This window comes from Alligator mississippiensis, chromosome 11 (genome assembly GCF_030867095.1).
Source record: "Alligator mississippiensis isolate rAllMis1 chromosome 11, rAllMis1, whole genome shotgun sequence".
NCBI classification, from domain to species: Eukaryota; Metazoa; Chordata; order Crocodylia; family Alligatoridae; genus Alligator; species Alligator mississippiensis.
Genome location: NC_081834.1, coordinates 15586831 through 15840448, shown reverse-complemented (window position 1 = coordinate 15840448; position 253618 = coordinate 15586831). Strand labels below are relative to the sequence as shown.

At 43.5% G+C, this 253618-nt stretch overlaps 1 protein-coding gene across 4 annotated transcripts; it reads right to left on the bottom strand.

Annotated features, from left to right (window-relative positions):
- Positions 1-26715: 26715 nt before the first annotated feature.
- On the bottom strand, positions 26716-190798 carry ARNT2 (aryl hydrocarbon receptor nuclear translocator 2). Of its 4 annotated transcripts, XM_019477677.2 has the most exons (21): positions 190614-190793; positions 189793-189869; positions 142248-142359; positions 136043-136090; positions 132772-132816; positions 128293-128506; positions 125988-126201; positions 94009-94111; positions 90822-90887; positions 90324-90409; positions 71590-71666; positions 69002-69136; positions 67851-67925; positions 60337-60488; positions 49684-49756; positions 49401-49524; positions 44728-44827; positions 40298-40436; positions 37985-38150; positions 34487-34623; positions 26716-31384 (listed from the first exon to the last, which is right to left on the bottom strand). In XM_019477677.2, the coding sequence occupies exons 3-21, from the start codon at positions 142355-142357 to the stop codon at positions 31286-31288; spliced, it is 2163 nt and encodes a 720-aa protein (XP_019333222.1). In that variant the 5' UTR covers positions 142358-142359; positions 189793-189869; positions 190614-190793; the 3' UTR covers positions 26716-31285. The 4 variants fall into 4 exon arrangements, with proteins under 4 accessions (XP_019333222.1, XP_019333221.1, XP_014461584.1 ...); XM_019477676.2 differs by lacking the exon at positions 189793-189869 and having other exon boundaries at positions 190614-190794; XM_059714606.1 differs by lacking the exons at positions 26716-31384; positions 189793-189869 and adding an exon at positions 31398-32428 and having other exon boundaries at positions 190614-190798.
- Positions 190799-253618: the final 62820 nt, after the last annotated feature.

Sequence of the window (253618 nt, the reverse complement as noted above, 5' to 3'; positions counted from 1 at the left end):
CAGAAATCCCAGTCCCTGCACTGGAAACCTGCCTCTATTCCGGTAGGAATCCCAGTCCCTGCACTGGAAACCCGCCTCTATTCTGCAGAAATCCCCGTCCCTGAACTGGAAACCCGCCTCTATTCCTGCAGAAATCCCAGTCTCTCCACTGGAAACCTGCCTCTATTCTGCAGAAATCCCTGTCCCTGCACTGGAAACCCGCCTCTATTCCTGCAGAAATCCCAGTCCCTGAACTGGAAACCCGCCTCTCTTCCTGCAGAAGCCCCCGTCCCTGAACTGGAAACCCGCCTCTATTCCGGTAGGAATCCCAGTCCCTGCACTGGAAACCCGCCTCTATTCTGCAGAAATCCCCGTCCCTGAACTGGAAACCCGCCTCTATTCCTGCAGAAATCCCAGTCCCTGCACTGGAAACCCACCTCTATTCCTGCAGAAATCCCAGTCCCTGCACTGGAAACCTGCCTCTATTCCGGTAGGAATCCCAGTCCCTGCACTGGAAACCCGCCTCTATTCTGCAGAAATCCCCGTCCCTGAACTGGAAACCCGCCTCTATTCCTGCAGAAATCCCAGTCTCTCCACTGGAAACCTGCCTCTATTCTGCAGAAATCCCTGTCCCTGCACTGGAAACCCGCCTCTATTCCTGCAGAAATCCCAGTCCCTGAACTGGAAACCCGCCTCTATTCCTGCAGAAACCCCCGTCCCTGAACTGGAAACCCGCCTCTATTCCGGTAGGAATCCCAGTCCCTGCACTGGAAACCCGCCTCTCTTCTGCAGAAATCCTCGTCCCTGAAATGGAAACCCGCCTCTATTCCTGCAGAAATCCCAGTCCCTGAACTGGAAACCCGCCTCTATTCCTGCAGAAATCCCAGTCCCTGAACTGGAAACCCGCCTCTATTCCTGCAGAAATCCCAGTCCCTGCACTGGAAACCCGCCTCTATTCTGCAGAAATCCCCGTCCCTGAACTGGAAACCCGCCTCTCTTCTGCAGAAATCCCCGTCCCTGAACTGGAAACCCGCCTCTATTCCTGCAGAAATCCCAGTCCCTGCACTGGAAACCCGCCTCTATTCCTGCAGAAATCCCCGTCCCTGAACTGGAAACCCGCCTCTATTCCTGCAGAAATCCCAGTCCCTGCACTGGAAACCTGCCTCTATTCCGGTAGGAATCCCAGTCCCTGCACTGGAAACCTGCCTCTATTCTGCAGAAATCCCCGTCCCTGAACTGGAAACCCGCCTCTATTCCTGCAGAAATCCCAGTCTCTGCACTGGAAACCCGCCTCTATTCCTGCAGAAATCCCAGTCTCTGCACTGGAAACCCGCCTCTATTCCTGCAGAAATCCCAGTCCCTGCACTGGAAACCCGCCTCTATTCCTGCAGAAACCCCCGTCCCTGCACTGGAAACCCACCTCTATTCCTGCAGAAATCCCAGTCCCTGCACTGGAAACCCGCCTCTATTCCTGCAGAAATCCCCGTCCCTGAACTGGAAACCCGCCTCTATTCCTGCAGAAATCGCAGTCCCTGCACTGGAAACCCGCCTCTATTCCTGCAGAAACCCCCGTCCCTGAACTGGAAACCCGCCTCTATTCCTGCAGAAATCCCAGTCCCTGCACTGGAAACCCGCCTCTATTCCTGCAGAAATCCCCGTCCCTGCACTGGAAACCCGCCTCTATTCCGGTAGGAATCCCAGTCCCTGCACTGGAAACCCACCTCTATTCTGCAGAAATCCCCGTCCCTGAACTGGAAACCCGCCTGTATTCCTGCAGAAATCCCAGTCCCTGCACTGGAAACTCACTGTGCTCCCATACGGGCTATGGCTAATCCTTTCAGGATTGCATATGTAAACTGCAGGATTTCCTAACTGTCCACACAGCTAAAGCTCTCAGCGTTTCATTTGTCATCTGCACTGGCTTGACCCCATCCCAGCCCTTCACACCAAAGCCCTGAAGCTCTGACGACACCTGCTCCAGCTCACTCTCACCGCAGTTATTGCTGAAATGGTTCATGTGCAAAGCATTATGCCTATGCCGAGGGAATGGCTGCATGGAAACTAGTTAGAGGGCTCATGGCTACAAGTCAGGGATGTGCAAGGGCCTGTAGGTTTGGGGCCAACAGGTTTGCCTGTGTGTGGCAGGCAGTGAATATTGCTGTTGTATCCAAACTCTACATCGAGGGTGTCAGATCCGACCAATTGTGTCACCTGGCACATGAGGCTCCCAGAGGGCAAGGGAATCTGGGAGCAGGTTGAGTGGGGACGGGGCTGGCTGCCAAAACCCAGGTGCAGAGTCCTGTTTGGGGATGTGTCAGCAGCAAGGGGCAAGTGACAGCTGAGTTAGCCCTCACAGCCACCACTTGCTGTGACTGCTGCATCTGGATCTGGACACACACACACACACACCCGCTGGATCTGGGGACACACATACACACAGACTGCCCCTCCCAGTGGATCTGGACACACACACACACACTCATACCCCAATGATCATTAGTGAGATCATTATAAAAATAATGTCCCCACATCTATATGCAAGGAACCGTGCAAACACACAGACCCAAGAATCCTTGTTGTGAATACAGGAAAGTCGCACAAATGTTCCTATTATAAACAACTTCACTGAATTATTGATAAGGAAAGGAGACCTGGGTGTGAAATGTTGATGGTTCCAGGATCAGTGGAGTTTTAAGAATGTTATACAAACGTACAATAAAAGCATCTCTTCCCCCTCCCCCGAATGAAGACAAAAGGAATGACTGATGCCTCTTTAAAAGGTGGATGCACTTCTTTATTTAAAGAAACATTATGCACTTTATGCTACTATTAGCATTGGTTCCAGCTAGATCCTCGAATTATACAACATGATATATTGCTGAAGGGCTATTCCATATGATTAGCCCACATCTGCATTGTAAAATTACAAATTAAGTACAATTACATGCCCAGCTATGATTGTGGCTCTGCTCATGTGCATGCACTGTTTGTGCCTACTAAATACATTAGGCACATGAGTGGATGTGGTTTTTTGTCCATGCATGCTCATTACCCAGCTTTTTACATGCATATAAATGAACAGTAATGTTTCTAAAACTGATCTAGAAATATCCACAGCATTTTAAATGGAAATTATTTCATTATCACTTAACCTGTCATTTTAAATGTCTTTTCAATGTTAAGGTATGGTGTGCTTTGGTTGGTTTGTTCGTTTGCTTTGGTTTGCTTTTTGTTTTCCATTTCTAGGAACAACAATACTATAAAAAAAATAATAGAGTGGAAGGATCACTTTCCGTGATTTGCAAGTGACACTTCTGTTAATCCAACCCAGCCTGTTACTGGCTTTTTTGGCAACAAGATGTTGGCTCATATTCACATTGCTGACCTGCTATAACTCCTAGGTCCTTTTCTGCAGTACTGCAGCCTAGGAAATCATTCCCCAGTCTGTACTTGTGCATGCAATTATTCTGTCCCAAGAACTGGACTTTGCAGTTGGTCCTTGTTGAATCTCATCTGACTGACTGTGGACTATTTCTCCAGGTTATCCAGGGCACTCTGGATCCTAGCCCTACTCTCCAGAGCGTCTGCAAGTCTACACAATTTGCTATCATCCACAAATTTTTTAAGTGTACACTCAGTCTCTTCCTCCAAATCATTAATGAAGATATTACAAAATATCAGGTGCTGGACAAACCCCTGGGGACCTCCACTCAATACCTTGTCCCAAGGGAACATTGAACCATTGACGACTACTCATTGAGTATGATGTGCTATCATACCATACTTTAATCTTGTCTGTATTTCCTTATCTTACTAATGAGAACGTCATGGGAAGTCCACACCCTACCCCACCCATCCACTGCCTCTATCCACAGAGTTTTCAGTGTTGTCATAGAAAGAAATCAAGTTAGACAGGCAAAATTTGCTCTTGATGAATCCATGCTGGCTGTTCTTGATCACCTTGTTTTCCAGGTGCTTAGAAGTAAACTCCTCCATGATCTGCTCCATTATCAAAACTCATCTGTTAGTTTAAACATTTTAGGAGAGAGTCAGAATTTGTTAATTTGAAGACCAGTAAGTCCAGAACCCAGATTCATCACAATGGTTCAGGATCAAAACTCAGAGAACATCTGATTGAATGGTGGTACCACAAGCAATTTTTGTTCTGAAGTATGTAAATAGGCAGTACTGGGTGGATTTAGCAAATGCAGGCTATATGAATGAGCCATCCTGATCTTCCTTGAAAATCATAAGCAGGATTTCAAAATCAATATAAGGTGCACTGCATCGGCAGTGCAAGCATTCTTTTGCAGGAATGGCTATATCCTAATAAATAATCTTATTGCTGGGTCCCGCATAAAGTGAAATTTGTCTAGCAGTGCCTTTGTGTGTCACTCCTACAGGGCACACCAAAACTATGATATAACCTGGAAGCTAAGCATGCTGAAAGAGATAAGTCATTTCTCAGACTACATCATATCATCAAAACATCTAAAATAGATTATGGCATGAATGCAACCAGATAACAAAGGCCAAGCTCTTATATCAAGGGTAGATTGCTGCTGTAAATAGAATATAATTAAAGACATTTCCCAAGCTTTACCCTATGTCTTTCCTTACATGTGTTTTTCATCCTTCGCAAGCAAACGTGACCACATCCAGCAGCAGCAGGGGGGGAGAAGAAAGAAAGGAAGTGGGAAAGAAAAAGGGACGGAGAAAAGAGAAAGGGAGAAAGAGAGGGGAAAAAAAAAGAAGAGAGGGGAAAGTTGTGGGGGGAGGGGGTGGAGGCTAGGTCACGTGGGCACGTAGGTGACTTATAAGCCTGATCTTTGCTCTGAACTGTCTGCTGCAACAGGGGTAGGAGAGCAATGAGGACTGGACATTAGAGGTCCTTGCTTTCCTGGCCACATGCTTCCTCACTGCTTCTGTGCCGCTGCTCAAAGGCCAGTGCTCCACTCTGGACCGATGACCTCCAGGATGGATGGTCATGAGTGATTTGCTCCCACGACTCCGAGTTGATGCCAAAACTTTTTAGGAACCCTTTTGGGGTGTCCTTGTAGCACTTCTTTGGTGCACCTCAAAAGCATACTCCATTTGACAGTTCACCATAGACAATTTTCTTTGGCAGGCTAGTATCGGGCATTCTTGAAAGGTGGCTGGCCCATCTTAGCTGTGCCAATTTCAGTAGGGGGTGATACTGGAAAGAGCTGATCTTCCGAAACACCTCAGTGTGTGGAATCTTGTCCTGCCACTTGATCTTCAGTATCTTTTGCACACAGCACAGGTGGAAGTGGTTTAGTCTCATGGCATGACACTGGTAGACGGTCCAGGTTTCACAGGCTTAAAGGAGGGTCGGGAGAAGGATGGCTTTGTAAACCTTCAGTTTCATCGACATTCTGATGCCCCTGTGGTCCCAGACCGACTTACGGAGTCTGCTTTTGCTAGCCTTGTGTTGACTTTGTCATCAACGTGGACAGCGTGGGAGAGTGTGCTGCCTAGATAGGCAAACTCGTTGACCATCGACAGTTGTTGGCCTTTAACTGAGACACGTGGCTCCTGGGGTGCTGTGCCAGGTGCAGGTTGAAACATCACTTCGGTCTTCTTCTTCCCTTATATACATATGGTGAAAGAGTCCTCTTTTAAAACCAAGGGAAATGTACATGAAATGTACTGCTCTGGTGAACTAACCTATACAAATGTCATTAATTAAGAGATTTTCTTCATTGTTCTTGTCAGAAATTATCTGCAGATTAGTCTAATTTCATGCTTTTGTACAATAAAATAGTTCAAGCATAGTGGGTGTCTCCTCTAGAAAGGTAACAAATGCATGGGTCTGAGAGAAGAATGGAGAAACTAGCAAGGAATTGCATAAAGCAAATCATACTGAAAAGGGGAGGGTGGGGAATAGGTATGGAAAAGGAGTGACTAACAGTAAACTAATACCACTGACATCACAACAACCCAGATGCCTGGAATAAAACTGATATAGCATTCGATGAAGTAAAATGATTGCGACTTAAGGGGATCACTCCTTTAATGAATATCAGTTCTGAATAGCTAAGAGACACATGACAATGGTATACAAAAGTGAAGAGAAGGGAGGACTCATCCAACCCTTTGTGCACTTACTCAAGAGCCAGTCAAAATGTGCCTGTGACCCCAGCCCTGTTCGTGTAATGTTGAAAGGCTGAGTTGCAGTGCAGGCTGATGGAGGTCAGGCACAGATGACTCTGTGCATGCATAAAGCAAGTATAAGCATAGGTGTGCTCACCCATGCACGCACACTCACACTGATCCTGAAGCCAGCTGGGGCTTGATTTGACATAGACAAGCTTATAGAAGCACCGAGGCTGCCCTAAGTTGTGCTGGACACCAAGCATGGTGATTATGTGCAAATAAATCTTTTATCCACAGCTACTGGCATGCATCACTTCTGACTTCATCCTCACCATCTTTCTGACTGCTCTTGTTCAGAGAAAAAGAAACTGAATGGTGAGTACTCTGCCCTTGTAACCAGTTTGACAGAGCTCATGGGATACAACAGAAATAGTAAAGATATAGCTATCAATGATGCACTCTGTTACTTGTCTCGTTGGTAGCTGTAAGTCCAGCCAAACCTAAGTTGTGCACACAAGAAACCTATGATTCTTGGGTATTGTGCTCTGGCCATCGCGCCTCACTCTCAACCAGCCCTGTGACTTCCCCTTGGCATGAGGGAGTCATGGGGAACAAAGAGTCAACACCACTGGTTCTTATATCAACACTCCTTTTGCTTCATGCTGGGACCAGGAAAGCACTGGATAAGGGATGCCCTGCTAATATTTACTATTCTTTAAGTTTGAAATTGCTTTTTGAAGAGCTGCTTTAATGGGTCTTTCCTCTCCATAGTCCCCTTACTCCTGGCCCAGCAGTTTGTCTCTTGTGCCTGCCCTCTCTGTTTTCCCCAGCGTTTCCTTTGCGCTGTTTCTGCTCTTGTGCATTTTTCAGCCAGCAGGCATCTGCATAGTTTTCACTTGACCAAATACTGTAAAAACACTCAAGAAAAAACAAGTGTTGCTGCCTGTTGCTGCAGAGCTCATCTCTGTAATGATCTGTAAATAAAGATGTCCCCACCGCTGTGCCCTGTAACAAACATGACACTAACTTACTGAACAAAGAGCACAGCTTCTTCACTACGTTCTAATAGATGACCTGCAGTGATGAAATATGCAGGAGTTTAATACCAGGGCAGCTGTTCAACTTTACTTATTCCCAAGACAGGAAACATAACCTGCTGGAAAATTAGCATCTGTGGGACTTTTACCATCAGATTTAATTTACTGATGATGGCAGTGATAGGACAGGCCTGAAGTAGAGTGGATGAGGTCTCTTTCAAAACAGCTACCAACAAGACAAGTAACAGAGTGCATCACTGATAGCTAGACAAGGTTCCTTGGGTGAATTTGATATCTTTTATTAGACCAACCCAAATCATTGATAGCTATATCTTTACTATTTCTGTCGTGTCCCATGACTTCTGTCAAACTGGTTACAAGGGCAGAGTACTCACCATTCAGTTTCTTTTTCTCTGAACAAGAGCAGTCAGAAAGATGGTGAGGATGAAGTCAGAAGTGATGCCTGCCAGTAGCTGTGGATAAAAGATTTATTTGCAAGTAATCACCATGCTTGGTGTCCAGCCAAAGAAAATGACTGGTAGAGCTAGACAAACAGTTCACATCAAACATCCAAATCTGTGCAATATTACAGGGTTCATTACAAACACAAAAACAAAGATCAGGACATTCATAATGGAACTTGTGCTGATTTATGGTTAATTTAGTGCATTAGAATTCAAAAACAAGGAGTACAGGCATCAATATTAGTGTTATTTTTATTATCATCATCATCATTATTATTATTACTATTATGATTATTTATTATCACTATTACTGTTATTATTGGTAATAATAATAATAGGAATAGTAATAGTAATAATAATAATAACAATATTCTGCATTTCTGTAGCCCTTAGAAATTCCAGTCCATGGACTGGAAACCCACTGTCCTCACATATAGGTTATGTCTAAGTATGGCAAATCCTTTCAGCATTGCATTTGTAAGCTACAGGACTTGCTAACTATCCATGCAGCTAAAACTCTCAGCATTTCATTTTTTCTATGCAAACCTTCCTCCATTTGTATTCACACAGAAGATCATATTGCTCGACATTCCCTTTGACTTTCTCTTTACCACCTTCTGCTGGCTCCTTCTTTACTATTGCATTATAGATCTGATACTTGGCCTCACTTGCAAGGACATTCACAGCTTGCCTCCACTCACACTAACATCTTTCATTCCTCTTGAAAGGCTGAGGAGCCCCATTTCAAACCAGCTTCCAATGCCAGCATTCATCACCCCCCATTAAATTTCCAAACAAGCACTATTGTGCTTTCTCCCATACCATACCTTGCACTTGGCAAGGACTCCCCACATGCATCCCCAAGGCTATCTTATTTTTCTCCTTCAAGTCCCTCCTTCACACACTACTCTGCCATGATGCCCATACAATGCGTGACAACAGCTCAGCTGTTGAGCCAAGACTGCAGGCGCTGAGCTGACCGATACTGTCTCATTGCTGCCTTGTATTCCCTGTCTGTCTGTATCTAGCTGTTGTCTTTGCTTGCATTGTAGGCTATTTAGGACAGGGCTGTCATTTTTGTTCTACGTTTGTACAGCACCAAGCACAGTAGAGTCCTTGTCTCTGACAGGGGCTTCTAGGCACTTCTTCTTTTTCTTCTTCTCATGCCCTGGCTAAGATTGCTGATGACAGGTATTTAGCAGAATTCACCGATTCATTAAAATCTGACAGGGCTGCAATGCTAGCGCTTCTGCTATGGCCATTATGACAGCTGGAACTCTAGGAGAATATAAATAACAACTACACCATGATTGTGCAGTTTTAGGAACAGGGTAGGCAAAGATTTGTATGGGATAGCATGGATAAGGACAATCTTGCCTCAAGCAGGAAGTTGAAGTGGGTGACGTACAGAAGTCCCTTCCAGCCTTATTTTTCTATGGTTCTGTGATTCACTACTACCACCACCACCAGGGATGAGTTTGGCACGTGTCTGTAAACCTTACCTGCTCTTTAGAAACACTGGCATACAGCCTACCTTTGTGATTGTGTTTCAGGTATATTCTGTATGCAGATTGTGTCTGTAGAAGGTATCTGTATCATATGCTTCTCCTTAAAGGAGTCCTGTCGAGTCACAGAGATTTATTTCCAGGTACCATGTAAACCCATGCTATGCAAACCTCAATATCTATGTCAAGAAAAACAACTGGGGAACAACTGGGGAAAGAACACTGAAAGCTCATATGATCGATTTCTTCCAAGGGGAGAAGCCCAAGATAAATTACACTCTTCAGGGCTTAAAAGAGCTTTCTCTAAGGACTGCACGAGCTTAATCAAGATGCAGCTACCTTCATATTCGTTGTGAATACAGCATGAAAAGAGTGTAGAAGGGAAAACAAAGATGTGCAAACATGTGTACGGGGGGTGGGGGGAGCAGCTCTGCCATGCCTAATGGGGACTTGGAATCCTGCTTTGCACTAACTGCATTTCATGCTTGTCACAGGAAAATTGACATTTTAAAGATATGCTCTTGACTGCTATTTTCATGCCAATATCTTTGTTCAGGTTATATCTGAACTGATGAAAGGAATTTCAATTAAGGGCAAAATCCTCTCCTTACTATATTGAGATGCACAGAGTGAGGGAAGAGGGAAAATGGAGCAGAACTAGCTCTATAGAGAGTTCTTAAAGCATCTTGCTGACACAGGACAAGATACTTAAGGAATGCCTGGGGCGATGTATTCTGCAGCATCGCTTCCTGTGCCTTTAAACAGGAGCAGAATGCGTTGACCTCAGTACCTACTGCTTAAGGCCACATATCATACAAGCAGGGGGCTAACCACTTAATAAGCACTAGTCTGGCAGTGCAGTTGCTCCCCTGGCTTTGTGCTGATGGGAATGGCAATCCATGGTCATTCAAGGATGGCAGGAGAGGGTATTTGAATATCTTGCTACAAAAGGCTGGGTTTTACCTTGTCAGTAAGCGATGTTATGGGAAAAGAAAGGAGACTGGAAATCTCAAGGTTGGGTTGAAAAGCACTGAGGCAAAATGGGGTAAGACAATTGAGAAATAAACAGATACTAAGGAAGAAGAGTCAAGAGAGAGATTGCACAGTGAAGACTACAGTCCCTTTTAGGTATGGCACAGGATGCAGGATAAATAAGCTTGCACTGTCCTGCACACTGTTCTGGTGAGGCTTCTTCTGGTACCAAACCAGCTAATTTAGTACTAGGTGGAGTACATCGCCACTACAAAGCCACTGTTTCTGTCTCTGTATTGGAGACGTGCCTTTAGTTGTCAGCTGTTCAGTTGGGCAGCTGCCAGGGGCGGCTGATTTATCAAAGAGTCAGAAATGTTTAGCATAGTTTGCACTTGCATAAAAATACTGAAGGAAAAAAAATTCTTCTGTTAGACAAGCCTGGTAGATCTCAACTGCGATATTCAAATCTTTCCTTTGTGCAGAACCGCCAAGTCCCACATGTGCCAAAAGAACAAAATGAGGAGAATGGGTTGTTCTGTTGCTGAGAAACGTGGAAGTAGCAAGCATCTGTCACATTGTTTTATGAGAAAATCAAAACCATTCCTCCCACTTCCTAGAAGACAGAGTAAATTTATGTTTCACTTCAACATCAAATCACCTCCAGGAGGTTTTTAAGGTCAGTGGAGATAAGCGAAGGTTCAGGCTTCTGTTCATAAGTTACAGTCCTCCAATTTAAACAGAAAAGTGCATTTAGGCTTATGCAAACTACTGTCTATCAAGATTCAACAAAGCTTCACCAACATGTGTGGGAACTGTTAAGCACCCATTTAAAAACTAAAGTCAGACTTCATACCCAAACTTTGGGCCAAATTATGGTATTGGTGTGAACCTATTGCCACCAGCTCAAATTTTACTAGGCAGGGAACAATGTATACCAAGAAAAAGAGTTGTGTTTAGTTTTTAATTAGAAGAAATTCCTTCCCAATTAACTCAAGTCCAGTTTTCTCAAAAGCAACTTACCTTTGGGCTAAGTCCCATGCTAGAGTCCCCAACCTGGTGTAAAACTGAAACTCCAAGCCCCTAACCCATCTGTCCCCCACCCCTTCCACAGCTGGGTTTCCTCCCTGTCCCCCAGCCCCAGCCTTTTATTCTGGCAGCTGCATGAATTGCTCCAGTAGGAAAGAGGTGCCAAGAGCTGCCATCGCCGCCAGGCTAACTCTCCATCCTTATGAGACTCTAGGGAAACCCATTAGTGAACACATCTATAGGGCTAAATTGATTTAAAAGAAAAGAAATAGGCTGCTCCAAAAAGAACTGCTGAGAGAAATGTCTCCCAGGCTTCAGAGGTAAGACAGACTGGGGAAGACTGGAGAGCAGGGAGCCATTCAACAACAGCTTGGTGCCAGTGGGAGAAGCAGCTGCAGGAGCAGTACAGAAATGCTGAATTATTCTCCCCTCACCCAGTGGCAGCAGGAGTGGCAAGTGCTGTCAATAGTGCCCCATGACTTCCCCACTCAGACCATTTCACTTCAAGGGGAACATTTTGCAGCAAGTTCTGAACAACTGGGAGCACGTTTTAGACTGGAAGCCGTCGTACTGGTTTGCTTGTTTATCAGAGCACTTTACATAGGGCCTAATTCTGAGATTTGTGTCCAGGGACTGGACACGTGACACATTTACAGCAGCAGCATTTACATTCATTTTTATATTGATGTAAATAATCCCAGGAGCTACATCAGACAGAAGTGCAGCTGCCTAGAGGCAATAGGCTGAAAGGAAGCATATTACAGTGATATGATGGCAGTTGGTGGCAGAGTAGTAGATAAGGTGTCCTTGCCTCTTAGCTGTGGACACATGACACTTTTACAGGTGCAGTTTACCTCTGCTTTTTCCTGGAGGAATTCTACATCAGATTCAGGTACGTTCCGTGGTGATGTCTGTCAACCCCTTTTTTATACTGCTGTAAAAGCTAATTACATACTACAAACAAATCACGTGTCCAAGTCTTTGCTCCAGAGAGATTTACTGGAATAACAGTCTCCAGTTTTGGTCCCCAGTGTCTGGAAGAACATATACATACTCAGTGCACGCAAAGTTGCAAAGAGACACAGCACCGCAAGGGCCAGGGTTCAAGTCAGCTCTGTCCTTTTATGAAGCACTTGATATCCTCCTTATTCAACCCCCCACCTCTGTGTACACAGTTCACATCAGCATGGCTGTCTGCTAGCCCAGAAGGCTGAACCAAGCTTTCCACTGATCCCAGTATGCTGCTTATAGGCAATCTGCAGGTGTCACTGTTGAACGGCAAAAGTGCCAACCCTCCTTAACTTGCACCCCAGGAGCTGATTGTTTATAACTGAAAACTGATGGCAAAAATGAGCCTTGCAGTCCTCTAAGGGACTGAAACACATCTATTCTTTTTGACTCATATCAACAAAAAACCCCACCAAACACATTTTACTTACCAGCCTATAGGGAAGTAGTGGGGAAAGGGCTCTTTTTTTTCTTTTTTGCTGAACATGCTGTGCAGCATTTGCTTTTGGATGTGAGGTAATTGAGGGGAAACGTGCTTACGTAAAAGAGCAGTTTTGGAACAGCACAAAGTTGCTCAGACTTATCCTGGAACTTGCAAGGCCCCAAGTCCTGTCTGGAATAAAACTTATAGTCATATGGAACTCTTTAAACTGAACTATCAGTAACTCGGAAGTTCTTCACGCTTTGGTTGACATCAAAATTTGGAGAGACTTTGCTCAACCCTTTCCTGGTTTCTCTTTTGCATAGAGGTAAAGGCCAGCTAAGTGCTGTTAGGATATTCCAGTAAGTACTGTTTAAGGCTCTTGCAATTTACTTACATTAAAGAAAAATCGCTGCCATCATTAACATTATGTCTTTTAGGCCAAGGTTGCTCAACTCCTGCTCCATGCCCTGCTTTGTCATGTAGCCCATGGGGCTCCCCATGGGTCCCTGAGCAGATCATCAGATGTGCAAGACCCACAGCTGGGCAGAGGCAGTACAGGGCCCTAAAGCTGAATACTAGCATGTGGGGCTGGGCAGAAGTGGTACGGGGCTCTGGGGCCTGATCCCAGTGCTCAGGGCTGAGCAGAAGCGGTGTGGGGCCCTAAAGCTTGATTATGGCATGTGGGGCCTGGTAGAAATGGTGTGGGTCCCTGGGGCCTGACTGCAGCATGCAGGACTGGGCAGAGGCAGTGTAGGGCCCCAGAACCCAATCCTGGCATGTTGGGCTGGGTGAAGGCAGTCTGGGGCCCTGGAGCCTGATCCGGGTGTGTGGCGCTAGGTGGGGGCAGCGTGGGGCCCCAGTGCCCAGTTCTGGCCTGCAGGGCCAGGCAGAGGCAGTGCGAAGTTCTGGGGCCTGTTCCTGGTGTGCGGAGGTCCCAATCACAGCACACAGGGGCTGGCTGAGGCTACATGGGCCTTAATTGGGCACCTGGGCTCCAATCAGCACTGCATAATTCATGTGGCCTGTGGGCCAAAATGTTGAGCATTGCTGTCTTCAACTACTTGCAGATGAGCCACTAGAGGATGAGCTATTTCACAAAGACTTGAACATGCCTGACATCCTATGCTATAGAGGACAGTAATAATAACTACATATTAGGCAGTGCAAGAATGCCCTTTCAGATTCAGCTTCGACTGATTTGGGGGATAGTGATTCGATTTGGTGATTTGAATCACTGTCCCAAATCAATTTGGCTGAATCTGATTCAGAGATTCGGCTGCTGCCAAATTTCTGAATCTCCGAATCACCCAGGTTCATCCCCCGCCTGCTCTCCCAGCCCAGCAATGGCTGCTCTGCATGCCCCAGCTCCCAGGACATGGAAAAAAAAAAGCCCCAACTCATCAGGTGCTGCCCCTTGCTGCATGGGAGGCTCTGAATCAGCCCCCGAACCTCTCCCTGCTTCCCCAGTCCCCCCCCTCCCCAGCTCCAGCCCTTTAAGAATAAAAAAACCCGAGAAAACCCCCACACTCACCATTCCTGCTGGTGGGGGGCGATCCCTGCTGCTCCGCGCCATGTGGGGGGCTCTGCATGAGCCCCTGGAGGCCACTGCAGGAGCCGGTGAGTCCTGGGGTTTTTCTTGTTTTTTTTTAGCAAAGGGCCAGAGCTGCGGTGGACAGGGCAGCTATGGGGGGCTGGAGGAGCAAGGGGGGATTGCCCCCCCACCTGGCAGCACCCGGTGAGTCGGGGCTTTTTTTTTAAAGTACCGGGAGCTGGGGTAGGCAGGGCAGCCATGCGGGGGGGGGGGGGGGGGTGCTGCGGGAGCAGTGAGGGAATAGGGCCTGGCAGTTGTCCCCCCATGGTCCCCTTCACCCACCCTCCAGCCTCCATCCCCCGCCCCCTACTTACCAGCTCCAAGTCCGGCTGCAGGTCCCTTCTGCCGCGGGCATTGACTGTCCAAATCATCAAAGCTCTCCGAATCTTTTCCAAAGATTTGGAGAGCTTTGAATTAATTCATACCTTTTAATTGGTTCCCTGGTTCGATTCGTATTTGGAGATTCAGCCACCAAATCGGGCCAAATCTCCTCCGAACCGAATCACCACCCAAAGCTTTATACAGCCCTAGTGTCTAGTACAAATGTCTGTCTGGCAAGATACCGGACAGAGTTAACCACTAGACGTACCCGGGCATTCCCACAATCCTGTTTTGAAAGGATGTGAGACTTAGTTTAAGCGTGAATGTTCCTACTCCAAAAATGGAGCAGATGATCTAGATCAGGAGTCAATGGGTAGGAGATGCAAGTGCTTTGCTTTGTTTTTCTGAAGCTTTGGTGTTGTAACGGCATTATGAAACAAGAAAGCAAATCGCTGACTCTGCTTGAGCTTAAAGAACATACCTGGTGTGAGTCAACTCTTCTCAGCTGTAAAACAAAAGTAGAAGAGTGACATATTCAAGGGGTCTGAGATCATGGAAGGATGGGAGAATCGGTTGTTTTGTTAAAAATTGGACAAAAATATGTTCACTAGGTGGCTGTTAGAGGTAAAATTCTGCCAGATATAACCTCCTTGGACTGTCCCTTGGAGTTTATTAACTAAAACAGGTACAGCAAGACATTCAATGTCATTAGTCACATTGTTTTTAGGTGAGCAGATAAACACACACACACACGTTTGCTGGTGAAGTAACATTAATGGGATTAAAATGATAGTTATGTGGACGACTACAAATGCAAAATCAACATCATCTAAACTAGTGTGATAGCAGATTGATGTTCAGTATGTAACCAGGTAAGGCAAGATGAATGGCATCCTTCAGCGCACAGAAATGGCTGGCTGGGGCACAAGAGTCCTGCAGTGCGGGGACTGCCTGCCAACTAGCCCCACACTGGAGCACTTGTGCCCCAGCTAGCCCCTTCGCAGCGCGCTGAGCCAGGCTGGAGCAGCCCCAGGTTGGCAGGCTGACCCCCCAGACCCTCCACCAGCTGGGGCTGCTCTGACCCATCTCAACGCGCTGTGGTCCCAGGCACACGTGTAAACACACTGGAATTTATTGCTCCATGCTAATAGCACGTGTAGATGCACCCTAGAGGATCATTGTGAGGGAAACATCAGGCTAAAGGGCAATTAGAAGCATAGGTCTGGATTTTTCCAAACTTCCCTAACAACAGCAATCTGCATATATCATTATTAAAACTTTTATTTTAATAGCCAGAAAGAGTCAGACTCACATTAGGTTTGTCAGTAGTTAATAGAGGACCAGATCCTAGAAGCTCCATAGGAGATGATACCTCTCAGCTCCATTAATATGAATTACTCCAATTTACAAATGATGAGCTCTACCCTCCAACCTCTTATTTCTGCAAAACAAGTCCTCACACAAGTGAAATCAAATATGGGTTTGTAGGATTAAGGCCTAATTTCCTTTCTAGTAATCTAAGAATAGTTATCTTCCCAATGTGGGAAATAACCCTCTGTTGTATTCCCAGGCATCATAGAATCACTTCTTCCTTTGCTGTTGAACAGAGCCTTGGGTATCACAAAAACTCACTCATTGCCTTCCCTCCCAGGCAGCTTAACTGGACATGGGCTGTTCTTCAAAGGAAAACAGAGAAAACATCCTTGGCTGAGTCATTTTCACGGGACTGGACAGAGCACTGGAGAACGTGCTGTTGGGAACAACTGCGTGCTGGAACCTGGATGGACTAAATTTATGGCACAGATCTCTTTATGTGCCTTACACTTCTGCGGCTGAATGTTGCCATTTGTGTTCAACTGCTCTATGACTCTAGAGGAAGGAAACCTTCATTATCCACTATTGCTTCCTATCATTCAAAAGGATTCAACCATGTAAAATATTTATTCATGTATTTTTTTAGGCCATATTCTATTATGAAGCTGAAGTTAGGCCAAATTACCTTAAACACTCTTGCTGCATTTTGTCTGTGATGTATCAGGTGCTTACCTTATGTATCCAAGCGCTTGCATGGAAGTCGACTACAACTGTTGGTTTATTTACGGCTACACGTGTGCTTTGCTGGAGCAGGACCTTTGAGAACTGCTCACTAACTTTTGAGCAGGACTCCAGCCCACTCTGAAGGAGAAGTAGTTTTAAAATCAAATGTTAATGCTCACAAAGGTCCCCCTCCCTTCTGCTTTTAGCCAAAAAGCAGTTTTTGAACGGGGGAAATTCCTGTTTCACACGATTCAGCTTCCGCTGTTTGGAGTTGGTTTGTTCATTGTCATTTTTCACAAAAGGGTTATTTCGGTACTATATCTTGAACACATTTGTTTCTCACGAGAGCTTGTTTCCATCTCTCAGCATAGACATTATTATTAGTCTGTGATACCCTGGTTTTGTTTTTCAATTGGAAACAAAGACACGAAAAAAACCAAACAAATACCCATTGAGTTAAAGACCCAGGAGCAAATGCATTGGGTCTTCAGGCTTTCGGGCCCCACACACTTCTATTGATTTGTATATACGTAGGGTGGCTGAGCTTGCCTCAATCTTACATGGAAATAAAGGAGAATTTCTCACCCAGATTAACCAAGACCAAACCCAGTCACCTCGCTGGAAGTACTCCTGGGTCTAAGATGAATCAAGCCTGATTGTGATTTCAGTGGTGGGATAAGCCACGCATCGGACCAGAACTCATCAATGAAGAGCAGAGCTAATATATACACAGTTTACAGCCAGGTTTTCTGACTACAGGTGTAAACAGAATCATTGAATCATAGAAAATTAGGGTTGGAAGGACCTCAGGAGGTCACATCTAGTCCAACCCCCGTCTCAGAGCAGGATCAGCCCCAACTAGATCAAGTTGGTGGTAAAACCCCAACCAAACAGGCAGTGGGTATGCATGAGCGTAATTTGCACACTAGGGGACTGGAAGGTGCAGTATATTAAGGAAACAGCTAATTGCATCATGGAAATTACTGGGAGGGGAAGGCCTGCCTTGTTAATTGGTTCTCCACAACATGCAATGACTGCGATGTTGGTAGAAGTTTTGCAGCTAACTCTCTCACCAGCATTTCCTGATCCTTTTTGCCTCACACATATACTCCTATATAGAGCCACTTAATTTGATCTAAAGACCAAAGCTTAATGGAAGCTACACCTGCTTACATCCAGGATGAGTTTGATCTATTCTGATCTCAATTTTGTTACTAATTCTACTTGATTATAGTGGAGATGTGGCAGATTTGCACTGGTGGAACTGGGCGCATCTACAGGCGCCATTAGTATGCAGCAATAAACTGTGGAGCTCTTTGCTCCTGGGTTTATTGCTCCCAGGAAGCTCCTGGGCACATGGTTTACACATATGCCTGTACTGCAGCACACTGAGCTGGGCTGCAGCAGCTCTGGCTGGCAGAGGGCCCCTTTGATTTAAACCTATGTATCTATATAGGTGTAAACATATAAAATTGAGGCCACATCATGCCCCTGATCCATGTACATCACTGACAGTGATATGCCCCATCATTTTCTTACCCAATGTCTTACTAACTGCTGATGGGGCATTATGGTTTTTCTTGAAGTCTCCTACAGTCCTGAGGCATGAAATGATCCCAGCATTGGGCACCATGCACTAGGTCTTGCTGCTTAAACAATGCTACAGGAAATATATTCTTGAGGCATGAAGACGATTGAAATGCTGCTTGCTTCAGGGAGGATGTCAGTTCAGCAGCCATCTGACTGAAAGAAAAGCTCAGAGGTCGTTATACAGGGACAGATTTAGATTGCAGTTACACGTATGCCTGCCCAATGGTTTCAGTAGAAATACTTCACGTTTACATTGGGGTGAAACAGCTCAAGATCTCTTCCACGTGTGCTACTCCAGCCTGAAGTGGCTAGATGGGAATTCGGCCATGAAGTAAACAAGTTAATCTAGGAATGGAAATGGGCCGAGACATCCATGTGACTGCTGCTGTCTTTATGTTTTGGACATAGCAGAGCTTCAGAAGATGGTTAACAGGGTTTTGCAGTATACGTGCAGCAATGCTTTGGCAAAATTCTGCTGTTGCTTCATGTGATGCAAGTAATTGGGAAATGTGTAAGTGAAAGGATAAGGCTACTGCTTGAAGACAAGGGACATGCTGAACATCAGGCAGAAGCATCCACATAAACATTAAGCCTGTGCGAAGCATCTAGTATTCGCTTTGAATTCGGATTCGGCCGATTCGGAGGACAGTGATTTGAATCTCTGTCCTGAACTGATTCGGCCAGATCTGATCTGGAGATTCGGCAGCAGCCGAATCCCTGAATCGGCCAGGCCAGGCCCATTCCCCACCCCTCTCCCAGCCCGGCAGTGGTTGCTCCAGCTCCCAGCACTTGTAAAAGCCCTGGCTCACCGGGTGAAGCTGGGCATGAGGCAATCCCCACTGCATGGGGGACTCTGCACAAGGCCCCTGACCCTGCTCCTTCACTCCCCCAGCCTCCCCCCCCCCCACCCAGGTGCCCCGCATGGGCCAGCTCTGGCTCTTCAAGAAAAAAAGAGCCCCCCATACAGCGTGGGGCAGTGGGGGGCAGCGGGGATCGCCCCCCCCGCCTGGTGACCACTGGGGCTTGTCTTTAAAGTACCAAGCTGGGGCAGGGGGGCAACCATGGGGGTGCTGGGGGGGCAGGGGGGCTGGCAGGGGTCCCCACATGGTCCCTGCCCCAGTACTTACCAGCTTGGAGTGGCTGCAGCTCCCTGCTGCAGCCGCTGGGGACTGCCCGAATAATCAAAGCTCTCCAAATCTTTGCCAAAGATTCGGAGAGCTTTGAATTGATTTGGACCTTTAAATTGGTCCCCTGATTCGATCCGGATTTGGAGATTCAGCCCCTGAATCGGGCTGAATCTCCTCTGAATCAAATCACTACCCAAAGCTTTGCACAGCCCTAATAAACAGCAACAGAAGATTGCTTTCCTTATTGGACATAAGAGTTAGGGTAACAAGAAGTATGTCATGTTAGATTACCACAAGTATATTTTTCCTTTACCCAGACATTATTAGATAACCTGATGCATCTAAGAAATTTGGAAAATAAGCAATGAATTAGTAACTTGTGCAATACCACTAACAGGAAACACAGCATGTGCAGTGCCTTGAAACAGCGTTAGTACATGTATAAATAGGAGCATGCATCCAGTTCTAAAAAAATAAGCTTTTATTGGAAGAGATTCATATTGCAAAGCATTCAAGACAGAATTTTGTTTTTTTAAAAAAGAAACTAATTTATGAACATCTATGCAACAACTGTCAGCACTTTTCTTTACGGAAGACACTGTTGTCCTCAGCTATGATTCAACTATTAGCACGAGGGACATCAGAGGTGCAGGAAATGCAGTTGATCTTTTACGTAGTTTGAAAGGAGTTGGTTTCCCGAGTGTCCTGGAAACTGGATTTACCGTTGGGCAGAAAACCACAATTCACAAAGGAAGATGATAGTTGATCTATGAATACCCACCTATATGTGAGTCAGCAGAACAAACAGCATAGGGGAAAATAACCCCACTCAACGTCATGGCCCAAGGAAATTACTCACTGGTATTCCCAAAAAAATGACTTTAAGTCCCCTCAAGCCGATGACAATGGATTTTATACTCTGGCATGAATACAAACGCAAATCACTTGGCAGTACGGCAGACTGCTCTGTACAATGGCTGGCCTGGATTTATTGGCTGGGTTAGCATTTTACAAGTTTTTGATTTTAACTGGCACAATAGTGCTTCTTTTTTCCCAGAGATGCAACCCAGATGCAACCACACCTTGCAGGGTGCAAGAGGTCACACCAGGCATGATTGCTAGTGCAGACAACGCCTAACTCAACAGAAACAAAAGTGATGACAACTGAAAACAGGGGCAGGGGCAGGTGCCGAGACAAGTTATTGCGCTCCAGGCGGCATTCTTTTTAATTGAAACAAAAATCCTGACCGAATCCCTAAAACCCAGACCCCCAGTGGACCAAGTCAAGACATATTTGCCATTAATTTATATGGGGTCAGAGGTCTCTGAGGGTCACCTATTGAAGAGAAAATGCTGAAACTGAATAGTGGGCCACAGGTTTTCAAAGGCCTGCGCACACATTAAAAGTCATGTTTCACACATATTCTGCTCTGTGCTTTTCTTGGGCCCTACTGCCAACATGACTCCCTACTTCATTACTTATATTTAGACACTAATTTCTAGTAAATTGGCCTGATTGCAGGCTTCTAGTTTTACAGTCAAAAGCTTGGCTAAACTTTTAACTATAACTTTGCAGCAGTAGCTCAGAAATAGAGTTTGGATCTGATATTTACTAACGCCCTTCCCCAAATCAGCAACATTTAATGATATTTAAGCCCTGGGGAATATTGCCATTAAGGCATGCCATAGTACTGGTGTATGGCTTAGTAAACTGGTGATCACTGCCAAAGACAGTCAGTTTTATTATGTAAACTAGGCAAAAGGTCAGTGCACTGGCAAATAGACAGGAATGTCTCATGGATACAAGTGACGTAAAGAACTGGAAAATGGATCAGCTTCTCTATGTAAATATAGTAAAAGTGCATTTTGAACTCTTTGGCAAGTGTCAATTTTCTTGGGACGCATGTTCAGGCCACCCAATTTGGGCACCCATTTGTATGACCACAGAGTGAATCTGGTAGGAGTCTGAGGTTTGCAATCCCCTAGACTTTGTTTTTAACATTATTTTGTTAATGTTGCATAAGAAAAACCATCAGAAAAACAATATATTTTCCAAGGAAGTGACTCAATAGACAAGAAACATTGAAAAATAAATAGATTAATTGTTTGAGGTAAAATAAATAAAACGATGTTCAGCTTTCCAGCTGGTTTGGCTGGATGAATATCATAGCCCTAGTTTTCCAGTGTCTTGTCTCACTTCCCTGGGCTCCGTACGTCAAGTCCACATTCAAGTTTCTGTAACTTCCTCTTCCACTCTGATGGCTATGTTTTTCCAAACATGTTGCTTAATGCAGGAAAACTGATCAATTACTACCAAAAAACCCCAGAAAGGGCTATGGGCAGTGGCCTAGAATTTAGAAACCCATACAAGAAATTAGAAAATCCCTCTGAATGTATATCTTTTGGAGGGAAAAACAGGACTGATACCCTAATATTCAATAGGAATATTCACCATTGTTTTTACTTCCCATGTAAATTTGAGGTTTACATCTCTAGGCTTGGCAAGATTCAATTTTTATTGATAAACAACATTTTCACCCAACACTCCTACAGATGGAAAAATATTTCTGTTGGTAATCATCAAAATTTATGGAAAGGGGTTTAAAAAAATCTGGGATGGGGGTAAGGAAGCCCAGGGCATGCATGTGCACACATGTGGCAGCCACTACAGGGTGGACCCAGGGGAGCCCGAATTGCACTGCCTATACTCTGCTTCTCTGGCAGTGGCTCAGGAGGCCACAGCAGGAGCTGGGGGCTGTGCTGGGCAGGAGGTTTGAAGGGGCAGGGCTGTTGGCAGCTGGGAGCCCAGTGCCACCGGCCATTTGCTCTGCCTAGGTCCCAGCAGGAGATCGGGTGCCAAACTCCCGGTGAGCCTGGCCTGGCCTGGCCTCTGCATGATCCCGGCAGTGGCCAAACTCCCACTCAGCCTAGTCTAGCCCCTGTATGATCAAGTATGCTTTATTGACTTATGGCTATTTACTTCTATATTTTAACATATGATTTTTATAAAGCTTTTAATGGTATACTGTCATTACTAAATTGTCTGCCCCCACACCACTAATTTTGCTCAACCCTGAAAATTTAAATCAATAATGCTAATAATAATAAAAAATGATAAAAATTGAAATAATTGCTTAAAATAAACATAGATTTTAGCTGTCAAAATTATTAAAAAATAAAACTTGAATTCTGCCAAGCCTAAATATCTCCTAGGGAAAAATAAATCCTTCAAATGTAGTAAGCAGCACTCTTTCACCAACCACTCTACAAACTTGTTTCTTTTTGCCATCTGAGATTTAGCCAGCCCTGCTTGAAATGACCAGTTACACCAATGTGCCAAGCAACCCAGATCCTCCCTAACATTTTACTCTAGTTAACAGCAGCAGGGGATGATTTCTGCAACCACAAGGACTGATTTACTGAATATTGTTCCATAGTGGATGGGAGAGGGAGAAACGGCTTGAGATCAAGGAGTTTCCAGAGTTTGGAGGAATTTACCAGCTCTCTACAAAAGTAGACAGCTCTACGAATGCTGTACCTTAAGATCTGGGCACAGTGCTGCCAGGTGGTGATGAGAGCTTAGCAAAGCCTGAGTACACATCTGTCCATGGAGCTCACTTCATTTCCTTCCTGCAGTGCTTTCTCTCCTTACTGGCCTAGGCCACTTTGTTCATTTTCTGGCAGCTATTTAGTTAGTGCCTACTTTCCCCAGGACAGGGTTACAGATAGCACTGGCTTCCTAAGACAGGATGGTTACTAATCATTTAAGTACATGAAAATTTCATGGGTGCATTATTTTCTTCTTTAGAAGTCACTGACTCCTCTTCTGGAAAGTATCTGGGCTTTGCTAGTGCCTTGGACACTCTGCTGTTATACTCACCTGAGCTAGAGGTTGAAAGTAATATAACAAAAGCCATCACAAACTACCTTCTCAGAGGAAGGTCAGATAAGTCACAAATGAAATAGCTTTTGTTTGGATTGAGATTGGAGATGGCCCCAAACAGAATCCTAGAGACGGACAATCCTGAACATTGGGGAAGTCCAGAGCTAAGCCAAATATTGAGAGTGCTCCCTGCCGCTGCACAGGGCTGACTTGAAATCCTGCCTCTGGCTACGTGCAGCATTTTGGAGACGTTAAACTAGACCTGGGTGTAGATTCAAACACAATAGTTTGGCTGCGTCCCCACAGGAAGGGGCATATAGTTGGTGCAGGGAAAAAAAGCAGTGGCACAAATTCATGCCACTGCTTTTTGCCCCAGCATGTGCCCCTGTACATGCTCTGGGTGGAGCAGGAAAGACTAGAGCCAGCACCTTGGCTGGCTCCAGCAGCCTTACCTGGGATCCTGGGGGCCTTCCTGGGCTCCAGTGGTGGCAATCTGGGTGCGTGGAGCCTGGCCAGCAACTGGAGCATGGCTCTGGCTGGCAAAGCTCTGGTTTCAGGCAGTGCATGCTGCTGCCATGTGCAACATGCTGCTTTTTTCCAGCATGCTTTTTTGATACCAGGATTTTTAGGTATTTAAACTAGGCTCTGTGCTGCAAATATGCAGCATGCTTCAGCATCAGAGCAAGGGCCAACCATAGAGATGCTCTGGCAGCCAGAGCGTCTCTGTTGAGGACCTGCCTCCGGTTGCCCCACATTTTTTGTCTGCGGGTTTTTTTGACTCTTGGACATTCTGAGGTCTAATTTTGCCCCCGCGCTGCAAATTTGCAGTGCGGGGAACATTTTCTCATTCCTGCACATGCCTCTTGCAGCCTCTCAAAGGAGTTTGAGAGGCCGCAAGTGGCATGTGTGGGCTCATTTGGACATGCCCATTGAGTCTAAGGCCTAAACACACAAGACAGAGATGGTGGGTGGAGAGCCAGGTGACCCTTACCCAGGGTCACAGAACAGGTCAACAGTAGAGTCAGAAAGAGAATGCAGGACTCCCAAGTCTCAGTCCAATATCCAATCCAAGCTACTTGCCTACTTGTCCTGTTCTTTGTGCTTGTACCTGCAGTTAGCAAAACGTTTCCACGCCATTAGCAGTGTGGATGATTGCTGGTGGCAGGTTCATTAATGCTGTTGGAAATGATGCAACTAAAATTGCTGTATGAGTGATGTGTTCCCAGAATTTTATTCAATAAAGCCTCTCATTAAAGCCCATGCACCCTCTCATTAATTTTCTCTTTAAGATTTGGTTAAAAAAGAAATAGAAAGTCTGATTTAACTCTTAATACCCACTCCCCTTCCCCATACACCTTTTCTGCTCACCTCAAAAATTCTCTAGGGGATAAACAATTTTGTCTTCAAAGAAACATTAAGTGCATCTTTAAGAAAAAAAGTTTTAAGAAGGGACTGCTCCTTGTATCATTGAAAGACCCTAATACTATATACTTTAAGAAAACTTATAGAAAAGGTTTTATAGACTTGGAGTGGCTGAGACATATGAAGCACCTTTGACAGGCATGTATCAATGATATTTAAATGAGGGCTGGGTATAGTTGCTTTGCTTATTTTCAAACTTAGTGGAACATAACCGTGAAAATCTGACTTGGTTGCTATTGGGTTCATGATATGCTTGGGAAATATGAGGGGGAAAAAGAAGCAGAGAACAAAAGAAGGACGAGAAGGTGGCTCCATCTGCCTCCTTGGTGGCATGAGTACAAGGCTGCCTGTGGTCTCTGTTGGTTGGGCAAAGGTCCCCTTTAGCTCTGGGGTGCCAGCACCTCCTCTGGCTGTCTCATGAGGAGTCCAAGACAGAAGGCTGCCTAGGCTGGCCTGCCTGGTGGGGCTGGGGGCCAGGAGGGTATAAGTTCAAGACTGCTCCCTGGTAGGGCATAGGCATTCCCCTCTGCTCCTCTTGGGCTGCCAAGGGGTGTTTTTTCCCTCTGACCCATGCATCGCTCAGATGGGCTCCTGAGTCCACCTGAAAATTGTGGGCTGCAAAGCTGCATGTCATAACGCCCTGCTTTCTTCAGGGGTAGCAGGCCCCCATGCCAAGGCCTTGTAGAGTTAGTGCTGCAATCCAAGCCCTGGAAGGGGCTACAAGGATGGATAGCCCAGATTTGGGTTTTTTTCTTTTAAATCTGGAGGTGGCTGAAAGCCCTTGGGCCATCTCACCTAAAGGGAAGACAGCTCTGCCTGTATGCTTTGTGGCTCCAGGCCTGGGCTAGGAAGAGAGACTGCAGAAGTTCAAGCCTGCCCTCATCCTCCACTAGGTGGGCAAAGGGCCCTTCTTGGGCATGCCCAATTCCTCCCCCAGCCCCATTTTCTGTAGGCTGTGATCCATGGTTAGGAGAAGAGTCCTGTCATGCACCAACAGCCTTTTCTTTTAGAGAAGGGGCAAGGTGCTGCCTCACAGGGGCTCCTAGCTGTGGACTGTATTCTGGAGTGCGAAATCTGGCCATCTGAGGGGACCCAAAAAACCAAGCTGCGCCTGCCATGAAGCATCCAGCAGTATTTCCCAGTGGAGGTATAGTTCGGGATTGTGGCATTCCAGGTTTATCAAGAGTGAAGTTTTCCTCAGATGCTCTGTGGGAAACATTTCACTCAGTGGAAAACCAGTTTTCACAGTAAAACAGTTTTGACTGAAAGCTTTTGATTAGCCTGAGCCATCACCTAACCTCCACTACTGGGACACATCATCAGAAAACAAAGCTCCATAAAGTGGATAGTGCTGGTCAATGAGGTGGTGGCTGATTAAACACATTCCAGTCCCCTGCTCTGCTAGCAGGGTGCCTAAGGGTCTCCAGCAGAGCTTCTATCTGTCTCTATAGGCCGAGGGCATAAAAAGAAATGTGGTTGTAAAAAACCTACCTACTCTGCAAGGAGAATGTGCACCCTACAGTGCAGAATCCTTTCCTGGCACAGCTTCTTGTGGCAGCAAGGTAAATCCTACTCGTATCATATAAAGTAGATAAAGACATGCAGTGTCAATATAATGATGAGAACATGAAAACATACACACAACATATCCTGTCTATAAAAGTCTGGAAATCTTTTTGGTATGTTTGTGAGAAGCACTCAGGTAGATTTTACTTTGTGCAACAAAACTAAAAGGGGACTAGAAACCACATTATCAATACTTTAGAAAACAGAATGAAAATTATCACAGAGCTATGTGAAACAGTACTGAAACACTGCACAGAGACTCTAGTTCATATATATATATATATATATATATATATATATGTGTGTGCTGACCAGCAACATTTATTCCTTTGTATAGAACACCATTGGTGTTTCTCTGCAACTTCTTTTGCAAAGGGGTATCTTGAACTAACTTGCGTCTCTCCTTTTAGACAGTGTTTATGTAAGGAAGATAACCTGGAATCAATCTTCCTACGTTACAGTTACAAAATGTGGAAGCACGTGTATTATGCAGAGCATTTAAGGCTGTAAGTGAAGGACAGGACGCCCCTCTTCTGATTTGCAAGCATGAATAGTTAAGCTCAGAGTACGTCTTTTGCTTCATTTGTATGTGGGCCAACAAAGTGTTATCGTAAATATTGATATAAAGTTGTGAATTTACAACAGCTCATGACAGTTTTATTTTAATGAAATTTAAAAAGGCAATTATTAGTTATACATACACACAACTGATCCTGTAATTGTTAGTCATAAATATAGAACATTCAGAAGTACAAAATACACTTTATCCACAGCACAGTTTCACATCATTATGAAGAGTTTAAACAGATAAGTAACCAAGTGGTAACTTGATGACTGAAGCCCATTTTTGGCATTTTTAAAAACAGGTTGTTACTCTAAGCAAACTGATCCACATCCATGCAGTTGTAAACCCATGAAAACATGCTCATTCTGGAGCAGGAACAGTGCAGGAATAAATGTGATGATACTGCCCCCATTTTGCTTTCTCCTTTCATTTTTTGAATGGATCTTCTTTCTTACCCTACAATCACAACATTGAAAAAGGGGGCTCTGGCACATGCTCCTATTAATCCAACTTGAGCACTGTTATGAAAGTGAAAATATTTGACCTAAAAATTAGTCCACTGGATATCCCACAGACAAACCAAACAAAGAGCAACAGCGGTATGACACTGATATAAGGCATTAATGATTAAATGGCTGTACTACTCTCAAAAAAAGAGTACACCTATGTATAAAAATATATGTCATAGCAATTGGGTAATTCCAACACTATATAACACTGCGCCCAAAGTAATTAGGAGTTAAAAAGGCAGTACTGCAAAAAGTATTTACAGTTTTGTAATGTACTCCAAGAAAAAGAAGGCAACAAAACTACTTATGGACACTTCTGGTTAGGAGGCACCATCAGGAGTGCCATTAACAATGAATGCCATGGAGTTACTCCAGTTAAATATGCAGTCAATAAACTTGATTAATTGTATGAATAAGTAAAGACTTCAGTATCCTAAAATGGTCTCAGTCTATACCAACTAACTGAAATAACAGGTTGTTGAAGTATTGTGTGTAGCTACTCCTTCAATCTGTAAAAAGCAGAATGCTTCAGTTCTAAATATTTCTCACTCTTTTATGAAATAGAGTTTGCAGTACAATCTGATCAGAAGTCACAACTTTACATGCAGAGAATAAAACTATCTGCACAAGAAATCTGCAAACTCTAACTCACTGACAGCAGAAGTGCTGCAGCAGTTGCACTAACTGCAAAATAAAAATGCCATCACTTCAGTAATTACATATGCATGTTGCTTTACTATCATCAAAATATGCAACAAAAAAGTATAGCTCAGCTAAACGCTAAACAACTCTAGCTACGGCAAGAATGGAACTGAGGCGACAATATTCCACAGGAGCTACTCAGCACTATGAAGGCAGCACTTGCTACTGTAAGGCAGTAAACGCAGATGCAACTGTGAATGTTGCCTATTTGCTTGGTCTCAATAAGGCTGCCAGTCATAATGCTCTGTAAGTGCTCCCCTCTTGCTGGCTTCATTGCACCCTCAGAAAAAACACTCTCCACACCTGCCCTCCCATCAGAGGGAAAGTGCTATAAATATCCTGTAGGTAGAGGGATCATTTGGCAGGCAGGCAAGGAGAGTGGAGAAAGCACTGGCTCAGTATATCAGAAGATAAAAAGGGAATTATAATGCCTCAAAGTGAAGAAATGGGAGAAAGCCTAACACTATTCCAAGACTGGCCTTTAACACTATAGCAATTACCTTTTGTGCCCAGAAGGGATACTGGACAAGAAGCAGTCCAAGTAGGGCTAGGTATACTGGCTTCAAATGGGCAATACTCTGCTTGCAAAACACCTGACATGCTTGAACTTTTTTTAGTCAAACATTTTTTTACTGGCACTATCAAATATAGAATACGATAAGCCCCCTTCTACATGGGTGTACTATAAAAGGACAATGATACATAGAGAAACTGAACTGGCCTGGGACTGGGAAAAGAAAAGCAATTTTCATAAATAGAAACTTTTAAATTGAATTCAGGAACATATGTAAATTTATACATATATATACTTAGAACAATGTGTCAGGAAGATTACAGCATAGAAACAGTTTTTCCATTCATTTCTCACTTTACGGAGAAACATAACTTTCAAACATTAAAAGTACAGAGTTTATCATCATGTCAAGTGCATTATGTACAGAGATAGAAATTGAAAGTCCACCCTCTCTTCCCCCATGATGACATCTGTTGCACACCAGGGATTCTCTATTCCTCCTTTTCCTGTCACTCTCTACTGTCCAGATGCAAATATCTCACCTCACCTGAGCAACCACCTGTACAGCGCAAGCATCTTTTACTGAGGTCAGTGAATCCCACTGATCAGCTCACTACAGAGTGGAGCAGCTTTAGGCTGATTCAGTAACACTTCTTTATTTAAGCAGTGCAGATGGAGTGGGAAGGCTTCAAGGGAATACATATCCAGGTATTAAAATAAATATACTTTAAGTGCATGGTTTATTCAGCTAGGTGAGAACTTCCCCTCCTGACTTGGAACTAGAGAAGACGTACCCATTTTTAAATAATTACAACTTTGGTCAGGCAAGTCTAGACCAGAGATCTGAGGCCTCTGTAATACTTGATTTAGGTTTGAACTAGAGTCTTTTTTTTTAAATGAAGAAGTCCCCCCATTAGCATGCAGGGCTCAGGATTGATCCCAGAGAATTAAATGAAGAGAAAAATGGCAGGAAATACTCTCACTGGATACTGTATTATCTGCTACACTAAGTGCAGTGAAATGGGGGGGGGAGCCAGCTGCAGAAAGTCTGTAGAAGTTGGTTTTGATCAAACTGAAGAGCATAGGTCTCCGTACAAAACCTACGTGGTCAGATTGGGCCACGGATTATAGACAGCGCTGCTCTTCATGGCACTGTCTATCTAGGAGACTTCAGGGATTTCCTTCATGAGATATTTCTGACCTAGTAAGGACTGCTGTAAGGTACCTCTAGACTGAGAGTCAGCCTCAAGGGGCCAGGCAATTGGTAGTGCATGTGTGGGGAAATCACTGTGGAAAGGCATTGTTGTTAGGTATTTCATTCTGGCCTCCTGGGTCTAGAGACCCAGTGTGAATCCTAATACTTTCACCAGTTCAGGCAGCTGGCACCTCTTCCTTTCCAAGAGGACTGCCTACAACCTCTCACACCTCAAAGGTTGTCACAAAAACTTCATGACTGTGAATGCTGAACTATTTTGTTGTCCCTGGATGATTTTTCTCCCAAATAAGGATTGCTTGGTCTTAAATCATCATTTTTCTAAGGTCCCTGTAATCAAGAAGTGTACATGTGCACACACACACAAGGAATGTCCAGCAAATTTTAGATGGACAGGGACATCAGCCAGCAAAACTGAAGTCACAGACTGTAATATCATAGAGAAACATGCATCACTGAGGTCAATTCTTTTAAATGGTCAGCAAAATTGAAAACCTGCCAAAACAGGGAGATGCTGAGCAAGTCAGAATGCAAGCAAAAAATGAAGTTAACTTCACTGCAGGTACCAACCTGATTGATACCTGCTACAAATTAGATTTAACAGCACTGTGCGACAACAGAACAAAGTGGCTTATTGCTCTTGGAAATGAGCTTGAAGGATTTTGTTGTAACAGGTCATCATTTGTGACTGTAAAAATGTGACATTTCACAGTATGAAAAAAAAGTTCACAGAAAGGAAATGTAGCTTGTGCGGAAATCATATTCTTGATATGTTTTATAGTAATTTTTACAAACAATTCTCTCAGGGAATGTAAGAGCTAAAGGCAACAAAAAAAAAAGAGAGCAGCTCATGAGAAAATTATAGAAAAATAGGCCTCATTTAGCAGTGCAAAAACAGGAGTAAGAGTTTGTGTAAGTAAATGTATGGGCTACATCAGAATTACCTGAGTTAACAGGTAAAGTGATTGAGAATGCAACGATGTTTGAATCCCCCATGTAGTGTTACCCTTTTTAGAACACTCCAGAATCAACCATTTCATAGGTCAAAAGAAACCAGTACAGGAAATCACTTAATACAGCACAAGATATATATACAGTACTAAAATGTACACACATTCAAGTTTAACTGGGTTAAGTAAAAAATAAAAAAGGCGCTGAATCTTCTGGTCAGAGAAGATTATATTGTGCTGTATAATCGCACATTCAAGCTGGCCTTAAAAACTACAGGAATCAAAATGAGAATATGAAGTCTGTTTCCAGAAACTTAAGTTGAAAGCAAGGCATTGAAATGGAAAAATTGGCACTGTAACACGACGTTACCTTACCTTCACTTTGTTAGTCTTTGTTACTTCATTATCTAGTTAAAAATTACCATTCAAAAGGGAATACTAGCGATCATTCACATTCAAATATTTAAGACTCAGAGATTTTTCACAATCAAGCAAAGTTTTTCATCTCTGAGGTAGATGGCAAGAAAATAAAAATATGGATCTGTCAATGGGCACCAACTAGTCCTGTCTCTCCTTTGGCAGCAGTCATGCCCTGAAAGGAGGAGAAAGCAAGCTCCTACATCTCTATCTGAAACATGAGAGATGTGACTTCTTGTTTAGTAGCTTCTACAAGTAATGCAACACAGAAAAAGCAGAGCCAACAATACACTGAAATGGTCTTGCAGAACTGCATGTCAGAGGGCTTTTCTTCCTGTTTCGTGAATTACTCAGAAAAGGGTGGAAACATGCCCAAATCAGCAAAATCTTCAATGTTGTAATTGCCAGTACCCTGGGTAGGATCCCCCGGCATAGGCAGCATATCCTGTGTGATAAGGAAAAAAAAATCAAAGTGAAGTGTCACTGTCCATTATGTTTTCCAGGTGCAGTCTCCTGTTTAAAAAAAATAAAATAAATAAAGACCAGAAAATGTTAAAAGGCTAGAGACAGTCAGAGGACTAAGGAGAGGATCTACCCAGTGTTTAATTTCTGCTCAGGCCCTATTTCCAGGTAGAGCAGGACTTAAACAGCGTATAGGCATTGCAGAAATCTGATTCTCATAGATCCCCACAAATCTAATCTGTATTAGAAGCAGCCTGTAGTAAAACTGGAGACTAGAGATGTGCAATTGCTGAATGACAAGCACAGCACCTATTGCAAAGCTGCTTTCTAGAGTGCCAGATGGCTGGGCTTCCATGCTGTTGACAGCAACGAGGTGAAAAAGGCACTAGAAAGAAAAATAGGGAGCTTACAAACCGGCAAGAGCTACTTCTCTTTTCATGGTGTTGCTTCTTTAGGATAGAAAATACACATGCCTTGATGAGACTAAGACATAAAGGGTTTGAAACCTGTGTTTGTGGGTTCTGTGCTGTGCCTCTCAGTTATTTGCCAGAGTGGAATTAAGGTAAATCAATTAAAGGCCTTTGCAGGGATAACCACTGGAAACAGAAAGCAGCTACTTGGACTTGCTGGAATAGCTCTTCCTTCCCCTTCCTCTCCACGGGCTCAATTTAGCAAGGCTGTGAGACCCTTCTGAGAGATTCAGCACACCCTCCTCTTTCCCTGAAGTCCGAGAGCTGCAGGACTACTTAGGCAGCATTCAGCACCTTACAGCATCAAGCTTTAACCTCCCACAGCAGACACAAGGATAAGCAACTGATAAGTAACTGATGACCAGGCAGTAGCTATTAAGGATCATATGATTTATCTGTGTCTTGATATCACTGAACCCCCTTTAATTTGAATCACGCACCTTTTCTGAAGTACTATGCTGAGTGCAGTGGAGGGAGTCTTGCTTTCATGTAGCTGAATTATGGCTCCTGCTATCAGCATACATTTGTGGAGGATCCTCTTCCTCCTTAATAGCACTCTGTAAGCAGGAGCTACATTTATTATCACTGCACCTCCACTGAACAATGCTGGAGGTCAGACTTTCCTCCTGGTTAACAAGCTGACCAAGCAAGGAAGCGGAAATTAATTGACTTCTCTTGAGAAAGGGGAAGCTCATGATAATTGCTTCTAAGTCAAGTAAGGTCCTTGTAGTAGGTTTAGAAAGTACCAAAGCATCTCGTCCAGCATGGACAAAGCAATGGGAAAAAGGTATTCTCTGTTGAGAAAACTAACATAGTCACTCAAATCAGAGATGCCTTTGAATTTAAGAGAACCCCCAATAATTAGATTCTATGTATAGAAAAATTATAAATCGGTTAGAATTTTCCATGTATTGGAGGGCCACCTTAATTTTGTCCTTCCCACTGCTGCACTGGGGAAAGCAGCAGCAGGGGGGCAGGCAGCTCCCACCACTTCTCCCCATCTTCCCCCCAACCCACCCACCTTGTACTTGTACTTAAATCCAAGACAAGGAGCTTCCCCCTCCCCCATGTTGAATGGGGAGAAACTCAGTCTTGAATTCAAGTACATAAAGTATCATCTCTTCCTGCCCTCCTCCCAGCTTTTACAAGAACAAGCTCTGGCAGGACTTGGTTTTGCTCCAAAAGATGCATCATTAACATCTTTATGATAAAACAATTCTTCAATAGCAATCAAAAAGGCTCTAAGGATCTTCTCTTGGGAGGAGTAACTACCTTTATCTGAGAGTAGCTGCATACTGTATTGAGGACTCAACCCAGGAGAACACAAGCTGCAAGTCCGACTGTGGGGTCCCTGTCAGTGGCAATAAGAGATGCAGCAGACTTGATTGGCTCGCTTCCCCAACTGCCGTGGCCAGCCCCACCTTCCTGGCCAGCACTTTGTATATTTTATGCTTCATTTGCTATCTCTGAAGCCACCTCCAATGAGGATGCATCTGCCTTGACCTGCTGAAACCTCCATCCCTCTGAGGGAGTTCTGCTGCTGGGGTCCCTGTGCCAAGGTCTCCAGTGATAGACACTGAAGTAAATCTGGCACCTGCTTGCTGTTTACTTCTCTCTCTTTTCCCTTGCATATACCTATCCACAGTGCTCTTTTATGAACAGTCGTCTTGAACCAATTTCAATGAAAAATATTTTAAATACATAAAGGGCACGTCTACAAGTTGCCATACGGCGCTGTTGCTACGGCGCTGTACTTTAGTACTTTCTTTTGGAAATACTAAAGCACAGCACAGTAACCACCTGTACTGTGCCATGCACATGGCACACAGTTTTCGCTGCTACGGCAATGTAGCGGTGTGCTAAACTGGGGGAGCGTGCTGCTATGGAGACATAGCTGCTGATCATGTGTAGACTTGCGTGATTGCTACACTGCTGTAAAGAGCCGTACAGCAATGTAGTGTGTTGCTATGGCAACGTAGGGTGACGTGTAGATGCACCCAAAGAGACCGTATCGATACATTTGCTTGTGAAACATTAAGCCCAACTAAAATGAAGATATAATAAACAGCAATTCATACCACGGAATAACAAGTTGAGTTACTGAAGATGGTTATTGGGCTACCAACCGTGTCCAAATAGGTGGACTGTTGTAAAAATCATTACCCAGTATCTCCTCTGAAGAACACACCTAATCTCCTCCCTCCTCTTAAAGAGAACTTAGACTAACTGGACCCTGTTAGATTTTATTGGTCTGGACCATAAAAGGAAGAAAGAGGATATCAGGAGGACTATCTAGTCAAGACTGTCTACTAGCCTCTCCACAAAATGTATCAACTCTGTACTGAGGGAGCAAGAACAGGAAGGAAAATTGTAATCGTTTTAAGTCAAAGAACTTTCTGTGATTCAGCAGAAAGCAAAACAGAGAATCTTAGGAAAAGGTTTTCTAATCCCAGCTCACATCAATGTAAAAGCCAGCACACACTAAACTAAGGAATACTACTGTCATGTCCTCTGCCACTCCATGTGTTCAACCTGGCTAGCATTATCAGGAGAAGAGCAATTCCTTTCACTTAATGAAATCACTGTAGGTGTCATGAAGTCTTAAATCTACTCACCTGGAACACTTCAGTCTGGCTGGGCTGCTGGTGAGAGTGTTGGTCACTGCTTTGCTGATTATGATGCTGGCTTTGCCATTGGGACCAGACTTCTGAAGGTCTCCCTTGGAACTGTCCACTGCTTTGACCACTTTCAGCTGAAAAATTCAGATTTGGAGACCTTAAGACCTACTAGATTTGGAGAGACAGTTCTTTTAAAAATGCATAATTATCTTTGTGATGATGTTAAAGACCTTCAGTGCTGGGAAATCAATTTTATAACAGGGATACTCAGCAAGGACCTGTGCTCACAGGATTGGAGGTTTTGGCACTGATCTCTCATATGAGATGGGTGGGACCCAGAGAGAGAGAGTGCGTGCAAGGTTAATTACTATCACTTTACCAACACAAGAAGGAATCTGTTAAAGCACAAAGCAAAATAAATCAATAGTGTAATGAAAGCTAACAGGAATAATGCCAGGGTCCTCTGCTATCCTGCCTTTTCTTTTAATAGGGACAAGTAGTTATTTGCTGTTTCACTTAAACCCAAATGACAATGCAGGCATTTTAGAGCCCCTTTCTCTTTAAGAGACATTTTGATCAAGAGCTGAACCAGAGGAGTACTTCTATCTGCTGGAATATGTAATGGGTCTGTTTTCAGACTTTGCAAAAGGAGGATGTTGGCCCCCTACTTGCACAGTCAGGCCTTTAGATACTTGAGACAAGCAGGGGCCTTGCAGTCTATAGCACTGAGGTTGTTTAGCAAGCTGGTCAGTGGGCAAATCTCAGCCTCCATTATTTCCAGGGGGAAAGCATCTACTGAATTCATGCTGGTGTCATCTTATATTCATTCGTATACCAGGTGGTACCTGAGACTGCAAGTCCACTTGAGGTTTTGAAGGAATAAAGAGGTTTAGAGGCAAGACAAATGTAGTCCTAATGACCCATTAAAAACTGATACCATATAGACTGCTTGTCGTCTACTGTGCACACAGCTTTTATGGGTATGTTCAGAGATGCTGTTTACTCAAAGTCAGTGGGTTTTCACACTGTACCTCTGTAGACACAAGTTAGCCCTGCATGTTTAAAATGTTACCCAGGAGATTCTCCTTCTGTGTTTGAAGTCTTTGTAGAGCCACTTTCTACAATGTTAATGTTTCATTGCTTTTAGGGGTGATTTTTGGGAACCACTGCCCAGCACAAAAATGTGAACGTTGGCATTTATGCTAATGGTATAACTGTGTTTAAGCCTCCCCTGGTCCCTCTACAGCACAGTGCAGGACCAATACTTTTCCTTCAGCTCAGAAATGGAAGAGGCATCTCTACTGAAATGCAAGTAAAGCAGCACAGTTTTCGTTAGTGTGTTGCATATCTTGGTCCAAGATGCCACAACTGAAAGAACACACCCTCCCTCCCCCAAATATTTTCCCTGTTTTACTCCTATTTTCAACTATTTTTCTTCAAACTTGTAAGCCAACATTGGGAGGAACTGGTGGATTAGATACTAGGGGTCATCAGTACCATGGGCCAAGAGATACTATTGTTCTAACTACTTCTGCAGAGACATGTGATTCTGCTTGTTACACTGCATCAGGCTCCTGGTAACCAGAAAGTGTAACTTCCACTCAGAACAATGGAAAGAATGGGAAATGGGAATAACCAAAATCCATGACTGCATAGGTCACTGCTTCATGACGTACAACATGACAAACACCTCAAATTCCCTCTAGGTAAACTTTGCTACCAGCTAAGAAATGTAGCATTGAGGAGATGAGCTGTTTTTCAGAAAACTTGTAAACTATAATGGCATTCTTCTGTTGCATCTGGGTTAGATAATTTTGTCTTCCCCGACTGACATTACAGTGACAAATAATTTGGCTGACTCAAAAATCCTGCTGCCACATAACTTGTCAAAGGACAGGTCATTTAAGTTACCCTTTAAAAGATACAGCATGTGTTCTGCTCTGTACAATGTGCTGAAATTTACTTAGTGAGGCAAATGAGGCTTCTCAGCCAGACAGAAGCTGCCAGCAGAAGGTTTAAGGAGTTCTTTTTTGGTAAGAATTGTATTTAATAAAAGAATTCAAACTGATGTAGGTCAGGGAGTGTTTCTCATTAGGTGAATGGGTCCTTGCCAAGCACAAAGTGCAGGCTCACTCACAAAACAAAGGCACAAAGTCCCATGTGAATGGAGACGGCACCAAGAATAAACTCGGTGGGAAGTTTTCCATTTTGATGCGTGCATTCCCTACTGCATTCCAGGCAGTACAGCACAGGGCTAGCCAGGAGGCCCAGGGAGTAAAACAGGCTTGAAACAAAACTGGTCATATTGCACTTTCAACCCTGAGAAAAAAGCAAAGTGCAATAAATGAACACAGTAGCAGAAAGGAAAAAAAAAAGTCCTGTATCTGCTAATCTTATGATTAACATCATCTTAGAAAGTTTATTATCAAGAAAACTAGGTTAGAAAGTGGGGGGTTGTAAGGTAGAGGGGAAGAGTAGAGTGTTCCTATTTCATTATCCCTTAGATGTTTTTCATTTTGCACTCTCAGGAACATCCCACGTTAAAGGCATAATCTGAACATTCAGCTGAAGAGACAACGAACAGCACAGTTATCTTTAACATTTCTATCTAATTACCTAAGAAGAAATGTAATCCATTGCAAAGTTTCATATACTTTAATTATAATCTTAAGGCTCATATCTGAGGGTTTCCAGCTCCCAATAAATACAGCTAAACACAAAAAGGGCACACTCACCAAATATTAACATAGGTAAGAATTGGCTACATGTTTTGTCAAGTTCTGATCCATGCAGACGTGCTCTGAATGTTGTAAATCCAACCCAGCAGTGCTTATGATTCCTGAATGAAGCAATTTACTTATGTAAAAATATACAAGCTCTGATCTTCCAGGGGGCTGTCCCCACAACTAAAATCCTAAAGACTTCAGTGAAACTCTTTGTGGTTCAGGACCATAGCTAGTGACTCCATAAAGCAGGATGGAGCTTTTGAGAGAGATGCATTTCACACTGAATAGCCACTCTAAGTTTGAATAGCCACTTTGCAATTGCTGCTTGTGTTCTGAAGACAGGAGTGGCTATTCAGTGTGAACAAAATAAAATGTCAGAGGTTACCTGCAAAAATGTGGGACAGCTCATACCCCACTGGGTGCAGAAGCAGTGCCAGAAGCCAGAACTCAGCCCTCTTCCTTCCAAGGCAGCGCCCATCTCACTGAGACACAAAGCTACCTCTGGCTTGCTTTCTATTCTGTTCCCACATATGACCAAGAATGGAAATCGTGGGTGGGCCTGCTTCTCTACCAGCACTCTTCTTGGATGCATGCATGCAGCTGCACACCTCTTTACAGAGAGGCAATATCTAACTTGTGCACAAGTAGCCTGAAATGTCCCATTTTGGCTAAAGTTAGCTGCATAACTGCTACTTACCTGTCTAAAAGTAGGGCTGGATTTGGGCTGTAGTGTTTTAGGGGTTTAATTTTATGTGCATTTCAAACTTACCAAACCCTGCACTTCTGTTTGCTAGACTGGAGTAGGCATTGCCACTTGGGGAAGAGGTGGCTGGGCTCGAAAGTGGACTGTATGAGGACGGATCAGCTGGATAGGTATGGCTGGTTCCAATCCCAAAGGGTGATGATTGAGCCTTGCCAGACTGTGATGGAATTTGCTAGGGGGCAAGGAAATCAAAAAACACAAATTATTTTGATTGCTGATGTAAGAGAAGCAGCACAACGGACAACTTTTAAACAATGTAAAAACAAGCGCTAAAGAAATTTTACAGATGAGACCAGGCATAGTATTCCCATCTCAACCCTATTCAACTTCTGTCAACATGGGATTAACTGCTACTTAAGTTTAATGAAAGTAACACACTAGAAATGAATGCACACAGCTCTCCCAATGAGAGAGAAATGCTACTATTGCTGGTGGTTACCTGCCATAACCTGTTCTCTTTTACCTCTGCTGGGTCATGACATTTAAGATCAAAGAAGAAAAAAAATACATAAAGGAGGCATCTTTATTTGCCAGCGGTCCTGCTTTTATGCTTGTACAACACAGCCTCAATTTTCTGATTACTCTGTAGGATAACTGGTATATTCAGATCAACAGGGCTTCCAATGATCATGGCACCTGGCCCAAGAGGCTTTAGAGCAGATGCCCTGGTTTTCCCCCCACACAGATTTCAAAGCCTGCTGGGCTCTCTCTCCTGATTTCATACTATGAAAAGCAGGTTGTCTAAGTGGAATGTAACCCACAGGGCAGATGTCATATCTTGCCTTGGACAAGCAGCCAACCTTTGCAGAAGATTTGGTGGAAATGAATAGGACAACCTCAGGGGGAAAATAACCACACTTTGTTTAAAGTAGATGGTTTAGTTAAATCATGGATGTGATTTAACAACAAACACACCACTGACTTGACACTTCTACAATGAGTTCCTCTGAGGATTGCAAAGCATGTCACAAACAATTAAACACCACAACATACCCATGAGAGAGGTAAACTGAGACCAAGCGTGGTTACAGGTTTCACCCAGAGTCACATGGTACATCAGGAGATAGTGCCTGGAGTAGAACCTACTTACCCACAAAGCATTCCCTCCCCTCCATAAACAAGTCCATCAGCTCCATGCAAGACTACTGCTTAACAAGTTCTACTGCTTGAAATTAAAAGCAGTAACATTTCAGGATACTTTTAATGACGTTCATGTTATTGGCAATCAATGCACTGAAGTAAAGCTTTTTGCTTGGGCAAACCAGATCCCAACAGACATATAAGATGGTGAAAATGTGTTTAAGTCCTCAGTTCAGTTTCTTGCAAATAAGTTACTTAGCGGTGAAGATTCCACAATGACAAGGAACATGCAGATTTTTCTGCAAAATATTTTTAAGTTGGTAAAAGGATTAGCTGCAGACTTAATCAGACTGATGGCTTCAGCTAAGAAGATATATTGCTTTTTTGCTTACTGACTAATTATGGCTTTCATACACAACGTACAGATGAAAACCTGTGAAAATATTATTTCAATTTGAAGAAGACAAAGCCTAGCAATTGATGTGGATGAAGGACTGGGCACCAAGTTTATGATACTGGGAAACTAATATGCTTACAAACAAGCTGCTGATTAAATAAATAAGTGCCTTTATCCTATGTAATAAATTTGAATGCAAACAGTAATATTAATACATAGACTTGCCTCCAGATTAAAACAAAAGCATTTAGTGACTGGGTTGCTATTCTGTCTTTAATATGTACGGTCACCTTCTGCACAGACTACACAATTGACTCAGACTAAAGAGATTTTTCTGCAATACATATTAATGTTGTATGTAAAGAACGCAGGCATATTTGGCTTCGGCCCAGCAAAGAGTTTATGCATATGCTTAATTGCAATCATAAGTAGTCATGATGACTTGTATATGTCCACACAGGAATGAGGTCTTAAATTAGGATATACGTGGGGATTGCCAATGTCATGTAGAGACTTTTTGTCCAAGTAAACTCGTATTTTTTTCCTTTGGGATTCTGTTTTGACCAGAAATCAGAAATGGAGGAATTCATTTAGTTTATTGTTTTAAATTAATCAATTTTTGCAAGTTTTAAAACAGGCCATTTGCATTATTCTGCTGCAATATTAAAAGGCATAATTAGGGCTCCAAGGCTACTTTCTCCCTACAGTGGCAGCACATGAAGAGTGACCATTGTTGAAGCCCCCTCCCACTGAAGACCCACGTTGGGCCAGATCAAAAGAGACTGTGGGCTGAATCTGGCCTGTGTGACATAAGTTGCCAAAACCTGCCTTAATCACAGTACCTGTCCTGGAAATGGTGGGCGACTCCCAGTCCAGGCAACTTGGCTCTGATTTAACTGGCGAGATATCTGGGTCAGATTTTGGCCTGTTGAAGAAGATGATTGGATATCATTCACACCAGGGACATGTACCACAGATGAGCTAAAAGGGAAAAGAGCAGAAGATGAGTGGTAGGAACAACATGATCTTCACACACAAATCGAACCATAGGTAACTGAAAGTGTGTTACTCATCACACAGAAGTGAAGGTTTCTGCCAGTTTGCTGCAGGATTGAATGAAAAAGTGACTTGATTTTAGTGTTAAACTATCACAAGTTTTGAAATTCTAAGAAGTCCCTTCTACTATGCACTCATAATGGACACAACTCATAGTTAGAGTCATGCAATCTTACCCAGAGTGCTCAAATGAGTAAAACTGAGGGGAAAATTTGACATCTGACAGTCTCAAAGGGATGGAAACTAACTACTTCCCTATTAGTTTAGGCATCAGTTCAGGAAAGCAGCCTCAAATAAGCTCAATTTTAAACATGTGCTATAAGTCAATTTATTACACATGAGTTTAAATGTGGTCTTAAGTCAAGGCTTATAAGAGGATGCTTGAGCATAAGTATTCCTTGTTTCTAGTCAGCATGGCCATCTTGCTGTAAAGAAGAAAGTGTGGTTTATAAAATAAAAATGCATGGTTCATTAAGTTCATTTTAATTCTCGAGGTTCCCACCAAACTCTCAGTGGTGTTAAAAATAGCACATATTTGCAAATCCAGGTGTAGGAATAAAATGGTATTAAGAGTCCTGGGAAGAACAAAAAAAAAAAAAAAATACAAAATAGGAAAAAAATGAACAAAACTATTTGCAAAAGGAATGTGTGAAACACCACTGAACCTCTGCTCCTAAGTCAAGAGCAGGTGGGGCTCCACGTTGGGATCTAGCACAGGGCAATTCATCAGCATTTGCATCGCTCTGATGTTGCAGCATACCAGCAAAAAAGCAAAACGAAGTCTCTCTCACACACAGAGGTACTGTTAAGTTTCCAAGAGACTAGCAAATAAAACTGACCAAACATAGGCCAGATCTCAAGATGGTTACTGGCAATTTGTTGTTAAAACTATTACCCAAAACACATAACATCTCATTAAAAGGCATTTTAATTTACCACAGTCTCTCCAAGATGTAATCTCCAGTTCTTGCTTGGGCAAAAAGAACAAAGGAATTCTATTCCTTCCTACTGATCTCATTACCAAGTTTAACTTTAACACCACATTGGTTTTTATAGAATTATAGCTTATTTGTGATTTCTTATTCACAGACCTCACAACTGACAGTTACAGCATCTGAATGGTTGTTCCCTCATTTTGGAAACTTTGGCTTAGTTCAAAGTAAGAGCTTGGGATTTCATTGAAGAGAGTTCATCTCACTGTAGCATTACTGCTCATGCTAGTTTTCCATTATGTAACTTAAAGTTCATCAGGATAGAGAGAGGAATAGATTAGACTTAAACCACAAAGTCTTCATTATTGACTAGACAACTTGATGAACAGTCACAAATCTTCATTCCTAGAACACAAACAGGGAAGAATTGGTGGGGAATGTAGTAGTGAATGGCAACTTGGGCAGTACTGGTCATGAGATGACTGAGTTCAGGATCCTGAGCAAAATAAGGATAGAGAGCAGCAGAGTAAGGACCCTGGACTTCAGAAAAATAGACTTCAACTCGCTCAGGGAGCTCATGGGCAGGATTCCCTGGGAGGCCAGGCTGAGTGGGAGAAGAGTCCAGGAGAGCTGGCTGCATTTTAAAGAAACCTTACTAAGGGTACAGGAAAGAACCATCTTGATGTGCAAGAAGACTAGCAAGTATGGCAGAAGACCAGCTTGGCTTAATGAGCTAAAATGCAAAAAGGAAGCTTACAAGTGGAACGACTAGGGAAGACTATAAGAGCATTGCTCAGGCATGCAGGGATGAAGTCAGGAAGACCAAGGCACAATTGTAGCTGCAGCTAGCAAGGGATGTGAAGGGTGACGAGAAGGGTTTCTACAAGTATGTCAGCAGCAAGAGGAAGACTAGGGAAAGTGTGGGTCCCTTACCGAATGGGGAGGCAACCTAGTGACAGCTGATGCAGAAAAAGGCATCAGTACTCAATGCCTTTTATACCTATCTTCACAGGCAAGGTCAGAGCTCCCAGACTACTGCACCTAGCAGCACAGTTTGGGGAGGAGGCAAGCAGCTGACAATAGCGAAACACAGGGTAGGGACTATTTAGAGAAGCTGGACATGTACATAAGTTGATGGGTCCAGACGCAACACACCTGAGACCTAAGGGTGCTGAGGGAGTTGGCTGATGTGATTACAGAGCTACTGGCCATTACCTTTGGAAACTTGTGGCAATTGGGAGAGGTCCCAGATGATTGGAAAAGGGCAAATCTAGTGCCTATTTTTAAGAAAGAGAAGGAAGATCCAGAGAACTACAGACAGGCAGCTTCACCTCAGTCCCTGGAAAAATCATGGAGCAGGTCCGCAAAGAATCCACTTCTAAGCACTTGGAGGCAAAGACGTAGTCAGCATGGATTCACTAGGGGCAAGTCATGCCTGACCAACCTGACTGCCTTCTATGATGAGGTGACTGGTTCTGTGGATGCAGGGAGACCAGTGGACTTGCTATATCTTGATTTTAGCAAGGCTTTTGATACGGTCTCCCGCAACATTCTCACAGGCAAGCTAAGGAAATATGGGTTGGATGAATGGACTGTAAGGTAGACAGAAAACTGGCTGGATCAGCAGGTTCAAATGGTAGTAATCAATGGCTCAATGTCTAGTTCTCAGCCGGTATCAAGTGGAATATCTTAGAAGTTGGTCCCGGGGCCAGTTTTGTTCAATATCTTTACCAATGATCTGGAAATAGGATGGAGCATAGGTGATGCATGGGGAGGGTACAGGAGGGGCATGTGCCCCCCTGAGAGTGCTGGTACCCCCCCGTGACAGCAAATGCTCCAGCTGGTAGGGGGGCACAGAGTGCCCTCCCCGAAATTGGCTCTGGATCCTGCCCCCCCCCCCCCCCCCAACCAGTCGTGCCCCATTGGTGCCCCCACAGGCTTGGAAGGCACTAGTCACTCATGGGATGGAGTGTAGCCTCAGCAAGTTTCCAGATGACATCGAGCTTGGGGGAGTAGTAGATATGATGAAAGGTAGGATTCAGAGAGACCTAGATGAATTGGAGGACTGGACCAAAAGAAATCTCATGAAGTTCAATAAGGAAAAGTGCAAAATCCTGCACTTAGGTTGGAAAAGCCCCACGTACCAGTACAGACTGGGGACTAACTAGCTAAGCAGCAGCTCTGCAGAAAAGAACCTGGATGGAGGTTACAGTGGACAAAATGCTGAATATGAGCCCACAGCGTGTTCTTGTTGTCAAGAAGGCTAACAGCATACTGAGTTGCATTAGTAGAAGCGTTGCCAGCAGACTGAGGAAAGTTATTCCCTCTATCTGCCACTGGTGAAGTCACGTCTGGAGTATTGTGTCCAGTTTTGGACCCCCCCACTACAGAAAGGATGTGGACAAGCTGGAGAGAATTCAGTGGAGGGCAACAAATGTGGTTAGGAGGCTGGGGTACATGACTTCTGAGGAGAGGCTGAGGGAACTGGGCTTTTTAGTTTGCAGAAGAGAAGACTGAGGGGATTTAATAGCAGCCTTCAGCTATCTGAAGGGTGGTTCCAATGAGGATGGTGCTAGAAACGCCCTTCAGTGATGGCAGGTAACAGAACAAGGAGAAATGGTCTCACATTGCAGCAAGACAAGTTTCAGTTAGATATTAGGAAAAACCTCTAGGAGGGTAGTAAAACACTAGAACAGGTTACCCAGAGAGGCTGTAGAATCTCTACCCTTGGAGGTTGTTAAAACCCAGCTAGACAAAACCTTGGTTGGGATGATCTGGTTGGGGATGGGCCTGCTTTGAGCAGGGGGTTGGACTAGAGACCTCCTGAGGTCCCTTCCAACCCTCTTTTTTATGATTCTATTACAGGGTAATAGCAATAAAGTCAATCTAATCATAGCTGCTACAAAAACCTCAAGCAGCCATGGCAAGGATATGCCAATTCTTAAACTTCTTGTTTGTCAAACCTGTAGTATCAATAGTAGGAACAACTAGAACATTTCAGGAAATATTAAAAACTTTTCCATCTATATCACAAGAACAAACAGATGCTTTCCTTATATGAGGTGTTTTATCTGGTGCCCTTGAGTTTACTGGTTTCAAAATGGTTTCTGTGGTACTCCTGTCTGATGAACTTTTGCACAGGAATTAAATGTCCCAAAAAGAAAGGATAATTCACATTAGAGGAAAAATGTGCTGGTGTTAGTTAGCCTCACCCTGTTTCCATTATACCAAAAGGCAACTATTTTTCAATTGTGATGTTGTTGGGGCTAGAGCTAGTGTGGTACCTGAAAGCCTTTCCTGAATGTCCCGGCTGAAATGGGCTTCCTTGGGAGTAGAGCTGCTGGTTTCCTGCAGTGGATGCTGAGGCCATCATTTTTTTATCCGCTAGAAAAATTACCACAAGAAGAAAAAAAAATCTCAGGAAACAACAAAAACTATTAGTTGTTCACCAAAATGTACAATAGTACAAAAGTACAACCTGTGTGGGATGGGTAATGCTCTGCTTTTTAATAATCTATGAAATAGTGCAATGAACAACACTGGAATGAAACCAACAGAGCTGTATGAAAATTAAATGGGGTTCTATATCCCTTGAGTAATTTTCTATTTGTCTCCATTTCTTTGGTTAATCTTTCTGTCAAAATTTGTTCTAGAGTCTGATTTCCTATACGGATTAAAAATTCTGGCTACTGGACTGAACGTTTGCACCAGTTCTTTCAGAATTCTGCAGTGCAGTTTCTGAGCAGTGAACATATTGAAATCTTTGAATTTTTCTTCTATCTAAAATGTGGTAATTTCTCCATTCCCATTAGCTCTGTATCCTAGGGAATGTACATGACAGATATTAGTTTGAGATTAGGGATTATTCAACGTGGTCTAATTTCACATCAGTTTTGAGAAGTCTGGTCCCACCTAGCAGAGCTAATTGGTTTGTAGCATAAGTTACAGAAGGGTTTTTTATTCCTTGCATAGGAAAGCTATTTGTATTCATTCATTGTCTAGCCTGTTTACGAAATAACCTTGTGGAGCAACAACTTGAATACACATTTTTTGGCAGCTCTGTTACCATTGGCTGAAGTATTCCAGGGAATAGTCTACTGATGGGCTGTTGAGGAGGGAATAAAGGAATAGACCCAGGAAGGGGGGGAAGTAGGAATGCAAGGAGCCTGCGGTATATGTGCTCCTACCCAAGCCCATTACTGAAACACTTCAGTTTCTGCACATTCTGGTATGGCCTGCAGGGTCTGCAGCAGCACTGTTACTATCGTTTTTCCAGGACTGACAAGAACCCTGGTCACAGAACAAGACTACACTATATGTACCGAGACAAAGCAAATGACCGGCCTTTGTCCGAAACAGCTTCTGATCTGCTCCCCTCTACAGGAGCCGAACTTTCATAACAGAGTCCTCCAGGCATTATGTTGGGATTTTACTTGTAGATCAGGCTGACCCTGCAAGCCCTTTACATCCATATCAATTCCAATGAATTCAGCGGCAGACAAGGTTCCTTGGGTGAATTTGATATCTTTTATTAGACCAACCCAAATAGTTGGTGAATAGTTATTAAACAAGCTTTCAAGCTCAAAAACCCTTCATCCCCTTTTGAACTCGAAAGCTTGCTTAATAACTATTCTCCAACTATTTGGGTTGGTCTAATAAAAGATATCAAATTCACCCAAGGAACCTTGTCTGCCTATGTCCTTAGACCAACACAGCTACAACCTACACCCCTGCAATGAATTCAGCAAGAGTTTTGTCTCTGCAAGGTCAGCAGCTTACATGTGGGTGTGCAAACAGTCACAAAGGCAAAACTTGAACCTCTTGGGGATTTTGCTCTGAAAAAAACCCAAACAGATGCTTGGGTGGGTCATGTACAAGGATGCAGGCATCCCGAGGGAATTCAAGATTAGCAGACACACACTGGCACTGCAAATGAAACACATGAAGAGATGCCATTAACTTTTAGGTTCTCCCGTTGCACAAAAACAACAACAAAAAGTTTACTCTTGTGACTAATCTCGTCATTTGCTCAAACAGCACAGGGCAAACATGCTGCCACTTAATTTCTTTAATTGAACATTTTTGTGTGTTCAAGCTAAAGGTGCACACTGCTGTAACAGAAGCCAAAGCTCTTCAGCTGGCAGCTGTAACAATTCATGCCCTCTGGTGACTGGTACAGCAGATCTGCAACAAATTCTCCTTATGGCCAAAGCACAAACTAACTTTGATGCTCTATTTTGGTAAGATATTTATTTGGCTACTACCTTGAGAAGGACCAGCAAGTCTCTAGTCTGAGACTGCACCTATACATAGTATTTTGGAGCCTCCTCTCACTTCTTGCTCAGAGAGCTAGTTTCCAAAGTGGCTGGCAACCTTCATTTCCTTTTTAACAATATAAAATACTTGTGCCACCTTTCCTTCTCCACCTCTTGCAAGTGTTTGTTGCAATGCACCTCTGATGGTTGTCTAAATAGGGCCCATCTTTTCTTTCCCCCATCTTCTTCTGCTTCCCACAGGTTTCATGTGATGTTCCCTTAGATAACAAAGTTTTAGCATTTAGAAATAGTAGGCCAGATCCCTGGCCAGGTTCCAAGGCCTCTTAGACATGAAGCTACTTTCAACGCTCAGGAATGATGTACCCGTTGACTTAAAAATTCCCTGATGAGGTGAAATTCCTTAGATGAAATGGAGTTGCCACTCCAGCCCTTTAAGCCATCTGAGGAAAAAGGGATGTACAAGTCTGTTTTCACAAACTGCCAAAAGCGCTTCTGGAGGCCGCTGGCAGATGGAGCAGTTAAAGGCAGGCTTTCAGTGTGAACTACTGAGTATCAGTGGGTGTCCATGCAAGCACTTCAAGGACACCCCAAAGAGGTCCTTTTCTGTCTGCGGTATTGACCATAAGCTGTACGAAACACAGGCTGCAGATCATGATGCTTGGCGAATCTAATCAAAAAGTCAACAGTCCTCTTTGAATGTCAGTGCATCGAGGAGAAGAGGAGGAAGAAAGATGCACCCTCATCTAGCAGTAATCAGCTATACACATGTAACTGTTGCAGCAGGATTTGCCTCTCTGCAATTGGATTGAATAGTCACCAGCGGGCCTGCAACTGGTGTGGGCAGTCACCTTCCTAATATCTTTGTCTGAGAAGAACCGCCAAGAAGACTGAGCATTAGCAAAGGCATAAACTAGATTTTAGCTCCCTCCTGAGCTGAGCTGAGTATTCCTTTAATCGCATCTCATCTGGCCCATCCATCCTCCACCTTATTTTCTCTCATGATTTACACTGCCTCTTGACTCTTGCACTTCTATCAGAGCAATACACACGACTGCCACCTACTAATACTTAACTTCATGCTTTAAGTCTCCTGGTTTGAAATCCTCCCCTACTACTTGCACCCCCTGCCCCCGCTAATCATTTAATCTTCCCCTAATGTGGCCACTGTTTCCATCTGATGCCTACCATACCATGATCTGCAGAAGTGGGGCACAGTACTAACATAGAGCTTTATTTCTCAAAATAGTTGCTACTCAAAATGCGTCTATGGATGAAGTAAGAGATCTCTTCTTTTTCAGTCTGATATGCAGGTGATGTGTACCCAACCTCTTTTCCCCACTATATCAAACCTGAATGTGTCAGCTACAAACTATATTACAAACCACAGTGAAGAAACAGGTCTAGTATCAACATTACACTAATGTCTGCATGCAGTGTGCAGGTTTGTCAATATTGTTTTTGGACAGTTCATCACATCTCTAACTGAGAACCATCCCTTTTTAACATTAAAAAAACCTTGATTGTGGCTCCCATGAGAAATTTAGACAGGGATCATGTCCAAAAAAAAGCATGGCTTGTAAATTGATAAGAATGGAAAGAAAAATGGCACTTCCAAGGACACCACCTCTCCACTAACCTCGCAGCTTGCAAGACCCTTAACCCTAACCCAACCCCATAAGCAGTCCAGAGCTGTCTGAATGTGATCCAAGAAGGCAGCCAAAAAGTAAGATGTTCTCGCTTGGAACAACATTCTGGTGTTTAGGGTTGAAGTCTTGCTACCTTCCAGCAGACCCTTTTTATGGCCTCAGTTGTTGACTTCACTGTAAGAGCAGATAGACTGGATGAATAGGAAAGCAGAAGTCTCAGCAACAGGAGGACAGAATATCAAGTCTAGATTGAAGTTACATTGCTTTCTCAGTTTGAAAAGGTCGAGTTATGCATAAGAAACCCATACAGTGAGGTCATCCCCCTGTACCCCTGCAGTTGAACACAGCAGGCCATTTCCTCCCTTCGCTGCAAGAGACTTGCACATTCATTTATTTAAAACAAATGTGAAAACTTTTGTTTCAGTGGGAAGGTTAAGAACAATAAACAAGTACAAAACAAACAAGGAAATTATTATAACTAGAAGCAACACAAACATCTGAAAACATCACCTATAAAAATAGGCTTAGAGTTAAAAAAACAGAACTCCCCCAAAAAACAACCCCAAAAGAAAACCCCTATCTTGACAGCACTGCTATTCCAGTCTTGCTCAATGAGATAAATGGCATAACACTGTTGGAAAAAGGAACAGATATATAAGCCTCAAGCCCTATCAAGTGGATTTGCTTAAGAGTTCCACTGTAAATGTTTTGCCTCAGAAAAAAAGGATGGTTACTATATAAAAGCAACTCCTATTCAGAAACTGCCAGGGAAGTATGCAGCTATATGAGAAAAGAGAGCAGCTTCTCTAAATGAAGACAGTGCACAGTATTATCAGCCTGATCCTTACATTCTGGAGTTTTTCTCATTCTTTTTGTGGTGGAAAATGCTTAGTTAAGACAAATTCTAGGATGCAGACATTCAGACTAATCTTGCTAACTGATTTGTCTGCCGCAAATTCCTTAAGGTAGTGTTTTATATGATGTAACAGCACTTAATACAGTATAAAATATTCAATACTAGAAGCTCTCACTTACAAGTAGTTATTCCTGCAAACATCTCAGCAAACCTAGGATCCCTCTCCTGGGAGAAGATTGCATCTGGCTTCTCCACTGACTTTCCACCCTCATGAACATTAGCTGGTATGCTTGGAACAGGCACCTGTTGTTCACATATGAAAAAGAAAACATAACTGTCCCCACCATTTTGACACCAGAAGCTCAGGTATAGTCACAATGTATTTGTATCACATTCAACACTTCAGTCAATTTGTGCATGAAAGAACAGAGATTAAGATAAAGATCTATCCAGAGTTATCACCTGAGATAAGTCATAAGATGACAACCCATCCCTCTGATGCACTTCAAGCTCTGCTTGCTGTTGCTGAAGTTGTCTGCAAAAGGGGAGGAAATAAGATAATTAAGTTACAAAAAGGAATGGGCTTGGCCCATTCCCCTTTACATTCTCTTAACAATATGACAAGCAAATGAAAAAGCTCTCAAGAATATCTGCTGGCAAGCCCTTTCCTGGAAAAGCACACTATTATTAATGCTTTCTTGCTGAGAAAATCTTTGCCACACATAGTCTGGGTGTACATGACAGGGCTGCACCCATGAATTCCCATCAACTTCCACAGACACAAAAGTGAGTAAGCAATACAGGATAGAGCCCAACCCTTCCCTAAATGATATATTGTGACAATGTCTCTCGGGTCTTTTTTACATTTAAAGATCACTAGGCAGACCCTTTTCTTGCTCCTATTGAAGGAGAGCAAAATTGATGTTGGCTTGAATGGAAGCAGGATCAAGCTTAGTCAAATGACCAAGAGGAAGCATTATTTCCTCATTTAGTTCACAAGCAGATTATGCCAACAGGTTAAATGACTTATAGGCAGAAACTGCTGAGAATATATAGTCAGCTATCAGACATTGTAGGGAACCAAAGAAACAAATACAGTATAACCTCATAAATCCGGCATGCTTGAAATTTGAAAATTCTGTTTTTTTGAAACCGGGGGGTGGGTGAGGTAGCAGCGGCCAGTCCCAGAGCAGCAGCCACACACGGAGCAGGGTGGTGGATGGCAGTGGCAGCTGCCGTGCGCAAGCTTTCCCCTTCATGTCTGGGGAGCAGGGGTGGGGAGCTTAAAAAGTGCTGGATTTTTGAGAATTCTGGATTTTTGATATCTGGATTTATGAGGTTATACTGTACTGAAAAAATACAGTGGTAAGAAATTGGCAAGGCAATAATGAAAAGAAAGAAAAGCTTATTGTGTGCAAAACCATTCCTAGCAATCAACCCATTAAACATGATATAGGTTCATTTGTCTTTATCATAACCTGCATTCTATTTGTTCTCCAAATGCTTTCTGAGGCAGAACATCTCAAGAAATAAATTATTTTTATATTTACAGAAGACATTTTATAAAATCCATTTCTGTTGACAACTGCTACAAAAAACACGAGTCTCATTTTAAACCCGAGAAGAATGAAGAAATTATGTAATTTAAATGAATAAGGACCCCTGCAGGTAATAGCCTTAATCCAATTATTAAAACTTTAGAAAAATTAAATGTGCAATAGCAACAGAAAATACTTCAAAAGAAACGGACAGAGTCAATAAACATTAGGGGAAACATGCCAGCATAAGGCAACTCAATTTGTCAAAACCTTCTCTGTAAATCCTTGAAACACAGACATAATTTGTGCTCAGTGTCAGGCACTGTTACTTAACTACAATGAACCAGATAAAGTTATCTGAAACCTTGAGAAACAACTGGCTGTATTTATAGTCTACAGAAGGTCTAGGGGGGGCTGGGGGATAGGGAAAGAGGGAAGACACAACATGACAATATAATCTTATTAATTATATAGCTATATGTAAGGTACAAGTCATATATATTATATATATTTTACATCTAAAATAATATACTAATTTTATTGAAAAGCATGGTAAAGACCATATATACATATATACACACACATGTTCTTTACCGTGCCTTTTAATATATTTAGTTCCTTCTGCACCAGTTCTTCACCCTGTTTGATTTCCTTTTAAAAACATAACCTCAGCCTTTAATTAATGCCTTTTTAAATATCTGGATCGGTGACAGCAGTTAACTCTATATGAATTTTAGTAGTTTCCCAAAACACACCACTAACCATGCAAAATGCAACCGTAGAGTAGAACTTTTTTTTATGGGGCTAAAATATGAACAGATTAAAATTAAATGGCAAAACTTCTAGAGATTTCAGGGCCATGATTTTGCCTTCCAAATCTATTCTTGCACAAGCAAACTGCTTGACTCCTTTCATAAATTAGATAGGTAGAAATCTTATTAGTCTAATATGGTCCAAGAAAATATGGTTGTCATGAGGTGGGTCAAGATAGTGAAGGGAGAAGTGAACCTCACAAAACTGGGGCCAAACTCAGAGGGCTTTGACTACTAGGACAAAGACCTTGAACAGGACTTTTTTTTTTTTAATATACTCTGTGGAGCCAGAGTGAAGTACACGAAAGGTATGTTCATGCTAACCTGTGCTACTGAAGATGCAATGCCAATGTTTGTACCAGCTGGAGCCTTTGTACTAGTTGGGGCTACCAGAGATCCCTGTGGGACCCCAATGCACAGATCACTGTGGTCAGTTCTGTGTCTGTATCCACTAGGAACATCATTTAATATTTTAGCTATCCACTCCAGGTGGAAAGAAATGTGCACTTTTTGAAATGGTGGCTACTTGCACATCCACTAATATGGAAGGTCCAGAAGGAACAGCAAGTTAACATAAAAAATCTGGACAGATGCCCTTGAGAATGGGCGAGTGGAATAGCTTCAAATTAACTGATCTTTCTCCAAACAGTGATCTTTGGGTAACTACTGAGAAGACTGGGAAACAGGTCTGTTCCCATTTAACATAAAGGAGATGTAGAGTTTAGAGTTGTTATACTGTTGTACGGTCCCAACAACTCTCCTAACTTCTGTACATACTACTGATGTACATGACGTATTTACTTACATACCATATACACTTTGTCCAAAAAATCAGCACCCTGCTGCCCCTCTCCCTTCCACCCCAAGTTGGGGTGCGCATCTTAAGTGGGGAAGATGATTCTCCACCTGGAACAGAAACACTCTGCTTTGATTCTTGCTCCACCAAGCAGCAGCACTGGCATTTCCATTCAGGCAGGAGAGGGAGTCAATGGACTTTATGGTTCACTGTTCTTCACTCCAAAGGTGTTGACGATTGTCTTTCCCTTTTAATGGTCTTGGTGTTCCACTAATCATGCTAACCTTTCTTTCGGCAATTTTGCATCCTACTTGCTGCTCCTGGTCTCTCCCCTCCTATTACATAGTCCCGGAGACTCTTTAGCTCTTTTCAAAGTCCACTCCTGGAGATCAGTCTTTAGCAGCAGCTAGGGTTTCAACTTTTGGTTAACAAGAAAGGGAAGGTGAATGAGCTGAAGATTCAGCTCTGTCCCTGCTCTATGCAGTTATAATAACTCTATGCAGTCAAAATCTCTTTTTTCTTTATTCTGACTGCCCCAAAAGAGGTGTGCATCTTATTTGGGGGTGTGAGATATGCAAAAAAATATGGAAAATGTTGACTGCTGCATGGCAGAAGACATCTCCAATAATGGCTCTGGAGACAGAGAAATACTTGCCCCAAACCTATATGGGTTTGGTTTAAGGCAAGGGCCTAGAGTCATCTCAGGGCATTATGAGTTTGAAACTGTATCCTCTTAAAAAGCAGGATAGAACTATGTGACAATCAAGAAACACTTCAGGCTACATACCCTTCCTCAGCTTAATGCTGTTTCTACAGAATACCATCTTTTATCTGAATTTCTTGCCTCTGACAGCTGAAGAGAAGTGAGGAGGATAAAATTTGACTTGCAATGGTTTTGTTATTGATTACTTCCTGTCTCTTGGTCACAACTGGTTAGATTATTTATGGCCTAGAGGATCAGAGACCTGTGACCCTCACACTGTGGTCTAAAACTTATTGTGTCCTGTACCCTGCTACTAGGGACATATTGATAGGAAAACCGAAGCCAAAGCTATAACCCGGGAATTAAAATTAGGACAGAATCAGACTGACAGGAAAATAAAATTCCTGTATGTAACACCCATTGCTTCAGGCTGTTGCTTTCTCCTGAAGGGCTAGTTGACCCAAGTGATAGGAATCACAAGCTATTAGACCCTTCTCTCAAGAAGATACTACAGCTGGAGATGCGTCAGTGGAAGGAAAGGTGTTTCCAGATGCTAAGGATGTGAAGCTCAAAGGTCAGTTGCTTTGTGGGTGGTGACAGTTTCAGACCCTATTTAGAAGCACACTTTAAAGCTTGCCCATCACTAGTGAGAATGAAAGCCACTCAAATTTCAAATGATTGGAGACATACTGCCAGACAAATTTAAATGAGAAATTACGTGCATATCTTTCACAAGGAGAGCGAAAGGGAATGGTGGGATCCTGTTCCTTGCAGTCTTCAAACCAGATGGTGGTGTATGCATGAGGGCCACCCAGACCTTCGATGCATATGCCTGGGCAGGAATTTTTGGAGGAGTGGAGGCTGCCCCAACCGTCCATCCTCCCTTTAGGCCACTGAGACAGAATCCAAAGACCAGACCGAGTCCACGGCTGTAGTTGTACAAGTATCTGGGAATCGAATCCAGGTTTCCTATGTGATCTAGACAAGGATTCTACCACTGAACCACAGCGGACTCCTTCAAACCAGATGGTACTTTTTGGAAGATACATTAGTCAAATTGGAAGTTACAGGAGAGAAATGTTCTGGCCTGACACACAAATACTCTAAATGTTTCTTTTGGCTTTAATGTCTAGAAAAATATAACAGACAACTTTTTGTATCATATTTTGCGAAAAGAAAAGCTAGCTCTCAGGTTATCACAGGACGATGCGTTTCCCTTGTTATTTTATCAAACAGAAGGGGAATTTCTAAAAATTAATTCTGTCCATAGAAAGATTTATTATTAAGAAAGCAGAACACACACGGTTTTCCAGTAAAACTCCACGAGGTAATTTAATTACAGAAAATCTATGAGGAAGTTTTTCCAAACAACATTCTTTGGACCATAAAAGCCCATTATAAATTTGTTGTTAATTCAAAAGCTAATTACATCGGTTTCAATTGTTTTTACTATGAACTATCTAGTGCGTGTATCAATAAACAGTACTTTAGGTCTCTTTTATTATGCATAAAGTATGTTTTCTTGATTCACCCACAGATATACAAATAAGCCAAACAAAACAGCATACTTAATTAATTCAATTTATTTTACAGGCACTTTTCCACCCTTCTCTATTTGAAAATGCTCATCAGTAAGACTTGTTAAGCTGCAACACAAATATCAATGAGCCCACAAGGCTAACTGCAAATCCAGTTTACCAGAAAAAACAAATATTTGAGTACATCTTCACTGCACTGGATTTTACGTCAACAAGGCTACACATGATTCAGATTAAAATTTACTAATATTGCAAAAAGATATTTCAAACCTTACAGAAAAGGTATAATGTTTCTGAGTGAAGCTGCACTAAGAATCTTGCTACTGACTTTAGTCTCAAAATTCCATAACAGTCTGCCCTTTTGAATGAGTGAGCATTACTAAGGACCTAAAGGACCTACTTAATTTGTGGTTTCGTGGATTTCACGGACACCGCGAAATCTGGGACCATCTGTGAAATCAACAACAAAAGCATTGATAAAAATAAAATGATAGACTGGGAAGCCAGAGGTCCTTTCTTCCAGGAGGGGACAGTGCCAGCTGGCAGGGTGGTACCAAGGGCAGCAGACAAGATAGCAACTGCCTCCTGGTCCTCCTCGCCTACCAGGGCTTCTCTGCCAATCAGTGCCGAGGGGCGGGGCCACATGAAAAGTCAGCCAGCAATCAAGATGGCAGCCACACCTTGATCCCATTCCCTCCCAAGGTCTCTCCGTCAATCAGCGCTGACTGCAGAATTAGAACTTTACACCACATCAACCCACAAAAACTGGTAAGTCCCCCCGCAATTTAGGCAGGCCTCTGATCATTACACATACGGATCCCTTTGTTCATTAGATTTCCAAATCGGTTATGTAAGGACTGGAGCAGCCAGGGTGGTTTCGGCAAAACCCAATCATCTTGTGTTGCTTTGCAAGTGAAAGTCAACACCACCTAGGTTTTCATTTTAGACTCATGGCTTAGAGAAAGCAGTAAAAGAGAGACTTTCTGGCTAATAGATGCTAGCCAACATAGCAAGTGGTATATTATCTGGGTCAATAGAGAGTTCTGCATAACTGCTGGAATTCCAGGCTCACTATCAGATGGTGTGTGAAACTAGGAAATCCTCTGACTTGACAAAGGTGCTCAATGAATCTAAAGGATCGGATAACTAATACTGAGTTGTTGAAGTAAATGCTGGCAAAGAAGGCTTTATACAAAATTTCCCTTTCAAAATGGAGATTTTTTCAGGTGAGTATGTTCTTTGTATAAATGCCAGACTTACCAGATTGTTGTCCTACCTTCAAAGAGGTCAAGAAGAATATGAATTTCTAGAGTGGGCAATTTTCTCAGTGAAGGAGAACAGACTTTGTATACCTCCCCAGTCTGTTTCATTTACAATAGTGGCACAAACTTCCTCTTACTACTTTGAATAAAGAGGGACTAATAGAAAAGCAGCAGCAGAGCATAACAGTGTTTTTAAGAAATTCCATTTTGCAGGTCACTATAAAATCTGTCTCTTTTTATGCAAGTTTGTTGTTTCCCTATTAAAGTTATTATGACTTAAGGATAAAGATCCTACTACAACCTGATCAAAAAGCCCACATGTGGCAGAAAGATGAGAAATTAAAGTTTTACTATCTGTATTATGGACCTGAAATCTCACTAGCTCTGTTACACATGAATCTGAAGCACCCAGTGATTCACACAGCTTTCTGTTCCCGGTTGTGACCTGTATGGATCATTCAGAGGAAGGCAACGTTTCCATCAAAATATCTTGTTGCACGAGTCTAGAATTTGTTCATATGTACAAAGAAATACACATCAACTGGGAATACAAAAATGAAAATATTAACATCTGCAACGGTCAGAAAACAAGCCATTTCTGCTCTAAATACACACAGGATTTCAGAACTTGTTCACTCAGTCCAGGCGAGGTGGGAGTCATTCAAATGCAAAATAGTCTCTGTACATTAAATATCACTCACAATTTTTTTCTCAGGAAATCAAAGTATTAAAAAAACAGGAAGTTGTGGTGAGGGAAAGTCTAATATAGGGCTCTCCTTTTCAGAAGAACATAGCACAAATGCTAAACATTAAATGCTTCGTTTTTCCAGGAAGTTTCTTTTGGATGATTATGTCCAAAAGAAACTCAGCAAACTTTTAAGCAAGAAACCAAGTGACCATTTGAACCTAATGTTTAATTATTCTTCTATATAGAAATCAAGGTTGCAAAGTCATCTGTTACAGGGCCCAAAAGGAGGAGGATAGGAGGGGGGAACCCAACTATGATCATCGCTGCCCTCTGCAGTCCTCTTGGAAAACTTAAACAGAATTTAGGGACAAATATAAAAATGAAAGTTTTCTATAAACAGGCCATAATACACAAGCACCAATGAATCTTAAAAGAAAATAATGTATACATTTGGAACAGAATGGAATTTACATTTTCCTGGAGCCTTATCAAAAAAATTTAGGGCAATTTTTTCCCACCCCACATCTTGATTCTAGGGTGATTATTAGGGATGTGTGAAATGGGCTGTATTTGATTTGGATTCAGCTCAAATTGGGGACAGTGATTTGATCTGGCCGAATCCGAATCTGAAGATTTGATGCTGATTCAGAGAATCAGCGATTCAGCTATAGACACAGCTTTAAATGTTTTTTCTACATACCTTGAGGTAGCAGGCACGGCTCATGAATGCCGCGATGGTGGGGCAGGTGGAGCGTCCCATTGGAGCACAAGGGGCCCCCCACATGCTTGGCAGTGGACCTAGAAGTGGACTAGAAGTACTTCTGGTCTACTTCCAGGTCTGCCTGGGAGCGTGCTGGGGCACCCCACCGTGCCCTCCCCAGCTTGGCAATTGGCCTGAGGGGGACCCCGGGTGCTCCCTCAGACCCAGGGCGCACTGAGCCAGGGGGCGGGTCCCCCATGCACTCTGCGGTGGACCCAGAAGTGTACTGGAAGTTCTTCTGGTCCACTTCTGAGTCCACTGCTGAGCATGCTGGGGACCCCACACACTCTGTGCGGCGCTCCATCCATCCCAGCATTGCAGCACTCATGAGCCTCACTGGTACCTTGAGCTATGTAGTAAAAACATTTAAAGCTGTGTCTATGTCTGAATCATCAAATCTCTCTGAATCGAATCAGAGGGTTCCAATTCAATTTGGAGAGATTAAAGGGTCTCCTGATTCTATTCAGATTAGGCCGCCAAATAGAATCAACGACCAAAGCTTTGCACAGCCCTAGTGATTATCAAATTTATAAACAAATCAAACTGATTTCTCATGCACAACTGTTTATAACTATTATAGAGAATATTGCACCTATTTTGTCTTTAGGTCAAACAGGTTGTTCAGGCCAATATCTATATACAGATTACTGTCTGCATATGCAAAGTAAGTGCAAAATCACTGCATCACATCCATCAGTCATGCAAAATGCAGCATGTGAACTGGAGTTAATTCTGAAAATGTGGTCCTTAAGATGTTGAGCGTCACGTGTATGTAAGCGATTAGAGGGTAGAAGTCATTAGAACTAAAACAATTCACACCATGTGCTAAAATATCCAGAAAATCTTAATTCAGTATGTGCCTTGAGTAATAAAGAAACAGACTGAGCATAACAAGACCTACTGAGACATTATGTTAAAAATACCACTGTGTGCATCTATTTGGGAGGAGGGAGGGAATGCAGGATATAATCTGAACAAGACATGGATAAATATGTGCTGTTCCTCCTAATATAGTACTTAAAGTTTTAAGCTTTAAAAAGCAGATTTATATTGTCTCATGTGTCTCCATAGAAGTAGGGAAGGCAAAACATATTTAGCGATATCTCATATAAAAGATAAAAAGGAAACATCCTCCGTTGAATGAACAGCAGCCAATTTCCAAATTAGGGCAACATCTCTGGTTTGTTTTCAAAACTTACTAACGATAGATATGACAAGATCCAGAAACTGGCACAATCTTATTCACCCCAGTAGATACTAGGATGCTAATATGTGCAGTCTAGAGAAGTCCTTTCACAGCAGTAAAAACTAGGTATTCCAGAGGTCAAACTCTTACACCTTTAGACTTCTGGAATAAAAGCCTAGTTAGAGCAGTCAGGATCCAGTTTCCAGCAGCTGCCTATAATGCTGGATGCCTGTTCTTGCATATGTTAATGATTAGGAACAGACATGTGGAAATGCATTCTCTTTGCACACACAAATATACTTGTATGTGCTAGTCAGACTGGGGGACAGCTGGCTCTCTGACTGCTATATCCAGGACGGACTTGTGCTAAATAAAAACCACATCTACTTCTTCAGGAATAATGGTTAGGATATGCAAAAATGAGGCTATTGAGAGTAAGACTAGAAATTTGGCCTCTATAGTTTCACCGTGAAGCAGGCTTGGACAACTTTTATAAGCAACAATATAGAAAATGGGGATCTCAGAGAAAAGAATACAGTATGTACTTCTCATATCAGAGGAAAGAATATAGCACGTGTTTATAATATACAAACTCCAAAGCCATGGGAGACTTTGTTGCGCTACTGAACCTCTCAGAGAACATCTACATTAGTTAAGTGCTTGTTCAGCATTCCATTTTCCATCCTAACAGCTCTATGCTTTGAATCTAGCATTTTCCTTTGGGTTAACACTTGGTAAAAACCACAGCTCAGTGCAGAAGCACATAAAAGATTAAGCTTACCTTACAATAAAAGCCACGAGTGAAGAAACACATATAAAACTCCCTATAAAATAATGGTTTTAGCCTTCCTAGATTTGCTTCAACAGCTGCTGGCTTAGAGAGTGTCAGCAGCTTCATGAAGTTATGCACTGATTGAGGCACTGCTGGATTCTTAGGGATGCTTTTCCTTTGCAAGCAGTTCCCAGATACCAACTTTCGGATTAGACACCCACTTAGCGACATAGTTAATAAATTCTGTACAGCATAATTTAAGACAGGCAGTAACTTGAACACATGGCTTTCTGACCGACAAGTCATTGCATATGCTCAGCCCCCATCCTAAGGTAAGATTCTGATTCTCTTCTCACCCCAGATTCAAAGGGAGCCAAGCTGACTCATAGCCAATGCAATGTTCAGTGTTAGGAGCCAATTTGCTCCCATCCCAATCTATTCAGGCTCCACTTGAAAGCTCTCACTGACTCAAAAATGGTAGGCATGACTCAAGAAAATGAGGACAAACTACAACTGGGATGGAATGACAAGACATAAGAGGCTAGACACCGACTTGAGAGCGTGCCACTCTTTGGAAATGGTTCCCCAGCTTTCTCTTTGTGCTTACGAATAGTGAGGCCTTCTCCAGAATCTCTACAGACCTAAACTGATTTCAGACTAGCTTTCAAGAGGCAAAAGTCACTGAAGCTTGTTACTCACTGCCTATGTTATTCTGTTCAGGGCAGATGTTCTGCTGTTGGAGGCCTGGCTGCTAGATTAGAATGAAGTGGGTCAGGCTTGTTGGGCTTTTCTGGTTAAATAAATTATAGCTGATTATCTTTGACTCACCTAGACATTAGTTACAGACACACTGTAGGTTACAGAATTAAACAGAAACATCTACTTGTAAGCTCTTGTAACACATCCTATTACAGTTTATACCAGTACAGATCAATTAAACTGGAAACAGGTCATCATGAGAATCTGCACTTGAGTTTTTACCTGGTTTATAATAATATATAATGTGACTAGATTAGATGTTCTAAAGAAAGAGTATATGAGAGCCACAAAAAACACATACTTAACATTAGTGTTGGTGCAAATTATGTATTCAATCTCATCAGAATAAGGATTCTGAAAAGTGAAGCTGCTGGTCCTGATCAACATCCATTCCCGATTTTTGGTACGAAAACGATACATCACAGATAGGACTTGGCCTTTCAGTTTCACCACCTGTAAAAGTATTTGTAAAGGTTACTGACAACAGACTATTATCTGACATACAAGCAAGCACCACAATGAGGTGAGATTGTACAAAAACAAAGACAGAAGAGGAATAAGCACAACCACCCAAAGCCACTCTCTGTTTGCAGTTAGCTCCTTCAGGAATAAACCAGTATTAAATTATATCTGCTTCCAATTTGAATGCCAGTACGGTATGCACTCAAGGATCTCGCTTTCAGCCCAGCATCAAGGGATTAAAACCCTGGTTTAACATGTAACACATTAACATGTTTTGATAGGAATCAAATTGCACCATCTTTTCCAAGTACAAATATTTTCAAATAAATCACAAGGAAACCCTGTACAGCATGCAGAAACAAATGTCCACAAGATAAAAGATCATTGTATTAGGGTGTCCCGTTATTTGCTTCTTCATTTGGATTCTTAGGTCCCTGACAGACCTTGGATTTAAGACATGATTAACTGGTTAATCACATCTTAAGTAGTGACCTGGCCACACATTCATTCAATTACTGCCATGATAAAACAAGGAATAAGCCACAAAGTTATCATACAAAATGTGTGCTGTTGGTTCCTATCACACCTTTAATTGAACATATGGTCAGAGCTCCCAGCCTCCAGAGCACACCAGACCCCTTCAAGGCTCCAGAGGCTGAGAGCACTGGTTAGCTGGGGGTTTCCAGACAGGGAGTAGAGCCATTGGCTCTAATGAACTCCTACAGCTGGAAACACCCATCCGCTGATCAGGGCACTCAGCCAAAGGCTCCCCTGTGCTCTCCCTACTGCAGGCCCCAATCACTAGGGACTTACTTAATTTGTGGTTTTGCGAATTTTGTGGAAACCACAAAATCTAGGACTGTCTGCGAAATCCACAAAATTACCAAAAAACCCAATAAAAATAGAAAGATGGCTCCCCAGTGGGAGCCAGTGGTCCTCGCTACTACCAGGGGAAGGCACTGGCTGGCACGAAGGGCAAAGATGCTATGGCAGCTGCCCGCTCATCCCTTCTTGCCCTTCCAGGGCCTCTCCACCAGTCAGTGTCGAGGGGCGGGGCTGCTGTGGAATGCCTGCAAAAATCAGCTCTGCGTGCTTGCCACAGTTTAAGTAGGTTCCTACCAATCAGCTGGAGGGCTCCCAGTCAGGGGAGCACACTGGAGCCAAGCTTGCTACTTGCCAGTGCAGGGGGAGCCTCCGATCACGACCTTGGGCCCCCCCTGAACCAGCAACATGGTGCAATGGGATCTGATGCTTGAACACACAATTACCCCTAATGCCATGCACACGTGGTATGGCAGGAAGCACCATCATTGGGATCATGCACCAGATTCCATTGAACTTTTAATTTAACGTCTGTCAGCCTTAGCTACAAATCATATTTGTGATGCACCAAACGATTTAATAGCAGAAGAAAGCTCCTGAAGTCTTTGGACTCTTACAAAATAGACCTGGTTATCAGGGCTGTGCGAAGCTTCGGTCCCCGATTCAATTTGGCGGAGATTCAGCTCGATTCAGTGTCCAAATCTCCAAAGCTGAATCAATTCAGAGGACCCTTTAGTCTCTCCGAATTGAATCAGAAAGATTTGGATAGACAGCTTTAAATGTTTTTGCTACGTACCTTGAGGTAGCAGGTGGCTCGTGAATGCTGTGATGTTGGGGCACATGGAATGTCCCACAGAAGCGTGGGTGGTCCCCAGCGCGCATGACAGCAGACCCAGAAGAGGACCAGAAGCACTTAAGCACTTCTGGTCCACTTCTGGGTCTGCTGGAGAGTGCACAGGGGAGGAGGGGGCCCTTCATGCCCCCCTCCTCCCAGCTTGGCAACTGGTGCCTCCTGGGTCTTGGGGGGTGCACCTGGGGTCCCCCCATGGCCACTGACGAGCAGGTGGAGGGCCCCCCTCCCTCACGCTCCTGTGGGACGCTCCATCCACCCCAGCATCACAGCATTCACAAGCTGTGCTGGTACCTTGAGGTATGTAGACAAAACATTTAAAGCTGTGTCTATGTCTGAATCGTCGATTCTCTGAATCAGCATTGAATCTTCAGATTTGGATTCGGATGAATCAAATCAGGGAGAGTGATCCGAATCAAAGAATTGAATTACTGTCCCTGATTCGGGCCAAATCCGGATCTGAACTGTATAGGGCCCGCTTCACACACCCTTACTGGTTATTTGTCACAAAGTGAGACATCCTTTCACTGTTATGCCTGAATATTGTGTCAGAGGAAGTAAGTCAAAACTCCTGATTCTCCAGGACCTCCGTCTCAATACATTTATAGACATGCCAGTCCTTTAAATGCTCTCCCCTCCATTTCTTCCCGATTAAACTCCTTCATGTGTTATATCATTCTCCTTAGATGTTTCTGAGGGGCAGCAGCTTCTCAAGTAACTGTTCATTATAGCTATGTGCTTTGAAGTCTGTATAGTCAAGACAAATCAACTCATTTTCTGGGTTGGAAGGTTCTTTGTCCTGTTGATATCTTTCACATGTTGGGGCACAAGAAACAAGACTCGTCTGTAGGTCAACCCAGACCACACAATCTTTCTTCCTCATCTTGAACCTTACCACATAAAGGCAAGGTTCTTCAAAAAGATATTTTCTCTCTCAAAAAGTGACCATGCTCCTCTCCAAGTGTAAGGTGGATCCAGAGATAAAACACTGAGCCGAGGAAAAAATGCACTTTGGGGACTTTCCGACAAATGGTCACTGGAACTCATTGTCAGTTTTTAAGCAGGGCCGCATACCAAGTTGAGTGAACTTTAGGGCATTTTAGGCCCCTATCTTTTGCTTATTCTGAGCTGAGGATCTGGCTCTGTACTTCAAAGTAAGGACCTGTTCCTGTATTCACTTTCTTTCAGTTGCTCTTAACTAGTGATGGGAAATGCTTTAAAACATTACTCTTTCCTTGCCTGTGTTCTTATTCTTTTCTTCTTGGCTGAAGGCAGAGAGGCTCTCATTGTAGCATTATTTTCACAAATAAATGGTACTGAGCATGCACAGTTGTGTTGTTTAAGTCTCATAAAATTTACAAAACCTCCAAAATTCAGTCTGGAGCTCTGAAGGAATCCCAAGAGGGAGAACCTAAACACTGATATCATGAACAAACACAGAAAGGAAAGTGTTGGCCATGACAACGATGATAACATAAAAAATAAAAAGATCACTCCTCAAATGAGGCAAGACAATGGCTGTGGGGGCCGGGGGGAAGAAACAAATAATTTGGACAAGGAAACAAAGCTCTGTTTAAACCTGTACAAGTTAATACAAAGATGGTAGAAGAGATCTGGAAGAACACTGCTAGCTTTTATCAAGAAAATCCTTCAGCACGAAAGCACAAACTAGGAAAAAAAATAGACAAAGGAAAATGTTAATGGAAGTGGTAAAAATATGAAGCAAGTAAGCAACAAGGAGAAATAAAACAGTGAAGAGGGAAGGTAAAAACTTGGCAAATAGCTGGACAGTACCTGGTCTACCCCTGATTTGCAGACGAATTTTTCATTACTGTAGAAATTCAGAGTCATTGAAGAAATGATCGTAGCACTAAGCTCTATATTTAGGGATGCAAAGTCACAATGAGTACACAAGAGAGAACTTCTAGCTGACAGTCACCTGTTTGGGATGTTTATAACTATACTAGAACAGGAATGTTTGATAATACAAGGCCAAAATCCTGTCCTTGGTGGCACAAGTTTAACTGAAGTCAGTGAGACTTGTGTGTCAGTATCTAAAGGAAGAATGTAGCGTAAGAGTGGGACTGGGTTCTGCAGTGAATAAAAATGAACTCTTGATGATAAAGAAGATGACAGGACAATATATTATGCCCAAATGAGCAATCAGATCGCAAACTCTTAAGACCTCTAGAAAAGGTTAGTTCTGAAACCAAGCATTGTGGCTGGGACCCACCTTGCAATGTGAAATGTGCAGCTGACTTTAAAACAGAAATAAACAACAAATAAGCTTCAAGGAACCTTTTCTCTTGCTGCCATACGGTGTTCACATTGATCTTGCCATTATCTGATGATCTGGATCTGATTCAGATGAAAAGTTTTATGCCTAGAAGTCTGGTCAAGTCATTCAGCTGAAAACAACCGGCTGCATGCACTTTTTCCCCTATAGCTTTCCACTGGATTAGGTCAGCAAATGACTTTGGGAGTAAAAGAGGAGATTTTATGCACATAAGTACAGCATCCCATTGATCCATTAGGACTTGTTTTTATTAGCCGTCTGCAGTCAGACTTTTCTGAAAGGAGTCATTCTAGCAAAAACTTGGTGCTTGCCGTATGCAGCTGGGTTTAGGAATGGCTCTAACCCAATTTGTTTTAAGTGTAATATCACAAATTGACCAGCATGGTTACAAAGATACCATATGAAGAAAACACAAAAAACTTGAGTTAGCACCTGGTAGCTTTCATCAGGACACCAAGAGTAAATGTTTCATGTAAAATAAACGCTTTTGTTTCAGCTCCATAAACCATATCCTTTTATCAACATTTCTTTGCCACCACACCCCGTGTAAAGAATACAGAACTTTTGTCAGCGTCCATCTGAACAGTATCCTAGTGGATATTAGATAGCCGTCTTCTGGAACCTTTGATACTGAACCTTATTTGTTGTTCTTGGCTTTGAGAACATGTCGTTCTGGCTTGATTTTCCCACCCTGATGAATGAATTTATCTTCTCAAGGAAGTAAAGACTCTGAGATGGATCCTGGCAATCAACCAACAGCGGCAAATCCCTCCCTCTGTTATACACCAACCTGATTCTGACAGAGTCAGCAATTTTAAAATGTCAACTTTTCAGGGGGCTAAAAAGAAAAGGTCACTGGAAATAACAGTTACCATTTTAATAAAAAAAATTTAAGGCCAAAGTACCCATTACAAAACAAACTGTAGTGATCTAATGCACTGAAAACCAAATTAGGCAAACATTGCCTTTAAAACAATACATGAAGCAGGGGTGTGTTTGGTGGGAAAAACCTGAACTGAGGTAAAACAGTGAACACAAACAGGGCAACAAAACGACTGAAAAGGCTCATGTTCTAATTTCTCTTTTCAATATTCTTTGGAAATGCAAACTGTCTAGTGCTCAGCTAAATTGTTTAGCTCAGTCTCTTATTCTCTGACTGAAGTAGCCACTTTGATCACATTGCTACTGAATTAAAAACAAACAAAGGAGGAATTACTGACTAAAAACACAGAAAAAATGGTTTAGTGCATTGAACATGGGACCAGGAGCCTGAAAAGTCTCACTTTAATTTCTGCCTCGTTAACTGGCTTTCCATGTGACCCTGAACAGTCAGTTAGGCTAGGGACAGAAGTTACACACAAACCGGTTTAAGTGATCTGAAACAGGTTTAAACTTGTAACAGAATAGAAGCTCAGTGCACATAAACTAGTTTAAAAAAATCTGAAACTGGTTTAAAATAAACCTGGATGAATGTAGTATCAGACTTAACTGACTTGGGTCAAACCAGTTTATGAAACTTCTGTCCCAGAGCACTTCCTGGTTTAAGTTAAATCACAGTCCCCCAGCATCGCAGCATGCTTTCCAGCCCTGGGCTGGGCTGGGCTGTCTGCTCCAGAGAGAAGAACTGGCCCTGCCCCTCTGCTCCCTAGAGCTGGAGCAGTGAAGCCTGGCTGGCAATTGGGGGGGGGGGCAAGCCCAGCTGGGGATGCAGTTCAGTCTGCAGTGGGGTGGGGGGAGGAACTGCCCCACCCCAGACAAACCCCAGCTGGGGTCTGCGGCCAGGGAAGGGGTTAAACACCCCTTCCCCCACTCAGACTTACTATTGGCTGTGACTATGAACTACAAATCTCAGTGGCACCTGGAAGCAGGAAGAAGAAGTGATTAGCAACCCTGCAGAGTCCTGCTGCTGTGATTGTGGACTGCAAATCCCAGAGGCCTCAGGGCCAGCAGGAAGAGGAAGTGAACACACAGCCAGAGAGCCGTGCTCTAACGCCCCCCAGCTTCTGGTCTGAGCCACTGCAGGCATGTGGCTACATTTCCTGAATCAAAGGTAAATGTCTGTTCACTTCTGTTCCAATTTAATCTGTGCAGTTTAGACTAACCTGCAAAGACTGAACTGATTTAACCTTGGGCTTTTTGAATTGCTGTACCTAGCCTTAAGGACTTGAATCAGTAAAACACTTAAAATGCATGCCTAAAATTAAAGTACACAAGTGTTCCAAGGAATCCATGGCAAAGTTTCCATTGGCATCTGTGATGCAGCACTGGGCCCTTTGCAGCCTCATCTAGCTCGCAAAGAAATCAGCTGGACTCTACCCATGAACTTCAGTGGCTTTGAGTTGGTAAGTGGCTATACACATGCTCAGCTTTATTACTGGATAAAGTAAGATGTTTTACATCTTAAAAAACACCTCAACATTCAACACAAGACATAACAAAAAAGAAAAATGGGAGCATAATTTAGACTTCAAACCTGGAGAAATATAGTATGCCATCCTGCTAAATATGGAAAGAAAGTCAGCTAAGAAGAATGGTAACAATAGGACTGCTAGGCAAAAATATTCCTACTGTAAGTCCCAGACTAATTTGAAACAATAAGTTTTACAATGACTTAAATTCTTTTAATATATCTGAGGTAATTGTGGCCCATTGCTACACTGAATCCAATCTGATAATCACTTCCATATGTTTTCACTGTTTTTACTTTTTTCCCCACTTAATTCTATATTTCAATTCTTTAACGGGCCTTACAGAGATGTACAGATATCAAATTCTCTCTTGGCATACACTGGCACAGCTCCATTAAATTTATGCCAATTTACAGAAGCAGAGAATTCATACCAGGGAATACAGGACAGGAGGAATTTCCAAAAATCACTCAGCACCAGCCTCCATTTGTTTCCACTGACTTTAATGAGAACATAGTGTGGCCAACGGTGAGTGTGTCTGAACATTCTACTCTCTGTATCTGTGCATCCCCCACATGCATATTTTTGATTTGCTAGGTTAGTACTTTTCTCTTTAAAATATCTGGTTTTACAAACATGAAAACGGAGCTAGTTTCAACTCAACAACCCACATTCATGGAACGTAAGCACCTGTGGCTTCTACTGAATGTAGTGCTCTATGCTGGCATACCTGGAAGCAAAATGACCCTAAATGAGAACTGAGTATTTCTTTAGTATATAACAATAAAGGGAAAAAAAATAAATGTAGTGACTTCTCTGAAAATTCAGCAAACTGAAGGTTTGTTTGTACTGTAGCTTAATTGTAATTGCTAGGAATTGCCCCCATCTTTCCTGGATTTCAGAGCAAACACTTGAAAATGAGAAATGAATACTAGCTTCTACTATAATAAAGAAATGGAAAATCTGTAGTCCAGTACCTGCTGGAAACTCTCTCTCAAATGGCTTTGATCTTCCGGATGGCAGAATTCTAGTATGTCTTTCCCCAGAAGATCCTAACAGAACACAATGGAACACTGTAAACACACAAATCTACAGACTCACCTTATAAGCCTTTAGTTCATGCAAGTAATTGCATTACCTCCAGAAGAGGTATAACAGGGCAGCTCTGTGCCGTAGGCAGCAGTAGCACATGGGACAGCCAGCAGCAGTAGCAGCTGCTATTTTTGTGCCCCACCTTCCTAATTCTTAGTTATTCTACTGACCTCCAATCACATAAGTAGCTATGATTAACATGAAGAAGAATTAGTAGGGGTTGTGTCCTGCACTGCATTTACATTATGGCAAAGAAATGCATAGTTTCCATAAAGTTATTTTATGTGCATTTTAATGATTGTGAACGGTGTCAGAGTAACAGGACTGAGGAGAATGGATATCCCCTCTTAATCCATTTTAGTTCATGTTATTATATGGTTGTGCTTGAAGAACCTACAGTAAAACCTACCTGAAGTTGGTACGAAAGGGAAAGTAAAATGAGCAAGCAAGGACAAGTTGTCTCCCTATGAAATGTAGTCATTTAGATAGGGACACTGTAGTTCTCTTTGGGATTAAAAGATAAAATGCTGTTATCTGCAAGAGAGTTGTCACAGCTAGAAGCTCATTTACGCATTATACTAACCTAACCTTTATTCAAAGAAGTAGGCATAAGCCTAAAGGAAAATGTGCTTCAGAAATCCAGTCTGCTTATCATTCAATAAGTTGTTATACATGTTGAAAATCTACAAAAATAACAATGACTCAAAAGCAAAAATTATACTGCTTTTGAAGGAAAATCTTAATTTGAAAACATTCAGATTAGCTCAGAAGAGGGCAGTGGGGGTAGGAAGACAAAAGAGCCAAAAAGAGTATAGTGGTATCCTTTTTAATAATGACCTCTTAATTGTAAAGATGTGTGAACAGTATGGAGAAAAAGGTGAAGTTTCAAATAACAGCATGTTGAGGAATAGTGCAACAGACTATTGCATCTGAATGAAAATGCTGTATCTTCTGAAAGTTACTTCATACTGTAGTTGCAAACAGAATCTCACGAATTAGTTCTAACACACCTCTCGATTTAAAAACATGAACTGACCTGCGGCTGGTAGCCAATCACACTAATGCATCTTGGATCAACAAACGTGATTATTCCATCAGAGTTGTGTCTGGACAAAAACTCCGTAGGGACGGACATTCCATTCATATCCATGCACACTGGAGAGCTAGTTACCTGGGATGGAAGAATCAGACAAATGCAATTTGGAAAAGAAACAGTCATTGGAAATAAAGGCTGCTTTTAAAGTTAAGATGACAAAGTTTGTCTGCTTACTGTCAGCTTTTTAAAGGGGTCATAAAGAAAGTAGGACATATATAAAATGATGTTGAATGGTTTTGGTCTAGTCTTCAGCACAAAAACATCAGACCACTGCACACTGCTTGGACACAGAGTATAACATGAAAATACACCAACCACATTTACTAGATTCTAAGACAAGGTTTCTTCCCTGCTCAACATGAGGAAAGCAAAGCCTTGTCTTAGAACTGAGTATCAGAGTGCTCCAGCTGGGAGCTGCTGGGAGCGGCTGTGCTGGGTGTCACCTCGGCCAGGGACAGGATCAAAGGTGTGCAGGTTTCTCCTTCCAGCGTCTGTTCTCTGCCTGGCTCCTCCCTTCCCTTCCCTCCCCCTGGCAGTCTCCCTCACTGGCTGGGAGCAGGTGCTGGAAGGAGGAACCTGAACATCACTGATGTTGTCCCTGGCCAAGATGGGATCCCTGCAGAGCAGGGAAGGGTGGGTGAAGAGCAACTCTGGGGCTTTCCCTTCATCCAGATCTGCTAAGGACAGCAGCAGAAGCAGGGAGACGCCATAGGACACAGGCACTTGGAGGCAAGGGGCAGGGCTCAGGCTGCCTGCTCCCTATTCTGCTTGTCTCGCAATCACACGCTCCCCTGCCCCTGCTTTCCCCACAGATTTCCTCCCTGCAGCTGCTTTCCTGCTGCACCAGTGGTGGTGGGGGAGGGAGGGGCAAATGTAAGACTACCTGCCAATAATTAGATTCTATACATGGAAAATTATAACAAATTTGTGCTTTTTCACATATAGAATCTAATGATTGAAGGGTCATCTTAAACTTGAAGTCATCTTGAATTCAGGTAACTACGATATTTAAGATATCCTCATAAAAAAGGTTGTAACAGCTAATCTAAGTGGCCATCAAACTCTAGACATAGCTCTCTCCAGCAGGCAAGACATGATTTTAGTGCAAATTATTACCCTTAAAGAAAAGCACAGATTTCCAAGTGAAGGTTCTTCAGAATGAATTAAGCATTCCTGTGTTTGAGATTTATGAAATGCATCTACTTCTATCTATTCCTAGCTGGGCTGTGAGCAAAAGCTGTCTTTGCTCCGCCATTCCCTTATACTCCATGCAGCCAAACACCAGATTCTTTTTTGGTCTGTCCCCCAAAGTGCAGCAGCCCATGGGATAGAATAAGTAGGCTATTTGCTTTCAATTTGCAACTTAATTCCACGAATGCCTAAGTTTTAACTGGGGCTCCTTTACTGCTCTGTGCTAGACCTTGTCCCTTGGGCCTGACCTCAGTTGCCTTCCCTCACGAAGCAGCTGCTAGCTCGTGTCAGAGATGCTCTGACATTGCATATATTATTAACGTGATTTCTGGGCAACTGTCTATTTTGGCAGCAGTTACATCTGGAAAGCCCCTACTTTCCTTCTCTCTACCACTAGGCTATTTTCTCAGTGCACCGACAAGTGTGATGAAATAAAAAAAAATGCTATCTGATAGTTTGGTGGGGTTAACTCCGGTTGCCAATTTTTCTGGCCCACAAGGATCCTCACATGCTGGATACTGGATGCTTTCTGCTGAAGCGATAACAGATTTTCCAGTAGTATGCAAGTTGCTCATTCCATATGATACTAGCTTGGCAGCTCCGCTCTAATGAAAGTGCTATTTACCTTGTAAGAAGGAACTAGGCCATCCCAACAGATGGGCACAAGTGGAGGCCAAGAAGCAACCATGCATTAGGATCAAATGTTTTTACTAATGGAAGGATTCCCAGATAAGAACATAAAAAATGGCTTGTTTTTATGATTTAGGAGATTCACAAAGGTAACTCCAACTCTAAATCAGTGCTCTGACCTCCTAGGACTCCCCATCTTTGGCTTGGGCTTTGTATAAAGGCACAGTTCTAATGGAGACACCAAATATGGATGTTCTGGACAAAAACTTCTGATATATTTTTGCATGGGGTTGGGTCATATAAAACATATGGGGGGAAAAAAAGAAGCTGTGGCTGGCAAAGCATTGAGAGCCTCCTGACTGCATTAACAGTAGCATTTTCCACATGGACTTTGAAACAATTTTTTTCCTGTTCGATTAACCTTTATTAACCAGGAATTAGAGGAGTAAATGCACATCAGTGTCTATCCTCAAATCTCTGCCTTCTACAGAGCACACCTGTAACTTTGTGAAAGAATCATTTCTGCAGCCCATCTAACCTCTAAGCAAATCACTTGACCAACAGGCATCACAAAAATTTATTTTTTGGGACATATCACAGACATTTAATCTAGTGACCAGACTCTGTCAGATTTGTTTATGTGACTGAACTACAGACGCAACTACTGTTCTCAGCAGCAACTTATATAACTGAAAGATTGACTTTACCTGAAGCCGCCCTATTGCCACAAGGCAGTATTTACTACCTTGCCCCACATCTGCATCTTCTTCAGGGATAGTCATTCCTAAAAGGAGATAGAGGAGCAAAGCACTTATAAAAAGGAAAAGCAAAGAAACAGAACCAGTTCTGTATATCAGAGATACTTTGGATCAGTAGTGCCAACCTTTTTGCCCCATGGGCTGGATGGGTAGTGTCAGGTCCATTCACAGGCCAGATCTAAACTAGGATCTGGTCAGTGGGCTCAATCCAGTACATGGGTCTGGCACAGTGGGGCCTGGTTTGACTGGGGGCAGGAGGTGCGCAGCTCAACTGATCCATCCTTTGGGGGAAGGAGGGGGCATTCTGAACCCAATCTGGACACAGGGTGGTGGTGGTGGTGGTGGACGACAGGGAGCAGCCTGGCCAAATCTTAATGTCTGGGGGGCAGGCCTGGCCCTGATCCCACTGCATGGCAATGGCCCGGGTAGGGCTGGATCTGGCCGTGCAGAGCTTCCACTGCTCTCCAGTTGCCAATTTTTCTGGCCCACAAGGATCCCCACATACTGGGTACCATAGCTTCGTGAGCTGGATTTGGCCCATGAGTTGGAGTTTGAGCATTCGTGCTTAGTTTTCATCCTGGCTTCTGCCTTTGTTCAGATCAGTGGTTTCTATAACACGGATTGTGATTCCAAATAGGCTGCAGTATATATACACCTGGGGTTTTAAGCCCCACAGAAAAGTCAAACTCAAACCAGAAATGGAGGACACAAGCTCAAAGAAATTAGCAACCACTGCTTAAATTATCTTCCTTGGGTGTTCCGTGCACAAAAATACACAGAGTGCTACAGTTACTGAAGAAAAAGTACAAGGATTCACAAACACTAAACCCATTACCCTCAAATGCTGGCAATATTTTGATTATTTCTTTGCAGAATACTTCTGCTGCATTTACTGCACTTTAACATCTGGAACTCATACATTTTATAAATATGTTTCTCTCTTGTAGATGTCCTAAATATCTTTACAAAAAGGCATAATTTTGTCATTTAGCTTGCTTATCTGCTTCTATGTTTAAAGGGCAGTTTATTTTTATTATAAAATATTCAGCCAACTTTATTGTGTTGAAAGGGAACACCAGACTGAAAAACATTTGGGTGCTTTGGTAAACTATTTGCTTTCAATTACTTAATGGAATTGATTATTATAAACATGCAAATATTTCAAAGCATGTGTGTATATCCTTTTTCACCCCAGTGTTACACAAATAGAAATGCTCATTAGATGAATGTTGTTTACATAGTATTCTGTTAAGCCTTTAGTAAGGAGATTTCCTAACCCAAATTTTAGGCTACTAACTTCCTGTGATACATTTTGGATAGTAAACTCTTTAATAGTAACATTGTTGACTTATTTGAAGATATTTACAAGCTCCTTCCTCAACGTTTCTCAGAATTAAATCATAACAGAGAATGAGTCACTTAAAAAGCAATTCTTTGTCTTAGTGAAGTTAACTGCAAAGCAGTTACCAGCTATGAAGCAACAAACCCTTTTAGACGTTATCCTCATAAACTTTATACGTCCCAATATAACCACTGGCATTACATGGAACCTTGGATTGTGTAGAGAATAGCAGGATATTGGGTTTTTTCATGATGCATGTGAATAATGGCTATAAGTGATGGCAACTAGACCAAGACAGGTGTCTGAGAACTACAGTCCATACTGATGAGACCTGCCTTATCTGACCAGAGAGTTTCTGAACCTCATACAGAAGGTATTTTCCACTTTCACACAGTTGCAGTAAGATACAAATGAAAAAAAAAAAAGTACATTTTGTGCAATGCACTCAGGAAGTGTTATCATCATTTTGCTCTTGCTTGTTGTACTCAAAGTTACCATCCAAGGACCCAAATTCTGATCTGTAGATCATGATAATTAGCTTGGATTTCAACTGTAGAACACAAAGCACGTTACAAAGGAGATGCATTATAGTCCTTTTTAAAGAGAGCAAACTGAGGTGCAGTCCCTGATCAGGCCTGGAAAATTACACAAAAAAAAAAAAAAAAAAAAAGAATGACGGCTGGGAAAAGAACCCAAGTCTCTCACCTAGTAAGCTGCCTTGCTTTCCAGGGCATGTACAAATCCAAATCAGACCTTCTTCTCCCCACTGCTGCTGTTTCTTCCCCTCCCCCCGCTACAGCTGAACAAAATCCATGTATTTTCCATGTCTCATTCTCAGGAGCATCACATGCAGATCAAGACAGCACAGGATCTGAAGATTACATTTTAAGGGGCCACAACTTAAACAAATGCAAAATTTTAAATAAGATTTGATTCAATAAGTCCACCTGATTTTTCAAGCAAAATTTTTACATTGTACGCTTAGAAGAGAGGATCCCTGGGTCTCATTTTAAGTACAGACTCTGCACTGAACACGTCTGGTGTAAAGAATACTTCAAAACGAGCACAAATGACATCTGCACCCTATTCGAGCTTTTATACATTGCCAAAGTGATGCAAAGGGGCCCTCATGATAATAAGGGTCAGGCCAGTTAGACAGCCTTGTTAAAAAGCAATGACTTCAGTACAACATGATCATAATTGCTGTTCTGTTACAACTCCACATATTGGACAGCCTACAAAATGTCTGGCTTCAAACATAAATGATACACACATTATCACACAAATGCTGCACGTACTATATAAAGCAGTGACATCCAAACAGAGCTAACAGATGGCGTGCCGTGGGTTTGCTGTTTTGTTTTTCTTTCACTGCTCTGTTTGCATACAGCAAGTTTACAGACTGAACTTCGTCATTATCTAAAGGCAGCTTAAACACACAAAGGAACAACATCTGGCAACCTCCTGTGAGAAAGAAGATAACTTGTCTCCCGAATTCCCCCGTCCCAAAAAAATGTAGCACATGCCCCTAAAGCTTTGTTCATTTACTGATGAAATTGTGGCTGGCATCAGGTCATATGTTAGTGGAGGCCAGGCGCTAAGACCGAAAAGCAAAATCCTCTGCATTTCCACACATTTTCAGCTCAGAGGCAGAAAAAAAATGGTTTGGCTGGTAATGACATACAATTTACAATGGGTGTGAAGCAGAATCCATCACCACTTGCCCCTCTCATGTGACAAATACCCCCCAAAAGAATTGCATAGAGCAAAAAGTGCAGCAGTTCTGACAGACGAGAGGATCTGGAAGGGCAGAAACATTCTTGTAAGAATGACTTAAAAGCAACTGATTTAATTAGTCTATAAAGAGCATTTCTACCCTGTCTTCTGCCTTAAAAATACGACATGCTTATCTGTGCCTCATACACATCAGGCTTTTAAAATGTAACAGAGCATCTCTTCTTGGGGAAACACGCTCAGAAGGCTGTACTCTGGGTGTACCCAGGTAAGTACCCAGGCACGCACATAATGTCATGTAAGCCCCAAAATCTTAGTTGCAGGAAAGTTATGATTAGTGGAAGCCCCCCACCCAGAGAAGGAGCCCAGGCTCTCTTGCCTTTTAGGTCAGTAGTGAGCTGTGGGGCACTTCCCATGTTTTGCTTTTCCTATTATCAGATAGATGGATATACAGCAGTGCAAATGTTTTTACCTTGCTGACATGAGGAGCCAGGATTAGAGCACAAGGCTGCCTCCCTACAGAGCAGCATCCATTTTACTGAGCCACCCTCCTTCTGATTTGTTTTCTTCCTGACCCCATTTACTTTCCCCTGCAGGTGGCTCAGTGGCCTAGCTTCAGGTGTGTGCTCTGGGCAATGCTTAGTCCATGACCTAGTAGTTAGAACACTCTGCTGGGAAGCAAGGGATGCAGGTTCAATCTCCCTTTGTGGGGAGCTATAACTGGGGTCTCTCACCCTATAGGCAAGGGCCCTAACCACTAGGCTATAGGCGAAGGACAGAAATTACATATAAACCAGTACAAATGATCAGAAGCCGGTTCAAAGCCATAACACAACAGAAGCTCAATGCACATAAACCGCTTTCAAAATGGTCAAAACCAGTTTAAGATAAACTTGGATGGATGCAGTATCAGATTTAACTGATTTACGTTAAATCAGTTTATTGAACTTCTGTCCCAGATTCCCTTCAGATTCAAGTTAACTCACAGTCCCCCACCATCCCAAGATGCTTTGCACCTCCCCTGCAAACCCGCATTTGCAGGGTGGGCGGGCTATCCTTGGCCCAAGCTGTCTGCTCCAGCCAAGCAGGGAGTCATGCTTTAGTGCCTCCTCACAGCTTCCAGCTTGGGTCATTGCAGGCATGTGGCTATATTTCTGGAATCAAAAGTAAATGTCTGTTCATTTGCTTATTGGTTCAATCTACACAGCTTAGACTAACCTGCAAAGACTGAACTGATTCAACCTTGGGCTTTTTGACTGTCTGTACTTAGATATTGTGTTAAAAGGTGGGAGAGCTGCCATCCTCTGCTTACCTTTGCACCCCGGGTATATCTATTACATCAAAAGTAGCAACTTTTGCCAATGTGAATGTCAAAAATTGCAAATTTGAAGCTACACAGAAGTGCCACATAGGCAAGTAAAGGTGAAATAGGGTTTAGCCTTATGTCTTGCTCAGGAAAACAGCAAACATTTTTAAACCCAGTGTGCAACGGTCAACTGTCAAAGTCCATCCTCAGGTACCTCAATATTCGTGGTGAGATGTGGCAAGGTGATGGACATCTAGAGCTTCCACAACACCAAAGGAACCTGTGCGTGGATACCTAGCATTTCTGAATATCACAACCAAATTAAGTAGTGCCCATGTCACAAACAAGTAAAACCATTCAAAACAGTTTTTTTCTGCACTAGGTTAACTAAGGGTTAACAATGATAGTAACCGTTTTTTTTTTGCTGCGCATGTCAAAAAGAAATTTATAACTGCGACACTAACGTGAAATAGAACTTAGCCTTCTGTGCTGTACATAAATCATTATAACTGGTCAGAGAAAACAGGGAGTAACCCTGTGAGATAACACCCTAGCGAAGACCGCTAGATAACTGGTGATTCTAATTAAATTTATGACGTGGCAAAAAGCAATTGGCTATTACACAAATAAAACCCGTCTTCACTTCCGTGAAGAACGGGAGACCTCCGCACACACACCTGAAAAAACCTCTGAACGTATGTGTGAGAATAACTGACAAATTGATCGCTTGTCAGTCTCCCCCGTCTCGACCTTATCAGACATAAATCAACGACCTGCCGGCCCGACTTTTTTCTCCGTTTATCTGCCCGACCAAAGCACTCTTATGCAGACCGACCTATGACCTACGAACCTTAAGCTGTAACTAACCAAGTATCTCTGACCTCCACTATTCACCACCTTGACGGCGTGAGTAAATAATCTTGCTTTGCAACCAATAAGCGTCCGCCTAATTAATTCCACTCCAAGCGTCACAAGTACCCACCTGACGGCCTTCTAAGGCCCCGGACCCTTATCTGCCCGGGTGGGAGTCAGGGAGAGCTGCTGGCCGGCTGCCCTGGGTCCCGACATGGCGTCACGAACAGGATCAAGGGAAAATGTGATGAAGGTGGAATTAATTAAGAACTGCCCCTGGTGTAGTGGGGGGCGCCGTGTAGATAACACGGATGAATTATGGGCTCGCATCGCTTATCACCAAGCGAGCGGAGTGGAGACAGGGTGCGTCAGTGGCTACTTCTCGCTGAGAGGAGAGGAGGGAGTCGGAAAGGAGTGGGGAAGCTCCGAGTGGGACAAAGAAAAGATGATTAACGTAGTATCACTCCTACTGCGGGAAAATGCAAACTTAAAAACACAGCTAGCTACAGTCAGCAAAGCTGTAACTAACCAAGTATCTCTGACCTCCGCTATTCACCACCTTGACGGCGTGAGTAAATAATCTTGCTTTGCAACCGATAAGCATCCGCCTAATTCATTCCACTCCAAGTGTCACAAGTACCCACCTGATGGCCTTCTAAGGCCCCGGACCCTTATCTGCCCGGGTGGGAGTCAGGGAGAGCAGCTGGCCGGCTGCCCTGGGTCCCGACACTGAAAAGTCAGCCACTTCAATATTTATGGGTCTAAACATGGATTGAAGCTTTAAAATAGGCATCAATCCTGGATATTCTTAGCCAAATGCTTTCATTTCTACAATGGCATTTTCAATTTAAAAGAACAATTTTAAAGGTAATTTATCTTTGATTTCAATCAACTTTTTTTCCTTTTTTAATAGTTTCCTTAGTGACTCAGTATATATTGCAAAGGATGGCAAAGATATTCAGTTGGATGGTTTCCAGTTCACATAACCTTTTTGCTTCAGCTTTCAATAATGCTTTCCTTTTTTGTAACTTGGTCCAGGTCCACTATTGCCCAAATAAACTAAAAGCAACATAAACAATCTCCAAAATTAAACCTAGCTAAAGAAATGCCATTCCTAGTGGAGCTCAGCATTGGCAGGGAAAGCTGTTGTTCTAAATTTTCCATTTTTTTGAAAGATGAATTACATTAAAGCTGTGCAACGCACGGGAAAATGTATTAGTCAGGTTATCCCACAAGACATACCATGAATAAAAAATTAAAAAAAAATCTGCCTAGAAGTAATCAATATGTGACCCAGTGAATCATTAACCTTCTCAAGGCTTCTAAAACAAAAAACTGCCAAACTGATTATCTGTTTGCCTGCACTACACAATTTAAGTGTTATAATTGGTAAGACTCTATACACCATATTTTTTGGTCTGAATAGAAATTCTTTTTCTGTACTCTCTTGCTGATAGTTATAAAGATTGAGTGTGCAAGTGTCTGACTATGCAGGTGCAGAGGAGCTACAGGATTTTTCTTATTAAAAGGAACCTAAATTCATAAGGAAGGGTAATATACAGATCTGGGCACTGGTTATACTATTAATTCATCCAACTCTGAGCACAAAATGCAATGCTGCTCCATATGTTAGAATTTGTGTTTGCCTGAAAATGAGCAATTCCAAAAATATTCTAAAAACTGTGTACCCAGGAGAAAGGCTCCAAAACTGACCTTTTAAAAACTTCAACAAAATAAACACATAAATGCTATTCACATTCCTAACATGTAACCCTTTGAAAAGGCTTCCGTTCTCATCTGCAAGACATATGTTCCTATTCGCAAGTAAATATTGCACTAGGCTTGTCTTACTTAATGACAACAATTTGCAAAACACAAAACTGACCATCACAAATAGGATGCTGTCTGGCAAGAGGCTATTCATAAAATTTATCAATATGCCAACAAGCAGTTTTACTTAAGACAATGGAATGCAGTTAAAAGGACAGAAGGAACAGTTTTGAAAGTCTTCCCAATCACTCTCACTGTCTTGACAACATATTCAGTACATATTTATAAGGTGTTTTGGGGGTTTATAGTTTCAGTAAGCCAAACTGGAATGCAAGTGGAAAAAGAAAGAAAGAAAGAAAGAAAGAAAGAAAGAAAGAAAGAAAGAAAGAAAGAAAGAAAGAAAGAAAGAAAAAGATCACACCATATGTGGATGTGTCATCGCACACACCTCTATTAGAAATACTATCCACCTAGTGAGAGGCAAGAATCTCTTAGGGCGATATATTTTATTAGAGCAACTATGTAATTGGGAAAAAGTTAGACAACCTTTGTCAGGTCACTGATTTCAATATCTTCCATGTTATGACAATGTAAGAGGGATGTTGTAGCCATGATAGTCCAGAAATTATGCGAGAGGCAAGGATTTCTTAGGGTAATATCTTCTATTGGGCCAACTATGTATTTGAAAGCTTGCTTAAACTATCCCAAATACACAGATGGTCCAATACACAGGTGGTGCAAGCATCTACTCTGGACGTTTTTAAGAAACACTTGGATGCTTATCTTACTGGGATCCTTTGACGCTAGCTGACTTCCTGCCCCTTGGGCAGGGGGCTGGACCAGATGATCTTACGAGGTCCCTTCTAGCCGTAATAGCTTTTCATAGATTTGATAGACATCACACCAAGAAATCCTCTCTGGATCAACACAGCTACAACATCACTCACACTACCATATCTATATATGGTATCATTTACATGTAGGACGTTTTATGACCTCATAACAGCTCTAAAAGAACTGGATGCATGAATTGAATTAAAAAAAAAAAAAAGGATGGGCCGGGGGAGTGGGGGAGGGGGGGGGGGGGAAGAAACAGGACAAAAATTGTTGATCAGTAAAAATTGTCTTTTTGTGAAAAAAATTCCAAAGAAAATTGAGTTGCTTTCTGAAAAGCTTTGAAAATAATGGCACTGTAAAGAGTATTCAAGCAACTATTTTTTTTTGGTGTGTCAAAGGGAACAGTTTTGCACAAACTTCTAAGTTCAAGCCAAAACTAAAATAACCTAACTACTTTGGCATGTTGTGGTTAAGTAGTTACCATAAGTCTGACTTGGAAGACTAGAAATGAATTTAAAAAAAAAGACCAGATAGAAAGCAAAAAGGATAAGAACAAAAAAAACAGATTTCTGAATTATTTGAGAGATTTTTTTACTAGGATTTATTTGAAACACCCCAGGGCAACCATCTATTTGAGTCTGCTGATACAAATGTTTTTCCCGCACTTTCTCTCCATGCAAGCAAGCACACTGATCCTGGCTTTGATTTACTACCTAAAAAAACAGTAACGTGCTGGCGTAGTGCAATTCCACTCAACCAAATATTTTCCATCAATTGTTATGTGATGAACAAAACTATTAGGGGAAAGATCATATGGATGGTATAACATTCATTTCCTTCCAGAAACATAATGCCATAATTGAAAAAAGGCATCTGTTTCTTTAAATCAAATTTAAAAAGAAAAAGATTGGGAAAAAGTAACATTTTCTGGATTACTCTTAACTCTCAACTATTTGCATGCAACAGGAAGCACAGGTTCCCATAGCTGTTCTGTATTAGACAAAACAAATGGAGGATCAGAGACTGGAATGTGTGCTCAGCCAGTTTCAAATAAGGAGTCTTTTCACCTGATTCAAAATAATTCAGCATGGCATTTCATCGTTTATTATAACACATAAGCAGCACATAATAGACCTGGCTAGAAAAACAAAGCTTAGCTTTTTCCAAAACAAATTTCAATTAGGTCTGACACAGAAAATTAACTCTGGGAGAAATGTATGCCTCTGCAAAATCTATGCAAGACCAGTATACTATTTATGATGGCTTAAGAGGGACTCTGTTGCATGTATGTCAAATGCTTGCCCTTTGTAGTGAGGCAAAGACTGAAAATAGACAGGACATTTACAAATTCAACCTGAATGGATTGGCCCCTCAAAGTGGCTCCATGCACTTACCCACAGGCAAAACCTAGTGGCCAAGATAGTGATGTCTGAAATGCTTTAGCCTAATTCAATGTGGTGGGTTTAATGTGGGATTTGGGTAAAACTTAGTATGACCCCATGCAGTATGGGGGCAGTATGACACTGTACCAGGGAAACTCCAGGTAGGACTCCATCTTCCTCTTCCACCTCCTGTGGGGAGCTTGTTAATAGGGCTGTACGAAATTTCAGTAGCTGATTTGATTTGGAGGAGATTCGGCCTGATTTGGGGACTGAATCTCTGAATCCAAATCGAATTGGGAGATCAAGTAAAAGCTCCAAACCAATTTGAGGCATCCAAATAGATTTGGAAAAGTTTTGGAAAAGATTCGGCTGATTCGGAGATTCGACCATTGACTAAACACGCAGCTGACAGCTGCCTCCAGCCGGTAGGTGTGTTGGGGTTGGGGGAGCGGGGAGGGATTGGGGCTGGGACAAGCTGCCCAATTAGTGGAGGAGGGTGCCGTGGGGCAGCTGCCCCGTGGGTGCCAGGTGTGGGGGGCGACCCCCGCTGCCACCCACTGTGCAGGGGGCTCTGCCACAAGCACCCAGAGGCCCCAATCGCCACTGCCAGAGCTGATGAGTATGAGGCTTTAAGTGCTGGGACTAGGTTGGGGCTGGGCAGTGGATGGGGTCAGGCAGGGCAGCCATGGGGGCTTCTCCTGTGGCTCCCCCACCCAGTGAGAGGCAGGCACAGCCAGAGAAGCTGCAGGAGAACCTGCAGCCACCTGGCTGTGCCTGCCTCTCCCTGGCTGATCCAAATCACCAAATCTCTCTGAATCAGTGCCGAATCTTCTGAAGCTGATTTGGCCGAATCGATTCAGGACAGTGATCCGAATCTCTGAATCAAATCACTGTCCTCTGAATCAGCTGAATCCAAATCCAAATCCGAATTGAATACTTCTCTATTCACACAGGCTTACTTGTTAAGTGTGCAGGCTGAAGCACACTTTGGGGATTCGTTTTTAAGAAAGAGAAAATGAAAGGTAGGGGCCATAACCTTTGCATCCTCCAGGCATTACTTCAAGAAGATTACTCTCCCATAGGGGCAACCCATGCAAAGGGGAGGCAGGATTTCTTACCCATGGTGTAGGGTATAGTTGGACATTCCTTTTTTTCCCCCCCCCCATACCTCTGGTGCACATACAAGGGCTAGAAACAGTCTGGCCATGAATGACAGGTGAACTTTACAGTTCCTTTACAGTGAAAAGATTTGGGGTCTGACAGATTAGTCAGGCATGGAGACAACGCGGTTATTCCCACTGACAATCAACCCTTGAGATAAGCTCTGGTAGTCATCAAATTAAGCGCTCAGTGTTAGTGAAGAGTTTTGTTCCTTACACAATCAAGTCTTGGCCAGTGTTAAGATTTATTTTATGTTTTGGGCCACTGGAAAAATCTCTCTTAAAATGTTCTCTTAAATGAAGGCAGGAAAGGGGTAGAGGGGAAGGGAAAAGCATTCATATTAGTCTAGACTTTGTTGGGTGCTGAAGGACTAGTTTCCTTTTAAATAAGTCAAGGTCCACACTTTTGAATTCTGTGGACTTAACTGTCTGCAGAATGCAATCAATGGAATCAAGTCAGCAAAGAATTTCATCCCATGTTTTTAAACAGAGGGAGCAACATCTCAAAAAGTAATTCTGCAGTTTCATATATTCTTAAGGCCAGGAGGGTCCATTACTCCACCTAGTCTGACCTCCTGTGTGTTATAGTCCATTAAGTTTTATCCAAATCCCACATTAAGCCCAAAGGGTTGAGTTAAGCTAAAGCTTTTTAGATATCAGGAAACTATGCTACATACCACAGACAGAACAGGCAAGAACAAGGTATCAACAATGCCCATGGTCACAATGCGACAGGTAACTGGTTACGTGAAATATGATCCCAACAAGTGAACCATTACTATTTGCTGCAAAGAAAAGCAAAAACTATCCAGTCTTGCTGAGGGGAAAATTCCTTGCCAACTGCAAGTCTAGGAATCAACATGACTTTAAGCATGTGAGCAAGACTCCCCAATCAACCTTCTAAGAAAAGATTTTCTGTGCCCCCTCCAAGCACGGGTTACCCTGTTTGCTGTCCTGCCTACAACCAAACACGGGTCCCCAATGCTTCAGAACCCTTACACTACACCCTCTGACACCCTCCTGAAGAAATACTCCCTCCTGACCCCTGCAGCTGACTAGCTTATGTTCCAAAGTGTGAGATTTTATTATAAACATGAACAGTACAAAGCTACAGGCACTGTAAATTTAGTGACTGTACTACAGTATTGCTCTCCCACAAGGAAAGATGGGGTGTCAGAGATTCACAAATCCCAAGGTGAAAGAGGTTCACCCAAGCTCTAGCCTGTGCTTCTGCACACACAAGCCATGCAGTTTCTCCCAGAAACTGTAATACAGCAGTTTAGCAAAAAGATATTTAATGTTGCCTTACAGGCTCCAAACAACTGTAAATTTGTCACCTCTTTGGATAATCTACTCCAATGTGTAATTGCCCAGACAGCCAGGAAAGCAGAGCTTATTTCAGGGTTGACTTTGTCTAACTTCAGCTTCTAGACTTTGAAACCTGTAATGCCTCCATTACAAGTACCTTGTCCATGTGTAAGCAACCATATAAAAGTCAGCAAGTCACCTCTTAATGCCCACCTTTTAATAAAGTGAATAGGTTCACCTCCATAGGCCTCGTATCATGAAGGCTTATTTTCTGATCCCAGCTTATTTTTCCCGACCTTTGAGGTTGCTAGTATTTCTAGATCCTTCTCAAAGTGGGGACTGGATGCACTGTTCTTGTAATGGCCTTACCAGTGCTGTGAAAAGAGGCCCGAATATTACCCTACTTCTGCTTGATATGCCCCTTCCCATGTTCCCAACATTCGCCTTAGTCTGTTTAGTCCAGTGCCACAATGAGAACCATTACTGTGATGGCTGACCCCTAAGCCCTTCCCCTTAGTCACTTCTTTCCAAAATGGACTCTCCCAGCTTGCAGATAAAACCTGCGTTCTTGGTTCCCAGATCCCCATGGCTGTATCAAAGCTAATTTTATTGTATCATGATTATTTAACCGGTTATTCAGGTAACTCCTACAGTAACTTGCTCTTCTCATTATTTATGGCCCAGGAATCTTCATGTCTTCTGCAAGCTCTTCCATCACCTGAATAACTGAAAAAAAATAATTAACAGTACTAAATTGACCACTGAGCTTTGAGGTCCCCTCTAAAAACAGAACCCTTCACTGATATATTGGTATATTTTGAGTCAGTTTTTAATTAATCTATCATGTGCCCTATTCATTCCACATAATAGATTTTTCTTTAGTTAACATAATATTTGGTACTACATCAAAGGCCTTGGATAAATCATGCATAAACATGGCTGCCTTTAGCAATCAAATCTGCAACACTGCCAATCAATATCTATCATCTTTTCTTGACAAGACCTATTTCTACAAAACTATGTTGCCTGACCTTGCTTATGTTGTTACCCGCTAATTCTTTCTTGATAGAGTCCCAAATTAGGTGTTCCCTTACTTTACTTGGCACTGACATCAGGTTTACCAGACTATAGTTCATTGGGCCATCCTTCTTACCATTTTAAATAACAGACTCAGTCAAGGTTGGCACAAATTAGGAACATCACTGGTATTTTCTGGAAAGGATGACTGAGCTGTGGAGTTTGAACTAGTCAGTCTCCCAGACAAGTGTTGAGACACATTATCAAGACAGTGTCCTACCATTGCTCAAACTGTACTCATTGCATGGCTAGCAGTAAGATGGTACCAGGGGAGGAGTTGGGGGTGGGGGGCGGGATTGGCAAAAACTTCTCTTCCCCTTGTCCTTGGATTAAACTCCAGATCCCCAGGGTGCAGGAACAGGCTGACAACAGAGGTGAAATATTTCATTTGTTTTCTCAATGAAAAAAATGCTTAGTCACAACCACATGCTAAAAAGGAGGCAATATACCATCTGACAAACAAATTAATATTAAGTGAATTTGTTAAATATTTCTTTCCCTTCTTCATAAAAACGTGACGGTGTTGTATATTGGCTGTATAGCCACCATTCCAGCTTTTATGATCTTGAAGAAGGAAAAGAGGCCTTAGTTATGAAGTCCAGATGTCTCTATACAAATAAATGGCAATCCTGAGGAAAGGAGGATTAGTCTGAAAACACCTTTGGTTTGCTGCATACCAAATTTACTCCAAAGGCTCAAGCGTATACAAAAAAACAGATGCCTGCTGCTGCTCCCAGGACCTGATGTTACACAAGTAATTTCATTATGGGGTAACGCATCGTTAACACATTTGATTTCCTTTGCATTTAAGATATTTCATTTGCTTTGCATATTATAGCATGTTACCAAGAGAAGTGTTACATTGCCACAGGTATATCTAGGGGCCAAGTTCCACTCTCAAATATACCCAAGCAACTCAAAGTCAATGGGATTCACTGCATCTACTAGCACAAAGCAGCACCAGATGGAGACAGAAAATACATCAACAGAAGATCCAGTGGGGAAAAAATGGAAGGCCCATTGTACTTAACATGCCCTGAAAGAGATGCACCATGTATCATTGGTCTAAGCAGTATGTTAAAACAGAACCATATGAAAGGCATATGTACTAGTATCTTACTTCCCATAAAATGTATTAAAAGCCAATGTGTCCCCCTGGGAGTCTGCTGCAGTTATGAGACTTTGTCAACACAGAGAATAATTTGGATCAGGGTCGCCAACTCTCCATAAATTTACAGGCAGTCCATAATAAAAAAATACAGCAAAGGAAGCTGGGGAGAAGAAGAGTTGTCTGCAAAAAGATAAGAAACAATGAGTGCGATGGACAGATGGAATGGAGTAACTCCACTATGCTCCCACTGGTATCTGAGTGGTAGCGCCGTACCCTTGGCAGGAGCTCATCAGGGCTTTGCAGCTCACTTGTGGCCCACTGCCCAGTAGGGGTGTGCCTAGAGGGCAGTATTTGATTCAAATTCGGATTTGGCCTGATTTGGGGGACAGTGATTCGATTTGCTGATTCAGATTGCTGTCCTGATTCAATTCGGCCAAATCTGAATCTGAAGATTCAATTCTGATTCAGAGAATCAGTGATTCAGCCATAGATGCAGCTTTTTGTTTTTTCTATATACCTCAAGGTACCAGGCATGGCTTGTGAATGCTGAAATGGTGGGGCAGGTGGAGCGTCCCACGGGAGTGCAGGGGTCCCCCCATGCACTCGGCAGTGGACCCCACTTCAGGTTCTGCCGCTGAGTTTGCTGGGGACCCCCCCACACCCCTCCAGCTCAGCAACTGGCCGCAGGGGGAGCCCAGATGCCCTCTCAGACCCAGGGGGCACCTGTTACCAAGCTGGGGGGCAGGGGGGTTCCCCACACACTTGGCAGTGGACCTGGAAGTACTTCTGGTCCGCTTCCGGGTCCACCACCAAGTGTGCAGGGGACCCCCCCTGCACTCCCGTGGGACACTCCATCCGCCCTACCATCTGAGCATTCACAAGCCACGTCTGGTACCTTGAGGTACATAGCAAAAACATACAAAGCTGTGTCTATGGCTGAATCATCAAATCTCTCTGAATCAAATCAGAAACTTTCAATTCGATTCGGAGAGATTAATGGGTCTCCCAATTCGAACTGGATTCAGAGATTCAGCCACTGAATTGGGCTGAATCTCCTCTGAATCAAGTCAGCAACAGAAGCTTCGCACAGCCCTACTGCCCAGCCATGTGCTACTTTTGTCTCTCTCTGGCTATCCCCTGCATCTAATAGCTGCTCTCCTCAAAGATACAAGGAGGAATGCAGTGTAGCCAGGAGAGAACTGCAGGGCCTGGATGGGGGAAAGGCAGTTGAGTGAGTATCTGTGTCAGGGCAGGGGAAGTAGTGGTTGGGGAAGGGGTGGTAATGCTAGGAAGTGGGCCAGGGCAGGTAGCATGGTATAAGGTGCAGTCAGAGTTATCAGCAGGGGATGCCTGTGGTGGGGACAGCATAGTATTGCTGCAGCAGTCAAACAAGATTGTCAAGACAAGACCTTTTCTTTTAACTGATCATCTGCAATTTTTTTATTTTTTTTTTTACTACGATTGGTGTTAAACCCCTAAATTTGAATCCAAGCCTTGTTACTGCCAGCCAGGGCCTGCCAGAAGGGTTACATTTGCATTATGTAAAACATATGGTAGTAAAAAGTTTGCAGATTGTTATTAAAAACAATTCTGGAGTTGGAACTCTGACATAGCATATCAAAACTGGATCAGCTAGAGAACGGGAGTAACAGAAACAGAATAATATGCAAGAGTATAAAACGCAAGGTCATGTATTTGGGGACCAGTCATATTATGTCTTATTGCAAGCTGGCAGTTTGTTTTTTGTTAATGACTGAGGAGGAAAGCAATGTGGGTATATTAGTCGATCACAGGGTAACCAAGAGCTGCATTCACAGGACACATCAATAATGGTATTTCCAATAGAGATAGGAAGTATTTGTTGTATAAAGCACTGGTAGGACCTCATCTCAGATGACTTTTAGTCACCTATGCTCAGAAGACATTAACTTGTTCTAGATGAGGTGCAGAGCAGAGCTACTAGGAAAACCAGGGGAATGGAGGGTCTAGCACATGAAGAGAGATTGGACAAGCTTGGTTTGCTTAATTAGCAAAACAAATGCTGAGGGGATAAGATTGCTGTCTATAATTACAAGGGGAAACACAGCCAGGAGAAAGAAGAGCATTTGAGGTAAAGGAAAATGTTGACACAAGAGCAAATGGGTACAAACTTGCCTGAATAGAAATCAGGCTGGGTAGTAGAAGGTGGTTTCTGAACAAAAGAGCAAAGAGGTTCTGGATCTGCCTTCTGGCTGAAATGGTAGAGGCAAAAAACAGAACTACTTTTAAGAGTTAGCTTCAGAAGACTATGAAAGGGATTATATGATACCCTGGCTGCAATAGCAGGTGACTGGATGCAGCAGTTCAGGAGATCCTTTAATGTCTTATGTTTCTACAACACAGCCCTTGTTCAACTCTTTTGTGGCAACCAAGTGTTACAGTTCTGATATACTGCTTAAAGCCATATACAATGTAAGGTCTTTATTGTTGGGCTTCCAATTAATTATCTGCTAATTTGTTGCAACTTTTTGGTCTGAGCCAAGCTGCCCATTCAGTAGAACTGCACACATCTTGCAGGATATTTGATTTAGCACAAGACAACTGAATTCACTTGCATTTGAAATTACCAAAGGAAATTTCTGAAAACTGAAACCTCCTTGAAGGGGAATACTGGCACACTTTGCTAAAGACATTCATTCAGACTTTATTGTTTACTTTGTGAAGATAAAATGATTTTGAAACATTTTGACCTTTACAGTATGCAGATTTCCACTATGTGCGAGATGAGGGGTTTTATCCTACTGTTTCTTATGTAAAGTATAGGTTGATGACATGTGATATGAATCATCTTTGTTTTGTTGAAAACTGCTGAATTCCAGAAGGATGTATCACTTTCATTTTTGAATGCATATAGTACATATGAGAGTGTGAAGAATACTGTAAGATCAAAATTATTATATAACCTTTGAAAATGCAAATCAACACAGAATCAATAAGAAATGGATAGCTGCATGTGAAGATCTGCCCAAGCAGCGTATGGTTTTAGTGTAATGGGACTTTTGATGCTTTTAATCCTTGCAGTAAACCTGAATTATGTTTGCGGTACACTAAGCTTTAACCACAAAAGGGCAAAACAACTCTTCTTTTGATTCATGCCAGCAAAAGTTGTCAGATTAAAAACAACCTCTTCATCTTCTACAAGAGCCAAGGTCAGCCAAACCAGTCATTTACAGTGATTGAGTGATCCTCAGCTAGCTTCCCTTTGTTCACAGAATTTTCCCCTATGTAAATATTCCCAGCAGTAATATTGAATTACAGTACGCAAATGGGTTTTTCTTTATAATTCAAAGCAGCACGCATAGACTTGATTCCCAGAAACTTCACTACAAAACAGAGATACTCGTAAGTAGTGATTGTAATGTTCTCCACATTAAGTGAGGGCTCACTCGCTTACATTGATGCTAAAGCTTTCAAACATCAAATCCGAAGTTAAACATCTAATCTATGTATACATAAAGGGTTTAGTCTGTGTGTCTGTAACGCTCTTGGAGGGCGTGGCTCCCGGCGGGGCATGGCTCCAGCCAGTGCTGCATCAAGAACGATGGGCAGGGCAAGGCTCCAGCAGAGTGGGGGGGGGGGGGGGGGGAGGTGGGGCAGAGCAGCAGATGCAGAGCGGCAGTGGGGGTGGTGCAGCGCATGGCCAGATGCAGAGCGGTGGCAGCATGGGGCGGTCATGGGGTGGAAGGGTGGGGGGGGAGGCTGTGGTCGGTGGTAGCAGTGGCGCTGGGTGGTGGTGTACCGGTCCCCCCCCCAAATCATTCTTCACGGGCAATTCGCTAGTTTAAACATAAAAGCTTCTGTGAGTTTTTTTTAAAGATGTGGAATGCCTGCTGCTTTTACTGGCTTCAATGATTATCTCTGAAAAATCAGGTCATTTTTATTTATGCTACAAAAGCGTTTGAATTTGAGCCTCAACTTTTATACTCATATGTAATGTGTCATTTTGCACCTGCAATGCCTCTTCAGTTAATATTTACAATTGTCAACGACGTTTATGCAAGTTTTATGTGGAAAGCAAAAGTAGTAAAATACCAGTGAGATAATGGATGCGTAACAATAATGACCAACTTCTGGATTGCAACAAAAATGCTAATGCTGTTCTTCAAAAGAAGCTGGATGGGGAGTAACTAGTTTAAATGGGACACAAATTACTGCTCCATGCTTTAAACTTGATTTAGTTCAACAATCAAAATCAGCTTCTCTGAACTTTTTAACAATAACTTAAGAAAATTAATGTGAAATATCATGCAGAAGTGTATCAACTACAAACAATGGGTAGTACATATGATCAGGCATAAAATAACTACTTTTCACCTTCATCTAAAGCATCACATTTAAATCTCTGCAGGGCGCGGGCTTCTCATGGACCAGGCAGTTTTGTCACAACAAACTGAATATATGCAGCAAACAGAAGTTGCTAAGTAAATTTAAATATGGGTCATTGTGCACTTAGGATCATCATCATCATCACACTAAAACTGGGATTTTCAAATGAGCTTAAGGAATCAGACACTTAACTGCCATGGAACCTGGGCTCCAAATTCCCTTCGTTTCCTCTGAAAATCCCAGCCTAAAGCACCAGACCTGGAAAGGCATTTAGGCACCCAAACCCTCAGAGATGTCATTAGGAACCTAAGCATCTAAGTAGCTTTTTGGATCTGGACCCAAGTGTCTAACTAAAAAGGGGGCCAACAGACTCTAGAGGTAGGAGATTAAGTTGTATTGCAGTCAGTCCCCAGCACACTGCCCTTAAAGGAATTTTTACCTGCTGGTGGCCAGGCCTTGATGTATCCAGTGCAATGGACGACAGCATACTGTGCTTCTCCCTCTTTTACTGGGCCTAGCCCATTCCTACATGGACCAGAAACAACAACTGTAATATGTCTGACCTCCAACAGAACTTGACACTGTTATATTAGTACTGGTTGTTTTACATAAATCTACCAATTTTATTTGTAAAAATGTCCCTTATCTAATCATGAGACATATCTGTGAGACTGGTAAGTAAATATTATTGTACGAATGAAGTGAATCAAGGCAAAAACATTAGCTGACACATACAAGGCCTCGAATACAATGGTGACATTGCCAGGACTAGAATTTCTAGCCCTGTGCTCACTCTTTACTAGCATAAGCTCACAATACTCGTGAGCCATAAGCTCTGGCCATGTAACACTTAAAAGATTTAGCTTTAGTGAAATAAATAACTGGGAGAGTTCATTGATTGAGTGTTAGACTGTAGTGTCAAGTGAAATGGACTCACCTGTATCTTTTCCTCATGGTGGTTATTCTGTTCAGAGGTAAGTGATCCAAAGGAGCATTTCCACACCTAAAAGCAAATTGGCATTTTAAAGGATTAAAAAAAAAGGTACTGCAATAGGAATGCTTGGGGCAAATGCACCTAGAAACCTTTATTAAAACGTAGTCAAGTAGCACTGTATATCTGCTTTCGACTGGAAGTTTTAGGGGGGAAAAATATTTTCTTACAAGTCGCATTTACTATAACTTCCCTTTTAATTTTCCCCTGTTTAATGCCCCAGACCAATTCAAGAATTAAAGAAATACAGAGAAAATCTGCTGGCTTACAAAAGAATGCCCCAAAATAAAGAGGAAGCTAAAGAAATACAAGGATAAGAAACACAAGAACAAAAGACAGCCTGAAGCAGAGAATTCCAGCACTCGTTTCAAGCACAGATAGACTGTAACAGACCACAACACATTAAAAACAACTACAAAAGCTAAACAAAACACATGCTTTAGGCCCTCTAATAATAAACCCACATAGAATAATTCCAGCTTCCAGGGGAGCTATTGACACAGAGAAACCATAGTCATCTAAACTTGTGCATTCACCAGTTACTTGTGCAACAGACACTAGTCTCTTGAATGTACACCTGTACAATCTACTTCTGCTCCACCTGTGATATAGTGTGACACACAAAATATCTACTTCAAATACATACAATTCATATACTACTTACTTACGTACTATCGTTGTACTCTCACAGAAATGTATGCTGGCATACATACTGCCACCCAATATTATTGTACTAAATATCTGACCGTTACATATATTCCAAGAGACTTCTATGAAACAAAGGTTTTGCTACATATTGACTGCCTGTTAATAATATTAACTGGCTTCTTGCTTATAAATTATTTTCACAGCTGCTTATATTTATATGCATATCCAACTGCACATTTAACTGCATAACTCTATATCTAACTATTAGTGTCCCTTTGAAGCCAAGTAAATGGTTTTGAAGGAGAAAACAGAGTATTTTCATTGGAAAAGAGAACATTCAGACAACAAAAGAACGAATCACATGGGAAATTGACATCATTTGAGGACTGGTTGAGATGTGGGTCTGAACATCCCCCTCTGCCCCTACTAAGAGTTTTACCAGTCACTGCCAGAAAGTAAAAGGAACAATGAAAATGGTTTAGAATTAGAAACACAATGGGACTACTCACGTGTATAAAGTTACTCACATGCATTAGTGTTTGCAGGATCAGGGTGTTAGTAAATAATTGGGATTTGGATGGCTGCTTTTAAAAGCTGGAGAACAATTGTAAACTGGATATTAGGTCTGGTTCTGTCTGCTCAAAGCCCACATTACATGATCAGTAATCGTGGTTAGAGGACAAAGAGGTGCATTCTAAATAATGAAGCTCAAACTGAATTATTTTACTAAAACGTAATTTGCCTGAATTCAGTAATCTGACAGAGTTATACATTACTGGTAGAAGGAACCATTCTAAGAGTTATGTGAGAGGACATGCATATGTTACTGGAGTCCATTTCCAGTACAGACATTACTGCATTTACTCAATTCCAAGACAAGGGCTTTTTCACCATTAACATAGGTGGGGGGAGACCCTCATCTTGGAATTGAGCATGAGGTGGTGGAAAAGGCAGGCAGCTGCTGCAGCTGCAGGGGAGCAGGTGGCAGGGGGAAAGCTGCTTGATCTCACCCCACTACCTCTGCCTTCCCCATTGTAGTAGTGTGGGGAGACAGGGGGTGGAAAAGGGGGACAAAAATTTAAGATGATCCCCCAACAATTAGATTCTATATATGGAAAATCATAACAAAAGTTACAAGTGTTCCATGTGCAGAATCTAATTATTAGGGGGTTGTCTTAAATTCACAGTCATCTTGGATTCAGGTAAATACAGTACTCCTGTTGCTAAATCCTACAACTAAGCTAAATTATCTCTCTGAGCAGTAGAGAGTACTAAGAGAGGGAGTATTTAGAATACTGGAGGGATTCATACCTTAAACTGTCATTATCATAGGAGTAATGAAGCATGCCCTCCCTCCTTGCTGAATTGTCTCCTATCCTAGTCCTCTGCTTCTAGTTTGATACTCATCCCTTGTTTGGATTCAACTACCAGTAGACCTAGAGTGTCCCTGCAGTGGCCAAATTATCTCCTTCACAGAGTATGGGAGGAAACAGAAAGGGGTTCCCTATGCCTTTTGGTCATTTAGTCGATACAAGCAGGGCTAGCCATAATAAGGTCCATCAGGAAAGCAAGAAACCATTTGTAATAGGAGGGCTCTGAACTTCTGTAATAACACTTTCCAGTCAGCCATCTCAAGAAGTTTTGACCCCTATCTGGCTGAACATCAAACACCTGCCTTTGGATTTAATAACTATGCTGAATGCCATGTTCAAAACATTATGCAAATACCAATTACATGAGCAGGCTTATCTTGGGCTTGATTTTACCTTCCAACATTTTAGTTTGCATGCATCTCTTGAAATATTTTTATATCAACTCTTCCTAAGGTTATATGCCTGGAACAGGCTGCAGACAAGCCTGTGTATTTTTTTTTTCATTTAAGTCAGGATGAATGGACTTACTCTGAGCATGTCAGACATCATTGCAAAATAAAACCCTCTCCCAATTACTCATTTTTGTAGAATTAGCCAGCTGACATCTGTTTAATTCTTACCACAGTCGGTTAATTTCTGCATTGCTGACTATGTCTGTAATTCAATTTTTGCTCATCTTCAACACATTTTTTAATGCGTTGGGGAGAGAGAGGGAGAGAGAGAGACGCGCACACACACACAGACAGAGCTACACTGCCATCCCATTTTTGATGAATTTGTTCCAGAATATTGATTTAAATAATCAAACTCCAGAGACAATAGCTTACATTCCAGTGGTTAAGATGGCCCGAAGTTCTCTAGGCAATTATACAATATGGCACAATGGTAAAAATAACTGCAATACGGATATGAGTTATTGACTTTCTTACTAATCAGAGGCAAATGCAAGTTTAACACTAGTTACTAAAGCAAGTATTCTGGAAATGTTTCATCAGAGTATTTTTTAGTACATTCCACATTTTTAAAAAGTTCATACCTATTGCACACTTGGCCAAAATGTAGAGCTGAGAGAAAGAGCAAAAAATACTACAGCAATACAGAGAACCTCATACCTCATCCTGCAAATGAAAGAACGCCTCGACCCCATGCACATTCTCATTGAAGACTGCTGACCCTCCTTCTTTACTGTTCCAGTTTTCAAGTCCAAAATTCGTCCTGGAAAAGTCAAGGAGAGAAATTCATGTGGCATGTTTGTTTCACCTCAGCTCCTCCAAGGTTAAAGAAGTCGATAGATTCATAAACCAGACATTACACAAGCTTTTAGAATAAACAAACCAAATTCTGATGTTGTTTACACTAGCTTGGATGCTAATTCAACTACTGATGTCAACAGATTTGCTTTTGATTTTCAGTGGTCTAAGTGAAAGAAGAAGTGCTGAATGGGGCTGTCTGTAGGTTACTGTTAAACAACTCGTGCACGAGTCTTTGGCTAACCTAATGATGGAGAGTAGGTAACAGAGACAGAAATGGTAGTGAGGTCCTGACTTACTGCACCCTACACCTGCGGGTAATATAGCAGGGGAAGCTGCTTTTCTTCCCCCTCTCCACACAATTCTTTTATCTTGGAGCAGCTCATACAGACATGACCATAGGGAAGATAAGTCGTATGAGGAGAGGCTGAAGGAGCCAGGCACGTTCAGCTTGCAGAAAACGTGCTTAAAAGGGGGCCACAATAGCAGTCTACAAATACCTGAAGGACTGCCTTAAAGAGGGAAATCACCTTTTCTCTCTTGCTGCAGAGCAGGACACAGACCAATGGCTTGAAGTTTCAGCAAAATAAATTTAGATTAGATAACTGGAAAAATATTTTCACTGTTAAAATAGTGAGGCAATGGAATAGACTGCCTAGGGAAGGTGTGGACTCTCCATCACTGAAGGTGTTCAAGAAGAGGTTGGACAGCTACTGGTCAGGGATGATCTTGGTTCAGCTATGTCTATTTTCTACAATGGGTATTTCCCAGGCTTCTGGGTTTTACTGGTTGCTCCCTTCTTTTTTCCCCCTGCTACATATATCATGGTATTTTTAAGCCTCCCCAGAGGCATTGAGTGTTGGCTACAGCTCAGGCTGAGGACTTTAACTGGGGTATATTGATTTTCCTGCTAGGTTCCTGGCTAGAGGGTCTTGCACCTGCAATCAGGGTCAGATCATTCACCATTTTGGGGTCAGAAAGGAATTTCCCCCCATGGTTAGATTGCTATGAACTGTAGGGGCTTTTTGCCTTCCTCTGTAAGGGGAGGGGTTGGGGGGAGAAAGTGGTCCTCTTCCCTGGGATCCCTTGAGCTTATATCAACAACATTTCATAGAAGCAGGACATTGCTCCCCTACTTTGTGAAGTGGTTCCCCTACTTGTGGCAGGTTACAGTGTTAGATCTGTGTCACATCACAGTTAATGGCAATCTTATGGAGAGTTTAGATTATGGATTGTATAGGATGGTATGGATAGGGATGATCCTGCCTCAGCAAGAGGCTGGACTAGATGACCTCTGGAAGCCCCTTCCAGCCCTATTTCTCTATACCTCTATGACTATGACCAAGCTTTATTTCTGGTATAGATGAGTGCCACAGGAATACCTGTGGTGATGCCTCATCAAAAGATATCCAACCCATTGACATCTCACTTTAAAGAACAAGTCACTATAGTAAATGAGAAAACTGAGAGGGCAGCAAGAGAAAAACGGAATGAAAGAGAGATCGAAAGCAAAAAGCACACAAAAGGGAAATAAATTAAGAGAGTAAATTAAAACAATGAAACAAAGACAACAAACGGAAGAAGAAAAAAAGAGACCGAGGAGAAAGGAAAAAGTGGGAGCAATTTGCCATAGATATGTTTTGACCAGTAATGAACACTGGTGGTTTCCATCACCTCAGCACTTACCTACTAGTAACAGAGAAAATACTTTTTTACATGGGCCACAAACCATGTAACAGATGGATAATACATTCTGGATATTTTATTTACATGGGATGGAAATAAATCTGTTACTTACATATGAATGGATTCACTAAACTGGGCTGTCTCTCCCTACATTTATTCAGTGGGGACAATATTGGTAATTCTGGCAATACAATCAACCAATTTAATCAGGTTTTTTTCCTTAGTGGTATAGCATAGCAGGAGCCTATTTGCAGTTGAACAAGATGAAGCTATACTAGCATTAAATGGACAGGAAAATCTAAAATATATATTAGTCTGGACTCATTTGAGGTAGCTTGGAAAAAATGTCTCTATAGAAACTAAGACCTAGAGCACTTATTGCAGTCAAAGATTTGTATTTCGAGAATGATTTTATCCCTACTGGGTAAAAAAACCCACAAACATCTGTGGACAGCAGCACAAACTTCACAAAATGCTTCACAGCACAAACTTCACAAAATGTTTCAAGGATTAATACTGTACAAAGAAAATTGGACTGAAGAGAGAATTAGCTATTTACTTTTCAGTTATAAGAAAGCTGTCTGATGTGATAGGCACATTATCCTTGTGCCTATCAAGGGCTAGACTGTGCGTTGAGGTACTGCCATGGGAAATGGAGTGGTTCATAAATTGCACCAGGCCAGGCACAATTCTGTGATGAGTTGCAATTCATAGGCGCCTCTCAGAGACACAATTGGTTCCCTGCATCATGGCCCCTAAGACCAACAGTGATGGCCAATGAATTGGGAGGACAGAACGAGGAATCAAGCTTCTCTCCGTCTACCTGCTGCCTGGGTAGCCTGCATAGGATTTAAGGAGGGCAGAGTTTGATTCCTCCCCTCTCAGCTATGTGGGCTTTTTCCCAAGCTACAACTTAGTGCTGTCAAATTAAAAGCCAAGATTTGGGAGCAGGATGAGGATGGGAACGGGGCAGTGGGAGAAGTCATCATTAGGCAAGTGGCTACACAGGTAAACATAACAATACAACAAACTAAACAAGTTTGTACAATTTATTTTAGATATTGTAACAAAATGTGGGGATAGGATCAGAGAAAGTTAGGGTTGGAAGGGACCTCAGGAGGTCATCTAGTCCAACCCACCTGTTCAAAGCAGGACCAGCCCCAACTAGATCATCCCAGCCAAAGCTTTGTCTAGCCAGGTTTTGAAAACTCCAAAGGAGACCAATTCCCCATTCATATGATTAGGTTAAATCAAGTTAAACAAGCCAAGCATTTTTTTTTTTTTAGCTTTATGGAAAAACACTTTTTAGTTTTATGGAAAAACAATTTTGCGCACATGTAAGCAGGAAAAGAGTTGCTTTCAAGAATCTGAGGAGTTTTGTAACTGAAAAAGCCCACAAATTCTTCCAGTGATGTTGGCAATAAAAGGACAGGATGAACATGCCATTCAAACAACTAATAGAACTATCTCAGCTTTTAACATCAACCAGCATACCAGAAATATAAGCATGTTCTACAGTGCTACACACCAATTAAGTTGATAATTGGTGACATGTCCCTTGGGCATGCACAGAACCCATGGTATGGTCATATTCTGGAATGTCAGCATTTAATTTTGCAACGAAGATGTCTCAGATAACACCTCATGGGCTAAATCTTGTTCTGACTTAAAACCCCACGAAACCCAAGTGACTGACACAGGGTGTGAGTCAGAGTATTGTTTGCATCAAAAGATATTATGACAGAGCTCACAGACAGCTTGTTTTAATTGGCACTCACATTTGCTTTTGCATAGCTTGAACAATATACTGCTTCTTTTTGGTAAAGGGACCCACCCACGTCCCATGTTGCTGCAGTTTATCTTATCATATTAAAATAAAAAGATACTTTCCCAAAGATACATGCTCAGTTCTCACTTTAAGACATATACAAAACACCTTTAAAGCTGTTGCTGGCAATTATATGCTGATTAATAAAAAAAGATTTTCAGAATATTATCACCCCTTGTAACGTTATACTGAAGAGTAATTTGAGGCGAAAGTAATGTCAACATGTCTCTAGTGCTGGAACTGTTTAAATCACTTGTCAGCTTTGGCACTAAATTGATTATTGTGTGTAGTTTATTTTTGCTTTAAAATAAACTATTCCTCACCCAGATACAGTGCAAATACAGTGCCCATTTTTCAGTCACAGCACTGCTGATAATAAGGCACTGGTATCATTCACATCAGAGCAGCTGCAGAGAAAATAAATAAGCAAGCAGAACGTTTACTGAAGCCAACCCCACAAACTTTTTGGACCTGGATTTAACTGATAATTTATTGGAATTTATTCATTACAGTTCAGATTAAAAATGTAGCACTGCTTAAGCGTATAATAAGCCATCTGTCCTCTGAAAAGGTGAACCATAATACAAATCAAGACTCCTGATATCAACTGCTACTGCCCTACACTGCTGTTAAGGCAAATCAGAGCAAAGAGAAATACTACTGTTCAAAAGAGAAATTATCTGGGTAGAGTGAAAGAGCACAATGGTAATTGGCAGTTCAAGCCATAGTGAACAATATCATTGATATATCCTGCACACTGCTTTGTTACAAATTTTCAAACAAGCTCTAAAAACCATCCCATAATGGCGAAAGAGGCAACAGTTCACATAGCCACAACTTGCTTCTTTAACATCCAAAGAGTATTTATATATGCACATCCCTCTTTTTGCATTATTTGCTACTGTGAGCATTCAAATCTCTTTTCTGCACTTGCAGTGTTTGAGATGGACCTGAGCCATGAAGTTCAGATGCCGATCTGGACTTTGTGATCTTCACGGGGTTTCCAATCTGGGATTTTGGCTTGACCCCATTTTTACACAATAGCTGCAGGCTTTCTGAAAATGTGGCCCTCTGTGTTTAAACATTGCATGCTAAGGTTTATAGCCTGATAATCAGATACAGCCCATACTTTATTATTTTTTTTCCATTCTTTCTTTGGTGGATTTGATTCCTGCTGGACTGCTAAACCTAATTCTATAACTTTTTCTCTCAGTTTGATTCCTAGACCCTAGAAAACTTACAGCCAGGATTTTAATGAGAAGGGGAGTTACAGCATGGTATGAGGCTGAAGACATGCTTCTGCAGAATATCTTCCTGACAGCATGTCCTCCAAGTACCCTACTTCCCAAGATAATATGCATGACAAAGAAACAGTATTTACACAATGATCATCTGAAGAACTGGAGTTTGCTTCATGGCAAGGTAATAGCCCTCTTGTAAAGTAAAAGATATATAACACCTAGAAGGATGATGCATGGATAGGGTTTTCTACCTTTCTCTGGAACTGAGCTGACATGGAGAAAGGTGACCAGTGATAGCCCCCAGGATTCAGTACTCAGACCAGTACTTTTCAACATATTCATCAATGATTTGGATACAAGTCTGAAAAGTGTACTGGCAAAGTTTGCAGAAGACACCAAGTTACTGGAGAGTGCAGTCACGTTGGAGGACAGACAAAGGATACAGGCCGATCTGGACAGGCTTGTAAGGTAGGCAGATCATAAATTGATGATGCTTAGCACCGAGAAATGTAAAGTCCTCGATCTGAGGAGAAATAATCCACAACATACGTACAGGCTTGGCAGTGCTACACTAGCTAGCACCACAACTGAGAGAGACCTGGGGGTCATGATCAACCACAGAATGAATATGAGCTACCAATGTGATGCTATAGCCCGCAGAGTGAACAATACACTGGCATGCATCAACCAATGCATCTCAAGTAAGACTAAGGATGTCATCCTCCCGCTCTACTTAGCATTGGTAAGACTGCAGCTGGAGTACTGCGTCCAGTTCTGGGTGCCACTTCAAAAAGGACATGGAAAAACTTGACAGAGTCCAAAGGAAGGCCACATGAATGATTAGAGTTCTGGAGAACAGGCCATACAAGGAGAGGCTGAAGGACATGGGACTATTTAGCTTGGAGAAGAGAAGACTTAGGGGGCACTTGGTGGAAGCCTATAAGTATATAAGGGGAGAACGCCAGGGACTGGGAGAACATCTGTTCACCAAGGCACCCCAGAGGAAGACAAGAAATAATGGACATAAACTGCCAGAGAGAGAATCATGGACTTGACAGAACAATGATCTGATAAGAGATGGTAAATCTGATTAAGACGCGGTAAATTTTACAAGCCTTTGGATATTACTACATTATTACTAACTGCACACACTCAAGCTTCAGGCAATAGACCAGTGTCTTGTTCTCCAAGGAGTTAAGCTAGATCTTCCACAATTACTCTCAGACACTTGATTTTCTATATACTCAGTTACTCTCAGACACTGCAATTTTCCCTTTTCCAATAAAGAAAAAAATAAATGACTATTAAAAGCTTGATTTGGACAAGATAACAAAGATGACTTTGTGCTCACAGAAAATACTCCACAGGCTACTCAGGGAAGACAAATAGAACAAAGGCATACAGCACCAAAAGAATCCTTATAAAAACCAAAAACATCTTTATCTTGGTATTAAAAAAAAGGAAAAACCAAGACAGGGATGCAGGAAAACAAGAGGAAATGATTAAAAATAAAACAAAGTGATGGTCGACTCACTGATGTTATTTGATGCTGTTCCAAATATAAGCAGACACTTGAAATGAAGGATCATTGGACACAGGATCTAATTGTATGACTGATAGTTATTATTAGTATGTTCATATTTTAAAAACAACACATTCAGTCTCATGGATGTAGGTGCACTGAGGGAAGCATCAAATGAATCTTAAGAGCTGAAATCTTAGTATGGGAAAACAGCAATGCGGAAAAACAAATTATTTTCAGGGTAGTGACATGAAGAGGCCCCAATCAGGGTTTACAACTTCTTCAAGCCATACTCTATACAAAATACATAAGAAAAAGCTGGTGACTGGCTGCAAAGAGCAGACAAGCGAAGCAAATTCCAGGGAGAATTTCAAGAGCATGATTCTAATAGCAACCATGGCTTATACGAAATATGGCCCAGCTCACAAAACGGATCTCTACTGTAGCCCCATCAAAGAAGACTAATAACTTTGATGATGAAACCATTGGTAATTGGAGGATGGCTCTCAGTTCACTAAAGTCCATGTGAACAGGCTGAAACCCATATACAGCAAAAGCTGTGTTAACCTACACTTTATTAGCCAGAAAACTCTATTAACCAGTACTGGAGGGACACGGCAAAAGTGAAACCGGAAGTACCGCTTCTGGGTTTTGCTGCTGCCGTGAGCAGAGTTCTTGCCACTTCTTCGGCCCATGGCCCAGGGTAAAGCAGCTTGCGTGGGGCAAAGCAGCCTGCGCAGGACCCTGCTCCCTGTCCCCCAGCACACTGATGCTGGGGACGGTGCACATTTGATTAACCGGCATCCCCCACTCCCGGGGGATGCCAGATAACAGAGCTTTTACTCTGTGTGTGTGTGTGTGTGTGTGTGTGTGTGTGTGTGTGTGTGTGTGTGTGTGTGTGTGTGTGTGTGTGTGTGTGTGTGTGTGTCCCCAACAATATGCCAAACAGGTAGAAATGTGAAAGATCCTTGAATTTAAATTTAAATTATTTTAACTTGATCATTAGTTATGAGTGGCATAAGCTCCACTAAAACTAAAACTCATGGACAGTTGACACAAGCTGACAACATGGCATGAAATACCCATGTAAAACATTTTAAATAGGCAGCTCAGGTGTTTGAAACACGATCAGCTTAGCTACTGTTATTTTCGTCCACAGATACCAAGAAACTAAAGCTAACTGAATAGTGTTTATTTTAGGACATCAATTCAACAATTAAAAAAGAGAAGAGAGTACGCTTTCTGCTTTTACAAGTATATGCCCCCTCCTGCTCCTTGACATCTTAGACCCCTCCACCAAGGGTATAAGCTAAATAAAGTTACAGGAAAATGTATTCACATCTTCTCCATGGATCACAATTTGCAAGATGCTTTCAAATAATCTAGAAGTGACATGTTTGTTACCTGCGCTAAAAGGTGAACACATCTTTGCTTCCTCCCTGAAAGCAACATCTTCTGTAATATGTAGATGACTAGTATAATATCAAAGCACATTAGGAAGTGTCGAATTAACATCAGCTTTGCTCTTGAAATTATCATGGCTTATTATCTATGTAAAGGTCATGTTCACGATGTTCTAGGCACTGACCATGTTAAGAGAAATGCAGGAGGAGGTAATAGTCCCTGCATGAAAGTTTGCGATGGAGAGCATATAGATAAACTGCTGAACTCATATGGACCACAGACACATTAGACTGCCAGATGCTGTGAACTGCAGGATACGGCCATGGGAGAAGCACCACAAGAGAAAGAAATCCCTTAAATATCTTAATAGGAAAATTATACAAGTATCAAATCAGAAGCATGTAGAATTACAATGCAATATTAAAAACAGAATTAGTAACATAGATCCAAAGAAAATGCAGGTCTTCAGTCCTTACTGAAGGGAAAAACCAGACTTGTAACACTGTACTATAAGAGAAACAGAACTTTTAATCCAGCCTACGTATCCAAAAATGAAGGTGAGCTTTAGATCAACCCAAGTTTCACGTTACAATCTGCCTGAAGAAACAGCCATACAATGGCGTGTACTGTACTAAACACTCCAATAAATACCAACACTTTTGTTTTACAGCATTCCAATAGGAAATATGGTGTGGGGTCAGGGCTAAGATCTATTCAGCAAAACTTGTGAGTATGCTGTTTATTATAATAGCACCGTTTTATTTCCCTCTGCAGCCAAGAACCCCTTTCACCCATGACAGAAAAACATGAATTCGTGGGAGTGTTTAAAATACATGAAGAGGCCATGAAAAATGGATGTCTCAAACACTCTCTGGAAAATGACTAGCAGAAGAATGGTTATTTTTTTTTGTTAACCTGTGATGTTTAACTTATTCATTCAAACCCCCATCACAAACAATTCCTGAATGATGAGAGTGCTGGTATTTGGCATGGCTATTTTCCACTGAATCAAACTGACCACATACATGATGTAAAGCTACCGAGTCCTGTGCAACATGCAGTTGGTCTGTGATGCAGAATAGACGGACTCAATTATTTTTTTTAATTTTAAATGTATACCTCAAATATTCTATAGGATGTTTTAAGAAGCATTCCCACTTTTTATTTTTTAATGCAAAAGGAAAAATAAAAGGTACTGGCCAGCCCATGACTAGGCTGCCTTCTCATTCCAGAAGACACATGAACTAGCTTAGGCTATGTGTGGAAAGAGCACAGTAGGACAACTATTGCCTTGTGGCTTTGTGGTTTCAGCCATGGTATCTGGTGCAAGTTTCAGTTCCTGTTATTCAGTTTGGGCTCTCTCTCAAGCAAGGGGGAGCAGAGACAGCCTTGGGTCAGCACTAAACTGTAATGGTGGAAGATGAGTGTGAGGACAACTGCATCTGCCATAACGTCCAATTTCTGCCAACGCCATTAGACTTATTTTCTGATTTTAAGTTAATCCTAAAATAAAGGGAAAACCGAGGTCAAATCTTTTGAAAAAGTAAAATGCTAGGTGACTGTTTAATGTGGCAATGCTTGTGTGTGGGTAAAGATATAACACAACTACTCATCCCAGTTAACTAATGCAAAATAAATTAAAAACAAAAGCAGCAGCCATGGGTGGCTTCACAGTTGCTGCTACACTGGAAGCCATGGCAATTCAGCCCCTCAGCAAGACAGCAAGAATACAGTTCAGATCCTTGAAAAATCACAGGTCCCTAGTACATGAGGTACAGGTCTTCAGAGTCTTCTTTGGCTGCTAACACAACGGGGCCTATGAGAAACAGCGTAACAGTTCTAGGACCTTAATTTTCTCCAGCAGAAAGCAGAGATCTACATGTATCCTGTTTACTACACTACAGTAATAATGTCTGGCTCTTATACAGCACATTTGATCAAGTCACTCAAAACAGTATCCAAATGGATATCTGTATCATTACCTCCAGTTTACAGACTGGGAATCTGAGGTGCAGAAAAGTAAAGGTCATCCAACAGGTAAGAGGCAGAGCCAAGACCAAAACCCAGGTCTTACAGATATCAGTATCAGGAGTTCTCGCTGCAAGTTACCATAGCTGTAGATAGTTTTCAGGTAGTCAGACGCAATCTCATGATGCACTGTATCTGAGTTTCTATACAATTAACATGCATGGAAAATATACATCCTTACCACTTGTTGCATACAAAATACAGACACTTGCATGCAGAAGATCTGTTCATGTCAGTGAAGCAATCACAAGTTAACACCAAAATCAAACACGTGCACTTTTAAAAGGCTGCTAAAAACAGCCACAGTCTGTATTGTCGTAAGAGCCAATACATGTTCTGCACTGCATGCTTTTCTTCGATTATAAATGAATGCTCCTCAACTATCTATACCTTACTGATGGATAATGATCCACATGAAGTAACTGCAGTACAAGCCAACAAAACTGGACTTCTTCACCGAGCAAATTCCCAGTGGAAGTATTTTAGTCTCGGTACTAATCTCAACATGTACTTCATTTAATTGTGAAAGACATTGTGTAAGCATTAATGTCACATTATCAGACTCTTCCAATAAAATGAAGTATGGACTTGTATCAAAAACAAATAAAGACCAAAAAACTAATGAGTGAAATGAGAGGAATGTCATTACCTTATTTGTTTTCTATTGGCAAGGGGACTAGCTGAACTGAGGCAAGGGAATTGTTGAGGTTTTAGGATTTATTTTTTTATAATGAAGTAAAAAATAAAATGCACTAAAATAACCTCAGATGCAACTGATTTCTTAATTTAACTCGGGCTGATAAATCTAAGGCCAAAAGGTTTCCGTTATGTCTGGCTTCATATTTGACTAATTAGTCAGCATTGTATAATTCTCCACAGTGTTGGGCAAGTGTGCATCATCTCAGTGAAATGAAAAATGGAAACTATGTAGACTTGCTGAGTCTTGTGACTGAGTTCATTTTTAAAGGATGCTTTAATAAGGGTTAGTTTTACCAATCACATGTGAGCTTAGTTGCATAAAGAACCAGGCACAGCTGGAAAGAAAACAAGCAAATAATTTGAAACACATGTTTACATATAGTTAGGTTTAAAATAATGTAGAAAGGGGGGAAAAAAGTCTTTTAGGGACCAATACTGCTTTCAAAACTCCCATAGATTTAATGATCATCTGATCAATGATAGTCAGGCCTGTAGGTGGCCAAGTTCTAAATGGTTCCAGTTAAAAAAAATGAGGCAGATTTTCCAGATCTGGAGGTGGAGCCCAAAACCCAGTGGTGGAAATGGCCACTCTAAAATACAGTCTGCATAGAGCTCCATGCTGGGAGAGCACTCTTACTTTCCAAAACTTTGTAACTCATTCCTCTGACACACAGAAATATTTCTTTCAAAGTAAATGTGACACATAGGCTCCCTCTATCCATTACACGTACTATACAATTAATGGATTCACTGCACAATTACCTTAAGACCAGCTATATGTGCAAAGTGTCTATCATGTCATAAAAAAGCTCCAACCAGCTATAAAGTTAGACCTCAAAAACGTGTACTAACTTTATAGCTGGTTGCTATCAAGATTTAATTTGCGCATATAGCAGGGTCTACCCTGCAGCTGGGAGCCCCAGCAGCTATGGACTCTGGGTCCTAACAGCACCCTACAGCTGCCAGGAACCAAAGTAACAGCTGTGGACAATGGGTCCCTGCAGCATCCTCCCCGTGCTGGGATCCAGCCATCAAAGGGCGCGGCTGCAATCTCCTAGCCCAGGGGTGTGAGAAACTCCTGGGATGGGGAGACTGCCGCAGCAGTTATCTCCCAGCCCCAGGGTTTCATGCATCTCTGAGGTTTGGAGATCATGGCAGCTGCATCTCCTAGTCCCAGAGGTGCATGGTGCATCCCCATGGCTGGGAGGCCTTCAGCTAAGGGGGCTCCCAGCCACAAGAGCTTCTTCTTGCCAGTGCAGGGGGAGCCTGGAATTGGTCCCCACCTTGCATTGGCAATAAGGCATGATGGGATTTAAAGCATGATCCAGCTTTACTCACACATGTAGAGGGGGCCATAGGTGTCAGCTATATTAAACTCTCTGCTCACTAAAGAGCACAGCTAAAATACTACAAAAAATATCTAGTTTCCTCAATTTGATGTTGCTTTTACTTGCTTACTTATTGAGATTGGGTCATAGACTTAATATGAGCAAGCAGGGTAACTATCCATTAAGGAAAGACCAGCATAACTAATTTCAGAATTTATCCATGGTATGGACAACAGGAAACAGGGAATCACAGGGTGAGGCATTAGAAGAAGTCATAGCAGCTACGGGATGATTTTATAAGTAAAAAGAAAAAAGAAGAATAAAAGGCTCAAGGAAGATGCTTGCTGTATTTAGCAGGCTTTGCCATCGGTTCATCTAAAACAAGCAGGGTTTTTGCCCTTTCAGAGAATCAGGAAGCCTGATTGTTTTATACAATATTGTCAAAATCAGGAAATTGTTAAGGAGAATGTGGATAGTGATTTAATTTCATGTACTATATTGGTCTCCCAATGAATCATCAAGGATCACTACACTATACCACGAAGTGATACTACCGTGCAATGAGAGTCTACTGCACAGTGTCATTCTACTGTACAGTGTCCACCAAGAAATTGAGAAGACAAATATGAGGGAAGCACTGTAGTGAAAGATGGATTAAAAATAGATGTAAAGAATCTACATTTTAATAAGCTGAATTAATTCCATTTTATTTTAAAAACAAAAAAAATGCACATGAAATTACGAGATATTTTAAATCATAAATGACTCATAAACTATCATAATCTTTTAAAAAGAAAATCTTCAAGCAGCCATACTCATGCCAAAGTTTTAAAGAAAGTCACACTGCTGAACTGGTGGAAGTTTTTAGATACAGCCCTTGAATTTGTTTGCGTTAGCCCTGCTTTTCAAAGAGGTAGCCTGTTCTACAGGTGCAGAGAAAATAACTGCCCTCAGTTCGATATATTTAACTAATTCTACAGAATGACTGGCTCAAGTCAAAGTACGAAACAAACTGATAGTTGAAAAAAGCAAGATAGTATATTTGTTTCTTCTAATCAATGAACAAAAATAAAGGTAAGAGGATGAATTCTCTTTTAAATTGTGAAAGTCAGTGAACAGAACCAATTGGGCTAATTCACTAATTAGAGATACCACTTCCTCTTCTTAATAAGTCAGTTTTAAAGGCAAAATAAGTTTTCAATTAACATCTCTCGTGTGCAGTCTTAACTAATTGAAATGTTTTTAAATGTTGCCTTTATGCATTTTAATGGACTTCCAATTTCCACCCAAATGGAGTCAGATACAAATTACAAGTTTAAGAAAAAATGTCATCTAGTTAATAAGGAATGCATCATTCACCATTTTTCAACATAATAAAGCTGTACAGATTAAAAAGCTAAGTAAAAGTATGTTAAGTTTATCTTTACATAGTTATATCTCTTCGGTTAGTCAAAAGTAAATTTAGTGTAAAATCTGTATTTACTTGCAAAACAACATGTTTTAATGGATACCAACCAATCTGAATCAACCCTTTTTTTAAAGGAAAGGGTAACTAGGAAGTACAAATGCACAACACAATTAAAATGCATGATTTAATCAAGGTTTCCTACTTGCTGATCTAAACAGCGATTCAAATCAGGGTTATGCAGCCCACGCTGCTGCTGTGTAGGATATGTAAAAGGAATCTGCCATGCATGCTTGCCATTTTAGTTCTCTTTTGGTAGCTTTAAAATAAATTTGTAGGAGCTAGGGAGAGTTCCCACCATGACCAGTGCTGCATCTGCTCTTTGCACAGAATTCGCTTTGAAGTGTGTGTAAAACAGCTGCTGAATAAGGCCATGAAGTATCCAATCCATGAAGGGTTTTTAATAGCATTATTTGTTTTGCTTCCCTTTACGTAATAAAAACTGCAGTATACTCTCACTATTACAAATGCTTTTAGGCTAGGGACAGACATTCAAAAAAGCCTAATCCTGAATTGATTCAATCTTTGCAGGTTAGTCTAACCTGGCTAGGGTGAACCAGTTTGAAACTGGACAGAAATTCTCTCTCAACTGAGGAAATTCAGGCGCATGCCTGCAGTGGCTCAGGCTAGAAGCCAGGGGACGCTAGATAGGGCTGTGCGAAGCTTCGGTTTCCGATTTAATTTGGCAGAGATTTGGCCCAATTCAGTGGCTGAATCTCTGAATGTAAATCGAATCAGAGGACTCTTTAATCTCTCTGACTCGAATCAGAACCCTCTGGAGAGATTAGGACATAGAAACAGCTTTGAAAGTTGTTTCTACAAACCTCTAGATAGCAGGGGCTCGTGAGTGCCGCGATGCTGGGGTACATGGAGCATCCCACCAGAGTGTGCGGGGCTCCCCAGTGCACTTGGTAGCAAACCCAGAAGTGGACCAGAAGCACCTCCAGTCCACTTCCAGGTCCACTGGGAAACACGCAGGGGGACCTCCTCGCATTTCTCTGGCTTACTGGCTGATGCCTCCTGGGTCTGGGGGGGCACCAGGGATTTCCCTGCGGCCAAATCGCTGAGCCAGGGAGGTGTAGGGGGGGCCCCCAGCACGCTCCCTGGCAGACCTGGAAGTGGTCCAGAAGTGCTTCCAGTCCATTTCCAGGTTCACTGCCAAGCACGTGGAAGGCCCCCCCCACATTCCTGTGGGGTGCTCCATGCTCCCCAGCATCACAGCATTCAGAAGCTGTGCCTGCTACCTCAAGGTATGTAGAATAAACTTTTAAAGCTGTGTCTCTGACCAAATTGCTGATTCTCTGAATCAGCATAAAATCTTCAGATTCAGCCAAATCAAATCAGGGACAGTGATCTGAATTAACGAATCATAGATTCATAGATGTAGGGTCGGAAGGGACCTAAGTTGATCATCAAGTCCACCCCCCTGCCCTGGGCAGGAGAGAATACTGGGCTCATATGACCCCAGCTAGGTAATTGTCAAGTCTCCTCTTAAAGACCCCCAGGGTAGGAGCCAGCACCACTTCCCTTTATAGTTGGTTCCAGATCCTAGCCACCCTGATTGTGAAGTAGTGCCTTCTAATGTCCAGCCTGAACCTACTCTCAAACAACTTATGGCCGAATCGAATCACTGTCCCTGATTCAGGCCAAATCTGAATTGAATAGAGTCCACTTTGCATGCCCCTAATGCTAGATTGCGGTGGGGGGAAGCGTGGCCAGGCCCCAGCAAGATGCTTTGAGTAGGGAGGTCTGCTTACACCATTCCAGGCTTTTCCCTGCTCGCTGTTCAAGGTAGACAGGAGTGTTGACAGATCCCAGCTCCTGGCTAGCACTCTGTGGCAAGGGAGGGTGTGCAGTGCCTGCATCTGTTGATGATAAAGAACTTTTCAATCTCCCTCCCTGCTTCTTTATACTGTCTGCAGCAATCTGACAGGCAAGCAAGCCAGCAGGGAGCTGATAACAGTGTTTATGACCTCATCAGCAAAACAATAGCTTCTCTCCATTAATTCAAACTCTTCTTAAACAGCTTACTGGCTGACCTGTTGATTAGCTCCAAAAAACCCGAAGAGGTCACTGTTCTGTCTGCCTGTCCCAGTGAAATTGGAGACACTCACGCACACACGCACGCACGCACACCCCTCTCAGCATTAGCTAGCATACCACATGCCTGCGGTCTGTGCTGTGGGAGATGGGAGGGAAGGAAGGGGGGGATCCCTGGTTGTCCAGCAAGCAGTGAGGGGGCTGTAGGGCAGGGAGAAGCCAGGCAGGCCCTGCTGTACCTGCAGTCTCTGAGGGATCTCCAGCCAGGGAGCAGAGGGCAGGGGCCAGCCCTGCTGTGGAGCAGAGACCCCCACCCAGCCCAGAGAGCATACTGCGATGCTGCGGGAGTCTGGTTTATCATAAACCAGCAAGGTATCTGGGACAAACATTGCATAAACCGGTTTGAGCCAAATCAGTTAAGTTTGATACTACATTCAACCAGGTTTATCTCAAACTGGTTTCAGCCATTTTCAAAGTGGTTTATGTGCACTGAACATCTGCTCTGTTACAGGTTTAAACCAGTTTCTGATCACTTAAACCAGTTTATATGTAATGTCTGTCCCTAGCCTTAAAAATGCTTGTGCCCTGCTAAGTGTTATGTCCCTGCTTTAGCTGCAGCGTTATTTTACATATTAGTTAGGGACAGCAGAAGACTATTCCATTGCCTTTTAGATGGGAATGGTATGGCAAGTTTAAATTGAAATAAGGAAAAACAAAAACACTTTGGTCTTTGAAATTAGTGGAAGTCCACTGGTGATAAAGGAGCACAAAAGGAGTAATCCAGCCCCTTGACTTTAACCTTATACTCCATGTGACGTATCATTTAGAAATTTATTTTTTGTGGGTTTTTTTACAACTGAATCCACAGGAAGTATCAGGTAACAATGTCCTCCCCTCAATCCTATTGATCTGTCAACAGACATTTGTCATCATGATGTAATGCTTTTTGTTGGGACTGTGTGAATAACTGATCCCCTCCTGTTCCCCCAATTTGACTGAATCAAAAAAAAAAATCTAAAAAATTCAATTACGATTGAAACTAAAACAAACCTGAAGCATTTCAAGTTGGCTGGAGGAGACGTGTAAATGCTCCAGTCACTGTGGGGGGAAATATTTGTTGCAGGCATATGTAAGAAAACCAAAGGGCTTGAGAAGGAGGTAGTAATGGCAGAATTTTATCCAGCTCAATGGATAACAGCTCAATGTTTTACTCAATGGCATTCACCCATGGGACAGGAGACTCCCATTCAGTTCCTTCTTCTACCTCAAGGGTTTTGTGTCTACATCTTCCACCTCTCAGGAGAGTGACCTCAGAGGCTTCAGGACTTCTCCCTCTTATTGAAATGATTCCCCTTTGTATAACTGAGGGAACACACACTGGAAAGAAGGTAGGAATCTAAGTGTCCCACTTAACCAGGTGTGTTGTGAGCACCAGGCTAGAGTCACCCTCACTCCATCTCAGGGACTCGTTCAGTATTTTACAGAAAGTGAAACAGGCATCCTGTGTCAGCAAGACTCATTAAAGAGCTTCCTACCTGATTGCCTATGGAATATCTCACAAGATGGTGGGGATATTCTTTGTTAGGGGAGAGATATAGGTGAAAAGCAACTGAGGCACAGGCTAAAACTGAACCATATCCTGGGTGAGAGTGCTCTAATCAGAGAAATAAAAAGATAAAGATAAAAAGGGAATGTCACCACCCGTTTTTTTGAACGTGGCTCCCCTGACCTCAAGTTTTTTCAGCGGCATTAAGATGCCCTAAGCTGCAATTCAGCTGGCTTGGTCTACTTGCATCTCGCTGTCATGTTCTTGCTCCATGCCCTTTCTGAACTTAGGGAGCAGAAGTCAAGAGGGGGTCTCCACTTCTTACTCATGCATCTCCTCTCACAGTTAGGTTAAATTAGTCTCTTTTTATTAAAGACCTGCATGTTTTCCCAATATGCCTCTAGTCAGTTGTACATCTGACACTGAATGCAAGAGGAATAAAATTATATCTAAAACTCAATTGCTATGGGGTGGCATTAGGCTACATATTAATTTGGCCTATGTGCCCATTAACAAGCATGAGTGAACAAGGTATGAATAACTGAGTATGGTGCGCTTAATACTCTCAGCCCCCTAAGCAAGAAGATGAGAGTTTGGAGGGTGCCATGGGCAGGGTAGCAATCCTGCCTTTGCTACGCTAGCACACACCCAGCGAAGGGCTAGCAAAGGAGGTGGTGGCATTTTCTTATTGTGTTGCTCATGGCTAGGGAAGCATATTGCCACAAACCATACCTATTACATTAACATTATTGAGGAGACATCAACTTCTAATTAATGCAAGGGAAATCTGCTTTGTAGAGGGAAGATTTTGATCCAATATTCCACATTCCCAACATCTGTGGAGCTCCCCGTGTGAGAAGAGAACATATCAGGGTTGCAGGACTGCAGGTGCAGTCCACTGCAAGGTTCTGAGATAATTTTGACTGCTTTCTCCATAGCGTGTTAATGAAAGTAAACACGGCTGAACGTTTATATCAGGTGTTCATGACATTCAGAGTTTAAAGTAAAGAGATGGGGAAAAAATGCTGAACTGTGCAGGCGTTTCACCATGCCATGAGCAGAGCAAGATGGGAGAAAATGGGTCAAATAAATATTTAACAGGAAAAGAAATAAACCAGTAGTGATCCAGTCAACCATCTGTGATAATACACTTAAGCAGTTTTCAAGTAAGAAATTCACTGTGAAGATTACTGGGAAAACACCACCACACAACTCGTGTATTCACGTTTTCATGCATACCCAAACTCCTCCTGAAAATCCATTTGAAATGGTGTTTGCTGGACTCCTTGTATTATTAAAATGTAGTGTGTCCATCTCAAAGAACAGGAGGTCAGGGTGCAGATTTCTGAAAAAAATACTAACTTTCACATACAAATGTTGAAATTAGTGAAGCGACTTTAATTATACAACTAATTATCATCACTTATACATTTACCCATTAGTAGTATCAACTGAAACAAAGACTCTGGATCACTGGCTCATTAAAGTGGGGTAGGAAGTACTTCATGAACTGATTTATCCAGATCTAATTTGTTCTGACACTTAGGATTTTATTTTTCCAGTAACAGCCTCAGAGACTGGAACAACACAAAATTTTCTGCGTATTACTCTTTGGAATAAATTAATGAGATAAAAATAGATCCTGCATTTAAATTATGATCATTTAAGAGGCAGGTTACCTTGGTGCGTCTTATCTCTTAGAAGACATATTGGCTTCTATAGCACAGTGATAGTATTCAGTGTTTCTTTGGGTAGCAAGGGAATTAGACACTTGGCCTCTCTAAGACCAAGGGCTTCATTCCTATATAACAGTAGCGGGCAAAATCCGGCCTGTGGGCTGAATCTGGCCCGCCAGCCCATTCAATCTGGTCCGTGGGGCCTTTAAAAATTTTAGAAAATTAATTTATATCTGCCCATGGCTGCCGGTCAAAGATGACAGGTGGCTAGCAGCAGCAGGACCCAACGGGAGCCTGTGGCTGAGCAACAAGGCTAACCCGGCTCCACCCAGCCCCCCACCCCCAACCAGAAGCCTCTGCGGCTTCTGGCCCCATGCCCCTGGAGCTGTTCCCCCTCCCTCTGTCCGAGTGGAAAATAAAGTAAGATTGGAAGGAGGGAGTGGCTGGAAGTAGTGGTTGCAGGGAGCAGTGGGGGCTGCATACAGTGGCAGGGGGCCCGTGGGGAGCAGCGCAGGAAATGGCAGCTGCAGGGAGTGGCGGGACCCACGTGGTGCACAGCAGGTGACGGATCCACAGCAGGCAGTGGAGCCACGATGGTCCCTGGCAGGCAGCGGGGCCATGGAAGGCCCCAGCAAGCAGCACAGTGGGCCCCAACGGGTGGCAGAGCCATGGGTAGGCCCCAGTGGGTGGCGGGGCTGCAGCGCCATGGCGGGCAGCAGAGCCATTGTGGGCCCTGGCAGTTGGTGGGGTTGCAGTGGGTGACAGAGCAGTAGCAGGTGGCAGGCCCCGGCAGGTGGCAGAGCCATAGCCGGGCCCCAGTGAGTGTTGGGAGCCAGTAGGTGGCAGAGCTGCAGCGGGACCTGGCAGGTGGCAAAGCCACAGTGAGTGGCGGGACCTGGTAGGTGGCGGAACCCCAGTGGGCAACGGGGCCACGGCAGACCCCTGCAGGCAGCACAGCAGGCCCTGACAGGTAGCAGAGCCACAGCCAGGCCCCAGTGGGCAGTGGGGAGGTGGCAGGCCCCAGGAGGTGGCAGAGCCACAGCAGGAGGCGGGCCTTGGTGGATGGCAGAGCCGTGGCTAGGACCCGGCGGGCAGAGTCACTGTGGGTGGCGGGTCACAGTGGGTGGCAGAGCCGCAGCCAGGCCGAGGCAGGACTTGGCGGGCAGCAAAACTCCAGCGGGCGGTGGCGGTGCAGGCGCAGCGGGCCCCAGTGGACAGCATAGCCATGGGGGGCTCCGGTAGATGGAGCCACGGTGAGTGGCGGGGTTGTGGCAGGCAGCGGAGTCACAGTGGGGCTGCGGTAGGTGGTGGGCCCTAGCAAGGACCACAGGGAGCACTGCAGGAACTGGGGGGGGGCTGTAGGGAGCAGCGGGCAAGCCTGCAGGAGGGAATGCAGGGAAGGTAGTGGCGGGCAGAAACACAGAGCCTATGCAAGTGCCCTGGGACTGGCAGAGACCGAGGGTGGGGTTGCAGAAGCACAGAGCCTGGGCATGAGGTCTGCCTGGCTGCGTAGTGTGAGGCTCACATGCAGTGTGTTAGAGCTGCATGCTATGGAGCTGGCAGCCCGGCCCCGGCTCTCTCTCAGCACACACCCAGCCACCACACCCACACCCCACTATGCGCGCGCGCGCACACACACACACACACACACACACACACACTCTCTTCCCAACAACACCGCCATTTATACCCCCTTGCGGCCCACACAAAACACATAGTAGGGTTGTATTTTAAGCTATTACGCAGCCATCTCTAGATACACTTTTTGTAAATGCAGAAATTAGTAGAAAAATATTTTTAAATAAAATTAAAATAGGTTATAGTAGATGTTTTGTGCGTGGGTGTATACATATATATACACCCTTTTCATGGTTTCCAGATCACAGCACCCTTCCTCGCAAAAGGAGTACTTCCAGGGCAAGGGGAGGGACTTCCCAGGACAAAGGTCAGGGGCTAGGAGGTCAGAGTTCCAGTCCCAAAATGGTGACCAGGGGTGGGGCAACTGTCAAGGGGCGGGGCTACCCATAAGGCCCTCAACAGCTTCCCAAAACTTGGTAAGCGGCCTTCTGCCCAAAATAATTGCCCTCCCCTGCTATATAAACAACGCTCAAACATACATTCTTTCAACTTCATCCATTAAAGTTCACTGAAGTCAATGGGTTTATAAAGCAGACTTTGGCTCACGGCTCTACATAGGACATGCGGAACACTGACTTTCAGCAGAAGCAGTAAGCCTGTTCCTGAAATTCTGCATACAGAATACTTGAAACTTTTCCAGCTCTGCTTTTGGCATCCCTGGGGGCCAGAAATGGGAAGTAAGGGAGAGAATAAATAACTAATTAAATAAATAAATAAATAAATCACAGAATGGGACAGGTCTCATTTCATAAACATCTCTGCTTGGTTACCTGTGGTAGCAAACGGTGTTAGCTGAATCAATAAAAGTATGAAGAAATATCTGAAAATATTTAGGACAGACTCGTTTCCGTTCACTTGCAGTTTCCAAGAGGGATGCTCAAGAGGTAAATGTCAACCACTGCCAAACGGGCACAGATCTCATTCTGAGCTCTTGCCTAATGATGCACATAATTTGTCATGCTCATTCACTGTCTTAAGAATATCAGGTGGAAGATATACATAGGTTTCTCTCTCTAAAACTAGAAAGCCAACTACCAAACAGTCTAAAGCTAAAAGGCACTAAAAGGCTAAAAGCTTCAATGCTTGGAATTAACTAAGTTCAAAGGCTATCTCCAGTGTAGCAATTTTCCTGCTACAGAACAAGCAGCTCATAACCTGGAGGCAGTTTTTTCATTGGAACAACAGCAATTGCAACTGGCTGGGGCATATGGAAATTATTACACTTTAACATTCTTTTAATTATATAATATGCCCAAAGGATCATGGAAGCACATAAACTTTGCTGAAAAACAGATATCACATGCTGATTTGGTAGTGTTGATCACATGAGCCAAAAACCTCCCCCAGATTTCACAATTAAAATAGGATAAGATGTCTTACCAAGTGTGGCTATTTTCTACAGAGAAGCTAAGCTGAAATCTAAATATTCAGCATTCACATTCATCATTTTTATCCTTATAAAATGATAAAATTTTTATCCTTTTATTTTACCTTATAAAGTAACATGGGTATTGTAAGTCCCAACAGCCCTCATCTTGACCGAATAGGGATAAAGTTAGCCATTCGCCTTCTGGTTTTAAATGTTTCAGATCCCTGGAATTGCAGGTCTGACAGTCCTGTTTTAGGCCTTTATGCATCAAAGGATGATCAGCCAAGGGATCCCAGAAAGGGAGGTCCCAGGAGGAAAAGGGGAAATAAAATATTGCCACTAAAAACAAGATAGCACACTGCTAGCAGCATACCACCTCTTTGGTCTGTAACCACCCCCGACAAACACAGACCCTGAAACACCAAACACTGCAGAATAGAATCCCAAAGCAGCTTCACGAGTGCTTTCGATTTTGCTGATTGTCTCAGTGACATTTATCTGAATAAAGCAGAACTTTAAGGCGTTCCCTAGCCTGAAAGTGACACTTAAAAGAAGCAGGAAATCTACAAAAACTTTATCTTTGGCCACACCTGATAAAATTCATAAGAGTACATCTTCAGAGTCACTTCTGAGTCCCATAATAACATTCAAAGAAAACATCCAGAGGCGTCCACCGTATTGTATTTTCTGTTGTAAAACTTTTGATCTACTCTGAATTTCAGGCTCTGGAATGTATTCTGCAACAGGTTTTTCTCTTGAATAATCTAACCTGATACTAAACTTTTACAGGATGTAGAAAAAAAAAAAAAATCACAGTTATGATGACATGTTGTAGAGTTATTTGGTAAAGAAAAGCTATCTTTCTGGTGCAGGTACGTATTAACTTTATTTTCCATTTACTAAATATTCATTATTATCATCAACAGCAGCATGGTACCAAGGGAGCCCCTACCAAACTGCCCATATTCTAAACAAAGTGGGAACTGCTACAACCAAATTTTCAAACAACATCAAGCTAGCTTCTGAATATATTCATCCGATTTGCATATACAGTACTACCAAACAAGGGTTTCATCAAGCTGTCAATGAAATCAATGAGAGTCACTTCACTGACTTTAGAAGAAACTGGATGAGCCAGAGTCCAGGTATTTGAACATAAACAATATCTGTGCAATTAGAACACTGACGCCAAGGTGAAAGAGGGGCCTATTTCATAGCAAAACCTGACTCAAGTTTTCCATTATAAGCTTATTTGCCTAAAGCTATTCTTTACATTCTTCTCTCATGGTACTGTTTACTGTTTGGTGGTGTTCAAAACAATATCTCCCTTACCTCCTCCCCAACAATCTTCTAGCACACAATACTGGATTCCTATCCTGATTTTGCTGTTACATATTTTTTTCTATTTTATAGATGATCTGACCCCATTTCCAACATCTGGATCATGTGTGTGTATGTATACAAACTCTGCTTGGTAACAGGATTCTTTGTAATTGGACAGGAAACTAAGTCCGAATGCCTCCACCAAAGCCATCATCGTATGGCAACCTCACCGCTTCAGATCCTGAGAAGCCCAGTCTCCAAGCCACCTCTCTACCCTCAGTACCTTGTTGGGCTTATTACTTCCATAATACTAAAGAAAAGTTTGTATGCTAAATCTGACAGAAAAATATTTCCTTCAATTCTAAAAGGGCCCATCATGTCAACTCTAGCTACAGGCCTGTCATTGTTTCCATTATGAAGTTCTACTTTCTCTTGTAGTTATAAAACTGGACTGTAAAAATATGTGCCAAGTTCCAATCTGGCGTGGAAGTTCTTAGCCCAGAAGTAAAGTCAGTTCATATATTTTAAGATAGCAACTAATTTGACTTAATCATTTGTAAGACAGAGGAGTGCAAATAAATATAGATGTTTTTTGGTTTTAATAATTTGTTTTCTTGCAATTTAAACCAGCCTCATGTCTAGAATGTAATGTTGCTAACCATGAGCTTGATTCTCATCTCACAGAAGTTTCATAGGTACATAACTCTGACTTCCGGGCTTAGTCTGCACTTATAATGGTGTCAGATGAGAATGAGGCCTCATTCAAACAGAAAGCAAATCAAGCTTCTGTTATTATGGTTTCATTTTTGTCCAGACAATTGACTGTACCTGCAAAATTAGTTGTATGTTTGTTTAGTACAGGCAGCCATTTGAGACTAAAACAGATTTCTTAATGATATGAGTGGGCAGGATGGAGCATGTTCAATTTCCTAAGTGTAATACTGCACATAAATATGGGGGAGAGAGTCTAAAGACTGGCTATAAATTCAGTCCTTAAACAATTAAGTTAGATCAGACTGTCCCTGATCTAGTTGTGTAATTTACAGCGATAACACATGGCAATCATATCCTTATCTGATGCTGCATCAAAGAAAGTGCTGAAAATGGAATTTTGCCCCTCGTTTTTCTTGCAAAAGCAGTTATTTCACATGAACAAGAGTGACTTTGGAAACCTTTTCTATTGACCAAGCTAAGAGGGACTTCTCAATTATAATGAAATGGATCATGCAAAGCATCATCTTAACATTAAACAACAGGAGCTGGATTAACACTTTCCCAGAATATTGGCAGGGATTTACATCTGGAATATTTCTTAAGGGGACCTGCCTTGTAAGAAACACAATGCCCACAGTTCAGAATATGAACTCCTAAAGTAAAAAATAAAACAAAATACATTCAAACTCAATTAACATGATTAAATTTTTTGCTTACTCTTTCCTTTCGTTTTGCAGCCAAATCCAGGACAAGAAAACAGGTAACCAGACTCCTCAACCTATCTGGCCTTATACTCTGTCTCACCATCCATGTAATCAAATTTTTGAAAAAGGTTAGCTGTTCTGAGGCACAAATTAGGATGTTATTTTTTCAGATGCACTTGATGTATCGGCTTGTATTAGATTCAGACCAAAGGCATCCATTAAAAAGACCAGCAAGTATAAGGTTAGAGAAGTACAAATGCCTCAAAGCACTTTTTTGGTAATAACTTTTATTGTACCATCTAAAGCTGGGAGAGCTGTTAGACAAGTTTTTAGGCACCAAATTCCATGCCTCAGGTCTGGGAACATAGTAGATAGAGCCTAAGCCAAATCTCAGATAATACAACATTCTTGTGTTTTTTGATATTTAAAGGCAGTAAAGAATTTTCTATCATTTACAAAAGACTCCCAGTCTGCTTTTAAAATGACAAGGTTCCCCTGCAGCCAATTTACCTGGATAATTAAGAATTCCCCCCGCATCGGAAAAACTTCTGTACAATCTTCTGCCCTATACACTTCTCTCAGCTGCCTCACTTTTAAGGGGCAAGGCCAGGGAAAAAGATCTGTTGTCTGCAGTCTATCAGGTCAGACCCCTTGGAATATACCAGTAGGTAGCTGGGTCTAACCTAGAACAGCCCTAAAATTACACCCCAGGACAAACTGGCCATAGAATCAGTCAGGGATCCCTTAGCCAAGCTAATCCTATCTTGGATACATCATGGGATCTAACTCACAGAAGTACAAGGAGTATATCAAAATAATCATAATGGCCCAGCACACAAAACACTTTCATCACTGTAATTTATACACGTAAATGACACAGGGATCAGGAGCAGACATGCTATCGGCCTATTCCAGCATAGCATATTGTGGCCTGTTATTATGGTGCCTTGCTTGAGTAAGCTGCTGACACACAACATTTATACCTGTATAATTTTACCTCTTATTGTTCCTTAGGTAATTCTGAACTAGCCTGAGCAAAGTTAACCTAGTATCAAACTCACAAGTTTATAGATAATAGAAACCTGAAAAACTAACCACCATGTTTTTTTCATCCGTAGTAACATAAAAGCTATCTAGGAAAATTAAACTGAGATAGCCTTGTGTGGAAATTTGTTTTGTATTATTATATTTTAAAGAAAGTATCTTCTACCACTGCTTCCCAGTACCTTTTAAAGAGGGCAGTTGTGTTTTGTAGTTATTTTTCAGCAACTATACTTTGATTTTTTTCTTATTCCTCAACCCTGCCCCCGCTACATACCTATTTTACTTACTTCTCATATTGGAAAAGCATTCAGAGACCCTGTTCAGAATCAAGACCCCATCATGTTGTGTCCTGTATAAGCGTTCTACAAAATTAGCCCCGGCTTCTACAGAAGGACTCACTAGCGCAGGCCCTTATCCTTAAGCAACCTCAAACTTTTCTAATACATCCTGATATAACAGCTGGCGATTAAAATTTACAGCAACTCCATATCAAGCAGTGACTTATTTTTCTCATTTGCAGGCTTCCAGGAACAAAGATGGAAGGGCTTCCAAGATGGAGGGCCATCTCAAGTGGTGTCCCCCAGGGATCGATGCTTGGGCCCGTGCTCTTTAATATCTTTATCAATGACTTGGATGAGGGAGTGGAAAGCACAGTGATTAAGTTTGCGGAAGACACCAAGCTGTGGGGAAATGCGGACACATCTGAGGACAGGGTAAGGATCCAGAATGACCTTGACAGGCTGGTCCTATGGACTGAACGCAATCAGATGAGGTTCAACAGGGACAAGTTGAACCTGGCTGACACTGCATCTGAAAGGGACCTGGGGGTGACAAATCAACCAGAAGATGAATATGAGCCAACAGTGCAATGAAGTCACCAGCAGGGCAAACAGAACTGTGGCAGGCATCGGCTAATGAGTTGCCAATAGATCCACGGAGGTGTTCCTCCCCCTCTATTTGGCATTGGTGAGGCCACAGCTGGAGTACTGTGTCCAGTTTGGGGCACTGCACTTCAAGAACGATGTGGATAAGCTCAAAAGGGTACAGAGAAGGGCCACCTATATGATCAGGGGCCTGGAGGATAGGCCGTATGAGGAGAGACTCCGGGATCTGGGTCTGTTCAGTCTAAGTAAGAGAAGACTGAGGGGTGACTTGATAGCTGCCTACAAGTATGTTAGGGGCAAACACCAAGATCTAGGGGAGCAACTTTTCAGAAAGGCACCTCTTGGGAGGATGAGGTCCAGTGGACACAAGCTAGTTGAGGGCAACTTTAGGCTGGACATAAGGAAAAGCTTCTTTTCTGTAAGGGTATCTAGAATCTGGAACACACTCCCAACAGAGGTGGTACAGTTGCCATCCCTGGGTGTTCACAAGGAGGCTGGACAAGCACCTCGTTGAACTCGTTTGAATGCAACTACTTCCTGCTCATGGCAGGGGACTGGACTTGATGATCTTACAGGTCCCTTCCGGTCCTACTATTCTATGATTCTAACAAAAAGAAATAACGATATTATGATATTACTTTTCTAAATTTCTGCCTGTCTCAGAATTTTCCCACTCAAAATGTCACACACAAGTGCCTTCTGAAGGGAGCAGAACTTATCACTATCACCAGGCTTCTGTTCTTAATTTTTCTAGCTCATCTTGATCCATAGATACATTTCTCAGTTTGGCTTTCCTGTTGCTACAATGTGTTATCAATTACTATACTATAAACAAGTAGGCAACTGTTCCATTCCTAGGAAAGAAAAAAAGAGTCTCCATGGATATGAAACAACATAAATTTATCCAGCTTTTCCTTTACATATAAAACTAAAAATAGTTTTAACATGCAGCTAATTCTCAAGGAAAAGTAAGGACAAAAAAGAGATATGACCATCTTTACCCCTTGTAATTGCTTTAGACTGTTTCATTATAGCCATCTATATGATGCCCTTTCCTGTGACAGCTCTAATATCAGATCATTTGTGAACCTTTGTATATTGCATGCACATTTGATTGACAACGAATTGATGACCCACCCTTTCATGGCTTGGAAGACTGTAAAAAGATGCAAAACTAACAATTCAATCACTTTGATAGGCTGTTTTTCCTAGCCTAGTCCTAGAAAATAATCCTATTTCTCTCTTCCATACTGGCTTTCATATACCATATTTACTTACATACCACACGCATCTTTTCCCTGAAAATTAGCTTTTGAAAATTGGTGTTTGGTCTTAAGCAGGGAAGCTGGTTTTCTGCCCAAAATAGAAGCATAGAGACATTGACATGGCTTCCTTCTCTTCCTTCCAGAAGCTGCATGGAGAGAGGAGTATTGCTGAGCAGGGACAGATCCAGGAGGGATGCAGTCATATTCCCTTTTAAATCCCTGAGCCACCCAGAGTTTCAAACCAAATGCCCGGCAAAAACAGTGACAGTTCTATTCAGGTGGTTGCTATAAAAGTCTACCTCATTCCTGTTAATCTCTCTTCATTCAACAGGCATTAATGACCCTCTCTTCTTTTGATGTTCCACTAATAAAGCTATCCTCTCTTCAGCAGTTTAACTACCCCTGGCCTCTTCTGTTTTACAGCCCTGCAGATTGTTTTTAGCTCTCCTCAAAATCTGAGATCAGCCCATGGACTCCACTCTTCAACAGCAGCGACAATTTCAGCTTTTGGCCGAGCAACCAAGAGCTGCTGACAACTCGGCTGTGAATGAGTTAAACTTGTAGCTTCCTCCTGAGCAAGAAAGAGAGAGGGACCAAGTAAAAGATGAGGCTCTGTCCTTGCTCTATGCAGCCATCACTCCAGAATAATTTTTGCTCCTTCCTTCTGCATTCCAAAAAAAACAAGATGTCTCTCTTATTATTTGGGGGTACAGGGTACATGAGAAAATGAGGTGTGTACGACCCTGCAGCACCCGAAGAGGACCCCCGCGATGAGACTGTATATAGACTGAGACACTTTTTCTTTGGACCACTTCTTCCACCATTGCGGACCATTGTAAAGGGTTTGTGTGTTTCTATCCTCTTTTTCTCTCAGCGTCGTGAACCCCCTCCCTCCCCTTCCCCCTTCCCCCTACCCGCGGGCTTAGTTGGCTAACTTGGTATCGCCTGTAATCTAGTTGCGTTCCCCACCTCACCCCCATCCTTCTATTGTTAGTCCCTCGCCCGGGCGCTCTGTATTTCCCTATCGGCTTTGTCGTCTTTTTTCTTGGATTTACAATCCTAAACATCTACTAATAAAAGTCAATCTGCTCATGTTGGCAACTTCAGCAGAACTGGGGGGGAGCAGGAGAAGTAAAAGGCACTGGCAAAGTTGGAGGCAGTGGGTGAGGAGTGAGGGGCACCTGCAGGGCCGGGGGCTGTGGCTTGGGAGTGAGGGGCCTGGACCTGCATTCTGTGAGCAAAGGGGGCAGGGGAAGCTCTGATTTTTCATGATAACCCCCCCCCCAAATCAAATATGAAAATGTATAGGTATTTAGAATGTATTTTGTTATAGTGACTGAGGCACTGGTAGGCTTCCAAATTGCTTTGAAATTGTAAATATATTGAGAAAACATTGTGTTCAGCTGATACCTATATAAAGTGTCATTTCATTTTAACCACGGATTTGGGGGGTTTTAATCACAGGATTTGTGATGTTTTTTTAAATCAGAGAAAACCAGGATCCCTGATCATTGCCAACAGCTGCTATCTTCACATACCAAGTCCCAACAATACGCTAATAATACTCTGCATTCGTATCATACGGTACCACACATATGGTGGATACCAGAGATGTAATGTGACACTGAATACTCCTCTGATGCCAACATAGTGTCACTATTCCCAAACATCAACAGGTGAAGGAGGAGGTATTTACAGGACAGAGGAAATGAACACTTAAACGGAGTGAGAGTATCAAAAATCATAACATTTCACTAAACTTTCACCTGAAAATCCCTCTGTTTCCCTAAATGGCCCCTCTACTCAGCAGCTGCTAGTTATGGAGGGATGTGGATTTTCCTGCTGCCTGTGGTGAACTGCACTTTTAGTAGGAAAGTCAAGCAAGCAGCTGGCTGGTTTGTAGTTGGCTTCTCTTTCAAGTCCTGCATTGCCCTTTGTTCTGAATAAAACCTTGGAAAGCAGAGAGGCTTGGGGACTGCCCGGATGGTTAGATAAACACTGGCTTGAGGGAAACTCACTTGTCTACCTCATTCCTTTTAAAAAGTGTTAATTCATTCATTCATTGTTTAAATTCACCAATATGGAAGTTACAACCTGCTGCTCAGTTTGGGGTGGCTTATGGTATGGGGTGTCAGGGGTCAAGGTGCATTGCAGAACTACTATCCACAGAAGAGGGATATCAAAAGGCAAAAGAAATGGATCTTGAATGGCCACAGGATGCCATTTTATACACAGATCAAGCTTGATTTGACAGTCTTGATGGCGGATGGGCTTATCCTGGCATGGTAGACTGAAGAATTGAAAAATATAACTTTAACTTTAAGAGTCTGTCATTGTCCATACAGTGTATGGCACAGTAGTTTTAATGGAACAGTTGATACATTCCACCAGTGACATCACAAAACAAACGGAACCCAGAACCCACACTAAAGACAGAGAATATCTGACAGTGACTGTCACCTGCCAGGCATTTTATTTTATTTATTTAAACAAAACCTCCTTAATGATCACCTCACCTGCAATGCCTGTGCAGGCAACAGGTGTGCAATGAAATGTCTAATGTGTACATTCAATTCTCATGGCTACATATAAAAAAAAAAATCAAGCTGTTAGACATGCTTCCATTTGTTTAGATGCTCAGTTTGCTAAATTGGTATGATCCTGTGAAGGAACTGGGCCTACAGCTTGTGGTCCAGCACAGCTTGGAAAAAACTATGAACTACTTTTCTCAGAACTCACTTGCAGTGGCTCCAGTCACCCTAAAAAGCCCTTTTCTATAACCAGCATGCTCCCTGCTATTCCAAGAACTGAGCCAGGAAGGGTAATACAGAACTTGCTACATTGGTTTTATGCTGGCTGATAACTTCCTCACACTAGCAAAATGCTCAACTGTCCATGTAAGGCAAATCAAAGACACCGTTCGTGTTGATCTGTGACTCAAAGGGATCTCATCCAAAAGCATTCCGTTTTTTAATATTATTTTCTTTGTGCAAAGCCAGGTTTAATGACATATAAAGCCTGTGATTAAAAGTGCATGCATCTATGAAAAGCTGGATTTTCAGAGTTACTCAGCATGGGCCTAACATTGTTCCTGTTCGAACAGACACCGAGCAACTTTGAGGATTTGTAAAAATCCAAACCCAAGGGTTAAATGAGTGTCTGAGGTAACAGCTTCTTAATGGGAAATGCTCTGCAATAAATGATGTGTGTGAGAGAAGTGTGCTCACCCATGTCCTTAAACAGCACAGAAACAGAGCTACGTGACACTCAGCTGTTTTTGCTCCACACAGGTTCCAGCAAGCATTCACTTGGTTTTGATCCATGTGAATATTCACCACAAAGCTTTGCTTTGAGTTTCTCATTTGAAATCAAGCAAAACTCGGCCAAAACCACAGCACATCAAAACCACAGGAAACCATGACTTTGGCTCCGTTTTGATATGGAAGCCAGAAACACAGTGCACAGGTTCAATCAAAACTGGGGCACAGTCCTTTTGGTTATGAAATGCAGCAAAATTTCCAGCAAAACAAGTCAGTTCCTATGCAAGGAAAAGCTGTGAAAGTTTTGCCTGGTTTGGTGTTTTGTTCTAAATATTTTGCACAGCTCTAATCAAGCTTGCAAATTTTTTGACTATAAACATTGGATAAAAGGAATGAGAGTAGGCACCAATTAAAAAAAAAAAAAGAAAAACAATCCTCCGATTTTCTGCTTTTCAAGTTTCAGTTAAAATGGGATTTAACTCCATCTATTAGTTCTAGCACACTTCATTAATGAGAGCAACCTTGGTGGTACTCAGCCTTGGAGGCTTCAAAACCCACACAGTTGCACGTTGAAAATGTCCATGTTTAAATTGCTTCACAAGGATATAAAAAGCACATAAACTTTGTAAATCATGTATCGTAGGCTAATGGCAGCAAAGCCATATGCGAGTCCTAGCTGCCAAGCATTAGATCTTTTTCAATAGTATTCCTGTCAACAAACTGCAATAAACTTTTATGAAAGAAAAGGAAAAAAAGGTTGAAAAATGATTTTAGGTTTCAAAACAGACACAGGCATAAAGAAAATACACATTTGCAAAGCAGTAAAAAGCAACATGGGATGTGAAAGGAAAGCAATCTGGAATCCAGAACAAGACGAGCCAGAAATCTGAAGGCAGAGCAAAGTTGAAGTGGCTCATAAGCCAAGAGTAAAGAAAGGTCAGCAGGGAGCAGATGGTAACCATACAAAAATAAATAAATAAAATAAATAATTCCGGTGTATTATTACAGACAGCAGAAAATGGCAGCCAGATCTCCCAGAATTGAACTGCTTTTTTCATAGATTAAAAGAATAAATTGACCCAAGTTTTAACCTGTTTGTTAAAACTGGGATGCTAAACTTCAGCTGAGGTCAGGAGGGGGCCATAATACAATGAACCACACATCAGAAACATCTGACCTGTCATAGAGTTTTCGGATGTACACAGTTGTTCTCGCAGTTTTTCCACGTCATCTGGATGAACCTGCTCATACAGAGTGCTGCCAAACCATTCTGACTGGGGCTGGTTCAGCACGGGAGTAACTGAATCCGATACGTAAATCACTCTTCCCGTCTCAGCTGCAACCACAAACAGGAACCCATCTGCAGCCTCCAGGATAAGATGTTTCAGCTCCTGGCAAAGGACGGATTCAATTAGGTTGCCAGCAAGAAAAGGAAATCAAAGTACGCACCTGTCACTAGCAACATAAAACACCATCTTGCCATAAAATACAAGTGAACGTTTCTAGTGTCTCAGGCACTAAAGTGTACATTGCTTATCTTTGTTACAACCAACTGCACTGCATTCCTATATCTGCTTTCCTTTGATTATCTTAATGCACTTTAGAAAAATTAATTGAGCCTCTGTGATGGGTTTTCATCATAAAAAGGTGAATTAAATTATGAACAGGGAAAAAAACCATGCTATAAACCATAACCAGTTCCAACTCATTGAAATGTCCTATAAAATTTAATAGGGATGAAACAGCCACAGCTCCAAGGACTGTATTTGGATTTTACACAAAACTGTCATCGGATAAAATACAGAAATTATCAAGGAAACAAGGACTGAAACTCAGGACTCCCTTCAAAGGAGTGCCCTAATCACTAAGGAGTGAAACCCAAGTGGATGGGACCTCTCTGCCCACTGGAGTCAGGTGTCTAAAGGCTTGTCCACCTCACAAGCCTTCTGCCAGAAGACAACTACCATAGGGAAGACACCAGAGCATGGGGCGCACAGCTTTTTGCCCATATCTAAAAGGGTAACTTTGGTCAATAGGGAGGAAAAAAACATGGCTTATTGTTTTATTCTGGCTTAGCCAAGACTATTCAGCACCAACACAACCCTGTATCTGCAGCTTGTCTGACAGCAAGTGAGGTTTCTCTGGCAAATCCCCATCTTCTATTTTCTATGTCACAATACTGATCAAACATACAGTCTTCAAAGCCAGGGTCTTCAAGAGCTGCCCCAGACTTCTGTAACTGAGTCTACGATACAGAAGAGACAGCAAACCAACAATTATGCCTTTGCACTAGGCCTGGAACCACACTTCAACTGCTCTCCTCGCATCTGACTGCATGCATTGAGATGCACTAAGAGGCTTAGCCAGGAAGACATGATGTGGGATAGTCCCAGTTCTATCCTGGCTTAGAACAGACAGAACTCCATGGAAGGTGGCATGTCCTGATCAAAGACTAATAATGTGTTATCAAAAAATCAAGGTCAGAAGTCCTTGTTAGTCTAATGATCCTCAGGGCTAGCATGGTCAATGCATTCCAGTTTTTGTAGCCAACAGCACATTAAAGGTGTGATACGACTAGCACATCTAAGCACCTTTGATTCTACAGGCCATATGAGAGGTACAGCTGAACTGACTGGTGACAGCCTTTGGCATAAGTCCAGAGCAGGCCTCAAACTCACATTTCTCAAGTCATAAAGAGACACCTTAGCCACTCTGCCACTGCAGCCTGATAAACTCTTACTAGCACCTACGACATGCCACCATGAAAACCACCGATAAACCACCTGCTTTTGCCAACCTGTCTTATTTGTGAAATACACAAAAGAAAAACAAGACAATTCTGTTAAAACAGCTTGCCTCACTACACAGTCAACTGTACCTTGCAGAGATGGAGTGACCCCATTTTTAAACGATACAGAAAAACACCACCATTTCTGAATGTGATTATTGTTCAAAGAAAGGGAAAATGAAGCAGAGACTTGAGCAGTGAGAGTCAAACACCAACAGCTGCTAACTTAACAAACACGGACAACCTCGAGCCATGTTTTACATATGTAAGCACTTAACTGCGAAGAGCAAAAGTGTGCATGTTGCATGCCTCCGACTTCTAGAGTGCCTGAAGCCATTAAGAGCTGCCAGTGGATACAGCAGACCCTAGTATCCTTTCACACAGAAAAGGGAGTTATAGCTTTTTGCATACAGCAAACAAGACACTAGAAAGAAGCCTTAGTCACCAAGTTCTGACCCAAACTTGACAGTTCTGAGGTTTTAAATACAGGGCTTGATGTATGTGATTCAGAACCAGGTCCAGATTTTTCCAAAATACCCGTGTGTGTTTATATCCAGAATACTGTTTCAGGGCTCTTGTTAAATGAGACAAGGTAAACAAAGACAGGAACTTACTGATAGATGATCCTGGCTCAACTCTTTTCATGGTATTAGCAATACAGATTGTGGAAGGAAAATATTTACGAATCAACTACCTGCTCTGTTAGGAAAGAAGGTTTATATGCTCCATCAGTAGACTTATTTCCAGTGCCCCTCATAGACTTCATGTGAGAAACAGCCATTCGGAGAATTGTCAGCTTGTCAGGTTTACGGGCCAGCGCACTGCAGGTGGGTACCATGTCAGACAGCTCAGTGATGTATTGTGTCATCTTATTTCTCCGGCGTCTTTCAATTTCACTATGGTTCTCCCTAAACACAAAAAAAAAAAGACCAAGCCAACAAAAAACAAGACACGATCAGTGCAAGAATTTCCATTGTGTGAGGTAAATAATAATAATAATAATACTTTGCACTTATAGAGCATCTTTCATCCAAAGAGATCAAAGTGCTTTACAAAGGTAAGCATTATTATCCCCCATTTTACAGGTGGGGAAACTGAGGCACAGGGAGAGTTAAGTATGACTTGCCCAAGGTCACACCATAAGCCAACAGCAAAGCTGAGAAAAGAACTCAGATATCTGAACAGCTAGTTCCTGACAACAACTCCCCTGGCCATTTTGCCTCGGTTTAGAGCAGCCTGCAGAAGAAGCAATAAGTATGTGGCTGAGGTCTATCAACTTCAGCTGAAGTCCTGATCTTTCAGAGGCACATTGAGCCCTCCTCATTAGCATTTGGTCTTTAAGTGAGGTCTTGCCTGTTGCTACATATGGCCTGATCCAGCTTCCAGTTAAATAAATGGGAGCCCTTCTGTTGATGCCACCAGCTGGATAAGGTCTGCAGTAAAGCACCAGTCATGTGACTGGCCATGTAAAACTAAGAGTCCTGTCCTGCAGTGCCAAGCAGCAGACTGCAAGGTCTTAGTCTTGGAGTGCTGCATAGGCAATGAATGGCTGCATGAATCAGACTGTAAGATCATGACCACCTGTGGTAAAACAGTAAAGGAAAATACCCAAAGCAAATACTAAGAAGTTGAGAAGGCACTGGCTTGCTAGATGCAGAATATAAACCACCAAATATACTGATAAAATAATGACAGTGCTCCACACGCAAATAGTTATCTTCAGAAAGGTTTACAAAGATTTCCTTGTGCATCTTCAGAGCCTTTCCATTTTTACAGAGCCGACAGGCGAGTTGACTATGGTTACAAAGGAAGTCGGTAGTCACTGCCAGGGCTAGGATTTGTACTCACAAGTTCTTCATTACATTAGTGGTTTCAGCACACTATTAGTTTTAAATATATATAAAACCACTAAGTTTTGGCTTTAATGTGTGCCTGGCATAGGGGACATTACAGACAAAGCCACACTTTAAAGTCTTTACTTGGGGAAAATGGTCATTAAAGTCAATGGGTTCTTTTACCTGGGTAAGAAGTAAGTTTTAAACCTGCATAAATGTTTAAAGAAATTAGCGGGCTTGGGAATACTATTTCCACACTTAGCCTATAATCAACAACTTTTACTGAGAGACAACTCTCAATACACCCATGAAATGAATATCCAAATATGCAAAACAACACCCAGCAAATAAGGGTTTATTTCCTCTCCCACTTGTAACTTCCCCAAATCCTGCAACCACAAGGATCACTGACTCACTTTATTCATGATGCTCAGATCTGCAATTACAAGCATATTGTCGAGTCAGAAAATTGAACTTGGGGATTTTTCAATTAACAGCTATAAAACTAGGATTTGTGGGCTCAATCCTCAATTGGTATAAGTCAACATATGTTAAGATCAATGAAGTTATACCGATCATACAAAAAACTGCACTTGTAGAGATGCATGCCTTTAGCTTCTGAATAGGCAGCAGCATACTGTACCTGTCAGGTGGCAGCTAAGAACAAGTACAGGACAAGTACATGCCACTTCTGATGTCGAAGCAGCATCCTCCACTGACTGCCATGAGCGGTGCAGATTCTCTTGTGGGATCGCTGACTGACCCAACAAGATGTGAAGTTGCAGGTGGAGAATCCACTAACACTGATAGGTACAATCTTAGAAGAATTCTGATTTAGCATAAATTAGGGCTGAATAATCAGGGAGCAACTCATGAAAATGGAAGCATAGCTCAGAATACTTTTCAGAGCTCAGAATACTTTACAGTTAATTTAACAACTAAGCATTTTTTTCAAATTTAGGAGAAGTCCAAGTTGCATTGTGTTCTTCACTCAAAATATTCTAGTAATCAAGCAGTCAATGAACATCTAGAAGCATGGGAGTGTGCAAAGGCTCTGGTGCTTTAGAAGACATACTGTACCTGTAAATTATCATGTGCAAGTGTAACAGATCTGAGGTACTGTCACAAAAATAATGCTTTTTAGGGCTCTCTCCCCACATTCACTGTTCAAATGGATGTTAAGAAGGTCTTTTGAGTAAAGCAACAATATATACAAACATACTGCAGTGTCAGCTCATCTTAAGAAAACTAAATGACTTCCCTTGGTTAAAGTCAACCTCAGATTTTATCACATTTTTTCTACTGGAGTACTTGCAGGTTTAAAACAGAACCTCCCTCAACAGAGTCTTCAGCCACAAACAGGCATTCATTTCTAACGGTAGACATTTTCCACTGCTAGAAACATGTTTCAGGGAGAGGGAGCAGTACAAGCATTCAGACTGCAGCTACCTACCTCCCCACTGCTTCTTGCACCTTTCTAAAACCAGGGTAATCCTGGGCTACAGAAAGCTTGGAAAGTAGCAACTGCTCCAGTCGTCTTAATCCCAGCGGGTAGGTGGCAGGGACTGGAGCAGCAGGCAAAGCCCCCAACCAGCTTCTCAGACTGGCGACCCTGATCTAAGGAGTGGGCAGGGAGCAAAGAGTGGCTATACCTTTCTTCCCCATCCTAACTACATGAAGGGTGAGAGCAGCTGCCCTCCCCACATCTTCTCCAGAGGGGTGACCAGGGTTATGGAAGACAAGGGAGCCTTTCCCCACCACTCAACTATTCTTGGGACAGGTAAGAGGCAAACAGCGACTGTTTCCCATGCCTTTCCCAAACCAGGGTGACCCCCTTCTCAGGAAGGTATGGGGAGCATTGCCCTGTTTCTCAACCCCTCCTGGTCTCCAGGAGGAGTCGAGTAGCAAGGAAGCGTACTGGCACTTGTTCTCTAGGTTGGGGATGTTTTTTTTCTCCTGGAACTGCAATTTTTATTCAGGTGTGAATATCTGTATGCTTGTGATTTCTACCAGGAAAGCTGCAATTCTCCCAGTAGAAACTTAACACCTGTACGTGGCATGTATGTGCATGTATCAGACTGCAGGACTGGAACAATGCATTTGAACATGAAGAAGATACAGTAAAAGCTTCCTTAATTGGCACCTTACAAGCTGGCACGCTCTATTAAATCAGCATGCCAGCTTGTAAGGTAAAAGCAAAACCAGAAGTGCCCACTATGGCTTGCACAGGGCCCACTTCCCTGTCCCTTGGGGCCTGTGGGAGGGTCAGCAATGTGGCGGGAGGGGTGGCGATGCCCCAGACACAGCGGGAAAACCGGTGGCCTGAACAGACAAAGACCCCTGTTCGGGCCTCTCAATTAACTGGTATATTTTGTTATCTGGCACCCCCCATTTCCCATGGGTGCTAGATAACAAAGCTTTTGCTGTAGTTTGCATGTATACATAAAAGCAGACGTGTATATTTGTGCACAAGTGTGAACAAGAACAAAGGGAAACCACTGCAGTTTTACATGATGAAAGCCTATACAATTTTCAAGTTACAAGTTTTCACAAAAATGGTGCAAAAAAGAGAATGGATGTGTGAGCTTATATTGCATATATACATAATTTTTTTTTAGAAACTTCAAAATTTATTCTTAAGAAATATATAGTGCTTCTCACTATCACATGATGATGCTTTACATCATTCAAGCACACACATGCACAGCTTGGAAAAAAAGAGATAGCAGGACCTTCTGGATTGAAAGAGTGTGACCAAATCTAATATCCCCTTTCACTATTTTATAATAATATACAGTATTGCCTTAATTTATAGGTTGGCTAAAGACTCGACTGGGCAAACACATATGCATTGTCCTGAATTTCACTCAGTGTGAGCTTGGGAGATAGGAAGAGGAAATATGCTCCTCTTATAAAAGGTCTGGTCCTAGAAGCATTTACATTTGTTAATGTGGTTACAGGATGGAGCACTGATTTTTATTTGACTTTTAAAAGACTGTTTTAAGGGTATTATATTGGGGTATGAAGGGGCTGATTCAAAGCCCACAGAAGTCAGTGATTGCCAGAAGAACTCCCATTAACTTCATTAAGCTTTGACTCGGGCCCCAGATCTTCCTGGTGCGTGACCAGTGAGAATGGTATCATGTAAAATAAAAGGGGCAAACCGTTTTCCTTTCTCCTACCTGGCAATCCCTTCTGTGTCACCAGTACTTTGACCATCGTTCCACCTAGAAACAAAATAACCAGCTCTCTAAGCTAAGGTGCACAGACTGAGAATTTTTGGATACGACTATCACCCTCTTTTCTCTCAGCAGAAGATCTCTATAGAATACGCCTACCTTGCAAATTTTTCCTTATCACCAGAGATTTGATCATCATCATACCTATAAACAAAAGATGGTAAGTAAATTCAAAGGTTTTGTGCAAAACAATTAGTCAAACACAAAGCAGAAGGCCAACAAGACACTTGCTTGTACATAACGACTATAAATTACAGCACGAGAAGGATGATGCAATGGACATGATAAAACACAAAAGAAAAAGTAGGCTCTGCTGAAACTTATTAAACAATCGACATCCTGTTGTTAAATGCTCTTTTTACTTATTAATATTTAGAAGGTCAAAATATGTCCCACTGGATTCACTTAAAAGACATGAGCCTTCTGTTTCTTGGTTGAGAAACTGATCAACACCCATTACACAAAGAACCGTTTATCTGTTACTGAGAGCTACCTCTGAAATATTCATGGCTGCATTAGTAGTTGACCTAGAGCTGAAAGGGACTGCAGGCTGAAGTCATCATTACCCATTGCATTCAGCAGAGGGCAGTGGTGACATATCTACAATGTGGGAAGATGGGTACATAACCTAAAGGTAGGACGCTATCTCATGGAGTCCGTCATGTCCACCATTATTTATATGCTACCATAGTGTAACATGGCATAAAGTAAAATTTGCTGTGTTCACACTTCTGACTATCATTTCACAATGCATGCATGTGTTAGCATGACCTCTTTTGGACAGTGCATTAGACCTACTTTCATGCATGTAGATCTCAGAAGGGAAGTATTTACAAGCTAAAACACAAAGGCCTCTAGGTGTACATAACTTTTACCTTCTAGTGCAGCGTTTCTCAACCAATGGGTTACAAGAACATATAAAAAATTGCAAACAAACTTTAAAAATGGATCTTCCTTTAAAGGAGAAAAATGTGGGGAACCATGTCTTTTCCCTTGCAGGCTGGCAGACTTCCAGCCAGCCAGGGGCTGCTTGGGGCCCCCCACGCCCCACACACCCACCCATGGCTCCACATACTGGGGGTCTAGGGGCAGGGGGCAGCAGGTTGGGAGCGAGTGGCACTGGGTCAAGACTGGTCATCAATGTTTACAAATAGGTCCTGGTACAAAAAAATTTGAGAATCACTGCTCTAATAGCTGCAGGCTTCATACAATGTACGCCTAAATCCTACCATATAAGCATACATTTTTCATGGTTTACTACCACTGATTAACCCATGTTTTTTACAATTACTCAGTAAACAGAAAAATCTTAAATCTTTTAAGTGAATCCAAATAAAAAGTTTTACATAATAAAAGAGGCTATTTCACTACTGAACAGCACTGACTGCATATTGGGTTTTTTTGCTAAAGGACAACACTTGCACATTACACTTGGAAATTTAACTTTATACATAGAACAAAAAAAGCACATGCAAAAAAAAAAAATCCAATCCAATGAACAAGAAAAAGGTTATAAAAAACACAAAAAGGGTAGTTTAAGTGAGCTGCATGATATGCATCCCAACTCCTTCCTCCTTTGTTAATTTTCTAGTTGATTGCCGGAATTAAAAGAAGTGTTTAGACACGTATGTTTCAAGAACTCAGTAATCAGGCTAAAGTATTTGCTGAAAATAAAGAAGATTAGTGTTTAAGCATTAATACTTTCTTTTCCAGGGTACATAATTTATTAGAGGTTGTGGCCCTTTACAGCTTCCACAAATTTAACTATAACAATTACGATGTTTTTTTCTCTTCTGAAATACTAACTACCATCAATGTGTAAGTTAGTAATTTATTTACCGAAAACAAAACCAAAAGAATAATTTTTTTAAATTACAAGGAGTCTTAGGTAAGGAATTTGCTCCTGAGTCTCCTACCAGTGATTTTCTCTATCCTTTGCACTTCTTCACCCAAGCTTTACAATCATGTTTTTCTCTTCCATTATGTTCCATTTAAACCATCAAAACAGAGATAAGGTAGGACTTCCATGGCCTTTGTTTCTAAACTGTATATGCTTTATATGGAGACAGTACATTCTGCACTGTCTCTAAAAAAACAGCATGGATAACAGGCTTGGCTAGCATCAGGCACATGTGAACTTAACCTACTAATTAAGACAAGATAAGAACCTTGCTGCAAAACACCTCCCAAAAACCCAACCTCAGGATAACATTTCCAAAGGCTCAGAACCTTTACCTGATGATCACCTTGAACCTAGACCCTGATCTCCCCCTAACACTAACTGCGAATTTATGTGGACAAATCAGGTCATTATAAAATCATAATGTTTTACTCCCACAGCACCTGCCTGAGGCTCTGAAAGTACTTCACAGACATGAAAGGTCACTTTTTTAAAATACTGCTCTCAAAAAAAAGTGAGCTGGATTAGCTAAGCAGAGTTACCACTGACTTTAATAGGCATGCTACATATAGTTTTAACACAGTATTCCTATCCATCTTGCATAGAAAAACCATGCTAGAACCTTGCGTTTAAACACAGCTGCTGCTATCATAACTGCAACTGCAATTTGCAAAATCACCCAGTATCACTGAATCCTGTTTAGTGACTCTCATTTTTCTTTAATAGGGAATTACAAACCATGTGACCAAAACTGAAATGAAAGGTGAATAATGACAATGAGGCTGCTTTTACTTCTATATTAAAATGTCACTTGAAATATTCAACATTCCATTTTAACCAAATTTGCTATTATGCTACTGCTAAAGACATGCATACAACAAGATTATAAACTTTGCTCTTAAAAAGCTAAAGTCCAAGTCCAATGTTTTAATTATAATAGTTCAGAACTGAATTAATACTCAGTATAAAGCCCATTTTCAGTGGCAGAAAGACACGTTGAAAAATGACAAGCAACAGAAGCTCATCTCTCAAATTTAAAATAGTGAAACTAAAAAAAAAATAATTTCAGATGAGGAAATTGTGGTTTTTGTGGTATACATGACAGTAGTTGTAGAAGCAATTAAAATGCACATACTGCATGTTGTTGAAAAGCAACAACTACGTAAGCAGTTATCTGAAAAGTTTTACTTGAACAAACTGTTCCTCTAGTGCATGATTATCTGTGGGCTGAGATCTGATGCATGCCATCCTCCTTACTGGCTTCTTATGCACCACTGTGTTGCATGCCTTATTTGCCAATGCAGAGAAAATTGAAAGGTAACTAGATACAGGTCAGGACATTCTGTTGGCAATGCTACCAAACATATTTCAACTTATGGGATTAGAGTTTTGTATAATCTTAATTGTGTGCTTGGTTTTTTATTCCACTGAAAAAGCCAGTCATACAAGCTGGTTAGTTATAAAGCTCACCTTGAAAATTTGCTGGGACCTTCACCATCTTCGTCATCAAAGTCCATTCTAAAAAAGTAAGATTTTTGAGTTAGTAAAAAATCATTAAGAAGCCATCAGTTCAATGAGCATTTTATTAACCAATGTCTGTGCTGCTGCTGCTCTCCCCTTACCCCCTTCCTAATCTCAAAAAAGGATGGTCGTGTCAAACATGCTGGATTAATGACTCTCAGAAGCCTGAACCAAACCCTAAAGAAATCAACAGGAGTTTTTCCATTTATTTGAATGAGCTTAGGATCTGGCCTTTGCCAAGTGAATTTTTCTGTCAGTCACATAACAGCAGTGCACGCTTTCTTACACCAACTTGCTCAGGTGCTTTTACTCAAATCTGGAGAGGCAATCACAATTAAGAGTGAGAGAGAGAAACCTTACTGCTTTCTATAACCACTTGGTTTTTGGCTTCTCTGCTATGACTGGCTGCTAATTAGTCTCAACCACTATTAAATGTGGTATTTTTCACTTGTCCATTAGGAACCACAACCACTAATTCACTTCATACAAGTCGCCACCAATCAGCCCTCAGACAGAAGTAAGTTTCAAATGCTACTGATCAGGGCTGGACTGAAATAAATCAGTGTCATTAAATGCTGACAAATCTATTACACAGTTGTCAAGAGGTCAAAGTCGAAATCCTGACCAAGCCTAGCAGCCCAATCAAGCTACTGCGATTAGAGTACACCAGAATCTGTAGCCATTTCACAGCTGGGTCAACTGGCATCTGATTCAGGTCCTACACAATTCACTGGTTCAAGACTGGAATGCTGTTATCCTCCCCAGCCACGACCAAATTAAAGCTTTATGTTTGCAGCCCTGCTTTATACATCTGTGCTGATATTTCTGATGCCTTGAAGATCTTTACAATAACAAGTGATGTAAATTGTAGTTCAGGCACACAGAAAACTACAACATGCATACAAAAACTTTTTCCAATCTTAATATTAAAAAAAGTTTCAAGGAATAGAGAGACAGAATTAGAGAACTGAGGGTACAATTAATATAGGGAAAAAATAACCATTTGAGAATGAGAAAAAACAAACTATGAAATATGGGTAACATAACATAATAAGGGCTAGACACAAGGCAACATCAACTATCTGACTGTCTAACACTAGTTGCTATTTTGATTTAAAATGATTCCTCTCCTCTCTAAAAAGAGATGTTTTAGGCTGGCAATAATCAATGTACAATCAGATCAAAACCAGAAAATAAGCAGAGGAGCTGGAAATCTTATTAGCAAAGACACATTCATATTTCCCAGATGGTAAAAGTGATTATTCATTTGTAAGAGGAAGTGGTGAGAAAACCACCTTTCTAAACAGTCTTTATGAAAAGATGTGGTTTCTGCATTTGAGTTGGTTAAAGTCAGATTCTATCATCAATGTTGTCACTGAAAATGACATTTTACTCTTAATTTTCAGTTTCAGAAGCACTTCCTCTGCTGCTGAGCTAACCTTTCCATGTGTTGTTGTAGAGCAACACTGACCTCCAGTGGCTACATAAGCTGGTTGTACATTGATGCTCACTATACCTACTTCATGGCCAGCAAGTTTATATTTTTTCACATTGCTACATGAAGTCAAACTCCTTGTGAAAATTGCCTCTTCCTTAGCACACTGAATCCTCACATAGGCCCAAAGGTTTTGTACTACTGTCATACAGAAGCAGTTGCAGTATCATTGTCTATAAAGACAAATCATTCCCCAACCTTAGTGGTGACTACAACCAATAAAGCTGTAAAGTCAGATTTTTAATGGAGGAATCGAAGGCGAGGCATTTGGATCAAACCTCAGTTTCTCCTGGGTATTCCAAAGTTGGACAGTGCTGGGGCTGGGGAGAGAGAACTCCTCCAGTTCTTCTTCTTGGAGAAAAAGAAAGAGAAATGCTAGGAGCTCCTTGCCTTGAGGGATTTTCTGAATTCCCAGCCAAAATATTCAGCTTTGCTGAGGGCTGAACTTTCCCATTCGGATAAAATGGCAACTCTTATTATGTTAGGTCCAGTTTATTATTATTGGAAAAAGTAAAAGATACAAAAAACTGAGTATCAACATATTTAGGACCTGATCTTGTAGCCCTTCGTGTGGGACCAGTCCCAAAGGAATAAGTGAGACTAGTCATGTTAGTGTTTATCTAGTTAGATGGATCTTATTCTCTTCAGTAGTCAGCTCTTCAGGGACTAGCCACAATTTCATTCTTATATCAAGACACCACCACTTACCTCACTGCGAGGGCTACTGGAATAAAAGCAGACAGTTAGGTACATCTAACCCTTTCTACCAGGCTCTGCTCCACACTGAAGAATCTGGGTGCACAGAGCCAAAGCATCAGTCAGGTCTTTAACATACTAGACTTTTTAATATATATTTGGTCATTTTTGCTTTGAAAGAATATAATTCTTTATTCCAAAGGTATTTTTTTCCTTAAAAAAATAAATAAATAAAAAAGACAGCTTAGAAAGATAAACACACTGAACTCAGCCAATTTAATGCAACATTTGTAAAAATGCTGCACAAAATTAATTTCAATACCATTTTAACAGTAGAAACATGGTTTGGAACCACTGGCATGGGTTTGATGGGACATGGGTTATCCCAATCTATGTAGTTCATTTCCTGGGTAAACGGAAGATCAAGCCAGCCTTTTCTTGCCCAATCTAACCTTCCCAAATGTACGTACAGTTTGGCACTTAGGTTGACCTAACCCTAGTTAGGCCACTCTTAAGTGTAAGGTCTTGCACATATTCCCCGATTTAAAAGTAATGCTGCCTGACTGCCTTCCACTAGTGGGCATGGTTTAGAATTAGACAGAAATCAGACAATAAAGAATCAGATGCAATCTTTAGCAAATCACAATACAGCACATAAAAAGAAAAACAAAATGGCAAAGTCCTCTCATGAAAAGAAATAAAGATCCTGTATTCAGCCAAAAGGAGCTTCTGAGAAGACAAGGCATCATTTCTAAACCACATCTTTGGTCTTCATTTAAATTTCATATTAAAAAAAAATAACTAAAAATGAGGTCTACTAGATTGTTTTGAAGAGATAACACGTCTTATTTTTTCCTTACACACAGTATGCACTTACTGTACACAGATATAAGCAGATATAAAAAATCACACTACAAAAGATATCAATATATTGTAATCAACATTAAAAAACTACAGGCAAAATTTACAGCAAAAATACCTTCAGATAAATATATGGAAACAGTTCAGTGCAAGTTCATAAAAAAGGTAGGAGGGAAATTTGGGGGGGGCAAGAGTGATTGTGCTGGGAAATCCTTTTGGAGGAGAAAAATGTTTTGAGAAAATCATGAAATCATAGAAAATTAGGGTTGGAAGGGACCTCGGGAAGTCATCTAGTCCAACCCCCTGCTCAAAGCAGGACCATCCCCAACTAGATTATCCTAGCCAAAGCTGTCTAGCCAGGTTTTGAAAATCTCCAAGGATGGAGCTTCCACCACCTCTTTGGGTAACCTGTTCCGGTATTTTACCGCCCTCCTAGTGAGAAAATTTTTCTCAATATCTAACCTCAACTTCCCTTGCTGCAACTTGAGACCACTGCTGCTTGTTCAGTTATCTGCCACCACTGAGAACAGCCTAGCTGCATCTCTCCTCTTTGGAACTACCCTCCAAGTAGTTGAAGGCTGTTATGAAATCCCCTCCGTCTTCTCTTGTCCCCACTAAATAAGCCCAGTTCCCTCAGCCTCTCCTCAGAAGTCATGTGCCCTAGTCCCAAAACCATTTTTGCTGCCCCCCCGTGGGGCTCTCTCCAGTTTGTCTACATCTTTTCTGTAGTAGAGGGCCCAAAACTGGACACAGTACGCACTGGTGAGGCCACATCTGGAGAACGGAGGAGAAGAGTCACTTCCCTCAGTCTTCTGGCAAGTCTCCTATTAATGCAACTCAGTATGCTGTTAGCCTTCTTGGCATCAGGGGCATACTATTGGCTCATATTCAGCTTATTGTTCACTGTAACCTTCAGGTCCTCTTCTGTAGAGCTGCTGCCCAGCCAGTCAGCCCCCAGTCTGTATTGGTCCAGCATGGGATTGTTCCATCTTAAGCACAGGACTTTGCACTTGTCCTTATTGGACATCATGAGACTTCCTTTGGTCCGGTCCTCCAATTTGTCAAGGTCTCTCTGAATTCTAGCTCTACTCTCCAGTGTACCTACAACTCCACCCAGCTTGGTGTCAGCTACAAACTTGCTGAAGGTGCACTCCATCCTCATCTTCCAGGTTGCTGATGAAAATATAGAACAGAACCCTCCCCAGGACTGATCCCTGGGGTACCACCAACTAGACAGTGAGCCACTGATTACTACCCTTTGGGATAGACAAGAAATGGTGCGATATAGTTATTGTGAGGCGAAGGGTGGATAGGGAAGTAATAGGCAAGCAAGAACACAGGTCACAGAAAAGACAAAAATTACCTGGTGACCTAAAGCTAAAATCACTGAGCCCTTAAAAGAAAAGTAAGTAGAAATAGCAAACAAACTAATATAGCAGGAAGCCTAAGGTGCAAACAGGTCCTATACAGATAACTTTAAAAAAAAAAACCCAACACTTATAAAATCCCAATTTAAACCAAATAAATTCATTTAAACCAGTGTAATACTTGAATAGCCCTCAGCAATACATTATCTTATGCGTTTCTATGCTGCCACTCTTCTGCCAAATATTTGGTATAATTCATACAGAAGAAAAACAAGTTCCACTAACAGCTAGGAAAACTAGCTGTTAGTGTCATCATACACTGCAGATGGACAATGAGACTAAGCTGACATATATTCAGGCCAGAACTACAATTAGCTTGCCAGCATACATCAGCAATCATAAGGGGAATGAAAACCAACCCCCCCACAATTTCCTAAGATACCTCTGTTGGAAAAGTGGGCTTTGTTTGACTGCAGTCCTTTGCATATGCTCAGAGGTGTTCTTTTCTAAAGTGCCCAAGGATTTTGGTGTGCAAAGATGTATCACCAGGGAGTATGAACAGAGAGTATTAGTTTTAGCTTTGCTCAAAGAGAAAAATACAATGAATTCTGCACAGAAGGAATTTTTTCCTCTGTGATATGAATATAAATGCTCCATGATGCTCTCTTCTTACACCTTGCAGAAGGCCTACTAATCTAGACCAGGGGATGGCAACGTACGGCCTACAAAGCCACTGGATTCAACCTGCGGATATGGAGCTCTGATGGTATTTGGTAGTGTAGAGCTTCAGCAGCTGTGATCACTCTCCCTATGCCGCCACAGGGAGAAGCAGTGGCTGCCAGCTGGTCCTAGCACTTGCCCAACTGCCTACTTCTGACCCAAGTTGGGTCACTCTACCCTGCAGTCAGACAAGGTTGCAACCACTGATCTAGACCTATGGACCACTTATACCACAGTGCCTTCTGTGGAACAGCAAACCTAGAATAGCTGCTTCAGAAAAAGTGAATATTAAATACAGATTTCAACTTGATTTTACCTCCTCTCTGCCCCCTCCTGCATCCCATTTACTTGCATATATAAAGATACTTAAAAAGAAATATTTAAAAAACTCAGGACCACCCTCATCAAGTCAACACTTTATATGACCAGCAGACTTCACACTGAGCAACCAACTTCAATCATTGTCAATCATGACATCTTTACCACCTGACCTGTAGCTGCTCAATAAAAATATCATCTGTCTGGTCACTTAAGAGTCCAAGCCAGTTATAGATGCAATGTAGTCATTAAAAGCTGTTAAACACTTTCTCTCTTTTAAGTAGAAGCTTGAAAGGCATTTTAAAGAATAGTTTCAAAATAAAAGTGTTAAGTTTATCGAGGGCTATTTTGTGAACTTGTAAGATCATCTTTATGCAGTTATGTCAGCATGTGGAAGCATGCTAGACAGGGCAAATCAAAGGATCACACTGCATTAGTGCTCCACACACTCCAACTGCATGCCTATTTAATTCCATGGCTAAGAGGTGCTTCAGCGGGGCTTTTTTGGCACTTTTATTTAATAACTGAGTCAACCAACTATTAGATAAAAGTGCCAAAAAGCCCCACTCAGTGGGAACGTGATAAGTTTGAAATAAAGTGGCATTTTTTGGTGCTTTTTGTATCTTTCCATTTATGCATTTGACAAAGTAATAAAACTAGTTTTCAGTTTCATCTCTGAGCAAATAAAACAGCTTACCCAGAACGTCTCTTTCCTCCTCTGGAAGGCATGGATCCTGCCATTCTCACCTGTCCTGCTGCCATAGGGGCGACTGGCAACGTCACCGATCCAGGAATATCTGAAGCCATTTCTGCAATGAAGAAGAAAAATCATGTAGTCCAATGTGAAAGGAGCAAGTTTAAATAATGAAGTATAGTGAAGCCATTTCCAGAGCTATCAGTGCAGGGAAAAATTTCTTTCATTTCTAAATGAAAATATGGTTTAAGGATTGTACAAATGCTGGCAAAGTCTCAACAGCCCTGAAAGAACCTCTATTTTTGTCAATAGCCAACTGATATGCACTTGGAAAGAGACTAAACAAGAGTCTGTGGGAACCTCCCTATTTTATTGATCTACCGCAGGGTTATCAAACTCACTTGGGGCCCCAGGTTGGATCTGAACTGCAGGGTTCCTCACAGACCAGATCCAGCGCAGGGCATACAGGCAGGCGCTGCAGCCACCATAGCAGCAGCAGGTCCAGCATCTGCAAGTGGTTTGGCCGTGACAGCAGCAAGGTCAAGGGCACAGCCATCAGGGCCAAATGGCCCTGTATTTCACAGCATGCCATACTCCCTACCAATTTACCAGGGCTAGGTGGACTGGCTATACAGGCCAGATCCAGCCTACAAGCCATGGGCACCTATACATGAGTGGCAAAGTAACTACAGCACACTGGAGCAAACTCAATTAGTCGAGTTTCCTGGACCATGGTAATTACCACACTCCAGCAGACTCCAGTATATCAGCGTCTCCATGCTGAAAAATGGCAGCCAAAGTGCTTTAACTGAAGCTTGTGTGATAAGCTGTAGTCAAACCACCCCCGCTGTCATTTTTCCGCACAGGGATGCTGATACATGAGACACTCTGGGTGCTTTAATTAGAGTGGCTCTTGGAGCTGCTCTAATTAAAGCGCGTCCCACTACCACCACCACTCCTGGAGCACATGTATAAATACCCCATGTGTTTGAAACCTCTGATCTATTGGATCACCATACTTTTATTTCTCACTTTACAGGAGCTGTCAATGAAGAGTAGTCTTCAGCCATTATGTTTTCCTAGTGGGATTTTTGTCAGCATGGAAATATTGAGGTGAAATAAGTGATGGTGCCTAATGTATTCAGAGGAAGCAAAACAGAACTAAAGATATAATCAAGTACACTATTAAAAGCATATACTGACATGATAAACATATGTACTATTAAGCAAGACCAATGGTTTCTAGTAGTTAGAGCAAGGGACTGGGCATCAGATGTTATTTTTATTACTAGCCAATTGCCCATCAAGAATGACGCCAGGGTTCATCCTGAGCTGGGAGGAACAGCCCGCACTGACAGTGGATGCGAAGCTTGAGGGATGGAAGATGCATGCTATGTTGGATTCAGGCTCATTGCACACGATATTGCAGAGAGATGCATTACTGGGAAGAGAGAGGGAAGTAGCAGATCAGGTAATCATTCGACGCTGGTGCAGGGAGACGCAAAGACATGACAGAGTGTGGGTCCTTCTGCAAGTGGGCGCGAATAAGTGCTAGATGCTAGTTGGGGTAGCTGAGCACTTACCCTATCCAATGATCCTAGGATGTGACTGGCCAGAGCTATTGACAGTGATAGCCCATGAGAAAAAGAAAGAGGAAGCTGCAACGCATAATTTGAGATGGGTGAGAAAAAATAGAGGAGCCCCACAGCACTGCCCCATACCTGACCAAGAGAGTAAGTTATTTGCACAATGGCAGGGACCCTATGAAATCATATGCCAATTGGGGCCTGTATATTATGAAGTACATCAGCCAGACAGACAAAAGAAAAAACAAGTATACCATGTTAACATGCTGAAGCCATGGCAAGAATGAGAGGACCTATATTTGGTCCCTCAACTGGATGAACCGGAACTGGGACCCTCCCCGAAGGAAGGGGATGGGAGAAGTGAAGTGGCCCCATGACTATCTGAAGAACAGAGGTGACAGGCAATGGAACTAGCGAAAGAGTATGGAGACGTGTCCCAAGAGGTCGAGGTCCCCAGGGAACCTCAGGGCATAATACATCGAATAAGGACCCCTTCAGGCCAGGTGACCCAGCAAAACTGGAGGCGGATCCCACAATAACTCCAGGGGCAGATAAGAGACGATGTTAGAAAAAGGCATAATACAAGAATCCCAAAGAGACTGGCATGGACATCGTGGTAATACCGAAGCCAGATGAGAAAATTAGACTCTGTATTGATTTCCAGAAAGTAAATGCAGCGGCTAAGTTTGATGCATATCTGATGTGGACGAAATGGTGGAGAATATCGGGCAAGCCACTTTAGACCAAACAAAAGGCTATTGGCAGGTCCCATTAGCACCCATGGAGCCACTGCTATGTTTCAGTGGCTGATGGACAAAGTTTTAGCTCCTCGTGGGGGTTACGCCATGGGGGTTATATAGATGATATTATTGTGTATACCACAGATTGGTCTAGACATTTAACAGCACTGCGAGCAGTACTGCAGGACCTAAGGAAGGTGGGGCTAACCGCCAACCTGAAGAAATGAACAACTGGGAAGGAGGAAACACGGTACCTCGGGTTTCAGGTAGGAAGTGGTAAGGTGCGACCGCTGCTGGATAAAGTGGAGGCATTAACAAAATACCAAGCTCCCTGAACAATGAAACAAGTAAGGGTTTTCTTGGGACTGGCAAAGTATTATAGAAAATTTGTACCTCACTTTGCAGACTTAGTGGTGCCCTTGACTGAGATGTTAAGGGCTGGAGCCCCAATCAAAGTGAGATGGACAACAGAGGCAGAAAGAGCATTCCAAGAGGGGAAGGATGTACTCTGTGCACAGCCACTGCTATATACACCAGATTTCAATAAACTGTTTTTGGTACAGGCAAATGCATCGAACATGGCTATTGGTACGGGGTTGGTCCAAATAGAGGAAGGGGAAGAATGTTCGATAGCGTACATGAAAATTGCACCCACCTGAAAGGAATTATGCTACAATAGAGAAAGAGTGTTTGGCAATCAAATGGGCCATAGAAACACTCTGGTATTATTTGTTAGGATGAAAGTTTACGCTAATCACAGACCACACACCACTGCAATGGCTACAGAGCATAAAGGCAGATGATGCTAGGCTAATCAGGTGGGCTCTTAGTCTTCAGCCATACTGCTTTGTGGTACAGCATCATCCAGGGACCAAGAATGTAAGTGCTAACATCTTCTCACGACAATATGAAGAAAAGGGTTCGGAGGGGAAGGAAAGACCCCAGACAAAAGAGAAGGGGGGGGCGGTGTAACAGGGAACCCTAGCCGCTACCAGAAAGCAGGCCGGTCCCTTTAAGACCAGAACTTTCCGGGCAGACTGCTGGCAGGGTAGGGTTTAAAAGCTGAGCCTTGCCAGCTAGTCAGATGACCAGTAGGGGGCAGGCCAGAACTATAAAAAACTTGGGCTGAGCTGGCAAAGGGGCTTGGCGGCAGAAGGGGTGAAATCCTGATGACTCCCAGAGAAGCTGCGGCAGCCCCACAAGGAGCATAGCAGACAGTGGGAAGCAGAAGCATAGAGCCATGGAAAAAAGTAAGCTGGCATACGGCCTTCCTTAATTTTATTTTGTTTGGTTATAGCCCATGGATTTACTGTTTGTGATGACCAGTAAACTGGTGGTTTCTGGTCAAGGCTGTAGGGGAGGAGAAGGCCTCAATAGCACTTTGGGACACAGTCATAAAAGGCCAAAGGGCCAAGTGCACTAGCGGGTGCAGCCTGGCTGCAGGACTTTGAAGCCAGGTTCCAGTAGGTAGATCTTCGCTAGTAGCCTGAACTATAAGAAAAAGGTCAAGCCTGAGGAGGCAGAGGACCCAACAACTTGGTGCCTAGGGGCGCAGTGTGAAAGGGGGCCAGAAGGCCTGTTACCATAGTGAGCGCAAAAGGAGGGCCACAGGCCCAGAGAGTATTAAGGAGCTAGAGCCTCAGAGTCAAACCCTACCTAGTGGGTTTATGTTGGTAGGCCTAGCTAGGGAAAGATGGGGGGAAAAGCCTGTGGTGGCTGAGAACCCCAGCATAGAAGTACAATAGGCAGTCTACTGCTTGTAAAAACATCTAAACAATATTTACATCAAGACATGGCAGGCGAGTAAAGGCAGGATACAAGACAAAAATACAGAAGTGAAGCATAAAGGGACTTCAAGGGTGCCCTTTATAAGCCACTAGAATGCTGCTGGGGAGGGCAACCTGTTACACCCAGCCATAGGTATAATACAGCTTTCAGGCCCTGTGTAGAGATTTTACATAGCATGTCATTAGAGGGTGGAACTCATTGCCACCAGACGTTGTGTAAGCTGAGAGTTTAGCCAGATTCAAAAAGGGATTGGACAAATTCTTGGAAGAAAGGGGCATCAGTAGTTATTGAGCACTGGAATCAGAGGTACAGCCTCTGAATCAGAACTTCCTAGAACTTAAATGCTGGAGTCTGTGAGAGGAAGAGTGGAAAAAGCCCTGGTCATACCCAGTTCACTCTTCCTTTCAGCATCATTCTCTGCCCCTGTGTGACAAAGGACACTGGGCAAGATGGATCTATGGTCTGATCCAGTAAATGGCAATTTTTACATACTTACTGCTTTCATAGATTCATAGATATTAGGGCCGGAAGGGACCTCAATAGATCATCAAGTCCGGCCCCCTGCATAGGCAGGAAAGAGTGCTGGGTCTAGATGACCCCAGCTAAATGGTTATCTAACCTCCTCTTGAAGACCCCCAGGGTAGGGGAGAGCACCACCTCCCTTGGGAGCCCATTCCAGACCTTGGCCACTCGAACTGTGAAGAAGTTCTTCCTAATGTCCAATCTAAATCTGCTCTCTGCTAGCTTGTGGCCATTATTTCTTGTAACCCCCAGGGGTGCCTTGGTGAATAAAAACTCACCAATTCCCTTCTGTAACTCCGTGATGAACTTATAGGCAGCCACGAGGTCGCCTCTCAACCTTCTCTTGCAGAGGCTGAAAAGGTCCAGTTGCTCTAGTCTCTCCTCGTAGGGCTTGGTCTGCAGGCCCTTAACCATACGAGTGGCCCTTCTCTGGACCCTCTCCAGGTTATCCGCATCCCTCTTGAATTGCGGCACCCAGAATTGCATGCAGTACTCCAACTGCAGTCTGACCAGCGCCCGAAAGAGGGGAAGTATCACCTCCTTGGACCTATTCGTCATGCATCTGCTGACGCACAATAAAGTGCCATTGGCTTTTCTGATGGCTTCGTCACACTGCTGACTCATGTTCATCTTGGAGTCCACTAGGACTCCAAGATCCCTTTCCACTTCCGTGCCACCCAGCAGGTCATTCCCTAGCCTGTAGGTGTGCTGGACATTCTTCCTCCCTAGGTGCAGCACTTTGCATTTCTCCTTGTTGAACTGCATTCTGTTGTTTTCTGCCCACTTGTCTAACCTGTCCAGGTCTGCTTGCAGCTGTTCCCTGCCCTCCAGCGTGTCCACTTCTCCCCATAGCTTTGTGTCATCTGCAAACTTGGACAGAGTACATTTCACTCCCTCGTCCAAGTCACTGATGAAGACATTAAAGAGTATCGGTCCGAGGACCGAGCCCTGTGGGACCCCACTGCCCACACCCTTCCAGGTCAAAACCAACCCATCCACCACGACTCTCTGGGTGCGACCCTCCAGCCAACTCGCCACCCACCGGACTGTGTAGTCATCCAAGTCACAGCCTCTTAACTTGTTCACCAGTGTGGGGTGGGATACCGTATCAAAGGCCTTCCTGAAGTCTAAGTATACGACATCCACCCCTCCTCCTGTGTCCAGGCGTTTCGTAACCTGGTCATAAAAAGAGACTAGATTGGTCAGGCACGATCTGCCTGCCACGAACCCGTGCTGGTTTCCCCTCAGCATCATTTGTCCGGCCGGGCTCTCGCATATGTAAGCCTTGATCACTTTTTCAAAGACTTTGCCAAGGATGGAGGTGAGACTGACTGGCCTATAGTTGCCTGGGTCCTCCTTCCTCCCCTTCTTGAAAATGGGGACCACACTGGCCCTTTTCCAGTCCTCCGGGACTTTGCCCGTGCGCCACGAGCGTTCAAATATTCCTGCCAGTGGCTCTGCAATGATGTTGGCCAGTGCCTTCAGCACCCTCGGATGGAGCTCATCCGGGCCTGCTGACTTAAAGGCATCCAGTTCTTCCAAGTGGTTCTGCACCATCTCAGGGTCTACGCATGGAAGTCTGGTGCCTTGCTGCTGCCTCTCTACAACCCCAGTGAGAGACCTGTCGCGCCCTTTGCTTAGGAACACTGAGGCAAAGAACTCGTTGAGGAGTTCAGCCTTGTCCCCCCTGTCTGTCACCAATTGTTTCTGCCCATTTAGCAGGGGTCCTATTCCTCCCTGGGCCTTCGTTTTACTCCCTATATATCTAAAAAACAATTTCTTGTTGTCCTTTACTTGGGATGCCATCCTCAGCTCCATGGTAGCTTTGGCCCGTCTATTTGCCTCCCTACAAGCACGAGCAGAGGAGGTATATTCGTCTTTGGTGATCTCTCCCTGTTTCCACTTTTTATGTGCTCCCCTTTTGGCCCTTAGGCTGCCCTGGATTTCTGCGGTCAGCCAGGGAAGCCTCCTGGCCCCTTTCCCTCTTTTACCCCGCATGGGGATCGTCTCGCTTTGTGCCCGAAGGATCGTTTCCTTAAGGCACAGCCACCCTTCTTGGGCTCCCATCATTTCAAAACTCCTACTCTGCAGCACGTCCTTGACTAATCGCCTGAGTTCACTTAAATCAGCTCTCCTAAAGTCTAGTACTTTCACCCTAGTAGTTACCTTACCCACTCGACGTCTTATGGTGAATTCTATTATTAGGTGATCACTGTCCCCGAGATGGCTACCCATCTGTAGGTCCCCTACCATGTCATCCCCCGTTGCCAATACCAGATCCAGTAAGGCATTCCCCCTAGTGGGACCATGTACCTCCTGTGTCAGGTGGAGGTCTTGTACACAGCTTAGAAACCTCCGTGAGCGGTGGGACTTTGCCGTCTGCGTCTCCCAGCAGATGTCTGGGTAGTTTAGGTCCCCCATGACTACCGCCTCTTTAGCTTTTATGGTCTCCGTAAGCTGCCTCAGGAGCCCTGCATCTTCTTTGGGAAGAAGTAAAATTATTGAAGGCCATTTTTTCTCATCTATCTCCTCAGTGTCCTGGATGGAACACCCCAAGAGTAGGCGAAACTAAATGGTAACTCTGGGAAATGGATAGCTTATACTCCTAACAAGTGGCTCCTATGGAAGTGAGCACAAGGAAGGGGTAGGAACTACTAAACAGGCTTCCTGTTACACCTCAGGTAGGCTAGGGACAGAAGTTGCACATAAACTGGTTTAAGTGCAAACTGATTTAAATCTGTAACAGAACAGAAGCTTAGTGCACATAAACCAGTTTTAAAACGACTGAACCTGGTTTAAGATAAACCTGGTTAAATGCAGTATCAGATTGAACTGATTTGGGTCTAACCGGTTTACCAAACTTCTGTCCCAGATCCGTTCCTGGTTCAAGTTAAGTTACAGTCCCGCACAGCATCCCAGTATGCTTTCCAGCCCTGGGCTGGGCTGTGCTGTCTGCTCCAGAGAGCAGGGCTGGCCCCACCCCTGTGCTCTGGAGCAGTGAGGGCTGGCTGATGGGGGGGTGGGGCAAACTCTGGCTGTCGTCTAGGGCTAGGGAGGGGAGTTAAACATCCCTTCTCCTGTGTGGCAGGGCACTGTTGGTGCCTGCCACTTTAAGAGTAGAGCTAAGCAGTTGGCAGGTGCTTGATTGTGTTGGCCATTTTAGATCTTTGGCCGCCTATGTAAATAGAGCAGTTCACTGCTGGCAGGACAGGCAGTAACATCGCCTGGCTGCAAGGCTCCATGCAACATCCTGGAGCTGAGGGCAGGAGCTGTAGGGGATGGTTTGGAGGCTCCTGGTCCTGGGCATGACCTAAAACTGCACCCTGCCAGGAGTGGGTGACCTGGTGGGGCTCTCAGTGATGCAGGAGCCCCCAAAAAACACCAGGCCAGTTACCACCCTGGTGAAAGGCGGTTAGGGGTGTCTTAACCCCAGCCCTCACCTTCGGGTGGGTCACATAACATCGGAGGTAGTTGGGGCCAGGCACAGCTATGGCCACCTGAGCCCACCAGGGAAGGATCCCTGTGGCCCCAGTGAGGAGATGGCATGGAGCCCCAGTAAGGGGGCAGAGATGAAGAACCCCAGTGAGGGGGTGGTGATGAGGAGCCCCAGTCAGGGGAAAACCAGAGGGCTGGAAGCCCAGCATGTGTGAGTCTGTATAGAGTTGCCCCAGAAAGACCAGGGCAAGCTTAGATCTGGTTGAGTAATTGGCTGGCCACTACCCCAGTGAGGGTCGCGGGAGAGGCCCAAAAGATGGTACGTCTGCCACCCAAGGTATGAACTAGCTAAAGCCTATGGCCTAAGGGGCCCGCTCCAAGATGGAGCAAGGTAGTACGAGTTGTTGAGGCGTGAAAGAGACTGTGAGAGGTGGTGGAGTGCGAGTGGCCATAGTGAGAGGAGTGTGGTATTAATGTGTGTATGTCTGAGGCCTGACAACAAGGCCCAAGCTTGGTCTGGCTGTAAGCTGGGAGCATTGTCATCTGGATGCCATCTGCAAGGCTTGGACTGAAGTGTAGGGGAGCAGAGCCGCAGATAGTGCACCCTGGCATTGGGGCAAGAATGGGTAGCCTCCCGCCTTAATTAACAACTTAATTAGTTAATAACAAGGCGAGACAGGTGGGTGGCGTGCCCAAAAGCAGGTGGGGAAACTAGCACAGTACGTAGTCAGGGAACCCCACTTTGCCATATCTTGCTCAAACTTACTGCTGGCTACAACTGTGGAAATCCCAAAGGTACCTGGAAGCAGGAAGAGGAAGTTATGAGCAACCCTGCAGAGTCCTGCTGCTGTAATTCTGGACTGTGAATCCCAGGGACCTTGGGGGCAGGAGGAAGAGGAAGTGAACACACAGACAGAGAGCTGTGCTGTAGTGCCCCCCGGCTTCTGGCCTGAGTCACTGCAAGCATGTGGCTGCATTTCCTGAATCAAAGGCAAATATCCGTTCACTTCTGTTTCAATTTAATCTGTGCAGTTTAGACTAATCTGTAAATACTGAATCCATTGAGCCTTGGGCTTTCTCACTGTCTGTACCTAGTAATAGATACTGCCCTGTGCCAGCACAGAGGTTACCCTCCAACAATACTTTACACCAAATTAGAGTAGGCTATGGTATAAAACTATCCTAAAACAGAGAAGAATTTAATGTATAAATACAAAATTACTAATGGGAAGTTAAACACTCTAGAAATTCTACTATTATTCGGCTTACTGGTGGGGGTGGGAAAAAAAAGCAGCTATCGTAGAGGAAACCAAAACCAAGTTTTTTTCAACCGCAATTTCTTACATCATGTTGGGAAAGTACTTAATTTCTCACATATTTTATATAAATCCATTATGCAATAATGTACATTTTTTGTAATATTATTGTTTCTGTTCATTGCTTTTAGGAATTTCTTCTAGTACATTTATTTTTATTAGCTTTACTCCTTTTCAACTAAAAAGTAACAGAACAAAAAACTTATTATGTTTTAAAAATGTTCAAGGATAAATAATATCTGTGTCTATGATACCATAATAAAGAAGCTGTTCTGCTGCATCTAATGCCTCTCACAGAAAGATATGCTGCATCTATATGTATAACACATTTATTGTTAAATAAATGTTAACATATTATATATAGACAGTCACACAGACACTACATCCCCATTTTTGATATCAGCTATCTTTGATCTTCGCCGATGACACCAAACTTTGGGGCAAAGCGTCCATACCTGAAGACAGGAGGGCGATCCAGGCTGACCTGGACAGGCTCAGCAAATGGGTGGATGAGAACCTGATGGTGTTTAACACTGAGAAATGCAAGGTTCTCCACTTTGGGAAGAAAAACCTGCAACATCCTTATAGGCTCAGCAGTGCTATGCTGGCTAGTACTACGGAAGAAAGAGACTTGGGGGGTCATCATTGACCACAAGATGAACATGAGCCTCCAATGCAATGCTGCAGCTAGTAACGCGCCCAAAACGCTGGCTTGCATCCATTGATGCTTCTCAAGCAAATCCCGGGACGTCATTCTCCCCTTGTACTCGGCCTTGGTCAGACCACAGCTGGAGTACTGTGTCCAGTTTTGGGCCCCACAATTCAAAAAGGATGTGGAGAAGCTTGAGAGTCCCGAGAACAGCCATGTGCATGATCAGAGGTCAGGAAAACAGACCTTACAACAACAGGCTGAGAACTATGAGGCTCTTTAGCCTGGAAAAGCGCAGGCTCAGGGGTGATCTGATGGCCACCTATAAGTTTATCAGGGGTGAATGTTTGTTCACCAGAGCGCCCCAAGGGATGACGAGGTCGAATGGTTATAAACTACTGCAAGACCGTTTCAGGCTGGACATAAGGAAAAATTTCTTTACTGTCTGAGCCCTCAAGGTCTGGAATAGCCTGCCATCGGAGGTGGTTCAAGCACCTACATTGAACACCTTCAAGAGTAAATTGGATGCTTATCTTGCTGGGATCCTATGACCCCAGCTGACTTCCTGCCCTTCGATGATCTTCCGAGGTCCCTTCCAGCCGTAATGTCTATGAAATCTATGAAATATGTTATCTGTGAAATATATTGACAAACTCACTCAGAACACTTGACTCACATTTTATGGATATAGTTGAAGATCATATTGAATTGCTCTGCTGAGTCATTTGTGTCACAACCCAATTAAGTAGTGCCCATGTCACAAGCAAGTAAAACCATTCAAAACAGTTTTATTTTGCACTAGGTTAACTAAAGGTTAACAAGATGATAATAACAGCCTCCTTTGCACATGCCAAAAAGAAATTTATTGCTGCGTCACTAACAAAGATAAAACTCTTAGCTTTCTGTGCTGTACATATCATTATAATTGGTCAGAAAAAACAGGGAGTAACCCTGTGATAATGCCCGAGCGAAAACCGCTATATAATTGGCGATTCTCATTAAATTTATGACGTGACGAAAAACAATTGGCTAGTACACAAATAAAACTCGTTTTCACTTCCATGAAGTCGGAGAGCGCAACTCCGTATACACCTGGAGACCTCTGACATACGGGTCAGAGTAAACTGGCAATTTGATCAGTTGCCAGTTCGCGTCCCTCCTCCCCCCGTCTTCGACCTTATCTCAGATGTAATCGACGACCGCTGGCCCGACCTTCTGCCTGACCACTTTTGCGAACTGACCCACTTATGCAGACCGACCTACGAACCCTAAGCTGTAACTAACCAAGTGTCTCTGACCTCCGTTGTTCACCACCTTGATGGCATGAGTAAATAATCTTGCTTTGCAACCGATAAGCGTCTGCCTAATTAATTCCACTCCAAGCGTCACAAGTACCCGCCTGACAGCCTCTAAGGCTCCCGGACTCCTTGCTGCAGTGCACGGCAGTGACAATTTGTTAAAGTAGATCTTAAAAAACTAATACATCTATTTTTAAAAGGGCTTCACCCAGAAAAACACTGCAATGTAGACCACTAACAGGACTGTTCTTTTATATGACATATGGCAAAAGTAGAGACAGAATTTTATAAGAAAGTTGCATTTAAGTCCTAAAATATCCTTTTCTTAATACTAGAAAAGAAACCTTAAGATATGTGATGAGTAATCTATATGGCATTATTTTCCTTTTATATGACGTGACATATGTATATGTGACACCTTACAATGAGATACTAAAGGACAGCAGGTCTGAATGGGCTCACCAAATTGGCACCATAAGTTACATCCAGACAAGTGTGGTATGTGGTGCCGCAAACACACCTGCAGCACCACACAACCACACAGTCAGACATTCTCCGTGCTGCAAGAGCGCACTGCCAGAGCATGCGCTGCTCCAATTTTTTTCCCATGGGTTTTTTGGACCCCTGAATACCCAGGGGTCAAAAAAAAACCCATGGGGAAAAAAAATGGAACAGTGCACAGTTGGGCAACGTGCGCTGCTGAAAAAAGAGGAGCCTGGAGCGGCACTGCAGCTGCTGGCCAGGCTCTGCCCAGCAGGATTACCACAGCTGCACCTCCAGGAAGGCCCCCATTACCTCAGGTAAGGTTGCTGGGGCCAGCATAATGTTGGCCCCAGCCTCCCCTACTGCCGCGGTGGTAACTTACTGTGTGCCAAAGTGCATATGGCGCAGGCATTCACCAGGGACAAGTAGTTGTGACACAAGGTGCACCCCTGCTACTTGTTCCTGGGGAAACAAACATCTCCGCTTGTCTGGATGCACCCATAGTGTCCAAAATCTATAAAAAAGGTGGGAGGAAGCTCATCCATCAACTATTAACAAGGAAACCAGTTACCACCTTTTATAGCATTCCACCCAGCTCACCTTACTTATCCCAGGAATCCCACCGATTTCCATGTTCTGAATAGAATGAGAAGCAATTTGTCCCCACTGAATTGTTTCAAATATTTATTTTCAGTGTATAAGCATTTTAAGATGAAAGGAGGGAGTACTTCGTATCAGAGGTATGTAGGGAAAATAATCCACTAGCACTTAGTTAAGAGTCCCATCTCTTCTTCCATCTTTGCAAATGGTGCATGCAATCAGCATCACAGTCCTTTCTACTTGGATGCAAAAACTTAAGAGGCCAAATATAGTAAAAGGCAGAAGATATACACTGCAGTGTAATTTCAGCCCCTCAGTTATATTTAAAGCTGACAGCTCACAATGCAACTGTTCCCTCATAACACAAGGAAGGAGGAGGGAACTTAAGCTGTGAGAGGAGGATACAAAAACCTCTAGTGAGATTTTTCCCTTAGCATTTGTCACTTTCCAGATCACCAGCAGATATATCAAGGAGGCACAAGAGGAAGTGGATTTACCTTCAAAGTGTGCGGGCCGGGGGCGAGCCAGGCCCGTCTTTGCGCACGCGGACTGCGGCCAGCAGCCTGGGCACGCGGGGCGGCAAGGCACGCGCGGGCTAGAATTAGTCACAGAGGCGTAGTGGTTGATTGAAAAGATTATTTACTTACACCCAAGATGGTCGCAGTGTAGGCTGGACAGTTTTCCAGGTGCAGCTCCGCTTAAATCCTCGTTGGAGGACTCTGACAAATTCGGTTCTTTGGCCCCGGAGTTGTTAAGGCTCCGCGGGTTCGGCAATTCTTTCCTCACAGAGTGGCTGAATCTCCGTGGGTTTTGTTCGGTTCCCAGGCCCCCGGAGCTGTTAAGACTCCGTGGGTTCGAAAATTGGGTATATAGGATAGGGATACATCTAGGATTGTGCTCGGCGATGGGGAGAGGCTAGAGGCTGATCAGACCTCTGTTGCCTGCTTAAGAAATGCGTTGGGTCCGTAAGGATCCGCAGCGCTTAGAGATCTTCACACAGGGCGAAGTCTCCCCCTCCTGGTGTTCGTGGAGTCCTCCAACTTGGGCGGAAACCACTCAAGCTTTTTATACGGCTAGCAAGCCAATCACTAGCCGCCACATGTGCATAATTTAGAACTAGCCAATAATGGGGCTCAAATTATAATACGAATGGCGGGAACTCTTTGCAACGAGCATTTCTCCTCTGCAGCAGAGAAATGCACCCTGCAAGGAAGCTGTAAATCTGGCGGGAAATTCCCCGTTGCACCAGAGTTCTCTCCCGCAGCAGAGAACTCGATCGTGCAAGGAAGCTGTAATTTTAACGGGAACATAATTTAGCATTGCCGAAGCACACACAAACAACAAATCACAACTTTGGGTTGTGACACAAAGCAACTTAAAGAACTTTACAAACGAAGTTTTCTTCCCCGGCAGAGATTGTGACCTGATCATCTTTTTATCTAGCCAGTTAATAAGTGATTTAAACTGGTTTATGTGCAGCTTCTTTCCCTAGAGCAAGTCACTGGTTAAAGTGATCAGCAACTGGTTTAAACCTGTAACATAACAGAAGGTCAATGCACAAAAAACAGCTTCAAAATGGCTAAAACTGGTTTAAGATAAAAGTGGTTGAATGTAGTATCAGACTTAACTGATTGGGGTCAAACCAGTTTATGAAACTTCTGTCCCGCACTCCTTTCTAGCTCAAGTTAAATCACAGTCCCCCAGCATCCCAGCATGCTTTCCAGCCCTGGGCTAGGATGTGCTGTCTGCTCCAGGGGGCAGGGCTGGCCCTGCCCCTCTGCTCCCTACCTGGAGCAGTAAGGGTTAGCTGAAAAGAGGGTGGGGTGGGGCAAGTCCAGCTGGGGATACAGCCCAGTCTGCAGGAGGGGACTGCCCCACTCAGACCAAGCCTGGCTGGGGCCTGGGGCTAGAGAGGGGGGTTAAACACCCCGTTTCCTGCTCAAACTTACTGTTGGCTACAACTGTGAACTACAAATCCCAGAAGTACCTGGAAGCAGGAAGAAACAACAATGAACAACCCTGCAGAGTCCTGCTACTGTGATTGTGGACTACAAATCCGAGGCCTCGGGGCCATCAGAAAGAGGAAGTGAACACAGCCAGAGAACCATGCTCTCTAGTGCCACCTGGCTTCTGGCCCAAATCACTGCAGGCATGTGGCTGCATTTCCTGAATCAAAGGTAAATGTCTATTCAGTGTTGTTTCAATTTAACCGCTGCAGCTTAGACTAACCTGCAAAGACTGAATCAATTCAGCCTCAGGCTTTTTGCCTGTTTGGACTTTGCCCTATAGTTTCTCTAGGCAGAGACGAGCACTACAGGCCTTTGAGTTGGTCACTGTATACTTGTACTTCTAAAACTAAAAGGGTGCATATTCAGGGCAGATGAAACCCCATCGCTCCTTTTATCTCCAGGAAAAAAACGGGGAGGAAATCACAACAGTGATGTAGCTGGTCAGAGGGCTGAGAGAAGCCTGGGCTCAATCAAAGTAAAAAATCATCTGAAGGAGGCTGAAACAGGCGTGGGTGGTGAATTCACACTGGTGGGGCAGTGGAACATCCCATAGGAGTGGCGGGGGGGAGTGGGGTTTGCAGCCGGCTAGCAACAGGGAGGGGGTTGCAGTCGGCCAGGAGTGGAGGGGTTTGCAGCCTCCCCACTGCTGACTGGAGTGCTGCCTCCCCCCATGCTCCCAGCCAGCTGCAAACCCCTCCTCCCCACTCCCATGGGATGCTCCACTGCCCCACCAGTCTGAGTTCACCAGCTGCACCTGGGCTGAAACAATTGAAACATCTATTTATCAGGGAAAAAACTGTAAGAACAGGCAGCACTGAACAAACCACATAAGTCTCCATCATGATGTACCAAGGGTATAGCAATTAAAGAGTTACATTCAGAGGAAACAGTTGAAATGTAACTTTTTCATGTCCAAATTCCCAGCCCTTGGAGCATAGAAAGCAAATATCATTGAACAGTGATGTTTTAGAAATATTATCTCCATAAGGAGAGGGCTTTGAATTTTTTGGAGCCATGAGCATGGGAAGTAAAAGCCCACCAAACTTCAGATAAAAAGAGCAAACCTCTCCCATAGGAAGATAGTTTTCAGGTCCATAACAAAAACAGCTCCAACAAGCTGAAAGAGCACTCACAAGAAAATAATATACCTGCTTCCACATAACTACAACAAACTCATAATTAATGTTCTTACTCAGGGGCTTACAGCACTATATAAAAGAGAACACTGAGCAATTGTGACCTGCTGTGGGTTTTAAAAAGAGACCAGTATGTGGGATAAAAGGAGCTCAATGTCCAACACTCAATTCCTGCCCTGAAAAATTATGGCAAGTTCTCCAAGTATAGAATCCTAAATGGAAGTCAAGTCTTAAGCGGCCTGCTGCATAACATACAGCAAGGAAACCCACAACTGAGACCTCAAAGCACACCTCAGCTAGGAGCATTCATTACCCAAGAGTAAAGTAAATAACTACAACCACAAAGAGAAACATTCGCTTTGCTATCTCCACACATATCAGTCTACATAGAGAAAACAGGATAAAAAAGGAGAGGCCTTTGCAATAAATAAATTTAAAAAGCAAGCCTTACTGAATTGCAGTATCCTCAAGAGTGAAAACCTCACTGCTGAGTGCAAATGCTAGAGTCTGACTATGGAAACTCCAAACATTTGGCAGCCCAAAAGCAAAGGATTATAAATTCCAGGGGTTCTGATAGGAAACTGGTTCAAATTTGAGCTGTTTCTCCAAGAAATTATTTCCCTGTCTACTCATCAAAAGGCACCTAACGGATCAGATCCCTAGTGCTAATTTTACCCTCATACCAGAAAGCAAGTCCTAAGGTGCACCAGCATAACCAAAAGTTGGATCAATCAGAAAAGCAAAAATGCTATCTCACAAAAGGAGCTACTGTTGGTGGAAGAAGACAGAAGGAATAAGTGACAGGGTGGCCCACCTCTTTGGAGGCCAATCCAGCAGGTATCGAAGGGCATTAGAAATGAAGTTAACAGATCTGTACCGGGGTGGTTTGTCCCTTTATGGAGAAACAATAAGCCCTGTTAAGAAACCCAGTGAAGAGTGGGCAGAGAGGAAGGAAAGCAAGGTGTGAACAGAACAGTGTGCTACAAGGAGGGGCAAGGCTGCTGTGCTAGGGCCAGAGCAAAAAAAGGGATCCCCTCCTGGTGTCCCGGGGACAGGGCAGAGGGATTTTGTTTTCTTGGTTTGTTTAAAGGAGTGAACTTTGCTTTGAAGGACTTGCTGAGGAGTTCCTTAGGGAGCATGTTCTCAAACAAAAGCCAGAAGGCTAAACAACCTGCTTGCAAGACCCCCTAAGATGTCCATCTGATGTTGCACTCAAGGGCTAGGGACAGAAATTACACATAAACCGGTACAAGTGACTGGAAACCAGTTTGAATCTGTAATTCAACACAAGTTCAGTGCACATAAACCACTTCCAAAGTAGCCAAAAGTGGTTTAAGATAAACCAGAATGGATGTAGTATCAGATTTAACTGATTTAGGTTAAAATCAGTTTATTGAACATCTGTCCCAGATCCCAGTTAACTCATAGTCCCCCACCATCCAAGGATGCTTTGCACCTCCCCCGCAAACCTCCCCCACCTTGCAGGGTGGATGGGCTAGCCTTGGTCCAAGGTGTTTGCTCCAGCTGAGCAGGGAGGCATGCTCTAGCGCCCCCCTCCCCCTGGCTTCTGGCCTGCGCCACTGCAGGCACATGACTACATTTTCAGAATCAAAAGTGAATGCCTGTTTACTTGCAAGGAGACCACGAGACATGGAAGACTTTCTGCTATGGCATCAATGCTATTAAAAGGCACCTTCTGTTGTGGGATAAATATTTGTCACCAGAATGTATTTTAGCCCCCTCAAAAGAGGAGCTGATTTAAATCACACTACTGTAGTTGGGGCAATTCCACAGAAGTAAACTGCATTCTTATGGTGTAACAGAAAACGGAACCAAAGCCTATGGTCATTTTTCTGTCAGTTGCTTAGTAGCAAAATGAAAATGCTTGGAGTGTGGAACTTGCCAGAGCCAGGAGGATGAGGGTCTCAAGCTGTCCCTGGTTCTCTTCAACACAGGTGTCATCACTGCCTCTAGCCAAGTATTTCAGCAGCTATATGCATTGGGAAAGAAGCTGTTCTTTTCTTTTGCCTAAAGAAATAAGGCATATCTGCTTCGTATAACCCGAAATCAAAATGTGGCAAAATAGAGTAATGGTCAGGAAGTGAAATATGTACATTTAATCTGGCCTTATATGTTGCTTAAAATTTTAGAGAAGCTACAGTAACTCCATGAAAAATACCTAACTACTTTAAATAGCTTAAGTTTCTCTGTTTCAAACTTTTTAATGGAAGGCATTTGCTTCACAACTTACACAGTATTTCATTTTGAAGTTATAACACAAAGGGCAAAAGGGAATGCCAGGCAAAAATCGGCTAAAAAAGCATTAAAATGCCTCAAAATTAGAACTCTAAAAATGTTCATATTCTGAAAGGGATAACTGTACAGCTACTGATTAGATGGCTTAATTTTCCTCTAAGTGTCTGAGACAGGATATATTCACACCAGTGTACTTTCTATTGCCATTATATGCCTATGACACATTACATAGCAGACTATAAGCTGCTAACACTGTGCCTCACCGATAAGTGTCAGGACACTTGGCAACAGTCTGTTTCTATTGAGCAAAACACTATCACAGAGTAAGCTGCAGAGTAACCCATGCTGATAAAAGTTTTACCCCTCATTCTTTCATGAGCAATTCTACATGTTACACTTTGCACCAGGTAATGGTACCCGGTGGTAGGACTTTACAGCATCTGTTCAATCCTGGTTTACACCACTGTAAAAATCAACAAACACATTGCTTATTCAACAGCTACCTCCGTTAACTATGACTGACGCTGCAACCCCATCCCGTGTTGAGTTTTTCTGTAGTCCCAGAATGCAGAGAAGAATTAGGCCTCGTGATTCTGGGTCCTGAATTATACTAATTTCTGTAAGCTTCTGCTTGAGTCTCTCTCTCTCTCAAAATCCAAGTTATTGATAAATTCTAGTTTCAATTAAGTTTCATTTAAACTCAAGACTTAGTTACAAGATCTTATATTTATAAAAATTACAGCTTACTGCACAAAGGGAAACAAAATAAGGTCATGTTGTGTATGCAGCTCATCTATCCCAAAAGCCTAGGGTCTCAGACTCATCATAATAGCAATAACAGCAACAAAATCATTAGGTTGTACTGGCTGTAGGTAAAAATACTGATTTTATATTTCTCTTTTGACTTGTAATCTTACTAAAGGACAGCCCCTAAATGCAAACCTCAAATCCAGATACTTCTTTGGAGTATTCTAAATCCACCTCTAGATTTAAATTCAGCAACTTGAGCTCAGCTCTACAATAGATCACATAGGCTAGGGACAAAAGTTACACATAAACTGGTTTAAGTGATCAGAAACTGGTTTAAACCTGTAAGAGAACAGACATGCAGTGCACATAAACCAGTTTGAAAATGGCCAAAACCAGTTTAAGATAAACCTTGTTGAATATAGTATCGGACTTAACTGATTTGGCTCAAACCGGTTTATGCAATATCTGACCCCTGGCTAGTTTAAGTTAAATCAGAAACCCCCAGCATCCCGGCATGCTCTCTGGGCTGGGCTCTGCACCAGAGAGCCGGAGCAGGGGTGGGGTGTGGCCAGACGCTGGCCTGCCATGGCCTCTGAGGCAAAGTCTTCCCTCTGATTTGCCAGCCCCAGACACACCTTCATGGCTTTCCTGCAGCCAGGCAGAGAAGGAGTTTATTCCTTCCTCTGTCCAGCTTCCCTGCAGCCAGGGAGGGGATTAATTCCAAAGCAGGCCTGGAGCAGGGGAGAGAAACAAGCTAGTCCCCTGCGTGCAGATCCAAGACCTGCACCTGTGAGCTCAGAGCTAAGACTTGCAGGACCAGACTGAGAGGTGCGAAGTGTTGGCAAAGACCTGACAATCATCATACATATGTGCTGGAGATGGAGTTAAGAGAAGTTGCAGACAGCTTCTGGCTGGAAGTTGCGGACCAAAGAATGCAGAGAGCTACATTTATATTATAAAGCAGAACTTGTAAAACCTAAACAAAGCCTTTCTGAGTGCCTGGCTGTAAGGAGACACGCTGCCCTCGGGATTAGTAAAACTAATTCTTGTCTTCCTGCTTTACATTTTAAGTTAGTCTAAGTTGTGTATGCTGTGTTTTACTGGGCTGTATCTTAGCTTAGGTAAAGATTTTTGGTAGTTCCCCGTTGCTTTGCAAATTGCTGTGTTCAATACATGCTTGCTTCAGAGAGAGGACTTTTTTCCCATCCCCACTCCTCAGTCTGGCAGCAGCTCCGCCCACCCCACCCCCAGGCTGATGGCTGGCATCCTGTGTGTCCTGCTAGCCCTGGCTGGTGCCTGGCCACGCCCCCTCCACTCCAGCAGGGAGGGGTGAGACTCCCCCCACCGGCTCCAGCTTCTGGCTTGAGCCCATTGTAGGCACATGCCTGCATTTCCCGATTTAACAGAGAATGTCTGTCCAGTTATTAATCAGTTTAAGCTTAGACTAACTCGCAGAGTGAATCAATTCAGGCTCCAGCTTTTTTAATGTCTGTCCCTAGCCATAAAGACAGCTTTCTTTTTGATACTCTTTCAGGGAGCATAGCTGAGCAGTCAGCTAGCTTTATGGCTTGAATCATTAAGTTTGAGAGACGCTTCTCCAACTGCAGTTAGAAGTCTCCACTTTTTACAAAGCTCTGAAATTCCCATAAGGACTCTCTAGGCTCTAATCTTAGAAAATGGCCATTATCCAATACCACTTTCAGGCAGGGAATTACAAAGCCTTTTTTCAGATCAAGATATGCATGGCCTGGGCCAACTTTAAATAACAAATCAAAAGGAAGCCAATGAGAAGTCATCTCTGACTTTAAAAGGCTTTGGATATTTTCATCTCTCCGCCAGCAGAGCAAATTCAACATTTGCTATTAAATATACAGTTTCATCAGGCATACTCCCTTACAGAGTATCCTTCAGAATGTATTGTGATAAAATGTGTTACATTAGAACTAGGTATCATTGCATGATTAAAAACCTATGAGAGGATAGTTCTATAAATATAAAATGTGACAAACTTCTAATTCCTAATCCATGAATGTCAATCATCTCAGAGTAAATTTTAATCTAAAATTAACACAATTAATAAATAATGCACCCTGGACATTGAATAGAAATTTACAAAAACAGTTTAGATGTTCTACAAAGGCAAAGTTTAAAAGCTTCTTTAGAGCATGGAAAAATGTGGTTTTCAGAGTCATTTAGGATAAGATACAGCAGCATCAACATTTTGATTGCATTAAGATTGTTGAAAGGATCGTACAAGCCAGTAGAGATATATTTAAGAGGAACAAAATAAAATCACATTTATAACTTCAAAATTTGCCAGAGAAAACATGGAGTCACCATGTAGCCAACATGATAAAAAATTCATAAAATTACCCACAGTAAAATCTAATGATGTAGCAAGTCAGCACTTTTGGATGTTAAATATGGAGGGGTAAAAAGAAACAGATATATTCTAGAGAGCATCACAAATTAAAAATAATGAAACAATTTTACAACCCTATTAATGTTGTTATATTTATATTCCATTAACAAGATATTCAAATAGACTCTAGGTCAGAAAGATCTATTGGGCAGATAAAATATGCAAAAAAGCCCCCAATCACATGCTCTTAACTCAGCATAATTATCGCAACAAATAACTCATGAAATGCAATAAATCCCACCTTATAGAAGAATCATACAAAGATATTCTTTCTTCCCTGTGAACAAAACCTTGAAAGAAATTTTATCCACATGCAAGAAATGTCAGAAATCTCTGGGAAGAAGTGTAGCTGCATTGGTATTCTGTTCAGAAAATGTCACCACAGATCTGTTTACCTTAAACTGTGGACCATGATTCAGCTAGTGACAACCGTCTTGCATACTGATCAATTTATTTGCAGCAAAATTACTAACATTTTCTACATTAACCACTTAGGTTCTGGACAATAATTACTAAGTTACAGGTATTTTCCAGTTATAAAATAAGGATGGCATTTTGCTACAATATTTCACATTCTAACAACATGCATCTCACCCAATCTGGTTTCACTTTTTATCTTGAATAGACATTAAGTCATAATCCATAACATTAACTTTTAAACAGCCAAAATTATCCATTTAGCATAAAATAAGACCTGTATCATTTGTGGCATTTGAAGGTGAATGTTAACTAATGTAAAAAATGTACAACCATGCAATTAAGTCAGTCATTCCTTGGGATTGTCTACAAGAGGAAGCTATTGAGAAATAAACTGAGGTGTGAATTCAACATGCAAAAGCTATTCTGTGCTAATCCCGTCACATTCTACTTCCAAAGTGGGTCAAGACTAACGGCATAAACATGCTCTCAGTGCGCAAGAAGTGTCCATATAGGAAATTAGCATGGAACAATTACTCTGGACTATCTCCACAAGTAGAGGAGGCCTTAGAATATTAGATTAACAGTATTTTGGCATCCAGTCTGTGAAGTCTGGGAACCCTAACACTCCAGATATCTTGCATGCTAAATAAATATTGTTTTTATCACACTAAAACAGTAATTCTCAACCAGGGTGACTCAGATGCCATGAGATCCTTTTAAGGGTGTAGTGCAGCATTAGTACTGTTAGGCATCTAAACACCTCACCTACATATGACTCACAAGACAAAAGCAGAGATTCCAAACAGGAATTTACAGTGCCAAAAACATTCTGACCTGTTATGGTTTCATACATTCTTTTTTTAAGATGGTCTTTCTGTGTTCTTAGTTTTCTGTTCTCTCTCACTTGTTTCTTGATCACAGTTGGCATTTTCCAAGGGGCACCTTGACTCTAGTGCAGGGGTGGGCAAAATACAGCTGAAGGGCCAGGTCCAGCCTGCCAAGGGATTTTATCCAGCTAGTGGCAAGTCCCTCAGCCTGCCCAGCCCAGGCATGGTGGGGTGGACAGTCTGAACCGTGGCAGATGCAGTTGGTCCTACCACCCCTGGGCACACAGCAGCTTGGGCAGTGCATCAGCCAGAATCTGCTTCTCAGTAGCCCTACCAGTGGTGGCAGCTCTTTCTGGCTGCTACCACTAGTGTCACCACTGCTACCAGCCCTCCTGCCTGGGCAACCCAGTCCATCTGCTCTGCACTCACCACCGGGGCACCAAATAAGCAGGCGAATGGAGTCTCAGTCAGGACCCACCATGGACAGGGTGTGCTTGGATGGGGATATGGGATGAGGCCTCGGGCAGATGGGCAGCAGTGTCTGGGAATGGGACAGGCAGGTGGGGCTGAGGCCAAGATCGCAGGGTGGTGACAGCACAAGGCCATGTTAGGGTGGGTCACAGCTCTGCCCTGAGCCCAGTCCTGTGCTGTCACTGGCTTGGCCCCAACCCCACCCAACTGTCCCACTCCTGGACACTACTCCCTGCCTGCAGCCCCATTCTATGCACCTGTCCAAGCACACCCTGCCCATGGGGGTCCTGGATGGTCTCCGTGGAGACCATGCCCACCTGCTCTGTCCAGCACCCGCAGACCACTTAGGGAGTTTTGGCGAGCTGTTGCAGGGTGGGGGAAGGGTTGCTGACCTGGCCTGCAGTTCACCAAATCTCCCTAGGTGGCCCCCAGTCCAAATAATTCCCCATCCCTGGTCTAGCGAGACAGAGCCACTGCATTAGAATCTGGAGGCACCCAAATATATCTGGGCTGTGATGAGCAGTAGGCATTGTATGGAAATAAAATTAAAATCAAACAACTGGGGGGAGGAAGAGGTACCACAATATCTGGGCACTCGATTCAACCTCTTAAAAATGTCTGGTTTCAGAGGACAATGTTCAAGCCATTTTGAAACACGGGGCCCTTTGAGGTGTCTCAAACTAACAAGCTTGCTTCATCAAATGCTACAAATATTAGGGGTGTGCAAAATGGGCCACATTCGATTCAGATTCGGCCCGAATCGGGGACAGTGATTCGATTAGTTGATTTGGATCACTGTCCTGACTCAATTCGGCCAAATCCAAATCTGAAGAGTTGATACCGATTCAGAGAATCAGCAATTTGGACATAGACACAGCTAAATGTTTTTTCTACATACCTCGAGCTACCAGCGCAGCTTGTGAATGCTGGGGTGATGGGGTAGATGAAGTGTCCCACATGAGTGTGGGGGGGGGCCCTGCATGTTCATCGATTGGCCGCAGGGGAACCCAAGGGTCCCCCCAGACCCAGGAGGCACCAGTCGCTGAGCTGGGGGGGGGGGGGAAGGGTCCCCGGCGCAATCCCCGGTGGACCCAGAAGTGGACAGGAAGTAGTTCTGGTCCACTTCCGGGTCCACTGCCAATCCCCCCGCACTCCTCTTGGATGCTCCATCTGCCCCAGTATCTCAGCATTCACGAGCTGCCTGGTACCTTGAGGTACGTAGAAAAAGCATTTAAAGCTGTGTTTATGGCCGAATCATTGAATCTCTCTGAAACGATTTGGAGGGTTCAGATTCAATTCGGAGAGATTAAAGGGATTTGGATTTGGGGATTCAGCCACTGAATCTCCGCTGAATCGAATCAGCAACCAAAGGTTCGCACAGCCCTAACAAATATCCATTTATAGCATCTAATGAAGTAGGTTGTCACCTACGAAAACATATGCCTCTCTAAACCAATTAGTTTCTTGACAGTTTCTCAACTTGTCTGTCCTTTTAGGCAAAGACGGGAAACAGTGGGAAGGAACTGAACAACTAACAGCACTGAAGTGATTTAGCTTGCAGCCTGACAGAAAAATGTTTGAGCTAGCAGACCTCAAAGCAGCTCCTGAGCTTCGGCCTCTACCCCAGGAGACACCAACTAGTTCAGGTTTAAAGGACTATTGAAGACAAGTCAGAGATTGTTGTTCGCTTACCAAAAATGGGTTAGGGACAAGACCCAACAAGAGCCCAGGTAAACTCTGCCATGAAGCAGACATTGAGTATCAAATATTCACCCAGTCTCACTCATGTTCAAATACTTACTAAAGAGAAACATGCAGTAGTAGGGTCTCCACATACAACGCACAAGACAGTTTAAAGATTCCATCACTTCAAAGTCTCCCTGTAAATTGAGGGGCCGAGTCCTCAACTTGTGGAGAAAGTCATAAGTCAATTGAAGCCACCAGATGTCTTACAGCAGCTTAGGATTTAACCACAAATAATACTACTGTTCACAGGTACAGCAGGATTCTTAATGGATATCTTTTTTTCCCCCTCGATTTCTCCAAGAATTATTGTTTAGGCACCCAGACTGCATAGACGTTCAGGGAGGTTAGGGGAAGGTTAAAAGGCATTAAAATATGTCAACCAGATCTAACTTAGCTCACCCAGATGTGGACCTTACACTAGTTAGGTCAGGGGTGACACGTATCGGGTGGAGGACTACTTAATGAGCTTTGGTGAGCTGTCAAGGGCCACATGGGTAGCCCTGCCTCTTCATGGCTGCCCCATCCCCATCTTGGAATCAAAAGTCTCACCCCTAAGCCCTGACCTTTGCCACCAGAAGTCCCTCCCTTTGCCCCCTGGAAATACTCCTTTTGGGAGGGGGAGCTGCCATCTTAGAACCAGGACCCCCCCCCCCCCCCCATCATATACTAAAAGTCAAAACACCTACTATAACATATTTTAATTTTATTACAAAAAATATTTTTGTCATGATTTGTGTTTGTATAGTGTATATAGAGGTGATTGCATAATAACTCAAGAATAAAATTCTTAGTCTTGTATACTGTGTGGGGGTGCATGGTGGGATGTGTGCGTGTGCATGTGTGGTGGATGTATGCATGTGGGTGGGGTGTGGGTGTATGTGGGTGTGGGGTGGGGGTGTATGGTGCGTGGGGTGGGGGTGTATGGTGTGTGTGGTGTTGTGGGTGTGTGAGGCGTGTGTGGGTGTGGCTGTGTGTATGGTAGAGTATGGGGGGCATAGGGTATGTTGGGGGTTGTGTATACATGGGAAGTTGTGGGGGTGTGGGGCATGAAGGAGGATGGAGGGGTGTGGGGACCCTCCCACACTTCACCCCCATGGCATAGCAGCAGCAGCAGCAGGCAGGGCACTCCTGCCTGGTGGGGTGCAGCTCTGGCCAATACTGCACATTGCTGCAAGGGGCGCAGCCTTCCAAGCTGCCTGTATCGCTGGCCCTCCCTGCCACTCACATGCAGCCCCTGTACTCTCTGGGCACAGGAGGGAAGCCCCACATGCTGAAGCTGGCTGCCTTCCCTGCCTCCCAGGGGCAGGTGCCTGGGGCTTCCCTCCCCTGTAGTGCAGCCCTGGTGGGTGGGTTAGGCAGCCGAAGCTGCTGCCACACTCCCTGGGTGTGAGCTCTGTGCTGAGACCAGTCCTAGCCCCATGCTGAGTGCTCCCGTCCAGCTGCAGCTCAGCCCCTGCCACTGCCCTACCTGTTGCACATTGGCCATGCTGTGCCAGGCCCTTCCACCCAGAAGGGTGAGAGCAAGATGCAGTAGGGTACGTTTGGGGCTGTGTGTACACGATCAGTCTAAAAATGGCCATCCCAATCTAAGTTAAGCATACCTCCGAGGCAGTCTTAGCTTGGACCTGGTGAGACCGATCTAACTGAACTTCTGTATAGTTCCCAGCACAGTCCCAAAGCTGGGAAAGCCCCACTGCTGGCCCCACCCCCAGGGCTGCACTTTTCCTATTCCATCCCTGGCAACAGGCTATTTTTTTGCTCCCTGACCCCAGCCCCAGATAGACACCACCCCATGGACCAGCCAGTAGCCCCTTGCCCCAGCCCACCAAACCTCCTGTACTGCAAACTTCTCCCAGTGCCTGTTTTATCATTATTCACTAGTGCTGGGAGCTGATGGAAATAAGTCCTAGTGGGGGGAAGGACAGATGGGAGGGGGGTAGGCTCACTGGAGGGGGAGTTTTTTGTCGGGGGGGGGTTTGAGGGGGTCTAAAAATAGCTCCTAGTCCCAGGGTGTGGGGGAGAGAGTGCCCCATCCCCTCAAGCCCTTCTGTGTAACCCATGAACCTCCCTGATCCTGCCAAACCCTTCAGGATCCCAGTAATTCCCTCATGGTCTCCACCTGCCCCGATCGCCCCCATGGAACCTGCTAGACCCCCTGATCTTTCTCCCAGAGCCTGCTTGCCCCTCCCCCCCCCCCGGCTAACCCCTCATCCTGACTTAGATGGGGTGGCTAGGTTTAACGCAATCTAACCTCCGCATGATCTCCCCAAATGTCTGTATGCAGCCTCAAAATCATCCTAATGTTTTCCCTGTTTAATATGGCTATTTATGACATTTAAAGTATTAATTAAATGATTCTTCATTACAAAAAAAAGTTTGGCTTCCCACACAACACAGAATTTCCATTTAAAACAAATGATTATCCCCCTCCATCGACATTTTGATTATGCTTAAAATAACTGTATAATTATCAGCTGTGTGCAAGAACCAAAAAGGCAATATTCCAAGGATATATTTCATTAATTTTACTTACTGCATTGGACATAGCAAATGCAATGCAAGATCGATCAGTTATACAGGCAGGGCCATACCTATAGAATTGCAACTTTATTAATGGATTAGGTCCTGACAGATAAAGATGCAAAAGCTGAGGTAAAAATGGTCTACAACTGAAGTGTGCAAAAGGTACAATTTCTCTTGCTGCCTCCCACCCCCCAGATAAATCATGCTCAGTCCATTAACTCATCATTTAACAAGTCCATTTCATTTTGTTTATTGTTGTTGGAATTTCATTAGAAATTCACAAACAGGAAACGTGGTTCTCTCTTTCTAAACTGGAACACTTGTTGTATTTTATCCAGTAAAACATCAGGCAGAAAAGTAGAAGTTATAAAACAAGCATCTGTTAGGCATAATAATGCTGCATTGACTAAAATACACATACGTTGCAGTCTAAAAGACCATTATTTGAATATGGTGGAGAAAATTCTGCTCTCTAGTTCCCTTAGTATGGAAACAATTTCAGGGAATTATGCTCATTTTGTACCCAAGTAATGGAAATCAGAATCCACCCCAACATGAGCAAAACATTTATTTCACTCTTCCTTGCTAATACCCACACTGGGCTCAAATTCTCTTCAATTTTCTTCCACGACCCTTCTAAGATGGGACTTTTGCCCAGACATCAAGAACTTACCCCCAGGGCATTTTTATTTCTCATCTTGATCACTATACTCTCCTCTCTGACCTCCCTGGTACCTACAACAGCCCCTTACAGTTTATACAAGATGCAACAGCTAAGATCATACTCCTTGGCCACTTTTCAGATTATCTCACCCCTCCTTGAATCCATCCATAGTTCTTTGTCGTCCTCCCAGCAGCAGGAAGTTGAAGTATCAGTCCTAGGATTCAAGATCCTATATAACACTGCCCTATTTTCTTCCAACTCCCTCTTCTATACCCTCTCCATCTCTGCTCTGCCACCAACGTCGGCACTGACTCTCTACTTACCACTTCATTCATGTCTATCCTGGAACTCCTTCCATGCCTATACTTGAGTTACAGAAAAGGTCCTCAAAACCTGCTTATTTTAGGAAGCTTAGTAAAATGGCCAAACAACAGATATAATTTATTCTATTAACAATCATACATTCAGTATCTAACATACTACTTTCCACTGAGTTACTAGATTAGATTATTGTTGTTACTTGTCCTCCTTTCCCTTCTTATCTTACTACACTGCTGTATACTATGTCACCTTTTAGGATACCCTGTAAGATTTCCTGGGCAATAGTGTCTTTTTATCTATTTTGGAAGGTATCTACACCCACTTTTGAGCTTTCTGATAAATATTAATGATGACTGTTCAAACTTCATTATTCACTAGTACAGCTTATTTTTTATTCACTCATCTTTAAAATTACTTTTTAAAATTGAATACTTAGTTCTTCATCAACACATCTGGTCTCTGAGCTTTTAATTGTTTACTATTAATTTATTTTAGATTTAGAGCTCTAGCAAAAGTCAATTTTGACCATCTGAACCCAGATCTATACTGTTCGTGCACAAATCTCAGCTTTCAGTTTGCACAAATTATTTTGCAGCTCCCTTTAGAAGGTTTATGCTGCTATAACCTTCAGGAAAAAAAATGCCAGATCAATATGCTGTGGTGTTCCAGAGTTTATATCACAACGATATGACAAAGACTGAGAGGTGCTGAATACACTCAGCTCCTATTAAATTCATAAAGCGTAGCGAGCAGCAGTAAACAATGAATTAAAATTAATCGACTGTAATCTTCTTTAAAAGTTCACTAGGATTGGTTTTAATTAACTATATTGGGAACTGAATAACATAGTTTTCCTGAATTTCCAAACTTCTTGTGCTCTCTCTACATGCTCTTCTCCCCACTCAGAAATAAAACTTTTTATTGTATGATTTCATGATTTGAGATTCAAAAGCATTGTGGTCCCAATCCATATGAAGAATGTACAAATATATAGTCACATTTCAAGAACATGAAACTCAAGGCATGTATTCTGGTTTTCAACTCTGAGCAAGAATTGGAAGGATACTGTCAAGAGATTTTTGCAAACAATGTCCAGAGTTTTTAAGGGAATTTTCTCTTATTGCACATGGACACCTTTTAGGATTGCTTTGCCTAAGTAGTCTTGCAATTCAGTTTTACTGGCATAAGTAGTCACAGAAAGCATATTTCAAAGCCACATGCAAAAGTATTTATAGGCACACAATTTTTAAATTTGCATGCTCAGTAATCTGGCCTGTGGACAGAAATGGTATCATGCAACTTTACCATTAGCAGTGAATGACTGACTGACTTTACCAATTACAAAGAGAATGTCAACTACTCAGAGAGAAGTACTGTTAGTCAGTCTGGTGGGTTTAACCATTTTGCAAAAATAGCCTTTAATAATTTGAACTTACATGAAATCACAACCTACTTCCAATTCATCAAGCACAAAAGCCTCAATTAACTATTTAAATTATTCACTGTAATATCATTTGAGAGATACAAGTAATTCGTTACATCTGTATAATAAAAAGTACACTGCACTATGGCCAAAACAAATTTTGGATTCATACAGAGCAGCACACTATATTACCAGATCTTTAGTTATTGCTATATTTAGGGTGTCTTGGAACAGCACTAGTTAACCAGAGTTCTACTGTGTCCCAGAAGTGTGTGCGTCATTCAACTATATTCTTTTGACAGCAGTAGCAATTCTAATCCTGCTTAGACAGCCAGTAAAGGATGCTTATTTAATGTTATGATAGAAATGGTTAAAAGGCCAATTTGTTAGAGTCCCAATTCATCCCCTAAAACAAAATGCAAAAAACTTGTTGAGTTACTGTTTAAGAATATACTTATAAAAAAAACCAAAAAACAAAAAAACCAACTCCCCCCCCTTTCTAAATTCCAGTTTCGGAAACGTACACTGGATCCTAGAAATTAAGCTTCTGCCCCCCTTGCTGTCTCCCTACATTACCACCAGTGAATAAAGATTCCATGATTTATAGTTGACCACTGTCTTCTCCTATTAATAACAGAGGCGGCAGAGAAGAATCCAGGTAAATTTTCTATAGCTCCAACCAGTATTAAAAAATCCATTTCAATCAGTAAGCAAAGCATTCAGCTGTAACCACAGCTATACAACTGAGCACATCCGTAAGCAAGGTGTCATTTTAAGATGACATTTCTTTTTATTGCATCCGCATTTTATGAAGTAGTATAATTTAGTCTACAGGTGACAGGGAATCAGAAAGTCATGGATTCAAATGTGACTGCACCTTGAGCACGTCACCTAAAATGAATTGTTCAATGCCATCTCAAAAAAAGCCATTGCTGGGATTTAGCAGTGACTTGCAGAAAGAAAACTCTTTCCGTCAATCATTCTAATAGGAAGCTATCCAAATCAATTCTACAAAATGAAGCAATCCAATGCCTTACATGTTGACTCCTTTCAGTGGCTTTTGGCTATCTTCGGAGATTCTCTCTAAAATATGAAGTTTTGGCTAAATGAAAATTATGATTTTTCAGCTCTTCATTGCTCTGGTGACAATTTATTATGCTGTTAAGGATGTCAATCTCTTCGGCAGTCTCTGAGCTTTGCATATTTTATGTCTGAAAAGGATAAAAGTTCACATGGTATTGGAAATTCAGAAATTAATGGCAGGAAGGATTTCAATACTATTATCATATTCCAGATTTTTCTCTTTTCGGGAGATACCCTAGAACTCTCCCGGAATATGACACAGATTTTTCTTGGCACCCATAAATACGTGATACTGCCAGCCTTGTTACACAGGCTTTCTAGTGCCATTTTATTTTTACTATTCCCCCCAGAGCTTGTCATAAATGCTAAGACTCTTGGTCCTCCCTAATTTCTGTGCAAAGAGCTGTTTTCTGAACAGACTTTCTTGGACAGGCTTATGCTTTTGCCTTAGAGTTGCTTTGTGACCCATGTTAAGAGAAATAACTGGTTTGTTTTCAGAAGGTGGTGGTGAACTACATTACTAAATTTTCCAGAATTACAAATGCTGGAATTTGCTATCAGAACCACTAAGCAAGAAATTCTTTCCTTGACTTAAACAAGAGAAAATATGCAATAATGGAATATTATTTCCTTTATTCCATACTCCCTTATTCAGAACATTATTTCATATTCAATAGAAGCCACTCAGTTCCAAAAGGATACAGATAAGTTCTATAGATACTTTAAATAAGGAAGTGAATAAGTTTATTAAATAAAATTCAATGCAAACATGCTAGATGTTTGTCTATACGTCTGGGCAGAACTGAATTTTTAAACACATTTTGAAAGACTGGAAAAGCAGCAGTCACGAACATGGGGAGTCATGAACATGAGAAGAGAGACTCTTTCAGAAAGTGCAGCTGACAATTAGAGGCCATTCAGTATGTTATGTTGAATTGTGGTTGTAACTTAAACATGACAGCAAAATCTGTCAATGTAATTTCTAATTTATTCATAGGGGACATTTTCTGTGTCATGTTCCCACAGCTATAATTCAAGTCATCAGTTCTAGAGCTGAGACTGGTTTTAGCCTGAGATAACCAAAAATCTTACATTTTATAGTTGATGTTTTGGATAGGCTGACCAATGTGTCTGTGAGCGCACCACTTTGGTCCATGAGCGCGCTGCTTCGGTCCGTTCCCGAATTGGTCCCGCCTCCTCCTTTAATATTACACTGTGAACCAGATGCATTCTTTAGTATTAATCTCAGTCTATTTATTATCTTGTGAGATGTTTTTCTTTAAAGGCGCAATTCTGCTTTTAATTTGCATTGTTGTAAATAATAGAAGAAATTAGCTGTACTACCCACATGCTACCTTTTAATCATATCTCTGTGGTCAGGATTAAGGCTTAATTAATACTTAAAACTGGGCAAGCATTTGAGTTCTCTGCCTTCAGTTACCAAAGAGCTGACTTTGTCTCCAGTACCTCTGGTACATGAAGTGTGTGTACCTCCCTGTCATGTCTCTTGGACGCACATGCAGGCTGCGCTCGGCCTGCTCCCTGCCTCCGTGCCTCACTGCAGCCTTTGAAAGTGGCATGGCACCATGTGCAGATCAGGCAGCGAGGCACAGGGTGTCTCTTTCAAAGGCTGCAGTGAGGCACGGAGGCAGGGAGCAGGCAGAGCATGGAAGACCCATGGGGCTGCCAGGCTTTGGTGTGGGAGCTGTGGGGCTTGCGGCACAGGGATGAAAGCTAAGATTGGGGTGAAGCCGGCGGGCCTCAGAGTGAAGCTTGCCTGAAGGGGCTGGGGAGTGGAGTAGGTCCCTGGAGCCAGTAGTGCCCGGCTTGGCCCCCACTCCTGCCTTGCCTTGGGGAGGAGCTGCTGCCTGCCCTGTACTGCTGGCATGGAGGAGGAAGGGGCAGGGGCAATGATTGCCCACTGATCAGCAGCGCAGCCCCTCACAGGCTGCTCCAGCCAGGGCTGCGTTCTCCCTCCCTGTGGGAATGCCAGCGTGGTGAAGAGCAGAGCAGAGCGGCCCCCGTGCTGGCCCCGGTGCACAGCATTAAAAATTACTGCGTGGCAAGATTTTTTATTGTGCACGGCTGCACACGTGCGCAGCTTAGAGGGAACCTTGAGTCTAACTACATTTACAGCACCATGTAAACAGTTAATGGGGAGTAATGAGAGAGAAAAATAAAGAACCTTGTAGGACTTAACACAGAAAATATGGAATGAGAAGCCAGGAAACAGTCTTACATTCTAATGACATTTGATAAACCATGTTCATATGAATCCACATATTAAAACTCATGTCAGTTTTTATGTATGAAAGATGATATTCACCTTAATTGGTAGACACTTGCTGTGGAATACCATCCTTGCATACTACACAACCCCAAATACAACACACACCTTGTTTTGGGAAAGACAGAACAAAAGGGAAAAAAAGAAAGAATTTTCCACAGTTGTGGCTCAAACTTGCAGATTTGCTCACCCTCCCTTTGCTGCTCAGGTAAAAGCTACAGGTTTTTAACCCTTTCACAGCTGAATTGTCAACAACTCTTGACTACTAAGCCAAAAGCTGAAACTGTAGCCAGTGCCGTAGCAGGAGGGGGCGGGGGGCAACCGCCCTGGGCACCAAAGCAAAGGGCCACCAACATGTGATGCCCAGCTTCGGCGATGCGCAGGACAGAGCTGCGAGTAACTTGTTTGTGGGGGCGTGGGGACAAGGAGGGCAGCTCCTGCTGCTGTGCCCACTCCTGAGCAAGCATGGGGAGGTATACCACCCGAATCTGTGAGCAGGGTGAGGGCAGGCTGCTGCTGCGGGCTTTGCCTTGGGCACTAAACTTCCTTCCTATGGCACTGACTGTAGCTGTTGCTGGAAAGTGGAATGAGTGGATCTAGGATTTTGAAAAGAGCTACACCAAGTCTGTAGGACTCTGAAAGTGGAGAAGACAAGCTAGAAGTAGCTAACAGACAGCAAAATTGCCAAAGAAAGTGGAATTTTGATTAGTGGAACATCAAGAACATGAAAAGGAGAGAAGGCTGTTGACACCTGCTGAGTGAAGGAATCAGGTAGACTATAATGTACCCATTAGGACTGCCTGAACAGAAATACCATAGTTCCTGGCAGGAACTGTGCAGAACAAGAATCAAAGTGGAGTACAACTATACCACTGCAACCATGTGGATCTTCTTCTTCTGGATTCTGCCCCTCCCTCCATGAACCTGCTCGATGAAAAAGGCGGCGAAGTAGTAGCAGCCATTTTGCAGCATCTCCATGCTCTATTCTGGGTAGAAAATTGATTTCCCTATTTAAGGCGCACACCCCCATTTTGGAAGGTTAATTATTGGGAAAAGAGGTGAATGTGGCATGTGAGCAAATATGGTAGGTTTCTCCAGGCTACAGCTTGTCACAACCCAAAGTTGTGGGTTTTTTTGTTTGTGTGTGCTTCGGCACTGCTAAATTATTTTCCCGCCGATTGTAGCTTTCTTTGCACAATAGAGTTCTCTGCTGCGGGAGAGAACTCTGGTGCAACGGGGGATTTCCCGCCAAATTACAGCTTCTTTGCAGGGTGCATTTCTTTGCATACTAGTGATGCACGTTGCAAAGGAGTTCCTGTCATTTGTATTTGGATTCGCGCCACATTATTGGCCAGTTCCAAATGTAGGCACACGTGGCAGCTAGCTATTGGCTTGCTAGCCGTACAAAAGGCTTGGGTGGTTTCCGCCCAAGTCGGAGAGAGAGGAAAACTGGAGGACTCCATGAATACCAGGAGGAGGAGACTTCGCGCTGTGTGAAGATCTCTGAGCGCTGCGGATCCTTGCGGACCCAACACACCTCTCTTAAGCAGGCAAAAGAGGCTTAACAACCGAACCCACGGAGTTTTCGCTTCTAGCTTCTCCCCGTTGCTGAGCGCAATCCAAGACGTATCCCTTTCCTGTAAACCCAATTTTCAAACCCACGGAGCCTAAACAACTCCGGGGGGAACCAGGGAACTGAACCGGACCCGCGGAGCTTAAACAACTCCGTGGGAGCAATCGAACTTGTCATGGTCCTCCAGCGAGGATCTAAGCGGGAGCTGTGCCTGGAAACCTGTCCAGCCTACACCACTACCATCTTTGGGTGTAAGTAAACAATCTTTTCAATCAACCACTACGCGTTTGTGACTAATTCTAGCTCGCCACCAGTTCTCTCTGACCCTGCATGCCCGGGCTGCTGGCCACAGCCCGCCTGCGCAAAGGTGGGCCATGGATCGCCCCTCCCGACTCGCACTTGGCGGCGGGATCGGGGCCCGGCCCGCACACAGCTGAACACGGTTGAAATAGTAATGAATTGTCTTATTAATCAATGATTTTGTTGTAGCACTGTAGAAAACAATGGTTCCAGGACCAGACTTTCTGATATCTGTCCCTTGTAAAACAACTTAGAAATTCCTTTATTATCTGTATCACTTGAAAAGCCTACTAGGCCATAATAACAAGAGGGCACCATTCTGACGAGCTTCATGCAAACACATAAGAGAGGTTCTGTTCTGAGGTGCTCAAAACCTAGATATAAGGTGGGAGAAAGAGATACAAAGCACAGACAATTGCAGCCTTGAGGTATTAAGTGACTTGCCCAAGGGCACACAAGGGAACTCTGGGTAAAACAGAGTCTTGGTCTAGTGTCTTAACCACAAAACCACAATTCAAAGGCAAAACAGCCAGCCAGCAATAAAACTTAGCTATGTAGGCCGATTACAACAGCCATGAATTTTTCTCCAAAAGAAATGATAATTTATGGTCTTAGAGATGATTACTCATAATTACCACAACCATGCTAAACTGAGCAATGATAAAAGAACGCTTAGGCACTGATTATGCGTTGGAGACATCTGCTTACTTTGGAGGTGGCAGAGCTTCAAGGAGACACAATAAATCCTGGTGCTTCTGAGGGCTCAGAGGCAGTATCATGGGGTGCATCTCCCTGCTCTTAATACATCCCATGCTGGAGAATCCATTTATGGTTCCTCCTCTGAAGTACATGTAATGCTGAATCAGTGTTAAGCGCAGTGAAGAAGACTAGAATTGTCTGCAATTACCTACTCTTGTACAAGACTTAGGATGGCTCCTTGCACACCCCCAGCAGAGACACACGGAGCCTTTCCTCACCAATCCCCACTCCTACTGCCAAGGTATTTGAACTCAACTTACCTAGCCAGCAGAATGGAGTTTATGACAGTTACTCAAGTAAGGGGCACCTTCAGACAAAACAGGATTTGGTGTAAACTGCATGATAATTTCTCTTTCCTCCAATAAAGCTACACTTGACGCAAACCAGCCAAGATATTTTATACAACTATGCATGTCTTTATTTTATTTTATTTTTCCTGTAAATAGTTAACAGTCATTTAAATGGCAATACAACTGGGATAAAATATATAAGGTATATGAACACACATACTCCAGGGCATAAGCCAACTTTTTCAGAAGAAAATTCTTCTATGGGTGTTTTATTCTACAATTATCTTTTACAAGGATTTTACACCTTGTTCTGAAACACCTACAACTGGCTACTGTTGGAGACAGACAGCCAGGCTCAATGGACTGCTATGACTTATCTGGTGAGCCAGTTCCTGAGTTCTTACCCAAGGAGTAGTCCAGCCTCTGAAGAATCCTCTTGTGTATACTCGCAGTAAATGTTAGTTGCGTCAACCTTAAGTCATCAGTATAGGTCACTGCTGGTAGGACATTTGTGGAGCATATCACATTTTCTACTATTCAGGTAGGAACTGCCAAAACCTAGTCTGAGCTCTGCACAAGCAGTACAGAAAGTAAAGTCTCCAAAATTAAAACTAGGATCCACAACCTACTGAGGAATTCTGAAAAGCCTCTGAAAGGGCGTAGCTGCAGAAACTTATGAAACAGAAAGCATCTTTCTGTAAAATTTGTAAGTGGTGGAAAAATAATTAACCCCAGAGACTCAAAGCCATATACAGGATTACTTTTAATACTATTTTGGCTTTCAGCGCTTTAAGGCTGCCTGAAGACATGCTGTGGGGCTACTCTGACACGCTGTAATTAAATTAGATTGAGTCTGCTAGAGCATGGCAATTACTGCACTCCAGCCAGGCTCCACATCTCGTGTATTACTGCCCCTGTGCTTCAAAATGGCAGTGGGGGCACTTGAACTAAATTTGAATGAACTTTAGTTCAATTGCTCCTGCTGCCATTTTGAAGCACGGGGATGCTAATACGCGAGATGCTAAGGCACTTTAATTAGGGCAGCTCTCGGAGCCACTCAAATTAAAGCACCCCCCACCCCCACAGTATGTGTAGAAGTGCCCTAAATGATTGTTCTGAAACCCTCTTTCATTTATCTCATTAACAATTATCTATTACGATTTCAACACGCAAGCATAAAAACTACAGATCCCAGGCCCTCAGGGAAGCAGAAATATAATTAAGGCAGTGCAGCTCCTATAAAACCTTATTTCCTATCCATTTAACAATTCTCTCCCTTAGACCAAAAAGCTCAATCTTCCTCCACATGACGGTTCAGATGGATAGGCAACCAAGCATTCCCCAAAGGTAATAGGTTTATGGTATTTTGGACTAAAGGCAGCTTGCTCACTCAGGCTTGCCATGACAGGTCATTCTCAAGTGCCTTCACTGATCTCACCTGTGGCACTGCCTCCCAGGGAAAGAGGAGTTATTTACTAGATCCAAAGCTGTCTTTAGGCCTTTGCAAATCAGAGCCAAGGCTTTACATTTCAAAATCCTCAAATAATTTAGTTTAATTAAATTTTCAGTGAAAAGCATGTTGTGCTCCTATTAGTTAAAATTCCCTAGTTAAAAAACTCATATCCAGTAAGTCTTTGAAGCTTGAAAAGCTGCAATGCTTTTTTCTGCCATCAAAAATTGCAGCAAATTTCAAAACATCCCAGTTTTTCAGCTGCAAAGGAGTTAAAGGAGGAAAATGTATTCCTTGACCCCAACGGATTCTGGAACAGCAGCAGCATGCTCAAGGAATTAAAAAAATATATATAACTCTGCTGAGTTCATCTTTCATGTCTGCTTACATGAATAGGATTTTAATAGTTTCAAGGTACAGCAATGGAAGTTATATGGCTGTAAAATGAAATCCTAAGTTTATCTGTTTTAAATGGGAGGCTGAAATGACACAATAAAAACAGGAAGTGAACTAGTTCTCTCTATTAGAGGAAGCTGGTATATCACACAAGAGTTCCTAACCAAAACAAATGACATTAAACCCACCAACTCTCTGCATGGCTATTATTCACATGTGTAGTCTGGGGGAGGGAAAAATACAAAAGAAATCTAAAGGTTAAGAAAAGCAATGCATGTTTACTTGCAATAAGCACCCTGCTTACGGTTAGCCAACAACATCTGAACCCAGGACCTTACACTAAAAGCTTGGACCTCTGCAATTTAAGCTAAAGTCATGCCAGTACCTAGCAGCAGTAACAGGCCCTTACAATTCACATCAGCTAGTCACTAGAGAGAAACTGCACAGTAAGCTAATGTGGCACCAATATAACAGTTTTAAGATGGGAGTACTAGACCTATACTCTTTAGTACCTCAAGGTTTTATTCCCCCTCTTCCCACAAATGTGTTAAGACAGCTACTTAACGGACAGTTGAAAAACTATTGTATGTACATTAGCTACTACTGCATCTGGTATACCTTAGCATTTCTTTATTACAAGAAAACTTATTCTAACATCTGGACAAGTTACCTGAACAGGACGATGTAAATATCACTGTGATACTGTTCTTCTAGAGTACCCAGAAGTCCTATGAAATGTAATGGAAGTTCAGGATACAGAAACAATCTTCATAAAGGGCCGTGGCAATACTTGTCAGAGAAGTCACAGACCATTTTCAAAGTGACAAAGCTGCTCAAGAGAAGATGAGGACAAATTCAAAAAATGGATTTTGTTAAAAACTATGTCTTTGCATCCACATTTCCTGTAATGATACTGTGACTCACAAAAGTATCCGTTAGACTGAACTTTATTTCCCTGGCTTCTGTCACAGAGGTCAGCCTTTGCTGACTTAAGTGGTTGCAGCTACACACATTACCAATCAGTGGTTAGTACCAGAAGCACTGGGCATTTCCAAACAAGAGTCTTCCTAGCTATAGTACTTTAAGGTCAAACTGTTTTCTGAGAATTAAGCAGTGTTTTCACATTAACACCAACAATAAAAGACTCTGGACTCAAATGAGCTGGCAAGTTTGTTGGTCGTGCATGACGTACAATAAAATCCACCTCTTACTTCCACAGCTGTATTGGCTCAGCAGTGCTGGGCACAGTAAAACTGGGCTGTGTCAATAAACAAATGCGACTCAGAGAACAGAAAGGGCAGTTGTGCAGTCTGGAGGTGTCATTTTTATAGCTAAATGTAGCTATTTTCCAAGGGCTATTGTTAAAAGGAGTAGCTACAATCAGTGATTTTTAATCTCTGCCATATCCCTGTTTCTGTAACCGCAACTCCTGCTGTGTGACTGGGCAAAACAAAAGTGGCCACATACAACATCTCTGCCTGCCACACGTTATTACATTGCTCCTCTTCAGGACAGGGCAATATGAAAGAAATGGCACTGGAAAAATGAATGCTGTTAGATTCAGTTGATTACTGCAGTAGTGAGATACCATTCAGAATTTGGGGCGGGGCGTCACACTGTTCTAAGCACATATACATAACCTTAGAAAAGGATATCCTAATAGACAATCCCGTGAGTTAAGTTAGATCCAAGTCTTCTGCTGTGCAGCCCGGTCAGTAAAAGTTGCATCATTTTTCACCATGGGATCCTGAAACAATCTGACCTTCATTTTATTTTATTTTTATTTTTTTTTTTTTTAATAATAATACAGCATGCATTCAGCCTCTGGTTTTTCACCCAACTCTAATAGTAGGTTCAGTGTTATGTATACACAACACTGAGTATACTTCACCCCATTCAGACATTTACCTACCTAATTAGTAGACATCTAGCCAGGTATGAATCCATGGATCTGTGATTATGAGCTGTCACCAAAACTGTCAGCCATTTTTCCAACTCAAGCTTGTGTTTAGAGAAGAAACAATTGTTGCTTTTTATCTCCCCAAACAGCAATGTTTTGAGTTCTCTGAAGCTCAAAGATTTATTGCCACGTCTATTTCTATAAAATACTTGCATACATCCAAGTTTTACACCGTAGTCATACATTCAACTGTAGAATTCACTTATTGGCAAACACAAAACATAACTTAATGTTTAAACAGGCATGTGCACTAGGACAAATTATAGAATAATTAACATACAGTATGAATGATGATCTGGTTGTTAATTACTATCCATTTCAGGCATTATTTATTAACAATTTACCTGAAAAGCCTTCCAATCCGTATTCTAGGAATGTCAGTAATTAACCAATTCAACTCCCCACTGGCTCTACTAGAGAAAGATAGTAATTACTGTATGTGATATTTTTTTTTGCCAGCTGTCTGATATTTAGCTGCAAATGCAATGGTATGAACTATTCTTGAGCAAAGCAGTCTGATATATATGTATCAACAGAGCAGGGCTAATAGATATTTTCAGCTAATAGATGTTTCCATTCTTGAGACAGCTGATAAAACTTTACACGTAGGTAGTGTCTTTGATGGAAGGTAGCATGGTAAGTGGTTAGAACAGGAAAGCCTCACCTTACCTCAGGGAAGATCGCTTACTTTACCTATTGATTAGAGATGGGACTAAGGGCTGTTTAAGCATTTGAGCAAAGCAGCAGTACAATGCCAGCATTCATTTACATTTAAACAATAGTAATTGAGAGGCAGGAACACTGCTGAGTATAGCACCAGAATTAAACTAGAGAAAAGAACGATGGAAAGGAATTTGAGTGGTAAGAAGGAAAGAAGCAAGTGAAAAGGGAATAAAGAGTGTTTTCAACAGTGAACAAAGAGGCAAGAAAGAGGGCAACAGAAAAATGCAGGCAAAAAGTTAGGTGGGGCAGGAGAAATACAGGGAAAAAAGAGGAGATAAGTTTATACAGATGTCTCTGCATGCAGAATATGAAGCTATTTTAACAGTAATAACCAAATAATACAAACAATTGAATTTCCCCCCCACTGTGAGGGCAACCTTTACCAAGGAAGCCTGGTATACCTTGCACACAAAAAGGCTGGGTATTACTTTAATGTACTTTCATGATACAAACTGCAATAAGAAATCCATCTAACCAGGAAAACCAGGAATGATAAAAATTGATTTTTCTTTAATAATACTTACATTGGGCTTTTCATATCTTATATTTTTTAAATGGGTTTATTTAAAAATGTATTTCAAAATATGCCAAGCAATAAACTGAAGTAAGTATAGTCTCTTAATAATTTAAACGATTTTGTAAATATTATTTATTTACCTTGTTCAGTTCAATGATTAGTTCATTCTAAGTTAAGAAAGCTTATCATTTCTCTTCCAAACTATGAATAAAAGTGTGAAGAAATAGAATTAGATACTAGATTTAAAATCTTGAAGGATGGGTAAACAGAAAGAAGATGCTAAATTAAATATTCACAGATAAAATTTCCTTTGTTTAAAGGCAAAACATATTATGATAAACTTTCTTCCCCTTATATATTCACAGTACTACTAGCAGTTTTATTTAAGTAATACAAAAACATTTTTAAATTGTGATGTGTATTTTGATTTCAAATTTCCATTAAAAAGATTTATACAAATCACAACTAAAAAAAAATCTAGTAAAATAAATACATCATTCAACATTTTCCCCCACACAGACACTGACAGACATGCACACAATCTGTATAAGTGGGCACTTAGACATGTTAATCAAGTCAGCAAAAGGCAAGGTGGAGATGGTCTTATAGACTGAGGAAGCAATCTGTGGCTCATAAGAGCTTATGCCTCTCAGATTCAATTAGTCTGTAAGATCCACCTCTACCTTGCCTTCTATACAAAATGGATGCTAAGCTACAGAATTGCTTAAATAAAACTTGACAAATATAACGTATCCTTTGGGAGAGGAGTGTCAAAGATGCAGACCGCAGGCTAGATGCAGCCTGCGGGGCCCCATCATCCAGCCCCCGCTGCTACCCCTGGGTCTCAGAGTTGACCCACATGCTGCACAGTGCACACCATACTTTATAGGTGACAAATGACCACAATACATCTCCTTGATAGCAGTAACTGGCTACATAATCAATATACTTATTTTCTTTTTGACATGTTTTGAAACCACTACTCTTTTGTCTGACCCAACCTTACAACATTTTTTAGTAAAATGAAAAATCACCACTATCATCACCTTCACAACAACCAAACTATTTTTAAAAGGTACAAAGACATGCTTCTCAAGCTTGAAGCATCCTTAGAAACTAAACAGACATTTTTAAATTTGAAATTGAAACTATATTACCAAATTCAAATCTCCTTGTGAACATCAATTTCTTGCTAAGTCTGTAAATTAGAAATGTCAGAAAAATATGCACCCTATTGCACAAGTTATTGTTTGCAGGCAGCTTTAAAATTCAAAACTATATCAACAAATAAGAGACACTAAACCAATACACCACAGTTTGGCTGGACTCATTCCGAAGTAGGAAAGATACTAACATCAGAGGAGGAAAAAGTTCCTTAGTTTTAGGCCTCCTATTAGCTAATGAATACATAATTATTAGGATCTCTGTTTTAACTTTATCTTGGAAACGAGATTACTTGCTCTGCATCCCAGATACATTGAAGTCCATTATAATCTCCATCATTTATCACCGTTTACTGCCAAGGATGTTGTTTAATTATTTTGGAATTTACCTGCTAGTCTATGCTTTATTCAGAGCAAAAGTCTTACCACTACAGCAGTAAAACAGAATAGTTCTTGGGTGTAGGATCCAACTTAGTGCTAAAATATGTCTTATGTGCCAGGACGGGTATTAAAAAAACCCAACAGTTTTTACAACAAAATACTGATAAACAGGCCAAATCAACAGCTTCAGGTAACAAAGCTTCTGTAAAACTGCCACACCAGCAGCAACAATACAGACCTTCCCGAGTATCTGAGTAGTATCAAAGGGTATGTCTGTATGGTGCCCACAACGTGTCAATGCAGAGATCACTATGCTTCTGCTCACAAACTCCCAACTGACAAGTGAACCGCTTCTCTAGCTGTTCTGGGCTCATTCCCCAAGACCATTCCCAAGCTTGCCAAAGACTGAAGTCTCAAGTGACCATGGCAGAACATCCTTACAGTGGCTTCTCCAGTGCATTTCTAGGCTGAGTCAGCACAAAGGAATAGGTGGGCTGGGGATGTTTGGAAGCATCCCTACCCAAACAGTGTCAAAACCCCAAATATGTTTAAAAAAAACAAAACAACCCACCCCCCCACCTGACAAATAGCCTGTTTATCACAGTAGCCCAACAATGCCCAATTAAAAAGAGAGAAATCTTATTTTTGCCTAAGAGAAATGCACTGACAGAAACAGAAAGCAGATCTTGTGAGTCCTGGTCCCCTGCCTTAACCACAAGATACAAGTCTGCTCTACCCTCAAACCACTGCTGATGAAACCATTTCTGTGGGCGAGACGGTTCTTTGGTCTCCAGTTTTTCAGTCTTTGGTGTCTCTGCTGAGAATGCCAGCAAGGCAGCAATGGTATTGCCAATTCACATAAGTCACATAGTATTTGGTGTTTTTCTTGCAGTTCTGCTTCCCAGAAATGAGGCATTATCTAGGCTGCTAACTAAGGTTAATTTTAAGGTCACCCTAAAAGCCATCTAAGCTGACCATCTCCCCTGTAAATCTCCAGGCTAGAATTGCCCCACAGGCAGTTCACCTACTCTTGTTGACTCCCCAGTGGCTCGTCTCCTAGCCACCTCTCTCTGAAGTATGTTTGAAACTCACCCTGGCAGGTAGGATTCAAGCACAGTTAACCAGACGCAATTCTACAGCTCCCTATTCCCGTCTTCCAGATAGTCTCCACCACCACTTCATCCCCTACTGCCCATAAGTAGACAAGTGCCTCCTAGAAGGACTCAAATCTCACAAATAAGACACATAATGTGGCCAACTTTGGCCATGACTAGTGGACTACCAGCAACGATACAGACAGGGATGTGTCTCTCAGATGGTTCGGGCTGGCTGAGGATGACCTCAGAGCCAATCCTAAACATCAACATAGACATATCTGAAGTGATTGCAGGAGAATCTCACCTTTAAAACCCTTTTCTTTCTTTTTTGTTTAATTCAAGATTCATGGTTGCAAGAAATTCAAAATATGACCCAAAGAAACACTCTAGAGGATAAAGAACCAGAAGTATGATAAAACTTACTTTTTAAAATCTCTTATCATGGGCCTTGAATCACAACTTTGGTTGGTTGCCAAATATTGGTAGTGCTAGTCACGGTGGTGGTTTTGGACTATGGTCACTTAGCCAATAGGAAATGAAATGATAGCAAGAACTCATTTCACAGAGACTGACAAATGGCCCTAAGGGGGCAAATTTTTGTCAATACTAGACCAAGCTAAATTGGAACGGGCAACCCAAATTACGTCTCCTGACTGACCAGACCCCAGTCAATCCCTAGAGTGAATGGGGGCAGAAGTCAGTTATCATATTCAGTAGAGCCTTTATACATTTGTGATAGCTTAGCTTATATGACCAAAACAAGAGGAATTCAATCTTTGGTTCCTTAACAGACTGCCCCAAAAGTAACAATAACTGTGGACAAATTAAGACACCAAAAATATATGCATTTTAGGACAGCCAGCACTGTGAACTCACTGTAAGCACCACTTTATGAAAAGCCTACTACACCTCCACAGTTTTTTATTCTTAGCTCTCACTCAGTTGTCTTTTATATGACAGCCTTATGTTAGAAGGAAATAACTGAACTTTGATTCTTTGTGATAATACACATGAGCTTCCCACATACCTGCATTGTGTTTCACAGCCTTTGGTACTTCAGTTAAACACCGGTTGACAAACTAAAAAGGGCTGATTTGTTCCCTCCTAAGGTAAAACCTGAGGGAAGGGACTGTGAACAGAAGACCCCCTCTATGGACTGTCCCTCAAATGGTTATCCCAGCGAGGTGCAGTTACATAAAGATGTATATAAAATCTGTGCCTTTAACCCCCAAGCTTCACTGCCTCTAGGAAACCCACAATAAGGACTGCATCCCTGGCCCTAATGAAGTCATACAATGGAGACTCCTTAGCCACTGCTAATCCCAGGACTCTCCATAAAATGGCTTCAATCCTCAAAAGGTGGTCATGGAAAACCAAATATAGCATTTCCTTACTCAGGTGACTTATGTGAGGGAAGATGGGGCTCTGTATAGGCATAGGATTTTGTGCTATTAGATTCCACTTTAAAAAGTGTGATATACCCACTCCACCCAGGATTTATTTTCTGATGTCCTCCATTTGATAATCATTTTCTTCCATTACCCCAAGACAGAACTAAAACTCATCCATTTGTATTATGCTAGCTGCAGATTAATGTCCTGCCTACATTTTCAACTGTCATTAAAACCCCAGACATTTGCTTAATAAAAATTTAATCATGTTGTAATTTCTAATCACCATTTAAGTCTTAATGAGTTAAGCTCTCCATTGTCCTACCCCAACACTACAGAACAGGTCTTCAGTTGGCGTAGATCAGCATAGCTTCACAAAAATCAATAAAGCCACCAGTTTACACCAGCTGAGAATCTAGCCAAAAATAAATATGACTTTGTTAAAATTCTGTCACTGAGGCTAACATAACATACCGCCAGATTTGCAATGGCTTTCATTTCAATCTGTCTGAACTGCTTTGCAGCATACATAAATGCAAACAGAGAAGCATACAAATGCAATAGAGAATCATCATGCTACTGATACAGCATAAACTGAAGATAAATCTTCCAGAAACTGTATGTGCTGGTCTCCTTGGTCAAGCAAACATAGCACTGCAGTACAGCTATAAAGCCAATTACTCCCTTCTTCTTGTGTTTCAATAAGATTATTAGTTATAACAGACAACACGGAATTCAGGGTTATAACTGACAATAGGTGATTCATAGACTGCAACTGATATGTGCTCCAACCTGTCTTCGATCACCAGAGAAAAGATGGCCTAACATATGAAAACCAGGATAAAGTCCTTCATGTATCAGCAGGATTGAAAGCTTGCAGTTAAGAGTCCCAAGACTGCAATGTAAACCATGTTTGACGGGAATATGAAAATCTGGCTGCAGTTATGCTTGGCTCTTGCCCATTACATATATTGTTTACTCTTCATCAAAAACTCCACAACATGTCCCAAATTAACAGTTAAAATAGCTATGGGCAAAGTCATCTGCAGCATGGAGGCACAACAAATTGAGCCCTATTTTGTGGGTGTACTGAGAAAGTGTGCATAGCAGCACGGCCTGTTACAGCAGACTTTTGACACACCTCTGACAAGCCACAGAGTCTCCGTGGCTGTGGATAGATGCAGCTCTTCCATGCTTTCAAAGAGAAAGGGAATATGCCACTTGGGAGTGTGCATCAGTTATCCTGATTTAACTGTTACAACTGTCTGCTCCTAAACCAGTATACAGGTTTCCGTCGCTTTATGCTGTACATGCCTTCCTGGAAAATGGCACATAACTCAAATTCACATAAAAGGAACCCACTTTACAATGTAACAAATAGGGATACGTTCCAAGACCTCGACTGTACTGACCCCCAGACATATTTGTACCACTGTTACAAGACAATTTTGGTACTCACCAACAGTAGAGAGTACACACAAGCACAGGGCACTATCATAATGGGGATGGCACCTACAGAAACACGTGTCGGAGACAACAAGCAAGGAGCGCAGATCCACACAGCAGACTCTATTTTGGTGCACGTCACTCCCACAATGCACCACACAGCACCACAGCTGACTGCGGATTTCCACCACACTGATTGCATAAGAGTGAATTTACCTCGCATACAATGAATTTTTGGTATAAAAAGGGCCATCGCATAAAAGCGAATTCACACATACAGAACCCACATAAAGCAAGGGAAACCCATCAACGAGCCAAACCATTGTAAGTTTAAACTCCAAATGAAATGCGTTTAGAGTGCTAGTTACAGATCAGGCATGTGACAGTTATTTCAGACCAATGTATACTGTTATACTGTAATTTAATACTAGCATAACTGTTACATCTGTCCATACCCATACCCTGCTAACAGTCAGGTGTAAGATCAGCACTGAGGGCATGGACCAAGGAATCCATAGGCGCATACACACATGCTATGGTCCTTAATGTGCTGTGTGGTGAGTAGCTCAGAAAGGCAGTAGTTCCTATGCATGAAGCCTGCAAAGGCAGAAGGAAGGAAGGAGACAATCTGATTCCCTTATCATACGGGGGGAAGATGCATTTCACTTGCCCCAGCTACTGCATTTCACATGCACTTCATTATGACTCATTTATCACAGGGGTGAAAGGAATTTTACCTTGAATGACTATGCCTTTGTAGACTGCTTGCTAAATAATAGTCATTTAATAACCCTTCATGAAATATTGATTTTCATTTAATATTTAGACTTCTGAAAGTAAAGCTTCATCTTAAGGGGCAAGGGTCTGACTCTACCCACTTCACTGATACAAGAAGCCAGACTCACCAAGCCAAAAATCATTCTGCAGGAAATCCCACCAGCTTGAGTGCAAACACTCACGCACGTAATCGGAGCAGGCTTCAGCCCAAGAACACAAACCAAGTTCTGAAGAGGTTAACCAACAAAAATGCCAAGTGATGCTAATGAAAGCTCAAGCAAAACTCATTAAAAACTCCAGAATTTAGCCATATATTATTAAGCAATAATAATAAAAAAAAGTGAAGCAAAACCACTATGCAATACTTTTTTTTTTATGTATACCCTTTGTTTCAGGCCCAGTAAAATTTCAGTTGCCCCATTTTAATTTGGCTGAGCATTTTTTTCCCCCCACAAATTAACCGGAGTACAAATTTCAAAACATGCACGCTGACATTTTGCTTCAACCCGCTTTATTCACTTGTTTTAACAACTGCAGGTACGGCAACGTATGGAGGCTAAGTGCCTTTACCCAAAATTTTGCGGACTGGTGTTTGATTGTAGACAGGACAGGACTCCAAAGAGCGCTCCTCCCTGCAAAACACGCATCTGAACAGGAAACGTGAATGAGTCCTTCGTACAAGCAAAAGCAGCGATGACATTTGTGCCTCTACCGACACCCCAAAGAGCCCGCATACGCTCTGGACAAAGCGTTTTAGTCTATTATTTTGACCCCTAGCAAAATTTTACAACGCGTTGAGAGGTCCTACCAAAACAAACTAACGCCAGGCATCCTGGCAGTCCCGGCGTTAGCGCGGGGAGGGCAGTTCAGCACCACGCCACGCCACGCCACTTATGTCGCATCCTCTGTGACATCCGCTCCTCCCGTTACTCCAATTTCTTTCCTGCTCATGGGAGTTCATATTTCATAGACACTGGGGCTGGAAGGGACCTCGCAAGACCCCCCGCCCCAGGGGGTCGCGCAGCAAGACCCGAGTGCTTTTTAAGGACGTGTCCGGAGAAGGGGGGTCTGCCCCAGGCACGGGGGCTCGGACGGCGGGATCTTCCCCCCGCTTACACACACTGTCTCATGAGGGAGGGAAGAAGCAAGCAGGGGAACACCTCAGCCCGGGTGCGCGTTGTGGCCCCTTCCCCGGCGAGGACGGAGGAGGCGGAGGCGGCTCTGACCGTCCCGCCGCCTCCCCATTGTTGGGCACCGCGTGCCGAGCTCTCGCCGCCGCGGGGCCGCCTCTCGCCGGCGCTGGAGCGGCGGCAGCCCTGAGGCGAGCCGGGGAGGGCCGGGCCGGGCTGGGCCGCTCGGGGGGGGGCCGCCCGGCACCGGCTGCTACTCACCGGGGGGGTTGACGGCCGCCGGCGTCGCCATGTCGTCCCGAGCGGGATCCAGCGCAGGGCGCGGGCGGGGGGGCTGCGGCGAGGCCGCCCAAGATGTCCGATGCCACTCGCTCCGCTTCTGCTCATGCTCCGGCCGCCGCCCCAGTGAGCATGTGCCGAGCGGGGCCCCGGGCGTGCGCACCGCCGCCCGCCTCGGCCTCGCCTCGCCTCACGGCCCCGCTCCCTCCCGGCGCGGCAGCCGCGGCACCTCGGCCCAGCCAGGGCCACCCCTCGCGTGAACCCATGTGCGCCCTGGGGGTGTTAGGCGTGTCCGTGGCGGTGCACCGCGTGTAGACGTGACATGGGGAGGCGAAGCGTGGCACATGGAGGCCGACCTCCCCGCCGGGTTGCGGATCGTGTGCTCTTTGCCCGCGGGGGAGCGCGATTCGCCACCGCCGCCCGGCCACCTCGCTGTGCAGTCGTTGGGCCTCGACGTGCCTGTTAAAACCCCACTGGACTCGTGTCTAGATGGAACTCGACGTTCACGAACGACGGAGGCCGGCAGGGTACGGCGACCGCCCGCAGGGGTTCGGCCGCGGTGACACCGGCAGCGAGGGCGACCGAGCGGGGACGCCCTCAGGCAGCGACACAAGCATCAGCGGCGGCCAGTTTTAGGGGGGGCATGTGCGTCGCCTATGTCACATTTAATATTTATTTTAATGAATGCCTTATCACAGGGGCGGGCAACCTGCGGCTGCGGAGCCACACGCGGCTCTTCAGAAGTTAATATGCGTCTCTTTGAATCTGGGCACGAGCGCACAGGGACCAGCTTTCATAGCCGTTATGTCATGTCGTGCGCTCGTGCAAAGATTCAAGGAGACGCATATTAACTTCTGAAGAGCCGCGTGTGGCTCCAGAGCTGCAGGTTGGCCTGCCCTGCCCTGCCCTGCCCTCTCACTTACCTTCCAGGTGACTTCCAGCAGTTTCTTGGAGATTTATATTGGATTCCTGGGGACTCCTGGAGAGTTAGCGACCCTATTCGGGATCTCGGATAAGCCTAAAGCAGGCAGGAGCAGGGGTGTAGCTAGGGAGTTTGGTGCCCTGAGCAAGACTCAGTGGGTTGGGGGGGAATAGAAGCGGCCTTCTCTGCCCTGGGTGTCCCTGCACCCAGCTTGGCACCCCTTTGTTCCCAGGAGGAGTGTGCAGGATCAGATGGGGAAGACTGTTTCCAGATCTGCCTCTGTACCCAGGCTGCAGCCTCACCCTGCCACAGCACCCAGGGAAGGAGCTCGCAGCATGTCGCAGCACCCTGGTCGAGAACCACAGATCTGAAGTCATAGAGCACCTTCCAGCTGAAGGAGAAGCGGTGTCTATCTCTTGCTGGGAAGCTAACCTGGCTGATGCCCTGATGTATAGGAGCAAGTCATAGGTACAAGGCAACTCCTCACATGGGCCTCTGTGGGTATTTGTCCTTTGGACCATTTCTCAACGAAGCAGCCAGAGTGCTGTGTCCCTTGACACAAAGGTGCTTTTATAGTACATATGGTATATTTTAATACGCTGTATTTTGTGGAGAGATCACTAACACACCATAGTGATCTCTGCAAAATTCTGTAGGGGGACAAGACTCTTCGTAGTGTTTCCCTACAGTCAAGGTCTGCCAGATCCACCAGCCATAGCACGCAGGTATATCCCAGAGGTATGGCAGTAGGAGTCTGTGAGAGAGAGGAGGAAGGGGCAAAGAATGCTGGATGAGATAGAGAAATCAACTCAGACTTGAGGAAGAATGCCTTGCGTTCACAAGCTACTCTGACTTCATCCCAACCACGCAGTTGGTCCAATAACAGATAGTCACCCACAAAAATCCTTGCCTCTCCCAGAGAAATGGGGACATTTGTTATTTGTTTTATTTCAAGAGGAAGATGTTAACTGTCTCACTGAAATATACAATACAATTTTTTTTTCAAAAGAGGGGGTGTGATGGTTTTAAATAACTCTCCTAGTTACAGTCCTTACAAGTCTCTCTGAAATACATCCCCACCAGCCTTATATAATGTGTTCCCCCCCCCTTAACTTTACACTAAAACTAAATAAAAGGACTTGAGTTATTACATTTCTTCTCAGTGTGAAAAAGTTTCTTTAATCCCATTTGAAGATTTCTGTTTCACTAACACAGGCCTTAACAGTGAAATGCAACAGCACAGGCTTGTGTTAGAGCTTCAACACACATGAATGGAAAGAAAGCAATGGACCTTGTGAAGAAGGAAGGTAAGAATAGCAGCACTGTCTTCAGACAAAAGATAAGAACAATGGATCTGTGAAGGTGGAGGAATCAGTGGTTTGAAAGAAAATAAATCATATATGATCTGCCTCAAAAATAACATTCAGGATCATATTCAAAGCCACGGCTTAGGAATTAAACAGCTGAATCTGCCATTCTATATTCTTGTCAATAGAACATTCATAAGAATTGCAGTCACATCGCACCCTTGCAGCAGTTAAGCTTATGCAATGATTACATCCAAGGATAAGTAGGGAACATTGGGATATGAGAACATTGGACATCTTTAGCTCTTAATTTTCTTGCTCTTGTGCATTTAACAATAGCCATGTTTCTGCTTGTTGCTGCATCTCAATTGCTCTTGCTGTCTTTAAAGCTTATGCATGATACTGGAATTTCTGATCGAACAACACTGTTATCCTATAGCATGTGGCAAAACATTTATGGAACAGAGAATACATGTAAGCAAAATTGCTGAAACAATATTTTACTTTATTTTGGAAAAAAATATTAAAATAAATAAGTACATCCAGTAAGATGCTAATCTTCTGATGTCCATAGAGTATGATGAATACATATCCTAACATCCAATGATTTCATAAGCAACATTAGAACTGTTAATTGTTCCCAGCGTAACAGCTAATGTTAGAGGACTGGTATTTTTCTAATACAGTTAAATCAGAGTAGGAACATTTGTGTACAGTTAAAGGGTTTACAGCCTTTTTTAAGACAGTCCTCTCAGTGTTTTCAGTTTTAACACAGGCTCTATGGTTTGCCTCTCTTCCAGGATTTCTTAAAAAAAAATCAAACTCATTGGCTTCAGGCTGTGCAGCAATTGTTCAAACATTTTTGTGGTTTCATCTTAAACACAAAGCATAAGCCACGACAGAAGGAAAATGATCAACAGGAGCTAAGGTTGAATGCTGGTACAGTAAGGAAAAAACCTACATCAGAATTTTGCCAAAAACTGAAACAGACGTGACTCAGACACGCATTTAGTTTTAAGAGGTTGGCAAATATCCCCACAGTTTATTGCATTTTGTTTCATGTTCTTACAACGCATCAAGAGGAGGATGTTCAAATAATTTTAAGAACATGTTCTAAGACCACAAAAGCGAAAAAATTCTGAATAAACAGCAAAGCTCAATCTCTAACTCATCCTGTTGTTTATCCAGCATGTGATCCAGGCAGTGTAAGGCTCAACAGAAAGCCCAAGGCACAGGACAAAGTTGGCCAAAAGCTTCATATATGATTAGTCCCAGTTTTCACAGGGTAGGTTCTTAGCACTTGTAGAGTCACAGTTTCTTATGGAGCCCTAAAAAGCAAGCATAAAAAATCGTTAGGGCGAAGTGGCAAGTATTCGCTTAAGATTCGGATTTAGCCGATTCAAAGGGACAGTGATTCGATTCGGTGAGTCGAATCACTGTCCCAATTCAATTTGGCCAAATCAGATCTGAAGATTTGGCACCACTTTGGAGATTTGGCCAGAAACTAAGCAGGTAGCAGTCCTCACCATGCTGGACATAGTTGCCTCCAGCTGGTAAGTCTCTTGTGGTGGGCAGAGCAGGGAGGGAAGGAGCATGGAGGGGCACCAGACACCAGAGCGAGTGGGGACTAACTCCCCTTTCTACTCCCGCAGCTAAGGGGCCCTGCTGGCCGGCTTCTGGCCACACTCCTGCCCTTGCCACTGGAATGGTGAGAGGGAGCAACCCTGATGGGGTTGCAGCCCCTTTCGTGGTGTCCTGGAGCACAAGCCTCTTCCCGGAGTGGGGCTGCGCTGCAGGGCACAGAAAGCTGCCGCAGACTGCATGGGGCAAGCAGTGGCAGCGATGCTGGGAGGGTTTGGGGGGCTATGGCCACTCGCACCATGCAGTCTGTGGCAGCTCTGACCCCTGCTCACACCCCGCCCCCCCCGCCAGGCAGATGTTCACGCTCCCCAGAAACCATCACAGGGGGTACTGCTCCCATCAAGGACCCTGCCCCCTCACCACTCCAGCGGCAGGGGTGCAGACAGAGGCTGGCCAGCATGGCCCCTTAGGCAGGGAGGGGGGTTATTCCCCCCTCCCTCTGGAGTCTGGCAGAGGGGGCTTATCCTGCCACTCGCCCCACACAGGGAGTGAGCAGCAGCAGAGGCGATCGGGTGGGGGAGGCTCCCACTGTGGTCCTCCAGGGGCAGAGGGGGCAGAGCGAGGAATAACCCCCTCCCTGCCCCCTCTACCTGGTCACATTCCCACCCCTGCAGCAATGAGAAAGGAATGGGGAATTCAACTCCTGCCCTGGGATAGGGAGGGGGGAATTCAACTCCTGCTCTGGCCAGTTCACTCTAGACTACTGCTGGGACTGGCCATGCCCCTGCCGCTGGAGAAATGCAGGTCTATGGTGGTGGGACAGGGAAGGGAGGGCGATGGGGGAATAAACCTCTTCTCCGCTCCTTTCTGGGGCCTGCATCTGGCCAGGCCCCCACCCCTGCCTGTCCCTGCTCCAGTTGGGGAGCAGAGGGGTGGGGCCAGCCCTGCTGCACTGGAGCAGAGAGCAAAGCAGGGAAAGCATGCTGGGGGACTCTGGTTTAACTTAAACCAAGAAGGATGGTGTACTCATTTCTCTTTACTATGCTATTTGCTGCCAATAAGAGGACCAAGAAGCTACTTTTGAAAAATGAAATAGGAAATTCTTCTGTCACTACATAATTTGTATCCATCAGTTAAACACCAAATATTACAAGACTCTTAGCAACACTGATAACCACAATTATATTAGCAACATATGGAACTATAATAATAATAATAATAATAATAAAGAAAATGTTAACCAGCCTTCTGTTTCCCCAAAATGCTGGAAGAATGTTGTTAATCTTTAAACTCCATCAAATCGCCAGGTTCGGTGGGCCTGAGCAGTAATTTTGAAGGGAATAGAACAACTCATAGTAAAGGACTGCAGCAGTAATCCCTGTGTTTGCTAAATGAGTAACCTGAAACAGCTCAGTCATTAAGATGCAAATTGGCATAAAGATTGAGAAGGCATGGAGGCTGTTTCCTCATTTCCTGTAGATTGGTTCATCAGAGAAACATTAAAATGCTTCAGGTGAAAAAATACTCTCTGTAGAAATTTCAGTCTGTTGATAGTTTATTATGCTTCTGCTTGTAAGACTGATCTTTTTAAACTATCACCTTATATAATTAATGTCTTTTGATACAAGAGCTAACCATACTCTGCAAAAATATATGATCTGTTCCCTTCTCATTCCCTAACAAATAAAGGTGATAGAGATTCATTTAACTTAACTCTTTATTCTGTTTTTGTAATACAGCATGTAGACTTATTTCCATACAGGTTAGAATAAATCATTGCAGCTTTAGAATATTTTGATAATATTTTTCAAGCCTCCCATGAAGAGGGATCATCCCATGGTAGATCTAATCCTGCTTAAGGAGGTTAGTAATTTGCTCAGATGCAAGATGCTCGGTTTCCTTAGGTTCTTATGAAAATTTCAACCTTAAATGGAATTAAAGGTTGATGTCACATACTTGGAATTCAGAAAGGCCTTTGATTTGGTCTCCCACAATGTCCTCATGGTAAAATTGGAAAAATGAAGCCTCGACTACTTTACGGTCTGGTGACTAGGTAACTGGCTCTGTGGTAGGACCCAGAGAGTATTAATAGATGGAACTGAGTCATCATGGTGGAAGATGACCAGTAGTATCCCTCAGGGTTTGGTACTCGGACCAGTGGTTTCAACATGTTCATCAACGATTTGGATTTGGGTATTAGAAGTGAACAGGCAAAATTTGCTGGTGAGACCAAACTATGGGGAGTGTGGTCACGATCCAAGACAGGCTGGCATTACAGGCTGACCTGGACAGGCTCACGAGGTGGGCGAACCTCAACCTGATGTTGTTTAATATGAGAAATGTAAAGTGCTCCATCTGGGGAGAAATAATCCACGACACACTTACAGGCTTGGCAGTGCTACGCTTGCTAGCACCACAAATGAATGAGACCTGGGTGTCACGATAAACAAAATGAACATGAGCCATCAATGCAATGCCATAGCTGGCAGAACTAATTAAACACTGGCATGCATCTACCGAGGCATCTCGAGTAGTGCTAAGAATGTCATACTTCCTCTCTACTCGGCCTTGGTGAGACTGGAGCTGGAGTACTGCATCCAGTTCTGGGCGCCACACTTCTGGAAGGATGGGGAGAAGCTCGAGAGAGTCTAAAGGAGGGCCACATGCATGATTAGAGGCCTTGAGACCAGATAGTACAAGGAGAAGCTGAAGTACTTGGGACAGTTTAGCCTGGAGAAGAGAAGACTCAAAGGGGACTTGGTGGTAGCCTACAAGTATATGAAGGGTGCACATCAGGGCCTGGGGGAGCATCTATTCACCAGGGCACCCCAGGGGAGGACAAGAAATAATGGGCACAAACTGATTGAAGATCACTTCAGTCTAGACTTAAGGAAAAACTTCTTTACTAGTCGAGTACTGAGGGTCTGGAACAGGCTTCCCCCAGAAGTGGTACAGTCATCCACCCTGACAATCTTCAAGAAATATCTTGACACCCATCTTGCTGGGGTCATCTGATCCCAGCAGTCTTTCCTGCCCAAGTGCTGGGGGCTGGACCTGATGATCTGTAACGTCCCTTTCAGCCCCTAACAACTATGAAACTATAAAATTACTTAAGGAACTTTCTTCGCAGGAACAATCCTATGAACTCAATGGAAGTGTTTCAATATGTAAAGTAGGTGACATCCCTAAGTGTTTTGGGATTTACCAGTTCCTAATATTGTAATTTAAATATGATAGCATAGCTATAACAACAAGGTTATGCACTTTGGTAGTGCCTTTTGAGGATCTCAAATAATTTTACAAATATTAGCAGATTGCGCCTCACAGCATTCTTGTCAGATGCATATTATCACCATCATCCCATTTTACAGATGGGAAACATGCCAGAAAACTTCCCCCTATAGAATAATTGATGCTATTATAGCTTCCTATATATGCATGTACAATAGGCCTAACAACATCAGAATGGTAAACGAGTGAAGCTATTCAATTGTGTTGCTTTGTCCTTGCATAATATCCCAAGAGATTTGACTATTCCAGAAAAAGCCTATTAAGCGAGTTTGTACTCTTTGCATGATATTGTGCTCTATGTAAGTAAGGCCTGAATAACCTTGAGGCTGGGAATGAAATAGTTCTGTCAAATAAGTTACACAGTGTGAATGGTGATGAAGTTTTTCTGCGATTCATGTGTCATTATTCAAAATAAGACTAAAAATATCTTCCAATTTTTTTCCACTGGCAAAATCTTTGTTGATTTGCAGCTTGCAATTCTAGAGGCAATTATCAGTCCACTTTGAGATGGACTGAGAAATTAGATGGATTTCCTTTTCCATAACACTATTGAAAGTGCTATTAAAACACATGCTCAGAAGGTGCATACAGTACAGCATGCCATCAGATTTGTCATGTATTTCATGTTTTTCCAGGTTCACACTTCATTTTGCAAATAAAGGCTCTAGGGTCTCCAATCAGTGGAGTTCTTCATGAGGTGTAAATACTGTTAGATGTATCCTGACACCACTCCTAGGGGCAGATCAGTTTAAAGCATCACAGCACGTAACAATTGATTTTCATTAACATGTTTCCCTTGGAAGTTAAACAATGGCCTACAAATAGGAAAACCTGGGTTTGTGCCCATTTTTATTTTTGTTGTTGTTTTTTCCATGATGTGTACTAAGATCCAAAATGTTGCTTCTATTTTAAGAAAGCAAGCAAGCAAGCTTTCTGCTTTTCTACTTCGGATGATTCTTTCCTGACCAGCAAACTACAGATATTGACACAAAAAATGAAAGCTGATAAACTGCAAGACAAAAGAGATATTTAGTAAAATTGTTTAAAAATGGGCAAGCAGCACACTAGGGTTCAGGACTCCCGAGTTCTCATTGCAGTTTGTATAGACATCCAAAGAAACATTGTGTTGGTTCCACATTCTGAAGATTCAACTTATCAAAAAATTGGAAACTTGTTTTTTTTTCCCAATGTTTTTTTGTTTCCTTTTTATTAAACATGATGAGTCTGCTAATTTCTACAGAGACTGACTGGGGAAGCAAACAACAGAAACCCTTAGCAATATCATCCATGAAAATAGGACAATTCAGCTTTGAAATCTTAAAGCTTCAGCTTCATAGCAAAACGTACTTCAGCAAAGATAACAAGGGCTGAAAGTGAAACTTCAAACAATTTTAAATCCAATTTAAATGTCTAGATGAAAAAAGAGGAGAGATGAACCTGTCTATTGTATCATCATCATTTAATCAAACTTTCCAGCTGTGGTCTTTGATCTGTGCTCTATCTATAATTGATTTATATCTTACGCTTTATTCATCCAAAGAACTTAGATAGGTTTGAACTGGGCTGGTCAAAGGTTACATCAACTGAGACAGTAAGTGACCTTTTAAAATTTATTCCATCACCTATGGACTCACCTAAAGAGTCAGCCTTAGGGGTTGGCAACCATCCAGGGTGCCACGGTCGGAGAGGCCACCAAGCACATACACACACATGTAAGCAGCTTGCACTCACAATGAGTGTGTGCATGTGCATGTGTGGGAGCTGCTAAGGGCCAGCCCCCACCAAAATGCAGCCAGTTGTGGGGAGGGTCTGGGGCATGGCACTGCTGCAGCCACCTCAGCTGCGCTTCCTCCCTCAGTGTCACCGCAGGCCAACCAGTGCCAGTGCTAGGCTCCCAGGCCAGACCAGATGAGGTGAACCAAGCTGAGCTGTGCTGTCTGGTCTGCATAGGCAGTCTGCTGCAGCCAGCCCTAGCCGCGGCTGCCAACATGGCCTTATGATGCAGCAGGTAGAGCCCAACCATGGCTAGCTGCAGCAGGGGCTGTGCACACACATCACCTGCACACACAGCCCCACACCCCTGCCCACACATTCATAGATTCATAGATGCTAGGGTCGGATGGGACCTCAATAGATCATCGAGTCCGACTCCCTGCATAGACAGGAAAGAGTGCTGGGTCTAGATGACCCTAGCTAGATGCTTATCTAACCTCCCCTTAAAGACCCCCAGGGTAGGGGAGAGCACCACCTCCCTTGGGAGCCCGTTCCAGACCTTGGCCACTCTAACTGTGAAGAAGTTCTTCCTAATGTCTAGTCTAAATCTGCTCTCTGCTAGCTTGTGGCCATTATTTCTTGTAACCCCCGGGGGCACTTGGTGAATAAAACCTCACCAATTCCCTTCTGTGCCCCCGTGATGAACTTATAGGCAACCACAAGGTCGCCTCTCAACCTTCTCTTGTGGAGGCTGAAGAGGTCCAGGTTCTCTAGTCTCTCCTCATAGGGCTTGGCCTGCAAGCCCTTAACCATATGAGTGGCCCTTCTCTGGACCCTCTCCCGGTTATCCGCATCCCTCTTGAAGTGTGGCGCCCAGAATTGCACGCAGTACTCCAACTGCGGTCTGACCAGTGCCCAATAGAGGGGAAGTAGCACCTCCTTGGATCTGTTCGTCATGCATCTGCTAATGCACGATAAAGTGCCATTAGCTTTTCTGATGGCTTTGTCACACTGCCGACTCATGTTCATCTTGGAGTCCACTAGGACTCCAAGATCCCTTTCCACTTCCATTCCACCAAGCAGGTCATTTCCTAGGCAGTAGGTATGCTGGACATTTTTCCTCCCTAGGTGCAGCACTTTGCATTTCTCCTTGTTGAACTGCATTCTGTTGTTTTCTGCTCATTTGTCCAACCTGTCCAGATCTGCTTGTAGTTGTTCCCTGCCCTCCGGCATGTCCACTTCTCCCCACAGTTTTGTGTCATCCGCAAACTTGGACAGAATACACTTCACTCCCTCGTCCAAGTCGCTGACGAAGATATTGAAGAGTATCGGTCCAAGGACCGAGCCCTGCGGGACCCCACTGCCCACACCCTTCCAGGTCGAGACCGACCCATCCACTACGACTCTCTGGGTGCGACCCTCCAGCCAATTCACCATTCACAGGGCTGTGTAGTCATCCAAGTCACAGCCTCTTAACTTATTCACTAGTATGGGGTGGGATACTGTATTGAAGGCCTTCCTGAAGTCTAAGTAAACGATGTCTACCCCTACTCCTGCGTCCAGGCGTTTCGTAACCTGGTCATAAAAAGAGACTAGATTAGTCAGGCATGATCTACCTGCTACGAACCCATGCTGATTTCCCCACAGCATAATTTGTCCTGCCCGGCTCTCGCAAATGTGAGCCTTGATAATTTTTTCAAAGACTTTGCCTAGGATGGAGGTGAGACTGACTAGCTTATAGTTCCCTGGGTCCTCCTTCCTCCCCTTCTTGAAAATGGGGACCACATTGGCCTTTTTCCAGTCCTCCGGGACCTGGCCTGTGCGCCATGACTGCTCAAATATTACCGCCAGTGGCTGCGCGATGACGTCAGCCAGTGCCTTCAACACCCTCAGATGGAGTTTATCCGAGCCTGCCAACTTAAAGGCATCCAGTTCCTCCAAGTGACTCTGCACCATCTCAGGGTCTACGCATGGCAGTCTGGTGCCTTGCTGCTGCCTCTCTACAACCCCAGTGAGAGACTTGTCGTGCCCCTCGCTTAGGAACACTGAGGCAAAGAACTCGTTGAGGAGTTCAGCCTTGTCCCCCCTGTCCGTCACCGATTGTTTCTGCCCATTTAGCAGGGGTCCTATTCCACCCTGGGCCTTCCTTTTACTCCCTATATATCTAAAAAACAATTTTTTCTTATCCTTAACTTGGGATGCCATCCTCAGCTCCATGGTAGCTTTGGCCCGTCTAACTGCCTCCCTACAGATGTGAGCAGAGGAGGTATACTCCTCTTTGGTGATCTCTCTCTGTTTCCACTTTTTATATGCTCCCCTTTTAGTCCGCAGGCTGCCCTGGATTTCTCTGGTCAGCCAAGGAAGCCTCCTGGCCCCTTTCCCTCTTTTTCCTCACATCGGGATCGTCTCCCTCTGTGCCTGAAGGATCATTTCCTTAAGGTACAGCCACCCTTCCTGGGTTTCCATCTCTTCAAAACTCCTACTTTGAAGTGCGTCCTTGACTAATCGCCTGAGCTCATTGAAATCAGCTTTCCTAAAGTCTAGTACTTTCACCCTACTAGTTACCTTACCGACTCGCCGTCTTATGATGAATTCTATTATTTGGTGATCACTGTCCCCCAGGTGACTACCAATCTGTAGGTCCCCTACCATATCATCCCCCATTGCCAATACCAGGTCCAGTAAGGCATTCCCTCTAGTGGGACCGTGTACTTCCTGCATCAGGTGGAGATCCTGTACGCAGGATAGGAACGTGCGTGAACGGTGGGAATTTGCTGTCTGTGTCTTCCAGTAGATGTCTGGGTAGTTTAGGTCCCCCATGACTACTGCCTCCTTAGTTTTTATGGTCTCTGAGAGCTGCCTCAGGAGCCCTGAATCTAGTTCTTCCCCTTGGTGTGGGGGTCTGTAGCAGACCCCTACCACCAAATCCCTTTCTCCTTGCCCCCCATGTAACTTAACCCACAATACTTCTACTTTCTCCTCCTTCGATTCCATCTTGATGAGGGTCGAAGTATATTGCTCATTGACATAGAGCGTAATCCCTCCCCCTTTCTTCCCCACCCTGTCCTTTCTGTGCAGCCTATAACCCTCAATATGTACCGCCCAGTCGTGGGAAGAATCCCACCAGGTTTCAGTTAGCCCTACTAAGTCGCAGGTGTTTTCTGCAAGCAGGAGTGCTAGTTCATCCTGCTTGTTCCCCATGCTCCTAGCATTAGTATATAGGCACTTGAGCCCTGTGACTGGTGCCTTTTTTGCCCCCTTCTCCGATTCCCAAAGGGTCCTTTATTGCTAACCTGCTTATTGCTTACCTGTGCTGTATTGCTGGCCGCCCCATGGCTTGCAGGTTCCCGATCTCCTTCTTCAGGCTGGGCTGTCCTTGTGGGTGCCACATGGTTTGGTGGTCCACAGCTTCCCCCGCCCTCATCTTCCCCTCCCCCCGACGAGCCTAGTTTAAAGCCCGCTGGAGGAGATCCGCCAACCTAGAAGAGAACACACGCTTACCTTTGGGGGACAGGTGAAGCCCATCCCAACTGAGCATGTCCCTTGTCGTGATGTGTGGGTCGTTGTCCAGGAAACCAAAGCCTGCCTCGAGACACCATTGCCGAAGCCGCCAGTTGGTCTCTCTAATGCAGTTCTCGTGCCATCTTCCGCGTCCGCTCATTGTACACATATATCCATTGTGCACCTATGTACCATGTGCCCTTGCATATCTGCACACTAGGGTTGTGTGAAGCTTTGGGTGCGATTCAATTCAGAGGAGATTCGGCAGCCAAAACTCCAAATCCAAATTGAATCAGGGGACCAATAAAAAGGCCTGAATCTGTCCAAAGCTCTCTGAATCAATTTGGAAAAGATTTGGAGAGCTTCGATGATTTGGGCAGTCTCCAGTGGCTGCAGCAGAGAGCTGGAGCCGGACTTGGAGCTGGTAAGTGACTTGGATGAGGAAGTGAAAAGCACCTTGTTCAAATTCATAGATGACACTAAGATGCGGGGAGAGGTGGGCACACTAGAAGGGAGGGACAGGCTACAACTAGATCTGGACAGGTTACAGGGGTGGGTGGATGAGAACAGGATGGGATTCAATACTGACATGAGCAAGGTGCTGCACCTAGGGAGAAAGAACTAGCAGCATACCTACAGGCTGGGGAACTCCCTTCTTGCAGCACAGAGGCAGAAAAGGATCTTGGAGTCATTATTGATTCCAGGATGAACATGGGCCACCAATGCGAGGACGCGGTCAGTAAGGCTAACCACACCTTTGTCATGCATCCACAGATGCATCACGAGCAGGTCCAAGGAGGTGATCCTCCCCCTCTACGCGACATTGGTCAGGCCACAGTTTCATAGATTTCATAGACATTTGGGCTGGAAGGGACCCCAGAGGATCATCAAGTCCAGCCCCCTGCCCCAGGGCCAGGAAGTCAGCAGGGATCATAGGATCCCAGCAAGATAAGCATCCAAATGCATCTTGAAGGCATTCAAAGTGGGTGCTTGAACCACCTCCGGCAGCTGTCTATTCCAAACCTTGGGGGCTCGGACAGTAAAGAAGTTCTTCCTCATGTCCAGCCTGAATTGGTCGCGGTGGAGTTTGTGACCATTTGATCTTGTCATCCCTTTAAGTGTTCTGGTGAACAGACGTTCCCCCAGATCCTTATGAGCACCCCGATAAACTTATAGGTGGCCACCAGATCAGCCCTGAGCCTGCTCTTTTCTAGGCTGAAGAGTCCCATGGCTCTCAGCCTCTCATCATAAGGTCTGTTTTCCTGAGCTCTGATCATGCGCGTGGCTCTTCTCTGGACTCTCTCAAGCTTCTCCACATCCTTTTTGAATTGTGGAGCCCAAAACTGGACGCAGTACTCCAGCTGTAGCCTCACGAAGGCCGAGTACAAGGGGAGAATTACGTTGCGGGATTTGCTTGAGAAGCATCTATGAATGCAAGCCAGAGTTCTGCTTGCTTTACTAGCTGCGGCATCACACTGAAGGCTCACGTTCATCTTGTGGTCAATCATGACCCCCATGTCCCTTTCATCTGTAGTGCTAACCAGCGTAGCACTGCTGAACCTATAAAAACATGCTGCAGGTTTTTCCTCCCAAGGTGGAGAACCTTGCATTTTTCGGTGTTGAACACCTTCAGGTTCTCATCTGCCCATTTCATGGACCTGTCAAGGTTTGCCTGGATCACCCTCCTGTTCTCAGGTGTGGATGCTTTACCCCAGAGTTTGGTGTCATCAGCAAACTTGACCAGCCCACTTTTGACACCAATGTCCACATCACTGATGAAGATGTTGAACAGTATAGGCCCTAGGACAGAGCCTTGAGGGACCCCACTGGTGACTGCACACCAAGACAATTCGCTCCCATCGACCACCACCCTCTGGGTCCTACCGCAGAGCCAATTCCCCAGCCAGCAGATCGTGGTGAGGTCAAGGCTGCAGTTAGCCAGTTTAGCCAAGAGGTGATCGTGGGATACCAGATCAAAGGCTTTTTTAAAGTCAAGATATACAACATCGATCTCTTCCCCCTTTGTCCAGGTGATAGGTCACCTGGTCATAAAAGGAAATGAGATTGGTCAAGCAAGACCTACCTTCAACAAACCCATGCTGGGTATGCCTCAGGATATTGCCTTCAGCTAGTCTGTTAAGGATGGCCTCTTTGATAATCTTTTCCAAGACCTGCTCCAGGATAGAGGTCAGGCTGATGGGCCTATAGTTTGCTGGATCCACTTTCCTCCCTTTCTTGAAGACAGGTACCACATTGGTCCTCTTCCAATCTTCGGGCACTTCACCAGAGCACCAAGAGCTCTCAAAGATCCATGCCAGGGGCTGAGCTATGATGCTTGCCAGCTCCCTGAGTACCCTTGGGTATAACCCATCAGGGCTGGCTGACTTGAAGGTATCCAGCCTGTCAAGGTGTTCCTTCATGAGGTCAGCTTCGATGGAGGGCAAGGAATCTCCCTCACCTGGTCCTCCCTGACCCACGGTGGGCAAGGCTGTCCCATGGGACTGGTGAAAAACTGATGCAAAGTACCCATTTAGCACGTTCGCTTTTTCCTGGGCATCAGTTGTCAGTTGTCCCATCTGGTTTAGCAGGGGTCCAATGTTGTCCTTGCTTTTCCTCCAGCTCCCCACATATCTAAAAAAGGACTTTTTATTGTCCTTGATATTTGTAGATAGTTGGAGTTCCATCACAGCGTTGGCTTTCCTGGTTTGCTCTCTGCAGGTCCGGACCAGAGCAGAGTATTCCTCCTTGTTGGTGGTTCCAGTCCTCCATCCTTTGAAGGTCTTCCTTTTAAGATGCAGGAGGTCCACCAGTTCCCTGGAGAGCCAGGGGGGCTGCTGTGCCCTTTTGCTGCCTTTCCTCCGAGATGGGATGGACTTTGCTTGCACATCCAGGATTGTTCCCTTGAGGAGCAACCACTCGTCCTGAACTCCCCTCTCCTTTGGGTTGTGGCCTTTTAGGGCCTCTCTGACAAGCCTCCTTAGTTTGTCAAAGTCAGCTTTCCTGAAGTCAAGGACTTCTGTATTACTGACTGACTTGCCAGTTTTACGGCAGATGGTGAAGGTGATCAGCTCTCACTGTCACCCAGTTTCCCTTCGATCGTTAGGTCATTGATTAGGTCAACCCCGATTGTCAGTATGAGGTCAAGCAGCACTTTACCTCTTGTTGGCCTGTAGACTTCCTGCGTTAGATAGGAGGTCATCCACACACAAGAGAAAGCTTTGCAACTGCTCTGATTTGGTTGAGCGCTCCTCCCACGAGATGTCTGGTAGTTAAAGTCCCCCATGACAACCATACACCGGGAGCATGAGGCCTCAGCCAATTCCCCGGTGAACTCCTGGTCAAGGTCTTGACCCTGGGTAGGGGATCTGTATTAGACTTCCACCATAGTTGGAGTAGTGCATCCAGTTCTGGGCACCGCACTTCAGGAGGGATGTGGCCAGCATCGAGAGGGTCCAGAGGAGGGCCACTCGCATGATCAGGGGTCAGCAGGGCAGGCTCTATGAGGAGAGGCTACAAGAACTGAACCTGTTCAGCCTCCACAAGAGAAGGCTGGGAGGGGATCTGGAGGCCGTCTATAAACTTGCCAGGGGGGACCAGCAGGGAACAGGAGAGTCTCTGTTCCCCCGAGCACTACCAGGAATAACTAAGAATAACGGCCACAAGTTGACCGAGAGTAGGTTCAGGCTAGACATCAGGAAGCACTACTTCACTGTCAGGGCGGCTAGGAGCTGGAACCAACTTCCAAGGGAAGTGGTGCTCGCTCCTACCCTGGAGGTCTTCAAAAGGAGGCTAGACAATCACCTAGCTGGGGTCATTTGACCCCAGCTTTCTTTCCTGCCATGGCAGGGGGTCGAACTTGATCTACCAGGTCCCTTCCGACCCTACCAACTATGAAACTATAAAGTAGGGGGCAGGGGAAGGGGAGCTGGGGGAGGGAGGAGGGGACCATGGGGGAACCCATGCCAGGCCCCATCCCCTGCCTGCTCTCCCAGCCCCCCCGATCCCCACCCAGCTCCCCCAGCCTCCACATGGCTGCCCCACCCGCCCCAGCTCTCAGTGATTCACCGGGTGCTGCCGGGTGGGGGATGATCCCTGCTTCCCTCCACTACCCCATGCCATGCGGGGGCTATGAATGAGCCCCCCGACCCTCCCTGCTCCCCCAGCCCCCCCTGCATTGATGCCCTGCCTGCCCAGCTCCAGTCCTTTAAGAGAAAAAAAAACAACCCCCTCCCAGGACTTATCAGCTCCTGCTGTGACCTCAGGTCTTTAGGGGGCTTGTGGAAGAGCCCCCCATGTGGTGTGGGGCAGCAGGGGGCAGTGGGGATTTCCCCCCACCTTGCAGGAACCAGTGAAACCAAGGGGTTTTTTTCCTTAAAGGGCTGGGGCTGGGCCTGGGTGATTCAGAGATTTGGCCAGTTCAGCAGCAGCCAAATCTCTGAATTAGATTTGGCTGAATCGATTTAGGGCAGTGATTTGAATCACTGAATCAAATCACTGTCCCCCAAATTGACTGCATCCAAAGTGAATACTAGCTGCTTTGCACGGGCCTACTGCATACATACACACCCGTGCACCTCTCACACACACAAATGCCCCTGTGGTGCACTTATAAGTACACACATGCACAAGCACACTTCCAGCCTCCTCCTGCAGTTGGTCTCACACTCTGCTATACAAGTACTCACACAAGGGTGTGCCCCATGTCCCTGCCTGCCTGCAGCAGCACCATCGACTTTGGGGGGGCGGGGAGGGGGGGCTGTTGGAGGACAGTGTGCCAAAATACTAGTTCACCCAGGGTGCCATTTTCCTTGAGACCAGCCCTGCTCACTTAATTGGGCCATGGATAATGGCATGAAATTTAGGACTGTTCCATGATGGTTCATTTTCTATGGTATTTAATTAGGCAATTATAAGCTTTTATTCTGTTTAAAAAAAAAAAAAGTCTACAGATATAATTTTCTACTGAATCCTATAGGTTTTTTATGGGTAATTTCTTTAGAACACTTTGGTTTTGTTCTTAATTCTACGAAACTTTTTCATTAGGAAAGAGTAGTCTATCAGGGAACACTTTCTAGTATTCTATAAGGTACAAGTATATTGCACACTGCTGAGAAGGGTAAGTTAGTTTGCACAGAGCTGTATAGTATGACAGTTAGACTAGTGGTTCTCAACCTTTTCTTTGTACCAGGACCCATTTATAAACATCCATGGCCAGTCCCAAACCAGTGCCACTCACTTGCCACCTGCTGGGCATGCGGGGAGGGGGGAGAGGGATTAGAAGGAAGGTTAGAACTCTGCCAGCCTGCAAGGAAAAAGCCAAATTTTCCTGTGTTTTTCAAAGCTCCTATAAAAGGAGAAACATACATTCTTGTGACCCACTTTTGGGTTGTGACCCATGGGTTGAGAAACTGCGCTAGTCTACTTCCAGTATGTTGGCTTACTGGTTTAGATCTAGATTCTGTACATCTCCATGCAGCACTGCTGTCTGTGGACAGCTTAAGTATGCCCAACCAAAACTAGACAAAACAATTTCTGGAGGGAATATACTTGGATTAGCATAGTACTGAACTAGGTAACTGGACAGAACTCTCTCTTTTCTAACTTCTAAGGCCCTATATTGTAACCTGTGAGGTTGTACAGAGGCATGATCATTGCTACTTGGAAACATTTCCTAGGGCTCTAGGAGTTCTGCCCCCCTCAGCCCCCAACAAAAAAGGATGCAACTAATTTCTTAAACATAGGGAGGAAGTAGCTTGTACAAAAGTAACACATATCCATTTTCTGCACAGGAGGTGCTAAGTATTGTAGGCATTAATTTTTGTTGTAAACAATGGCATTGTTTATTGGCATGAGGAGGCACTTTGGGTGGAGGCACTTTGGGTAAGCAGGATAACTAGATTAGGGCTAGGCAAGAGTGTGTTTAGTAGTAGATTGCCGTATTTTTCATGGTAAGTACATAAACAGCTTAAAGGAATAACTTTGAGAAACAAATGTAAGAGAAAAATAAGGTACAGCACAGTTCTCTGAACTCGTAAGACATGCATATTTAGCACAGACTCAGAACCTGAATCCAGACTGCAACATTTATGGCAGACAGACCAAAAATCCCAGAGTTTAAATCCAAGTTCTAACATCTTTACATCTCTAGTGGTTGGGTAAAGCAGGGTGTCAGAATCTGCATTTCATTAGATCTCTACTGCTCCAACATCCTTAACAGAAATTAAATCTATAATCTGTCCTATGTCCCTCCTCCTGTGCCTTCTCAATGCCATGTTCTTTTATATGGATAAGTGTGTTTCTGGTGCATCATAATCAGGACATCTGCATTAGACATACAACATATAGGAAATTTCCATTTCAATGTGATACAAGCATATCAATTGCAACTGATGGAAGAACTTCATTCCAAGAAATGCGAATCAATTATTGTGAATGAAGCAAAAGGCAAAGATAAAAATAAAGCAAGAAAAAGATTTGCATACCATACTGAAATGGAGTTTTACTTCAGGAAGAACCTTTGGAAAAATGGAATTGAATACTCAGTTTCCCTAAATGATTTTCCAGAGCAAACAAACTAGAAGGGAAAAGCTCCTTTGTTCTGCCAGCCCTGCAAATACAGTGTAACACACACAAAATGCACAAGTCATTTTGTATTGCAACACGTGTTCTGGTTTGTGTGTCTTGTTAGTACTGCAAAGTGTGTTTTGCTTTGACTATGATCATTAGGGCTGTGCAAAATTTCACTGGCTGTTTCAACTAGTTTCGAGCTTGAAGCAGCAAAATTGAAATGAAACAAAGGGCTTTGAAACAGCTTCAGAATGAAATGAGGGCAGTCAAAATGTTTTGAAAGTTTTGAAAAATTTTGAGTTTCGAAGCTCAAGCAGGGCTAGCCTGCAGGGAAACAGAAAATAAGGAGAGGGAGGGGGAAGAGCGGGAGGGATGGAAAAACTGCATAAAAGGTAGCACTGTTTGAACTGGCCTGCTTTCTGTTACCCATGTCACGAGTTTTGCTTGTCAGAAGCATGAGATGCAGTTTCCCAGAAACCCCTGCACCTCTCTCCTTGAAAGCCTACAGACTTCATGGCCTCAGCAAGGGCTACCATCCCTGCAGCTTTCACCCCACTGCGCCTTTACTCACACGCAGGGTCATCCATGTCATGAGTTTTGCTCATCAGCAGGCTGAGGTACACTTTCTCAGAAACCCCTGCACCTATCTCCTTGAAACTTGGCAGACTTTGTGGCTTCAGCAGGGGCTACCATGCCTGCAGTTTTCACCCTGCTGTGCCATCACACACACACACACACACACACACACACACACACACACACACACACACACACACACACACACACACACGACACGAGTTTTGCTTTCAAGAATTTGAGGTGCAGTTTCCCAGAAACCCCAGCATCTATGTCCTTGAAACTTGGCAGGCTGCATGGCCTCAGAAGGAGCTACCGTTCCTGCAAGTTCCATCTGAAACAGGCAAGAACTGACAAAGTTATAGGCAGTTTTGTGGTTCCCCATTATAGCCTATGGGCAAAACATTGAAACAGTGTCAAAAGAGCGAAACAGTTTCGATGAAACAAAATGGAACAGTGGTTTCAAAATGAAACAAAATGAAATGAAACTCGAAATGAAATACTTCTGGAGGGACTGGACGTGTTCAAATCAGCAGGTCTGATGATCTCCACCCCAGAGTGCTGAAGGAATTAGCAGAGGTCATTGCGGGACTCCTGGCACAGCTTTACAAGCACTTACGGTGCTTTGGCGAGGTGCCGGAGGACTGGAAAAGGGTCAATGTGGTCCTTTTTCAAAAAAGGGAGGAAGGAGGAACCAGGAAATTATAGACCTGTTAGTCTTACCTTGGTCCTGGGGAAGCTCTTTGAGAAAATTATCCAGGAGCACATCTGCGAGGAGCCAGCAGGGGAGTGTATGCTTCAGGGCAACCAACATGGGTTCATTAGAGGCAGGTCCTGTCAGACCAACCTGGTGGCCTTCTATTAGCAGGTCACAAAATCCTTGGACGCAGGTGTCGTGGTGGATGTAGTCTTTCTGGATTTTAGGAAGGCCTTCGACACTGTCTCTCACCCCATTCTTGTTAAAAAATTAGGAGACTGTAGTGTTGATGCCTACACAGTCAGATGGGTTGCAAATTGGCTAGAGGGCCGCACTCAAAGAGTGGTGGTGGACGGATCATTTTCGACCTGGAGGGATGTGGGCAGTGGGGTCCCCCAGAGCTCGGTCCTCGGGCCCACACTGTTCAACATCTTCATCAGCGACTTGAACGAGGGGGTGAAAAGCACCCTGTTCAAATTCACAGATGACACTAAGATGTGGGGAGAAGTGGGCATGCTAAAAGGGAGGGACAGGCTGCAATTGGATCTGGACAGGTTACAGGGGTGGGTGGATGAGAATAAGATGGGATTCAATACTGACAAGTGCAAGGTACTGCACCTAGGGAAGAAGAACCAGCAGCAGACCTACAGGCTGGGGAACTCCCTTCTCATCAGCACAGAGGCAGAAAAGGATCTTGGAGTCATTATAGACTCCAAGATGAATATGGGCTGATAATGTGGGGACTCAGTCAGGAAGGCTAACCGCACCTTGTCATGCATCCGCAGATGCATCACGAGCAGGTCCAGGGCGGTGATCCTCCCCCTCTATATGACGTTAGTCAGGCTGCAGTTGGAGTACTGCGTCCAGTTCTGGGCGCTGCACTTCAGGAGGGATGTGGACAACATGGAGAGGGTTCAGAGGAGGGCCACTCGCATGATCAGGGGTCAGCAGGGCAGGCCCTACGAGGAAAGGCTACAAGACCTGAAACTGTTCAGCCTCCACAAGAGAAGGCTGAGAGGGGATCTGGTGGCCGTCTATAAACTTGCCAAGGGGGACCAGCAGGCAATGGGAGAGTCCCCGTTCCCCAGAGCATTACTGACAGTAACAAGGAATAATAGCCATAAGTTGACGGAGAGTAGATTCAGGCTAGACATCAGGAGGCGCTACTTCACAGTCAGGGTGGCTAGGATTTGGAACCAACTTCCAAGGGAAGTGATGCTCGCTCCTACCCTGGCGATCTTCAGAAGGAGGCTAGATAAACACCTTGCCGGGGTCGTTTGACCCCAGCATCCTTTCCTGCCCATGGCAGGGGCTTGGACTTGATGATCTGCTCAGGTCCGTTCCGACCCTACCAACTATGAAACTACTGTTCCACTGAAACGTCAAAACGGAAGTTGAAACTAAATGGTGCTGTTTCACACAGCCCTAATGATCATGTTTGCTGCCAGTGTCTTTTGGTTGTAATTACTGCATCTTTCTTTTCTTTTGCTTCCCTCTCTCCTCTGATTGTTGATCTGGGAGAATGCACACTGTCTGGACAGTAGGCAGGAAACCCCCTACTGTATGGCCTTTTGTTTTAGGATCCCTTACTATGTTCTGAGACCAGAAAACCTGGTCTCCCTGGTACAGCATGCACATCAAGGAATACCCGAGACCCTGGCCTCGTTGGCCAGGCTCAGCAGTGTTTGTTTGTATTTTAAATTGACTGGTTAAGAGAGAGGCATGGAAGCATGGCAAACTCTGATTGAGAAAGCTAGGGTGATGTCATACCAGGTACATAGGAAGGGAGAGTGGGCTGGAGCTGGGGGCTAAGAAAAAGGACCCCAGACAGGTGCTCCAGTGAGAGGAGCCAACATGGAAGGGGAAACTTGCAGCAAGGGAGGTTTAGGTTTGATATTAGGAAAAGCAAAAGCATCTCTCTCTAGGAGGGTAGTGAAATACTGGAACAAGTACCTAGAGAGGTGGTGGAATCTCCATCCTTAGAGGTTTTTAAGACCTCGCTTGACAAAGTCCTGGCTGGGATGAGCTAGTTGGGGATGGTCCTGCTTTGAGTAGGGTGTTAGACTATTTGACCTCCTGAGATCCCACCCAACCCTAATTTTCTAAGATTCTATAAACTCAGCCAGGCATCGCCACAGGTAGGTCTGGCCCCTGAGTTTTTTTTTCAGATTTTCACTATCCCTGCAGAACTGTGCAATTGGGACTAGGAATTTTTGGGATGTGGTATGCTGATTGGGGCCTCAGTCACCCCCTCACAGCCACCACATGGAAGTGGAGATCAGCCCCCTACAGATGCCCAGGGAGCAATGAGGGGCCCCTTGCATCACAGAAAGACCGGTGCTCACTAGCAGTTCTCCGAAATGCAGAAAACCCCAAAGAGCAGCTCATAGGACTCTCCTGTGCCCCACTCCCCAGCCCAACCTATTGCTGAGTGCAGGGGCGATGTGTAGGGGGTGCACATGGGTGCACATGCTCCCCCTACAAAAAAGTGCCACCGACAGCGTCAGTGGTACCTGCAGGCGGTCACCGCTTGCCACCTCACTGGCAGCATCTGTGGGAGCTCCCCGCTTACCACCACCACGCTCCTGCCACCACCGTGCCCCCCCAGCCACCAGGGACATGCACCATTCATGGCTGAGTGGCAGTATAGGGGTGCAGACCCCCAGAACTAACCCTTTGGGGGAGCCCCAAGTCCCAGACTGCCTGGGCAAGGGTGGAGTTTCCCCAAATGGGTGCAAACTATAGACTATAGACATAGATATTTGTTGTAGGGGATGGTGTTTCAAATTACACTTGGTGATTTCTTTGGCTTTGCTGTAGTAAATCTGACTTTTTGTGTTTACTCAGCTTGCGAGAGGGTTTGTTTATGAGGGATACTCCTGTCCAATTCAGTGATCCCAGATTTCTGGGTGTGGGCTCGAGCCACAGTGAAAACTTATTGAGTATCCCAAAATTTGAACGCGGGCCTTGTTGCTGCTGACTAGTGACAGCAGAAAGGTTACAACATTTCTGGATCTGAATATCAAACTGAGTGCTTTTTAATTCATGCATCAACAACAGTGAAGATCCAAGCCAAGATCTTCAAGAATGATTAATGATTTGGGGAACCCAGTGAGGGACCCCATGAAGAGGCCTGATGGTGCGAAGGATATTCTGACATCAAAGCCCTAGAAAAAGAGAAGTACAACTGTAATACACCCAGAAAAGTGCATTACATTGTGTGCTCAGAAGCCAAAGTACCCCAAATCTCTTGATAGTTCTAAAAGTTTGTCTCTATGTGCACTCAGAGCTTACCAGAGCTGGATTCAACTCCTACTGGGTGCGTCTACACATTCATTAATGTGCAGTGGTTACTGCACATTTAATTTTGGACTTGTATAATCAAGTACTAAATAAATGCTCAGTAACCAGAGTTACCACGCAGTAGCGCCAGCGAACACTCTTTTAGTGACTCTACCGCACAGTAGCCCAATAATACTCTGCAGTAGCGTATTAGCACCGTCTGTGCTCTGACACAGTGCTGCGCAGTGTTATTAGGCTACTGCACAGTTAATGTCTCATGTAGATGTGCACACTGAACATGGACAGGCACGTTCCTTTTAACTTCTATGATCAAGCCCATCATTTACAATTCTGTTGTTTATATACAGTCCAGAATAAAACCCACTTGACTTACTGATTCTGCACTGCTAATAGGGGGTAAGGACATATTTCTCTTAGATAAGATACTATTCTCTATACAAAAATGGAAGTAGCCTATTACATAAGAAGGTGTCATTTTTTCATAGTAAGTCCTCAGTGTGGAACCACACTATAAACATTTCACAGATTACTTTCCCCCTTTTTCTCTGTTCCCTCATTTTCACACAGAGTTCAAAGGCAGTAAAAAGTATAGATTCAAGTCCTGTAACATCCATGTCTCTTGACAAAAGTATTTCCCTCATTAGTTCTGTTTTTTTTAGGTTTACAACAATATTTCCAGAATTGACCCTCTGTAATCCCTGAAAGGTTGATACACTTTGATATAATAATAAAGCTAGACATAGGACTGGCACAGTTTTACATTTGTGGCAATGCCATTTTAAAAGCTTTATTTTACGATCATGATATATTTTAAAAAATGCTGCTGTCAGGATCCAAGAGGCTTTGCTTCGCTTGAGATGAGAATTTATGAAGAACCTTTTGATAAGTTTTATAAACAACATTCTCTCCCCTTTGCATAGTTTTCTTTATCTCATCAGACAGATTTGCAAGGGATCATAACCTGCAATAACACTACAGAAAATCTCTGGGATTTAATTGCACTAAAACAAGCAGTCTTCTGTGATCTGAGAGGCAATTTCCCGTTATAAAGAAGGGAAGAACTTATGAAGAATCTGAGTCATGCTACACCATTTTAGTTAAGATACAGACCCAGCCATTAAAAAACAAGGCAGGCGCAATAAACAAGTTCCTATCTGATAACCTGCCCTTTCACTCTCTCCCTCTACAGCCCTCTGACTCCCACTCCTCTCTCCCCTCAATATACAGCTCTAAGGGTAATGGTTTTAAAGAATCTCAAACAAGGAACAGAAATATATCCATTTAATACATGGTTTTATGGTTCATGGCTGGTTCTGTAGTTAATTAATAGGATGCCATGTATATTCTTAGAAGACCCTACATTTATGAGCTTATACAAAATATTTTTGGTGGCTTCTGAGCTACTTGTGCCTCCAAAATCAATAGAGGGCTGAAAGGACCACACAGTATTGCTTACTTATGTTAACAAAATTTAATCCCTAAATGATGGAAAGCAGCCTAATTCATTTCTATATTAACAAAAATGTGCTTTAAATATGATGAACTCTCTTTTGCCATATGTTTTATGACTCTTTCATTTGCATTTACAAAGGAGAAACAACTATCTTTAATATTTTAATAGTTGAATATATATAGTCATACATCAGTTTTCTTTTTCTTTTCCTTACTTAGACCTCAGGTAGCCTCCAACATAATCCAATTCTTTTATTGCAACCTGGCCACATAAGCAGATGAAGTCAGATTCATATAGCAAAATTTAAAAACAACTGTAAATATTATATAATTATAGCAATCCCTGTATTAGCCCAGTGTTCCAAATGAATTGCAAAATGTTAGATTAATTAAACCTTCCCTTTTAACTGGATTGGATCATGTGTTGCTCTACCAAAAAGAGCATCTCAGTTTTAGAGTTCTAGTGTGATGCTATTCTGTCTCTATTGATTGCAACGGTATTATGTAGCATTATCTGTTGGAATAAAAGCTAATGATACAAGGAAAATAGCTTTGAATATAACATCAAAATGAATCTACATGAAAGAGTGACAACTCACTGAAAAAGATGTTCTGCTCTCCGACTGGCAAATAGTGGAGAAAGTTATCCTGGAATATTCTGGTTATATTTAAATGGCATGGGGTATTACGATCCCAGCACTTGTTCCTGCCCAGAGCAGAGGGTCAGACTTGATGATCTGTTCAGGTCCCTCTGACCCTAGAAATTATGAAATTCTGATTCACCCTCTTCACGTGCTTTGTCTTTGCTTTTTTGAGGTGTTCAAGGGTGCAAGTGTTTGTGGAAGAGCAGCATCAAGCCTGTAAACAAGATCCTGTGACCAGATTTGTTTGGATGAAAGTACAAAAAACAGTAGACTTGGTTTTGTTACTCATTTTCTCTAAAAAAGTCTGGTGATTATTTTGCAACAGCTCATCATGGTCTGCAATCATATGTAAGTGGTGTCAGGCTGACATGAGTGATGATGAAGTCATGTAACTACTGTACAAGTTAGGGCTCTCCCTGGTGTCTCTTGGTACATGGGCAATTCATGTCTTTTTGAAAGACCCACTTTACCTACACAACTGAATCTCTTCCTCATTATGATCAGACAAGGATCTTTGGGTAAACCCGATATATTTTATTAGACCAACTCAAATAGGTGGAAAAATTCTTCTTAGCAAGCTTTCAGGCACAAACACCCTTTGTCAGGCTGAGGAAGCGTCTGCAGAATTTGTCCAACTATTTGAGTTGGTCTAATAAAAGATATCGGGTTTACCCAAAGAACCTTGTCTGCCTATGTCCTTACACCAAAACGGCTACAACCTACACCTCATTATGATCAGTATTCATCTCTTGGCTGGTAGCCCCCAAAACATCCCTGCAAGTCTTTCTTACTTCGAATGGTTGGCATATAAGGGGTGCATAAGCCTTCTGCAGAGCTGCTTCATGTGACTAATTTTATCACATGTATGTGCTTGATCAGGAATGGAGCTACAAAGAGAACACTAGAAAAATGGGTGAATTGGTAAATTCGAAGCCTGTAAGCAGGGCTGTTGTAATTCTATTGTGGTCTTCCCATCCTGCAGTGCACATGCCCAGCCCAATGACTATGTATTAAATGTGCTGCATAGTGATGGAAGGCAGACAGTTGGAGTTTGGTATATTCAAAAATGTAATTGGCATATCACAGCGACAATATAAAACCACAGAGATTATGCTGATTCATAATACTCTGAGAGGAAGGCTATTACAGATATTCCACTGTGCCCTTCTGAACTAGGACTGTGCATGTAACCCTATGTTGGAATAACAGCACTAGCACTTGTAACAACAACTAAGGTCAATAAAGACAAGGAAGGCTTATGAATACACTAAGTGCAGTTGGGAGATGTGTGAAATAGCTCTGGGAGGTGGCGAATACACAGTCCGGTGGGTGGCGAATTGGCTGGAGGGTCGCACCCAGAGAGTCGTGGTGGATGGGTCGGTCTCGACCTGGAAAGGTGTGGGCAGTGGGGTCCCGCAGGGCTCGGTCCTTGGACCGATACTCTTTAATGTCTTCATCAGTGACTTGGACGAGGAAGTGAAATGTACTCTGTCCAAGTTTGCAGATGACACAAAGCTATGGGGAGAAGTGGACACGCTGGAGGGCAGGGAACAGCTGCAGGCAGACCTGGACAGGTTAGACAAGTGGGCAGAAAACAACAGGATGCAGTTCAACAAGGAGAAATGCAAAGTGCTGCACCTAGGGAGGAAAAATGTCCAGCACACCTACAGGCTAGGGAATGACCTGCTGGGTGGCACGGAAGTGGAAAGGGATCTTGGAGTCCTAGTGGACTCCAAGATGAACATGAGTCGGCAGTGTGACGAAGCCATCAGAAAAGCCAATGGCACTTTATCGTGCGTCAGCAGATGCATGATGAATAGGTCCAAGGAGGTGATACTTCCCCTCTATCGGGCGCTGGTCAGACCGCAGTTGGAGTACTGCGTGCAATTCTGGGTGCCGCAATTCAAGAGGGATGCGGATAACCTGGAGAGGGTCCAGAGAAGGGCCACTCGTATGGTTAAAGGCCTGCAGACCAAGCCCTACGAGGAGAGACTAGAGAAACTGGACCTTTTCAGCCTCCGCAAGAGAAGGTTGAGAGGCGACCTCGTGGCTGCCTATAAGTTCATCACGGGGGCACAGAAGGGAATTGGTGAGTATTTATTCACCAAGGCGCCCCTGGGGGTTACAAGAAACAATGGCCACAAGCTAGCAGAGAGCAGATTTAGATTGGACATTAGGAAGAACTTCTTCACAGTTCGAGTGGCCAAGGTCTGGAACGGGCTCCCAAGGGAGGTGGTGCTCTCCCCTACCCTGGGGGTCTTCAAGAGGAGGTTAGATAACCATCTAGCTGGGGTCATCTAGACCCAGCACTCTTTCCTGCCTATGCAGGGGGTCGGACTTGATGATCTATTGAGGTCCCTTCCGGCCCTAACATCTATGAATCTATGAATCTACGAGGTGCTTACAAACCAGCAAAGTCCCCTGCACAATTCCTGTGTAGTGAAGAGCTCTTCCTTGCCTAAACTATAATCAGTTGTTGCAGTTCAGTGCATCCATTGCTGACCTCTGTTGTCTGCAACAAATATTATCCCTTTTCATTTCTGGCTGGTTTTGAACTAGAACTGGTCCAGAGTCAGAAGACTCAGGAACCTTTCAGCCAAGTCTGGACTCATATTTCAATTGGTAGCTGCTACCTGAAAACTATCAGGTTAAGACTGTTTCAAGTTCTTTCACAGAGATTTCACAGAGACCCCTTATTCAGGTCACGGCAGTAAAAGTATTTTATGTTCCACACTGCTTTCAGTCTCAGTCCTGCTCCCTTCTCATTCCTGTTAAGCACAGCTAGGATTCTCCAAAAGGTGTAATGAAGTTCATTGCCCATTTCCCATTGGAAATTCAATCCTGCAACGAGAGCTGGCAGCTAACAAATGTTACTGCACACTGTACATTTCCCCCATAAATAATTGAAGGACATGGCCCTGTAACACCTTTTGGAAGCTTTCGATAGGATTTTTTCCTCTCCCTGGAGCTCTCCTGGTTAATGGGTAACTACGACCATTCAGAAGATTTGTGTCTGCAAAATAAAAAAAAGCTCCCATGACCATATTTTCAAGAAAAATATATTGACACATAATGAGGCCCTCTCACCATTATCATGATGGCTGTGGGCAGAATTAAATATTAATTGGGGTTGGCAAAAATATGATCCTATATGAATATAATATGAAGTCAGAGATACTCAAAAGGAAGGCAAATACGCATATTCTCTTCTATCCAAGGTAACAGAAAAATAGCTCCTATCTAGGCTATTACCAGCTTGTGGGTGATACAATTCAAAGTCACATTGAGTCAGTTATGGCAGCCATCACCTGACAGCAAGCAAAGAGGCAAAATAACACTCTGTCAGTGCATGTACCAAGTTAGATTACTATTATGCAACACTTAAAAAAAAAAATTAAGAACCACATATGCAGTTCTGAAAGTGCCAGTGATCTCTCTAGAGTTCCACTCACGTGCTGTTTTCTAGTACAGCCTAACCGAATTTCCTCATTGTTTGGATTATGCCCTCAGAATCACATGTTGGTCCCACCAAAGTCAAAGGAGGCTGGAAGGGGCCAATGATTTAACAGCATGAATCAATGTTCCTAAACAATATATCAGACTTATCCTGGCCAACCAAAAAATGAAAAAAAGCAGAGGAGAGAAATGTTTGCACAATAGTCAAGGTATTTTTCTCTTCATCTCCAAACAAAAGAAAAAAAAATTAAATCTGTCTTTCCTTATCCCTCAAGCCATATTAGACTGGATTTCCATTTTCCTTGGATATCCCCCATAAAGCCGGACTCCTCTGTGTCGCAGGGCACCTTAGTGCCTGCTCCTAGAGAGGAGAAACTGCCAGGGAGAGAGCCCTGGCAGAGCCAATTGAGCACAGCTGTGGGTTGCTGGAGCAACTAAGGGGAGCCAGCTGCCTGTAGGGGGCAGGGCCTGGCCCTTATGAAGCCCAGGGCTGAAGCCAGGCTAGCAGTTCTCTGCCAGCAGCCTGGGAGGCAGGAGCTCTGGGAGCGAGGATGTGGAAAGGAGCCTAGTAGCAAGTACCATTGTCATATGGAGCAATGTTGTTATGGCCATAGGGCTTTGGGTTTGAGTTACAGCCAGACGGCTTGAGCTTGCGTTTGGGTTATAGCCTAGGGGCTTGTGGTTTTGCTTTGATGTTGTGAGATTACACCCGGAGGTTTGGGTGAGGCTGTAGGGGTTGGAGGAGGCCTCATATAGGGACCCCACAGAGTGTGGGGAGCCCTAGTGCAGGAGGGCACATTGCCCTCATAAGAGGGCGCAGTGTCCTCATAGGGACCCCAGAGAGTGTGGGGTGCCCCAGCGCCAGTAAGGGTGCGGGCTAGTGCCAGGAGGGTGCATTAATTTCATAGCGCCAGTGGAGGCGCAGCTTGCACGCCAGTGCGGGAGCGACTGGCGGCAAGGAGTGCGGCCAGTGGGTCGCGAGCGCAACCAGTAGGTGGCAGATGGGGGACATAGACCCCGGATCGCATGCGGGGTACATAGACCCCAGCCCCAGAGCGAGGGGCGATTTCATTGAGGAGCCCAGGGTGGGCACGGCGAGCCCCAAAGAGGGGGAGCACCACTTTGTATTATTGAGAAGCCCCGTGTGGGCACGGCGAGCCCCAAAGAGGGGGAGCGCCACATCGTATTATGGAGAAGCCCCGTGGGGGCACGGCGAGCCCCAAAGAGGGGGAGTGCCATACTGAGCAGCCCTGGAGCGGGGCAATTACTGAGCAGCCCTGGAGAAGGGCGATAGTGAGGAGCCCGAGGCGGGCATGCCCTAGAGCGGGGCGATATTGAGGAGCCCGAGACAGGCATAGCGAGCCCGGCTGCAGGCTAGTGCGGCAACACCCCTCAGACCAAGGCAGGGTGCTGCGGTTGCCCCCGAGAAGACAGGGAGTAGCAGCGCAGTGAGCCGGGGTCAGAGAGGGTACCCGTGTGGTTGGCCAGAAGGGCCGAGGCCCGCTAGGGAGTCCCTGAGCGGGACCGCACCATCAGGGGAGGCCCAGTGAGAGGCTGGGTACTAGAGAAAGCCCAGAGTGGGCTACACTATAGAGAAGGCCCGGGAAGCGGGTGTGCAGACCTAACAACGTCTATTACATCTGTGAGGCTTGGGGCATGGTATTAGGGGCTGGTAGGAGCCACGCATAGCCCATAAGGCTAGGGTGTCCGGGGAACACCTACCATATCGGGAGACCCCAGGGGGTCCGGAAGAACCACGGGGACAGAGGTCCTGAGTAGCCGTGCCCAGGGAGTCATAGGCAGCCTCCCAATCATATTCCAGCAAGACGTGGCGGGCGAGAACTAGAGGGTGCCTTGGGCCGGCCTGACACGGAGCGAGGGACCTCGAGGAGATCACGGCCCTCCGCGAGGACCCCGCCGTGACACTCTGGCACAGATCCGTTGCATTCATTTTTTCTCTTTTGGGGTCCTCCACATAAGGATGGTACTTGCATGCTTGAAGCCACTCCCACTGTGCCCTGGTTGCTTAGGTTAGCCAGGGGACGTTCCTTCTAGAGGCACTCTTGATTGCAGCAAAACAAAGCTCAAGCTCACTGTAGCATGTCGGGGTCCCAGGGGTGGCCGTGACGCCCCCGGTGGCTATGTGACTGTGCCCTGCTCTGCCCCTAGGGTGCCTTCCCTTCTTGTCTGCCATGCCTTGATGGAATAATAATAAAAATATTAAGGGGGAGGCTGCCCACAGGCTCCTGGCCCATACCTGGCTCTGTGGCTTTGCACTACACCCACTCTGAGCTCAAAAGTCACTCCAAACTTGAACCTGCCCCAGCCTCCATATACCGCCCCTATAGTCCCAACCCAAATCACCCATGTAAATTGCAATATAAGCACTAAGCCCATGGGCCATACAATAAATATGAAGAGAAGTAGCCTTCTGCCCCTTTAAGAGGGAAAACCTTCCCTCACCCCTTGTGCTGGCATACCTGCCAGCCTGGGCTCCGTGTAACCTCCCCAAGCCTCACCGTTTCTGTAGGCAGCAAAGCAATCAGTCTAGTGTCCCTGGGTAGCTCTGCTGGGCAGGGGCTCCTAACCCTGCAGCTAGCAGGGCTAGACTAGGTTGCCAACCCAAGCCCCAGGCTTATATCCTCCCAGGGCGCTGCCTCTTTCCAGTCAGCAGACTGCCAGGGCTGCCTGCAAGTGCTTGCTAATTGGCTTAATTGCCCTGTAGCCATAGCAATCTGCAGCTGCTGCATCCTGCCTGGCCTGCAGAGCCACGGCCCTGGGATGCTGCTTCCTTAAAGGAAGGTGAGGTTTTTTGGGTAAATCCATAAAGGAACAGAGAGCCACAGGCTCTGTTACACTCATCTACTGGTCTCTCTCTCCCAGAGCCAGGTTACGTCCCTTATTCCCCTCCCTCAAGGCCAGGTGTTAGTTGCAGGTATTGCAGGGCAGAGTTAGCCTAATCCAGTGGCCATCTTCACTCCCCTTTTTCCGGGGGAAAAAAAAGTCATTTTATGCCAAATCATTGGGTTCTGTTCATATTTCAGTCCTATCCCAAGATGATATGTAAACTTTTAACAGCAAGGTTACCATTAGAGTTAGGAATCACCATCCATCACATGGTATTGGGAGACAGCATACCTTTTAAGTTCCCACAAAATCCACACATCCTCAAAAAAGCCTGGATACAAGCGCAGATAGGTTATAGAGGCTTCCTGCAATTTACTGCCTTGAGAAAAGGAACTATAGGGATATATCTGGTTTGCAGACCACATGCACCCCCAAAAAGGGAATACGAATTTAGATTCCAATCAAGAGATTACGCAAATCACTCCACATAAACCCCTATGAGGTTTCTGATCCTAAAGCCAGCATTTACCAGGAGTCCACTGGGGAATAATTCTTCAGAATGGCTTAAAATAGTCATCTCAAGTCTTTATCATTATGAAGAAAATTTTAAAAATACATTTCTTGATCTTTCTCTCCATCAATGGCTCAGAATAGAGCTGAACAAAAAGAACTTCAGTAGAACTATTTTATTTCGGACATCGTAGTTTTGTCTAAATCAAAATGTTTTGGTGGAACGCATTGACCTCCTGGAGAAATCTGTTTTGCCAAAAAAGTTTGAACCAGACAGTTTACATTTTCCTGTTTCTTTCAACGTGGGTGATACGTTTAATTGTAGTAAGTTAAATAGTCTTTTGGCTTGAATTTATCATTTCAATTAATTTTGATTAGGCTTCTAAATATATAAAAATAATTACAATGATATTTTAATAGATCATATAAACATTTGAAACAATTAATCAGAGGAACAACATCAAAATGGCACCTTTTTAATTTATGAAAAGAAAATATTTTTACAATGTTGAAATAAAACATTTCAAATGGTCCCAAATAACTTCCCTAATATTCTCTGCAGTGAACTTTGACATTTTTTGGCTTTTAATTATAATTTAGAATGAAACTAATTTCAAAGTTGGGATTTCCTATGAAATAGGAATTTTATTTTCTGACCAACTCTAGTTCAAAGAAACATGATTTGCCATATAAATAACATAAGACCATAGGAAAGCAGGACTGGAAAGGACCTCACCAGGTCATCTAGTCCGGCTCCCTGCTCAAGGCAGGATTGTCCCCAACTAAACCACCTCAGCTAAGTGTTTCTCCCTGCAGCACAGGGACACAGCTGGTCACCTGGTATACATGGACAGCTGTGACATCTGGTTGCTACTGCAATCACAACAGTGACTGGGAGGCTGCTGGCAGCTACCACTTTCTATTGTCCCCCTCCCTCTGCTGGTCAGCAACCAGGGCAGTGTGAGGGCACGTGGTGCCAGTGCATTGCTGGCACTGCCCTTGCTACAGGACTCCTCTGTCCAACCTGCTCTTGAATATTTCCGAGGATGGAGATTCCACAACTTCTCTAGGTGGCCTGTTCCAATGCTTGACCATTATATCAGTAGGCAACAATATTGACATTTTAATTGTCCTCATTAGGGTTTTGAGTTAACTGTTTCATTGTTGATCACTCCGGCAGCAGGCACAACCAACTAATTTGTTTATCACATAATGTCAAACTGCCATTTGCCCAAAGCTCGACTTTCCCTTGGGCCAGTTTCTACAATATACTTATCAGCTCTTAATACAACCCCCCCCCCCCCCAACAAACTGCAGGACAATAAAAATTGAAAATGTAACAGTGTAAAAGCCAAAAGGGAAATCCAGCTAAATGTAGCTATTAATAAACAGTGTGGCATTCATTTCTATTCAGTAAAAGTCTCCTCTCTAAAATTTAAATTAAGCTGCTGCAGAATTTTCTGTGCCAGACTGCCACCAAATCTATGAGCTCCCACCACAGAATTTAGGTTGAGGTTGCTGCAGTTTGCAAGTCACCCTGACTGTATAACAAAGTTCCTGTTAAGTACAATCTTGAAGTCAACATGAACCTTAAAAAAGGATGTTAATGTTTTTCCATGGATTTGGTACATCTAAATCTTTTGTCCTCCCCGCCCCCTTTTTTTTAAAAAGAAAACAATGTCAATACCCTTAAAAATGCTCTGGATCTATTGCATCTTTCTTGTAATTATTCATGGGATTTTTCTCATTTCAGCTGTTTCTTTAATTGTATATTTTAATGCTTTCTGGTTTTAATATTGTTTGTTCAGTGACTAGAACACCAGAGTGGATCGTTAACATATTTGTTATTCTGATTTTTTGTTTTTGTTTTTGGAACATATCAGGCCCTTTTATGTGGTTTCTTTAAATAGAAATAAATACCATAGTTAACCCAGGAAAGTTAAATCTTTTCTTGGGAAAGCTTTGTTTCAAACCTGCATTTGCTGACTGTTGGGTTCTCACGCTATTTCTAGTTTTTCACCTTATTTTGTCAGTTTTCAATGAGAATAAGTTCCTTTGGACAATGTAATTAAAACTCAGAACATTACATGCTGCATGGAATTGTACCTTATCATAAAGGTCCATTTTCCCAAGAAAAATTGTTTGTCTAAAAGAGTGCACCACAGCTTTCATTTAATCTAATTGAAGCATAAATGTCATTGTTCTATGGTTCTTTAAATTACATTTATTAAAGTGTATGCCACATTCTGAGAGCCAATTAATGTGCCACTAAGCTTTCCATTTTCTTTAATGTCACCAGGAATAAATTTGACATAATTTTATTTAATATTTTAGTGGATGGTGCAGAGGCTGAGATTAGGCAGGCTTGCTGTAAATTAAAAACTAAATAGAGCTCAATGAATCTACCTTGTTCTGGCAACGATCAGTCCTTCTGCTTTTTATATTCTTTTCTATCTTAATTAGATTTCAAAAGTTCTGCTCTTTAATATCAGGGGTCAGTTGCAGTTTTTAAATCAGTGACCTACTTAAATGCAGAGCAATAAAATGTGAATAAGTCATATATATCACCTACTCTCTGATCAAAAAATAGGGTAGGGTCAGGGAGTTAAGAGTCTTCTGGACTCATGCATACAATCTGTGTGTGGTTCTGAGACTTTACAGGCAAGATCACTTTTGTACATCATTACACAAAGAACAGTATTCAAATAAGGGGTATGAAAAGTTGCTTAATCCTATAAGTGACAGTCATCAGTAGCCTTCTAGGTTCTGTCACCTTTACACATGTTGAGTTGTGCCTAGTTCTGTACACTGCCCCACTGACATCAATGAAATTACTCAACAGAAAAAGGTTATACTCAGTACGTAGCAGAATCATGATAAAGAATATACAGGCGACCCTCACCATTCGTGGGGGATACGTTCTCATATCCCCCACGAATGGCGAAATCCACGAATAAGGCACTGTGTTCATGAACGTAGTCTGCATTCATGAACGCAGTGCCCCTGGCGGCTGGGGTGGGGGTACGACTCCAGCGACGATGGTGGGAGCTCCTGAGGTGTATGGACGATGGCAGGAAGTCCCGTAAGTGTATAAAGTGTATTTAAAATGCAGGTTCGGCATTCACAAATATTTGAAACCGCAAATGCTGAACCCATAAATAGGGAGTGTTTCCTGTATTTTAAGAAGCTACTTGGTACAAAGATTGTTCTCACACCTAAATATTTCAGGATGAAGCTCATAAATTTCCTTTTAAATTTCAATGGGTGGCCACTACTGCTTGTGTACAGGTCAAGCTGAAAAACAGGACCTCTCAATGATTTCAGTCTTCCAGAGATTCCCTGGGTGTAGATACTTTTGTCTGAATTTTGCTATAATGCTTCATACAAACAGTTCCCAAACTTTTCCACTGGACGCTCTGCTTCCAAACTTATGATTCTCACCTTGAAGTGCGCTTCCAGGATTATGACCCCACTTCTAATCTGTAAGCCCCATTCCTTCCATTCAATTCCCATCAGACTCACAACTCCACTAAGTACCACAAATTACTACTTTAAACTTTACCAGTTCTTGAATCAGTGACAGTGTTTTAAGGTACAATCCTGTCCTTACTAGAGTCCATGACAAACATCCATTGACTATACTGAGGCCAGCACCTCACTCCTGAGGGATCCCATGTGGATAGGAAGATGGCAGACACATGCTCACTTCATTTTTCCCTACCTTTCAACAGGTAAATGTCAAAGAGACTACTTGTATTTAAATTGCTGCCTTTAATAAACTACCAGGACACATCCAGTTATATGGTAATTCCTGCTGTATATCCAGGTATGGAATAGCAGAGTATGCAAAGTAACAAACAGACATTAAATTAGCTATGAAGTACAGGCTGTTGTGCCAGAACAATAATGATAATACAGTAAAATCTCTGCTATCCGGCATTTAACTAACTGGAAATTCCATTAACTGGAATTTCTAGCTGGCCAGACTGGCGGGGGGTGGGGTGGGGGGAGAGTTTGCACACAGAGGTCACTGCCACCACCCTTAAACCTTTATTTTCAGATAAATGGAATTTTTACATAACCAGCAATCCCCTTACCCCAGGGATGCCGGATAAGAGATTTTACTGTATTAGAATAATATTATACTCTTTTTTTGTGCCTAAAAGCTGGTCCAGCCTCTTTCCCCATTCAGCTTGGTCCAATAAAATAATCATGAAAAAAAACCTTGCTCCTTACAAATTTCCCAGACCATCGTGACTACAACTACACTCCAACTTTACTAATACATTTGAAGTATGATTTCAATTCTTTTATTTTAAAAACTACCATTTTAATAGGTTTAAAAGGAAAGTTTAAAACCATGCTGGTCGTTTTGCACTTCTAAAAAAGCTTTGTGTGTTATCATCATGAAAAAGAGGGAACATTGCATTTCTTGAATGATGGCCAAATTCTAAGACTACCAGAGCTCTGATTTTGAAGTTACTTTCACAGGGGGAATAAGTCGCAACTAACATATTGAATTTAATTAAAAAAACACAGAAGGTGCATCTACATATGCACTTAAGCGTGCAGTAGACTAATTTGCTGCAACGTAAAGCATCACAGTCTACACGTGCAACACTATTAGACTGCAGCCAACTAATTTTTGCCACTGCAAGATAGTACTGTCAGGGACAGTGGTGAAAATGGTGGTAAAAATGTCTTTGCTTAAACACATGTGTAAACACTGACCTGGGCATACATTGTGTCTGGTCAGCCCAGCTGACAGGGAGCCAAACCCCACAGGGCTCCGCACGCTGGGGCACTCTCGTGCTCTGCCCCAGCCAGCTTCTCCACTGCCTGATGCCACTTCCCAGAGTCCGGGACTGATCCCCTGGGCCCACTGCCAGCCCAAGACTGCTGCACCCTGGCTCAAACTGCTGCGGTCCCAGACACAGCATCTGCATGTATGTCCTGGACCACAGCAGTTTAAACATGTAAATGTGCCATTAAGGTGCCATGATAAACCCCAGCACAAACTGCACCAGAGTTAATCATGTGTAGATGCACCCAGAAAGAATAATTTTAAACATTATTTAAGCCACAGACAAGCACCAAAATACAATGAAGTAGAATAAGATATATTGCTACCAGTGGTATTATTGTACGTAAAATTGTTTTCTTGCTGGCTTTCACTTTGCTTCCCATCAACTTCATTGTGGTATTATTTATATTAGCTTGGGGGTTCAGGTCTGCCCCCTCCCTCCCTTTTATTTACCTTATTGTGTGGAGGAGAAAATAGTTAACTGGTTATAGCACTCAAGGCCTGAGGTCAAAGAAGAGTTGTACTTGTGGTCTGAGGGCAGTATAGGATATTGTATGAGACAGGCCTTCAAGGACAAACTGTTGAACTTGGGTTTTGTAAAAAGCCTCTCATCAGGTCATGGTCAGATCAGGTCAAATGGAATAATTAGAAACATTTCCCTTGGATGGAGATAACAGATCTGAGCACACTTTGGACAATAACCATATGGGCCAAATTAAGGTGACTACTAGAAGATGCAAGTCAAATATACACTAAGAATTTAATAGATTTTTTTACATCAGTTAAATCAGCGATTCTCAACTATGGATCTGTGCTACCCTGGGGTACCTTGAGATCCTTTCAGGGGCCACGTGATGCCACATAATGATAGCACTGCGAGGTGTACAAACATGAAAACAAGATGTACCAAACAATTTAAAGTAAGAATCCATAGTGGGAAGAAAAAAAAGTGTAACCTGTTGTATTTTTTGAGTTCTTTCCAACAGAAAAATTGCTATATTATTTTTCCATAGTCAAGAAATGAGTGAAAAACTAAGAGCAAGCATTTTTGAGAGGTGCCTTGAGCCTAAAAAGATTAAGAACCACTGTGACAGGGGACAGTCCTGAGGCTGATCACTACATTGGCTTGCCCACCAGTCTTGGGCAGTCCGCCTACCTGTCTTGCCCACCATGACTTTGATATAATTAAAATAAATACATGTTTCTAGGTAAGAGGCTGCCCTCTTATTGCCCCAGAACACAGAGCATACTACACGACTCCAACCTCCCTTTATTGTGCCCCAAGCCTCACAGCTGTTCTACTACTGTCCATCACTTCTGCGCCCACTGGCACTATGGGCTCTCTGCGTCCCTCTGGTGCTCTGGGCTCTCTGGCACTATGATCTCTCTGCACCCCTGCAGCTGCACCCCTCTGGTGCTATAGGCTCTCTGTGCCTGTCACTGGGGTATACTCAAATTCATGTGCCCCTTTCTCCAGGCACTAATGAGGCCTCCAAACCCTCCCTTATAGCCTCATCCTGGTCCTCTGGTGCAAACAAGCACAAGCAGAAGCCCCTAAAGTCTTGCAGCACTTGGGTAGCAAAGCAGGCAGCACCAGGTCTCAGGTAGCTTCCTTAGGCAGGAGAACCTTCCCTGGCAATTGCCAGAAAGAGTCTTTCTGCAAACTCCAGCCTTGGAATTATATGCCCCCAAACCCTGCCTCCTTCTGGTCATGTGATGCTTGCAGGTGCTGCCCAATTACCCCCTTAGGCTGCCCAGTTACCCTGGCAAGCCACTGCTGGGCAGCTCTACTTAGCCTGCAGACTCCCTAACCAGGCTGCTTCAGCCTTTAAGAAGCAGGCACATCTTGGTGCCCTGCTACAACTGCCAAGTTAAAATTTAAGGAGAAAAAACAATCCACATTCTTAGTTCACATTTTGATTGTAGGTCCTTTCACACACTTGCATTGGATAAATAATAAAATTTGTTCCTAATAGTTTGGTAAAGCCAGTGATCCCGAAGTAGGAAGAATGCAGACAGTAGTATTGTTGCATTAATGTCATATTTGGCAAAAACAGAAAATAATATGTGTTCAGATAAGAATGTGGCTTTGATGTGGGCATGTTTATTGAATTTATGCTGTTTTTGAGGCCAGTGGAATTATATCTGATCAGAATTTCCAGAAATGCTTTTAAACCCCCCCCCCCCCCAATGTACTCAACAGGTTATGAAATATTGTTGCATGGCAAATGCAAAACACAAAGGAATAATACATCTTATTTTTTATTTAGTCAGGTATGAATCAGGCATTACTGTAGGGATAAATGGTTAGAAGGAAGAAGACAATGTGAAAAAGGAGAGAAACATTTTTCCTGCACTGTGGATTGAATTAAAGCAGTTGGAATAAGTAAAATGAGGAGCTGGACTACAAAAATTATGTTAGCAGCTGGAAATCATCTCTCTCTGTGGGGTACATTCTTTAAGCAGCAGAAATTCTATTTAGAGTTGAATATTCAGACACCACTGGCAATAATAAGCAGGGCTGATAAAAAGACATTTTCTAAGCACTACTGGAGATCAACAGACACATACCTACATTTTAGGGTCAGGAGTAGCTAGTTGCTAAATCTTCTGAGCTAAAGGTAGGCCAAAACTGGAAGCTTTTCCAAAATGGGAACCTCTTCCCATTTTGTACAAATCCAGATTTTAACCACAATCAAGGAGATGCTGCAAAAATCAAATTCAAAACCAAGATTCCTTGTACTGTCATCACAATAAAATCCTCTGGTTTTGGACAATACATTGTCCCTGCTATATAAACATTACTTCCCATGACAAACTCCACCAGATGAGAAAAGTGGATGGGGCATACAGTCTGAAATACCATCAAATACTTTATGAAGTTACCTGTACTTAATAAACCCATTCCTACCCATTTATCTGTCTATTCTTTGAGCCATCCAAATATTTAGATAGCTTCTCTTATTTTCATATCTAATTAGTTCTTAGGTGCTTTTCCCCTTTTTCACCACATATTGTTTTAAATACTTCACTCATGAGCTTATTTTACTGGATTTGATTCAGATCTTCCTGTCACCTGGAAGATTCCCATTTTTTACTTCAGTGGTAGTTGGGCTGAGACACTAGAAACATTGCATTTATTTTAAGTGGTTCCTATGGACAGCCTTTCATTTGTAGCAGATTCAAACTATTCATTATGTTTGAAAAGCAAAACCAACGCACAGCACTGTCACCCGCTGAGTAAAGAGGAAGAGGAAAAAAAGCCAATGGAATTCATGGGAAAGGACCAAGACCCCAAAGCCAAAGACAACAGGAATCCTGGACATCACAAAGGGTCAACAATAAAGAAGTATGTAGGACCAAATGATGATGCTCTTAAGTTCTTGCATCTTTCCAGCTGTATGCGTTAGAGATACATAAGCCAGCATTTGGTGGTTATGACCTTTATGGATCATAAATAAGGTCCCTCCATCCTCCATTACTTTGTGCCAAGAGCAGCACTCTCTATGGAGCCAGGGTGCTGAGGGTCTGGTTGATCAGAACATTTGACAAACAAAGAATACGTTCCAGTTTCTTAGTCCAGGGCACTCACTGAACATAAGTAACAGGCCTTCAGAGCAGCCTCTCAGTGGTTATTGTATAAAGTCAATTTTATTTTTCAGATCCTGCCTCCCTTCTTCCAAGAAGTCTACAAACTACTGCCAACAAATATGTAGTCAGCAACTTGTTATTTGGAATTGTAAATCAAAGCTCTACAATCCTGTTTTGCCATGGGTCTCACCAAGCAATCAGTGCTTAAGCCATGCTGTCTGTCTCAAGTGGAAACTTCTTGAGGGCAGTCTTTTCTTATGGTCTGTCCCATGCTGAGAACATTGCTGCTCTTTAATGAATCAGACTTGCACTGCTAACAATTACATGTGAAGAGGAAAAAGAGTCAAGGGAGACGTGTCTCTGAAATTTCACATTGAAAAAAAGCCTCCACTGAGTTTTCTAAGCCTTGGCTGAAGCCATTTGATTACATGTCTAGTACCTCTAAGCATCAGGGTTATTTTATAGATTACCGTGTTCAGAACATACATGCATAAATATACTGGCTTATCACACCACTTCCTGTATTGCAATGGAAGAAAACGAGCTACCGACTGTCCGGCTGCTCACCATTCTAATCTCAAAGTAAACTTGAGGATGGATCCAAAAGATTGGGCCCTTGCTGACCCAGGTTGAGCAGACATTTTGGCTCCATAAACACACCTTCATTTTGTTGAGGAGAGAGGAAAAAAAGTCAACTATGCTGTAAGAGTTTATTAACTAATGCTCACCAGTCTGAATTACAATCAAAGTCCCTTGGGAAAACTTGACATATCCAATGAAATGTAATATGTATTCCAATATTCTCCAAACATTCAATCTGAAAGGATGGCCTTTTGCCAGACATTCAACTGGAGAAACATATTCATGGCATATTGTTCCAACTGCAGAGAAGCCATACTATAGTAGCTTTATAATTACCTCTTTTTTTGCCTCAGGCTACAGTTTATTTACTGTACTGGGTATTTCCTCTCAGAAAACTTTACATTCTCGGGAAGATGTGAGTGACGAATGCAGAATTCAAAAACAATAACTGAATGCTTCACTGAATCCCATTTGGTGAGGTACTGTTGACATTTACATTTAACACGTAAAAGACAAATAGTTCAGGCCCTCTGCACCAGGTGCTGTACAGACTTGTAGAAAATATCAATCCTGTCTCCAAAGAACTTACAGTCTAAAAGGACAAGACAAATTTATGCTGCAACGGGATATTGTGAGAGGTAGGGAGAAGAGTTGGCAATAAAAAGGAGGTTCCCAGCCAACCAGAAAGCAGAGTTGAGTGTGACATCTCTGTTCTATATCACCATCCCCGATATCCACAACTCCAACTATCCTCTTGTGCATTACATACCTGCATGTCTTAGAAAGTTCTGGTCTTATATAGAAAATTTTGTCACATGTGAACAACATTATCAAGAGCTGAATTAGCTGACAAAGATGAATGCTATTGACCACTCAAGACAGAATATCACAGTTACCTTAACCAAATGTTGACCATGATTGATGCAGATCAATCAACTGTAGTCAGTGCTATGTTAGCTAATAAGACTCTTCACAATCCAGTTCAAACCGAATAGCATTTTCCAACAGACTAGCATGAAAGGACTGATTCTACAAGTAATTCCTAGAGGAAGATAGGAATGGAAGAGAGCTGCTAGTTTCCCCAAGTCCAGCCCTCTGCTATCTTATTCATAAACTTATCAAACTAGAGTTGCCATTCCATGTGCCACGTCTTCCAGTAGTCTCAAATGGAGCTTCTTCCAAGCATAGAGCCTAAGCTCTTACAGTTTTGCTTCCAACTCATATAACACATTCCATTTCCAAGTACTTATGCCCATTGGCCATCCTACCTTTGTTCCCATGTTCTACATCAGGGGTGTTAAACATATGGCCTGTGGGGCCAGATTTAGCCTATGCTGCTTCTCTATCTAGCGGGCTGGTCTACTGTCAGGCTAGGGAATTGGGAGGTGTGGTTTGGAGGGGCAGAACCTGCCACAGAACCTGGAGTCGAGAAGAACATGGCTCTAGAAGGCAAGGAAGGGCAAGCAAGGACTGCGCTGACAGTTTCACTCACTCATTGGCCCCACCGCAGCCGCTTGCCCCAGGGATTCAGCTATGAAGAGGCCCATGGTCTAGATCCAGCCCAGAACCTGGGTTGAATTTGACACCCCTGTTTTACATCACCATCTCTACTGAAAAGTATGGCAAGGCTTGCATCATTTTGACCCATCCCTCTATTGTCTTTAATCATAGAATCATAGAAGTAGGGTCAGAAGGGACCTTGTAGATCTTCAAGTCTAACCCCCTGCCTGGGCAGGAGGAAAACTGGGCTCAAATGACCCCAGCCAGGTAGGCATCAAACCTCTTCTTAAAGACCCCCAGGGTAGGAGCCAGCACCACTTCTCTAGGAAGTTGGTTCCAGATCCTAGCTGCCCTAACTGTGAAGTAGTTCTTGCAGATGTCTAATCTAAACCTACTCTCCAACAACTTGTGGCCATTATTCCTTGTTATCCTGGGGGGTGCTAGGGGAAACAAGGTCTCCCCCAAACCCTTCTGGTCCCCCCTAGTGAGTTTATAGACAGTCACCAGGTCCCCTCTCAGCCTTCTCTTGTGAAGGCTGAACAGGTTCAGGTCCTGTAGCCTCTCATTGTAGGGTCTGCCCTGCTGTCCCAGGATCATGCGGGTGGCCCTCCTCTGGACCCTCTCAATGTTGTCCACATCCCCCTTGAAGTGAGGTGCCCAGAACTGGACACAGTACTCCAGCTGTGGCCTGACCAGTGTCGCGTAGAGGGGGAGGATCACCTCCTTGGCCCTACTTGAGATGCACCTGTGGATGCACGGTAAGGTCCGGTTAGCCCTGCTGACCGTGACCTCGCGTTGTCAGCCCATGTTCATCTTGGAGTCAGTAATGACTCCAAGATCCCTTTCTGCCTCCGTGCTCTCAAGAAGGGAGTTTCCCTTCTTATAAGTGTGCTGCTAGTTACTACTGCCCAAGTGCAGCACCTTGCACTTGTCAGTATTGAAACGCATCCTGTTTTTGTTAGCCCACCCCTGCAACCTATCCAGGTCTTGCTGCAGTCTTTCCCTCCCTACTAGTGTGCCCACCTCACCCCAAATTTTGGTATCATCAGTAAATTTAACCAGGTTGCTTTTCACCCCATCGTCCAAATTGCTGATAAAGAAATTGAACAGCGCGGGCCCAAGGACCGAGCCCTGGGGGACTCCGCTGCCCACTTCCCCCCAGGTCGAATATGACCCGTCCACCACCACCCTTTGAGTACGACCCTTCAGCCAATTTGCAATCCATCTGACTGTGTAGGCATCAATGCCACGGTCACCTACTTTTTTAATGAGGATGGGGTGGTTGACAGTGTCAAAGGCCTTGCTGGAGTCCAGAAAGACTACATCCACTCAATGACAACGTCAACTTTCACAGTGACCCCCACTTCTTCCCTTGTTTTATTGTCATCTACAAAGCTAAAGAACCTTCCATAAGGTCTATTTTAGTTTAACTTTTAGCTCTTCCCACTTTATCTCTAGACTTTCTAATCTTCAAGTCATAGCTTTCTTTGAACACCCACTTTTTCCAGGCTGTAACAGGTCACCCTCCCCAGTGTCATCTTTTCATTACCCGCAACCTATGTGGGGCGCCCTTGAAGTCCCCTTAAGGTTTCTTGTGTTTCACTTTCTACTCTCCTGCCACATCTTGATGGAAATATTATACTGATGTTCTTGTAAGCAGGACACTGCCTATTGTATTTTGTATGTTGGGGTTCTTTGCCACCACGGGCCTTGACCCCTGTCTTTCTTTAGCTAGGTCTCCCCGTCTAAACCCACCAGATAGGGTTCGACTCTGAGGCTTTAGCTCTTTAGTCTTGGGGCTCGTGTCCCTCCTTTATATCCCAGTCTGGAGCCCAGCTTCTCTGGCCCAGAGGCCCATCCACTGGCCCCACAGCCAGGGTTTTGCAAATTCAAAGCCAGGCAATGGCCTTGAACCTCCATTATCCTGGTCCAAAAAAAAAACCCCCACACAGCTGCACCAGGCCTCCCTGGCCACTTAGGATTTCACCCTCAGGTGCTAGGGCCTGTGCACCCCAAATACTGCACCTTCTCTGGTGCCAGGGCCTGAGAACCCCAAATACTGCAACCTCTTTGGCGCTGGGGTCCCCACACCATAGTAGGGCCCCAATGAAGCCTCCTCCTTCCCCAATAGCCTCACCCAAACCACTGGTTGTTAATCAATCAAAATTTATAAACAGTCTGTCCATGGGCTATAATTGCCACCAAAAATATATATATAATTAAAGAAAGCAGCACACCAGCTTACATTTTCTCAGGGGTTCATCCTTCTGCTCCCCACTGTCTGCTACAGTCCTTCTGGGGTTGCTGCCACTTCTCCGGGAGTCCTCAGTAGTTCCCCTCCTGCAGCAGCTGGACTGCTCACCAAGCCTCTCCGTGGAGCTCTTATACTCACTCCTTCCTCTTGTGTGCTTTTCAGAAGTTCCTTCTAATTCTGAAGAAACATGTAACAGAAAAAATAATGGTGAACCACAGGTTCTTAATATTCATGAGATCAAGACTGTGACTTAGATCAGTTAGCTGCATATAGTTTACTTACCAGAGTTTTCCTTTTCACACACAAATAATGGCCACAAACAATGAATGCTTCTTTCAACCATATTTTCAAACTAGTTCTTCACTGGATAAATAGACGTGAACTTTTTTGACACTTAACAATGAATTGCATAGAGAAATAGAGATGGAAGGGACCTCCAGAGGTCATCTCATCCAACCCCCATGTATGTATAAGGAAAGACTTTCCATTAAGCACTTCACACTTCTGTTCAGCTCACCATGAGTTTTGGTTCCTTTCAAATGAATGATATGTTATTCTATTTTCTTGGATGGATATTTCCTAGAAGCACTTTCTTTCAGAGCAGCCCCTTACATTGCATTAAGTCTTTATGATCTGGAGGCTATTTGGCTAATGCAGGGGATAGCAGCCAATGGATTCTACCAAAGAAGCTCAGTGAGAATTTTTTCCAGTTTACTCCAGGAAAAGGAGAATCAAACTGGTTACAGGGCCTTCCACTCCCTAACAGAAAGCCTGTAATGCAAACACTCCACAGCACATTGAAAGTACAAATGCAAAGTAGGGGTGTGTGAAGTGGGTTGTATTCGATTCGGATTCAGATTCGGCCCAAATCAGGGACAATTATTTGATTTGTTGATTCAGATCACTGTCCCGATTCAATTTGGCCAAATCCGAATCTGAAGATTCAATGCCGATTCAGAGAATCAGCAATTCGGCCATAGACACAGCTTTAAATGTTTTTTCTACGTACCTCAAGGTACCAGGCACATACCTCATGAACACTGCAATGGTGGGGCAGATGGAGCATCCCACAGGAGTGCAGAGGGCCCCCCGCCTGCTCTCTGGTGAACCCAGAAGTGGACTGGAAATACTTCCGGTCCGCTTCCAGGTCCACCAGGGAGCACACAGGGGGGGCCCTCTGCACCCCCCCAGCTTGGCAATCAGCCACAGGGGGACCCCAGGTGTCCCCCTAGACCCAGGAGGCGCCAGTCACTGAGCTTGTGGGGCATGGGGGCCCACCCCCAGCGTGCTCCCCAGTGGACTGGAAGTGCTTCTGGTCCACTTCTGGGTCTGCTGCTGAGCATGCTGGGGAGCCCTCCACGCTCCTGTGGGATGCTCCATCCGCCCCAGCATCTTAGGACTCACGAGCTGCCTGGTACCTTGAGGTATATAGAAAAAACTTTTAAAGCTGTGTCTATGGCTGAATCTCTGAATCTTTCTGAATCTCTCCAAATCGATTCAAAGGGTTCTGATTTGATTCGGAGAGATTAAAGGGTCTCCTGATTCAATTTGAATTCAGAGATTTGGCCACCGAATCGGGCCGAATCTCAGCCGAATTGAATCAGGGACCGAAGCTTTGCATAGCCCTAATGCAAAGTTTAGCTTCATCATGTTTTATTTGTGTCTATATTTGCTGAATACAAACTCCATGCTTGGGTCCAAATACAAGCTTTGTAGCTCTGAGGCATTTCAACTGAAAATATATTCAGGCACATAGAAGAGTCAACATCAGCCTTCTTATGAAGTATCACTCAGTGTACAACACTGAGTTTTGCTCCACATTCTTCTAACAGGCTACCTTGTGTATGTTTGGTATACATTTCAGATTAATAAAACAGCCTTCTTCCACCAAGTGAAATTTCCCAGACCCCACAGTTTGTTCACCAGCAGTGCTGACTTTGATCTATAACTCTGAACTCTTGTTCTCTCCCTTCAGGTCCTGGTTGTCTTCCTCCTCATGTGACATTCTGTAGCATGGATATTGGATAAATAGCACTTTGCATACCCTTTTTGGTTTCCCTTTTAATCACCAAATAACAGGCCTGGCTTTCTTCACCACTTTCAAGGATGGAGTCTTGTGGTGCAGTCATTCTGGGCTTGATCTCGGTGGTGGGCTGCAGGTTCCAAGTTGTTTTAATACAAGTTCAATGTGAAAATCCACTACCTATAAGAACCAGGGAGTAGCAGCTGATTAAAGTGAATCACAATGCTGTTCTGAAGAAGTGGTTTATTTAAATATTCATGCAAAGGTCCAAAGCAATCAGAAGCACTAAAATCCTATGTGCCTGTTTCTTCCTTACCTAAACTTTCATCTCTCCTTGCAAGTTGTGATGAGTTGCATTCACCCCAATTATCTGCCCCCTTGAGCTCTCCAGTACTCTCTCCTCTCTTCTGTAACTCTCTCTGCATCTTCCCCAGCAGGTGTTGGCAATCCACTCCTTCCTCCCTTCTTCCAGCAGTCTTTTTAATTGTTCACAGTCTTTTGTTCTCTAGCCTTTCAGCCTTGGCAGAACAGCTATGTAACTTTGCCCGGACCTGAAACTAGTACTTTCCCTGTTGATGGCCCAGCTAGAGTTGTTTTAACTCCATTGAAGCTGTTTACCACAGGTATCTTATTGTTCCCATTTTTTCCATTTCCTATTTGTTTCCTAGTCCCTTCTGTACAGGCTTCTTGGGTTTAACTCTATGCAGTCAGGATAACACCATGTATGCAAACCTAGGTGCATATAATATTCTGAAAAACAAACAAAACTCCCTCTTCTTCACACTATAGCAGTTAAGATCTGCTCTGACATTTATATTTGTAGTCTCAATTTAAATATTAGGATGCTAGGAGAAAAGGTTTTCCTCCAAAAGTTCTTTGACTTGAGAATTTTCTTGCATGTCAAGTCCTCCTCTTCCCTCAGACTGTCACAGGACCTGGGGAGGAGTGGGGGGAAGGGTACAAACTGATAGTTGGGCTATTTTTGGAAAGGGGAAAGAAAAGAAAAAAGGAATCAGATTTTTAATCAGACATGATGGTTTTGTCAGCAAGTTCTAGCATTTCAACCCTCCACCCTGAATACTGAAAATATTTTTGTATTATTTCAGTTTATTTGCAAAACCTATTCTTTAAACAATAAACTGAATACATTTACCAAAATTAATTTCTGGAAGCCTAGCATTTTTTACTTTTTCTTTGTTGAAAAACAGGAAAAAAAATTGAAAAATTAAAAAGAAATAGAAAAATGAACTTTCTGGTAGGAAGTAATCGACATTTTTCAACCCCTTTTAAAATTGGCAATGTCTTTGGTACCCACAGATGGCAGCAAACATTGCATTTCAGTTCTTATCCATCACTCCTCCTTATCTACTTGTACTTAGTCTAAAAATGATGCACACTTAGAACCCAAAGATAAAGTTGTACATATCGAGCAAAGGTGGGGGCATTACAAATCTACTTCCAGACTTCTGCATAATAGGGAAAAAGTAGGTCAAGCTGGCATATATCGCACGCATTAACAGCTGATACATGAAAACTGCAAAATCATAGTGCATAATGAACACCTTTGACCAAGGTACTGTGTAAAAGCTGAGCTCAGTCTTTTTAAAGACTTTCAATCAATGTTTAATATTAGACTTTATCTTCAGGTACTGAACCTGGGTTGTGTTCTATCATTGCTGCACATTAGCCTCAGGATCTGAGAAAGCTCACTGCAGAATAAAGCTGAATTTGGTGTTGTGTACAACCAAAACAGGAGTTCATTCACTACATGCTTATCTTGCTATAGGCATACCAGGGTCACACGGATTGAAAAGTGGGCATGGCTGGCCTGAAACTCTGCAATGCCAACCCTGTGCTAAGTGTTCAGCCCCATCTGGCCATTACAGGGCACCATAGCTTAAAAGAGGCCCCACGCTCTAACATGGAGCATGCCGGTAAGCATCTGAAGAGCAGCCCCTAGCAAGTCAAATAGGAATGTATTCTAATGCAATGGGAGTGTTAGAATAGACGCGGCTCCAAATAGTGGTTAACATTACAAATGCAGTAGCATTTAACACTGCACGCAGGACTTGGCAACATGATATCAAAGGCACTGATGGTTGCTGGCACCTTGTATATGCCCATATTCTTATCAATGATGCCATAATGGTGGTAAACAATGATGGGAAATCTGAACACGCTTTCTGAAAGAAGATAGGATCCATGAGTTATCAGGAATACAAAATCCAAAAGTCTTTTCTCCCATTTCCTTACTATCACCACAAGACTAATGCTGGTTTCTCTTTTAAATGAAGGGCTGCATAGTTTTCATCTAATTTAGAACTAAGCCTGATTTATAGTAGATGGAGTCTTTTGTATTTTATTAGAAAGGCTGGAGGCATTAGATAGATTTTGATGTACAACCAGACAGAGCATCTGATTGTTATCTGAAACCTATCCTCTCATCACAGAAGTTGGAAATTTTCTTTTGCAAAGCTGGATAATTGACCAGAGGCAGCATTCTGGTATTCCCAAAAGGGCATGCTCCCCAGTCATGAGCTTCTTACAAAACACATTCCTTCCACAATATTCCAGTGTTAATCCACTAAAGAGCAAGTGGGTGGGTTTGAGAGATGGTTAACATGGAAGAGTGGGAGGAAAAGGCAGAGAGACTTTGGTAGCCTTCCTCAGGAATGAACCATACCAGTGGTGCTCACCTTTTGGCCCTGTGGGCAAAATGAGTGGCACAGTCAGCCCGCAGGCCAGATTGGGCCCTTTAGCCCAGCACCAGGACCCCCCTCACTCTGCATGATGGGGTTGGGTGGTGGGGGACTGACACTGCTCCCTCCCACCCACCCCGATGTGCCAGAATCAAACCCCAGGGGGCCATCACTGCCCCCCTCAACTCCCCTCCCATCCCCGATAGGAAATGCTTTGAAAGGAGCCTTTATTATGGTATCTGTCCCTCACGCTAGAATGGCTATTAGGTTTAGTTTATGTAGCGTATGCATGCTTCTACTGAACTTAATAGCCATTCACTGAGGCAAGGACTGGGTCTTTTTGTGGTTCCGCAACACTGAGCCTTTTTCTTTTATGTGAAGGGCAGTATGGGGTCATCGTAAAAATGAGATCTCCAAAAACTGTTACATAATGACATCTCCAAGACCTACAGGGAATTTATTTCTGTGACCTCAGTCTGTGGCAAAGTTTTCAAAAACTATTTTAGGAAAGGACAGATAATCCTCATAAGAGCAAAAATTAATAAAGATTAGTTCAGCAATGGACCATTCTTAATCACTTGGTCATAAAATAACATAAACAACTAGTCATCCTTAATGTTATTCCTCCCTAGGGCATTGAGCTTTTTGGTTTGTTTTAATGAAGTGTTATAATTGAGCTCAACTTCGCTGGACTGTAATTTTTTTTTTTAAATAGAGCTGAGATTTGGTGCGAGTTAGTATTTGAGAAATCTTTATGTTGCATGACAAACATGTGAGATGCAACCCAAAATTCTTCACTTCACTTCAAAAAAGAGAAAATGATATTCCATTTTACTTTTTCTCAATACAGCCTCTTTCAAGAAAGTCCATTCCATAATTGTTATTTAAAAATATATCTATATCTATGACCTATGGATTTAGTTTGCAGTTGTCATAGCAAGAGTTCTCTGTATATATGTAATGGTGCTTTGTCTAGTATCTGATGATTTACTCATAAGCAATAGATATTTTGACAGAATTGTGGGAAATCATGTCAGAGGCCTTAAGTTGATTTACTTTATCTCCTAGCAAGAGTGTTCTTATTAGAATCCAAAAGCAAAAACTTATCTTATACATTTTGCTACCTCTATAAAACCAATATCCATGAAATCTTGATGAGTAATCTACTGGGTATATTTTACAGAAGACTTGCATTATCTGGCTGTGCTCTTTCCATCCTCTGCTATGTTTGTAATGCAATTTTGATATTTATAAGTGAGTAGCTACTTATACTGAATAAATACTGACACAGACAGGCATCTGTGCCAGTGCACGGGTCTCCCATCAAGGATGGTCAGCCATGACAAGCTATGTGCTGATTTGCAAAGCCTAATACCCAAGAAAGGTGGGGGCGATCAATCAAACCTAGTACTCTGTTGATGTCTGATGTGAGAGGACACTACAATATTAGAGACAATTTGAATGTCTACATAGATCAGGGAACTACAGACCAGTTGGCCTCACCTCAGTCCCTAGAAGAATCATGGAGCAGGTCCTCAAGGGATCTGTTTCTAAGCACTTGGAGAAGAAGGTGATTAGGAACAGTCACTATGGATTCACCAAGGGAAAGCCATGTCTGACCAACCTGATTGCCTCTTATGATGAGATGACTGGCTCTGTGGATGCAGAGAGAGCAGTGGACGTGATATACCTTGATTTTAGCATGGCTTTTGATACAATCTCCACCTACATTCTTGCAAGCAAGCTAAGGAAGTATGGGTTGGATGAATGGACTGTGAGGTGGATAGAAAACTGACTGGATTGTTAGGCTCAATGGGTAGTAATCAAAGGCTCGATGTCTAATTGGCAGCCAATATCAACTGGAGTACCCCAGAGGTCAGTCCTGGGGTCAGTTTTATTCAATATCTTCATTAATGATCTGGAAGATGGGATGGAGTGCACCCTCAGCAAGTTTGTAGATGACACCAAGCTGGGGGGAGTAGTAGATATGCTGAAGGGTAGGGCTAGGATTTACAGAGAACCAAAAGAAATCTCGTGAGGTTTAATCAGAGGCAGATTAAGGGCTTAGAGCAGACACAAAAATTGAGGTTCCCCTCCTAACTCCAAGATAGGCTGCAGAGGTGGGGAGGGGCTCCTTCCCCTCCTAGTGCTGGCGGGGGAGTCTGGGTAGACCCCACTGGGCTGGGGGTTGGGGGGCACACACCTGCCTCTTCTCCCTGCCCCTCCCACCATTGCAACATGTACACCCCCCCACCCGCGCACTCTCAACATAGGTGTGCACTCTATTCTCACTCACTCTGTCCGTGGATACACAGAAACAAACATACTGTCCCTGCCATGAACACAGACAGATGCATATACGCATGCACACGCACACAGAGATAGAGACATGTTCACACCCAGACACATATACATACACACTTTTCCCACACAGGACCTCCCCCCCCACCCCCACTCTCGAGCACCAAAGCAGCTTCCCCCCACCATGGCTCAGTCTAGCTCCTCACCCATCCCTTGCCATTACACTTGCCTGTAGGGACCTGCTGCCTGGCTGTGTCCCGTGCCACCATGCAAATGTATGGGGCTGGGGTGGGCCTGGAGCACTATGCCGTGGTGGGTGGTGGTGCTGGGAGGGGTGGTTATGGGGAGGCTAAGGTGAATTTTTGGGGAGAGGGCTATAGCTCCCCAAAATCCCCCTTGGCATAGTGCAGCACTCCTGACTTGACCTGGTCCTGGCCCTCCCTCCCACCCCATTGGTGGAGAGGTCCCACTTTGGGCTCCCAGATAAGAAAGTGTGAAAGCCAGGGTTTTACATTTTAAACTCCTCACTGAGGGACAAAAATGGCACCACATTTAAAACATTGGCTTTTGCTTCCTGGGCCCCCTGAATTGGTAGTGGCTGGCCAACCATTAATCTGTCTATGGGTTCAACAAGGACAAGTGAAAAGTCCTGCACTTAGGACGGAACAATCCCATGCACTAGTACACGCTTAGGGCTGACTGGCTGAGGAGCAGCTCTGCAGAAAAGGATGCGGAGGTTACAGTGGACAATAAATGAATATCAGCCAACAGTGTGCCCTTGTTGCCCAGAAGACTAATGGCATACTGGCCTGCATTAGTAGGAGTGGGGGAGGCTATCTCCAAAGAGGAGTATACCTCCACTGCTTGGGCCTGTAGGGGGGCTGTTAGGAAAGCTAAGGTGGACATAGAGCTAGGACTAGTGTCCAAGATCAAAGATAATAAAAAGTCCTTTTTCAAATATATAGGGAGGATGAAGAAGGCACAGGGAAACATGGGGCCCCTGCAAGATACGCTGGGCAATCTGGTGGTTGTGCCAGAGGAGAAAGCAGACATCTTTAACAAATTCTTCACCTCTGTTTTCCTGTGCAAACACCGGAACTCCCCCACTGTGATTCAAGACGGACTTGAGGGGAATGCCTCCAGACCTAAGGTTGAGGAGGACTGGGTTAGACTGCTTCTGGAGGAGCTGGACGTGTTCAAATAAGCAGATGGTCTCCACCCCAGGCTGTTAAGGGAACTAGCAGGGGTAATTGCAGGGCCCTTGGCACGGCTTTACGAGTGCTCACGGTGCTTGGGCCAAGTGCCAGATGACTGGAAGATAGCCAATGTGGTCCCCATCTTTAAAAAAGGGAGGAGGGAGCACCCGGGCAACTATAGGCCCACCAATCTTACCTCAATCCTGGGGAAACTTTTTGAGAAGATCATCAAGGAGCACATCTGTGATGGACCGGCATCGGGGATGATGCTCAAGGGCAACCAGCACAGTTTCTTTAGGGGCAGGTCATGTCAGACCAACCTGATTGCCTTTTACGATCGGGTCACAAAAGCATTGGATGCAGGTGTCACCATGGATGTAGTCTTTCTGGACTTCAGCAAGGCCTTTGACACTGTCAACCACCCCATCCTCATTAAAAAACTAGGCGACTATGGCATTGAGGCCTACACAGTCAGATGGATTGCAAATTGGCTGAAGGGTCATACTCAGAGGGTGGTGGTGGACGGGTCATATTCGACCTGGAGGGAAGCGGGCAGCGGAGTCTCCCAGGGCTCGGTCCTTGGGCCCGTGCTGTTCAATTTCTTTATCAGCGATTTGGACGACGGGGTGAAAAGCAACCCGTTTAAATTTGCCGACGATACCAAAATTTGGGGTGAGGTGGGCACGCTAGTAGGGAGGGAAAGACTGCAGCAAGACCTGGATAGGTTGCAGGGGTGGGCTAACAAAAACAGGATGCGTTTCAATACTGACAAGTGCAGGGTGCTGCACTTGGTCAGTAGTAACCAGCAGCACACTTATAAGAAGGGAAACTCCCTTCTTGAGAGCACGGAGGCAGAAAGGGATCTTGGAGTCATTACTGACTCCAAGATGAACATTGGCTGACAACGCGAGGTCACGGTCAGCAGGGCTAACCGGACCTTATCGTGCATCCACAGGTGCATCTCAAGTAGGGCGAAGGAGGTGATCCTCCCCCTCTACGTGACACTGGTCAGGCCACAGCTGGAGTACTGTGCCCAGTTCTGGGCACCCCACTTCAAGAGGGATGTGGACAACATTGAGAGGGTCCAGAGGAGGGCCACCCGCATGATCCTGGGACAGCAGGGCAGACCCTACAATGAGAGGCTACGGGACCTGAACCTGTTCAGCCTTCACAAGAGAAGGCTGAGAGGGGACCTGGTGACTGCCTATAAACTCACTAGGGGGAACCAGAAGGGTTTGGGGGAGACCTTGTTTCCCCTAGCGCCCCCCGGGGTAACAAGGAATAACAACCACAACTTGTTGGAGAGTAGGTTTAGATTAGACATCTGCAAGAACTACTTCACTGTCAGGGCAGCCAGGATCTGGAACCAACTTCCTAGGGAAGTGGTGCTAGCTCTTACCCTGGAGATCTTTAAGAAGAGGTTTGATGCCTACCTGGCTGGGGTCATTTGAGCCCAGTTTTCCTCCTGCCCAGGCAGGGGGTCGGACTTGAAGATCTACAAGGTCCCTTCCGACCCTACTTCTATGATTCTATGAGTGTTGCTAGCAGATTGATGGAAGAGATTCTTCTCCTCTATTCTGTACTGGTGAGGCCACATCTGGAGTACTGTGCCCAGTTTTGGTCCCCCCACTACAGAAAAGATGTGGAAAAATTGGAGAAAGTCCAGTGGAAGGCAACAAAAATGGTTAGGGCACTGGGGCACATGACTTAGGAGGACAGGCTGGGGGAATTGGTTTTATTTAGTCTGGAGAAGAGAGGACTGAGGGGGTGGATTTAATAGCAGCCTTCAACTATCTGAAGGGTAATTGCAAAGAGGAGCATTTTGACAATGGCAGAGGCTGCTGCACCAAGAGCTGCAGCACACGGCAGGTGGAAACAGAGCCCCCCGCTGCACGGGCCTAACCTGGCTCACCCCAAGACCTCAGAAGGGGTAGCCAGGCAGGGCCTATGAGATGGGGGGGGGCAGTAGGAGGAGGCTCTGTACCTCTGCCCTCCACCCAGCCACTGCTCACAGTTACCACTGGGGGGGGGGCAGGGAGCAAGGCTAGGGACAGGGGTGGTCTGGCAGCCTCCTGGGAGGCTGCTGGAGCACCCCCACCTGGTGTCTGGGCCAGTGCAGGCAGGCCCTGCACCCCCCCCCCCCCCGGTCCCCCAACAGGCGGGTGGGTTCAATGGCATTCTAACTCATGGCTCTTTGTGTAACATGCCATAGTTTGAGTGCCTCCCTGACAGGCTGCCTGAACTTCTGTACACACCTTCAGTCTAAAGGGCTGAGAGTCAAGCCTCGTACAATCAAAAGGTTAGGGAGGTTGTATTCTTAGATGTTATCTTTTCTTCATCATCAGGTTTACAGCGGTGTCTGCTTCATACACAGAAACTGGTAACATCCATGAAAGGAAGGCAGTATTTGCCCTCAACTGTAAACCTTGCCACTTGGCATGATAGATGAATTCATGTTCCAAGCCCATATTTTTCATCTTGGTTTTCCCAGTCATAAAATGTCTTGTGATGCTGAGTAACAGCAACTTAATCTGAAAATTATTACAGCTGAATGAGCTGGTTCAAAAAAATTGTTATTCCTTGTTCCAAGAGTTACATGTTTCACAAATTATGCACTGTTACCTGATTGGCATTCCAAGACATAAGTCACAATGGCATATTTTTAAAACACACTTTGGGGAAGTCAGGTTTGGCCAATACTCACTGACTGTATGATCCATGATGTAACAAACTATTTTTGCAATGGTGTCATCTCCATCACTTAAGAAAATCTGACTTGTTCTTTGACTCTTGGTCTGATATTATCTCCCAGACATTTTAGATGCATCTAACCACCATTTAAACTGAATGTATAAAAGTCCAAATCACGTCCAGCCTTTACCTATTTCATATATTCTCACAACAGCAGATTAATTAAATCCATGCCTCCTGATGTGTAGAAAGAAAGACCAAAAAGCTTGGATTTTCATCAAGAGGACATCTAAAATGAAGGCAAGATCCTCTTTTTTCCATCACTGTTTAAAAAGCCCTTTTTCCCCTTACAAGAGCCAACAACCCTCTAGAAAATGACTAGAGGTTCTCCCTTTGGCTAGGAATGCCACTGTGGAACTGACCATGTGTGGTTTTTGCACAGCAATAATTAAAAAACAGTGTCCCAACCGCTACTGCCCCCATGAGTTATATTTGCTGCCTCCTCATTTCTCTCTGCTTCTGCCCCACTGGGAGATAAAGCCAAGAATCAAGCTATCTGTCTCTGTCACTGGCAACTTTGAGCCATCTAGAGAACACACTGGGGTTATTTTTAAGTATCTGGCAGTTGGTTTCATTAGACATCCTTGCTACAAAACCACCATCACAGCAATCATTCTGACTGGAAGACAGAGTAAGGAATGAATAAGCCATCAAAACTTAACTCCCTTCTGGGCTAGGGACAGACATTAAAAAAGCCTGAGCCTGAATTGATTAAATCTTTGCAGGTTAATTTAACCTGCCTAGGTTGAACCAGTTTGCAACTATACAGACATTCCCTCCGGACTGAAGAAATGCTGGCACATGCCTGCCTGAAGCTGGGAGGCACTAGAGCAGCCCTCCCTTCCCTTCTACACTGCTGAGCTGAGGTGGGTAGGGCATGGCCAGGCCCCAGCAGGACCTCTGATTAGGGAGGGGTGTAAACCCCCACCCCATCTGCACCATCTCAGGCGTTTCCCCAATCGCTGCTCAAGGGATGAGAGTGCTGCCAGACTCTAGCCCCAGGCTAGCACTCTGAGGCACAGTTGGGGTTTGCAGTACATGCATCTGTTGATGATACTGAGGTTTTCAATCTTCCTCTTCCTGCTTCTTCATACTGTCTGCAAACCTGACAGGCAAGGGAGCCAGCAGGGAGCTGATAACTCAGCATTTATCAGCCCATCAACAAACCAAAAGCCCCTCTCATTAGTTTAAGCTCTTCTTAAACAACTTTTTCCAAAGAAGGAATGGAGGGACATTACCAGCTGACCTGTTGATTAGCTCCAAAAAATCTTAAATGGACACTGTTCTGTCTGCCTGTCCCAGTGAAATTGGAGACACACATACACACAGACACCTCTCAGCATTAGCTAGCATACCAGATGCCTAGGGTTCATGCTGTGGGAAATGGGAGGGAGGGAAGGTGGAATCCCTGCTTGAGCAGCGAGGGAAGCTGTGCAGACCCTGCTGTGCCTGCAGTCTCCCTTGGAGCTCTGGCTAGGGAGGAGAGGGGCAGGGCCACCCCTGTTCTCTGGAGCAGAGAGTCTAGCCCAGGGCTGAAAGGCATGCTAGGGGACTCTGGTTTAACTTAAACCAGCAAGGGGTCTGGGGCAGACATTGCATAAACTGGTTTGACCCAAATCAGTTAAGTCTGATGCTACATTCAACCAGGTTGATTTCAAACCAGTTTCAGCCATTTTCAAACTGGTTTATGTGCACTGAAATTATGTTCTGTTACAGGTGAAACCAGTTTCTGATCACTTAAATGGGTTTGTGTGTAATGTCTGTCCCTAGCCAAGAAGGTCAGTCCTTTTCGACTATGATACCAGTAGAGCAGCATGGGCAAAGTAGTACTGCTCTTGCCTTTACTGTGCTAAACAGAAGTTGGTTGTTAAAAGTACCTTCAGGCTAAACCCTAATTTTCAGTCCAAACACTTTTGCAGGTGCTGCATTTATTTTGGTCCAGTTCTTCAAATGGTTTCTACTCCGCCCTGAAGAGAATGAGACTGCAGGGGCATGCACATACACATGGGCTTGTGGGTGCAAGGATTTAAAAATGGTAAGATAAATTTATAAATGAAAAGTAAAAACAAATATTTGATGATTTTGAAACCTGGATAGAGAAGAAAAAACAGTTTAAAATCTTTTCTTTTTCAATGATGCAACCTTCAAGGGGAGAGCTAATAGCTCTCTCTAAACTGAGGAGGAGCTTCCATTATTTCTCACCTGTGCTGCCCTTCCAGTAAAGATGTGTTATGTAAGAACACTAGGAAGAGACTGTTCTTTTTTTTTCCTGGCCTTTTCACTTGATACAGGTCGGTGTTACAAAGCTCTCATCTCCAATCCCAAGGCAGGATACAGTAGCAATTAACTCCGGTGGCTACAGTCCTGGTCTTCAGATTCCCCCTCAGATTCTTCCTTTATTCAGTGTGCCCAACAAGCAGATAAAATAATCTTTTCATCATCACAGCGTGCCCTTAACCTCCTGCTCAGATCCTTTCAGTTGCTTCCTGCCTCTTTCTACTTCTAGTTCAATTTCTTGTCCTCAACCTTCAAGGCATTGCCCCATCTACATCCTGGCCTGTAGTTCTTCCTAGTGCTTCTCATGTAACCTGTGATGTCTAATTTGAATACAACATTTAAGCCTCTCTTACTTAGCAGATCAGAAATTCACAGGGCCAGAGTTACGCTCAGGAAGGGATGGAGGAGGGGCCAACTGCTTGCTTGGCCTCTTTCACCCGTGAGAGGCAGGTTTACGCTACAGGACACTCAAAAAAGGCTGGTGTGAAAGTCCCCTTGCTGTTATATAAGTGAATACTGAATGTTAATCATGGCAAATATTATGTTTTCTGTTCCCAAATTGATAAAGATCATTAATATCAACAGGGAAAAATAAGGTGCAGAAAGCTGCTTGCAGTCTTAATGAAGACTTCAGTGCAACAGGGAGGATCATTTACCATGCAGTGTTGGGAAGAAGAGAGCAAGACAGGTTAGAATGATGTAAGGTTGAAGTTTTGCTTCCGGTTTGGAGTGGGAAATGCTACATGGGGAAGCTTTGGATTAACCAGGGCATTTTTTACATGGTCAGTCCACAGGGAAGAATATTTACAATGCTGCAAGTAGTGAGAAAAGCTGTGCTCAAAGTAAGGTGTCACAGAGCTGAACTATTGTCTCCAAAGTTGAAAGAGATAGAAGCTAATTAGGATGTTGCTCCCAACAGCTAATTTTCACATGAAATGAGAAAGTCTTTAACTGGTTCAGCTGAGACACTTGGCTGACTGAATTATCACTGCAGGTCCTAACAGGGTTAGGAAAGAAAGAGAAATGTTGAGCCCTCCCCACCCACAAGTTTAGAGAGCCCTGAGTGCTACTGGTATAAAAGAGATCCTGGCATGACATGTGGAGGGAAGGTGGGAGTGAGGGGGTGGGAATAGGGGAGGCAGAACCACCATACAAAGCTGGAAGGAGCTATTGGATCTGAGGCCTCATGACTTTTCCATTTATCAGTCATTCCCCTGCAAGAGGAGACTGACGCTGTATTATTGTAGTCATGAGCATGAAGCAGCACTTGGTTCAACTTTGCCCACCTGAGGGGAACTGTAGAGGTTATGAACCTCTCACATTTGCCACCTCCAGGATATTTGAAGCACCCACTTTGCATGACCCAGACTCCACAAGTTTAAACTGCAGCAAAGTACACAGACATGAAATCCTGGGAATAGATTCCTAATGGTAAGGAAAGCAGGACAATGACACTTGAGGAATCTCTCTTCAATAGACAGTTTCAAGAAGAGACTGGATAGGCATTTATCTGGCATGGTTTATGAAACAGCAAATCCTGCCTTTGTTCAGAGGGCTGGACTTGATGGTCCCTGAGGTTCAGTCCAAGCCTGTGATTTTACGTATATGGAACCAGAGAAAAAGAGAAAGCTGACAGGTGTCAAATGGAAGTATCACAAAATTGAAAGGTCTGAAACCTAAATGCAGAGGGCAATTTTGATCAGTAATGGCACCGCAGTCACCTGACATGGATCACAATGTTAAGTACCTAAGCTGGACAGTTCAGCACATCATGGAGTCTTCTCTTGTCAAAGTAAAGGCATGATGCTTGTTTCCCACCATTTTTTTTTTTTTTTTTGCACTTCCCTGGTCTGATGGCCATTTTGGCTGCCAGAGCTCAGCTAAGGGGCGATGGCAATTGTGTCAGCCCCAACTGTTACAGTATCAGTCCAGCAGTGTTTTGGAGCACAACGTTCACTTTTAGACCATAAAAATCCACTAAAAGTCATCTACACGTTGACCCCACCCGCTCGCTCTGCCCCCTCCGTTCCTTTCTGCAGATTGTTTTAATTTGCTGGACTTGTCCCCAGCAGCCAGAGTCATGGCATTCGCAAGCATGCAGGGCTGTGAACTACACTGGAATTTTTTTTTTGTTTAGTGATTAAAGTAACATCATTTACCCATGTGCCCCATTAAAAGTCGGTTTCTTGGCCAAGACTAAATCATTGGCCTGATGCCAACATTTTCTAAGTAATTCCACTTCAGCATTGGATTTTCAGAACGGTAACCATTTCATTCAGCACAACTGTGCATCTGATTTCACACATCAAACAAAATATTAGAGAGCTAACGCTTCATATGCAAATACTTAATTTTTTGATAGTGCTTTTCCCTTTGGGATACAATATCAGATTTTCCATTAATCATGAGTCTTTTATAATATACCATGTAATAAAAGAAGCTCTTTTCAATCACAAATATCCTATGGGGCATTCAGTTAAAAGGGAAATCAGAAGAATCTTTGGTTTGCAAAATTAATTAGAGAAGATTAGTCTTTTGTGTCTAAGCAAAAACTCAGAAGTTTCCCAGCTCTGCCATAGTCTTTCCATGACCTTGGGTAACTGTCCTAAACCTGTCATAAAGCCCACTGAAATCAAAGAAAGGGCTCCATTTGATTTCAGTGGGCGTGGGATCATGCCTTTCCTTTCTATTTTGCTGTTGCCTATGTGTATCACACAAGAGAAATAATATTAATACCTTTTACCTGAGGCTCATGTCTGTTGAGCTCCACTGTAAACTTTTCAGGGCAGGGACAACCTGAAATGTTGATGTTGGTCTAGGCCAGGGATGGGCAAAATGCAACCCACGGGCTGGATGCAGCCTGCCAGGCCATTCTGTCTGGCCTGTGGGGCCCCTAAAAAATTTAGAAAATGTATATTTATCTGCTGCTGGCTGACTCTCATGTAGCCCTCAATGGCTTGCCAAAACTCAGTAAGGGGCCCTCCGCCCAAAATAATTGCCCACCCCTGGTCTAGGCTGATGGTGCTAACATAGTAAAAAATGTGCTATCAGACAGTGAGCAATCGGGGGAAAAGCCTAAAGCAAAACTGAAAAATCTAATTCATGCTCAACACAGATGTTCTGTGATGAACAAATGAGCATATGTTAGGAATACATTAAGGAACTAATTCACTTTTCTTATGGACAAGAATTTTGCCATATATAGCACTGTTAATACTGCATGGCTGAAGTCTATTCTAAACCATTTATTACTTTCCTAACTGCAAGGTTGAAATTCAAAACCTCTCTACTGCAGTTCGCAAAGGTGATATACTTTCCAGCTGACTTGTAAAAGGTCTTCAACTAAATCATTATGCACAATGTTACTTCTCGGGCACTGGTAATTTTTTACTTGACAACATAATGACAACCCAGCACTTAATTGAGTTTTTATAAATAACACCTTTTGGGGAAGAATAATTTAGTACATATTCATTTTTCATTTTAAAAGTCATGAATATCTTGGGGGAAAATGTGTCCTTTTCAGGTTGAAGTGCATCTTTACATAAAGGCTTTGAATAGAAACTGAACCTTAGGCTTCCCTCCCAGTTTTTATATTGCCCAGTAAGTCTAGTTTTTATATTTTTTTAAGTCCCTGGATTTGTTATTTCATTGCTAACGTAAGTAACATGATGTGTTAAAGTAATAGGGCATGCAGTGAACTTGAACAAGGAGTCTAGAAAACTAGGGAAATGTTGCCTGTTGAAATCTATAAATTCCCCCCAAAGCCCCCAACAGAACAACATACCATAAGATTATAATGATTGGTAACATGGTCATTTATCTACCTATGTGTGGGTAGTATTGGTCCCTGCCATCAGCCCTTGCATCTCCAACACTAACAAGATCCACACCTCATTGCTTTGTTCATTCTGTCACTGTCTTCTTTGTCCGATTCCCATTTTCACTCTTCTCTTATCCTGGGGGCGGGTAGGATGGGGCTGCTGACAAATGACGTAGTTCCAAGTGAAGAGATGAGGGATCTAGAGAAGAGTCTAAATATATTTGCATAGGGTCCTGTAAACTCTGGGACTGGTGCTAGAAATTGGGTTATTTTCACCACCACGACTACACGCCACTTCCCACTCCATTCTCCAACTCCATACTTTTTGGAGATTAGACCATTATCTGGCAATTCATCCTGTTGTGCCTCTGAACTGTTTGCCTAGTCTAGGCTACCTCCCTGGGGAAAGTGACTGCCTCTTCCTCTCTGTTTGAAGAGCCAAACCCACTGGCACGTCTCTCTGAAAATTATACAAAACAAATAGTCTTGAAGTAAGGCCCCATTGTTGATTCTCCTTTCTGCACGACTCAGTGCTTTCTCTTGTGGTGTTAAACATACTGCTTAGTCTCTCATGAGAGCAATACGTACAGGAAAGCTCACCTTTTTTATACAGGTAGCATCACGCCATTTCAGATAAACCCTCTGACACTGACAAATGTATTGTGGGCAGGCTGTTTCACGAGTATGCAAACTACAGGGCAGTAGTTTACAGGAGACCATCCCAGGACAGTAATGCGGAAGAATGACTCCACCTTCAGTATTTAGGTAAGCAGGAATGCAAAGAGCTACAAACTACATAAATGTAACCCAGGTACACCC

Excerpts from the sequence above, each read along its gene's own strand:
- ARNT2 (XM_019477676.2), bottom strand. The coding sequence starts at position 190,644 with ATGGCGACGCCGGCGGCCGTCAACCCCCCCG. Across the intron at positions 132,817-136,042 it reads GGTCCCAGCAAATTTTCAAG|GTATGATGATGATCAAATCT; the intron begins GTGAGCTTTATA and ends TTTTGTTTATAG. Across the intron at positions 90,888-94,008 it reads TCTTTCATTTGCAGGATGAG|GTGTGGAAATGCTCCTTTGG; the intron begins GTATGAGGTTCT and ends ATTTGCTTTTAG.